We start from the raw sequence: 206,219 nt of genomic DNA on the forward strand, positions 1-206,219 counted from the left end.
TCCTGCGCCGCGCTCGTCCTCTCCCGCTAATTCCCTTCACCTCTCCTCTCCCCCAAACTGTACCGGAGATTTAGATGGATGCATCAGTGCACTGCACCTCTTCAAAGCCCCTTTCGATCATACTTACGGTGCTTTGTCTTCATGAATTATATCTGGTGTGGAAAAACACAAGCTTGAACAAAAAACAAGAGCCGGCCGAGTCTGGCTTCGGGGAAGGAGGGAAAGAATGTGACGATAAACGCGATGCTGTTTATGCAAGTCACTGTCAGTGAAGCCGTTATCATGGGTTTGCTTCTTCTCACCTGTATTTAATATTGTCAGTCGTCTCCTCGATGATGAATGGTGCCGGTTCAAGGCTTCACGGTTTTGTGTTCCAGTGATGTCAGTGTGAAAGATGGCCGCACAGTTACTCTTGCAGATTTGGATGTGGGCTTTGTTGGCGAAGTCATTAACAGTAAAGCATAAACGTGACAGTGCCAAAGGAGCAGATACACAGAGCATCGAGTCGATAAATCTGTTTTACACTCAATTAGAACATTGTGTAGGTCGTGCTGACACGGAGAGAAAACTGGAGGGATATCTACATTTACACTGTGACAACTACACCCTGACCTGCATGAGAAATAAAAATCCAAAGACATTTTCCTCGAAGTTCCCACCTCGTTTTTTATTCAATCCCTGTAGTCACAATCTTAAAATGATTAAAGGGGAAATTTTTCTGCTCATATTCAGGTTCATAATTTTTTGTTATTACTTTAAAAAGTTTACACGCCCTAATGTTGATAAATCACACTTTCCTCTTAGGGTGCAGGACAAAAAACATACAACACACTAGAGGAAGGAAACGCTGAAGCGCACCATGTGTCTCCTTAAACACCCGACAGACAATAAAAAGACAAATAACAAATTGGCAGATTGAAATTGTCTGATTTCCGTTGCCAACTTTTAGGAACGTCCTGGCTCATGGTCAGAATTGTCCAGATGAATTTGTGAAAAAAAGCATTTGACGGGAAAGGAGGCGATTATGAACAGGAAAAGATCTGCTGCTGAGTTGTGAGGTCAAAGTTTTGATTCTCCCTGTGAACTACAAGATTGCATTTGACCGACACCCCAGCGGCGACCTGCCCTTTAATCCGCAGAGGAGCGAAGTCACACCACGATCGTGAAGATTAACTGTCTCACCAGAGTCGGGGCAGCATTTGTCTTCTGTAGCATGTGGAGTTCCCAGGAACGTTCAGGGTTCCTCCAGCAGCTTTTGTTATATTCTTTCCAGCTCCCTCTTTAAAGTAGCAGCCTGAATACCAGAACTCGGCACATGCGGTTGCCATTATTAGGTATATTACGAAACACAAAACACCGTATCCCCTCACATTTCAGAAGAACTACAGGAGGGATCTGATTTTTGACAGGAGGCAAGTTTCGCCTCAGGTTTTTTTTTCTTCAGCCTTAAACCTCCATCTGCCTCCTCCTCTCGTTTCCCATGGCCCCCGCTGAGCGAGTCCACCAGGTTGTAAGGGATACGGTTTGTGGTCGTGCATAGCTCAGATGAACTGAATTCCTGGCAGCGTGGCATGACACTCGGAGGAGCAGTGAGATGTCAGGGCCAGCGAGCCGTGAGCGAGGGAGGGGGGGGGGGAATATTTAACCCTGGAGATTGTGTGTTGGAATAAGACGGATGAGGTGAGAATTCCATTTCATTACAGAAGCCGGTCAGGGTGAACCAGGTTTACATATTTTGTTTTTGCACAAGTGATTTCACTTTTAAGATTTACTGTAAACCTGAAGGTGTCCATTGGCTGTTATATGCAATTATAATCATATTTACTTTTATTCTTCATATATACGTTTGAAATATGTCTCCTTATAAATGCTGATTGTGTTAATAGGCACCCATTCGTTATGTTCCCTATATCACTGATAAAAGTCAAGTGTCAGACTGAGTTTCACAGCTTGTTTCAACTCCACCAAAGGGCAGATAACAGATAAGTTATGGCAGGGTTAAGTTAAGATGTACAGTGGGTCCATTATTCTAAAAATACATTGGATTTCCATAAACTTTGTGTTCATAAACTGTATCAGAAATGTCATACACAAGTCCAAGGATTTAATTAACCTATAAATCTCTACCTCTTTATCTAAATCGCACAAAACAAATCATGTACGGCAGCAAAAATCAAAGCATAGTTAAAATGTAGTATTAGAACTTAGTTTTTATATAGTTTTAGAGTTTTTTATTTAGGTTAGGGCGCAGTGGTGCAGTGGTTAGCACCTCACAGCAAGATGGTTCCTGATTCGAATCCCGGCTTCCTCCCAAAGACGAGGAAAACAAAGGTGAGGTGAGCTGGAGGTGGACGGACAGGTTGTCTGAAATATATCTGGAAGAAAGGTCCAGATTCTTCCCTGTGGTCCACGCACCTTGTGAGAGGTTTAACGTGTGAGAGCAGTTGTTGAATTCAGACACTGAGCCGCTGCATCAGTTCATCTTTGTGCTTTTGTTTTTCCACTGAATAATGAAGGTGCAGCAGAATGCTCAAAGAAGAGCTGCTGCTGCCGCAAGTCCCCGGCTAAAAATAAATCACACACGCAGCTTTAAGTGATGGAGAAGGTGACCAAAACAGAGACTCTCTGGAGAGCGCAGCTAGAGAGGTTGAAAACAGCTCAATGCTGTGTGTGTGTGTATTTGTGTGTCTGCCTGTGTGCATATGGCTTTACAATAAATGTAAATGTGAGCCAAACTGCAGCACTACTATAAGTTATGCGCCGGGTTTCTGTGTTTGGAGAAGCCAAGAGGCGCTGATTGCATCTTAATTTACAGTTGGCTGTAAATACATATAAGGATCTTTTTACAGTCGGGATCTCCCAAAGCCCTCATATCACCATGAAATATATACAAGTGAGAAAAGTGCAAGGATTCCCACTGATGTGCATCATATTGTTAGACTTGGATTTGTCATGTGCAGTTTTACAGAGGCTAGAAATCAGTGGTGGGAAGTGACAAAGTACTTTATTCCATTACTGTACTCAAGTACATTTTTCATGTATCTATACTTTACTCTAGTAGATTGATTTCTGGGTACTTTTTACTTTTTCTCCACTACATATATCAGCAAATATCTTTACTTTCTATTTTTACAATGCATTGCGCTGAAACTGCAAATGTTTGTCGTAGCATCATCTGCAGATTTATTATGACTGTATCTGTATTATTACTGTAGTAAACAGAATATACAGTAGGGACAGTTGTAGATGTAGTAGATCGTTGCATCAGGGAATAGCAGGTACTTACTTATTTTAATGAAGTAGAAAAGTTAATGAGGTCCATTTTTGTCCATTTATTTGTACTTTTACTTCAATAAAATGTTTAAGTACTTCCTCCACCACTGCTAGAAATACATAAAAAAATAAAAAATAAAACAAGTCTTATTTTGTGTTTAACAATTTGCCAGATTTGCCTCCAACAGATTAAAATTTACTCAACACAATGAACTTTATAACCTGTGTTTGAAACAGGTCCGTTCAGTTTCTTTGTGAAATGAGAAGAATCCTCTCTGTGAAATAAAAAAATATTTTATTCTATGCAGTGGCTTGTCTCCAATAAGTGTATATCGAGGCCCACTCTCCACTGTCAGGCCTGACGAATCAATGCAGTGTTGTTTGCCTGTCAGATGGACGACATCGAGCTGAGATCGTGCACGTGATGATCTGCTCGTGCATTTTGTGCAACGCGACCCCAAAACACATTGTGCATCTACACGAAGATAAATTCGATGGCTGGTTATTTGCCTGACTTTTTCTTTTCTCAGGGTCACATTGCAGATGTTTGTGCTGCAAACATCATTCTTGTCATCTACCGGATGGGGGGGGGGGGGGGGGGGGGGGGGGGCATATGCATCACCATTGTGAGCTGTAACTGTAAGTTATTGTGTGCTACATCAGCAACTGTCAACTGACCTCTAATGAACCTCACACAGCATTGTTTCGCCGCAGCGCTCAGCCAGATCTATCTTATTGTGTTTGGTGCTGTTGGCGTTTCTCTCACGCTCGCCCTGTCACAGCGCCCTGTCTTTCTAAGACCGCTCTGCTGACCTCACACAGCCTCCGTGCTTACGAAGCATTGTGCTCCATGTGCAAGTGTGCATGTCCAAATTCATAAGCAGGATTTGAATGTCTGTTCCTATGTGTGGTTAGAAAAACCTCTTGTCGAAGGCCCAGAAACACAGGTTGAAGAAAACTGGACCCAGGCTCAGGAACGGCGAGCGGAGAAAACTCCAGTCCAAGACTTCAAGTGGAAACTATTCCAGACTGGAGTCCCATCTGCTTTCACTTTAGAGTCTGAGTCCTAAACTAAATAAAGATCCCTCCTGAACACTTTTATTGCACTTCTCTCTCTCCATCCATCCTTCATTCCCATCCTGCTCTTTTCACTGTTTCACCGTCCCAAGAAAAGATTTTCTTTATTCTCGCTTTGTTTTTCGGCTTGAGAGAGTCGACTTGAATGTGAGAAATGAAAACGGTCCCGTGGTGTTACGAGTTAAAGTGTCCCCCCCAGTAAAGGCCAGCTCTGATCCTCCTCATATGCAACACTTGGGTTTGTTTTTAACGTGTGTACCAGGAGGATTTTTCCCTCGGTCTCATCTCTAATGTTGTCTCTGCCTTTTTGTTGTTATGGGAACATTTCTTAAGACCAGCGTCTGTTTCTCCTTTTCCTTCTTTTTCCTTTTTTGAATTAAACAGAACTTGATTGTTGAAGATCTCACTGTGAAAACAAGTAATTTATAATTAGTCGCAGGCAACATTCATCAAAACCATTTATCAAAACTACAGAAGTCTGTGTTCAGTTTACATCTGTAGTCTTGGCAACTTGTCTCTTCCCACTGAGCAATTATTGATAAATTGGAATTAAGTTATGTTTTCACCACTGTCCGTTTGTTGGTTGGTTTGTTTGTTTGTTTGTTTGTTTGTTTGTAAGCAAGATTACGCAAAAATTGATTGGGCACATTTAGGAGACTGATATCTGTGAGTCATGCGCAATTTGCTGCAGCTTGATTGAATTTACTGTTGGGCCTCGATATGAGATCTTCTGTGTGCATGTAGTTGATTAATGGGACAAGGAGGAAGAAAGGGAGCAATAAAGAGATCCACTAACAGACAGATGCCAAAAGAACAACTGCGTTCTCTTTTTTGTTTTTGATATCCGAGTCAAAGGGAACAAAGCAAATATATTTTCCATGACGAATACTTTTTTACTCCCTTCTTTAAGTGCCCTCTTTAAGAGCATTGTTTGATTTCATCCTCTTCCCGGTTTCGGAGGTTGTAATAGAGATAATTGTCTATTCAACACGTCTTCGCTCTTCCCAGCAGCGCAAAAAAACCACGGTGTAAAACAGCAGCATTAAATATTCCAATCAATCCATCAGACAGAATTGTTGAGTGTACAGCTCACAGGGTCCGGCCATAATGAATGGCTGCAGCACGAAACCCAGACAATCCAGCTTGAGTCAACACCACAACTTTTGAGTCCCATTAAATTCTCGCTGGGATAAAAAAAAACACACACACACTGCAGCTCTATGGTTGCTGCTGGAGGTCGACCAAGCGCCGCTTGAATCCATGTTTAAGTGTCTGTGTGTTCAACACAGACCGAGGGAGCTCCTGCACGCTCAAGTATATTCATCTGCTAGTGTCATTCCAGCGTGCCGCCCTTCCATCGCCGCTCCCTCCATGGTATAAGGTTTGGATTGTCACACTCTGCAGCCAATGCAATCACTGCGGGGCCGACATGCGCTGCAGCCCGGAGCCGACGGAGGCCATGTTTGTGTTTGTCTAAACAAACACTGCTCATTTTTTTTTTGATGTTAGGTTTGTTTGAGTTTCAAACGTACACCGCAGGGAGGGTTCTGGAATCTTCGGGCACCCAACAAAGACTCCCTCATCCACACAAATAATCCATAAAATGAATGAAGGCGCTCTTTAAGTCCCCACACAGATCGAGAGCGGCATCTGCTGAACAAAGGGATGACGACGAAGCTGTGGCCGACCGCACATCCCAGAAGAGACGCTGACTGTATATTTATGGGGATGTAATTGTGTTTACTGATGTGGAGTCGAACTGGCTGTCTCGGGGTTGGTATCACAGGTCAGTGGAGGGCAGACTGCTTTCAGAGAGCTTCTACCCACTGGCTGGGTCACAGATGACCTCATAGTCCTGGTGGAGGAATTGACAGACTGGATTCACCGCCTCCCATCTCGCCAAATCCTCCCATGGGACTCCAACAAGCGCACACAGGCTGTATGAATAAGTCATGACATCTTTTTGTCTGAGTTGATCCTCGTTACCGTTCCCCTTTTTTCCCATTTTGCCACTTTAGCCCGAGCCTCTTTGCTTCAGGACAAGCTCTCTAGCCAGAGATGCACACTTGCCCTTTCTCCTCTATTCCCTCTATTCGTCCTTGGGGTCCCGTTGTCTCTTGTGGTGAAGAGGGCAATTTATTCATCTATTGATTGGCTTGTTTGTGTGTTTGCCCAGCGTGAGGGAGGAGGATTTCTCTGCGGGGTTCTCTGTTGGCTTCAGTGAGCCCAGATGTGGCCAAGATGAGTCGGATCAAAAAGATAAGCCGAAACACGGAGACACGTATGAATGAAGTGACAAACTAGAATGGCACTCAGTAGAGCCTACATACATCAGTCCTCCAAATAAGTCTTTCATCAAGATTCATGAATTATTCCCTGGGAAATTGGTAGAAAAGTCAAAGATAGTTGAAAGAAATGTTTCACATCCGCCCCTTTCCTGGCCCATTCCCCATCCTTCCACCATGTTTCATAGAAATCTGTAGTTTTAAGTAATCTTGCTAAAACTAACAAATGGACGCGGGTGACAACATAACCTCCTTGGTGTGGGTCATAGTTAATATGAATCAATGATTGACAGCATGAAAGATTTGTTTGGTTACTTTTGGTTCCACTTGTTCCATTGAACTGTTCATTCCTGTGTTTCTGCCATTTCTGTCTGGGTCGTGGCTAAATCCCCGGAGCACAGGATCTGGGTGATTTGGGTTATAGAGGTCGAAGGTCAAAATCCAAAGTGCTTAACAGGGGTGAGAAAGGTTTCCAGAGTGATTGACCACGAGAGAAAAGAAAACAAACTAAAGCAGTAACCCGATGCCCCCTTGGAACTAATTCAAGTAAAAATGTGCAGAGTCAAAAAAGAAAAAAGGGGCATCAATCGCCTTGAAGTTTAGAAAACAGCTTGACTGAGAACAAGAAATACTGCCACGCATATCGTCCTTGTTTTTCAAACCAAACACCAGAGCAGGCGTCGCACACCTGACGTTTCCTATCACATGTTCTGTCTCCTCTGAGCAAAAAGACCATTAGGACATGATGAGTGACTGTGGAGAGTTTGATAGATGTTTGTCTGTCTGTATGTGGAACATCTCATCTTGTTGGCTTCATACTTTGCACGAGTCTTGGAAGTGCAGTGTTGAATTTGGTGCAATTTGGTGACGTAATATGTTAAGAATTGATAAACTGTGAATAAACAATCGGCCAGTGCCTTGCAGCAGCGCCGGCTGGGACTCATCAACACAACAACTGATTCTCCAGTCCAGGGTTCATCGAACTTTGAGAGATGAACAGCAAATAAATTTATAAGCCACATTAATGTCCAAACCTGATCCATAATCAATGAGAAAAGTCAGCATTGTACTTATTCTCCCTTTTTCCCCTCAGTATATTTTGCTATCTGCTTTAATTTGTCTTTAAACAGTTCCTGGCCGCCTGTGAATCATCAGATTAAATTCTGCATATGATGACAAGTTCTTACATTGCACAAATCTTGTGTTTGAACTCAAAGGTTGATTCTGAGTCAGCGACAGATGAGCAACGTAATGAAATCTGAGTTTAAAGAGAGAGGCTTCAGGCTGAGGCTGCGGTTCCTGGAGAGTGGGCGGGCGGCGGATCAGGGACCTCGGCCAGGACTCGGTTGGCGTTTCTGGACGACGCAGCGCAGGTACGGAGGAAACACAAGGTTGGACCGAGGGCCGGCTGGTAACTGGATCTCAGACGAGGAGCTGGCTGAGGCAGGACACAGGTTTTGGCCGTAACGTAGTGCAACATGAGTGAACGGACAATCTGATGAAAGTGGAGTGAACATCTGAGGTTTTAATATTGCACGGTGCTTGTTGATGTGTCGATGAGGAGCCAGTGTGCAGTTGATCTGATCAAAGCAGGGATCTGCCACGCCCAGCACACAAACAGACAGAACAGCAGGGACCCAAGGTAACGAAGGGAGAAGCAGAGTCGTTACCGAACACGAGCATCGAAACACAATTTCAGGAAACTCAGCAGAACGAGCAAGAAAACATGTCCGAGCTTGGCAGGAAGGGATGAGAATGGAATATACAACCACGCAGACAGGAGGTTGTAAATCTGGGTTACTACGAAACATGTGGAGCATGCTTCTGGTGTGTGGTTTGGGTGTGTAGATGCACATGTGTGAATGCAAATATAAGCCAGTCGCAAATCTGCCCATCCCGAAAATACATGTATTGCAAGGATGAAAAAAACCTCTGAGGCAACATGTGCATCTATTTTGGCTCCAAACCTCTTTGCCAAGTGTGACTCACAAGACTCAGAAAACGCAACCTAGTTTTCAAATTTATGACATTTGGTCAGCTGGGAAGAGGAAAACCTAAATTGGCTGTTACTTAAATATTGTCTCAATTACTAACTAATGCGTCCCTTTGTGTCTGTGCCTGTGTCCCCCAAGATGCGTTTGCTAAACTCCAAAGTGGTTCTCAGAATAATGGAAGAGGATCCTAAAGTTTCAAAAATATCAATTGATTGATGAACAGGAAACTAACATCCCCAAGACAAAAGCAGCGACAGACATACGGCTTGTGGAGCAATAACACTTTTCCACAGTTGACAGTCATCAATGTGAAATGATGTCTGTTTAGCTTCTTCTATCTCGGCCATTTGACCTGTTTCTTTTGCCCTTGACTAACTTACTGCAACTTTTGTTAAACTAATATTTTACCCTCTTTGTTTTACAAAATATCTCAGTCCAGACGAGAACACAAAAACAACTACAAACGCCAAACAAGCATGTCAGGCCAGTAGGTGGCGGACGCCTGTGAATGGTGGTAATGTGTTTGCAGTGATGCTAACTTTAGCTGCAAACTTGTAACTAGACTTTATAATGTTTTAAAGCAAAAGTAAAGTAAAGTGTGATGTCATCGTTTCCTAAACGCTCCATTTTAAAATGAACACATGGATACACAGAAACCAGAGTCTTAAAAAATCGGCACTTTGACATATGTGCAAGTCTCAGTTTTTTCCGAGACTTAAAACATTGTTTGCATGTGGAGGAGAGGCCGAAATGCAGCGGAGAAAAAAACCTTGTTTTGCAAACGTAAGTAAGACTGAGAGGAGAGAGAGTTCAGGGAGTGGGTTTGAGAAGAAGACATCAAAGTTTATGTTGTATATCCTGGTTTTAATTCAGGATAAGAAAGTTGCTTTGCAGTGGCTCAACACTGGAAGTCTAAACCCAGTTGAGCTTCAAGCAGCCCAAGGTATTAAACTGATACTTAATCCTCCACAGATGGATATACAATGGTAAGACCCCTTTTTTCCTGCTTCACCCTATATACTGTACATACTCTTAGAGAGGGTGTGTCTGACTGTGGGCACAATAGACGCTGAGCGGAGGACGTTTCTTAGCTGTGAAGTACAGACGTCTCAGCAGCAGTTGCAGAGCTAAGATGAGCAGCTCTCCCAATAAGCCCCAATGAAAGGCTTAGAGACGCCGCCGTGAGCCGCGTCATAAGCTGCACTCGCCCACAGTAAAGTGGAGGCTGTTTTCTTGAACTTTTCTTTTTTCTTTCAGCGGGATCAGAATTTTTCTGAGGGAATGTTGGGGGGGGTCACTCCGCTGCCCCGGTTAGTTTTGATTGGTCTAATCTCCGCAGTTGATCCGGTGAACATACCGTCTCTGTGAGGCCTCGGAGGAAGGAACTGAGATTCCATTTTGCAAATCGGGGGGTTTGTGATCAACGTTCGAGAGAGAAGAACTCACCACGAGAGCAGAGACGGCCCAACGCGGGTTTGATCAACTGTGCATCACGGTAATCCTGTGGCCTGTACACAGTTCAGAGTGGCTGCAGAGAAAAACCTTCCAAATCTTCTGCTTGGTTCACAGGTTTTCATAAACTCTCTAGACACACACAGATTTACTCCAGCCAGCAGCACGGAGAGGGAAATTACACCAAGACCAAATAAGGACATTATTTCTCCTGATCTACAATCTCAAATGAAGCCATGTGTGTGTGTGTGTGTGTGTGTGTGTGTGTGTGTGTGTTTGTACTTTGTCTCCAGCAGTTTAAGTTTCAGACCTTGAGAGTGAAGACATCTTTTGCTTGACAGTTTTATTTCTTCAAAAGGGCAGTTGTGGGTTTAAGACAATTCTTGAGGGTAAAGGTTAGAAATAGAATTATGTTTTTGTTCGGGTCACTTTCAGGGGTCAGGGTCTGGATTTTGCGATTTCCTTCGTCAAGCAGGAACAAAACCATTGTCCATTGGTTTGTTTGTCAGCAAAATGATACGTATTCTGAGTGGAGTTGTTCATGAGATGATGCAGGTTAGAGTGAATCCAGTATATCAGAAATTGTCCATAAAGAGAGAAAGAGAACATATAAATGGAGGGTGTACACACACAAACTCTGTAAATATGCAATGCTTGTCCATATAATACTATGTAATAGTGTATAATAAAAGTGGAACTGGCTGTCATGCATTTCTCATATTTGCTCTATCGAAGCAATACATGTCATCACGTAAAATATCAACCTCATTTTCACTGACTTTCCTGTTGCTCTCCCAAATAGAATATTGGGGTAAATCCTCCGTGTGTCTGCCTCGGTGCCCAAAGTAAAACCACTGAGAACCGACAGAGCGCTCTAACCTCTCCGCTCTACAATGTCACATGTGGCGCTCTCAATCCAAACATCATGTCAGAATCATGCTGCAATGCTCCAAAAATGCAGCGATTTCTCATCCTCTCAAAGCTTTTCTGGAATTTCTCGGTGCGTTTCTCAAGAGGAGTCCGGGGAGGAAACGCGGGGCATGAGTTTGGAGGGAACGCGATAAATGAAGAAAATCGAGAAAGTGTAAGAGAGAAGTGGGAGAGAACGGCAGCCACGCTGTGCCAAGCCTGGCTCACTTTCACTTCATGCTGAGGGAGCACAAGGTCAGAAAATGTGCTCAACCTGGAAATCACCCAGGAGGCGCGGTGACATACTGTAGATTCAGAAGCCGGCAGTTTGGAGCTGGAGGATCTCCAGAGCCCTCGTGACCTTTCAGTCTGTCCTTGTTGAACTCCTGTTTTAATAGATTTGACAGGTATGTTCATTTTGATGAGGAGTCTTACCCACATGAGACAAGCTTAGGAAGTGGCTGTTTGGGTGGCTGCAGCCCCCTGCAAACTCAAAATCCTGTAAGCTCTCCATAAATGAAACCCCTGGAGGAGTTCGCTTACAGAGATGTTTCTTTAAAACGTATGTGAGGTCCTGCTCCCCGCTCACAGGTATCTGAATGAACTCTGTCTCTGCCTCTTACGTCTGGTACATATGTAGTTTTTGGCCTGTAAAACAATTTCCTTCTTTTTAAGTTCATTAATGATTCTCTGGACGGGACGATTTGAAAACACATCCTGTGTCTGCAGACGAATGCCGGCGCTGTCGAGTTTCCCTCTTTGCGATTGCTCCAGCAGCAGCTACGAGGCAGAGGTCAACAACTGGCTTTCACTTTAGACGCTATCATCTCCGAGATGTCGTGGCTGAAAATTAAGAGGAGGGAGAGAGAGCAGAGGACGAAAGATGAGGAAGGAGCACAGGAGATTATTTGCTTTTCTGCAGGAGGGGGAGACGCTCTTGTCGTTTTAAAGGCTTTCGAGGGGATGTTTGCTCACCCTCTTAATGGCTTAAAAGGACTGGAGGCATCTATCTTTCTCTCCACGCGTTTCGGGGGAGAAAGCCCAAGAGGAATGGACCAATTCAGGCCTTTGAATGATTGCACGAGCTCCAACAGATATGTCCCAGCAGCACACATGGAAAAATACCATTATTAAAGTCAATATCACAATGGAATTTCCATTACGCAGACATGAAGCGGGGATACAGTCCATATTAATAAAATCCCATGAAACCAGTTTACATTTTTATGCACTCATCAGAAGTAATAGCATATAGGATTTTGTATTTTTATAGAACTTGGCAAAACATATTTCAGCATACGGTCGTCAAAATATTTGCATTCTTTTAACTGCATTTAAAACAATGTTAGATGTCAGTAAACTTACGAGTTTTTTATTTTACATCCATCTCATGTGAGTTTGTGTAAATGTGAAGATTTAAACTGAGTCATTTCATTGCGCCTGAGAACAACTTGTCTCCAGAGTTACACATGCGCCGGAGGAATGTCAATGTGCACGAGGGTGTGTGACAGAAATACTGAAGCAAAAGAAAAAATGGATGAATAAAATACTGTCTAGATGGAAAAGGATGAGAAAAACTAGGCGTCAGAGGATAGTGCACGCATGCACACAATAAATCACCATCTAAATCATTCACGTTAGCCGCCACTGAGCACGACTAGTGACAGAAGTCTGTCTGCCAGGCCTCGGTCATGTGAAGCGTGGCACTGGGGTTGACAGCCCAGTCTGAAACCTGAGGACCAAATGGACCTGGGAGTCTCTGGAGGGCTGGATAGGATCTTTCTGCACCTCCATGTCCCCGCACATCTGGCCTGCTGCACTGCTGTTGTGGCTGGAGGGGGGGTACGGAGGGGGTGAGAGAGGTGAGGGGAGGGTATAGAAGAAGAAAGGGTGTATTCGTGGGGGCATGAGATGACACATTACAGAGCTGTGCAGCTGTTCTGTGGTTTCTTGTTTTTCTTTTTTTGTCTCTGTGCAGCTTAATAAATTTGGGAAGCACGTCTTGTGTGGTTGGTTCTGTCAGTCGGAGGAAAAAGTTGGATTCCTCGTCATTATTTATGTTTACATGTGTTAAGGAAGTTGTATCCTTGCTTTTTTAATAGCTGCTCCCTCTTCTTCTTCTTCTCTTTGTCCCATCTCCTTCGCCGCCATGCTTGTTTTCCAGGTGGCGGTCATCGGTTTGCAGTTCTGATCCAATTCCCAGCACATCCCCAAGCCACTTTATCTGCCGACGTCTGCTCTCTAGCGCCACACTCTGGCTCTTAGTCTGGCTCTTAATCCCTTTTTATAAAGATTTAATAGCACGTCTTGTGTGGTTCGCTCTGTCAGTCTAAAGAAAAAGAAGAAAATCCTCGTCATTATTTATGTGTGTGTGTATGTACGCAGTTGTAACCTTGCCTGAGGTGCCCGTAATAACACTGTGCCTGTCACCGGTCGGTCTGACAGAAATTTGGATTTTATTCTTTGAGGCGATTACTCCAGCGAGGCTCATATTGAGCTGCTGCCTGATAAACAGACAGATTCTTGGCATCTCGGGGACATTACTTAATGCAGTTTAGGATTTGAAACTTAATGACTGCAGTGTATGATGAAGTTTATTGTTCAGCTGATTCCACAGGGGCGGATGTTGTTTTTAACTTTGGTCACCACTCCTTGTCCTTGAAAAGTCACCGTGCATGCATTTAATTATTCGTCATCGCTGTAGTTGTGTCAGTCTTTATGTTCAGACGCCTCCGAGACTGAAAACAGTGTGAAAACTTCACGATGAACTCTAAGCCCCCGTATCTCAAGTAACTATTGTAGAATCACATCTTTGACATTTTTCATCCGTCCTATTTCTGTCGTGAAATTATTTTTTTTTCTCTCTCTCTCTTATTTTTCCCCCACAAGCGTCTCCCAACAGTTCCAGCTGACCGGCGTAATGGAAAGCTCCAAACCAGACTGGGCTCGGTGCAGCGCCGTCAGCCTAATGGCCCTCACAAGGCTGAATAATAGAAATGTCACCAAGGAGCTGAGACAGAGACCACAGACAAAACCACGTGGGACACTGTCTGTGTGTGTGTGTGTGTGTGTGTGTGTGTGTGTGGTGTGTGTGTGTGTGTGTGTGTGTGTGTGTGTGTGTGTGTGTGTGTGTGTGTGTGTGTGTGTGTGTGTTTGTGTGTTTGAGGGGATCATATCAGGAAAGAGATGGTTGACCATGTCCTCAAAATCCACAGAAATATTTACCACTGCCAAGGAGGTTTTGTTTTCATCTGCATGTGTTTCTTTGTTTACTATGAAATGTGGTGGAATGATTCAGTATGTGGGTCAGAAAAGTCATTAAATGTTGGTATGAATCCCCATCAGGGGAAGGATCCAGGAATTTTCATCATTCATTGGAAATTAGGGCATTTTTCTACATTTTCCATGATTTCTCTTGGAATTTTGTCTGAATCCTGATGGAAACAAAAAACTCTAGGTATTAGTATCACAGGTGCAGTGTGTAAGATTTAGGTGAAAGGGATCCATTGGCAGAAATAGTATATAAAATAATACTATTAATGAATTGTCCATTTTTTTTTACATAGAATAGAGCATTTATATTTAAATACTTTATATTTACATCAGGAGCGGGGCGTCTCTACGGAGGCTGACATTTTTTTTGGACAACTGAAGTTACCACAGGTTCTCTTTCATGTTTGGAAGGGGATGGTGAGGGGTATTCAGCTGCAACATGCAACTTCACCACTAGATGTCACTAAATTCTACACACTGAACCTTTAATGAGAGTTTGCAATTTTGTGCAGATCCAAGTAAAAGTCTGATTTAAATGGGATTGTATTAAGGTACTGTTGGGCCATGCTGGAGGTATCCTACTGATTCCATCTGTGTTTATTTGTTAGTTAGTTTGCAGCACTGCACAAAACCTTCTGAATGTTTTACCACAAAACTTTGTCAGAATGGGGTGTGGGTCAGGAAAGAACCAGGGGGGTTGGCATTGATGAGTGTGTGCAAGTCCGTGCAGATCCAAATAAAAATCTGGATCTGGTGGATTTGAATGTGCTTTCATAAGGGGAGGAGGTATCTTTTCAGGCATTGTATGGTAACAAATAGGACAAAAATGTGTAACTGCTGCCAATGTGCAGCTGAGAAACGTAAAGTGGCTTTTTCTATGAGGCTTGTGGCTTTTTCTATGAGGCTTGTTTTAATTAAAGAGGATTGTTACAAATGTAAGTGCATCATTTACAGTGACCATAGAGAAAAGCAAATGAAGCTCAATCCTGAGGTTTCACCATTAAAACCCACGTTTGAGACAAAGCACAGCGAGGAATGTCTGTGAGAAAAGGTGTTTCCTCTTTCATTGTTAGCAGCCTGGACGTGACGGCCTCATAAACCTCAGCGAGTTGCTTTTCTTTCTGCGGCGGCCTGTTTGATTCCAGCTGGTTTCCCCTCTCCCACAGCCCCACCAGGTGGCTGCCCAGCTCTCCTCTGTTCATCAAACCCACCACCGTGTTCCCGCACAACTCAAATCTCCTGGAGAAAGCTCTCGGGGTCTCGGGGGGCCGTTCGGGCTCACTGCAAAAAATGATTGGCTTCGTCAGAACTGTTTCACACCGAGACATAAAAAACACTAAGATCAAAGTGGAACCTTTAAGCTGCTCATTTGGAAAAGGGATTACGCAGAATACACAGTATATTGGAGGTCCTCTAGTTTCCTAAACACTGCATCGAAATATTGGTTTGAATGAATCCCCCAGATTCAGGTCTTTGTTGTGCACGTGTGTAAATTCAGTGTGTGTGTAGTTTTGCAGAAATGTAGATTATGTGCGTTCCTTTCAGAAACTACATTTTGTGATTGTCCCTCGCTCGTGTAGAAAAAGGAATCACGTGTTTTCACATGTTTATACATTTGGATGATCATTCATCTAATTATCATGAGAGCCGTTCATGCTTTAGATCTCCTACACTATTAATTCCCGGGGACAGTGATAACCACTTCATCTTCTGAGTCTCGTCGGAGATGCTTCCAGCATGAGGTCACTAATCCCACAGGTACGACTGCCGGAGACAAATCACCTCAACGGTCTCTGACGATGTCCCCTCGGGGAAAATAAAGAATCTTTACTCTCATTAACCTCTGATTAACTGCAGATGCTGTAAATGTTTAGGAGATAGCTCTTGTTTATTTTATTTCATATGCATTTCTCTCTGCTTTTTTTACGATCAGGCCTATGGATCCCCCCCCACCACCCCCTGTTTCCTGGCTGGATTTGTGCCTTTGCTTTGATGTGGCGAGTGCCCCGCTTAGCGTGTGTGGGCAGGCCTCTCACGCCTGAGTGTGTGTGGCGGCGCAGAGGTGAGGGGGTCCGCGCAAGCCCCCTTCTTTTAATCTGGCAGTGTTTAGACGTAATGCGTGACCATAAACCTGCAGATTCAGGAACAAATACAGCTGTAAAACGATCTGGGCAACTTAGGCAAACAGTTGTGATCACCGCTTGCTCATTTGGCCACATCTGTGTGTGTGTGTGTGTGTGTGTGCAACCCTGTACTTGAATGTAGGTTGTGTGGTTTTTAACAAGCTTCGGTTTGTTCTGCCAAGTCCAGGTAGCTGATTTCAAAAGAAAAATAAACTCAGGAAGCATTAATAACATCTCTGGCACACACGGGGACATTGAATGCTTCCAAAAGCCTCGATATGATGATGACTAATTCTTCAGTGAGAGAGAGCGACGACCTGCAGCGATATCACGTTCAACATGCATCAATATTCAGACTTTTAATGTAACGACTTCGATAAGAACACATTGTTATGAAACAGCCAGTCGAGGTTTGAACATAAAAGTAACTTTGGGTTTGGGCCTGAACGTTCAGGATCATTTAGACGAGACAGCTCCTCAAAAGTGAAGCCAAAGCGTCCCGATCACCCCCTGGTGGCTGGATGCAGTATTGATCAAAGACAGCACCTCCATGTTATAGTAGATAGGACAATGGGCCAAATTCAAAAGCACATGTCAAATAAAAAAAAAGAGGATTTCCGTCATTTTAGGGAGTGACAGGTCTTATCACATTGATGTTTGTGCAAATGTTCATGTTTACAGTAAGTTTGGTTTTAATTTGATAAAACTGGGGAAACGTGATGATTGATTCCTGAGACTGACCCGCGATTGGCTCCAAACGACGTCATCGGCACAAGATGACAAGGTTCGTATCCAAGATTTTTTGGCTTCATATTCGGACAGAGGAAGGAAGTGGATCCCACTGTCCATCTTACACAGTTCATGGTTCAGGCTCGTGTTGCTGTGGTACTGGTTGCTGCGTGACGCATGAACACATGGCTGCTAACTGTGATCGATCAGTACTACACTGAGTATTAGAACTGGGCAATTAGGTGGTTTTTATATAGTTAGTCAATGAAAGTACACTCATCTCCCTGGAAACAGTGTTTTGACATATAAAAAGATAAACTCAAGGTCCACTTATTATCTGAGCCAGGCCTTTAAACGCATCTTGGCCTTCTCCAGAGGAAGGAAATGATGCTGGTCGTCATGGCGATGGCTCATTTGTCGTCCTTAGGTCATGTGGTGACAGATGAGCTACTGAATCTCCGTGACAACTGAGGAAACTCCGTCCGGACATGGAGTTCTGATTCATTTTGGCAAATACCGTATTCGTCAATCACAATCAAAACCACATTTGTCCAAGAATTAAACATGAAGATTAACAAAACCTGGAGGGTGATTCTGATGGAGATGTTGACCTCTTCACTGTTAGTGTTGGAATCCAAACTGCTGTCGCCTATTGAAGGAAACGGAGGGAAAGAATTTACACCAGTCGACTCTGAAAAGCTCCTGTGCTAATATTATAGCTGCGCAACACGCTTTGCAAAAACAGCAGCACGACACCCTGCGAGGAAAAAGAAAAACCTTGAATGGCAATGACCTGTGATATTTACCCACGGTGGCTCCTCGGTGGCTCGCTCACAGCCGCAGAGGGCCCCGCACACCTCGGGGCAGGGGCCGCTGTTTGTCTTGCTCCTGATGCAGAACAGATGAGAATTATACTTTGTTGGAAATTTCTGGTCACTGTTGAGGGTTGGAACGTCCTGAATTCAGTGGCTTCATGGTCAGTCGCAGATCTTTAAAAGCAGATATGAGTAGAAAAGTGCGTTTGTGTGCACGTGTGGGAGTTTTCACAGGAATTCATCTGCGTTAATCGAGTATCTTGGGTGTTAAACAGCCGATGTGAGGTCAGACGCTCTTTGTTTCAACGGAGGGTGGAGTGCCTCTCCACAACGTAAACACCTCGAACAGACTATCAGTCTATTTGCAGAGTTTCTGATTATAGCAATCAAGGCTGGTGGAGACGTCAGTGTCGGCTGCTCAGCCAGTGTCGTGTGTAGAAGAAGACGAGGAGACCACATGTGAAGTCAGCGGATGAGTTGGTGAAGCCGTTATTCATCCAGTAGATCTTGAAAGATGCTGCAGTCATCACAACGCAGCCACATCTTTTTGGTTTCTCCTCACGCAGATGATATTCAAGCAGATGTGAAAAGCTCCATCAGCTTCAGAGTCTGCAGGAGCTCGACATGATGTCTGTGGACGTGATTGTAGATTTGAAGTTTGGGATTTGATGCCATCATGAGGTGAATGTGGGGTATTGAACCTGAATATGCTTTGTTTTTCAGTGTTTCTTGCAGAGATATAAGAGGGAGGAAGAGGAGGGGGAACTTGTGCATGCTGCAAAAATGTGATTTGTATTCACTTTAGGTTTTATGTTCAGCTAGTGGGGAAAGTGTCTGCGTGAGTGATGGATGCACTCGCATGAGACTGTGTTGTTCTGTGTGAGTCTTTCTGAGTCAACAGGTGAGTCTGCACACTAATGACTGAGAAGAGGAATAACATCCTCTGCTTCCAGTAACTCGGCTCTGCAGGCCAATCGCACGCTTCATGTGGTCACTGACTAATTCAGAGATCAGACACTTTCTCCATCACTTTCTACATCAGCGACGCTCAGCAGAAGAAAGTATGTGCTGACTCTGCTTTTTCCACAGCAGCAACAACGGGTCTCACACAACTGGGCATGTGACTGTGGATCCCTTCCAATCAAAGTCAGCTTTATTTAAAGTTATTTAAAGTTTCTACAGCACATGCAACTGTTTTTACAACATGTCTCCTTTTTCCTCTTTCTTTCCTGGAGGCTTGAGTTTAAACAATTGCAGAAATTACATTTTTCTCTTAAATGCTCATTTTTCTATTTGTAAATATTATTAATTTTATCATATGCACTGAGTAGCATACCTCTGCTATGAGGCCCAACAGTCCCCTTATGAAACCACATTTAAATTCATTAGATCCAGATTTGTATTTGGATCTGTACCAAATTGCAAACATTCATAGATTTCAGTCCCTTTAATATGTGAAAACAGTTCCTGGAGCTGCTCCCTGTTCCAGATCTGCAACAAGATATAATGTTTCTTCCCTGACGTTAGTTTCATGGTCTCTGTCCAGTTGCTTTTGTGTAAAATGCAAACTAATAAACAAACCTTTAATAAGGTAAATTAATACACTTTATTTGACAATTTAGTTTTTAAAAATGAATGTCCAGATATAAATTTAAAGTAGTTTTACGTACTTTTCATATTCCCTTCTCAAGGGTTAGGGTTAGGGTTAGGGTTAGGGAACGGAGCTATATTGTAATTTCCCTTCTCACACATGGATGAAACTGAAGTATAAATAAGAAAATAGTCAATAAATGCACTCGATGTCATAACTCAAAATTAAATACACAATTAAAGTGCCTCGTTATCATAATTAGAAGACATTGGCCAACGGGAGTGTGGTGGCTGCAGGCTATAATTTGGGTGGACAGCCGTGTACACACACATCTGCAGTAGCAGCAGCTGTGGTGAGTTGTGTTATGTGATTATACTGTTCGCATGTCCGCAAGCTGTAAAACATTTCTGTATTTAACTCACATAGGATAGAAAAGAAAGAAGAAACTGCACAAACCACCGCGACATGTTCAACAGGTAGTGACTCAGACTGGCATAAAAAAAAAAAACACACACCAACAGCTGGAAAACTCGTTCCTGAGCTCTTCAAACTTACCATGAGTAAAATGTTCCCATGTGGAATTTTATACCACAGTCGAAAGAGTTTCTTTTGGCTGCTCAGTTTTTTTTTTTTTTAACAGTTTCCCACCTATTCATTAATAAAATGTTCACTCTTTCCCTTGGTTTCACTTCCCACCTCCCTCCGCAGACTGTGACTGCAGAAGCTTCAGTGTTTAGAGGAGAAATCTTCCTGTTGTGGGCCCAATGAAGGATTATTTTATCTAATCCTTATTTTATCTAATCCTTATCTATCTAATCCTCCTGTGGGGATGTCTGCAGGTGCATGACGGACTTCAGTCACTTTGGGTTGAGCTGTATCACCTAAAATGTGTTTTCATGGCCACACAGCTTCAGATATTGATCTGTGATTATTGGTTTTAACTTGTTGAGTGTTAATCCTGTTAAAAAGCAACTATTGCATATATCTATATATTATAGATTGTATTACTTTATTCTCTCATAAAAAAAAAAATTTTGAATTCATACCACGTGTTATAGTTAAAAAAACGTTCTGACAAGCTGAATATGAAAAGCTGCAGGTCATAGTGCCACAGTTTCATGTTACTGTTTTTAATTACATGCTATTTTCCATATTTTAAACTGCGGTGAATCTGTCTTTGGCTGAGGAGAGAACCTTCTTAAAATGTCTTTGAGTATAAAGACAATAAAGTTCTTTCTCCCTCTGATTCTGATCTGATCAGAGGGACATTACTGCTGCGTCCACAGGGGGCAGCAGGTCTTGAAGTCATCAGGTTTGAATCTCTAACACTTGGATTCTCAGTGTTTATAGGGACTGGATTTTCAATTTGAAAGTCTAAGTCACACTTGAGTTACTTGAGCTAATGTTCAACCATCATGAGCAGAAACCTGCACAGGTCACCTGCAGACTCCCACAGCTGGGTGGCACGTACAGGAAACATGAGGAACTCTCACTCTGCCTCTATTTCCAGGGACAATTCTGAAGTGTGTTTGGAAAATCTATCTATCTATCTATCTATCTATCTATCTATCTATCTATCTATCTATCTATCTATCTGTCTGTCTGTCTGTCTGTCTATCTATTCAAATTATTTATACAGCGTTTAAAATATATAGTTTGTATCTAAATTTGATTTCAATAGTACATCAAATAATTTGACACTTTTTAAAGACTTGTTGAATCAAATTTATATTTGCCCATTTTAAAAAAAGAAAACTATATAAATGAGAGGTCCCTTTCAAAATGAGAGCCACATAAGTACCTGCCTGGATTCTTTGTTTTTTTAATGTTAATATGTGTCTTTCATTTCAACACTATTTAACTGATGTGTGAATTACTGATCTCGCCTTTCTGCCTTTAAATAAGGAGTAGAAGTCATGATGGCGCCCCCCTGTGGAGAGATGGCCGCACAGCATCTGGTCCAGTAGCAGCGTTCTTTTACTCGGTGATCATTTATTATACTTTCTTATCATTATAACTCTTTACTTAATGATGCTGCTTGTTGTTGTTGTTGTTGTTGTTGTTGTTGTTGTAAGAAAACTCCAAGCACTCACTCTATTTAACTGCATTTTACTTCAATGAACTCTTGGTCTTATTTGACAGGGAGAGACAACTGTTGTATTTAATCACTATATAAGTCGTACAAGAATAGATTAAAAAATAAAAGATCATTTGACATTTGTCATTGTTACTGTCAAATGATGATACATTTTTTGAACAACAACAACAACAACAAAAACAGTTGTTACTAAACGACAACTCTTACATTCGTACTCTTACATTATTGCTTTTATGTTGATCTAATGTTGTTTGATCTTTAAACTGTTTTTAATTTGTTCCCATTGTTTTCCTTCAATTATCCACTTTTCATCATGTAAAGCATTTTGTAACTGTGTTTTAGAAAAATGCTACACAAAGTAAAATGAAGTAAATAATTAGTAATTAAATAAACAAGTGAGATGTTAACGTTCTTAAATACAAGTAAATAATTAAACACATGTATAAATACAAAAGAAAACAACTTTATAATAATAAAAACACTAAATACTAAAAAATGAATTTGACAGATTAACACTGTTTTCTTGTGAGGAGCGATCCATCGCCTTCTACATAGACGTTCTTCGTAGCGGAGTGCGTCTGTTAAATGAGTCCCACCGTGTCGTCAGTTCCGTCAAACGTTCCTCCCCGCTCCGACAGACAGAAGATAGAGGATTATTTTCGAGGCGTCCGGGACAAACACAGCGGGAATTAAAAAACCCCCCGTCGCCATGTTATTAAAAAAACACTATTAACTATTTATTTAGTTGATTTTGTCTGCCGGCGGACTGAGAAACGAGGGACACGTCGGTCTCCTGTGAGCCGCGCACGGACCGGGATGCACCGTTAGCTCCTCAGTTAGCTTCCTCGCTAGCTTCCCCCCGGACGGCTCCGCTGCAGACACGGGACCCAGCTCACCGTAAGTCACCGTAAGTCACACCGCGTGTCACCGGCAGCGCTGCTTCCTGTCCCCGGTCCGGACTCTGAGTGTTTATCACCGTAAATCAGCTGGTTTTTTAAAACCGTGGAGCCGCAAATTCTCTCCATTTTCTCTCCAATGCTCTGGGAACAGCTGGAAACGGGCCCGGTTTTCCTCTCGGGAACCGACCGATCTGTATTTAACATGTATTTACACGTTCTTAGAAATATGGAGATTGTGTTAAGTTGTGTTTTGCTGCCATGTGGATCCCTCGGTGTGTGTTGGATGCGCTGATCCCCGAGCAGGCGTCTCCTTCTGTGGGGGGGGAATAACAGTTCACCTGTGCTGGTGCACCTGTCAGCTCCCAGTGGAACCAGGAGCGGTGACAGCCACCAGCCTTCAACCCGGTTACTCCACTTTAAGTTCAATACTATTCCTTTATTATGATTCTTTAACATGTGCAATACATTTCAGGTTTATTAGGATTTATTTATTATTAGCATCGTGCAGGGCTGGGCAGTAAAACAACATCAAGGATTCTCACAATGTAGTTTCCATCAGTAGCAATAAAACAACTAGTTTTAATTCTTTGTGCAAACACACTGAAGATATATAACACACGTTATTGATTTACCTCAGATTTATTACATATTTAGCTGTTATTGTCATTCAGCAAAAATCCAAAAAGCCTTTAAACCCCAAATAAATTATATTGTTATATTAATTGTGATGACTATCGATATTAACTGAACCATATCCTCCAACCCTACGATTGTGATATAAAGTTAAACGTCTAACTCTTGCCTGATAAAAGTAAACTATACGATGCATTATTATGTAATATCACGTTGTTCTTTTCCTCTGATGCAGCACATTGTCTGTTATTAATGGAGGCTACACACATAACTTATAGTGGACTGTTAATAATCAGCCTCATCCCTTCACGTCTCACGTTGACTCAGTGACTTCATTAAGAGATGAGACTCCGGGTTGAGCCTCTTACTGAGGACTGGAAACTGAAGCCAGGTGAAAGGCCATGTTTCAGGTGCAGTGTTATGCAAAGCAGCAGAATTTGGTTGTTTGGTCTGTGGAAGTTTCTGGTAAAACAGCTTTACTCAGCGTCAATGACAAACCAATAAGCTGCAATTCAGTTTAACTCAATTAATGTGGACGTTTAGCAAATTTGAATATCAAAAGGCTCCGTAGTGAGCGGAGTCAGACGAGGGTTTTTGTGTTTGAGTGTTGTTGGCTAAGGGAAGGACATCAGTCCTAAGATGTCTAGAGTCAACAGAGACGTGTCATTTATCAGGAAGTGGACAGGGCATGGCAACGTGTGCGTTTCCAATAGGGACACAGCCTTAGCTGAGGTCAGAGGAAATGTAAACAAGCCTTATCCCTCCAAGTAACAATAGGGATGCCAGCAACTGCCCTAACTGTCGTAAACCCGTCTTATATGTTTGCATTTCTGTGAGTCATGTGCTGGCACCAAGCTTTAAAAACTAAAACCAGTTAATTTCTTGTCTTACTTTACTTTCCTCACACTCCTCCTACGTAAATGTATAAATTCTGGTATGGTGCATATTTGTCTCTTGCAAATCCTGTTTCTAATAAATGCTACATATAATTTATATTTCTTGAAGATCTGCAATCAGAATTTATTTTTCAAATAAGAACAGAATAATCATAATGACACGGTGGCACATCTGCTGATTAAATAATGTAATGGATTCATTTATGTAGATGATAATCAGAGGCTGGAGGAGAAAGCACTGCTTTGTCACTGATGCACTTCTTTCTTTTACCCTCCAGACCAGACCACACTGTTTAGTTTCCCACGTGCAGTTGAGTAAACTGCTGCAAACACGAGAAGCGAGTCAGAGTCAGTCCAAATCCTGTCCTAATGAGTGCAGTGATTTTAAAGCTCCCACAGTCCACAGCAGATCAGGGAACAACCCGTTGTAACCAGTCATCAAATGGCAATAAGAAGCATGTCACATTTTCAGAACAGCAGCTGATTGTTCTTCATGATAAAAAACATGCATCATCTCCATCTACAGTTTCCAGGCATTTTCTGTTGTCCACAAAACATCTGCTGTATTATTAGATTTTGTAAATCTCTCTCTTTGCATATTGCTGCTGTATTTGTGAGAGTTTCTCCATGTGTCCTATTTACTTGTTAAACCTCCATCGTGCTCTGCAATGTGAAAACTGTGATAAGAATTCCTCCGGTCTCGCATGCAGCCCATATCGACCCCTCCTAAGTTTTTGTGGGAGTGAATTCATTAAGCGGTGCATCTGTTACTCAAGTCCAAACCACAAGTAGCAGCAATGCTCCAGCTCGCCAGACATGTTGTTATATATATGTAGTTGTAAAACCTATTAGAAATGACCAGATAATATTGATGAAACATTTAGTTGTGTCTGGTGGCTGCTGCTAACGTGCGGCCCTTCATTTGAGCAGAACAGAGTGGCCACTCGAAGACGGCTCATTGTGGCGGGCTTTTCATAGGTGTGTTGTTTCTCTGCCGAGCGGTAGCCTTGCTCTTTGAAAACCACCTCCCCGCTTGTTTACGGCAATTATATCCCCATCCGCCTAATGATTGGTCTGTTTTGACTACGCTCTTTGGTCTCTCCTCTTCAAAGCAGCATTAAAGCCTCACTGCTTTTCCATCGCTACCTTTTTCACTTTATTTACATGCAGCAGTTTGTTGTATCCACTCTCTCTCTCTCTCTCTCTCCCTTTTCCCCCAGGACCAGTGCATTATGACAGAAAGCATTATGAGTAAAGCTGCCACAATGGAGATTCCTATCAACAGTAACGGGGACACAGGGACACTAACAGAAGACGACAGCCTTGAACAGGTGGGTCACTGAGTCAGACGACCCTGCACAGCTGCTGTTTACCTATTTAAAGCTATTACTGAAGGAATCAATGTGCAAACTGTTTGAGTTTATGCACAATCGATCCCAGGCCAACAAAAGACACTCAGAAAAAAGACCTTGAGCAAACAAAAGACTAATCTCAGAATCGTATTTATTTACTTAGTTAAAGAAACACCACATTAGGCCTGTTGCCCCTTTCACAGCTGTTTGATCACTCGTATAAAAGTGTTTTTAAAGCAGCAATGGTGTAATTTTGAAGTTTGTTTAGTTTATATATACATTTTAAGGATTTGTTTATCATCAGTTTTAGTGTAATAATTTTTTATGAAATCTTACGATGTCTGATCTTTCATCAGGATCCTAAATATCTATTCTGTGTGTTTATTTAAATCTTTCTCCTAAGGAGCTTCTCAACTTGATGATTTATTCAAAGACGCAGTATTTTCCCTGAGGGTCACGCTGTGAGAGCACATGAAGAAAATCAATCTGACATATATGAGCCAGCTGTAGTGTCATGAGTTATCATGGTGGGAAGGATAACTGCGTTCCTTCAGTTGTTGGAAGTTGACATAATGGTTCTGGGTTTTGTTCTCGGCTATCACAAGATAAGCCGAGTCAGCTGACTCCTTTCACACCACAGTACCACTCTGTGGTAAATGTACAGAACAAATTAGTCCTCGTTCTGTGTCGTAAATGGAGTCTGTGTGTCACTTACTGTTTTTATCGCACCCTGCCTTATCTTACCTTAAGAATAATCTTAAACTGTATTCCAGTCCCTTTCTGTTAAGTAACATATTTCTCACTGTTATTATATCATGTACTGCCTTTCACACACTACTTGAAGTCCTTGTGTTCCTTAGCTTGGTTAACTACAACTGTGGGGACGGATCCCAGTGGGAAATCAGGTGTCGGAGTTCAGATGTCTCCTTGGGAACCAGTTGTTCCCATTAACAGCTCAAGTGGCCTCATGTTCGGTGTTTGCAGAAATGCAGAAACACCTCCAGTGAGTTTGGTTCACCTCAACACTAGTGTCAAACTAAGAAGCTTAATTCTCAGGTAGATGTTGCTCTCCAGGTTGGAACTATTCATATGAGGAATAATCTTTTGTGGGCTCCGATACTTAATGACACTCCTCAGGGGTGTCATTGTCGGTTAGGATGAAATAACAGTGAGATGCAGAGTAAGCGAGGCGTCACTGGCAGTTCTTTTTCCTACATCCTCAGACGCACCTTGTTATACAAACAGACCCAAGATCCTGGTGGAAGCTCGAGCAGTTAATTGTTATTTGCTCACCAAAGTATGCGTGGCTCCTCATGTTGTAAGAGAAAAGACTATCTCTTCACCAAGTTTGCATTGTGATGCAAACACTCCATTTGTCGCGGCTTGTACAGTTAAAAAGTCTCTGTTTACTGGCAGCGTCTCGTCTGGCTTCACTGTTTAGTGCTGGATATCAACCAGTTGTCATAGCAACTCCGCAATTAATCTGAAACTGGCTGTGCTTTGTCCTTGGGTGAAAGCCCTCGGAAATCAGATAGATATCTGCTCTGCAGCACTTGGTTTACAGCTGCAGGGGTTTCTGTTGCTCGTGCACGTAGAGGTGCAGCTTGACAGGTGAAGGGCGAGCAGAAGCCTTTCAGGTTTACGACGCTTGTATCAGAGCATGGACGCTGACTGGCAGCTTGACAGTGTCACAGAGAATCGACTGCCAACACCGTCCTGGCAAAGGCAGCCGATGCATCAGAGTGGATCACTGGTGCCTTTTAGCAATTTAACAGCATTTTGAGACGTTTATATGGTTTCACACAGTTTCTCAGAGGTGATACTCCCCCTTTGTTTTGTTAGAATTAGATTGTTTTATGAAATATCAAAAACATAGCTGCTGTAGGATTCTGTTTATTGTACAACATCTGCACCAAAACAGGCAAAACTACCTAGCAAACCTCGCTCTAATATGACAGCCGGATTATTTTATGATGACGTAAAGGTGCTGTACTTTCCATGATCTTAGGGACCAGGCGCTGTGTCAACAGTGTCCAGGGAGGGATCAGTGGTTGCGTCAGTTTTCTCCCACACTGAACAGATGCCACAACACGAGGAAGGCCTCTAAAATAAAGGGATAGACACTGAATGAAAGAGACGAGAGTAAAATAACTTTCTTTGCGTGAGGTTCGATTTTAAAAACAGTTATTGTTGGCAGCAGAAATGGGCACTGTTACTTTAATTGGCTGCTACTAGCACAACCAACTGTAATTGGCATTTGCTGTCCTGACAATCAAAGTGTGCCACCAGGAGTTTGGCTCAGATTTGAGGTTTGTGTTGAAATTGGAGTGTGTCACAGTTTCTTCTTTTCTTTTTCCCATTTAATGTCGATGTCACTTTTAATGTCTATACATGAATAGATGATTTATTTACAGTTGAATGTAGAATCAGTGGAGTCTTTTGTCCAGACAGTGATGGAAGAATATCAGGACAAAGCTTTGAGTAACAAATTAGAAATGGAAAGTGGTGAGCTACAACACGCCAGGCCGAACACGCTAACAGATGAACCCTGCTCCGACCCATCACTGCTCTCCGCCTTACATCCCTGCTGTGTGGACATCACAATGATTTATTTCTGGGATTTCTTTTGACATCGTTCTATCTTGTTTCATGACCTCAGACATGGATTTTATTTCTTTTTGTCTTTTTTTTGTCTTTTTTTGTTTTGTTCGTGTTGTGTTTGTCAACCTTCTCCTCCCCTCCCCTCCCTTCCTCCCTCCCTCCATCTCTGTGCAGGCTGCAAATCTGCAGTGGAGCTTAGATGAGAAAGTAGGGAGCTCCAGAGGCACCAGGGTGAGCAGGCCATTTGTGCGTTTGTGTGTGTGTTTGTGCAATGTTATGTCGTTGTGTAGCAACGCTCAGTGGTTTGACTTAATGCGGCATTAAATTGCCTCGCATCGCGACATTGGTTTATTTCACGAAATGTCAGATACTTCCTTTTTTATTACAAACCACTGTGCGGCTTGAGTTGTGCTCCTACTAACTTCAGCTGCAGGGAGTCTCCCAAACATGTTTTGAGAGACTCCCTCAAAGTAACGGGTGTTAACAAAATAGCTGACGGCTAACACTTAGAACACAACATGAAAATCTGTCTGCATTCGTACATTAGATTCAGAACCATCTAGCTTGTGTTGTCTCGAGTGAGCTAACATAGCCTTGTGTGTGTGTGTGTGTGTGTGTGTGTGTGTGTGTGTGTGTGTGTGTGTGTGTGTGTGTGTGTGTGTGTGTGTGTGTGTGTGTGTGTGTGTGTGTGTGTGTGTGTGTGTGTGTGTGTGTGTGTGTGTGTGTGTGTGTGTGTGTGTGTGTGTGTGTGTGTGTGTGTGTGTGTGTTCACCTGGGTGACGTGTGAGGCTGCATCCACACCACTACGTTTTAGTTACAAAATGCATCCCTGTTGTGTTTACATCTACCGTCCAGTGGCAGTCACACCACTCCAGAGTTTCCCAGCACTTAAAAAAAGAGATGTTTGGAAACGCTGCTGGCCCCATTTTAATTTGAGTTGTGTTTTAGTGCAGACAGAGAAAAACAGACCTTCAAGCCTTTTCTACACTACAGATGACACATGACATTCATTCGACACAATATTTCCGTCCAGACAAGAACATAAATATGACTACAAACCAGCATGCCGTGCCAGTAGGTGGCGATAGAGAACACTGTGGTCCAATAATTTAGGACGAGTCAGATGTCTGTGAATGGTGCAGCAATTCCAAATATAGCTTTGAACTTGTAATTAGACCCAGCAGCGCAAACCAAACGTAGAGAAATCAGTACGTAGCTGCCATCGTTGTTTTTTCTGGCTGATGCTCACTACACAAAGCAACAGCGTAGTAAAAGCAACCGACTGCAGTGTAGACAATCTGCTTCCTGTTTAGCACACGCGTGTCCAGGGTACGTGAATGGTCATGAAATATGCATGGTCAGGTGCGTTAGCATGGACGGAGATAATTTCAAATAGGTTTTAAAACTAAAACGTATTAGTTTGGATGTAGCCTGAGTGTGATCCCTTTAATTTAGCGAGTTTTAAAGGTGGCAAACTAATACTCATGTCCTAATGCTGTAATGTTGATGGGCTTCACGTGTTCTGTTCTTTTGTGTGTCAGTTATGTTTCAGTTATAAAAACTGTGTTTGTGTTGTGAAAGTTCACCATACGTGTTAGTTATGTCTCAACAAGCAGAAAAGGCCCCGAAGCAAAGCTTTTATACATCTGTAGAAATTCTTCATGCTCATTTCCCTCTGTTGGTGCCGTTTGACCTCTAACAGCACAAATCACAGCAGCTGTAGATTACACAAAAATATAGTCTTCGTGTTTGTTTACAACAGGGAAATGGCGACTTCCCCTCTAGAGCTTTTCTTCTGTAGTTTTCTTGTCACAATCTTACTGCACAGACCCAGCCCAAGATTTCAGAAATGCTCCCATTTCATTTTCCGATTGGACAACGTGGAGTATTGAGCCCTGTTTGCTCGTGGCACAGGCAGGAGTAGAACATTTGTTATAGGAAACTTAAGGCTGTGCCAGAGTGAGAAATCTGTTTGGGCCAGATATTCCTTTTTTCCATAAATCCCCCCCATGAATGTTCTTCTCTTTACCAGATGATACACAAGCAGGAAGGCAGACAAAAGAAAACAGCGCGTTTAATTAAAGACAACACACAAGTTGCATCATGGGGCTGGTAACACAGTTCCCCTCTTGATCCAGAGCCACGCTGAAGCCTGGGACGGGGATTGCTTTGGAAGGGGAAACTAGTTTGCTCCAGCGTTTCCTGCTGTTTAGATCAGTGAAGTCACTGCTCGGATTCGACTCTGTGCTATAGAAGTCTTCTTGTTTGCTCTCAGCAGCATCACGGCTGCAGATTCTCCGTGTGGTTAATCATTGGTGTTTTTTTATGTCTTTCCTACAAGTGTTTTTTCCTGCTGGCACCTAGATAAGTAGAAGAAGTTAGACAACGCCTGGAGGCTGTGTTCTCACTAACCTTCATTAACTCAGCAGTGTCTGTCCCCCTCTAGTGACTAAACCTCTAACTTACATTGTCTCCACTGACTGAATGTGACACTCGAGCCATAATGTTTATATATCCCCCACCCCAACCCCCCCCCGAACCCTTCCCTTTTGTTCTTCTTTTATTGTTTCTATGTGGCCGTTAAAACTTTGCAGGACCTGCAGCAGGTGATGGTGTCGGGTCCCAACCTGAACGAGACGAGCATCGTGTCAGGGGGGTATGGAGGAACAGCGGAGGGTATCATCCCCACCAGCTCAATCAAAGGTAGAGTCCCGCTGCGTCTCCATCCCCTCATTTCTAAAATCTTCTCTATTGACGTCTACTGTTGACTTTATGCTCCATCTCTGAGAGTTTTTGACTCCTCGGGCCTCCAATCAGCTTCCTCCGAGATCACGCTGTTGTGAATTTGTGGTTATTGGTGGTCAAATTGTGCTGATTTCTCTCCCTCACTGTATCTGAAAATGGTTCGTCTCACTCAAGTCACATTTTTCTACGTGCAGGTATGGGATACAGCAGGAGGAAAGCCAGTAGAGTGCATACCTCTGCCAACTGTCCCCTTATGAAACCATATTTGGATCTGCACCAAATTTCACACACTTATAAATATCAGTCCCCTGTACATGCCTGATTTTTGCCCACTCTCTCTCTCTCTCTCTCTCTCAGGGCCAGCTGTGCACTACAATGCAGAGTTTAACAAAAGGATCCCAGTTACAGGATTAGGTAGCTCCATAGACACTAATAATGCAGAGCTCACATCCAAAATGTGATAAGAACCATTTGTGGTGATGCAGGATCTTTATAGAATCTAGACCAGTGGTTCCCAAACGACACACAATGAGGATCGTGAGATGATTTCCTGAAATCAATCATCATAATTTGGCCATAATTGTTCCAAAAGCTCAAACCTACTGGTTAAACTTAAGATAAAACCATGCAAACAGTCAGCAGCTTTCAGATTTTCTGCCTCCACGTGAGCCCTGAGGTTATTACAGCAGATTAGTGACAGAATCAGTTACAGCAGGTTAATTTACAGCACCACAGGAAACACTGTGAACCTCTGATCTAGACTTCTCAGTAACTGTTGGTTTTGTAAGCAAGAACTTTTTTACTCTTAACTACAAATTTCACATGATGGATATCTCATTTTGGAAAGAAGTTCTTTATACGGAGTGAGTCTCTTTAGATAACTGGGAAACTGCTGCTCTGTCCCTTTTTATCAAGCTGTGTCTTTCGGTGGAGAAAGGTCGGGGTACTTATTTCTGCCTGGTGCTCTTTTTCTTGGTTATTGTCTGTATTTTTCTAACACAACTTTTGTTGTTATTCCTCTTATTTCACTGGCTGGTTGCTTTTGCTCGTCCTTCAGAGGGTCTTAACTTTTGTTTTTCACAGAATATCTCAAACGTCTCTGTAGCAATGAAGAAACCGTCTTCATTAATGTGTTTGTTTTTTATCACCTTGAATATCAACTAGTAAAAGTAAGATGTTATTGCAAAAACTTTAGTAAACTTTTGGATTTTAAAAGCCTCCTCCCATGTATTTATAATTTTTATATATTATTCAATAGAAGACTAATCCAGTTTATTTAGCATCACACTGTTTAACACCGCTGCATTTCAAACTGCCCCCGTCTTCACCATTACTCATTCGTCTGCATTGTTCACTGATTGTCATGCACTAAACGTTGTCTTTTCATCTTGTCTATCTTTGTCCTCCACCTCTCTATCACAATTCCCTCCCACACGTTCCTCCTCGTCCTCCTCACCCTTTTGTTGTCTTACTTCTTTTCTGCATCTTCCCTCCTCTTCCCCGCAAACTTCCTCCTACGTTATCTTTCCATTTCTGGCTCGCTCGTTCAACTTGATTAATTGCTTCATGTTTTGAACCCGAAATCCTGAAAATTCCCATTATTTGAAAAACAAAAATGTAAATCCCACTCCCTCCCCTGATTCACACCCCGATTTATCCGAACCCTCCCCTGCAACAACCACCCATCTACTCTCTCAGACCTGCGTATGAAGGCCAGGCGAGGTAGTGTTCCCCCAAACAGTTCTGTCATCTGCCATTTAGCCGGCCCGCCACATGAATACCAAGGTACTGGAGAAGGAAAGTGTGAAGTTACATGTTGAAACATCTAAAAGCCTCTGTTTTGATAAACCAGGTCATTTAGCAGTGACTGCAGTTTGTTGTAATTTCACCTTTTATTACAGTTCAATAAAAAAAGAAGCTGGTTTCACTATATTAAGGTTGTTTCCCTCAGTAGTTCCTGTCACTTTAATTCTCTGCATATTCTTGCTACTAATTCTGCATGCTTCATGGTGGTTAACGAGATCGTGGTGATGGATGTGGGTTGTAAGAAAGCAGACGTAGACTCTTTGTCTTCACTGAAAGCCGAACGGAACTTAAACACCTTTTATTTCCCTTTTTCTGGGGTTAATCTTTGTCTCATTATGTTCACCATGTTCTTTGTGTTTTTTCATTTTGATCTCTTCTCTTCTCAGGTCCCAACATGCACCACAGCAGCAGCAGCTCGTCGATGACGGCAGACGAAATGACCCGCGGTGTGGCTGTGGAAAAACTAGAAACAGTGAAGAAGTGGGGTTACAACACATACAAGGTCAGAGCTTCATGATGATTTATATTTCTGTGTCTGTGAGGACCGTCTGGATGAATCGCTTCGTGTGACTGATGCTCCTGTGTCTTGTGTTCAGTGCACAAAGCAGATGATCTCGGAGCGTTTCGGTCGGGGATCCCGGACTGTGGACCTGGAGCTCGAGGCCCAGATCGAGGTGCTGAGAGACACTAAAAGGAAATATGAGAATTTGCTGCGATTGGCCCGAGCGCTGACCAACCACTTCTACAACATGGTGCAGACGCAGCACGCGCTGGGCGACACGTTCGCTGACCTCAGCCAGAAATCTCCAGAGCTACGAGTGAGGCTTAAAAATTTAATCACGTTTTTTTTTTTTATATCAGCTGTCCTAATATTTAGAGGCTTAAAAAGAAAACAAGTTTAGGTGAGGAGGGTGTATTGACTTTCATTGAATCCAGTTAACATTTGGTTTATTTAAACAGCTTTTCGCACCATTTGTGTTCTATTGTTTGTGTTAAAGCTGTGTTTTTCTTTGCAGGATGAGTTTGGCTTCAACGCAGAGACTCAGAAGTTGCTGTGTAAGAATGGGGAGACTCTACTCGGTGCCGTTAACTTCTTCGTGTCGAGCATCAACACACTTGTCAACAAGACCATGGACGACACTTTGATGACTATCAAGATGTATGAAAATGCCAGGTAAGGACATGCAGCCGGTTACGAGCCAGGTGGAGAGGATGAGCAAAGAGATTTAGACAAAACACGAAACACAGGTTGATATTATCCTGTAACCTGTGAAAACAATGTGACAGAGTCAAAGGCGTTGCTCAAAGTCATGAGGCTAGTTCTCTGATCCACAGCTTCACTCTACATTACTCTGTCATTTTTAACAGTTTTTAGCATAAAAGCTCTAAAAGCCTACTGCACATGACCTGCTCAGCACCCAACATCAGACAGGTGGAGATTATATCAGCTTAAAGGATGAAAATGACGTGTTTCTGCCTCCCACAAGTAGGCTCAATATGTCAGTAAGGCAAATTGAGAATAAAGCATAACAACTCAAAATATATCAAGAATTCTATTTTTATAAAAGGACCAAACAGAAAGCTGTTTCTTAATCATGAAAATCATCATTCATCCTGGATCTTTGTTTCCTCTTTTTCTTCAAACTGTGTTTTAACGTGTTCTCTGCTTTTCTTAACAGACTGGAGTTTGATGCCTACCGGTCGGACCTGGAGGAGCTGAGTCTGGGTCCGAGAGACGCCGTAGCCATGGCACGTATAGATGCTGCTCAGCAGCAGTACCACGTGCATAAGGAAAAGTATGAACGCCTCCGCTCAGACGTCATCATTAAACTCAAGTTCCTGGAGGAGAATAAGGTGAGTTAGTGGGTTAGGCCTCCATCGGGATCATCAGCCCACAAAGTAAAGAAAATACATCCAAGATAACTTAAACTTTTCTTTGTGGTACAACACACACAAATATAACTTTCAAAACTCTCTTGTCTGTCTCTCAGGTGAAGGTGATGCATAAGCAGCTCCTGCTCTTTCATAACGCCATCTCCGCGTACTTCGCTGGCAACCAGCAGCAGCTGGAGCAAACGCTGAAGCAGTTCAACATAAAGTTGAGGCCCCCAGGGGCCGACAAGCCCTCCTGGTTAGAGGAGCAATGAGAGCGCCTGCTGGACCTCCTTCAGCCTCCGATTGACCACCTCCACCTGTTAACCTGTTGAAACCCCCCAACTTACAGAGGACCACTACAGAGAGAGACATGCAGAAAACTGGGTGGATGAAGAATGAAGAGGAGCGTGTGCCTGGATGACTGGACTGATGAATTACAGGGTATTATTGGTGAATGGTCTTAAAACAGCAGGAAATAGCGCGGCCAGTTCCATAAACAGTCAGGGGGCTTCTAGTGCTTCTCGTCCCGACTTCCTTGTCTCACTTTAACCTTCTCCTTGTGCTTTTGTTCCCAGAGAAACTGTTCATCTCCTCCTCCCCCTCTTACCCACTTACCTTAACCCCCTCCTATCAACACTACTTTGCTGTACGCTTGTGTTAGTCATTTTGATGGCTATTGTTGTACTCCTCAAGTGCTGAGTTCAAATTCAACCCCACATCACGCAGAACCAGAGACAGACGAGTCGAGGAAAAACAGCTCAAATCATCCAACACAACGCGAAGGCATCAAAACTCTTCCAAACCGTCATCCCCCTCCTCGTGTGCCTCCTTGTATATGAGAAACAAATCAACGTACACACGAAGGGGATTTGTGTGTCACACTGGAAAGGAAATGTGCAGATATTCTAACCAAGTCCTGTTTCACTTTTGAAATATTATTATATGATCATTTGTAGCCTAAAAAACTGTTTAGTATTTGTTAAATTTGACTGTCATCTCTTTATTTTCTAATCATTTCAGTTGTTATTGGTCAGAGTGCAGGACAGGATCATGTTAGAGCAGTGTGTGCTGGTGTGTAGACTGCGAGTGCTGCAGTGTTTAGTCTGTAACTATCAGAAATATTACGCATTTTAACCTGAAAATAATTACACTCATACAGTATCTTTGAAAATTGTATTTAATTTGACATGAGGGCCGTGTTGTCATGACGACATGGCCTGATGGAGACGTGCTGGGCAGGTGACATGTAGAGATGGGTATACGTTTCTGTTTAGGTTTGATGGAGTCACTTCATTATTGAATTGTTTAAAAGGAGGACTGTACATTTTCTTTGGTTTTACATAGATGCATAATTATCTTTTTGTGTTTTTTAAGTTTGTCTTTTGAGTTAATGAGATCTTGCATTAATATCAAGGCCAGAGCCTGACGATGTGGATTTTTAGAGGCAAATGTCAATGCCTATGTTAGGAAGTAAAACATTTCCAATACTAATATATTGATTGGGTCTATATAAATATATATATATATATATATATATGTTTACAAAACTTAGCGGTGATTCCTAAGATGTTGATATCAAACTCAATTAAAGCCCATTTTCCACAGTTACACTCACTATGAATATGGATTTAATCGGCCTTTACTCCCGGCTCAAATGACTCTGCAGTCGACTCAGGTTTTAATCGGCTCTGATCGGCAGTGACTGAAATGTGACACCAGGGTGAACTGACATTAGAACATGACGCACTGGGGGAAAAGAAACAAAGACAAACTCCTTTTATTGGCAATTAAAGGGGTTTACCAGCATTTAAAAACCTGTGTATACCTGCTAATTGTGGTGTAAAAATTGTGATATAAATAAATGTAATTGAGGCTTGATATTTTACAGTTTAACCATAAACTATATTACAATTACAACCAAATATGTTGAACCTAAACTTGAAAATTAACCCTTTTTTTTTGCGTAAAATATAATCAGAAATGAACGTCTTTTCATTATGGCTAATTCTGAAAAAATAAGTTTTCATATCAGCAAACAAAGAAATGCTCATATTAGCTGGTTTTTATAGCCCATCCTGTTGAGCTCTCATCTAGAATCATACCTTTCAGAATATATATCTGTTTGTTTACCTTTTCTTCACACTGAAGATTCCTGTAGCTCCACTAATGCTAACATTTCAACAGAAACTCATTCTAGATGGTGATTGTCACACTAATGATTCTTCATTTCGTTTTATCTCCTGTGACTAAAACATTGCTGTAGTAAAATAATAGCAAACAATCATGAATTGTTGACAGTTTAGAGACGGAATCGCTGCGTAATACAGAATGTTTTATGTCACTGTATTTATTATGTTCATCATATGTGTGAATGTGTCAGAACTTCAGATTTTTGCGAATTACTTTTAATGTTTATGAGTAAATGAAGTTCAAGGCAACACACAGAATATCCAAATCTGGAATTGATCTACACCGAAAGAGAAAAGACATTCTGGGCTCATGGAATTGAGTTTCCTTCAAATGACGATTACTCAGTGCAATGAATGTTGTACCATTCTGTGTTTAGCACCAGTCCTCCAGCTCCTTGTCTCCTTGGTATTTGCATGGCAGACGGATCCAAAGTGTCGGTGCAGGAAAGTGATGGAGGGAAATGGATTGAATTTCATCAAAAATGGATCCTAAGATGTGTTTCTCTGCTTGTGTTTTCTGAATTCTTTCGTCAACTGGGTGTATTTTATTGTGGCTTTTAAAAAAAAATCTCTCTTGACACTTTTTGGCTAAAGTTGCAGTTTCCCAGCTCCTGGTCTGTTCGACCGTCACTCAGCAATATTAACAAAATGTGACTCTTGTTATTTTCCAGACCCGCCCCTTTGAAATTCCTCTCCCTCACACCAAAATTAAGATTTATGAAATGAGATATTTTATTTGTGTACAATCAATATTTTCTAGGTTGAGCTGGTGTGTTGTACATGATTGCACATAATGGTATTTAAAGTGATAAATGAAGTTGTGTCATGGATTGATGTAGTACTCTGCCTTCATCCCTCACTCAGACCTGAACAGTCCCAACTCACCCCAAGGGAACAAAAAATAAAAAATACACGTTTTCAAGTGATCTGCCTGTATTTACTGTTTTGTCCTGTTTTATCTAGAGCAGCACCTGGATATAGTCAAAACCAGTCATCCACAGGCATTTAAGACGTTTTCTTGATCACAGTCCTTTATCTGCAGAGGAGTATTAGTGTCGGGCATAAACACATTTTTTATGTTGAAAATAAAGTCTAAATAATGAGGATAAAATATAATCCTCTGGTCCATCCACTCCAGTTAGAGGAGTTGTTAGAGCATCGGACACAGTTTATAGCAAAATCTCCTCAAAGACCTTAAACTGATCACCAATATAATTAATAGAATTTAATTAATAGAATTTTTACTTTTTCTTATAAGTAAAGTGAAAATCCTCTGAATTAGTTTGACCTTATTCTCAACACTTCAAATTAAGTCTTACCATCAACTTTATTCTCAATATGACAAATCAATCTTCCTCTTTTCTTCCCCCCCCCCCCATGTCTGACATATACCTTTAAATTTGTACATATTTGAATGTATGACAACTCTTTTCATCTGATGCAGTAAAAATACACGTTTCATTTGTATTCACATTTATTCATATAACATTATACCCGGTTTTAAACTCACCAATGTTTTTTTCGTGGGTTATCTATCGTATCTCCCCAAAAAGGGGCGTTCCCCCACGCTGAGCCTGACGTGATTTGATTGGTGGAGACGCTCCCTGCACCTGTGACTGACGGCTGTTTGTGAGACAGACTCACTGCTGCACAAACACGAGGTGAAACCGGAGAGAGGATTAAATTGGGGATTTTTTTTAACAACACTTCAAACACACGGTGAGTGAAACGGATCCGGGGACAGTTCAGGGTTCATTTAAAAAAAGCCTCAGCACCGGTTTATTGTGTGAGGGGATTTATTAGAGTCAGGGAGATGTTTTAAAAATGATTCGATCAGAACCTGACAGGGAATCTGTTGTTTAAAAACCTCAAATCAATGATTCCGTGTTTGTCTTAAAGGGCTTTGAAATATTCTAACAATTCTCTTCATCAACTTTAATATTCAATCCTCTTTTTTTCAGTTTTATCACAGTTCAAGTCCACAGCTTCACGTGATGTGTGTGTGTGTGTATGTGATGTTTATCTGTTCTTAGCTGGATGACACGTACGCCGAATTCATCATTAGACTCTACTCAGTGATATGAAGTATATATGCAGCTTATGTGAAGCATTTAACTTTTCCTGAGAGGGAGGAAGTATTTAAAAGTGGGATTTTCTCAAAGAGGTTTCGTGTGATGCATAAAATACCTGAAGGAGGGGATTTTATATGTGTAATATTTTGCCGTTGTGTAGTTCATAGAGGAAAAGTAGAAGGTAAAATAAAACATGCAATATCTTACTGTGTATGTGGTGTCAAACTGTCTGATCTGAGGTCTGGTATTTGACAGGTCACTTAACATAACTCAAATCAAATTATCAACCTGATAAATGTGATTTGTCTTGTTTTAATATTTAAGTTGTTGGACCTTTGACAAAGACGTAAGATATTTTCTTAAATGTAACAGGTTGTATAAGCTCAGTTAAGCAGAAGTTGCAGAAATATGACCGTGATGATATTTTTGTTATGTGTAATGTTGATATTTAGAAGCTGAGGTAAAGTCGGTGGTGTCTGTTTATCCAGAAAACAAAACCAAAACTAACTAATTAGAAATCATTACATTTGATTATGAATTTCCTGTTGACTTTCTTTGCTCTCAGTGTTTCATGTTTCATTTATACTTGTGTGTCTCCTTAGATCTGAGCAGCCGACGGAGGGACACTTCCCTCCACCATCTTTGGATTGGAGATACAAATGGAGGGAGTGCTGATTTTAAAATCTGCCTCTCTTCCCAACTGTTCCTCTCAGGACGCGTCTCCTCCTTCGTCACCGGATGCTCAGGAAGATCCAGATCTCCAAGCATCTTGCCCCCTGCTTCCCACCATGTGTGTCACAGCTGCACCACCACCACCTCCTCCTCCTCCTCCTCCTCCTCCTCCTCCACCTCCACCACCTCTTCCTCCTCCTCCTCCTCCTCCTCTTACTGCCCTTTCTTTTGGCTCCTGTAACGTCCAGAGAAGATCCATGAAGAAGCTGAACTGGGACACCATCCCCAGCCAGCGCGTCCTGGGCAAACTGAACGTCTGGACGTCGCAGCGGCCTAAGAGGGACCTGGTGCTGGACATCCGGAGCATGGAGGAGTTGTTCAGTCACGTGGACAAACGGGCATCGCTGAGAAATTCCAGGCTCGTGGGTCAGAAGACGTGTGATGGGAAGGAGCTCTTTCCACAGGAACCTCAGGTAAAGAGGGTTACACTGGAGTTTCCATCAAGCTGCTGCTGTTTTCATGAACGTCAAACTCAAATAAAATGTTCATGCTAGGGAAGTAATGCGCACTCAAAAAGGAAGTGATTTTTTATAAGTTCCACTCCTGTGATTATACCAGTGAGGAACTTCTGGAGTAAAACAGTGTTGGTAGAGTTTTTACTTCCTCTAACAACATGCGACTTGTATCAATAAATCAATCAGACTTTATTTGTGTTGCACTTTTCATACAAACGATGTCACACAAAGTGCTTTACAGAATAAAGGCAATAAAAACAAATATCCCTCCACCCAGAGATTACAGAGGAGAAATATTTTCTTTTATTTATTACAAGTATTGATAATTGTTCTCCCTTTTCTCCTCAGGTCACAATCCTGGACTCCAAAAAGAGCATGAACATCGGGATCTTTCTGAGACATTTCAAGAGGTAACTAGAGAAAAGAGAGAATGAAACCGAGAATGAATTGTCATTCAGTGAAAGAAGACAAGACTCTGAGGAACATGTGCAGAAAAAAGTCTCTCAGACCAGAGACTGATCAGAGAGTCCAAAACACACATGATGTCATTACCCAGCCGGCCCACGCTTTATCTCAGTGGACCATATTCAAATACATGCAAATGTTAATTAGGTGTCGTTTGAGTAGCAGTGGATGGAAGAACACATTTATCTGAACAATTATGACTCATTTTAATAAAACCTGACTGATAAGAAAACATAGTTCTGTCCTGGTACATGACACTGAGCTGCAAGAAGCCAGAGAATCCACAAAACACCTGGTAAAAACCTTTTAACCTTTTCACCAGGTTAAAAAGTTTTAACATTTTGATGAATCCCTTTTCTTCCCAGCTGGACAGGACTCTAGTTTAGAGACTTTGTAAAGTTCGAGGTCTTTTGTTTGAAATACCTATTTCGGGTTGTTGTAATATACAAATATTGATACTGGAGAACTGCCTCTTTGACGTCACGAGCCAGTTTCTGTGTGTCAAACTTATCAAGATGATGTCACTATCAGTTCACTGGGCTGTCACTTTGAATACCAGCTGCTCAGTTCACTTAAATTCAAATTGCGTCGGCTTCTCTGTGGAACGTGCACTTGATGAATTGTTGGAAATCAATTGCAGGACGCTGTAAAACACCAGAGTTAATAGTTTGATGTAAAGTGTGACATGTTGATTGAATATGTCAACAGACGTTCAGAGTAGATCACCACAGGCTGGTGAACAAGTCAAAACTGAAATTTGAAACTTGGCATATTTCATCATTGGAACATATATATATAATAATAAATACATAAACCTTTTATAAAGCTACTCTTGTTGTGCTTTACAAGGACGAAACAATCACATTAAAAGAGAAAGTAGAACAATAAAACAGATTATAAATATCAATAAATAGGATTATGATTAAGCAGTGGTAATTAGAGCCGCTAAATTAAACATAATTTGAATGTTTGGTGGTTGTTACACTTTGGGTTTGACTTTGTAACTGCTAAACGTTCAGCAGCCCCCCCTCTAGTCTATTGGGGCCTCACTGTTCTCGTTTCCCAGCAGCACTTGAATGCACCACCTTGATGAATTTGTGGTCTGTAGCAGCAGCATCAAATTAAAAACTAAGCCACAGCAGGATTCTCTCTGTGGCGGATCATTTGTCTCCAGCAGCTTTTTGAGTCTTTCAAATGAGATTTTCACAGTTTTTAAATAAATGTAAACCAATTAAAAACCCTGGGAACTATCACGACTTAGCAGGACTGATGTTGTTTGATGAGTTATGGCGTTCATGGCGGGATTTTGGCGGCGCTCGTTTGACACTGCTTTTTATCCCCCGGCTGCAGGCCAGTGACGGAAATGGTGCAGGACATCCGTCAAGGTAACTGGCTCAGGTTTGGATCAGGGAAACTAAAAGAGCTGTGTAAGCTGCTGCCAGAGGAAAGTGAGGTAACGACCGGTCGACTCTTATCATCTTTCCACTGTGGTTATATACAGATAAAGTAAATAACTTCTGCATTCTGTGTTTTATTAAGATATCACATTGATGTCAGTTTGATAGAAATAAAAGCTATTGACCTGAGTTTCATATTTAACAACAATTACAGTATTAAGAAGCTGTTTGTGATTATTTTGGAAGAATGTGTTTTATTTTATTTCACATGGTCTCTTATCTAGTTTGATCACATAGTTATTTATACTGTTTTCTGTGTCTTGTCCTGTTGATGCTCAGGTGAAGCAGCTGCTGTCCTTCAGTGGGAACCTCTCTGTTCTACCTGTGGCCGATCAGTTCATGGTGCAGCTGGTCAAAGTCCCGGGGTTCGTTCATAACTCAGACTTTTATTACGTATTTGATAGTTAAAGACAAATAAAATGTGCAAAGTTATATAATATCTGCTTTTCTTCATCTGTCACCATTATTGGTTCCCTGCAAGAAACAAATAACGTTATTTGCAGAATAGTTTTTATATGCATCTCCTATCTTGCACCTGTGCTATTATTGCTGTTCCAGATCTCTCCACGCTTCATAGTGAGGAATAAAACTGATGAAATGACAGCAGCTAATGTGCAGTTTTGTTGATGTGTCTCTCCTGCAGCTACGAGGAGCTCCTGAAAATGATGGTGCTGAGGGAGGAATTCTTTCCTCTCATGGAGGAGGTGAAGAACTCGGTCGCTGTCATGACCAAAGCAGCGAATGGTAACTTTTAACACGCGTCCACCAAAAGCTGCAACAACATTTTATCTTTATATTCAGGCTCTTTGTCTTCATCTCTCTTTTCCCCTCTCTCCTCCTAGAGCTGCTGGACTGTGACGACCTCCACTCCGTCATCCGGCTGGTGTTAAAAGCTGGGAATTACATGAACGCTGTTGGTATTTTTCTTTCCCTTTTTGGTCTTAATGCATTTAATCTGTCCTTTTGTCTGTTCGGGGGCTCTTACTCAGCATTTCTTCTACTGATAACGGACAATTCCATTAAATGTTTTTGTTCAGGGTGGTTACAGTGCCAATGCAATCGGCTTCAGGATGACGTCACTGCTCAAGCTGGCAGACACCAAGGCCAACAAGCCGGGCATGAACCTCATGCACTATGTTGCCAAGGTGAGGACGAGTCCTGGGACGGACAGATGCTCACTGGAGAAAGTATTAAAAAAGGCTATGTAACGTGTCTTTCACCCGCAGCAAGCAGAGGACATCGATGCCGAGTTGCTGACATTTCTCAGCCAAATTGAACACATCGGGTTGGCGTCGAGGTGAATAAGTCGGGTGTAACGTGCTGATTTTGAGTTGTTCGGACGACGCCATGTGAATGTGTGACTATCTGTTGAACCCACAGAATTTGTAAAGACGAGGTGATCACAGACTTCGAGAGAGAGGTGAAGAAGATCAAGGAGGTGAAACTGTACAGCAGCAGACAGCCCGGCCTCGTGCAGCAGATGGAGACGTTTTTCACGGTAAAAATGTGTCTTTAAAAAGCACAAACTGTGTGAATAGTTCTTCTTCACACCTCTTTATACCCTTTTCTATGTTTTATATTCTCAGAGGGCTAATGTGAAGCTGGACGAGGTGGACTCCTCCATCCAAGAGCTCATTTCTCTGAGCAACGCTGTCGCTGAGTATTTCTGTGAAGACCCAGCGACCTTCAAACTGGAGGAGTGCTGCTCCATCTTTCACTCGTTCTGCAAACGGTTCGATACGGCAGTACAGGTGAGAAGGGGAAGAAGTAGGAGTGATGCTTAAATGGAATAAACCACATCACAGGGAAGAATTGTACTATTGATTATTATTTTAAGTGGGACTTGAAAGCAACAAGAGCGTTTGAATTATTTTAAACAACCTCAGTCATCCTGAGCCCTCGGGTTGGGCAGTGAGGTAAAACAGTATCCCGTTATTACAAAATAGAAACGTTGTCCGTTTCATTACATATTTAAAAAATCTGCTGTACAATGTGTACATATATCTAATAAATGCTTCAGGAGTATTTGTCCTGCACCACCGTCTGAGTAGTTGCTATAAAAATGGTGACATAACATTTTGTAAACAAATGATTTAGTCTTTAAACAAACAAGTTACAAATAACTGATCATAATCTTGCATCCCATGACGGCATCATGCATCTTGTGACTTTGACTCAGGAGTTGTTAATGTTTGTAATTCTGTTTCTGACGTTCAGAGAATAGAACTTCTATCACATCTGTTGTAGCATGAAAATAATAATAATAATTTGATGTATCTTTTACAAAAGAAATGCAGCTAAAAATGCATCACGGCAAAGAAATGACTTCAAATAAAAACATTTTATAGTTAATGTGACATAAGATGGAAAATCACACTTAAAGTATACTGCAGCCACCTACTGGCAGGAAATTGTACAGCAGCAATTGGTGGCGTCCTCTAAGTTCTACAGTGGGATATTTAATCAGCTAGTGAACACCACTGGTTGGTTAGGCCCGACTCTACTGGTGCCGTGTGTCAGTGAACTGCACTGTGTTACATACATGTTCTCTCTGTACCTGCAGGAGAACCGAGAGCGAGAGGAGGCCGAGCAGAAGCGCAAGCGGAGAGAGAGCATGCGAAACTCAGCCAAGCGATGCTCCACAGTGTCGTGTCCAGCACCTGAGCGGAATCAGGAATCCGGCCTGGAGTCGGCCTTGCACAGCTTCCTGTCCACCGTCCCGGAGGGATTAGCCAGATGTAGGAGGAACATGCTGTCACCGATCGTAGGATCCCCCTCCGGCCACAGTCCTCAGCCTGGAAAATCTGATGCTTCACCCTGTACTAGACAAGAGAGGCCTGAGAAGAAACAAGCCAAACTGCAGAAGGAGAACGAGGAAGTAACAGAGCTGGAAGACAAAGAGGAAGCTGAGAAGATGCGTGAGATTACTCGGAAGGTGCTTCGCTACCAAAACAGCAGGAGCAGCCTCGACGGGGACAGAGTTTCAGGCACTCCTCCTCGCTCAGACACTCCAGCTACTCCGAGTACCCCTCGCCCCAGAACCAGAGACTTCTTCTTCGCCAACAATGGGAACTTGGGCTCGCCGTGGACTATCCTCAGCCCTTTGACTTGTTCCCAAAGAAACATCCCAAACCAGAACAGACAAGTACGCCCACAAAGACTGTCCCTGACGCATGGGGAGGACGATGATGGAGTCTGGGAGAGTCACGAGGGCAATCATCCTCCCAGTGGTGTCAGGCGGACATCTCCATGTGGGGGCTCTGCGTCCGTGCCCGAGTGCCCCCATCAGAGAGCCATGTCACAGGGTCCGATCCACAGGTCTGCTTCCATGGATGAAACCAGGCAGTCTCCACTGGCTCGCTTCCGGCTGGGGGACTTGTTCCAGAGGTCATACTCCTCTGGGTCAAGGACAGAAACTATAGGGGACGAAATTTCAGGAGTGTTTCCACTGCATCGCGGCAAGGGGAGGAATAACGTCGTGGGGCCAATGAGCAGCAGCTCTGGGTTCATATCCTTCTTCAGACGCATCGGAGGCCGGAGTAAGCATGGAGACATCGAAGATCAGAACTTCACAGAATCCAGAAATTGAACTTAGTGACAGAAACCAACATTTTTTAAATTTTTTTTACATGTTATTTTTGTCAGTGTCATGGTTTTAACCTTCGGTGGAAGGCAAGCGAGCACTTGCTTCAAACTGTGAAGGGGTTGTGATTTTTGGAAGTCGGGCAACGGTCAAAAATTGTAATCTATTCCTGTCTTCTCTTTTCGTGTGCAATAAAGGTACTTTCAACCTTTGTAATCCACTTGTTTATGGTATATGCATTTACCATAACGTGACATTTCAGTGTTATCTGCTGCTTTTCAGGTGGAAAACCCACTTGTGTCATAAAGTCCTCGGGAGTCGGACCGGTGCTCATGTCAAGATTAGTGACGGCTGCTCAGTTTCCACTACTTGCCTTTCACTTCATCTCTTATTTATTCTGTCTGTCACTCTGACTGGAGGACACTTGTTCAGGTAGCAGAGAAGTTCAACATTAAACATTTGTATTTTGGGACAAAGACAAATGGATCCATAATAGGATTGCAGGTATAACTCAAACTTCTGACTCGTAGCTAATTGTGTGATCAGAATTGACAGGAAAACTTAATTCAAATAAGATGCATTGTTGTTGATGAACCCAGCCTTTAGTCTTCATTATGATCTGCCCCCCCACTGCAGTGCCACCCTGGTGTCTCGCCTCAGCGGTTTCCCTAAAGATTCTGGACAGAAAGAAAGATTCACTTGTGTTACTTGGGCAACAGACTCTTGTTTCCAAGCCGTTTCATTTGAGCCCTCGCAGTGAAACAATACTCTGCTGCAAAGCGCTGAATGCCGGCTCCTGTCCGGCTCTTCTCTTGTGCTCCCACACCCCTCCCTCCCACTGCTGTCTGCTCAATGGGGACATTTGCAGTCGCCTGGCATTTCGCATCAGGGGGCATAATGAAAAGAGAGAATACAGGAAAATATATGGGCAGCTTTTTAAGAACTTGTTTGTCTGTGTGACAAAGATAATTAAACATTTTCTCTTGGCTTTAAACAGTCAGGCTCTGCTCCATGGCTGCTCAAAGCGAGGCCTTGTACACAGCCAGAGATAACAGTGTGGTGCTTTAACTGTGACTGACCTGTGTGATGTAAAACGAGCGCTGCGGAGCACAATCGGGGCCATTGTTGTGTTCTGTTCCGTGCCGCTGAGGATCATCCCATGTGAGTCAGCTCCTGAGGAGTTGGAGGTGACCCGCTGTCCTTGCCAAGCTGCACTCTCACCAGGGCTATCGTGTGTGTGTGTGTGTGTGTGTGTGTGTGTGTGTGTGTGTGTGTGTGTGTGTGTGTGTGTGTGTGTGTGTGTGTGTGTGTGTGTGTGTGTGTGTGTGTGTGTGTGTGTGTGTGTGTGTGTGTGTGTGTGTGTGTGTGTGTGTGTGTGTCCCAGTGAAAGATGAGAAACAGGCATGAATAGAGGAGAGAAAGGAGGTGGGAGAGAAACTTGGACTGAGAGAGAGGGAGACTCACAAGTTGTATTGTGAGGGAGCAGAGAGGAGCATGTGGGAGGAGAGAGGAGGAAACCAGTGACTGCAAAATACAGAGGAAACAAGGGGACATGGTTAAACCCTGCACAGTGACAACCATGGACATGTTTTAATGTGGGGAACTGGGAGCTGGACCAAAAAGGTAGATTTATATTGAGCGTGAGTGAAGATTGCATGCATGGATCCAGATTAGCCACAAGTAAAAGCATTGCTCAGAGGAGTAATCAGCAGTATTTACATGTTTTAATCTGTTTTCACATGTGCTTTTAATTTCGAAGATTAAAAGCATGAACTGCAGCAAACTCAGTGCTGCTGAAATGAGAATTCTCTGCTCTTTAGTATGATCACACTTTCTGGCAGCTGTGCAAGTTTGTCTTTGCTGTAAACTTAATCCACTGTAGCAGCGACGGGCAGGAGACTGTTTACAAGTGTTGTAATCAGATCGGAGCTTGGAGAGGAAAACCGTGAAGAATCCCGTCACAATTCACTGAGCTGTTTCCAGAAATGCATCTTAAATCATATTTGAGGTTTTTCAGCCAACATTTAAACTTGAGTCATGTGTACACTCCTGGCTATGGACGCCCATTTCTGCCATTAAAATAAGAAACCTCAAAATATCAATTCAGTATCTTAAAATAACTCTTGAATGATGTAACTGCCTCAAAATAACAATTTAATATCTCAAGAATAATATATAACTGTTCAAAGTGATGAATTTAAATAATAATAATCATCATAGTGACTTACAGGATATTTTCTTAAGAACTGTTTCCTTACATCTGTGTTGAAGGAAATTGATACTCATGGAAAAAACTATAATAAATATTACATTACATAAATAATTTGATATATCAGTTTAACAACATCTATTTTCGTTGGTTATGCTTTAAATAAACGGTTTTACCGCTGAAATATGAACATATCGTTATTCGTTGTTTACTAGGTATTGATATTTAGTCCTAGTGACGAAAGAAATGACCCCGACGTGATTTGAACACGCAACCTTCTGATCTGGAGTCAGACGCGCTACCGTTGCGCCACGAGGTCCTGTTATTCCGAATAAAACAGAACAGGACATTATTCCATTGTGGGAAAAACTGTATTTTCCGTCACTCTGTGGTTTGTGTCATATGTGACTGTCGTGTCCATCGTCAGCTTTGACGCACGACACTAACCCAGAGTGTTTCTCACGGCTGTTACCTGATTTTGGCTTTTACGCACGGCTGAACCTCGCGTAAAGCGTAAACGTAAGACGCGTCTCTGAATCTCCAGATAAAAGAAGAGTAGAAGCTGAAACCACAGCGCTGCTCTCTGCATTTCATCTGCCCGGGTTTTAAAGTCTATGTTCCCCTCCAGCCAAATGCTGCGGGTGTTTCTGTCCTCTTCACTCACTAGATGGAGCAGTTCCACAGAGACTCGTTGCCGAATTGATGCGTTTTCACAAAGAGTAGATGAACTGAGAGGATCCTGAACAATAAAAGAGCTGTTCCTCTAAAAGTTTTAAGTAATGACTCATTCACTTTGCAATAAAACAATGTAACGTTGCATGGTTCCTCTGCATGATGCAAGAACTGACTGTAAATGAATCTGTGGTAATATGAAAAAAGGTCTGCAGCCTATTTCCTGCACATGCTATGAATGAATGTGTTGAATTAGTTTGTAATTCGGCTGATTTAGCTTTGACGGATGTGTCTTGTTATTTCCAGCTGTTTCTGTTTAGGAAAGAAGTGGAACATCTGGATAATCACCTCTTCCATAATTGACCAACCTGTTCGCAGCACCATGGATGGGTAAGTGCAAACCACACATGCAAAAGTCTGTTGTTTCTTTCCTCTCATTTTGTTGTTTGATCTCATATAAAACGATGATGGCACCAAGATGAAACTGAGTTCTTTCTATAACAGAAACAGTTTCTTCAAATTCCTATTCCCTCTGAATTGACCCTGTGGTAGAAAGGCAGAGTTCCTCCATGTTTCCTGATGTCCAAACGCAGCTTATTATTTAATTCTCTCACAATCACAGTCACTCTGTTGCCATCAATGTAAAACACAAACCTTATAATCATCAGTCACCTTGATATGAAGTTGTTCGCTCAGCACTGATGATGTGGTCCCTCCTGCTCTGGCTGCAGCTGATCTGATTAGGATGCATGCTGTTCTCTGTCTGCACTGATGAGATGGTTGCTGCACATTGATCGGCCGGATAGGTGAACATGATGGGAATGATGTCTGTATACATCCAGTTTTTTTTATATAAATATATCACATAAAATATATTTCTCTTAAAGATAATTTGCAGATTTTCTTCCTGATGTGTCAGTGAGGATCACAGTAGGATTTCTGTCTCTCTTAGATAGAAAGTCACAGATTTCAGGGGTCAGACTAGTTTTCTTCTTTGTGATTGATTTGCTTAAGTCAGTGGTTTGAGATTGTAAAGGCTTGTGTGTCTGTCTGTGTGCATTTGTTTTGTTACTGGACAACTTGAGAAAGACGTCACAATAATAATTCAATGAGTACAACCTCCCCCACACACTCCAGTGTTGCAGCAACCAAAGCTCCGTCACTGTGGGATTCTCAGACGTCTTCCCTCCCACAGCTAACACTCATCTGACCACACTCACAAGGGTTTAGCCCAGCTTTAACATCCATCTACAATCCACCATCAGAAGTTATACGGCTAATGACAGATTTTTAAGTGGGGATTTTGGGACATAAGAGTAAATATATCTGTAGTTCAGCAGTGGTATTTTTTACTGTTCTATTAAAGAACAGAAGTAATGTTATTGTTTATGATCATTAAGATGGGGGGTGGGGGGGGGGGGGGGTCTATAGTTATATAAGGACAATACTCATACTGTCCATATGCATACTTGATATTTTAATACTACTTCCTTTCAGATCAGAAAATCAACCTATTTCTTTGTAACAGACAAACCACAACATTATAACATAAACTCAATATGACAATTTGTATCCATATCAAAGTGCATTAGACCTTTTTTCGTGCAGGAAGCAACTGTTTCCTTAATTAAAAATGTCCTGCCTCATAGTAAATTGAGTGCAAAGACATACGGCAAACTCTCAAATCATAGAATTTTTCAAAGAATTGATTTGACTGTAACCGATTATCTATTCTTGAGCAAATGTCAAATTCAGTTGGCACGGTGGTACAGGGTCACCTCACAGCAGGGATGCTCTGGGTTCGAATCCTGGTTTGGTTGGGGTCTTTCTGTGGAGTTTGCATGTTCTCCCTTGTCTGCAGCGTCCTCCCAAACAGGTCAGGTTATTCCCTGTATTTCAGACCTGTGATACGCTGGTGTAACACGCTTCTTTCCCATTCTGAGCTGTGATTGGCCCAGGAGGAGAAGGGGTATAGATATGTATATTGGTATATGCAATGACACATTTGCGGTGTTACATATAGAATGTTTGAGATGTTAAGATGATATTTGTTGAGAGGTTTTCTTGCAGTATTTTCATGCAGTTTCGTGAAACCACAGGGAATGAATAGGTGAATAAACGCAGAATATAACAGTTTGTCTGCTGAGTCAAACATCCTGTCTACACCTGCAGGCTTCTCTAAACCTGCACGGAGACGAGCTGTTGTGATTTGCAGGTCAGGAGAGAGAAGCCAACTGGACTAAGAGAGAGAGAGAGAGAGGGAGGGGGGGAGAGAGAGAGAGAGAGAGAGAGAGAGAGAGAGAGAGAGCAGCCATCTGCGTGTTCTGCTGCACTGGATGCAGTCTCCATGGCAACATGGTGCTCCCGCAGCAAAATCCTGGGAAGACGGTTTGGTCCCCACCCCCATGCGCATGCACACAAGTGCTACGTAGCTGCTTGAGAGGAGGACTCGCACCTCGGATGTCCATGCGTGTACACACACACACACACACACACACACACACACACACACACACACACACACACACACACACATCCTATAAACTCCACAGCTCCACAACAAGACAACATTTATCCTTGGGAAGAACTTGAACCCGGAGTCCCTGAACACCCATTTACTTTTTCAAACCCATCCTCTGTCCCCACACTTTTCACTTTCTCTCTTCTTTCTTCACCTCTCCATCAACACCCCCCCCGTTTAAAAGCTGAGCTCCAAATCTTGTCACTCTCTCCATCCATCACTTCCCTGCACCTGCACTGTGTTTGTGAGGAGGCAGTTTATCTGTTTACCACCCCTCTCTCTCTCTCTCTCTCTATCTCTCTCTCTCTCTCTCTCTCTCTGATGAAGCATCATCAGTTTTCCGTTTGACAGTTTGAGGTTTTCTCATTCTCCTTACACACACACACACGCACGCTAAAAAAAAGAGAGGGACAAGATAAGTAAGGGCGAGTGAGGGTGTAGAAAAAATTCGGTGTCTCTTTGTTGCCATATCCCCTCCGCTCTGCTCATCTCTCACACTATTGGACCATCCAGCCCCCTCCCATATTCACAGCAGCCAGTCAGCTCGTACAATCTCTGTATCTCTTGCCTCCTAAGAGTCTCTCACTCTCTCTTTCTCTCTGTCTCCCTCACTCACTCTTCCTCCTGCTTGCACGCACATACATGAATTAAAGCCAGATCCACACACACACACACATACGCCGTGTCCCCACCTGCCTCCCGGACTCCCTGCTGCATGAGGGGTTCTTGCTGTTGCGATGTTGGGGTCTGTGGACTCATATCTCTCCCACTGGGGGAGAGCTTTCTGAAAACTTCTCCTCTCATCTGTCAGGAACCTGCTGTAAGTAAATCTTCCTCGCTCTTTAACGCCATCCCCACTACGGCACTCATTCCTTCATCCTTGTCCATCCCACACCTTTCTCCCCTTGGCAGGGAGGATGCAAACCTGTCCTCTCTCTCATGCCTCCTCTCTCCACTCACCTTCCTCTAACTGCTGCATACACCCTATGTTGCCGGTTTCCAAAATAACGCGGCAGGCCATTCGCTGGCCTGTGCAGCATAACCTGTACATATTCACTGCTTGTGTGTTTGACAGCTTCTCTGAGGCTGAGCTCAGTGTGATCATAGGTGAGTGGAGTGATGAGCTGCTGCTCTCTGTGCTGGAGAGGTGGTTTAAATATTGAACTTCACTTGAAATATGAATTTGTGGCTTGCTGCAATATGTCTTTAAAAAGCTTTTTTTTCCCAAAATATGGGAGATTTAATAACTTAGCTAAGACATGAATGAAAAATGTATATTATTTCTAAATAGAAAACAAACGTGTCAGCGTGCATCAATATCTACTAGAGTTTATCAAAATATCGATACGGCAATATATCATGTCCTGTCTCACGAGATACGATTATCAATATGCTGGGGTCCAATATCGATATTGTAGTTTAATATATATATTTTGGACTTTTGCCAGTTTATGTCTATTTTACATTTGAATGCTGGCACATGTGGACATTGAAAAGTCACTGTTTGCTTGTTAAAGACAAAACGGGGACTAAGATAAAACTTTATGCACTTTTTAGTAAATTTTTCTGTCTCATTCTGTGTCAAACTCTGTGAAACTGACATCAAATTGCAGTGAACAAATACAAATCCTGCACTCTATCTCTTTAGGGGCATTTTGTATATTGTGATGTGTCGTTATATGATTGTCTTGCAATATATCTGCAACGTATGATCGGAGAATCGTGATATTATCGTTAAAATGGGCCATGTATCACGTATCGTATCATATCGTGAGTTACCCCGAGTGACAACCTTGTCAACCTTTGTACAATTTCAGATTACCTGCATTACCTGGATTTAGCAAACCCTCATAAAACTCTTATAATGATGCATTGACTTTCTACTGTCTCTCAGTGTCAGTTCTTCACTTTGCTCTCATTCTAAACCGAGACACAGCTGACGATGCTGTGAGCAGAACCTCACGTCGTCCTCAAAGCAAAAACCTTTGACTTAGAACTCCAACAAGACGAGACCCTGAGGGAGAATCAGTGGAGGACAGAGGTGTCCACACTTTGTGAGCGTGTAAAGTCCCGAACAAGGAGATTTTTAAAGGGTCGAAATAGTGGGGGGGGGGCGCGCACCTCTGGCCACGGTGGGGGAGGTGGAGACTGGAATGTCCAGCTGGCATGGGAGGAATGTCACCAGAGCGGCATGTGGGGGGGGGGAGTCAGACGAGGAGGGATGTAAACTTAACGGTGAAAATATTCTGAGCGGCTGCCAACTACTGAAACTACTGGATTTTCTGCCCCACTTGTGTCCCGACTGTCACAGACTGTCTGAGATTATCAGCTCACTTGATGCGGAGCCAATTTTCTATTCTATTTATACATTTTAGTCGTTAAAGTGTTTGCTGGTGCATCTAATTGGAATTTCTTGTTATGAGGTTTAATACAACCACTAGAGCCTGACTTGATATTTTGGAACTGTTCACAGACATATACATATCTTTGTTAAAGTTTGTGTATTTATATGTAAATATTACGTTTTATTATTGTTATTTTATGATAAACTTTATGGTTTAACTGTAAAATATCCTGCGTCAATTACATTTTTTGAATCATAGCAGTATATATGTCAGCCACTGTGTCGGTATTGGACATTTTTTACTCCTTAATATCAGTATGAGCACTGGCCGCAAAAATCCATATCCAGGCTCTAACAAGCAGATACTGTATTTGCACCTCTCTGTAAATGGCTGAGAAGAATCATTTGGTTCCTGGTACCTCACGGTGGCATCTAGCACCGTGACAAGAGACTTCGATAAACACCGCAAGCACTGACAGTTGTGTTTCAGGTGATCGTGTTGCCACGGGTAACAGAAATGTCTCTGCAGGGTCAAGCAAATGTTTGTGTAAATGTTTTTGATGCTGGTTTCATATGAACCCATCAGAGAGAGGGGGGGGGGTCTTCATGGGAAACGTGTACGTCAGAGCACAAGTTATTTAACTCTGACTTTGATGAGAACATTTATTAACTCTGACTTTGATGAGAACATTTATTAACTCTGTCTTTGATGAGAACATTTATTAACTCTGTCTCTGATGAGAACATTTATTAACTCTGTCTTTGATGAGAACATTTATTAACTCTGTCTTTGATGAGAACATTTATTATCTCTGTCTTTGATGAGAACATTTATTAACTCTGACTTTGATGAGAACATTTATTAACTCTGTCTTTGATGAGAACATTTATTAACTCTGACTTTGATGAGAACATTTATTATCTCTGTCTTTGATGAGAACATTTATTAACTCTGTCTTTGATGAGAACATTTATTAACTCTGACTTTGATGAGAACATTTATTAACTCTGTCTTTGATGAGAACATTTATTAACTCTGACTTTGATGAGAACATTTATTAACTCTGACTTTGATGAGAACATTTATTAACTCTGACTTTGATGAGAACATTTATTATCTCTGTCTTTGATGAGAACAGAGTAGTGTTAAAGATGTAGGATCCTCTAAAAGTCTTGTCGGGTGAATTGTTATTAACCTTTTACCTCTGCTGTAAAAGCCAAGATGGCTAATTTATCCTTAATTATTAATATATCTTTTTCTTATTTTAGTTTTGATACATTTTTCCAAACAAAGATGACTTTGGTTCTATATTGTGGTTTCAGTTGCAATGTGCATTATATTTTGCACCAGGTTTTAGCCGAGAGACAATATGAAGAGTTTCATTTTCACTTTTATGTGCATTTTATATTTCGCTTTGAAGTACAAACAACTTTTATTTCTCCTCTGGTCCAAAAGATAAGATGTTGAAGCTGAAAACATCATTGGCTGCATCATATCAGAGCTACAGGCTCTGCTGTCTGACAGAAAGGTCACATGGGATTTGGTTAGAAAACCAGTCTGTGTGCGAATGTTTGCACTAAGATGTGAACACGTGTGTGGAAAAGGAGTGAGTGTGTGTTTCCAAAGCACATTCAGTCGTGTGCACGTTGTATTGTGTGGAGGGAGCCATGTGGTGAAAGCTCAGCAGCTGAGCTGAGAGATGCACTCACGTCATGCTGGGTATTTTTAGACACGTTGCTCAGGGGGGCTCAGTAATAGCACTGACCATATTATACCATGTTCTTCAGCATTTCATATACATCAGATTATACAACCACAACAAAACACTGTAGTTTTATTTCAGTTTGGAAGAGATGGTTTTTTTGCATTTATAAAGCTAAATGCTGACTTCTTCTGCAATTCTGCATAATTTCATGTGTAAACTTGTGCGTTTATGCCAAATCTTCAATATACGTCATATTTCTCTTTCTTATTTTGACAATATTTTTGCTGCTGTGCTCATCACACAACCTTTAATCAGGAAGATATCTGATATATAGAGTTATTTGATATCAGAAGTACTTTATTGATTCCTGGGGGGGGAAATTGGGTTTTTACAGACTAGAGACTACAAATATACAGAGACCATGACAATATCAATGAATAGAAATACAAAATATAGGAAGTGTATGAAATATATGTATTATATTAAGATATATATATATAAAAAAGAAGCCAAATAGGATTATGTAAAAATTCCATATATCCAAAACTGCTTCAGTTCATCAGAAACTACGATCTAAGGGTGAAAAGAACCAGAGATTCACTGTTGTATATAAATCAAACTGAAGAACGGATTAGTTAACATTCAGTCAAGTGTTAAAACTCTGCACTGCTGATGTTCCTGTGGTCACTGTCTTGATATTAATCCTCCAACCAGTCATGTGTAGGTTCATTACTTCTTGAAGCATGAACGCCCTGGACACCACACAGGCCTGTTTAGATGTAACTGTGATGAAAGAATAAGAATAACAATCATAAAACTGTATTATCCTCGCTCACTCTTTCCTGTAAAGATAGAAATCAGTGAAGATTAACACGATGGTGACTCTGTGGTAAAAACAAACAGTCCCTGTCGTCTGAATTCTCTTTTATCCATTTACATGCTTCTTTGGTGATGATGTGCTGCTGTAGTTGGGTGCACCTGTGTTTCTGTGTGTGTTTGTGTGTGCTGAGGTGCGTTAACATGTTGATTCAGACGGTTCCTGTGACACATTCCTGTCCAGCTCCGCTCGGATCGGGCGAGCTGATAATTTAAGGCCCCTCTGCGTGCAGGACAGTGAGGAGCGGGGAAGGTTAACCACCCACCGAGACTCGTCATCCGCTGCATCACACACACTCGCAGGCTTCCCTGTTCTTTTCCACCCGGCCGTCACAGCAGCATCACAAAAAGCGTGGTCAGTTTACTGTGGGATTCCTTCAGATACGATGAGCACTTGTAGAATCCAGTGAAAGAGAATCCTGCATTTGTGATGCTTTTATTCTTCAGTTTTCAGGCCTTGGATTGAATTATCTTTTATTTTATTTTGTCCATCAGGCGTGCTGTTTAGGCTTCACCCCCACTCCTTCATGTGCAGAGGTTGACAGACGTGCAGATCATAAATCCGTCGACCTATTGGCATGACAAACAAATGATGGAATTTCCAATCCCCTTAAGTAAATGAATTTCTGCCGCTGTTGGACCCACTGAGTTTGTTTTTTTCATTATGTTTAAAATGAGCAGCAAGGGCAGATAAAACATAAAAAAACTAAATAACACAGCGAGACGAGGAGAGTTTCACCCTGAGGCGCTGCTTCTCTGCTCCGTACAACCAGAGAGTGAGAAAAAACAACTCCAGGTCCCAGAAAAATGTGTTTTATCTTCTCCTGCAGAAATCCCCCCCCCCTCTTTGAGTCTGTGTGTTTCTGTGATGTGACGGCCCACAGCAAAGAGCTCTTCTCTGTTTTGATTGGTGAGGTTTCTGCATATTCGGCTCTTATATAAACAAAATTTTGACCTTTTTATGAGACAAAAAGCTAAACTTCCCAAATAGATAAACTCTCCTGAAGACACAGGGTCTGTTAAACTTACCTGAAACGTGACTGGGGTCTGGATCTGTTGTGTCAATGAACTGTTCATGTTAATATATGTTTAGCTCGGAGGCTTCTATTCCCTCAGTTATTTAAAGAAACAAATTATCTCAGGATCAGCTCCTCTACCCTGTGGCACATGCCCCGCTCTCACTGAGACTATCACGGCAGAGCGAGAGTGTCGAGGATGAAGAGTCTGTGCCTCGTGTAGAATGAATCTATTTATTTGAATGTTATATTTTGATATTTTCAAACATTTGAACGTTTGAAATGTTGATTACAATCTTTTTATTTCTTATAATCCATCTGATGTCTAAACTAGCGTTACAAGCTGTGTTTATGTATATTAATATGAATCTTTTTTATTTATATATCAAGGTACTTTTATAATAGGTAATCATATTAGTGAATATGTACTGTACTTATATAAGATTTCATAAAAACATGGATCTTGATATTAATAATTCAATTCAAAGGTTTTCTTTTCTTCCAAATCTGATAAGACAAGGTTATGATCTGATATGCACACTGACTCATGCACTTTAAGAGATGTCTCTCTCTCTCTCTCTCTCTCTCTCTCTCTCTCTCTCTCTCTCTCTCTCTCTCTCTCTCTCTCTCTCTCTCTCTCTCTCTCTCTCTCTCTCTCTCTCTCTCTCTCTCTCAAGGCTCAGTGGAGTTGAGCTGCTGTTCTGATGTTTGCTTGATGTTATCCACGTCAGGAATCTCTTGATGAAGTTCAGTCTGCAGCAGAGTGAACATGAGAGGAGAGACGGGGGGGGGGGGTCGACGGGTTTTGTTCGTGGTGTAGAGAATTAAATTATATCTCATTGTTATATCATAATGTATTTGTATGTGTTTTTTATGCTGGGTGGTAAAGTGATGCAGTGGTTCATCGCCTCACATCAATAATGTTTTGGGTTCGACCCTGCAGGCCGATCAGAGCAAAGACCCCCCTCATATACAGTATGTCCCCATAGGAATGATTTGACATACCCTATTTATTTTTACACTTCTACTTTGTTTTGTGAAGAAGAAGAGAACACAAGAGGACATTGTCTTAGAAAGATGTCCTCTTGTGTCCTCTTGCGAACAAAAGATTAGTTACAAACTGTGTGTGCACATTCAGCACCAAACCTGTCTGAGAGATTTTGAAACCTGCCTGAGGGCTTTCTGCCTCCACTGCTCTGTTAAAAAAAGAAAAAGTAAAGCAAATGATATTTATGTGAAGCCAAATTTACGCTCACACACCTGCTTTCCCTGAGGCGGATGGCGGTGTGACGACAGCTGGGTGGCGCCTGCTGCTGCAGCGTTTGAGAGGGAAGCGTCAGTGTTTTCGTTTCAACCCGTCAATCAGTGGGTAATTTGTAGACCTGCGTGTTTACTGTGAGCTGCCAAAAACAAGTCTCCTGTCAATAATAGTTTGTGATGATTCTCTAATGATGTTGTGTGGCAACATCAGACAAATGCTGACAATTTCCTTATTAAACACACAAACCTGCAGGTGAACTTTCTTATCTTTCATTCCTAACTTTGCACACATGATAAAAACCAGTGAGGATGTGTCAGTGCCGTGTTAGCATGTAGATGGATGAGTGCGAGCGTGCACAAGTAAAACCCGGATGTGCGTCACATGAATTGCAGAGTTATGCAGCCAAAGACAGGCTCCGGTAAATGTTTGGCATCTGGGTCCTTCTCCAGTGGCTCTGAGTCATTACTATGCTGGTCATCCAAGGATCCCTCCTCTTCTCCACAATGCATGCATGTGTGTGTGTGTGTGTGTGTGTGTGTGTGTGTGTGTGTGTGTGTGTGTGTGTGTGTGTGTGTGTGTGTGTGTGTGTGTGTGTGTGTGTGTGTGTGTGTGTGTGTGCAACTCGGAGCACGTGCCTGTGGTGTGAAGGGGATGAGAACTGATAGCTCTATATATAGAAGTATATGTATGTGGAGGCTTAGGGCTGGACTGTGCAGGAGAATGGAGGTTTGCAGAGCCTGCTAACGAGAGTACATACAGGCCGGCCCATGCACGCCATCTATTAGGTTTATTCCTATATCTTTATAAGGACCAAATTTAGGTTTAAACTCTGAGAGGGAAGTGTGTGTGTGTGTGTGTGTGTGTGTGGCGTCATTTGAGCAGCTGAGGAGCAGAGGGGGAGGTGGGTTATAGACTGACTCAGATTGAAACAGCTGACTGTAGGTGTGTGTGTATATATTTGTGTAGATGAGTGTGTCTGAGTGTGTCTGAGTGTGTGCTTGACATTACAGAGTGAGGACGGGGGGGGGTTAGGGTACGTGGACAGGACAGGGGCTTAGGATGTAGAATTAAAATAGAGAAAACTATTTAATGGGTTTTATATGCAAAGTGAATGGGATGGGTTTAGGATAAGGTCTGGATATTAGATATAAGTATTCCTTAGGCTGCATAAATGTGATAAAGGAAATCTTAAAACTCAAGTGCTATTATAGTGCAAATGTGTCACAGTTATCTTCATTTCCACATATTAAACCTCTGTTCAGACTTAGGTTCAGGTTATTTTGTTATGAACCTCTCTTGTCACATTATTAAGGCTCTCGAATAATCAGAATACATCACGAGAGCTTTGTGGCTCCGTAAAAGTATTGTTCTTATTCTCTCTGCTTGAAGTGGATGTGGATTTTCTGGTTGTTTTTCACTGTTGTTGTTCCGCCCCTTTCTGAGCCTGAGGCAGAACCGTTTCTTTTGGTTGTTGTTGTCATCGCTCTCGGCTCAGACTTAACTGCTGAGGTCGGTTTGTTTTTCTCTCTTATCTCAGAATAAAGTTACTCTCACAGCCTCAAACAGGACTTTATAACCGGATTTAACTTTTCCGAAAAGGGCAACAACTCAGAAATTATGCAATTTCTTTTTATTTTCTGATCATCTCTGGTCCTACATCAATTAATGATGTGCACTGTTTCTGGAGACTCACTGTGGCTGACACCGGCGCTTCATCTTCCTCCTGTTTAATAACTGCAGGAGCTGTATATTCGCATAAAACTGTTGATTCAGCAGATACCACAGCAATAAACCAGTAATGCTGTCGAGTGCTCGCTGCAGCGATGGCAAGAGGCGGCCTGCCCACGCTGCAATTGGTATATTGGTCATGTCAGATACCCAACTCCCTGATTACACACCGCAGAGCGTGAAAACAAGACACCATAAATTAGTTCTATGCAGCGTGTTTGTGGGAGCTGACTTAATTTGGAAGGAACAAGCGTTTAGATCTTGTAATGAAGTCCGGCGAGCATTTGACTTGTTTGTTTAAATCAGTGCAAGTTCATAACAGGCAGCAGAAGTGGCACAATAATCTGCGTGAGTGACTCGTTAAATTAACTGATGTCATTGGCCGAGTTGTGTTTCCATCCTCTTATCCTCCACTTCCTGGCGTGCGAGCTGAGGCCGATGGGATTTTTGGAAAGGTGTGTGCCGGGGAGTGGAGAAGAGCGAAGGGCCGGAAGCGAGGGTGGAGAGACAACTGGACTCAATCCGCCCAGATTAACGCTAGATTGATGTGAGAAAAATCATCACCTCCCGCTCCAGATTAAACTCTGACCACTTCACAAGGACACGGCGTTTTCGGGAGACCAGGATCAAAGAAATCCTGCAATGAGATATTTTACTTGATATCCCCCCCCCCCCCAAAAAATAAAAAAACATAATCCCCTTTTTAGCAGTGAGGGTTTTTCTTAATCACTGCAGATGTGTAATTTGATGCGATGATGCTCAACAGAGAGAGAGAGAGAGAGAGAGAGAGAGAGAGAGAGAGAGAGAGAGAGAGAGAGCGGCATATGTTCCACATTCTGAGTTTTTTTTAAAGGTGACATCATGAATTATGTAACGCAGTGTTGTGTTTGGCTGACCTGCTTGTGTGTGTGTGTGTGTGTGTGTGTGTGGTGGTGGTGGTGGTGGGGGGGGTACTTGGCTGGTTTAGTAATGACACATTTTTTGGTAACAGTAACTGAAAGCCAGATAATCTGAATGTTTAGATAAGAGTCAGAAATGTTGTTTCTGAGCAAAGCTACGTTCAAGACTCGTTTTGCAGAGTTCAACAACGTTACACAAGTGATATAGTTACATGGCATTTATGTCTTTCCAGCTTTGACAGTTGGACTCTTCCTCTTGCTCCTCTTCCTCTTGTCTGTTTCAGTCGCATGCGTCCATTCCGCTCTGGCCGGCACGAATTGTTCTCCCGTGATGCAACCCCACTCCATAGTTTAAGTTCCCCGGCCAATCAGAGTGCGGCAGTAGGAGGGTATATCCAGTCAGCTCATGCTTGTAAACAGCTCTGACAGTAGGAGGGACTTTCAATTTACAGTCCCACCCTCTGTTGTCGTCCCTGTTCAGCCCTTTTTCAGTGTGTGTGTGTGTGTGTGTGTGATGTGAGGAAAAGGGAAAAGGGAAAAGGAAGAGTGGTCAGTGGAGCTGGAGGGAGCAGGCGAGAGGGGAAGTCAGGGTGTGTGCTGATTCTTCAGTGTTACACTGACCCAACACATAGCTGCCATGGAGCCTTCTACACTGATCTACTGCAGCCGACTGACAGCAGGTAGTCTGTGTGTGTGTGTGTGTGTGTGTGTGTGTGTGTGTGTGTATGTGTGTGTGTGTGTGTGTGTGTGTGTGTGTGTGTGTGTGTGTGTACTTATACATGTAAACTGTGTGTATGTATGTGTGTGTGTGTGTACGTGTACATGTAAACTCTGTGCGTGTGTTCTTATACATGACAACTGTGTGTGTGTGTGTGTGTGTGTGTGTGTGTGTGTGTGTACTCATACATGTAAACTGTGTGTGTGTGTGTTCTTATATATGTCAACTGTGTGTACTTATACAAGTCAACTGTGTGTGTGTGTGTGTGTGTGTTGTTCGTGTTCTTATGTTCATGCAGTACACGTGTAGACTGTATATTTTTATATAGTGAATTTCACATTCGCTCTGCAGTTCAAGCCACATTCACACGTTCATACAACAGCACTATAAACCTGATGCACTACTTGGTTTACAAAAACAAACACCATTCTATCACACACCTGCTCATGTGGAGGAGCCGGGGATCGAACCATCGCCCCTCTCGACCTCCTGAGGCACAGCTGCCCAGCTGTGTGCCATCAGCTGTCTCCAGAGTGAAGTGTGTTTGTGTGAAGCTGTCAGCACAGATTCATTGTTGCTGTTCAGGTACACGAGAGTCAACAGGGAGCAGATGGACCCTGAGGCCAAAACTTAAATCAAGACCAAATGTCAATGTCGATAATTATCATGATTAATGACACATTTTTATTTCTTTAGACTTTTTGGATTTTTGCTCCTGAGAGAACGTTGTGGTTTAAAACTCTTCTTAATGAGCAGAGTATCAAACACTTGATAAACAGCAACGTTTTTACAAATCTGAAGTTGATCCATGTGAACTGAAGCTTTGTTGAATCACTAATGATGAAAATTATATTTTATTTCCCAGCTCTTGTTGACACTTTTCTCTCAAACTGTCTCTGTCCTCCTGTTGAACTGGGAAGAAGTTGATTAATTTCCACTTCCTCTCCTTGTGTGTGTGTGTGTGTTATATATTATATTCACACGTGTATGAGCTGCGAGGATCCAGTTCCTTTAGTTCTGGATGAGACAAAGAGAAAGTGAGAGAAAGAATACGATTACTTTGTATCCTGTTAAGCCGGCGCTGAATAGACGCTTTGTGTTTTGACTCCACGAGTGTTCGCCTGTTGTCACACACCAACCTGCTGCAACCATGCGCTCACACGCAAACACGTACCTAGATTCACATGCAAATACTGTAATCCTGAGAGTTCAGGGGAGGTGGGGGGGGGATTACTGGAGCCGAGGTCTGTTATTACTGCGTGTTTAATTGCCGGGGGAATTATGACACATTTCATTTTGATGGTGTTTAGTTGACAGCTCCCTGCAGGACGTGTCCTCTCGTACATCGTGTTTTAGAGGCTTCCTGCAGTTCCTGTCTGGGCTTGGCTTCATCACACGCTGCTGCTTTAACTGCAGAGACTAAAATCTGAGTCTGCTCGTCGTCACTCACTCCTGGAGCTTGCAGAGCCTGTCAGTGAACTGGTCACGGCTGCTTTAAAGCTTCAAAACCAAGCACGGCGGCCTACTTAGGCACATGAGTGAAGTTGGGAACGCCGTCTGCTTCCTGCATGTACATAAACACATGATACTGCACAGGAGAATCCACTCATGTGCATGCGTTATTCTCACGTGTGTGTGTGTGTGTGTGTGTGTGTGTGTGTGTGTGTGTGTGTGTGTGTGTGCTGCAGCGGCATGTGTGCATTTTCCAATCAGCTGGAACATAGCTTTGTAAAAGTCACATGCCTTTCACGCATGAGTTACACTGTAGGTTCAAAAGAAATGTTAAGTGACATTAAAGGTTTTATTTTTCCATTTTCTCCGACTGACACTGAGCAGATGGCTTTGGCAAATTCCTATTTAGGATTTATTCCTTTTCAGGATCTTATTTTGCTGTGGCCACCAAAAATAAATGACTTTTTAAAGTAAACAAATGCAGCCACAGCCGTCCCAGGACCACGGGTGTTATTTTAGATTCACTGTCATAGATTCCCTGCCTCCCCGCTAATACACGTGTCTAAATTTAGACAGACGTCATGACAGAATGATGCTGTTGAGGTATCAGTGAGTTGTGGTGGAGAAGGAGAAGAAGTGTATGAGAACTTAACATCCTGTGGTCGATCCCTCGTTTGTTCTGCGTTCTATCGAGCTTCTTTTCACCAGAGTCCAACAGAGACAACCGGATATTCTTGAAATGCCAGTTTTAATCGCGGGATTTAAACAGAACAATGCATATTTGGATTCAGACAAAACATAAGCCACTTAACCACTGATCGTTTCCATCAGACACTCTCCTCAGCAGAGAGGGAGTGTGACATGTTGTTCTTGTGGTTCGGCGGCTTAAGACGTGACCTTTACCCACCCGGTCCGCAGACTGTGTGTCATTGGATCCTCTGGAAAGATACTGCCTGGGTCTTACCCACTGTGATTGTGTGTGTGTGTGTGTGTGTGTGCGGGGGGTCAACAACTGACAATAGGGCAAGATGGGCGAGGGGATTGAGTGTCATATTAGATCCAGCAGCGACAGATGCACAGACACGGGGGGGTGAGGTGGGGGATGATGATTATCAGTGTGTTTGTGCTTTTGTGCATGAGTCTGTGTGTGTCCTCGTCACAAGGGAACGTTCATAACTCCATCTTGAAGCCATGCAGACGTGTGTTTGTTGAGACTCACACGCTGCTCTTCACTCATCCCTGCGTCTGTGAGAACATACGAGTGCATGTCTGTAACATGAATAATACACGTGTTGACCTACTGAGAAAATGTGACTGGACGACATCACCGGAGTCAGTCAGCGGCACAGAGGTAAAAGTGACACGTGCAGTAATCATGAAAGGCCACAATTTAAAGCTGAGGGCAGGTGAGGTGAAGTATTTTCCAAAAAAATAGATGTCGTCTCTGCTTTCCTCACAAAAAGATAAAAAATCATTGCAAATTGAAATAGTATATTTTCTTTATTAAACCAGATATTTTAGTGCGGTTAAAACACGGTCTCTCCATTTCATTTTCACTCTACATGCGAGTGGAGCACGCTGCAGCAGCATCTCTAACATGCAGCTGTAATTGTTCCACCATATGTGTTGGGACTTGTGCTGATGAATGTGAAAGTGGGACACGGTGGAGACGGCGCTGGTGTGTGTTGCCAGGCAGAGTGTCCGCACCTTCCAGCTGCCTTCCGGTTTTGAGATTTTAGCGACATGTAGCCCATGCCAGCTATTTGGTGTGTTATTTAAAATGAATTCTAAATGTTTAGAGCTTAAATTTGTGAGAAGTTGAAAATATGTGATGACTTATAACAGACACATTTAACATATTTATCTAATTTAATGGCAACATGATGTGTTAATACAAATTAAAGGGAAAAAGGGGCCATCAAAATTTAAATGCAGAATTGTAACCTGTTATCATTCCCAGACTGATACACAGCTCTTTTAATACACAACTAAAAACAACTAGATCAGTCATTTGTAAAGAGGCTAATATGTGTGAATCACATGAAAATGTATTGTCATCTTTAAATCAAACTCTTCCAAGGAGGTTGCATTTTTGTTTGTTTGTTTGTTTGTTTGTTTGTTTGTTTGTTTGTGAGCAGGGTTAATTAACCTTCCATGAAATTCTTTGGAGGGGTGACCCCGGGAATAACCCATAACAAAATTCAGGTTCACCCCCTGATTCAGGAATCTTCTTTTCACTTAGGACGTTTTTCAAAATGTTCTTTGATTTGTCAGAGAACAAATAACAGATCTTGTTAAAAACTCTGACATCTTTAGGAGACTGATATTTATGAGTGTGTGTAATTTGGTGCAGATCCAAAAGAAAATCTGGATGTAGTGAATTAACATGTGGTTTCATGAGGGGACTGTTTGTACTGTACTCTACAATGATGTTGATGTGATGTGTACATGATCAATTACACTTTGTTTATCATGACAGAACATATTGTTTAATGTGTTAAATTACAGTATAACAGCTGAACTATTAACTCAATGACACAGTGAGAAACCACAAGTGATGAGTAACGACTATCAAACGGCAACAGAAGCAAACATAGACAGGACTCAGCAGTTTCTTTTGTGTGTCTGCGTGACTGTGTGTGTGTGTGTGCGTGTGTGTGTGTGTGTGTGCGTGTGTGTGTGTGTCCAGTTCATGAGTGGATTTAACTGTTACAACAGGTCCAGAGTGCATCGGGGGTGTGTGTTGTGTAGACGTGGGCTTTTTGTTTTACAAGCTTGTCATAATACATTATTGTATTGTCTTTAAGTCCAGATTGTGTTAATTTCCTGCTCTGGTTTTAACTGAAGTGTTGATTAAACGCGGTCCTGCTGGTTTGTCTACATCTGCTCCTGTCTCCGACCTCGGGGCTGTTGCATGTCTCTGTTTCACACTGGTCCCTTTCAGCTGGATTCCGTCTGGTATTAACTCAGAAATAACACAGCAACAATAGACACAAGGAATTAAACGGCTTTATTAGCTTGGGTTCCTGGTACCTCCTGTGGGAAGTTCGCTAAGCATTAGCAGCCCCCGAAAGTGATACTCAACAATAGAAAAGTTTAAATTTAGCCGAATATTAATCCATTTATCTTTGTCTCTCCCCCCCTAGGGTAACTGCTGCCATTGTCTGTGGCTCTAAATGTCCTTTGCCATGGCGAAGCGCGAGGCTGGGAGCACCAGCCCAGTGGTGCGTCAGATAGACAAGCAGTTCCTGGTCTGCAGCATCTGTCTGGATCACTACTGCAACCCCAAGGTCCTGCCCTGTCTGCACACCTTCTGTGAGAGGTAACCAACGTCTGTCCTCTCGCTTTCAACCCACACCGGCAAAAAGGCCTAATTACACCTCCGGGTCCCTCAAGCTGAACCTGACACAAGTCTCTGCTCACACCATCGGCTTTTAATGCCTCTGCATCGACGGGGTATTGTGTTTTTGGGTTGTCCGTCCTTCCGTCCTTCCGTCCTTCCGTCCGTCCGTCCATCCGTCCGTTCGTCAGTTTGCCTTAAAGATGAACTAATTGGGTTTTGGTGAAACAAAACATATCTTTTGCCTTGTGAACGTGATATCTCGGGAATGCCTTGAGAGAATTTCTTCAAATTCAGTTCAAACCTCAACTTAGACTCAAACATCAACTGATTAGAGTTTGGTGCTTGAAAGTCAAGGTCACAGTGACATCATGTTCTTGTGAATCTGATATATCAAGAACACCCACCATTTCATTACATGAGGCACTGACTCAAGGATCACTGGGACCTCACAGTACACCTTTTCTGTCGTGTGAACGGGTTATCTTAGGAATGCCATGAGAGAATCCTTTCAACTTTCACACAAAGGTTTACTTAGATTCACAGAGTAACTGATTCGATTTGAGTGGTCAAAGGTCAAAGGTCAAGGTCACGGTGGCCTCTTTTGAACATGATATCTCAAGTCTGCCTATCTTACATTTTTGTTCAATTAAAAGATTAATTTAAAGGTCAAAGGTTACAGTGTCCTCATATGAGTCTGGGAAAAAAAATGTGTGTAGACTGAAACCGCTGTGGTTGGTGGAGGCGTACAACCACAGGGCAGTAATTATAGTTTATCTGTTTTTACTGTAGCAATTTCCCTGTCAGTATCCTGCCATCCTAGTTCTGAAGAATTCCTTTAATATTTACATGTCCCCTAATAGAAGGAAATCTATCGCAAATCCCCACCAACAATTAAACAGCTCGGAGCGCTTCTCCTCACAGACTCCACGGGAATAATTGCATTCCTCAGCATCGGGGGCCGCCAACTGACTGTAGCCCCATTGTTGGGAGATACACTTAAAATACTTAAACTTGCAGTTCCTTAGAAAGACAACACCCCCCTCGAGCGATACTTACTGGGGCATTTGGTGCCGAGCAGGGGGGGGGGCTTTCGGAAAGCTTGTTGTGGGTCAGGGTGAGAGGACGGAGAATGTAGAGAGGGGAGTGTTGTGAGGTGTAGAGGATAACCGGGATTATGTTTCAGACTGGTTTACGTCTAAACCCTACGATCAAACAAATATTTATGGAATAGTTTTCGATAGCGACACAAAGCGTGAAGGGTAAGTCTTTTCTCTCCATGCAATGAGAGGGGCAGTTACCCACCAGAGGGCAGGTTTAATCCGGGGGTTTAACTGGATGACATGTGATCTGAAGCCCTGCTGAGGTGAACAGATTTTTGTCTGGAGCTGTGCATGATGTAGCCAGACAGATGTTTTAATGCTGGATGGTTTTAGGGCTGAGCTGGTAACCCCCCTGCTGGGCCCCCTCGGTTCGGGGGTGGTTGGTGTCACGTTTAATTCTGCTCCTCTTTTCCTCTTTGTCATTAAGCACATGTGAGCTCACAGCGCAGTTAGTCCCCAAACAAACAAAGACAAACCAATGGTGATTTATCCAGACTGGTATAGTGGTGTTGACAGAGCGGCCAAGACTTTGATGGTTCACTGACTTGGAATATGGAGAATGTTTCCTCTTTCATTCCCACTCCTCCCCCTGTTCTTGTTCTATCTAACTTTGGTGAGTGGGTACGATCTCCTGTGATCCACAGAACTGTGGAACTGACTGACATTTATTCATCAGATATTTTCCGAGTTTGCTTTTCACATGTGAAGAACGCAGCAGGAGATTCATCGGGTCAGGCATGTTCACATCAACAAGAAAATGTCTGAAATATTCAGGCAAGTGATTATAGTTATTGTTATAGTGAAAATAAAGGAGGCAGGACATGACGTATAAATTCTGACGTCTCATATTTTTGTTTACAGCACATCAACACCAGCACAGGCCCTTATCCCCAAAAGCTCTCGAATTTCGTTGTGTTTCTAAGTTGGAATCTGCGTTGGCGTCTTCTACGTGCACTGCAACTTGTTTTCATCCTGAGATATTTGTGTCCATCATCAGACTTCAGTGCATTTCTGAGAGCAACTGTAATCTTGCTTTAAATCTTTGGTTGTTCTCAAAAGCTAATGACTAGTTTAACAAAGCTTGGTTGAGACGTAAATGAAATGTTTTAGTGTGAGTTGAGACTTATCCTCCACACTGACCTCAGGTTTTTTTTACTGTATAACGATCAGTTATCACAGAAGCTAAAGTAAACACAGCTGTGCATCATGTGCTGGATGGCAGCCGGGCCGTCGGCCATGTGGAATGTGCTGTAACTGCAGCTGTACACTGTTGACTGGGGGTTTGGCTCGTGAAGGTGTTTAATGTTAAAACTCCTCAGGACAACTGAACCTGAACATCCTCAGGCTTCAGGGGCCGGTGGGACAGATTTGTGGCTGCGGTACCGGAGGAGGCTCGGCCTGAATCCAGCACCTTGTCACGTGCACACACACAAATATGCAGAGACATAAACGTGCAGTATGTGCCACACACACACACACACACACACACACACACACACACACACACACACACACACACACACACACACACATGTTCTGTCCTTCAGTATTTAGTCAGTGAGGAAAGTTGTTTTGCCAAAAGATTCACTCACTTAAAGACAAAGTCTGGATGTTTTCTCTCAGGCTGTGGTTTTTTGTGTTTTTGTGTATTGACTCTGATTCACTCTCAACTTCAATTTGTTGTGACAGGAGAACCAGACACTGTCTCTCAACACGGTGCTAAGACGACAGATAGTTAGAACCCTTCTGTTTTATTGGTTGACCGATAAAAATCAGCTGATCTACCAATATGAAAACTTTTATTTTACTTTCATCTTTATGCAGAAATCTTGTGAATTTATGTCAAATAAATTTCTTGGGATTAGTAAAGTTGTATTGAATGTGTGTGGTATTTGTGTTTATGGTTATTTATAGTAAAGTTTATGATTAAACTGTAAAATATCAAACATTTCTTTGTTATAAAGGTTTGATAACGGCATCTTAGAAATATCTTTTTAAATATCGACTGATATATCGGTATCTTATTACTTTAGTTACTAATATTGGCATTGGCCCCAAAAATCCACATCAGTCAGGCTCTACTAATTATTCAGAAAACAATGCAAAAGACTTGCTTGTGTATATTTTATGTATATGTATCTCATGCGTTTCTTTATCTGTCTCCTCAGTTGTCTCCAGAACTACATTCCCCCAGAGTCTCTGACGCTCTCGTGTCCAGTGTGCCGGCAGACGTCCATCTTGCCAGAGAAAGGAGTTTGTGCTTTACAGAACAACTTCTTCATCACTAATCTCATGGAGGTTTGAATCCTAATTCCTTTTTTCTCTTTCAACTCAGACACAAATGTGTTCGCCCAACAGGATTTTCTAGTATGTTACAGAGGAAGAAACGTCGATTCAACCAATCATGAGATAGATGTCAAAGAAAGGGAAATGAACTGAAAGAAGTGGGTCAGATTGCTTTGTGTGATCCTGGTGCTGTTTTAGTGAGGACCGCTCCTAGTGTTCAACAGAGTGAGCACATACTTTCAGAGTGAGGTCACTCTGGACAGTCCTGTATGCTTCATGAGGCTCTTTTTAGGATTTGTTTGCCTCTGCGCACTTCAGTTCTGGCTTCACTTTTATTGCATCTCATCTGTCAGCTGTCGACTGCCAAATAAAGGAAAGAAAGGACACCATAGACCACATTGTGCACAAGAACATAGATCATTAATCTTACTTAGTCATTAAAAATGTTCTTGACCAGGTTCTTCAACGAGACCCGGAGTGCTCGCGGCCCGAGGCCTGCAGTGTCCTGGAGTCAGTGAGTGCTGCAGCTGCCGGGAAGCCGCTCTGCTGCCCGAACCACGAGGGGAAGGTGGGAATCTACTAATAATTAATCTAAAAAAAACTTTCCTTTCCCCTCCTGCAATAACCAGCCAGAGTGAGTGAGCTTCATTTTGAAACTCTACTTGTCTCCCTCTGCAGGTGATGGAGTTCTACTGTGAGTCGTGTGAGACAGCCATGTGTCTGGACTGCACGGAGGCCGAGCACAGGGAGCACGTGACTGTTCCTCTGCGGGACGTGGTGGAGCAGCACAAGGCCGCACTGAAGACACAGCTGGACGCAATACACAGCAGGTGAGGACTCGATGTCTCCGTGAAGCTTTTAGACTTTATCCTTCACATCAGGTGTTTGGGAGCTGAGGTGTTTTGGCCCTGATTTAGCATTTGCCATCAAACATCACCTGTGCTGTGCTGTGTCTGGCATTTCAAAACTTCTTCTACATCTACTATGATTAATATATTATAGGGACACGTTTTGTAGCTTGATCTAGCTTCTTCAACAGGTTATCTTATAATTGTGTCATTGAGTTCCCTGAAAAACGTGATACAAATTATCTTTTATTTTGTATTTATTTGAGTTAAAAACAAACTAGAATAGCTCCACCAGGTCCTCTGATGAAACCATATATGAATTCACTAGATCTGGATTTTTATTCTGATCTGCACCAAATTTCACACACTCGTAAATATAAGTTCCCTAAATTGTTATTTATTTAAAAACAAAATTCCAGATCAATAACTAGGAATTGTTCTCCGAGAAATCAGAGAAAATTTTGAAAAATGTCCCATCTCACAATGTTAAAGAAAGTGAAAAGAGATTCCTGGATCCTTTGCACCAAAATGTAATTTGTTCTCTCCTGGCCCACGTCTTTCCACCAAGTTTCATGGTAATTCAATCTGTTGTTGTTGCGTAATCCTGCAAAAAAACCAGCAGATAAACAGACAGGGTTTCTCAGAAGGTTTCTCCTCGTGTTCCCCTCCAGGCTCCCTCAGCTAACAGCAGCCATCGAGCTGGTGAGTGAGATTTCTCGGCAGCTGAACGAGAGGAAGACTGAGGCGGTGGCAGAGATCACCAGTACGTTTGAAGAGCTGGAGCGAGCGCTGCATCAGCGCAAGTCGGCCCTCATCACAGACCTGGAGAACATCTGCACCACCAAGCAGAAGGTGGTGCTCTCACTTACATGCACACGCATTTGTGCTCTTGCATCATCAGGGTCAGACACACATGTTAGATCTCTCACATTCCTGTCAGCCTTAGGACTTAATGAAAGACTCTGTCACATCTTCTTTCCTTCTTTGTATAAACAGTATTTCACCTGCCTCCTCTCTTCTCATATTTTACTCTAACCTGTCCTCATCCTCTTTTCTCTCTCACCTGTGCAGGTCCTGCAGGCGCAGCTCTCATCTCTCCTCCAGGGGAAGGAGCACATCCAGAGCAGCTGCAGCTTCACAGAGCAGGCCCTCAGCCACGGGAGCGCCACTGAGGTGGGCTGGCTCACTGTTACTAGCATGACAGAGCTCACAAACCGTTTACAGCTCATCTGGGAATCGGCTATCCTGTAACAGGATGTGAGCAGAAACAGTGAAATATCTTTGATTGAAAAGTTGACTGAGAAAACAGTTTTTGTTTCCTGCCTGTGAAGGTGCTGCTGGTTCAGAAGCAGATGAGCGAGCGGGTGACAGCGCTGGCCCGACACGACTTTCCAGAGAGGCCCCATCAGAACGCACATCTGGACTGTCAGGTAGCAACAGCTGCTTATTCAGATTCAAACCATTTCTCTGACTGATTTTATCATATGATCGTTTTCTATGATTTTAAGCGCTGCCTCTGTCTAATCGGTCTGGATAGAAAACTTATAGCAGCAGGTTTTTTTAACCTTTCATGCTCCTATTGAGGATGTGAGAATTTTTGCTTGTTGTCACTAATGAGATAGTACATGTCGTCCATCTTTATACACAGTCTATGATCTCAAGTTGTGGATCACTGTGGAATATACTTTAGACATTAAAGCTATTCTAAGGCTGTTTTGACATCCAGCAGACACAGAGCAAAATTAGCATCTCATCAGAGTCGTATCTATGGTGATCGGACGGTTTAAGGTCCAGTTTTCACTCTCTGCTTAGCTCTGATTCGTTGTTTGTAGAGAGCACAAAGGGTTTTTAAGTCCTGTGTCCTGTGTCCTGTGTCCTGTGTGTGCCGTGTGGCTCCAGGTGGAGACGGAAGGTCTGCGACGCTCCATCCAGAACCTGGGGGTTCTCCTCACCACAGCTGCTGTCGCTCACACCTCTGTTGCCACGGGAGAAGGCCTCCGGCATGCAGCAACCGGGCAGCATCACACCGTCACCGTGACAACGAAAGACAAGGTACAGTCTTCAAGTTGTTGAGGCTACATGTGCAGAGGGAACCATGGAAAGATTGATAGACAGCAGCTTTGAATTCACATTTCATGCAATGTGTCTTGTTTGTTTGTGAAAGAAGTCAGTTATTTTATGGAGGCATCATATGAGAATTACTACTGTTGCTGGAACAAGATATCATCTGTGTTCTGAAATTGAATCAGTGACCTCTTCTTGCAGGATGGCGAGCTGGTGCGGAGCGGAAATGCTGTTTTAAAGGCAGAGATAACTTCTGCCGATGGGAACCGAGCCGCAGAGACTGAGATAACGGACAATAAGAACGGAACGTACGAGGTGGGCTACACGATACGCTCCGAGGGAGAGTACTCCTTCGCCCTGCTGCTGTACGGCCAGCCGGTACGCGGCAGCCCGTTCCGCCTACGGGCCGTGAAGCCCTCAGATGTGCCACAGTCTCCGGATGACGTGAAGAGGAGGGTGAAGTCTCCCAGCGGGACGGGGGGCCACATACGGCAGAAAGCAGTGCGGCGGCCCTCCAGCATGTACAGCACCACCAAGAAGAAGGAGAACCCCATCGAGGATGAGCTCATCTACAGAGTGGGTAAGACAGAGGCCTGGAGAGGAAGTTCATTTCAAACATACGACTGTGAAGCAGAAAAACACAATTTACTCGTTTGTTTGTTACTTTGATGGTTTTATCCTATTCACTGCAGAAAGGAAATATATAACAATACTGCAAACTCATTTCTGAACCATAAAACAAGTTTTTAGAAACTACAATTTTCATTTCCTGCCAGTAAACTGAATGAAAATCAACTTACTGAGACGAAAAAGAAGAAGTGACGTCCAAGGATTTTATGAAAAGTACAACAATAATGTCAAGTTGTTTACTTGCATTGCAGATGCTGAGTGGCAGGTTTCTCTGAGTCAGTTTCAGCTGTCAATCATGACGTTTCACACACATTGTTATGGCATCAAATAACAAATTAAAACCAATATTACCTCAAACATGAGCTCTTCAACTGAGATGAAGTACTTATGACAGAAACTTTTTTTGACGTGTAAGTTTTACTTTTTAGTTTTGTCCATGTCCCGTCCACTAACATGGAGGAGGCAGGGGTTATGGCCTATACTGCAGTGGTTTGGCTTTACTTTTAGGAGGTCGACATGTTGTCCATCTTTATATACTTATCTATAAACTGTACTGTTAACACACACACACACACACACACACACACACACACACACACACACACACACACACACACACACACACACACACACACACACACACACACACACACACACACACACACACACACACACACACACACAGATTAAGGTAGAGAGTGTGTAATTATTTGAGTCATTAAATTGCCAGGTTCGCGGGGCAGAGAGAAAGGGGAGTTCACCAACCTGCAGGGAATCTCAGCCTCCAGCAATGGCAGAGTGGTGGTGGCTGACAGCAACAACCAGTGCATCCAGGTGAGACCCACACACACACACAGCTGCGTGTCTGTGGTCACGCTGGAAAAGGAACATCCTGTCACTCATTTGCTCTCTGACGGAACTGATTTTACAGATTTTCACCAACGACGGCCAATTCAAGATGCGCTTCGGGGTCAGAGGTCGGTCTCCAGGGCAACTGCAGAGGCCGACGGGTGTCACCGTGGACTTGAACGGGGACATTGTGGTGGCCGACTATGACAATCGATGGGTCAGCATCTTCTCCTCTGACGGCAAGTTCAAGGTGAGATCACAGAACTTAAGATGAAACATATAATATTAACGAACGTATAGAGATAAAGATGGTTTAGAAATTCTCTCAAAGTGTTTCATGTCTTTCTTTCCCTGCTAAAATGCTCCCTTGCAGAATAAGATCGGTGCCGGCCGGCTCATGGGCCCTAAGGGCGTCGCTGTGGATAAGAACGGACACATCATCACCGTGGACAACAAGGCCTGCTGCGTCTTCATCTTTCAGTCCAATGGGAAACTTGTGACTAAGTTCGGGGGCCGAGGGACGTCGGACAGACAGTTCGCAGGTGAGGAGGCGTTAACATGTAACAGCAGACATCTTTTTAATACGGACAGGGAGCTCAGAGACAAGGTCTTCTTTCTGAAAGTAACACTATACAACTTTTAGTGAGCAACAGCGCCCTCTGCAGCCACATGCGGTGATTCATTCAGTTGGGCTTTGTTTTGGTTTTCATTTAAAGGAAAACTTCCCGAACCAGAAAATTAACAAATCCACCAAACTCTGTGTAGAATTTTTCACATTTAAAAAGTTTTCTTGGCTGAATATTGGAGACAAACTCTGTTTTTTAATTACCTCTGAGTCTTTTTTATCAGCTTTACCCTTGAATTTCAATTCTGTCCGTTTAAGTTGCTCAGTATAACTCTCCATATTCACAGTCGCTGAACATTCAAACTAATATTGAGGCTGATATTTTAAGGTAAAAGTTGCATAGTGTTGCTACAAAGGGAACAAGTCATGATGGATGTGTTTAGCCTGATATATGATAACAGAGAATATTGCTTCGTGGAGATTAAAGTTCTGCAACATGTTTTGATATAAGCCCTGATTGTGATCTCTGACTAACGAGGGGCAGCAGAAAGTATTCAGAACATTTACAGTCTCTTGCTCTTAACTCTATTATATAAAAATAAAAGCTGTGTCAAAGAAAGTAGAAAAACAAGCCTCGCAGCACAATCTGTCCAGTTCAGAAACATCATCTAAATAATAAATTCTCCTCTTGATTCTTTGGTTCCTCTTACACGTTGTCTGTGCTGTTATTTCTAAACCTAGACTGATGTGTCACATTATTGTGTAGGATTTGTTTTTACCTGTAAAAGCCCCAGGTGACGCACCGAGCCCCTGCTCCCCCCAACACAAACTGTGCCTGTGCTGCCCCCCCCACCCCCTTCTCTATTTGACTTCTCTGTTTCCTTTTATTTATTTTTGTTCATCTCTGACGACATATCTTTTTCTTTCTTTCTTTCTTTCTTTCTGTTCTTCCTCCTGTTTTCCGATTCAGAAAAACTTGGCCCAAACTTTAATAAATCTGGCTCAGTTTTCAGTAAGTACTAAGTGTGGCCTTGCTGCGACCTTAACCCCACAGTGCAGTGCCCCGTGTCTAACCCCCCCCCTCCCCTGGTCCTGTGTCTCACCTCCTGAAAACTGTTGGATCCAGCTGTGCCTGAGCAAACCTGATCAAACACAGAGAGCATTGTAATAATCACCTGCTATTACAATAATGGACGTTTTGTCACACGCATTGTGTTTTGTTGTGTAAATGGATGTGAGTTGTGTGATTTTTCACTGCTTTGACTTACCCAGTGTTTGCTATAAGACAATCAGTGTTATGAGCGAGGGCCCGGTCACACGCACGCAAACGTATCAGCGGTGAACCTTCGCTTCATGTTCCCGTCCAATCAGTGCGAGCGAGGAGGCGAGTAAAACATCTGCTTCCCGCTTTTATCTACAATCTTCGCTTTGCACATGTGTGACCGGGCCCTTACACTGTTGTTCTCAGACGATATGTTTTCACTTTACTCGATATGAGCCTTTCACATCGTTTGTGTTCGAAGATATGAAAACTTTTAGCATTATTTACAGAATAAACCATACGGAACATTTATTTTAACCTTTAACTTAAAAAAATCTATTATTTTCAAGTTCTATATATTTGGTTGTATTTGCGTTTTCTTTGTTTTTATAGTGATATATCGATATAATATATAGAAAAAAATTAAATAATCTTAATGGTTAAATGTTTTCAAGCCTCAATTACATTTCTTTGTCAGCGGGAGCATTTATATCTGAGACAACTAATAACAAACTTGTCAGCATGATGAATCTAACTTTGATTTTCACTACTGTTAAAAAAAATAAAAATTTTGTAGCTCAACTTAAATCATCTGATGCGTTAAAAAAAATTCCAACAGATGACTCCAGGAAAATCAGAGCAGCTACAAACGTCTGATGAAACTCGTGATTTCAGCTTTAGGCTCAACTAGTTGAAATTTAACAGCCGACTAACGTTTAAGAGAATGAAGAAAACCACATGAATCAGCTCAGGCCACAGCAGCTTCAGCACTGACCCGTTTCTCTGTCTTCACCCAGGTCCTCACTTTGTCGCTGTGAACAACAAGAATGAAATTATCGTGACCGACTTTCACAATCACTCTGTGAAGGTGAGACTTTCAACAGAAATCAATGTCTTATCATTTAGATTCGTGTGTATTATCTGTATATTTCACAGTGAGCGTTGAGTTGTAGACGTAACAGTTTGTCCCCTGACTTCCTGTCGCAGGTGTACAGTGCCGATGGAGAGTTCTTGTTTAAATTCGGTTCTCACGGTGAAGGAAACGGTCAGTTCAACGCTCCCACTGGTGTGGCTGTCGACGCCAACGGGAACATCATAGTTGCTGACTGGGGCAACAGCAGAATACAGGTGAGGTCGGGTTCAGTTGAAACTTATCACCAAGGAGTTTATGTTTTCACCTGTCCGTTGGATTCTATGTTAGCAGAATTACGCAAAAACTACTAAACCGATTTCCACCAAACTTGGGGATAGATGACGCCTGTGCCTGTGAAGACCTTATAAGACTTTACAGACTTTTTTCATTTTCTTTAACTATGTTTTATGACTAATAATTTAGGTTATCAGACCACCTCCTCTTTTCTGTTATAAAATCGATCTAGTGTAGGATTGTTGGGCCTTGGCGGAGGGTTGTGCTCTACTAGTTTGGAGCTTGATCGTCAGTTCAGCAACAGTAAAGCACCATTTCAGTCACAGCAACTTGAAACCTGCAGATCTGAGTATTTTACAGTTTATTTATTATAGTCTGTTGCAACTTGGACACTGAAAAAGTCTTTTGTGTTTTTATTCAGGTGTTTGACAGCACAGGCTCCTTCTTATCCTACATCAACACATCAGCAGACCCGCTGTACGGGCCCCAGGGCCTCGCCCTCACCTCAGACGGACACGTGGCTGTCGCTGACTCCGGCAACCACTGCTTTAAGGTTTACAGATATCTGCAGTAAGCCGAGGGAGGACACACGCCGTTCAACTGCTCTTCAGACAAGTTCATGTCACACACACTGCTCGTGGACATAGAGCTGCAGCGTGGCTTCACTGTGCCGTGACCCTCGGTTCCACTAATTCAATTCTACAATTCAAAGATCTCATATTTACAGATGAAAACAAAGAAATCTGAGAAAAAACTACATTTACATTGATAACAGAAATCCCAAAAGTTTGTAAAAGACAAAAGAAGCCAGCAATCCTGAAAAATATTGTAACATTTTTAATAAAAGACTTTAATAAAAGAGGAATAAAACAACCTCTTATTTGACCGTGAGAGAAACCCAAAGTTGAAATTCACCTCTGGAACCCGGCGTTTCAGCTCTATGTCTCACGAGTGTGACCTCACCATTAGACAGCCTGACAGTTTTTTAAAGTTGGTGATACGCTGCAATTTTTTGGGGGAAAAGCAGACGCGCAACTCTCCCAGCGACCAGCAGGTGAAGCGAGGCGACGGTTAACACCTAAAGGTGAAGAGACGATGCTCAGGCCTCTTCTCGAACACTGTTGCACGTCAGTTCGCTCTTAAAAATTCCCCGTGGTCCCTGCCTTACAGTTTCCAATCCTCACAACAGAACACACACAGAACGACGGAGCATTAGGGCCACTTAAAGAAAAGAAATATCTGAGATATCGAGCATAAAGATTTATATAACAAGGTTGTAATATTACAAGAGTAAATTTGTCATTTAACGAGAAAATAAATATTACAAGGAATTTTAAGAGAAAATACTGCAACTTTATTCTTGTAAATGTACTTATTTTTTCTCATTAAACTTTATTCTCGAACTCTCTGATATTTCTTTCCCTTTGAGTGGCCCTCACACTCCGGGGTACACACAGACAGGAATGTGCTGATTTAAAGAAAACGTTTCTTGTTCTCATTCTGCACCTTATCAATATTAACTTTTTTTTTTGTTGTTACCAACATGTATATGCAAGTTTTTGTTGTTGTTGTTTGTGTATCCAAAGAGAAGCATCAAGAAGCACAACAGGTAAAACAACGAAAAAAGAAAATCTGGTTCCTTCATAGCTCCTGTTTCTCGTATATCAACCAAAACAGACTTCGTATATCTGACCCCACTACTTCTTGCACTTTTTGCGTATTCATATCTACAACCTGACGTCGTTGTACATATGCATATTTTTTATGTATATCTGGATTTTATGTCCATGTTATTTCACTATATAGAATACTTATTCCAGCACTGAATGCATCAAGGATTTCAACACTGGAGTATTTATTAATACGCTAGAACGTCACGCCGAGTAGTAGCCAACTTAATGACCTGCAAACATCCATGGAACAATGTTGTATACACATTATTTTGCTGTGTTTTATCTTCTTTTTTTTTGTTCCAAAGGACTTAATTTATTTTAATTTTCTTTTCTACATAATTTGTTCTACAAATTATTTTTCTAATCGGTGCATTTTGAGCTGTCTCCTCTTTGCCAAAACGTCGTTGTACATAGGCCTCGTGACCCGAAGCACTGATCCTGTTTCTGCCTCTTTCCCAAAATGAGCTCACAGCCAGGTCAAAGATAGGCTGTCAAAAGAAAGATGGACGACGCGTCTCCACTTCCTTCTAGTATCCAGAAGTGAAGCCAAAATATCGATCAGGGGTTAAGGTCCTGTCGATACTAGCGCTCGACCAAACATCACTGTGATAAGAACTACTTAAAATGACAGAAACCATCTTTGAGAAAAATCTATTTGACATGTAATTTAATTTGGAGTATTCTGAATTTATAACCTCTACTGCAGCCAGCCACCAGGGGGCAGTCAAGACAATTTGGCTTCACTTTCGGGGAGCTGACATGTCGTCCATCTTTATAGTCTAAATAAATTTAACTATAACGTTTCCTTCTGCCGAAAAAACACGTTTGTCGTACGTTGTTGTTGAACATTGCACAAAAATACAAATATAAGAGTTATATATAGTTTGCAAGAGTAATATATGCCTCTGTGTATAGTTATCATTTAACATAATCAGAAAGTTTACTGTATATTACAAGCATATTCTTGTTGTAGCTGACAGGCACCTTCATCATGAACTTTTCCAGTAGTTGCTTTGTAGTTCAAGGTTTTTTCTGTGACTCCCAGAGAAACACAACACCAGCTAACACACAGTGACGTAGAGTTTTTTAAAAACTTGTTTTATGATTAAACTGTTCGTGCCTGATCATTGATCCATTCTGTATTTCAATCTGTTTTACCTACTTACTGGGAAATTGGGTTTTATTTTCCCTGGCACGTGTCTCTCACCTGGAACCGTCGGTGACCAGCTCACATCTCTGTGAAGTGACAAACACATTCTCTTAAATAAAATTGTACAATACCAACTTAAAAAGACACTGATTTACTGATTCCTGCAAATTGATTAAGTTTTTTCAAATCTAATTTATCCACTGTATGAATATAACTTAACTTTAATTTGAACAAACTTTGTTAATTTGTGTATGATCAATATCGTCAAATTCACTTATTTCTTTTTAGTCGGTCCAACACCGTTTATTTTTCCAATGTAATTTCAACACTGCATCAACCATTTTGTGTTGTCCCACTGTAAACTACAAGAGGCCAGTCTTACAAAGAATTAATCACTATGTAATCATGGCAACGGTATGATTGTAAATATTAAAGAATAATACAACCAACTGTTGTGCAAATGGTCCGTTTTATAAAACCACACCTCAGTTAATTCAAGCTTTTTTTTGAGGAAGGGTTAGAATTTCTTTGAAAAATGACATTATCAGAATGTTTTAAAACATTTGTCTCCACTAAACTAAAGAGATGAATAGAAATTTCAGTTTACATCTTAAACAGTAAGGGTTTTCAAGCATTGTTGCAAATTTCTGCATCGTCAAATGGGTACAGCGCTCTGTAAACCGAACAATAAAAGGCAGACATTCAGTTTACAATTCATGGTGAGGATATTGTTCAACTATTTGTTTCCTCTGTTGAGGGTTAGATGCTGAACAGGAATAGCAAGAGATGGGAAAACAGGAAACCACGACCCTCCCACTATACACAGCTGTCTGGCCACTGCACTCACTCAGCATATCTGGCAGATTTATGATGTAGTTTAGGGTGTAAACACAGGAACCTTCCCCAGGAACTTCACATGTAAAGCTCAAGAATGGAATTTAAGAGGCAAATGTTTGATCAGATTAAGAACTTGAACGCTTTTGTCTTTTAAAACCATCGTATAGTGAAAAACAAAAGCATATTAAAAAGCAGGAAACGGCCCAAAACACGAATAACAATATCATTTTTATGTCGCTTGTCAAGACATCTCAAAAACTGCTTCGCTGCACACATGGAGAAAAGCAACCAAAAGTATGTACAGGTATGAAATGAAATACACCATCATAGGCAAAACATAAAAAAAAAAAAAGCATCATGAGATTCATTGTACGTCTTCTCAAATATTATGACTGATCCTGGTAAATGTTTCTACTCTGCCTCGCAATAAAAACATTGGCAAACTGCACAAGCGAGAAAATATGTAAAACGTACATTTAAGAAGGACCAATATTTGTACAACCGTCCATATACATGTATTTTACATTCAATTTGAATAAAATGGCCAAATAGTCAAAACAACTGAAGCAGGATTATTTAACAGAATATAAAATAAACACTGTTGTGGCTCTTGGATGTGATGGAATGTCTTTATACAGTAAAACACATCACGGGTTCAACCACATATATATGTTCGGGCGTATGTAGCTGATTAACTACATTAATGACAGTTAATAGTTGGTCACTACAATATTAGAACATTTTTGCTTTGCATTTGCTCACTTTCGAACAGACCCAGTTTTAAATCTCAAACAAAGCCAATTGTCTCGTTTGTGTAACTGCTCACAAAAATGTGACTCGGAACAATAAACAGAGGAAATCGCAACAGTCCCAAGAAGTAGAGCATGTACAGAACAATTAAAAAAATAAGGACGTAAAGTTTTAAAAGATAAAATCTGCACTGATGTTAAAATCCACAAAACAACCTGAGCCATGAGATTCTGGAGGTCAAACGAGGTCCGAGAGCTGAGAGTGTGACCGAATCCAGTCACTGAGATGTGAAGGCCGTCAGCACCGACTTCAGTCTAGAGGGAGTCTCAACCGTCAACAAGTATCAATGTGATAACGAGGCCATGTTTCCTTACAGGTCTAAACAACACGGCTGGAGCACTGACCCTGTCCAACAAAAACTCAGCCAAAGGGTTTATGTACAGTAGTGGAGCATCGCGGCTGCCAACAGGATCAGAGCCGTCAGTTATCTGTATCCCAGCCGACACAGTGATAGACAACAAAGCACCTCTGCTGACACCCAGCCACAGTAGTCAGGGTTATGAGCCTACAGCGTGTGTGTCTAAACCTTCGCACCTTGCCAACAGCAAATCCGGAAACACAGGCGTACACGAGTTGACTCTTACACAATTCATTTAAAAAGGCCTCACTGCAGCTCATTCAGTAATAGTGGCAAATCTGCAGCCGGCTGCCTGGATCGTTTTTCCCTGGGCTGAAGAACGGACTGACTGCTTCATCAAAGCAGGTGTCAAACATGTAAAGTCTCTTCATTGTGACGGCGTCGTAGAAGCTAAGGCGCCCTTTGTCGTAGTCTAGAAAGACGCCGACCCGGGGGGAGTCCCAGTAGTCGGCCACCGGGATGCGTCCGTCTTCATCGTTGGCGTACAGCCGGTCCTGCAGACACAGACTCCAGTATCCTGCGGAGGGCGTGAGGTTGACGAAGCCCTTCCTGTTGCTGCTCTGAGTGGTGACTCCCAGGTACCACACGCCTTTGTCCCTCACGTCCACCTCCCAGTAGTGCTGGCCACTGGAGTACTGGGCTATGGCCAGCACGCCACAGAAGCGGCTGAAGCGGCCGGGCGTCTCTGGGTCCTGGTTACGCACGTGGCCCTCCTCAACTTTGGTGTCAAAGTCTGAGATGATCAGGTATGGGTGAGCGGTGTCGGGGTCCAAGGTCAGGTTCTGAGGCACTACAGAGACACAGAAGAATTCAGGATTTAACTACACTTAACTTCTGTATAAACATCAGTCTAATGGAGGATCTTCACTGCTCAGTATCTGCTTCAGTGTGTAGAGGAGACTCACTGGTGTGCAGCACGTGCATCATCTTCTTCCACAAGATAAGCTGGATGGGCCCTGAGTATTTTGGATATCCAGTATTCACACCAAGAACCACGGGGGTAGGGGAAGGCTCGCGGTGGACGACTCTGGGGAGGGAGGCGGTGATGTGACAAAACAAATGTTCATTTGTTACTGAAAAACAGGAGGGAGTTCATAGGTTCAAATTAATTTTTAGCCACTTACTCTTTCCATGTCTCAGCAAGACTCTGTTGGAAGAAAGACATTTTGATTAGAACGGAACCACCAGCAAAAGTAACCAAACGCGGGCGGGGCTATTTCATTCGTCATCACTACACCTGGCTTTCTATTGGTTGGGGAATTTTGACCAAAATAAATAAATTGTTAAGTCGCACTGACCTCAAAGCTTGTTTTCCCACCGATGTGGCCGTGGATATCAGCTATGACTTTGTCCAAAGCGGCACCTTCCTTCTCCAGCATATTCAAGTTTTCATCCATCAGTGACACGGCGTCCTCTGCCTGAACATCCAGGCCCTCGAGCAGGGAGTCTCGCTCATCCAGCAAGAACTGGACCATGGCACCGATATCCGCTTCAATCTTCTCCTTGATTCTCCGTTTGTTGACCTTTGGAACAGAGGTTCAACAGATCAGCATAAAGGATTTGATGATGATGATGATGATGATGATGATGATGATGATGATAAGTGGTGTGCATCTACACGTACAACTTTCCAGTTCAATGTTTGTCCTAATATTTGCAAAAGAACACTTCATGGTGACAAAGAATCGGGCCTCGAGGATGGATTGCACTTTGTTGCTTACATTCGAATCAAACACTCCACAGGCTTGCATCATATATACTGTCTGTGAACGTCACCAGCAAAACCTAAAAAAGGTCCATCCCTTACCACTGCTTCATCTTTGTTTAGCGCTTCAGCCGTTATAACATCCAAACACAGAGACTTCTCCCAGTTGAGCTCCATTAGCCTCTGCTTTAACTCCATCTGCAATAAAACATTACATCAAGACACATGCACATTATATCAGAAAAATGATAAATCAGTTTTTTAATAGATGTTAGATGCACTGAAGAAAACAATATCTGATCTGTTTGCCAACTTACCCTCATATCATTTGCAACTTCTGGCACCGGTGCCACCTCATGGTGTCTGAAACGAAACAGAAGGACAACTAGTTAGTTTCCAGAGCAGCGTGTCCCACTCACAATGCTTCAACTTGAATGAGGTCATGTTTACATTCAGCATCTCTGCTTGAGGTGCAAAGAAAACAAAAACAGTACAAACAGCATTTCACTCTTTATAAAAACAGACAGTGTGTTTACAGTCTTCTTTATCACTGCCTCTGTTGCTGGTGTAGGCTGAAGGTCATGGTCCTTGCGGGGGGGTATTTTTGTCCAAATAGGGAAATTGTCTCTGAGCAGGACAACAATACCCAAACATACATGAGTGAAGATTCTGTTGTTAATCAAATACTCAACATGAAAACACACAACCATTTATATAGCACTTCTTAAAACATAGTTACAAAGTGCCTCAAAAGTTATAATACATAAAATCTATAAAAGAATAAAACCACTTCATGTGTGGCAGCAGTTTTTAGCATGACCTAATACAGTAATAAAAAATAGAATTAGGTAAAATCGGAGACTATGATATAATAAAAGTATGTTTATGCTTTGATTTTAAAAAAGGAAGATACTGACTCAGCCTGTCGTATTTCCTCGGGCAGTGTTCCAGAGCTCTTATTTCAAAAGCTCTGAGCCACTCATTCTTAAACCCAGAATCTGGAACAGATAAAAACACCCTTGCCAGGAGCTTTGATTTGAGCAAGAGATCAGCTTGTTTCACTGATAAAAATCCAGATGTCTGATTTCAAAAATCCTAACACATTAAAAACGCATTATTGAGAACAACGGGGTTTAAAAAGGTGCATGTTAAAGTAGATTAAAGATTTGTTTGGGGAGAACTTAGAGGGGATAAAGTTCACAGGAACACAATGCGTGTGCACCATGTTTAGTTCATGCAATAGAAAAGAATACAAAAGACGTCCTCGTCCCTTGTGACCCTGACGGGCACCAGTTTTCTGTTTACACACTCAGAGGCTGTTTATCATATCTTTTACGATTAAGTTCTGTGCTACGGCCTTGATTGCCATGGCAACTGCGAAAAGGGACTGCCAGCTAGACTCAGTGTCTACAAAGCCATTCCTGAAACTCTTGCTTTTGGGACATTCTTAGTGACAAGGTTTACACAGTCTTACAACTACACACTGGAACTTTAAAAGGATAACAAACCGAGGGCACAATGTGAATTACAGTTGCTGTTTAGAGGCCAGCAGACACATTGTGATATTGTGCCACAAGTATTTGGCATCAATGGCAAAAATATGAAACAGCAAACACTGCTATCTTTGGCCAGATTAGACAGACAAGTTTTAGACCAGCTAAGGGTTTAATATTTGACTACTAATTCCAAACGGGGACAGGACAACAAATAGGCACATTTTAAGCACTAAACCTGAGAGGGTGATGGACAGATTTTAAGTGAATAAACACTACAAGAGTAACAATGACAGTTGCTGCAAAAATGTATTAAAAAAAGAGCAAATATTAAGTCAACAAAGTCAGAATAGTACCAATATTGGGACTATATTCTGTCTTGGTCAATTAAAAATGTCCATGTCCCCATAATCCTTTTGTACAACCATGTGGAAACTTTACTGTAATGTTCTATTACAGTTATGGCATTTGTACGATGTGTAGATTAATCATTCAAGTTGATTAAATAACTATTCTGATAATGAATTACTTGTTTCAGTGATATTTCAAGTGAGGATTTGCATCTTCTTTTTGAAGGAACAAATTAGATTATCTCTGGATTTTGGGATTTGGATTCCGAGGTCGTCACTTTCAGCTTTGCAAAGACGTAATGAATGTTTTCACTACTTTTTGCATGTTGTTGGTTTAGGTATCATCTCAGATTAGTCACTGGTACAGATTCATGTCAATGACAAGTTGTACAACGACAACTTGAGCAATCAGTCACTAATAAATGTTCACAAGAATTAATCTTGTCCTGCAAGAATTTGCAAGCAAGAAATACATTTTCAGTAGTATCCCTATATAAAAAGGTGAATACACGAACCAACCTGTGTGCTCTAGACTCCCGGCACACAACACAGATGAGCCTTTTGTCAGTCTGGCAGTAGAGTTTCAGCTCTTCTCCATGTTGCTCACACTTCCCGTCTACTTTGACAGGCTGGGGGGGCAAAGAACTGGACCCCAAACACTCCAGGTCGTCCAGTTTGGCCACCAGGTTCTGCACCAGGTAGTTTTTGGTGAACGTCCTCTTGTTGAACACCTGAGAGGAAAAGGAGAAAGTGGCAGAAATCTGTGATCAAGCAGTTTTTGTAGTTTTGTTCAGCGTGGGTTTAGTGTACAATACAGCATCTCTCTTATATCAGCCAAAACACACAGCTACTGTTGTGTATGCTGCAACATTGTAGCTAGCTAACGGGAGCTAGCAGCAGTAGCTACACACAATCCCATCCAGACAAGTTACACCTGTGTTTGACAAAACATGTGACTTCCCCCTCTTCCCATGAAAGGTTTTGGAACCACTGCTCTCGATCGTCCAACTGCCAAGTTATCGGGTTTTTACCTGCTGCTACATTTAAGCTAGCTTGTGCCAGCTAGCAACAGCAGCTACAAACAATCCCATCCAGGTATGTTACACCCGCGTCACTAGTCCCTACACCAGGAAATATCTTTACTTCCATATATTACTACTCTCGATGTTACACTTCTACCAAATAAACGTTTCTAAACGGCTGTTACATTATAGCTAGCTAACGTCAGCTAGCAGCAGTGGCTACAAACAATCCAGATACGTTACACACGTTTTTTGACAAATCACGTGTCTTGGCCCCTTCCCATGAAAATGTCTCCATTTCATTTATTTTATCTTTATTGTTTTTTAATTGTCGTCAATTGACCTCCTGCCAAGCAGTGGGAGTTTTTTACCTGCTGCTAACATTTTAGCTAGCTAACGTCAGCTAGCAGCAGTAGCTACAAAACAAAACTGGGTGGCTAATCTCATCGCACAAGACTCAGCTACTTCGAATCAGTTGATGTATAATTTATATTAATAATGTCTCTTAACGGCAGCGACACACTGACGCGAAACAGCGGTGGACGTGCATCAACGCACCGTTCGGCACTGGGGGCACTGGTAGCCGTAGTCTCCAGCATTTTCGTCCCAGTGCATGCAGATGCAGAAGCGACAGAAGTTGTGGCCGCACTTCAGGATGACGGGGTCCTTGAAATAATCCAAACAGATCGCACATGTGAGCTCCTTCTTCCAGTCGTCTGCGGGTCCGGACTTCGCCATGATCACGGACCAGCAGCAGCAGCGCAACAACCTGCAGGGAAGTGAGGGCGGAAGAAGGGCAGCGGCCACATTTGTGCTACGTCATCTCCACTGTCAGCCAATCAGAGTCGTCCCTGGCTCAGCGGGCGATACCATCACATTGGGGTTCGATCCGATTACAAATAACTTCGATATCGATATTTATCTATCAGTAAAAACACCGGGCAGTTTTTAAAGGCAAATAACAATTTTTTTTTTTTTTAAATAAAGTGCAACCAATGAATGTTTTCAAACTTTAAAAAACAAAACAATCAAAGTTCAAATAATTACACAAAAGCACTAACTATCATATATCGTTCTTATTTCATTCATTAGAGCTAGAATATGAATATATTGATTCAATGTCATTGTGCTGATGACCAATTACAGTTTTACTATAACATTATTTTCACTAAACATTTTCTGCCTTTCTGAAAAGACTCTGCCAGTGAACTCTGTCTTTGTGTCGGGGGTCTAGTTGCTGCTCAGACATCTCCCCCTCATGGTTTTTGTTATGTGTTTAAACAAGTTTGTGGTGTTGCCACAATAGCTCCCCTTTCCTTATGCGAGAGGCCATGATGTCAAGTGTGGAGACTGAAATCCGTGGCATACAATACACTGTACTTAAACTTATTTTCACACCTAACCTTTTTAATTTTACAGCCTACCTCCCTTAGCTTTATTCAACATCACACATACATGAATGCACTGTGCTCATTAAGAAACTGTGACCTTCGCCTTAGAAAGAATTCAAGCAGCTGCCCCAGGTTCTGAAGGCCAGATAGGAAAGGCGTTGTCTTGTCTGGAAAATGCGCATGCTTACGCACACAGAACATACAGCCGATAAAGCAGGAACACAATGTTCGCGGATTCCAGTGCCAAGAGGCTGGGACCACGCCTGCGCACCAGCTAGGGAGAGCCAAGTCTAAACCACGGCGACTCCCCCTCGTTATTGACCAATGAATTTCTACCTACTATTATAAGTACTGCACCCGCCGTCCGTTCGGCGCGACTCTTGACTACCCCGTGCTACTAGATGGCCGAGGCTGTGCATTGAGTGCCCATAGCTATACTGTACCTTTTCATTGCTTCTAAATAAATACTTGTTGAACCAAACCGAGACCGGCTCTTCTCATACCTCGGGACAAAAGAACACAACACAAGCTACGTTTGCAGTGCGTGTACGTGCGGTGTATGTTGTGTGTTTGGATGTGTTCATGACAAGATGATGTGTTTAGACTGCTCCTCTCCTCAATGAGGAGGTACAACATCGAAGAAACTGAAACTCATCCCTCTGTATCGATCCTATTGGCACCAGAATCAATCCTCTCAAGGGGTGCAGAGTTTTGGTAGTGTCGATGTTTGGAGATCGTTCCACCCTTAGTAGCAAACATTTAAAAATGAATTGGTCTTAAAATCTGATTAAAATATATTTTATGTCACTTTAAAGGTTTTTTCCTAATTGCAGACATTCAATGGCAGTTCTGCATGACTCAGAGTCAACTTGTTCCTTTATCCAACTTGCAGGATGAAAGTTGAACAAGGAAATCCAACGCAAGTAAACTTAGCCTGCCCGTCCTCAACGTCATTCATTCGTGTCCGCTAGGGGATGCATTGAACATAAGGGCAGTGTCACACCTCTATGAACACAAAGAGAATCTCATGGGTCAAAGCTCACCAATGTTTAACTCCATGCAAAGCCATGCTGCGATTTGCTTCATCAGTGGAAGCAGATGTTTTATTTGCCTCCTCGCTCCCACAGATTGGAAGTGAACAGGATGCAAGATTGGCCACTGCAACATTAGTGTGTGTGTAACCAGGCCCTAAAGCCTCAAAGCAGAACAATCCTAAAAACTCATTTTTGAGTCGGAGTCAAGTTCTTCGCTCAGTGAAATCAACAACCTACCAGTAAGCATCACTATTTATTCTTAAATACATGTACATAAAAACCCATTCATAAAAAGACACAAAGTGATTATCAAGTTTGACTGTTTGTGCTAAAGTTGTCATATACATGGGGAATAACTGGCTGTGGGTTATACATTACATTGCATAGCTTGGATTGGCATGTGTGAGGGATGTGGCTCTAAAAGTGCATTTGATGTCAGATATGGTTTCATTTCCAAATTCATCAGGGTGAAAATAATAAAAAATTCACATGAAGGTTTCCACACAGTATAAGCTGTACACACCCGTACACCCCTCACACTGATTCATACCACAGATGACGCTCATCACATCAGATACAACCCTGATGAACATTGGAAACAAGTACACAATCATGACTCACAACACCAAGACAGATATTTAGGAACACTGATCTCAGCTTGTCGTATATCCAAAGCAGAGTAAGACACAGGTTTTCAACAAGACGGAAATTTCACCAGTGACATTGATGAAAATAACGAGAGAGCAGATTATATGAAATGCCCTAAATGTAACATTTCTAATGGCGACACACACTGATCTGTAAAGAAGCTGTTTTTGTTTGCATCCTTTGTTCGAACAAACATGAGTCAGAACAGTGAACACCCACACAGCATGAGTGACAGAAATAAAGCACAGGAACATAGTTTCAGGGTCAAATCATTGCATGTGAATTCAGTATTTGCTCGTTCACAGCATCACACTTACGAGCAGTGTATCAGAAGCGGCTCCACAGAGCTTCAGTCGACGGTGAATTCAGTTAGAACACACAGTCCATTCTCTGAAAAATACAGAACTCCTGAGATGAGTGTCTTACATGTGTGTGTCTTAACCAGTGTTTGATTACATTATCTTACAAAAGACACACAACATGAGGGAAAACAAAGTGTTAAGAACCCAACTCAGCAGCTACAGAGCTGGTTGACACATCTCGGAAGAAATTTCCTCATTTTATGGGAACAAAAAATGAACAGTAAACATGGTGGATGAATCAAATATTCAGCTGGTTAAATTCTGACAGCAGTGGTTTTCGTCTCCAGTCGACTGATATGAGAGTCATGCAGGTTTCCTTCACAGATTGTGATTATTATTTTTTGTTACACATTGTGTAATCCAGCGTGAACGTCTATAACGAATATGAGGCCTAAAGGCACAGCTCAGCCCGGGATGAAGATTAATCTACTTATGCAGAATGGTTTTAATATTTCTGGAGCCAAATATTTAGGTTCAGTATTTCTAATCAGTCCAATCTTTGTTTTTCAACTAATATAATCCTTGCATGGATTAACTCTGAGGACAGTGAAGGGAGATTATTGTGTAAATACTGGACTTTTGCATCCACAATGCAATTCTAAAATGCTACACAAATGTGTGAAGAAATCCAGTTTATTGTTTGCGATCTGTTTAATCGATGTCCTGGTTTTTCAGTGATGTTTTAAAGAGTTGCACAGAAGTTTTCAGGCCGATAGCGTCTGAATGCTCTTTTTACAGTCCTCCTCTCAGTGTGAACGTTGACATCACTTTGTGACATTAACCCAGGATTCACCTGCCACCTCACATCTGTGGCTGTGTGACCCGAGCTGCTCTCTGTGACTCACACTGTCCTGAAGGGACTCGGCCGCTTCACGCACTTTAACACCATAAAGCCGGTGAGAGAGAATTGAAACCCCACGCTACCACTACAAGTACGAGTTGGAATGTGAAGTAAAGTGTATCGGACAGTGTGTGGGACTGGTTTCTGTGCTGGAATCAAGGTGCATAAGGGAAACAATACTGTAGAAACCCCCCCACTAACAGGCACGCGCACACTCACACCCAATAATGCATATGATCACTCTCAGATTTTTGGTGTTATGAAAGAAATTTAATATCAGTTAAAAAAAAGAAAAAGAAAAGAAAATCCAAAAGTTTTTATAAAAGCTCCCTCGTCCCTTTGTCCATCTGTCCATCCTCATATCCGCTGCTCAGACCTCTGAGCTGTTGTGGCAGTCCTGCATCCTCACCACCAACATGGGCTCCGTGCTCACGGACCCCTTCACCACCTCCTGCACCCCCTCCCTCCATCCCTCCTTCACGTCCTTCTGTCTGGATCGCAGCACGAGTACGACGGTGACCACGACGAGCACAGTCAGCAGCACGCCCACCAGCACCCCCACCACAGTCACCAGACCCTCCTCTTCCTCCTCTGCGTTCAGCTCACTTGGTTCCAGCCCGTTGGCAAACATCTCGTTCAGCCCCGCCGCCCGCCGCTTGGTGCGGTCCAAAGCCATGTGCATGATGTTGGTGCCGCGGTTGTCGTTGGCTCCGATATCCTCAGCGACCTCTGGGACCTCATCGCCGGCTGACCTCCTGGAGCGGTGAGCTTTGGCACTCAAGGTCAGGTCGCTGCTTGAGGAAACAAAGGAGTGGTACTCGAGGCTGCGCTTTCCGATTCCTCTGTTAGCGCTCCCTTTGGATCGGACTGTGTAGATGGTGTGAATGTACCACTCGCGGCCTGAAGCAACCTGAGGAACACACAAAATCATCAAGATTCAGTTCACAAAACTAGTGCAGTCCCTGCTATTTGAAGTAATTGTTTGTGAGGAATAATAAGATATAGGATACCTGAAACATGGCTGTAGAGTCCAGTCTGAAGCCATCAGACCCTGGCTGCCTGACGAGGGACATGGCTGACGGATCGTCCACTGCCAGCGCGGCGTTAAAACTCACGTCACCAAACACTCGGGCCTGAGTCTCTGGCTGAGCCTTGTCCTGATGACGTGTGTTAGATTCAGGAGAACAAAGAAAGTAGGGAAATTATTTTTGTGTTGACTGTAAAATACAATTTTTTAAATCTCTCTCAGTGCTCTGATACTCACAAGAATCTTGAATCTATAAAGCAGCGACGGAGAGTCAGCCAGGCAGCCAAATTCAAACTTGGTGGGATTGTACTTTGGAACGTATCCGTCAGCACCGGTGCAGAGGAAAACCTTCTCTATGCTGCAGAAGAAAGAGTCTCCCAGGTTCTGCACGGGGTCGACCATCACACGGCCGTAGACCGTATCACCTGAAACAAAGCATGAGTCACATTTATAGATATAAAGAAATCAAAACAATATACAGAACATTACTGCCAACCAATGTCCACATCATTAAAATGTAGATTTTTTGATTAATTTTCTTCCTGTTCTTTTATTATCTAATATGTAGGGATGAAGCTAAAACGACCAAATTAATTTAATCCTTTCGAAGATGACGATGTTAATGTATATGTGGTCTTCCAGTAAAATGTAATGCTTTCAGACCTGAATTTCAGTTGTGAGTTCCTTCAGATACCACGAGACAATGTAATGTCAGCTGATATAATGGTCACTGTAAACATAAACTTAAATTAACAGCTTCAGAAAGTGATATCAGGTAGATAATGGGACAAAAACATCTACAGATACTAGTGTTGTTCTTTGTAAATCTCCCCTGAAATGATCACAGCATAGATGATCAGGTTTTTAAGCTTGTCAGAGGACACTTACCCTCGGAAAAGGCTACGTCGCTCTCCTGACCGAAACCTGTGGAGCCATCGGAGAGCCACAGACTTCTCTTAGACAACAGGAACAATTGAGTGTTCAAACTGAATTCTACTGCAACCGGGTCGCTCACCTGGGGAGGGACGGACACGGTTAGAGAAGGAGAGCAAAGAGAGACAGAACTGGTGGCGCAGAGAGAGCGAAACAAAGAATAACACTCTAGATCTTAACGTCTAAATTGAGTCTGTCTTACTTGCTGGAACCTGATGTCGAGGTCGAAGGTGACGGGTTCTCTGGGACTGCAAACAGGTGGAACAGTGTACTCCATGTTCTGTGCTGTCGTACAGGGGATCAGCTTCACCGTGTAGGTCCCGGAGTAATCTCTCACCTGTGTGAGGCAGAAAGACACACAAGCATGAGACTGTCTCTGTCCAGGTGTTTACACAGCGCACAAATAAATAGTTAATGCAGCCATACTTACAGCAAAGTCTGATGTGAAGGCCCACTGCTGGACTGGCTGGTTGTAGGTAGGCTCACTCCTCACTAATGAGAGGTTGAAGGTCAGGCCGGGGTGGTCCACACTCATCACCATGGATGACATGGACGTTCCTTTGGTAACAGACATCGAGAGGAGGAGAAGTTCGTAAAGACTGATTCATTGCAAAATGTGAAAATCAATGAAACTGATCATTTGTCTGTGTCTTCAGTCTCACCAGCTCTTTGTATCCTGCCTCCAGAGTGAGACTCCACAAACAGACCCCTGAAACGAGCCTTGGTGCGGAAGTTCACCACCAAACGCCCCTGCTCATTGATCCGCATGCTGGTCGGGTACAACGCACCTGGACACATGCAAACACGCGGGTTTCTACAGAAGCTGTTTGCCACCAATGGTAACTACAGTTTCCCCACAATCCTTGGAGACTTACCCTGCAGATCGGCCTGCGGGGGGCTGCCGATGCCGTCCTTCCACAGAATGGCTGTGTCGTACACAAACGTGAGACGCAGCTCGCTCTGCAGGTCGAAGTGCTGCCAGCCACCGGTTCCCACGGGCGAGTGGAACACGTACGACACGTAGAGAGGCACACGCAGGGTCACGTAGGACTGGACCAGGTTCAGCACCTGCACAGATGTTTCCAACAGCGACGAGTAAAGAACAATTCTCTTGAATGCAGCCATCAAACCACTACAATTTTAAGCCCATAATGTTTTTAGGGGGTAACAAGACACTGTTTCTTTACTAGATATTGTAGTAGAAGCAATAAACCAGAAATATTTAGTAGTAATGCATCACAACAGTTGCATTATCCACCTAATGTAGGTCGATCAGCTATAAACAGCAGTGAGAAGATGTAAGAGGTGATCCCACTGTTCTCCTCCACAAGGTGCTTGAACTCTTTCACTCCTACTCAACGAAGTCTTTCAGCGATGCACACAAAGAACCACAGTCACATGGGCTTGTGTTATTCTTTTCTATATTAGTATAAAGTTTGGTATTTAAAAACTTCTGGTATTTAAAAACTTCTGGTGGCGGTGGGGTTTGCCATCAAGGCCCCAAGGCTCTGGAACGAACTGCCTGAGGAAATAAGTCTGTCTGAGACGGTGTCTTCTTTTAAGTCTCAGCTAAAGACATACTTCCTTCAGAGGGCATGTTCCTGAATTTACATGGAGTCCCAGCTAGTGTTGTTCTTTTATCTCTGTTATTATTATCACCATAATTATTTGTGTACTTCCTCCTGTCTTTAGATTTTTTTTTCTGTTGTGCAGAACTTTGTACTTTAGGTATAATATATAATAAATAGTGCACCTTAAAAAAGGTTTTAAGTTTTTATTAATAAAACGTTTTTAATTCAGGTTAATTAACCATTATTGAATTACAATCTATTAAATATAATTGTAAGTACACACAATTTGAAAATCAATATGATCACATTTACTTCGATTTATAAACATCTAGTTCATCTTGGAGCCATCATGAAATTTTAGATGTATTTACATAAGTCAGCCACAAGGTGTCTCTGTTCACTAACATTATTGTGTCCACAGAAGTTTGACAAAGGCAAAAGTAAGCCAGAAATTAGTTTTTTTTTAAATTATTTAAATACATGATTTATGTTTGTTTGAGTCTTTGAAGACAAGTAAGTGTCAATTTGCAGAGGTTTTCAGTAAAAGAAAGTGTGAACATGATTCCTAACCTCCTTATCGGCCCCTTTCTCCAGCCATTCTCCATCATTTCACTACAAATCCAGAATTATCCAACTAGCAAAAAGTTTCACTGCATCGAGAGTCTGATATAATATCTTAGAGAACAGAGGGAATCTGCACAAAAGACCTGTAATTTATTACCCAATCCACCCAAAGCACCACCGAATCTGTGCAGTCTCAGTGGAGTAAATTGTGAAATCGCTGACTCAGGAGCCAAATTATAAATGAAATGACTGTAAACCATAGGAGACAAACTACCTCAGTCCTCAGGTTTGAAAAAGCCATCACTCCATTTTGAAAACGATTTTAAGAATAACTTTATACTGACTGGAAAAGAAGGGATACATATTGCAGCAGTTCATCTTGCCCTGAAATATCATCATCTTTACTTTACAGTTTTATAAAATGCAACCCGGGACAATGAGAAATAACTCCCCACTTCTAAAGCTCTCATATAAATAAAGCAATAAAGATTATGCAAAAACCACAGGTGGGATTACCACGAAACTTGATGGAAAGGATGTAGTCAGGAAATAACTCTTAAATAAATTTTGGTGCAGATTCGGATCCAGGTGTATATTTTCACATTCTTTAACATTGTGGGATTTTCAAAATGTTCTTTGATTTCTCTAAAAATAATTTATTGATCTTGATGAGGGGGACGGATTAGTGCAATGAGTGTGTGTTATTTGGTGCAGATGCAAATAAAAATCTGGATCTAATGGATTTCAATGTGGTTTGATACGGGGAGGCTTGTGTCAGCCACATATGGGGCCAGAAACCTGTAACTGTCACCAAAGTGTGGCTGAGATAATGTGGATTCAGTGCAGGTTCTCAACAATTTACATGTAATCTTCGATAGTTTCAGATCCGTGTCCAAATGAACATAACGGATGGTTTGCTCTCTGCTGAGCGTCATTCCAGTTTGAACATTAGCTTCGTCTTTGGTTCTTCAGAGTGAAACTAATTATCCAACTCTTCCTGCACTCTTTGATTTGTGCACCCCGGTGGAGCTGCAAGGTTGTGACTGCTTCTTTTTTTTCCCCTTTTGACACTTGTTAAAAAAAAACAACGTAACCCAAGTGACAGTGTGACAGTGATCTCCCTTAACGAAGGGGACTCGGGGTCGCGTGGATGACTGGCATCATGTGTGACTATGTGTGCAAGCTGTTCTCTCGCTGTGACTGGGGACAAGAAAATTAATTTCTTATTTGTTCCCTATTGCTGTCTCTCTCTCACACACACACACACACACACACACACACACACACACACACACACACGTGCACACATGTGCACATGTGCAAACACTCAGCAGTCTGATCAGCACCATGAAGCTCGCAGATCAAAGACTGAGAGAACACAAAAGAGCAGCAGGACATGAGCCAGGGAGCAGGGGTCTGTTTCCTAATGCACAACAACAACAAGAAGCAGGAGAAGAACACTGCAGCTCGGAACAGAGTACAACAACAAAAAACACAACAATTGCACCATCTGCTGCAATGATGCAACAACGGCAGAGTGCAACAACGGCAAAAAGCTACTGGAAGTTTGTTAGCGTCAAACTGACAGCTGACAGCTGACACTAACACCGACACTTAACAGCAATGTCTGACTTCTCCGGGAAAGCTCCACCGTCAAACCAGTGAGCCAGGAAAAGAAAAACGGAGCAAAGCTGCAGGATGGTAACAATCGACGGGAGATTGGTGTGCTTAAGATATAATTCTCCAAATAAGTAGTTCCTTTCATGATTTCATAGATTTCCTGTGAGGGTGAACTTTAATGCCCCATGTTGAGAGCAGTGGTGTGAGGATCATGGGACAGACTGACAGGCTGGCGACGCTTTGTTTGAGCGTGCATATCTCTGTGTACCTGTGTGTGCACGCACGCTAAAAGTTGCCAATCCCATGATGGACTACAGAGCTGGAACGCATTCACCGAGCGAGACACAGGCAAACAGACACGGTGCCGTTCTGTCTGTGCAGCCCTCTCACTCAGGAAGGCTGCAAATAAACTGAGCATACAGACTGTCACGTGCACAGGTGGACGCACACACACAAAGACTAATAGTCAACCAGATGTACATACAAACCCCTGATTGGAATTCATGCATTGTGGACCTATGTGCACAGAACCCCCCCCCCACACACACACACACACACACACACACACACCTGTCCATCAGTCCCTATGGTGCCTCCGCAGTCGGTGAGCAGCTCGGACATGTGGTAGTAGCTGGTGAACTCCCAGAGACAGGCCTCCAGGTTGAGGTTCCTGTAGAAGCGCAGCGTGCTGTTCCCCCGCAGGGCGCCGCTGAACTGATAGGGCGCCATGTCTCCCATGCTCTCGGGGCTGCCCGTCGAAGCGGTGATGAAGCCGTGGCCGGTGGTGACCTCGCTGTGGTCGAGCAGGTTGGAGCAGCGGTGGTTTCCGACGCGAGTTCCGTCGGGGCTGAGGGTCAGGTCAAAGTTCATGAGCGGCCGAGTGGAGATGACCGGCAGCATGCCTGCGAGACAGAGAGAGGGGAGGTGATACCGAGCGCCCCCGACTATCTTTGATGCAAAATGATTATTTCAGAAACTTGGAAGGGAAGACATAGTTGAGCGGGGGGGAGACGTGGAGATTGGAATGAAAAAACAAAAAGCAGGGGAGCAAGGAGGAAGGAAACCTGGTGGAGACAAGGCAGAAGCAAACTGATTAAAAATCAAGAAGGGAATGTTAAGTAGCGAGGTGTGCTGGAGGCTTTCTACGCCGAGGGTTCGACAAAACCAGGAGAGATCTATATTCTGGCTGTCACGCTCCTGAGGATCCCCAGACGTGAATATTACACACACACTACATCACACTTCATCCGTGGTACGAGTCCTGCCTCCAGCTCCCACCTACCATCGATGTGAGGCATGGTAACAGTCACTTTGATGAGGTTGGGGTGTTGCGGGTCGTCTGTGCCCGTGTAGCGCAGCTTGGCGGAGAAGGGCTCGGCGCCAACGGTCCCCATCTTACGTGGTTGACACATACCTTTAGTTTTGACAGGGGAGACGAGGAGACAAGGTCAAACTGAGCGTCTATGATTAGAGCTGATAAATCCATGTGTAGATATTTGACATTACACTGGATCACACAGTAAAAAAAAAACATTTCTCATAACCTGCCTGATCCATTACTGAGTCAGGTAGCAATTTCCATATTTCTAAGAATACCTTGCTACCACCCGGAGAGAGAGAGAGAGAGAGAGAGAGAGAGAGAGAGAGAGAGAGAGAGAGAGAGTTGCTTTCAGGATTTGTGGGTGGAGGGAGTGGAGCATAAGTAATAGCATAGCAACGGCAGCATTTGAGAGAAGTCTGAGAGCTGTGACCCCCCCCCCCCCTCAAAGCTCTTAGCTTGTAGCAGCATTGCATTATGGTTTATTGCAGGCAAAGCAAATGGTGTCTCTGCCTCTTCTACCATGTATTCATCCCCCTATAGTTTCATAAACGGTCACATTTACCCGAGTACAAGACTGAAATATTGTACTTTCTACTCCAATACATTTATTGGATCGTTTTATTCTGCAGATTAAGATTTTACATCCACATGATGATCTTTTACAATATGGAAAATTGCTGAAATAGCGGCTTCAATATTAGTTTGAATGAGCGGGTACGATCTCCTGTGAGAAGTGTGGAACTGACGGAGAGTCGCAGCTTCAGTTGTCAGAATCAGGTGCAGCGAGTTGAAGAGTGAAGCTGAACTGTAGCTCAGTTAAAAAGACTAAGAAGTTATTAAAAACCAGAGTTTATCTCCAATATTCAGCAGGACACTTTTAAAATATGAAGAATTCTGAAGAGAGTTTGGTGGATTTGTTACAGCAGCAGCTCTTCTGGTTCAGGAAGTTGGGGATTGTGGGTAATAGCCACTGTTCAGTTGTGTTTCAGTTCAAAGAGAGGGAACACGAAGTCAGATCTCTGGCTTTGTTTTTTCTCCAGATTTTATCGACATGATGCTTTAAAGATTAAATTAAATTAGCTTTGAATTTGATTGTGATTGATTGACACATTTTGATTGTGGGCATTTTGCTTTTAATGGGGTATTTTTTCATTGAGGATATGAACTTGTCTCCACCTTAATTCAGATGTACTGCTGTTAAAATCTTCATTTAAAAATATATATTTCTTTTATATCTTCTGTATTTTCAGGACTCTTGGTTCACATGTGTTATCCCTGAACAGTCACGACGCTACGGGAACAAAGCTCTGTTGATTGATTCCAAATCCCTTTTTAATTCCTTCTCTCGAAAAAATGGAAACACAACTAGAAACACAGAGCAAATGCTTATTGCACTGTCCTCACCTTCCTCCTGGCTGACAGCGACAATGGGGCTGCTGAGCTCCAAACCTTCGTCCCCATTAGAATTAACAGCCCTGGCAGCACACTGGACCCGGGAGCCTGCCTGGAAGTAGACCGAGTCCAGCGTGATCATCTTGGAGGAAGTGAAGAAAGTGTCAAAGTCCACCTCCCTCATGGGGCTGGTGACGCCGTCCGGGCCGGCTGGAGCGCTGATGAGCCAGCGGTAGCGGGTCAAGGTGTTGTTGATGTGCTCGCTGACGCAGATAGAGCCCGTCTTGTCATAGTCTGGGTACTTGGTGTTGCACGCCTGGACAGCGGATAAGGAACATAGCAGCAGTTGGCGGGCGGGGAGGGACAGCGGAGAGATGGGGAAGATACAGCAGATGCCGGAGGAAAAAGAGGAAAGAGAGGAGGCGAATACAAATGAGTGACTGTTGCCATGGAGATCGAAATGTTTAAGTGAGTTGTGTTTGTGTATTTGACTTCCTGTTGACACGGCACCTAATTGTGCAGCACTCAACACTTACATTTTGATAAGAGTACTTCACTTTGTCTTTGTGGGGGAACCTCCTACACATCTGACCCCAACACACACACACGCACGCACGCACGCACGCGCGCGCACGCACACACACACACACACACACACACACACACACACACACACACACACAGCATTCACCTGAGAGGCAAATTACTTAACACATCAGGAAAATCTCAGTGTCTCACTGAGCCTGTATTCAAGAGTGGAAGTGATCTCCTGTGGATAAAAGCCCTGACGCTGTGGCCTACTAAACTGTGTAATGTGCCTTTTAAGGCCTGACTGGCAAACAGTGGAAGGACACTTTAACTTTGAGTCAAGAAAAGCTGAAGTACTGAGGGTTAATAATGTGCCACCCCACCCCCCCCCCCCCCCCCCACCCCCCCCACCCCCCCACTCCCAGAGGATGAGGGTCCTGATGAGGTCCTGCAGGTTGGAGCCAATTCCAGCTGACATTGAGTGAGTGGGGGGGGGGGGGCCTTGCACAGGTCGCCAGCGTATCACAGGGCTGACATATAGACTCTCACATTCAAATCTTTAGGTAATTTAGAGTCTCCTGGTAACCTAACCCCAATATGCACTCCACACAGACAGACCCTATATCTTTTTATAGACTGTATAAAGATGGACAACACGACAGCTCTCCAAAAGTCACGTTAAATCATCTCGACCGGCCTCTGGTGGAAAGCTGTATGAATATAATGTATAAAAATAGTAATGGTTCCTGTCGTTTTGGGACGATGTTATCACACACGGGTGCAAGAGCAGGAAGAAGACATGTGTCATCCATCTTTACATACGGTCTATGTTTCAAATCAAGAAGCATCTTGCTGTGAGACAGTGCTCCGCCATCCGCCCTAATTCAAGATGTCATCAAAGCCGCTTGTGTTCCTGAACATTGTTCTGTCAGCTTGACTCACTGTCACACAGATGACAGGGTAGCCGGCTGGTGGGCGGAGGTTGTCTGGTGTCCTGGCGACGTTGTCGTAATGGAGGAGAGACACCACATGAGGCAAGGAGGGGAAGGTGACGTCAGCCATGCTGTTGGTCTCCTCGATGTACACGATGACTTTAGTAACCTGAACAAGAGAAAAAGAGATTTAATGAGAACTAACCGATACAGACATCAGGAACAACATTCGTGATTTACAATCCTTCAGTCGTGGTTGATTCATGGTTTCTCTTTTTCCTCTGTGCCTCTTTTCTCCTGCTTTCTGTTCTTCTTTCCTCGTGCGATCTATTATTCATTGTGCAATGTTTTCATGACTCTTTCAGCTACAACTACAGTAAGTGCTGTTGTTGTCTGGGCTGGGATAACCTTGTAAAAAGAGATCCCTGATTTCAGTGGGACCGACCCGGATAAATGTGAGTCAGATCAAAAAAAAGAAAAAAGCGACAGTTTTCTCTCTCTTTTCCTTTTTTTTTTATCTCTTTCATTTTTCATCAAGCTGAAATTCCATCACTGTCTGTTTGGATTTCGTGCGACAGCTGTGTGATGGTTATTCATGAACACATCCTGACCTGAGTTTCAGCCACCATGTTCTCATCCGGCTTCAGGTGGAGAGTGAAGGCTTCTCTCATCTCTCTGATGCCGTCGAACAGCACCTCCACCTCCACCACATGCTCCTTATCCCCCTGTCGGAACTCAATGTCTGGACACACAAAGACACACAGGAATAGTGGGAACGATTATTAGATGTATATACAAGACACTACAAAGCAAAAACAGATACTTTTTGAGGTGATAATAAAGTCAGATTACACTAAAAGTTTTGCTTTCTAGAAAAAGTTTTCAAAGATTAGACTAATTTATATTTTATTGCCTCAGAGTAATATATCTCTTTGCAGGTGTCTATGGGTTCAAAGGTGGTCCGTCTCCTTACGACATAAGTAATAGAGCTTTGCATCAGAAATGTGCTGCACTGGAGAAATGTTGTGCAAAAATGAGATATTCAAAGCTGAATGATTCAAAACTGCAGGGAGATTTGCACAATTTGAGCAGCGGGTAGTCAGGTATGATTTGAATAGACCGAATGTATTCACATAAATATTTCAGGCCTTGATTAAGCCAAGAAAGGTTCAGTGCACTAAAAGCCGAGTGGAGAGAAGAAGATTTCTCTCTGCTGACAAAGCATGAAGAATACGGAATAAATCAATCAAAAAAATTAGATGACCCTCCACTGGACATCTGAGGAAATAGTCCCCCACCCCCCGTAAGGATGAAATTACAAATCTGTGACCCCTGCCCAAATAAATCGCTATGACCAATTTCATTAGTTCAATATTCCTATGGGGAGCCTTGTTTCACACAAGTCAAAATGTCTCATATGAGCTATAGGAGGAAGAAGGAAGAATGAAGAGGGAAGAAGAAGAAGGAGGAGGAGGAGGAGGAGGAGGAGGAGGAGGAGGAGGAAAAGAAGATGATGAAGAATAAACGAAGAATAGAAGAAGAGAAAGAAGAAGAAGAGAAAGAGAAGAGGAGGAAGAAAGTTAAGAAGATGAAGGAGGAGGATGAGAAGAATAAGAAGCTGAACAAGAGAAAGATGGAGAAGAAGAAGATTAGGGAGGAGGAGAAAGAAGAAGACTAAGAATATGACAAAGAGGAGGAAAAAGATCAAGTAGATGAAGGAGGAGGATAAGGAGAAGGAAAAGAAGACATAGAAGAAGGAGAAGTAGAGGAGGAAGAAGATGAGGGAGGGAGGGAGATGAGGAGAAGCAGAAGAAGTAGGAGAAGAATATTAGGAGGGAGGAGGAAGAAGATTGAGAAGAAGACAAAGAGGAGGAAGAAGATGAAGGAGGAGGAAGAAGATGGAGGAGGAGGATGAGGAGAAGACAAAGAAGAAGAAGGATGAGGAGAAATGAAGATGGAGATGGAGAAGGAGGAGGAGAAGAAGAAGAAGAGGAAGAAGAGGGAGGGGAGATCATGACCATTTTTCCTGCCTGGCGGAGGAATACATTCACAAGTCCATAATCATTGTTAACATTACACTGTGTCTGTAAACATACGTGGATGTGTGTCAGTCTTACCTTGAGACACGGGGAAGTAGTCCTCTCCGGAGACCGCCGACCCGTCTTTGGTGTGAACCCGCACCACTGACACCTTGGACGTGTCTCCCACTCGTACCACAGGGATCCTCACGGTCGCCACGGCTCCGGCCTCTTTCGGTTCACTAACACTGAACTTGGTTGCCAAGAAGCGGATGATGGGTTCTACGGCACAAAGAGAAGGATAGAGATTTAACAAAAAGAGAACAACATGTATGATTATGGATGTAAACTTTTCTCCATCTCACTTACTGTCAGCTGTGTCCTTGATTTTCACCAGGGTCTCTTTCAGGACTCCCACTGACGCACCAAACTGAGAGTTGCTCTTCGGGTTTCCTAAGACCAACCGCAGCTCCTCTCCTTCTTCATACATCGTGTCGTCAACCAGTGACAGAACGCAGAGCTTCTCCACTTCGCCTGCAGTGCACAGCAAGAACATGTCAGGAAATTTGAGGTGAAAGAAAAGATAGCATGAATTCTACAATGATTTCTTTTCTTTCTTTAGCATATCATGTTTTATTTAAATAATTATTTCCCGTTTTGCTTCCCTTTGGAAGCTGTTAAATATATTTTGCAGCAAAACACAAAAAACTAAAAGTGACAGCACAGCGTGAAAGGTGTTGAACAACGAACTGGATTTTTGCAAAAGTTGTGTGACAAAAAAAAAACAGTAATTCCTGGATGAGCTGTTTATTTAATTAAAAAGGTGCAAACATTAAGGAGAAGAAACTTTGAAAAGAAAGGGATGAACTGTTTGGTGGAATTGTGAGATCACTGGAGTACCTGGTAAGAAAGTGATGATGGATGTGTCCGTGTTGGGCCGTTCATCAAAGTCGGAGGCGACCTGCGCGGAGCCCTGACGGGTGTAGCAGCGAACAGTGGATTTGTGTGTGATGTCGCCGCTGCGGTACACCGTCACCGCGATCTGGCCGTCGCTCTCCTCTCCAGAGTACACCGGCTCGCGGAACTGGACCTTTGGCACTGTCAGTCAACAGGAGGGTTAGATCATCGCATGTGAGTCAAGTGGTTTCAACAAGCAAATCCAGTAACAAAGCCTCAACAAGTTTTTTTTCTTTATTAAAATCGGTAATTAATGTTGTGAAACTATAAAAAAAGTTATTGTTGAGTTGTTTTCAGTAAATTGTGTAAATAAGTGTGAAACAAATTCCCATGACAAACTTAAAAACAATGTTTCTAAGACATTAATACTCTTTGAGACTTTCATTTCGTTTTTTCCAACATTTGGAGAAGTTCATTATGCAAAAACTAAAATGCATTTTATACATATGGTAAATTTTTCATGGAAAATATGATAAAACTTATAGATTATTGGAAAACAAGAATCTACAGTCATGCCAGGGGCTCTGTGAGGCTTTACTTTAGGCTAAATGTTAGCATCTGTATGTTAAAATGCTCAGCATCTTAATTTATTAATGTTATCATGCTAATATTTGCTAATAAGCACTAAATAAAAAGTAAAGACAGGGGGACCATAAAACCTTGAAATGGAAATTCTTAATTGAACTAGGTAAAAAGTTCACCACAGTTACTACAATACATCCCGAGGGAAAACATATATCTGCACTTGTTGTATGTGAAAAAGATTCTACATATAAACTCACAGTCAGACACAGAGTCGTTGATGAAGACCGTAGCCTTCCCGGGTTCTCCCAGGATGCCGTGCACTGGCATACGTAATCCCAGGTCGAAGGTCTCGGTCCCCTCCAGCTCCGGCTGTCCCAGGTCATCCAGGATGGAGACCCTGAAGGTCTGCATGCTGACGCCCGGGGCAAAGTCCAGGTTACGGCTGATGCCCATGTAGTCGATGCCAGCTAGAGGAAGGCCAGGGGGGCGAGGGGGAAAGGTCAGACAAAATTACAACGATAAGAAGCTGAGTTGATGGAGAAAGATGGTTGTTATTTGTAAATGTATATATGAGCTTACCCTCCGCAGAGACAGGCTCTGCCTTGCGAGAGCGGACAGTGACTGTGCCGGACTTGGACAGATCGGTTCCCGTCCTCCACACTTTGACCTCCACGTACCCGTCACTCTCATCCACATGATACTGTGACTCTCCAAAGTAAAACACTGGAGCTGGGGTGCAAAGAAAAAGCAATAAGGAAATAATAAAACCAGGAGTACGTCAGTGTTATCACCAAACACCAAAAAGGGGTTATGTTTTCAACCTTTTCCATTAGTTGGTTGGTTTTTATGTTTGTTTGATTGTAATTAAGATAATGCAGAAACTACAGGACTGATTCCCACAAAACTTGGTGGAAGGATGTGCTATGGGTCAGGGAAGAGCCTATGATATATTGGTGCAGATCCAGATCCTTTTGTTTTTCAACATTTTCACCAATTCCCCAGGATATAATTAATGGGTCTTGATGAAAAAAATCATTAAGGGAACTATTATCTATAGCTGTGTGTAATTTGGTGTAGCTTAATTAAATTTAAGGGGACTGCTCCTCTGACTGCTGACTTCTAGTTTGCTTATAATATTGTTTGTTAATTTGTTATCATGTCCCTGTTGTTCGTTGATATAATTTCACTGTGGTTAAAATCCTGCCTTGAACTTACAGACTGTTTTATATGCAAAATACTTTAATACATATTTGAGTACAGGAGAAATGTAGTTCTGTTAGTTCTCACGTTGCTTTGAAGCTGAATGTCGATGCCCTTCAACGTTAATACGATCCGACCTTTGTGGCTGAGTTCCCTGCCACTGTGTTATTTGACTCCTTGTTCAGTCGCAGTGTTACTTGTCTTATCTTCTTCTTCATGCACCTGCTGCATCATTAGACCTGTCGGCAGCCACACGCACGCTGACATTGTTCATTTGTAAAACCAGCAGCCGACACCGGGGTCAAACAGTGACAGCACATGAGTCTGAAGTTAAACTGCAGGGTGGGGGTGACCTTTAACCTTCCTTGGCCTCTGCTCTGACCTCAGTCTTTATCGTTCCTCTGACAGAAACCACAAAGTATTTAAATGACGACAGCTCTGAAAAACAAGGCTCAGATGCATGTGTGTGTGTGTGTCTCATTTCCCTGAGTGTGGCATCGTGAGATAGTGAGACGGAGAGAACGCGGCCCTCTAGACTGCTCAAAGGCTCGTTTGAACTGGCATTGTTTCCTGAGGCAGCAAAGGAGAGGCAGTCCAATGAGTATTTGACAGCTTCATCTCTTGCAAACCTCCCCCCCCCCCCCCCCCCCTCCCTCTGTCACGTCCAAAAAAATGACAGAATAAAAGTTCTTCTGTCTCCATTTTAAGATGCCTCTCTCTCTCTCTCTCTCTTGCTCGGCTCCTCTCTTATATTCTGGCATATAATCCAAAAATAGCGAGCGTATTATCATTTTTTTGTGTCATGATCAAACACTCGGAGTCCAGATTGAGTTTTTTTTTCTGAATATTACTTTTACTGATGTATGAACTTTCATATTTTATTTAAACTGGGCCAGATAACAAAAGCTAAGCCTAGTGTACATAATGAGGGGAGTGAGGGGAAATTACTGCAGTTACATTGTGACTCTGACGCCTGACAATATCCAGCGAGGATCACACATCAAGTGCGGTCGTTTCATCTAAAGACTTGTCTCCTCCGTGCACCTGTCTCTCTCTTGTAGCGTTTCCTCCTACACAGCCGGCTTCACCTCACAGATGAAGCGCCGTTTGTCATGCAAATAGATTTTTTTTTTTTTTATGTATTTACACAGCTGCAGAGTAAAATGGGGAATTACAGATTGTGTAGGTGGGTTAAAAAACATCTGACCAAATACAAGGGTAAATACTGTGGGGGCTAGTGAAGGTGCGATTATCACAGCGTGGGCTCAGCGATGATACCGGATACATGTTGTTTTTCAGTAAACGTTATATTTGATCTACTCTGCCGCACAGGAAACTTCTGCTCGGGTGCTAATACATGTCTGTTTTCACACGTGTCCCAACTGGGCGCACGACGAAAACATTCTTGACACCATGAGAGGGAGTTGAGCGATGACTGATGAGCGAGAGCTGCATCCTCTCTGCCGCCTCCGGGGGCCACGCTTTGCTTTATCACTCTGAAGTGTGTGTGAGGGCTGGGGGTGGGGGGTGTAAAGCCAAATTGTGATAATTACCACATGTGCATGTTTGTAGATATTCGTGTGTCACTGCACCTTTAAACACAGTTTATGGCGCATTCTCAGCTGCGCTCCGGAGAAGGGCCCTTGCTTTTTTGAAGGAGCTGACAAATGAGATCTTACAAGTTTGCACGTAAATACCACCGCCGAGGCTGAGGGGCTTTTCTTTCAGTTAAATACTTCTCACTGGTGCATGTCGCTTACATGTGAGGGATCATGCAAGGATTAAGAGGGTTGGAAATTCAGAAAGAAAAGTTTTGCGACATGCATCATGTTTTAATTCATGTTTTCGGACTGTTTTCTAATATTTGCTTTTTAATTGTTAACCTTTTTCAGGCCCAGGCATGATTTTACCTATTGCTTTTGAATTTAAAATTCAGTTTTGTGTTGCAAAACTAAGCGAAAATCAAAGGAATTGTCACAATTAGCTCCTTGTATGGTGAAAGACGGAACATATGCCCATCCATCAATTCATCCATGTGGCGAATTGCAGTTAACATTGGGAAAGAGATGAGGTACCTCGCTGTGCAGGTCGGCAGCCAATCACAGGGCCGACATAGAAAGATAAAACCCTCCACATTCACATCTACAAACATGTTTTGAGTCTCCAGTTAACCTAACCTCAATCTGCATGTCTTTGGACTGTGGGAGGAAGCAGCAGAAAACCCACACAGGCAAGAACCCTCTCGCTGTGAGGTGACGGTGCTAACCACCACTTGTATGTAAAGTAGAAACATTTGTAATTCAAATTACATGTATTTTTTTTAATGAGTGGAATGTGTTGCCTTGCAATGGGGGCGGCTGCGGCTCAGGAGGTATCGCGGGTCATCCGCAAATTGGAAGGTTGGAGGATCGATCCCCAGCTCCTCCAGTCCATGTCAAAGTCTCCCTGGGCAAGAAACTGAACCACGTATTGCCCCCTATGATGGATGTATCATCAACGTGTCTGCGTGTTAGAGAAGTGCTATTTAAAGAAGTGCTGTGAACTGTAGTGTAAAGCACTTAGAGTGATCGTTAAGTCTAGAGAAGCGTGGATAAAATGCAGTCAATTCCTCTTATGATGACAATAAGCGAAACGCAATCTCTCCATTTCTAACTCTGCTGCAATTTACCTCCTAACAGTAGAAAATAATAATTTACAGCGAGGGCACAACGTGAAAAATAGTTTCTTTAAGTGTGTGGACAACAGCAAGGCCGCCCTAGAATTGATATGGAGGACTGGGTCGCCGAAGAAATACTCCGAGCTAATCTACAATTCTACAAGCTGTGGCCGTATGTACCCGGGCGAGTGAGCCCGAGTGTCCTCTCTCCTTGGCAGGGTACAAGGAGATGACAACACTCACTTTGAGTCAGGGAGTGCAGCCATGCGGAGCGCGGCACGCAGGGAGACAGGTACTGTAGAGTTTAATCTGATAAAGTACTAAATCTAGCAGACACCCCTGGGCCCTTTTTTTTTTTTTTTTTTCTCCGCTTAAGTGAGAGAAAGACTGTATATGTGAGAACGGAGAGGGAGAGAGCGGTGGTGGCGGAGGAATAGATGGAAGCAGAGCAGCAGACTGAACTTGACTTTGACCTGGGGGAAGGAAAAATAGGGCTCGAGCAAGTACTGGCAGTCACACTTAGAGTTGCTCAAGTGCTTTTCTCCCCTATTACCTTTGATGCCTGAGTTTGAGGTGCAGCGTTCACACAGGCTGCCCAGACAGAAGCAAATGAGCACACATGCACAGCAGACGCATGCGGACATGTATACAAGTAAACACGGAGCGCCGTGGCTCCTGTCTCGCTCCCCCCCCCCCCCCTCGGGGAGCTGGGGATGAACTGAAGTGAGGGAGGCTGCAGCTTGAGTGGCTGGGTGCAGGTATTAGAGCACTGGCAGACGGTGCTCTATCCTTTGGGAGGCTAAAAATGACACATCATCTCTCACTGGAGTTTGGCTTTCACAAACACATTTCCATGTCTTTGAACTCAGCACCATGAGTCTTCTGACAATTTACTAACAATCAGAGAGTGTGTCATGCTTTCTTGTTAACTAGTCCCAAGATGCCTCCACACACACACACAAATATTCAATTTGGCACAGTTGTTTGTATCCTTAAATAAGTATTCCATTGTAAGTCCATTGTTTCATTTATCAACCTGACAGTAAAATGACAGCTCTGCACTGACATGTTTCTTTATGTTACAAACATATTCTGGCGGAATGAAAAGAGCTACTGAGGAGGAAGTGTGAGAGTCTACAAAAGGAAATGACTGTCATCAACAAAAACATGTTTTAGGCTGAGGAGATATGCAATATTCTGGTGGACTGTATATTTAGAGCGCTATTTCCACCCTGATGAGGAACCTGTGAGGTCAGAACATAGACTGTATATAAAGATGGACGATTCATCTCCACTTCCTCCCACTATAGAAAAACAAAGCCAAAATATCCCAGACAGGAATGCTGCCATCTTCAACAGATGATGACATTTAGAGATTCGTCTCTGCTGTCAATCCTGACGTCTCATCTTGTTTTCATAGCATCGAATGACTAATTAAAACCAAACTCATCAGAAAAATCTCTTGCGTGATAAGAACAACCTGAAATGACTGAAACCATCTTTGAGAAATGTATTTTCACATTTATTTGGACTTTATAGGTTGGCCCATGTCCCATTCACTAACATGGAGAAGACAGGGTTTATGATGAGAGTGGCTGAAATACACTTTCTTTAATTTCCTCTGTAGTTATTCAAAGCTAAATGTAGACACTAATTTGCAGCTGTAAAACATGACAAGTGTCGAGAGAACACTCGAATAGAAAGAATTAAAAATATGATTCAATTTGTATCTGAAACGTTTCTTTGCTGATGCATCATCCTCAGAACTCAAGTTAAAACACTGGTCAGCACTGTGGCGCTTCAAGTGTGGCTTGGTTTTCACTAACACAAAACCAGGGCAATCTTTACAGTCTTCATTTGTTTTGATAGATGATCAATAGAGGCGCTCGCAGACCTTCACAAAGACAGCCCCAGTCTACAAGGACAGGAAAAAACTTTTCTTCACTCTCTCCGTATGGCTCTTTGTTAAATTGCTGGTATTTGACCGAAATTTATTGCACTGCAGCTCCGCTCATCCTTCATCTCCAGGAAGAAAGTATGAATTTTAGTGCAACAATCTATAGCATGGCATTTAACAAAAAACCTTGAGCCGGGACATTCAATCTCTCCAAGTCTATAAAGTAAATCAATGCAGAATAGTGAGATGGTGGAGAGCGCCTGTAGATTGGAACAGGTATTTCCCAGCAGGCTTCTCTGTGCCCAGATAAATCTCCTCCACATATCTCCGCCTTTCAGAAGAAGTGATATACTTTGTCCGTACGATGTAACGTGATGAAACTAGACATGGGGGGGGGACATGTGTGTGATAATACAGTCCCTCCGGAGCCCTGTGTGGGTCTCTGTAATTAAAGACTCTCTGAATGACGGCGAGTGTTATTCCATCCGTCTCCAGCGAGCGCAGCTAGGGTTTCTGTCAGCGTGTTCTCAGCGCTCTTATCCTACATGGCTCAACACCCGGTAGGTTTGTAAACAAGCTTAATTAAGAGATGTTCGGTGATATCAAGGCTCTGGTGACAATTCAAAACACCAGAACTTCGAGCCCTGCGAATTCACACCCACAAACTGTTTTCACATGCGACTCTGAGCCTGCATATATGCATGTGTTTTTTAACCTTACAGCAACACGCACACATGCACCGCATTAGGCAGATATGAATTAAATCTTCTCAACCTCTCTTTGGAGATGAAATGTGTTTTTGCAAAGTTCACTACGCCCTCTCATCCATGTGATTTGGGTACAGCACGTTCAGGGGGAGAAAAAAGAGTTTAAACAGAGTTTGATTTGAAAGTTTTCTCTATAAAGTTATTCTGGCTTTCACAAAAAGATCAGTGGATATAGAAACTGGGGGAAGTAAGAAACTGAGACATCACAGAGGCAAAAGCTGGATCTCACATCATGTTACCTCTGCCAAGGAGGTTATGTTTTTTATCTGCGTTTGTTTGGTTTATTGGTCTGATAGTTAGCAGCATTCCACAAAAACTAAAGGGAATATTACCACCAAACTTAGTGGAAGGACAGGACTTGGGCCAAGAGAGAAACCAGTATATTTTGGTGAGGATTCCATTAAGGGGATGGATCCAGGATTTTTTCTTAACTTTAAATTAATTGATCTTGAAAAAAATCTGGAATATTTAGGAGACAGATATCTATGAGTGTGTGTACTGACGTACTTTCTAATTTGGGAAAATAGTGGCTGAGAAATGGGGGCAACAAAGATGTCAGCAGATGTTTTTCATGTTAATTCACACACAAAGACCTACCGTCATCCATATCCTCCAAGATGTTGACTTTGGAGGTGGGGTAGTGTTTCCCCAGACGTCCCCCGACAGGCAGCGACAACGTGACATTGAAGCTCTCGTCTCCCTCGTACAGAGAGTCGTCGATGATCATCACGCGACACTGCTTCTCCCTCTCCCCCTTGTCGAAGCGGAGGATGCTGCTGTGCTCCTCCGGACGGGAGATGTAGTCGGAGTAGGACAGGACGGTGGTGGGGATCGTTCCCGAGGCAGATCCTTCAGAGAGGTGAGGACAGAGGGGAGTGTGACGACATTTCAAACATTTCAAACATTTCAGTTATTGAAAATGCATCATTAGAACATAATGTATTTTTAAATGGCGTCAGAAAACTGGAGCCCTCAGCACATATAATGGTTTTTTAAACAGCATCTCTTATTTTGGGAATACTGAGTGATCAGCTTCAGGCACATATTTATCTATAATGGATTCATCGCATTTGAAGTCGGAATTTTTAGATACATATTCAGACTCAGCTGACTTTGATGTAAAGAAAAAAGTGATGTGACGAAGTTTAAAAAATTCAAAACACATCAAGGAACAAACAACTTCATCTTTAACAAATGCTGCAGGTAGCCTGTCAGGCAATCAGCAATAACCTGCACGGCTCCCTTTCACTTTATTGAAATTCAGACTGTTAAAGCAGCCATTATGGCAGGTGAAGGTTGGACCTTTTAATTACAGTAAGTGCATCAGGTCAGTTTTAATATGAGAACACAAAGGGAGCAGACCAACCCCCGCATTTAAACCTTTTTTTGTCATTTAACAAAAGCACCTTAATTATTCTAATCAGTGAATTAATTATCTCTGCACTTTTAGCTCCGTTTATTTCATGCATGAGGGCATGCGGGATAAAATCTGTCACTTTTAACACATTGTCACCAGCTGCAAGTAAACAATTAAAAATAATTTGTGTTGTCCCAAAGTGAGTAGGAGCTGTGGTCGAGTTTAAATGGAAGCTGATCTGAATAAACTACGAAGAGGATTTTACAGCCGATTGTGACCGAGCTCATGCTGCTTCGTTTTATTTGTGAAATGTAAATGTGAGGTGAACTGCCTCTCTCCCGCTGCACTGCTGTGTTTCAAAGACACTACATCGTACACACTGGTTTATTAACATTAAACTATATCAATGTGTAGGGCAGCATTAAATTGACTTAGAAAGACTCTTGAGCAGAAAGTTAAAGGGGAATTCTGGCATTTTTCAAGCATGGTAGACGTTGTGTGTGCATTTGTAAGATTTGTACGCACAGCAATAGAAATGGGTGAAAGTATGATCATGTATTATATTATTAAATAATTTATTTATATGATAAGATGCTAATTTTCCATCTATACCTGAGATTCATAAATTATGCACATAAGTACCTGTGGACAAAACGTGTGCATCAAGATTTTTCAATAATAACTTCCAACTCTATTTCATATGTTCAAAGCCAGCAGACAGCGGTGGGGTTGGACTGAGGATAAACGGGTTATGCGAGGTGAGAAAAGGCTTGTCCGTACCCTGCTGTGTGTAGCAGACCACCATGAGCTCCTGGCTGATGTCTCCACTGCGGTGCACCGGGATGAAAAGCTCCCCGACATCCTCCTGCACCGAGTGGGTCTGCTCGGGGAAGAACACAGTCGACTCTGCGGAGGAGAAGAGAGAATAAGTGGGGGGGAGTCACGGGGGGGGGGAAATAAAAGGGTAATGATATGTATAACAATCTGAAAAAAAATCCACAGTGCATTAGGCCATCATGGACTGGTACGGGCTTTTGTTCTGGCTCCGCATTAGTGAGCCTCAGTTGCTATATATTTTTTTATTCAGATCCATTGAAGTGGTGATCCTGCAGCGTACTTATTCGTATTCAAAAATAACTCTCCATCAGTTTCCAGTTTGACGCAACCAGAGGTGCTCTTCAAAGAGACCCCTGCGGAAAGTTTCTCTTACTGCCTCGTGTGTCGCAGGCTATTACACATGCGAGGCCCTCGGTTCATCCCACAGAGCGACCCAGCCGGGAGTTTCACGTATCGACAGCTCTATCCACGGAGGGGTCAGCCGAGCCATCGCTCTTATTCTCTTTCTCACTCTCCCCCACGCCTGTCTGCATCTCTGAGAGGAGTCTGTGATTGAGAGAGAGACTTAGAGCCAGTGAAAGCATCATCTATCAAAGCAGAGAACTTACGGGCATTATAGAAACAATAAATGTTGGAGCTACTTTCCACAGACGCGCAGGGACCAATAAAAAATACAGCTCGGACCGACTCTCAGCTCATCACAGATCTTCTTGTGAGTGCGCTCCCTTCCTGCTCTCTCCCTTTAAGCGAGAGAATGAATGAATGAATGAGGGATGGGAACGGAGAGACACTTGTGGCTTGGTTTGCGAAACCCAAAACTTGCATTACAAAGGCGAGCGTGTGAGCATGAGAAGAAAAGAAAAAACACAATAAAAACAGACGGGGACATTTGACTCAACACCCAGCGTAAAAGAAGATCAACACCTGAGATGATTCTTTGAGATGAAGTCATCAACAAACACAATCTTCCACACCGCAGGGGGTCCAACATTGCTCTTTTCTCTTGGTAACAAATCGTCCTCTCTCCTCTCAGTCTTCTCCCCTCGCTTCCATTTCTTCTTGCTGTCCGTGCCCACAATTTGTCCCTCCCTGGGGGGGCATAGGGGGCTCGTAGCAGGGGATTAGGGTCCTCTGCTTACCTATTCCACACACACACTACATATGTGCGTGCACTCACAAGTTTGTGCAGCTGTATTTGTCGGGGCGCTGCATTGAATATTATACACGGTGGACGGCCTAACCTGAATTCTAACCTTAACCAGGACCTCAGACATGATGTTTTGCCTCATAAGGCTTCAGTCTCCATGAGGACAGCTGGTCCCGACAAGGTGGGTGTTTATGCCACAAGTCCCAAAGTGCAGGAACATCCACACACACACACACACACACCCCTGATTTTTTCCCTCTCGCCAAATCACACCTCCTCTCCTCGCAGCTCTTTTTACAGTTCACCTCACATTTCGTTCTTCTAGTGCCTCTAAGTCCACCCAAGATTTAAAAAAAGCTAATTTCCAGCCAAGTGGGTCAAGTTCCCCTCTTGGATACAGTCACTTTAAAACATTAATGTGGATAAAAAAAGACACATGTTTTTGCAGAGGGTGTTAAAACCGTGGACGGCTGCACCTGATCCTGTGACTCTCTTGGCAAAAAGAAGAAAAAACTATACAACAATCAAACAAATATTTCTACGCCATCTCCATTATTGATCTTTTCATGAATAATCTAAGGATGCAGGGATAGTTTGTTTCTGGCTGTTTGCAATGCTGGTTATTTCCCATCAGCTAAATACCTCAAATGTAACTGTGAAGGTAAACAAATGAACCGATCACACCATGTAACCTAACACAGTTCAATGCAACAGCTCCACAAGATGCACTCGCTGGTTTTATGTGCACTACATTAGTCAACAGATTTCCCGTCCTAACTGAGACAAAGCTCCCGTAATTACAGAAGAACCGACTGCAGCTGGCCTTGTGGCTTCACACTCAAACATGACCACAGAGGGAGCAGTTGTTCATCATTTAGTGCAGTGACCTTGACGCAAAATGTGGTAGAGCAACAGCCCCACTGATATATAGTGTCCTTGCTGTGGAGAAAGCAAGAAAGATACCACCGATTATGGCAAGATGCTGCAGCAAACAGTCTAACAGCAGGCTACCACCTTCATCTTTACTCAGCATTGTGCATGAATTATATATGAAAGAAAGTCATAAAGTTTTGGAGGAGGAAAGCCAGACTATCACACCCTGTAATTACACAAAGTTTGTTATTGCCGCAGCACTTAGAGTGGGTGTACCATAGGCCAGTGCAGATGGGTGGTGGAGAGCACGCATTCTAAGAAAGAGAAAACAATACAGAAGAGCTGCGGGGCGTTCATGCAGATAAACAGAGACCGTCCACGCAGTGAGAACAAATCCAGCTTGTTATGCTCCCTTTAATATTGGTTAAAGCTTAGTGATCCGCTCTAGAGCTGATATTAGCCTAGCTGATATGTCCCCTCGGGAGGGAATCTCCAGGCTAACCAGGAGACCAGACAAAGCCTGTTCTCATCATTAGCGAACGAAGCCGGGGTACAGCTAACGCCACCGGCACTGCCAGAGCTTCGCTGGCCCATTAGAGTACAGAGTGGCACATCTCTGTCACATTAAAAAAATCTCTGGAGATGATAGCCCCCCCCCCCCCCATACCCTCCGCACACAGCATAATTAACCCACAGGGGAGGACAGATTGAAAAGGACGCGTGTGAGGGGAAGAGGAGGCGAGAGAGATCAAGTCACAGCAAAAAGAGAGAGAGAGAGAACGAGAAGACAAATGAGTGTGATGAAAGCAGCTGTTGTGTGTCACAGTAATGGAACCAGTGGTTTTCTATGGTTTTTTTCTGCTTGCACATCTATAATTACTCTAAAGTTGCACAGGGCTCGGTAGTAATGTATACACAAAGAACTCAATGTAAAAACTCTCAGAAGGGAAAATGTTGCCTTGACGGAGAGGAGGAGCGAGTTTGTCGCGCGACTCGATATTCTATTAATTTTACAATTTTCAGGCAAAGACGAAAACACAGAGGATGAAAGAGAGTGGGAAAGAAAAGACTTTTATGCCACTGTTTCTTTGAGATAGTTTATAACCATTAGGGGCCATGCAAGTTACTTTGAAAGGCTAAGCTCGGCCTATTGATAACATTTTAATTTGTCCTGACAATAATATTCAAATTATGCTGCTTTTTATTGGGTTTTTAGAAGCAAATCTTCTACTCAGTAAAAAGCAAAATACAACAAATCTCTGCCGGCTGTCATGTCAAAAGGATATTCCTCCTCATTGCCTGCAGGGCAGATTTGACATGAAAGGATATCTACAGAAGTCAATGTTAATATTGACAATTCTTCATTCTGTTGAAGTTGACTGACAAAAAAGCGATATATGGTAAAGCGCTGTGTATTTTTCATGACTGTGTAGCAGGAATTCTTGAGTGGCAGCTGGGATCCTGTGCTGTGTACATTATAGATGTCAGTCAGTGTTCGCGCAGCCGCTCCTGTTTGTTCAGGTGAGCAAAGCAAAAACCGATTTGTTTATATTGTATTATCTTGTATTTTCAATCCTCCGTATTGTTTCCCCATAGAGCGTTCATTTGATTTTCATTTTGAATAATGGAAGCGGAATAGGGACAAAATCTGAATAAAAACACATTTATGAATAAACAAATATTGGCATGCAGCCGCCAATCAAGTGTCATATACAGAAAAGTTTGGGCATCCCTGTAATAGATTAATATTTCAAACACCTAATATTCTGCATTTGTATCCATTTCACTCAGTTCCAGTCCATTATCTATACCGCTCATCCTTTGATGGTCCCAGGGGGGATGGAGTCAATCCCCCATTGGGCGAGAGGAGGGGCAGCGTATTGCATGACCAGCGTACAAAGACAACAACCATTCACAACCATACACAGGGAGAACATGAGAACTGACTCCCTCCTGTTCCATCTCAGACACCGATGCAGCCGTCTGCCCTTTTGACATCATTTTGGAGAATATGATACACGCACTCGACTTATTACGAGGTGCTCAGCCGTCAATCATGACGTTTCACCCAATTCTTATATCATCAAATATCCAATTAAAACCTTTAATTTCTTTGTTTGGTCCATGTCCCATTAACTAGCATTGAGGAGTGGTTAATGATCTATACTGTAACCAGCCACCAGGAGGCAATCAGGGAGATTTGGCTTCACTTTTTTCGAGATCCGACATGTTGTCCATCTTTATTTACAGTGTGTGATCCAATCCCAAAACTTTCTGCTAAACACAATCGCAGTATCTAGAAATGCTTTATTCCAGGACAGGAAATCATCTGAGACCAAATGTGCACAAATAATTCACAACAAGTAATCGCATCTCTTTTACTTAAATAAAAGAGGCAACACCACAGTGTAGAAATAGTCTCTCACAAGCTAAAGTCTCATATTCATAATTTATCAGCTGATTATATTTTGCATTAATAATTTGAAACCGCATCTAAAGCTGTCAGATAAATGCGGCGGAATAAAAAAGTGCAATAATTGTCTCGGAAATGTGCTGGAGTTGAGGTATTAAGGAGCGTAAAATAACCCTTAAAACTGTAAGCACAGTACTTGAGTAAATGTTTTCAGTTACAATATAGTCAAGTATCTAAATGAAGGTTATGATATTTGCGGGAGATGTACCGACCGTCGCTGGGGTCCAGGATCTCCACTGTTGCTGTGGCGGGAAACTCCATCACTGCCATCACCGGCTCGGAAAGCAAAATCTGGAAGGTCTCCGCCTGCTCGTACTTCCCATCAGTGAGGATCCGGACCCGCCACGTGGCTCTGGTCTGCCCCGGGTTGAACTGGACCTGCCTCTGGGACTTACCCTTGAAATCCTCGTCCTTCTTTGCACTGCCGTCCTGGGTGCCGATGCCTGAGGGACGGACGTGGAGGGGAAAAGAGAGAGACACAAAGAGAGTAGGCCGGGTGAGTAATAAAGTTTGAGAAAAAAAAAAGATGAAGTGGAGACAAAGCAAAGAAAACGACCATGAAAATGTGTCAGGCAGGAGAGAGAGAAACAGATGAAAAGCAGATAACATATTCACACCCTTTAATGTTGCTCAGAAAGAGGTGTGAAATGAGCGCTGCATCTGTTTTTCTTCACTGATCACTTACAGAGCCTCCGAAATGTGTGAAATGAATTTGTGACTGAGGCGTTTAAATAAACATATTCACCTCACCGAGATGGATTAGCTCCCACGGCTGTTTGGTATGTACGTGTGTGTGTGTGTGTGTCTCTTCTCTTCCCTCTTCAAATGTCTCTTATTTCATTTATAATGAGTCTTTTCATGTGAATCCACTTTACAGAGATCTGTCTCACACTCAGGCTCATCGACACACCTTCTTCAAAGCAGGAGAGCGACTGGGTTTCGGATAAAACACACATCAAGGAAGCCCAGGTGGGATAAGCCACACACAATAACGTGTTACATTTGGAAATGTGCTGTTCATCTCCCTCTGTCTGCATTCATAGAACAGCGTGAGCAGATACGGGCCTGTCTGCTTGATGCATGTTCTTGTAAATTAAAAGGATTTGTTTCCCTGTTTTTTCTCAAGCAGTCGAAAGAGAGCGGTGACAAACAGACTCGGAGAGAAGTGACAAACACACGGAGACTCGATGCATTAAGTCTCACACACAGCGAGAGCTGAGAGGTGAGTGTTGTATGCAAATAGTAAGCTGACGATAATCACACGTGCAGAGATACAAACTTTAACTCTGATTTCTGTTACTGTACTTGTGAGGATCTTGTGTGATTTTAATTATTTACAGTATAGTGAGGGAAGTTGTGAGGAAAAACTCAAGGATTGTTATAAAAGGCTTTTCAGGAGTCGAGTGTAAGGTTCACTAGCTGAGCAGTCGCACGAGCTGAGCCTAGTTCGAGCTGCGCCGACAGCAGCGTGAAAGAAACACAAAACTATAGAAAGGATTTCAGGCTTGATTGATCGGGCACTTCTGTGGCCATTTGTGCTAATGGTGTGGTCACTTTACAGAATTGTTTTATTCAATGTGAAATATCATGATGCCTTGATCAGTAGATTGTGGATTCGGAAACTTCAGGTCAGGCTCGGCTAACGTTCTCTCTGGCTTGGTCAAGTTGGGACATAGAATTGGAGTCCGAGCAGAACTCTAATCAGTTAATCTGTAAGAAACGCTACATGTCTGTGACCTCAATATGTAAATTAAAATAAAAGACGAAAGACAATCAGAGTCAACGATGTTATACTTATATTCAGGTTCATAATTTGAGTTTGTTGTCCCTTTAAAGCAAACTTTGGCCTTTATTGGAACTGTGCACAACTTTTACATTAAAAATCCATACAACACACCCTGAAAATGCATCATATGCCTCCTGTAATATCGAAGTCTATTCGCTTCTCTTTTTCATTATTAGGAATGTGTGCATGTTTTTGGATTAGGTCATTATTTATGGAAATGATCCACAGCCCATGCATGCATCATCTCCTGTAGATCCCTTGTGCATGATTTGAATCCTGTATAAGACTCTGCATCTAAAAGCAAAGACTACATATGCAAATTCATCCAATAGCTATTAATAGGGTTGACTCGGTGAAGGATTATAACTTTAAAAAAAAGTGACAATGAGAAAAGGTGTCATCACAACAGCTGGTTTCTATATGATCCGGCTTTCTGTCCTGAAAAATCAATTTCGATCCACATCAAATAAAACACACATGCGCAAAATTCCGGGCGACAGGAGAGATGAAGGGTGCAGCCTCACTGTGCCACCTTCACCGGGCCCCCTGGAGGGCAGAGCCGTGCCTCGCCTGGGGTCGCACCGGGGCTCTTTCTCAGCGGGAGAAAAATATACCCACCCGGGACCTTTTGATCACGACGGTGCTGCTGCTCAGCGCTACAGTCTGTTGTGTCTCTGTCTCCAGAACACACACACACACACACACACACACACACACACACACACACACACACACACACACACACACACACACACACACACACACACACACAAACACACACAAACACAGTACAAACTCACAGAGAGTTCAGAGACACACACGCTCTTTACAGCTGCGAACATTTCTTCCTTTTGTTCTCTGTTGTACATTTTTCACAGCTGAGAGCAAACACTGCAATAAGCATAAAATGTATGATTGCAGGTACCTTCATGCTCATTATACCAGAGAGGTAATTTCACACCGAGACCGCTGAGGTGGAGATCTGTGGAAACAAGGTTCGTGGGGGGGGGGCAACAGTTTCTATTCTCTGCTGGTGAAATAAAATTATCCCTACATCCACCTGGCTTGGCACCAATAATGAGGCTGGAATACATCCCACAGAAAGGCAGGGTGATATACAGAAACTTAACCTGCCAGAGATACACCTCGTTAACAAGCCGCCATTTATCTCTCAGAGCAAGGACAGACGGAGAAGAGGACGGAGCAGGAAGTCTTCGAGGAGTCAGACTTGTGCGAGGACCAAGAAAAGACGAATGAGAGTTCAGTCCCGTCTTGTTGCCCCATGGGGCGTCTCATATTACTCATACAGAAGAAAGAAAGGAAAGAAAAGGAAAAAGACAATGTACCGAAAAAAGACAAGCAGAAGAGGTGCACTACAATCAATAGCTGGTTTCAGACTTGCACCTAAAAATTTTATGTGAAGACCAAAATGTCTCAGTCAGTTGCTCCAGACTTTCCATTAAAAATATCCGGAGAATTCACACAGAGCAAGTGGGCGCGTTGACGATGTGTCTAATACACAACAGACGCAAAACTGAAAAGAACAAAAAGAATAAATATGTCTCAGAATGGAAAAGAAGACGCAAACAAAGCTGCCAACTTGAAAGACAACGCGATTCATGAGCATTCGATGACGCTAAGGGCAGAAGCCACTGTCGATGTGCTACAAAGAAAACACGTGGAATTCATACTTTATCTCTTTAAACAGATTCTGCAAAAAAATAAAAGTATCACTGTTTGTTTGGAGAAACATCCGACTTGGACTCGTCAGACTGTAAACCGCGTTCGGCTAATTTGTCTTCGGATGTAAACCGACGGGCTCCGAGATTGTGTCCTACCTCATGCGTGCTCTACCACGCCTCACCTGAATGTTCCTGACATGTTCCTATTGTTGTGAACACGTCTGACTCGCACAATCTCCTGCTGTGTTCTTCGCGAACCCAATTTGTTCTGCTGTTCATGTTTTGTAAATGGCTAATTTGCTCCAACCAAATACAGGATAAAAGGAGTAGAGTATCTACAGACAGAGGAGAACCGAACTGCGGATGAGCACCTCACTGGAGTAAGACAGACGGGAGGTAGATGTAAGACGAATGACAAATGGATAGTGGGAGGAAGAATATAAGACGGAACTTGTGGCCCAGACGCAGGACTGCGAGGCTGCGAGGGAGCAGGATGAAGAGTGAGGTGGTGTCTTTGATGAGAAAAAGCAGGTCAGGTGCAAAAGGACCAAAATGCTCTCTACGGTGAAATGAGGTGAGAGGAGATTAGGGATGAAAAGACTAGAAAGTGAGAGGGGTTAAGTGGGTTGACAAGTCAGTGGGACAGGAGTCACGGGGGAGAGGAGAAAGTGAAAGAACTCAATTAGAAGAGTGGAGCAGGTGAGGAAGGCCACACGCCCGGGAAGAGTTAAGCTGAAGGTTGATATCTTAGTCATGATCGGACTATTTTTTTTTTCTCCGCAAGAAGAGAGAAAGCAGAGCTAGACTTTGTGAGCTTGAAGACAAGAGGTAGAAGAATCCGGCGTGATCCCCAGGCTCCTGTCCAGCCCCGTTGTGGCTGAGCCCTGCTTGGCGGGGGCATCTTTGAACCTTGATCTCGTCTCTGCATTCCTCCTCCACTGATCCTCTCTACCTATACACGCCCTGTTGTGATGGAGCATGCGGAACAGCTTCCCTCCACCGCCGCCTGGCACCACACCAGCTTTCCTCAGCAAAGCCTCTGTCAACATTGCTGGGTGTCTCTCTCCCCGCGTCGCCATCCCCGACACTCTGCATCTAATCTATCTAATCCATCTGCACACACACTATCTACTTTAATCACTAAATCCTATGTTGCTTTTTATACTTTCCTTCCTTTCCTTTGCTTTTTATATGCGATAGATTTTTTGCACACCACTTCTCTGCATGTTTTCTAATTGTTTTGGGTTCAACAATTTACAGCAATTTTCCCTTGAAATTAAACAATAATCTGGAGGTTTTGAGGGGGTTTGAAAGTGCTCAACAGCGCAGGACTCATTGCCCTTTTTAGAGCTCAAACAATTCATGGATTCATTAATTAATGAACAGGAAATTAATTGGCAACAGCTCTGACAGTCTTTTTCAAGCATAAATGCCAGCAGTTGCTGGTTCCTGCCTTGCGAAGGTGAAGGTTTTCTTCCTTCCTCTGCTTCCTATCATCGTAAATCCGATATATTTTTTTATTTTAAACTGTGGTCAGGAAAAAACAATCAATTATGTCACATCGGGCTCTGCGGAATAGTGCTGGCATTTTACAAATGTCAGTTAACTGCGTTCGGTCCAACTGGTGATGTGTTTCAAAGTGCAGCGCCGGTCCCGCAGGACATCAGCAAGCAAGACGTGTCTTCGGATACTGTCTGATACTCACGAGCAACAGCAGATTTGCAACTGAATTTAAAATGTGATTAAAGGTGACTGTTGATGTTTGTCATTGTTCAATTATTTTCTATCCTGAAAAGTGGGTTATAAGGTTTGTGCAAACACTGCTGTAGTTCCTCCACTGTTTATCTGATGTGTATATAAAGTAGAAATCCTTGAAAGGTGAGCAGACCATGGACACTTTGACCTCATACTTGTTTCATTTCAAATCTAGTATAACTTTCATAATACTTTATGACTGTCATTAACATCAGTTTTAAAATAAAAATGCAAAAGTCCATCTAAAGAGGCAGTGTTTGGTTTGTCCTATCAGAGCCACTGTAGAAATATGGCAGGGCAACATGACTCACTTGAGGACGACCCTCTCCCAATTTAGATATAACAGGTTAATTATCAGGTAACAGATTTGCATATCATCAGCAGTACGTGTCAGCTTCAGTAGCTAACTGACAACCGCCAATATCAAGACACCAGCTGAACAAATTCATCAAACTCACTGGAATGTTCTCCTGTGGCACGAGAACACTCTCAAAAATCATTAAGGCTCGAGCCAAACACCTGAAAACCGAATTAGCAAAGGGGAACATGAGCGGCGCCTCACTAACACCGACTCCTAATGAGATATTTGCTTGACAACAACACAAACTACAGCCTTAAAACTGAGTTCAGTCGACAGCGGGGATCAATCAGAGGTCCCATTACCGTGTCAGTATGGTATTGGATTGAATTACATCGAATGGTGTTCCTGCTATTTTGTCCATTTCGAGCGTTGCCACTCTATTATTGTTTCATTGGCTCCATTCTTCTGTTCACCGGCCCAGCAAATTGAAATCTATGAAAGTTATTAGGCTTTGATCAGTTGCTGTTTTTTACTCTGGGTTGTCATAAACTGGACCATATTTCATCATCTGTGCCGGGACTGGACCATTCTGGGTTAATTACAAATACAAAAATGCATAGAAAATAAAGTATAAGCAGACGTATGAGTGTGCAAATCTGTTGCTCTTAATTGTAAGTAATATATAATATAATAATATAATAAGTAACAAGCCACATTTACTATCAAATACTAGAAATAACACGTTCTTTAGTAGAACATCAAACAAACACATTCACACCCTAATTAGACACCAGAGGAGTAAAATATTGTTTACCTATATAATAGATTTTGGATCTGATATGGACTTGAATGTGGTTTGTTATAATATAATACATACTCTAATTTTCATTAAGTTTACTGTCTGTTAAAACATAGTATTTCTACTTATTTTTCATATTTGATACAAACTACTAAATGTAAAATTAAGTGTGGCCAAAAATTGTTGCTGGCTGCTATGTTACTAGTCAAAATATTCTATATATGACCTTTGGGATTACAAGTAAATATTTATTCTCTGAATCTTCCTCCAAACCAACTTATGAATAAAAAACGACTCTACTCAACATACTGCAGCTACATCGGCCCGGACGGAGGACACTGTCACATTGTCGCTTCCTAGCACCATGTTGTAAAAGCAGGACTTGTGTGTGTGTGTGTGTGTGTGTGTGTGTAGGTGTGTGTGTGTGTATGTGTAGGTGTGTGTGTGTGTCATCATAGATAACCAGATGCTCGCTCACCAACTGTGCAAAGAGACGCAGGTTACACCGCGAGCTCTCATGTGTGCCCAAGAGATCCACTCACAACCTTTTCCAGAGAGGCATCACACACACACACACACACACACACACACACACACACACACACACACACACACACACACACACACACACACACACACACACACACACACACACACACACACACGCACACACACCACATGCATACGCACAGGTACACAAGTCTTAAAGTGTACATAAACTGCAACTGTGATGATGCGACCAGACGAAGCTATGAACAGGGGATCAGGATGACATTGAGAGGTGGGAGACGGTAAAAGCCGCTTACAGCCGGGGACTCTCACAGAGCGAAGTCGCTGAAGCGTGATAAAGTCAGGGCTGAGAGGAGCGTTCAGGGACAACATCATCATCATCCTTTTAACCTTTGAACCTGAACAAACACTCCGACATAAGCACGGAACCACGTTGGACTTTTGTTTCCAACCCCAAATAACCTCCATCTGCTGGTCGGAGAGCTTATGAAAAAACTCTGTCAGTGATGTTTGTGTCGTCAGCTGGATTTAAGAGTTGAGAGTCAGCAGTGTGTTCTCCGCATTTTATTCTTAAGCTTGCTGAAGATTCACTTATCCTAAGACCTTCAGACAGGGGCGACATGTTCCCAGTGTCAGTGTTGTCTGCTGTGACAAGACATTTTAAAGCCTAATATGGATAAAAGACGACCTGAGGCAAAATGCTACCTAAGGCCAGTGAGCAGAACTACTTTAGATTGATGTCAAACTTAATGTTAAGGTCTAATTGGGAACAAAATGTAACAGCAGCTCTTTCCATCTCAGCATCCAAAAACAATTTCCAAGAAGAAAAGCACGTTTCACAAAGAAAAAAAGTACATCAAGTCACTTTACATGCAATTGTCAGCACGTATAGTTTTGTATTTAGTCTGATCTTAATGTCATTTCAATCTCCTACCTCTTTCTTTTATGCTGCCGTTTAGGGCACTGATGCATCAAACCCACGCACATAAAACAACTTGTCAACTTTGGCTCCTGTCTACTGTGGAGAGTCGCATTACACACGGCACAACAATACAAGGATTATATTTCTACTTCTAATTATTTAAAGACCTTTAAATAAACCTTTTTAAACCATTCTGATTCTGATTAAATTGTCATATGGAACAAATACAAACGGAGAGCATGTATCAACATTAATTTATACCGACAAGGAGATTATGACAATTCTATTGTGATGGTAACATGATGTTTTCTTTTATCACTGACTTCTACCAGCAGTGGTGGCTATATATCGGTTGACAGGAGACTAAGCTAACGATGGACGAATCGTCGATGTAGACGTTATCGCCACCTGCTGGCCCAGTGTACTTGTTTGTGCGTTTGTACTCATTTTCATGTTCTTGTCTAGACAGAGATATTTTGTAAATCGAAGGTCGTGTGAATGGAGATTTTTTTTTTAAAAGCAGAGGGGAAAATATCAGAAGTGTAAACAAGGCCTTAACCTTGGTAATGTCACCATTATCTATTCTGTCAGCTCGTTCTCTCAGGATTGTGTCATAGCCACAGCTCAATGTGATGCATTCCTATTGCCTTTTGACATGTATTTATTTAGATGCCTATTTCAGGTCCTCACTGTGACATGCTGAGAAATCACTTGCCCGTCTGGGAGAAATTAAGTAGAACTTTGAATATCAAGAAAAACAGCATGTTGCTTTCACTTGTAGCAGACGTAAAACTCTTTTCTTGACATTGTTCCCCTGCATGTGTTGGGAAATAAAAAGTGGCATTGTGCTCCGGGCACTGCACCATCCTTACGGCTGTATATTTAGTTTCCTAGAATTCATGCCAAAAAATACTTTGGAAACTCTAGGATGACTTAAAGCCAAAGTAAATGACCCAGGCAGAGGGGATGGAACTGGTGAAACCCTGAGGAGGAAAGTGAAATTGGGCTTCAACTTCAGTAAAAGTATTGGGATGAAAATGATGTTCACAGCTCTGCAGCAAGAAAATTACAAACTTGTGATTACTTGTCATGCATTCAAGCAAAAATGTTGAAAAATGAGGCTGAGGATTTGTAATATTTCCTGAATTCCACAGCATTTTGACATGGGCTACAGTTTTGTTCTATGCTTGTTACGCACAGAAACATTAATGACAATAACAAGTAATGAATCTTTAAATTAACTGTTTGTTGTGGATTATATTTTCGGTATGTGGGTGTCCCGAGAATGTGATTGTTGTTATGACGATCATGGCGGCACCAAGCGTCCGACCAACCACCATCAAGCACTAATGCAATGCATACTTGATTCCAGTAGGGCCACGGTCACGCTAACAGCTTTGTGAGGCTGCACTAAGTGCTAAAACCTCAGCATATATAACATGCCGCCAATGTCCTTGGCTAATGTGATGTTTAGCAGGTCTAATGATTACCATGTTCACTATTTTTTTTAACTCGTCAGCACGCTAACATACTCACGAAAACAATTCTAATGCTTTGCTAGCTTTGTGATGTTTAGCAGGTGTAGTTATTACCGTTTTTAGAATTTTAAGCTAACATTTACCAATGTGACAAACCACGTGTTAGTTGTGGTGACATTTCAGTTCAGGATGAAGTGGTGAACTTACAGTGACCCACCAACAGGCCGACATTGTTATACATAGAGCCAACAACTGAAATGTGGCTGAAACACAACGTATGTCCTCAGAAAGGAAGAGAGACAAACACACTCACCGATGAACGACGTCTCTCCCAGGTAGCCTCTCCGTCTGAGCACCACCTCCAGATACTTGTCCTCCTCGTCCACCACGTAGTACTCTCTCTCCAGAGAGACCCAGGACCAGTCCAGACGAAACTTCTGTCCCTTCAGCTTGTTACCACCTGGACCAAATACACAAGAACATTGTGTTAACTCACTTTAACTTTTAGTTCATTTAAAGTGTGAGCATACAGTTTATTATCTAGAATCTCTGTGGAAATACCTCATGAGCCATTGTGGGTCTGTGCCTATTAACTTCTAATGATAACTACCAAATACTTGGCATTGGGTTTTATGCAAAAATTGGAAAGGAAACTAAAAGGCGAGATTCTGTGACCGGAGGGAGAAATGATTGTAAAACCATAATGGTGAAAAAGTACATTCATTACTTTCAAAGTGAAGTCCTGCAAAACATCTGCTGCAGAACATTTTCTGCTTAAAAAACAAACAAACAACACAATCTTCTACTCAATCTTTCCATGATTTAAACGCACATCCACCTTTGATGAACTGCGTTTTTTCCCTTTTTTTTCCCTCCTCGCTTCGGCAAAAATAGCATATCATCCCGAGTGTTTCAGCGTGCCAGCCAATCAGTGCTATAAAGCGAGGGGTTGGCAGAGTAAATGCTCGTGTTAGTGCAAAGGCTTATAGAACTTAATAGCTGCCACTTCAACAGGCGGGCAGAAAGGAGAGATGTTTTGTGCGGCTAATTTGCCAACCTACTGCCGGGGGAGGAGGACGGAGGTTTGCAATAATGAATGGAAATAATGAGAAAACGTAAAACTACAAGGAAATAGGTGGAGGTGGGATCTTTTCTTTCTCTGATAAAGAGTGTTTGACTATGGGAGCAAAGCTGAATGCCTGCATGAGGGTGTGTGTGTGTGTGTGTGTGTGTGTGTGTGTGTGTGTGTGTGTGTGTGTGTGTGTGTGTGTGTGTGTGTGTCTTTTCCTGGCAGGGAAATGCAGAGGTGGCGGACTGTTTGTGCAAATGTTATGTGTAGGCTGTCAGAAAGGAAATCTCATTTAGTTCCATTGAGGACAATTTCAAAGCTATTTGCTTCAAAGCTAACCCTAACGCTTATGCCTCTTAAAGACTGAAGCAGTATGGCTGTCAGAAGAACACACAGCATAGCACTCTACCGCCGCCATCATCGAGGTCGTAAATGGCAGCGGGGCAGTATCAAACCAGTAAAAGTGCTATTCTGTGGCTAATCCTGCGTTGGGATGCTCTGAAAAATGGATAAAATAAGAGTATTTCCCAACCCTGATCAGTAGGAAACTCATAAGTATTACCATAAAGCTCCAGCTCTACATCTAGACACACATAGAGTTCTGTGTATGAATAAAGCTGCGTCGTGATACCGGCGTGGTGCTCAAAGGCAGCAGAGGTGAAAAGTTCAGCACTTTCCAGCTTGGCACACATAACAACAACAGGCTGGGGGGGGAGACAGCTCGTACAACCACAACTCGTGTATCCTCCAAGAAGCCTGTGGGCCAAGTTTAGGCTTCGCTTAGCGCGCAAATATGAAGTTGCACACAAACACACACACACATCCCTTCTTCTTTCCAACTTCACTGCACCCTTGACTTTCATCCTGGCGTTCCTGACGGTAAATACGGCATCAAGCTGGCTGAAATCTTCAGTGTGTGCGCATGTGTGTGTGTGTCGGTCCTTCTGTGTGATCTCCCCCTGAAAGTGAGGAGCATGAGCACGGACAATAGGGATCTGAATCAGTAGGGTTCAGACGGTCTCGTTCCTCCAGCCTTTCAAGAAGATAAAAGACCTCTCACATGTGCTGACCATACAAAAAAGCAGCTTTGAAATCATCCTCAATAGAGATAAATTCACTTTACAGCGTCTTTCAAAGGCTTCCCTAACAAAAACTGACCACAAGAGTTTTTTTTTTACCAATTAGGGATCATAGTTTTCGAACAGCAGATTTCAAGGATCAGGGCACTCCGAGAACTCTGCCGAGAGAAACTTTGATGCTACAGTTTTCATGCTGGCTTGTGATCTAGGATCTACTTCATGGAATGATCACAGACAGCTGTCCAGTCGGATAAGAGTACTTTTTTTTTTGTTTTTTATCCACAAAAGGGTTAAACAAAAAAAAAGGTATCAAACCTTAATCCACAGTAAGAACGTCTTTATTGTAGGTCTACAGTTTGTAATGCTCTTATCAAATGTGTTGCAGCTGCTGCTTTTCACCACTCCCTCCTCGAGCTGAAGATGCGTTCAGTCGGCGAGCGGAGTGAGGAACCTGTGATTAAGGTAGAATCAGTCAAGAGCACATCAAAACAAGAGTTGCTGACCTTCAGCGAGGTCTGAGTATCTGCTCTGTTTCTGAATATGCTGCTGAGAGATTCTCACACTGTGGGGCTCGCTGAGAGGATTGAGTCTTTCATGTCATAAAACATGAGGCGGTGTAAAAAAACCAGACACGTTAGTCTTAAAGTCCAAGGAAGATGGGTTTTTTTACGTTTTTCAGAAACTACTAGAGGTAGTGCAGTGGTTAGCTCTGTCGCTTCCCAGCAAGAAGGGTCCCCCGTTCGAACCCTGTGTCCTTATGGTGGCCCTATACGCTGATGACCTGTCCAGGGATAAGTGGTTTAGATATATCAGTAAAAAGTAGAATCTGCCATTTAAAAATCGTGTGATGTAAACATGTAACTTCAGCTGCTAGGGGTCTATGAATCAAAAAAACAGCAAAGCAGCAAACAGCAATTAATTAATGATTTGTTCAGCTGACTGGCTTGGCAGTGAATTTTGTTTTGTCATATGTCATTTGCCCCAGAAGTTGTAGCAGAGACGGACAAAGTCACGGGTATAAAGCAGATAAGACGCAATTTAAAGGCGATTAAAATGAAATAGTTGGAATAAAGTTGTGGATTTCTCTGGGTTTGAACATTGCTGGAAACATTTTTGCACAATGTAAGTACACAAATCAACAATATAATATAAAACATAACATAGGTCTAGTTGTTTTTACACACTTGAATTAATAATTGTTATATATATCATCTTTAAGACCATGGAGCTTCCATTCATGTTCAGTTTAAATAAGCTAGTGAGAGAAAAATAAAACATTGAACAAGGAGATAAAGTTAACATCAGCTGGGTGCTGAAAGTGCATGTGTATATATATATATATATATATATATACACATAAAGTATATAGTATATATTGATGGAAGTACTGTATAAAAGCCAGGTGAGTGCAAATTCAAGTTTATCTCAACACAAGGCCTTAACCACAGTCATTACACCAACCAACCATTACAACCATTATACTGGCATTTGTAGCTCTGCATTGATTGTGGTCGACTAAGTGTTCACTCTATTTCATGCTGCATGTTACACGTCACCGTTTCACACAATTGCCGTATGTTCCTTCTCGGGACAATAATAAATTCACGCTGATATTGTCAGTGAATACGAAACAGAGCACTTGCCAGAGAGCGTGATCTCCGAATTGTCACATTAAATATTCAGATCAGATTGTGTGAAAACAACTCTCAAGCTCTCTCTCACTCTGCCACAGACTCGTGTTTGCCCAATAAACATAACTCACATTTATGTGGAAATCACACACATAAAAAGTGGAATTATCATTTACTGGTTTTGGGGGATTGTGTGAGGTGTGTGTGGGGGGGTGTGTGTGTAAAATGTAGGTATTCCTCATGTTGTGGGGACCTAAATCCGTTCTCACAGCCACCTTCTGGGGACAAAAAGAAAGTCTACATAATGTGAATCATTACATTTTTAAGGTGAAGATGTGTTTTAATGTTAGTGTGAGGTTAGGCGAGGTTTATGTTAAAGTTACGGTTAATGAATGTAACTCAATGTTATGTCCTCTGAATGTGTGTGTAGAGGGAGAGGGAGCCTATCATGAATTAAACTGTAACTGCCAGCGCTGCATATTAAAGTGGAGGCTTTCACCCCCACCTTGTTTGGTCTGTACCTATGGACTTTTTCAGTTTAGTCAGAACCACATTAACGATCAAAGGGACCTCAGATCACAGTGGTTTGGTTCGTTTTCAGTGTGAAAACTGTTTTTTGGAGAATTCCGACTGTCGGACCGATTCCAAGAAGTTTAAAAACACAAAGAAGCAGCTCACAGGATTATACTTGCTGTCTTCGTCTCTGATGATATAACGTTTGATAGCTGAGTATGTTCATTAAGTGCAAAGTGTATATTCCTCCTAATGAGGTTGGTGATGCTGGTAGAAACACCAACACGATATCACAGTGGCAACGATTAACAAAACGGTGAACAAAATTAACCAGTTTACTCAATTTCTCCGTCCAAATGGAAAGACAACTACCCGTCAAATTGACAACTGACATCTGACGCACGCCCGACTACAAACTAATCAACGTCAAGTATAAGTCGATGCAGCTCACATAGGTAACAGTACGCTCCTTAAATTACAATGTGAAACCAAAATTAACCAGATCAGATGTAACAAAGACATGAAACTTGGTTTTTACACGATTTTCTTTAACTACAATTCTTAAACTTTTAGCTTCACTCCTAAAAACTCCAGACTTCCCTGTATTGAGTTTCAGCTCAGTGTTTTGTAAACATCTCTGAGTCTTCACCACCAGAATCAAATGAAATTCACTCTGCGGCTTCCCCTCACTGCTACATCTGTGTACTCATTTATATACAAGTCCCCGACTCCCAGTGCAATTGGCAACCAAACAGCTGTATGCAGGCAACACACCAAATGATTTTTGCTCATCATTTGAGAAACATTGGACCAGGATGTAATCACTAAATCTGCTATTTACTCAGCTGGCATGTGAAGCACTTTGACACTCTTTCTGTTAGAAATACACTGGCATTGATATTTCTGTAGTGATAGGAGCCCACGCACCATTCATCTGACAGGAGTGGCACTCCACACGGACTTTGATGGTTGACAAAACACAAGCATCTCACTCCCCCTCAGGATGTTTCTTTGAATGTTCCCTGTCAGGTGTGTGTCAGTCACCGCGGCAGCGTCGGTTGGGCCTCGGCGTTCGTGCAACTGGTGGGAGAGAGACGATCGCAGGAGCTGTGACGGGTTCTGCACTCAGCTGTTCCTTTGTTCTTCAACAGTGTGTGTGTGGTCCGGGGTTTATCTTATGATGTGGGGACCTGAATCTGTTTACACCACACTTTATGGAGATTTGTCTTCCTGATGTGGACAAGATGCAAGTCCAAATAACTTAAATGATTAAGTTTTAAGGGGAAGACTTGTTTTAAGGTTAGGTTTAGGTGAAGGTTAGGTTTAAGGTAAGGGTTACGCAAGAAGTTACTGTGGTTAGGTTGGAGTAAGTCATCAGGAAACCAATGTAAGTCAATGTAATGCCACCTGAAGTCATGGAGACGCAACTGTGTGTGTGTTTGTGTTTGTGTGGCCGCACAATCAGGTCATTTTACAGGCCTTCTATTAGCACCATAACCTGGTGTCTGTGTGTGTGTGCAGTGTATTTGTGTCTCCCACTACATTTGCACTCTGCCCAGGGCGAGCAGCACGACGGTGGATATCTCCTGAGGTGTATTGAGATGTAAGTAGACTGACCCTGTCTTCCTGGCCCTGGGCAAACACATGTATTTCAAATGCTGCTCAGCTTGAGGGTAAATGATGCTAATAAGCACAAGGTTTCTTTGTTGTTAATTTACCAGCATCAAATACATCGTGGCTGTCCAGACCTCCTGCTTCTACCTGTGTACTGGTAATTATCTCCACAAGTTTGTGCGTTTGATCAGTCGCTTCGCACAACTTCAAACCAAATGTGAGGACGAACGCTGCTGCTGTTTATATCAGGGATTATTATATGTGATTGTGCATGTAGCTCCTGCCTGGTGGCAACAAGGGGAAGTGAAGTGCACCTACAATTAAATCCCCCATCACCCGTCCAACCCTTAAGAAATGAAAGTTGCCTGTGACGGAATAATGCATTGTTTCCTCCCTACAGTCAATAGCCACCAGCCACGAGTGGGGTGCAGAAACACCTGAAGCAACCTTGCACATGAAGCCATAAAAAAAAACCTGACATCTAGGGCAGAGAAACCTCGCTGCTTTGAAGTTCTTGTGCTGCACTTAATACTGTGAGGTTTTTCACTGATGTCTACAGAGAGAGCCGCATACGACCCCGGGCACGGCTTCAGGGGAAAAGGCTCGGGGACGAAGAAACGGGGGCTCTCTTAAGGTGTGTATGAGTGTGTGTCTGCTTTTGTGCAGTTGTGCATGTGTGTGTGTGTGTGTGTGTGTGTGTGTGTGTGTGTGTGTGTGTGTGTGTGTGTGTATACAGAAATGTCAGCGCCTTGCATGTCTTGAGTGTCAGATGAATCATAGAACCTAAAAGCATTTGTCGTCCTGCTGGATTATTTTGTGCGGCGCCGCCTGTCAACTTCCACATCAGCACAAGTCCCCCCCATGCCACCGATATAATATTTAACAGAGGGATGGGTTTAATGTATCTCAGGACGGTTACTGCTGCTCCTGAGAGCAAACTGTGTCTGAGCGTGGAGATGATAAACTAGGTACTTAAATCTCTGCTTTTTTCCTTTGCCACTCCTCTGCTCTCATTTCCCTCCATTATCTCATCCAACTCCTTAGAACAACATTTTTTTAGTTAGCCACAAATGTTCATTTCTTACTTCAGCGGCTCACTATACTTTCAGATGTATGGTTTTTATTATTTTCACAGCGCAGCAGAGCTCGGAACTGCTCCCCGGTGCCGTGCATCGTTGCAATGTGAAGAGAAAAAGTGTAATTTTTGTGATATATTGTAATGGTTGTATGATTTTAAATATAAATTAAAGTTCCATTAAGATGACACATGCGAAGGCAGTAAAATAGAGTGTGAGCTGGAATTGTCGCTTCCCAAGTTTCATTTTGTACGGAGAAATAAACATTGAACCTTATGATAAGTGAATGTGGCAAAAGGTGCAACAGAAAAAGCAATAATAAGCCAATAATTTGGAGAAATCTAACCATATATTCAAAAACGGCAAATCACCACATTTCAGTGGCGAAATGAATGTTGAAAAGATCCATTTCTTGTTTGTTCTTGAGATTAGAGTGTGTTTGGTCCTGTTTATGTAGTGGATGGCTTGTCAAGCTTAGAGAAGCCGAGAATCAAAGATGATTAACGCGATGAAAAATTCCCCTTCACATCCCTCAACAAGTCTCACGCTATCGTCCCGGCGCTCTAATGAGATGCAGATCAACGCCGTGCGACATTCACGACTGCGGAGTGTGCTGTAATCCTCCAACAAAGACATCCATCAGCACCAACGCTGACAGACAAACACGTCAGGCTGCAGGAAAGAATAAAGACAGCGAGGGTGTGACAGTAAAACCCGATGCCTGAGACTAGAGTTGACATTCGGGACAATAAACGGCGACACTCTTTGAGATTAAGCTCAACAAGGTGGGAGGGCGAAATATCAAGGCTGTACCTGGAAAGGAAAAAGGAGACGTTGATAAGCGGCGTAGGAAGAAGACTGAAGAACAAAAGGTGTAATGAACACAGATTGTTGAGCGGAGGAAAAGGATGGAGGATTAATTTAGAATTTAGAATTTAAAGATCTACGAGTGTCATGATGACGGGATGAAGAGGATAAGAGATGGAAGAGTTGAGATGTGGGAGAAATGGATGACAGTAAACTCCTGAATGGAGGCTGATAAAGAGAATCCTCTTTTAAAGCCGCGTTAGTGTGTGTGTGTGTGTGTGTGTGTGTGTGTGTGTGTGTGTGTGTGTGTGTGTGTGTGTGTGTGTGTGTGTGTGTGTGTGTGCGTGTGTGTGTGTACTCAATGTTTGCAAAAATAAAAAATAAAAGGTCAGCCGATTTGTGGCCATGGTGACAGCCGGTTTAAAGCTGTAATAGTTTGTTTTTCGAGGCACTTTAATGTGAAAACTTAACTTCCAATGAAGGTGAGATAGATTAAAAAAGGATTGAAGCAATGATAATACAAATTCAGCAAACAAATAAAAAAATCGGAATGTAACATTATGACTGAGACTGTGACTTATTTTATTTTCATGGCCCTTGATGAAAAAAATAGAACGAAGCACATTTATCGAAGTGATATGTTTGAGTGTGTGAAATCAGGTGCAGCTTGATTGAATCTAAGTGGACTGTTGGAAGCAGTTTAAACTCTACTGAGCAGCATCATGGTTTTTTACTGTTTCAGGTAATAAAGTTTCCATTCTTCACAATTAGAGTTTTCCCTATTTCTTTGTCCATCACTTCAGCCTCTGTTATGATGATTAGAGCCTGACCAGATATTTGGGGACCAATAGCGATACCAGTATTAGTGAGTAAGACATTTCTGATAGCGATATATTTGTCCATGTATATATTAAAAAACTGTTTGCATGATTCCTACGATGTTATATCAATTAATTTTACAACATTTTCATTGATTTCTTGGAGGATAATTCATGGATCATGATGAATAGAAAGTTTAGGGCACTGATATGTATCTATTATATTTAAGTGTGTGTAATTAGGAGTAGATCCAAATAAAAATCTGGGTGTAGAGAATTTAAATGTGATTTCATACGAGCTCCATTCAGTTCCCTTCTCGTTCTACTGTAGAGTTGAAGCGGAGTTTAAAAGTTAACGACTCACGACTCATGACTCAGAAGCGGTTTCAAAGAAAAAAGGGAACCTCGGCGAGGTAATTTGACCATGTTGTCATTACTGCTGAGAAAAAAGGTCTTTTGAAGAGGACGAGTCACCATGGCACCACGGATTCACACGCGTCACACAAAAACATTAAAGAAAGCGGTTCCCTCGCACTGTAATCTGCGGTGATAGTTAGTCTTCATCGCCACCGATGAGAATCATGTTTTATTCAAGTCAACTTGGTGATGACAGAGAAACACATGTCAAGTGTACTGTGTGCAGTGAAGCCGGGGGTCACAGAGGGGTGAGGACGGGGGGGGGGGGGGGGGGGTGAGGATTCTGAGTATATTGTGATGATCAATCCCATTCGCAGTGGGAGAAGAAAGTAACAGAAAAAAGACGGGATGACAAGAAAGATTTAGACGGGTTTATTTAGTAATTTAGGCAAATTAATCTTTTAAGTAGAACAGAAATAATTTGTTAATTGGTCAATTACAATTATCAACTATTGTGATAATTCATGGACACCAAACATTTTCTAGGTCCAGCTTCTCAAATATGAGGGTTTGCTGCTTTTCTTTAGTTTGTTACCGAGCACGTTATGTTTTCATCACTGCCCACTGTTTGTTTGTTTGTTTGTTTGTTTGTTTATTTATTTGTTTGGGAATGATATATGTGCAATTTGTGCTGATCCTTTTTTTTTTACTTTTGTAAAGACAAAATAAGACGTTTAAAGACACGTTGACTCATCTCAGAGACCGAATGATTTCTCAGTTTAACGAAGCAAATAATTCTCAGACTAATCAATAGTGAGCATCACTGTTTGTTGCAGCTCTACTTCAGTCTTTCGTTTTCAGTGTAATCGGTGTTGTTACGTGCATCTTCATTCAAACTCCCTGAACATCCCGTGGTCGAAGAGAAGCCTGGGAAACGAGTCGTGTTCCAGCCCACTGCGGTGAACCATAGTGATCGCAGCTGGTCTTAACCTGTGACAGAAGGAGCTTCCTGCCGCTCTTTCCCCGTAGATGAGCCTGTAATAGAGCTGTGTAATTACCAGTGGTTGCCTCGCAGCTCTGCCCAGCTCACACGCTGCAGGGCTCTCATTAGCCACAATGATGCCGGTGCTCTTAAATATCAAACACTTCTTTCTTTGTGCTGGAGGCTTGACCGCCCCTTAGCCCTCGGCTACCCCTCCATCCTCTGCTGTGCATGCATATGTGGGAATGTGTGAGTGAATGTGTGCCAGTGCACATGTGAATTATATATATATGCATGTACCAATAAATATATATCTGTACCTGTTCATGTTTTACAAGAACAAACCAGGTGCTTCATGTAAAATCGTGTGGACGTGGAAGAGTTGCTTTGGGGGATTTTTGGGGAGGCTGAGGATGATGCTTCAGACTTTGTTGCACCACACACTGTAATTCACTGTACTGCTGCCATTTAACATTTCCTTCCTTTGCAAAGTCTTTATCTGGAACCGGTTTGCAGTAACACCAAGTCTCCAAAAAAACGAAAAAAGGAAGCTTAAGTATATCCAGTAAGTTATGGATTGACAATAGCCTAAACTTGTGTAGAGCACAATTCCCTGTAAAAGCCTCTGGCCTTTTTATCTAAACCAGACTATTGCCAGGAGCAGGGAAAAGAGGAAAACAATCTAAGAACTTTACAGGAGCATGGACAATCAATTAGTCAATGTTTCTCCTTTCATGTGCATAAAGAAACTGTTAGTCTTCTGCACATTAGCATTTCCCTCTAAGTGCATTAGCACTACAAAATGAAAGGCACTTCTGAAAAGTGGGTCTGGGGCTAATTCACCAAACCATTAGTTCATGTTTTTAGACAGAAAGTGTGGAACAGCCTACACGGTTTTTCTTCCTGTGTAATTTTGGAAAACACTTTTAATTTACTTGGCGTCGCTGGTTAAGACTTGAGAGTAGTTTTGAAACTGAGGGACAGAGTCACTATCTCAACTATTGTGTCCTTTTGTAACTGCAGAAGAAAGGCAGCAGTGGTGATGAAGAAAATAACCTTGAGAAGTGAATCATGACGTCGCCGTTATGTGTTAATCCGACACTCAGTGATGGGAAGTCTTGCAGTCATGTGAGTCACTGAGAAGAATTGTGCTACTGAAAGTGAGTCTGAGAATTAAGTCCATGTAGTAAAGTCACATCCGATCGTACAGAAGACAAATGAACAGAAATAAGAGTGTTAACGGGTTCTGTAACTTCTGCTGTTAAACGGCGGATGGGCTGCGTTTACAAAGCACTTTCTCCACTTTTGTCGACCAGTCAAAGAGCTTCACAGTTCAAGTCACGTTCACCCATTCGTACAACGCATCTATGTGCAGCTCTCTTACAAGAACATACCATTCACACACACTGCCGGAACAGCAGTCATGGGTTCTGTATGTTGCCCAAGGACAGCCACTAACCAGGAGGTCAGGCATCGACAACAATGAAACCTTCTGGTTGGTGGATGAACCTCTCTGCCTCCTGAGCACCTTTTCATTTTCACTGTGCATTTCAAGGAGGATCAAGTGACACAAATGTGTGCGTAGTTGGTGTGACTACATATTTTACAGGATTAAAAAAACGTCTTGCATATCTGTACATGTATAGAAAGGTTGTGGCAGAGAAAATTTAATTAACCTGTATTTTCTACCTTGGCAGAGAGAGAAAATAGGATAGAAAAACAGAGCAGAGGCCAACAAGATGTAAACCTGTAAAGCTGTTATGTGTTGGTGGGCTGGGAGCTGGGAGCTGGGAGCTGGGAGCTGGGAGCTCTGAGGTCATTACATCTAAACTCGAAGTTAAACCACAACCTGAAGGTTTTATGAAAACATTTGTTTGGGTCATTTTTGAAGATGAAATCAGAATTATGTACCGATTTTTATGTCATTTCATGTCACGTTTGTTTATTTCATAACTTACAAACCTTTCTTTAAAGAATGACTGTTATTTCCATTGGCTACGGTGCCCCCTCCCCCCAGGACCAAACATAAAGAGACAGGGCTAAGACATGAAACCATTCTTCTGGTCTTTGCATGATATGTCCAACACCACATGTTGTGCTTTTGTGCTTCTCCTCTTCGTTTCATTCATCTGCCCACTGATTTAAATACTCAAGTCATTTTCACAGTTTGAATTTGATTGCAGCTTTGGTAAACGCCTCGAAATGTAATTATGTCATTAACGATCATTTCCGTTCAGAATCGGAACATTCAGGTTTTTCTTCTTCAGCTTGCCGATCTTGAACAAACCCAACGATGCTCTTGAGCCTTTGATGAGATGGATACAATATGAATTCACTCCCGGGTTAAAAGACTCTGCGGCAGGCTCAGGTTTTAAACGGCTCCACGTGGCGGCCGAGGTGTGTCACACGAAGGCAAAAGTACAAATAATAATTAAATAGACAAGCATCCAATTTACTAACCGGGTTTTCACGAACGATTGGGTCATTTAGCCACAGTTAATTAACTCTGCTCGTGTCAGTGAACATCTGCTGTCACTCACTTCCACTGTGATTGTGTTTTCACTGTGTTTTTTCCGTTCTTGTTGTGGCTTTTGCATTTCTGTGTTTTCCGGTTAATGCTTATGTGAGATGTCATGGCCACCGCAGCTCCGGCCCCGATCAGCAATGATGGAAACGTGAAACCTGGGTGAGTGCACTAATTTGGCAAGACAGGGAGGTGTGAGAGCGCTTTAGTTTTTGTTGCATTCGTGATGTCAAACATAACGCCCTAGGAAAAACAAAAAAGTGGAAGGCCAACTCCTTTACTGGCAATGGGAAAGGGGTCAACCACCATTTTAAAGTGGGGTTACCCGTGTTTAAATAACCTCTGTATACCTATTCATTTTAGTGTGAAAGAGGTAAAACACTGCTGCTTCAGTAAAAAGAAGCAAATTAATCGCAAACACAAATATCAAAAGAATTGACCAAATATAAGGAGCAGATATCATATGGATAATTTCTCTGTTTCTGCAATGTCAGGTACAATGCACGTCAAAATGTGCACGACAAATATGGGGAAACATGAAAGCATGTTGTCATATTGTCTCATATATCTTGTATATTAAATGCATGTTGTTTGCATTCTAATAACTACACTGACTAATAAATCCCGACAGGACCAGATACACAGTAACTCTGCTTGACATATCCCGCAGTCATATATTCACAAATTAGCCAGGCCGTCTCATTAAATCAACGGACTGTGAAAATGACACAAGTCAATCCCAGCGCCTCAGAAAGAGTTTCCTGTCTTTAACAGAAGTGGAAGCCTCAGTTCACCGCTGAGCTAATAAGATGGAGCATCATTTGTAGTTTACAGTTGCAGACGCTGGGCCTCTGTTGGCCTATGCAGATTTATTTTCTTGAATCAAATGAAGGGCAAATATCAGCCACCTCGCGCATCTGAAGCTGACAGAGGGGAGGCCGGCGTTTAGCACGATGAATATGAATGAACGCAGCAGAAATGTAAAAAGAAATCACTGATCTGTTTGTTAAATCTGCAGGGAGCGATTTTCAGAATCAAACGCACGACGAGCTGGAACACGATGCCTGACAGTTGACTCGCGGGTCCATCACAATCACGAGCGTGAGTGTAATGAGTGATTCTGTGAACCCTGACAACAGAAGAGAGCAGACTCACACATTCACCCGGAGAGACGAGAAACCAGCGAGTCTAGAGGTTAGGGACCACAAACAAAAACAAAACTTCACCTCAGCCGCTTCGAATCCACCAACACTTTTGTTGAAGCATCATTTGAAAAACCTCTTTCTGCTCAATCACAATCATTGTAAACATTTTTAAAATCTTACCGTTGTCCTCAACAGAGAAATGGAAGAGATCGGATGTGGCGTTTTCTTCGTTCCGCAACACGTAGCAGATGTTCAGGTCGTCAACATCAGCTGCAACACACAAGCATCTTGAGTTCAGTTTGTTTGCTCGTGTGTCACAAACACACACGGGATGACATTTGTGCAAATGATAAATACTGTGTCACCTGCGAACCGAGAGGAACAGAGCAGACGAGTAAACAACAACAAATATTTTGATGTAATTAGCGAGCGAATGCAAATGAGAGTCGGTGCATTCTGCGTTCTGAACAGAAGCGTTTCACTGTCACGTCAATGTCACATGATGAACAATAAAAACCACCCTGCTCGAGAGGTTAAATCATAATTTATGCATCAAAGACATTTGTCCTTACAAAGGTTTAAAAAAAAAGTGTAAATATGTGAGATATTCTTTTTAGATTAAATAAAATGTGATGTTTGATGCTGGACGCAGACACAGCCTCAAACACACTTTGAAGTCCCTATGACCATTGGATTGTTGAAAACACTCTCTGTCAAATAATTGTTCAAAGATGGAGGCTGTCCTGCTTCGGCGCCGTATCAGCGGCAGGAACAGCAGGTCTCGAGTATCACACCGATTCTCTTCCTTATCTGCACTCAGCATGAGCGGGTTTGTACCAGAGAAAGCGTTCTGAAAGTCATGCATCTGTAATCCAGGACGATAAAGGCCACCACCTCGTATCTGAGACAGCTCGCTCAAAGCTCAAACCTGCAGGAGGGCGTTTGAGTCACCGACCCGGCCGGGTAACGTTTAATGACAGACGAGGGGCAGGAATGTTAAGAACAGGATTGCACGCGGGCACCGACGCTTTCCACAGCTGTTTTCCCAGCGAATTCAGAATTACAGGGTCTGCATATTTTTCAGCCCCATTCTGCAGAGACGTCTATTACGGTGCAGAAAAATCATCAAGAGCGTGAAAGGATTTGGCCCCTGCGAAACACCTCCATCAATAATAGATGTGAGAGGAAGGAGGTTCATAAAAGTGTAAACCCCTGACTCCTGACCGACTGGGAAGCTCTTCGGTGACTTCCTGTCATTAACCGACTCTCCTGCTTCCCCCTCAACACGGAAGCACGGACGGGAAAAAACGCATGTACAAGGAACATTTAAGTTGCATTGTCGAGTGTGAACGGCAGGAGTTGTGTTGCAGCCTTGAACCCAAGGACCTTGCAAAGATAAAGTCGAGGCTGCGAACCAGGGCCACACTGTTCATCAAATATTTAAAGAGAGCGCCTCATGGGATGTGCCCTGGAAATAGGATGAGTAAATAAAAAGCGAGGGATTGTCTCTTTCCCCTGACTGATTCTTCTGACGAGCCTGTTCTCTCTCTCTCTCTCTCTCTCTCTCTCTCTCTCTCTCTCTCTCTCACGACCCTTCCCTCATTGTTTATTTCTCTCATGCCACCTGCACCCCCCCCCCCCCCGCTCTCCACTCGATCTTCTACTTTAGTTGCTCTCTCTGCCCCCTCTCCGTCCCCTTTGCCTCCTGTTCTCTCTGCACTCTTGTCTCATCCGTGTGTGTGCCCCCCCCCGTCCCTTTTCTTTTTCTTTTTTTTTTCAAAGGCTGCAGCGGCACAGCGGTGGACAGAAGTGTCCGTCTCCTGCAGACTCAAGAGCTCGTTTTCTCTCCTCTGTGTTCTCAGCTGCCGTCGTTGCTTGTGCCAAGCTTGTGGCATGAGCAGATGAATTTCCTAACCTGTTTGCATAATTGCCTCAGCGTGATATGAAATACTGCATTGATTGCGTCGCTTTAAACCTCAATCAGTGGCATTGTTGTCTTGATTCCGTCTGCAGTATCAATAAACAGACATGCACAGATGCACAAGGAGGTTTACAGATTCATGGCTCAGGGAGGGCGAGTTTGCTCCGTGTGATGTTTTGTTAGAATTTTTTTATTCAAACTGCAACAAATCGCTTTGAGATGCTCGGACCTGATGAAACCGTCAAAATCTGCAAATCTGCACCTCAACCGCCACTGGAACGACTGCTCTGACCTTTTCACACGATCCTCTACTCCTGTCCTGCTTCATTTAACACACCGCGGTGGAGAACATCCGATGTGAACATTTCCCCCAGAGATGGAGAAATAATAAATTATTCATCTCAAACCATCTACAAGACATTTGCGCGGAAAACATCAGCCCCTAACTTTGGTCTGCTAATTACGATTTGATGAGCGAGGCACGTCTAAATCAGGCCCACAGATTAACTATTGAAATTCCCAAGCCAGCACTTGTCACACATATACATAATTATTACCCCATAAATTAAAATCTTGGTGTGAAGAAAAATAATCAAAACTTACAGATTTTTTTCACTTAAACAGTTCTTCTCTGAAGAGCATGACATCACTTATTAAGGGATCAGAAATATTTGATGTTTAAAAACGCCAAATAAGAACATTAATCACACTTTTCAAAAATATCTGAAAATATGTGTAATCTTGTGTTTTGTATTATTTCGTTTCCCAAATATGGCAGATTAAATATATATATATATATATCTTTTACTTTTTGTCATTTGATTATGACATCAGCATGTATTATTCATGCTGTGGTCAATATGTAGCAATGCGGATGATCTCACCTTGAGTAAACGTGTTGATGGAGTTGTTCCCATGTCCCAGGTTGATGATGTAACCGTGTTTGGGCGCGGTGGTGACGTGGAACACCAGGGACACTGGGCTGCTGTCTCTGTCCTCTGCCCTCAGCACTTTGGAGCTGATGGGGAACCCCAGGTGACCCGTGGTCAAGATCTTCAAAGTGGGGGCACCTTTATTCACCACGATCTGAGGGACGCCGTTGTCTAGCGACACAATGGTGATCTTCATCATTTGAGGGTGCCGAGTCTCGAAGACAGTGTCGGGGAAAACATAAAAGTCAGTGTGCGTGCCGTCGGTGACAGTGAAGGAGAAGGAGTCCTCTGATGATTCCGTGCCGTCGTGTTTGTAGCTGATGAGGTTTTCGTTCAGGTTTTGTTTTGTGAAGCTGGTGACGGGCGTGGACTGGTTGTAGAGGAGTTTACCGTGAACAGGCAGCTGGGTGACGGTGAATCTCAGCATCTTCTCAGATGTGTCCTGGTCCTCAGCCGTGAGCTCAAACGGTGTAATCAGCTTAACCTGCCCCTCTGTGACAAATAGATTATTTACAGTCACGACAGGTTTCTTATTGTCAACATCCACGATGGAGATTCTGAATGTTCTGAAGATAGGATTGTAGCCGTCGGTGACTTCAAACTCAAAGCTGTCCATCTTCACCTCGTCGTCTGAGGTGTGGATGTAGTAGACCTTACTGCCGGCCAGTTGCAGTTGAGTGAAAGACACGATGGGCATCCCGGGAGTGTCTGTGCACTCCAGGTGGCCCCTCACAGGGGCCCTCGTCACCGTGAATACCAGGTGCTCATCGGGGCTGTTGAGGTCGGTGGTGCTGAGAAGATCTGTGGTCAAAGTCACTCTGCCACCTTCCCTCAGGGACACACCTTTACTGACAACATCAGGGAACACCATGTCGATGCTGCCCACAGTGATGTAGAAGTAACGGTCGATTAGCGGGTTCATTCCGTCTGTGACGTCAAACTTGACCAGGTCTCGGATGCCCTCCTGTCCGTTGTGGGTGTAAATTAAGAGCCCGGCATCGAGATCAGCTTGTGTGAAGTTCATCCCCAGTGTGATGTTCTCTAAAGCCCCAGAGGGAGTTTTCCTCTGCAGGAGACCCTGACCAGGCCCGAACCTGATGATGTATGCGAGTGAACTGTCGTCTGAGTCCAAATCTGTCGCTTTCAGCGCTTTGTTGTTGATCTCTTTTGTTTCACCGATCTCCACCTCCAGGCCGTCGTTAATGAGCATTCTGGGCGTCTCGTCATCGACTGCAATAATCATGACCATGGCTGTTTTCTGCACAGAGTACTTGCCGTCCGTCAGAGTCACATCAAAGCTGTCCTCTGTTGTCTCTGAGTCATCGTGCTCATAAATAATGCTTGATGCCTCCCTGATCTGCTCTAAAGTGAAATTAGTCACCAGGACCGGGCCCGTGGGGAGCTGGTTCAAAATGACGCCGTGTTTGGGCTGTTTGGAGATGATGAACATCAGCTCCTCAGGTGGAATATCGGCATCTGCGCCGTTCAGAATCGGAGTATCGATGATGATGTTCATTCCCTCCATGACGACTATTTCTCTCAGATAAATCTCTGGCTTCTCATCATTTGCAGGGATGATAACTATAGGGAAGAAGTGATTCTCTGAGAAATTGATGCCGTCAGAGCACCTGAACGTGAACCTATCCTCCACCGGCTCGACTCCTTTGTGGATACTCTGCACATAGTAGACGTTCCTCTCTCTGATATCTCTGATGGTGAAAGCACTGATAGCAGTCCCTGATCTGGATTTTTCTGAGCCTGGGGCCGGTGATATATTTTCCACATAGCCAGTAGTCGGCTGGACGATGATGGTGCAAAGGATATCATCTGTCGGAGTGTCATTATCGTCAGCATCCAAGTGCTGGGGGCCGATGGCATATTTCTCCCCTTCGAGGACACTAAATTGAATCCCAACTCCGACCTCAGGGGCCTGGCTGTCAACGGGAAGAATAGTAACTCGAACATGGACCCCGTTGACCTTATTCCCACCCACCGTCCAATCATCAGACATGTCTGTGAGTGTCAGATTGAAGCCGTCCTGCTGAGAGGCGAGGCCTATCTCCCCGCTGGTGTGTGCGTACACCACCACACCGTTAATAATGTCAGCCTGTGTAAACCTGGTGGCAGGCACTCCTTTAACTAATACATCGCCCATCAGTGGAGGATCCTCCACGATAAACGTCAGCTCGAGGTCATCTGTGTCGTCATCGTGGCCTTGAATGACGTTAGTCGTGATTTCCGTGGCTCCGTTTTCCAGCACGTCCATGTGAGACCCGATTGTTCCTGCGGGCAGACTGATGGTGGGAGTTTCATCATCGACGGGCCTCACATTAACTTTGACCGTCACGGTTAGAACATGGAACCCGTCGCTTACGTCCAGCTGAAAGTCATCGCTCATCGTCTCCTCCCCGCCGTGAACGTACGAAATCTTCCCCTCTGAGACATCCTCAAGTCTGAACAGCCCTTTTTTCTCTAAGTCGGTGAATGCAACCTGGACCTGGCCGTGTTTGGGCAGCTGGCTGAGAGTGAAGGTAATCTGTTTACTCTCTGTGTCCAGGTCTGTGGCGTCCAGCTCGGCGATGGTGATGATGTGCATGCCACCTTCAAACACAGTGAAGCCCGTGTTTGTGATCTCAGGGGGTTTATTGTTGACGGGTTGCAGGTAGATAGTGAACGCCCCCTCGACGCTGTTCCCGGCTGTGTCTTCAACAGTGTAACGGAACTGCACCACGTGAGCTGTGATCCCGAGCTCCACATCCGGCGGGCCGTAGGACATCTTGTGATGATTAAGTTGAGCTTGCGTGAACTCTGTGACTTCGGTGTCTGGGCTGTCCGTCAGAACCAGAGAACCGAACACAACAGGGTTATTTTCGTCTGTGTCTGTCGGCGGCTGGATAACTGTGTATTTCAGGTCACGGTCCTCAGAGTCTAAATCGGTGTAGCGCAAAACTTCTTTGCTGAAGTGAGTGAGCTTGTACTCCTGAACCGTCATCTGCAGGGTGGTGCCGGGGAACAGCACCGGGGGAACGTCATCGATGGGCAACACTCGGATCATAAAAACATTTTCTCCTGACTCATTAGGGGGGTCGTTGTCATCCTGCACTGTGAACACGAACTGATCCATGATGGTGTCTGTGTTGTGAGGGCCTGTGTGCTTGTAGAACAACTTCCCGTCGGTTATGTCTTTCTGGAGCCACTCTGTCACCTCCTTTTCGTAAACTTCATCTTCAGCGTTGAACTTCCAGGACGAGGGATCCTCGGGGGCGTCAGACTGTCTGAGGAACACTGTGCCGATTGTGGAGAAGGGAGGGACGATGGTGAACTTAATAGTTGAGTCCTCAGAGTCAATATCAGCCGCACTGAGCATGAGGGGAGATATCAGCATCATCTGGTTTTTGAAGAGCACCAGGCCCGTGTTGGCATTTATAATCGGTGGCTCGTCATCAGTGGGAACGACTGTGATGGGGAAAAGAAATTCTACCTCGTTTTTCCCGTCCGTCATCTTGAAGACAATGTTGTCGCTGTACGTGTCACTCCCGTCGTGCTGGTACATGACAACTCCTGTGGTGAGATCAGCGGGGGTGAAGAACTTTCTGTGAGAGCCCAGCACCGTGAGGTCTCCGTGCCGCAGCCCGTCCACCACGGTGATGGTGACCACGTCCAGGTCATCCTCGTCGCTGATCTCCAAGTTGTGGCTGGTGAAGAGGGCCCGAGACTGGCCCTCGTACAGCAGCTGGCCCGTGTTGCGTGTCACGACGGGGGCCAGGGAATTCATGGGCTTCACCACGATCATGAACGCGAAGGGGTCCGACACGGCCCCGTCTGTGTCCACCACCTCGAACTCAAGCTGGAAAATCCTCTCCGTCTCCGAGTCCAGGGACGGGGGCTTGTAGGCAATTTTCAGGTCACGCAGGTCCCTCTGGTAGAAGGAGGTGATGGGGAGGTTTCTGTCATCGGTGCTGACTATGTAGCCCTCCTCATACGATAACGGGGAGGTGATGTTGAAAATAAGCTCATCAGGGTCCGACTCTGCATCGGCGGCAGCGAGCATATCAGGGGTGAGGGCGGTCATGACAAACTGACTCACCTCCATCATCATCATGGACACAAAGCTGGGCTTGGGGGGGGTGTTCTCCTCCCCTTGTTTGATGCGTATCATGAGATGGAAATACTCCTGCTTCTCCAGGTTGCCCTCTTTATCATGCAGCTCCCCCACCATGGGCACATAGTCCCTGTTGGGGGACTGGCGCTCAAACGTGTGCTCGTAGCGGATGTCCGCCTGTGTGAATTCATCACAGTCCATCATTTTGGAAAGTTTCCCCCCGTCGATGAGTCGTCCATATCTGGGCAGATGGCTGCCGCTGGACAGGGACGCCACCTCACATTTATGAGATTCCCTGTCATAGGTGAACTCTAGAGTCTTTTTATCAATGGGATGGCTGATGCCCCTCAGTTTATCAACAGTGAGAGGCATGTTTTTGGTGAGTAACTCTAGCTGCGTAAAAACTACTTCCACCTCCATCATGAAGGGGATGATAACGGTCTCCGTGGGCGCGTCATACCTGAGCTGCAGCCGCACTCTGTCTTTGGCCGGACTCCTGGAGCCGTAGTGGGAGTACGTCACGTCGTTGGGACCGAAATCACACAGAAACTTTTTGGGGGAGAGATGCCCGGGTCTCTGCGAGAGCGGGTCGTTGTCCAGGACCGTGATGCTGCACCGATCCCCCGGCTGAGTCTGGATCACCAAATCGTTGATGGGGTCGATGAACACGGATCTCCCGAAAGGCACGCGTACTCCGTTGTTGGCCACGAGGATCGCGTCCTCGGACAGCTCGGACCTCAGCGCGTAAAACAACCCGGAGCTGTCCGGCTGCGCGGAGGCGAAACCTGTGAGTGAGACGCACAGGAGGAGAAGTGTGTGGAGCGGCATCGCGGCGGCGGATCCCATCCAAAGCATCCGAAAACAGTCCCTGTGCCAAGGCGGTGCGGAGAAAGAAAAAACACGCTCCGGTGTCTGTTACGCGGAAAGGTTAAAAAATCCCCAAGTGCTGCATGGGAGCTGGGCTGGATGTCGACACGGTGCGTGCGTCCGGACCCTGCACACTCTCCGCGAGAAGAGCGCGCAGGAGTTTTAAGTTGTGACACTTGAGAGGCTGCGTAAAAGCGCCACCGCCCATCTCTGCGCATATTGGAGGATTCTCGGGGCTGCGCGCCTCAGCCTCGTCCGCTATAGGCGGCGCGGCTGACATTCACACAGGAGGCAGGGACCGAGCTGAGCCACACAGATGTGATTCATTCATCACCGAGCGGGGACGATTCCTAGAGGATGTGATAATATAATGTGGCCCTGGAGAGAAACATAATCACATTATCATTATCATAAAACTGTAACCCCGTGGCTGAAAGGATTATCAACACTTTCCATAATAGAGAGAGAGAGAAATAGTTAGACAACTCCAATACTAATGACAATAATAATAATATAATTCAGAAAACAAAATATAAGATGTGAAATTATAGAAAAGCCAGATAATGTAACTATAACTTCACTGATTTGATAAATGTATGAATAATTGGATCAATGCAAAACATAAAGTAACTCTTATAACAGCAAATATTAACAAATTTGTGTTTCTCGCACAGGAATTCAGATCATTTCTGCAGTAGCACGTGTTAGTGTTGATTCATAATTAAGTATGTAAAAAATAAAATGCAGTAACTACAGAGTATTTTGCACATCTTGGTATTTCTTGGTTATATTCTTAAAAAACAGCCTTGATCACATTAGAATTAGTTTTACAAACTTTGAGTACTAGATCATACTAAAGGTGAATATAAGTGAAACAAGGCACTGCCACAATATGTGATTGGCTCCTGATGAAATAAACTTTTACAATCCTTTTGGCATCATCCTCTAGAAAGACATGTTCACTCTGCTCATTGTTGGCTTAACTTCCCTGAAACACCCCTGACAAAATAATAACAATCACACATATTGATAAAAGTGAGACAGTATACAGCTATTTTCTAATCTATGTATTGACCTTTACTTTGTGGTGAGTAAGCAGGTGGAGGTCGTCCTCTGAAACACGTTGACCTTCGCAGCAGCGAGACAAAGGAGCCATGTAAGACCTCTAACTACCCAGGAGGCCGTGCAGCCAGAGCGACCCCGGCCTTGTCAGTGCGGCTGAGTAAACTGCACTTGATGCAGAGAGAGACAATCCAAAATATTGCTCTAAGCAGCAGTACAGGGATATGAAATACACATTCAGTTGTCATGGACATGGAAAAAAAAAATATATCGATGCAAATAGTTTCTTAAGACTGGAGAAAATCCATCCTGCCAGATCTCCCAGGTCCTGGGGGGGGATTTGTTCAGCAAGTTGAAACATCTGTCAAAGCGAAGTCATGAGAGAATAATCCCCCCCCCCCCCCCCCCCCGCTCTGCCAACAGGCTGTTTCTGATGTGATCAGCTTGCTGCCATTTTTACATTTTTTTGCTGAATACTTATTATTTGATGTTGAGCGTCGGTGGTGAGGGCTGTGCGGTGGCATTGGCGTTTGGATGATGAATCAAATATGAACCAGTCAGAAATTTGTGCAGAAAAATATATTTATTTTATAATGAAAATGAAAGTTGTGTGATGACTGAGAAACGTGTCGCACTTTTCAGGAATTTACACATGTTGGTATGTTACTGCTACATGTGTTGTGTGTTGAGAAGAAGAAGCTCCATCTTGACTTTGTCTTAACTTGACACTTATAAGTTTACGTGTCGTTCTTAGACTCGACCCAACACGACACAATCTACACAAATTACAGCTTTACAATCCTAACAATAATTTCATAATGTTTTATTTGATCTTGTTTTCCCATCTGTAACATCTTAGATTTCGTTTACTGTGCTCTTCTGCTGTGTGATCTTCCATCAAAACAAATGAATTAGTTTCCCATTGTTTTCCTTCAGTTTCTCATTCTTAACTTGTACAGCACCTTGTACTTGTGTTTTGAAATGTGCTGTATGAATAAAGTTTATCAGTATTATTATAATGAAGTGGGAAAATGTGAATATGTGATAGAAGTGATAACACATCCTGCTGCCTGTCTGAGTCAAATTCATTTAAACGCTTTCTATAAATCACTATGAGTCTGGATACAAGCAGAGAAATTATCAGGACCAGGTTTCAAACATGAATATTTGAAAAACTGTTCTCAGGAGCCCGACAGCCTTGAATTTTAAAAAATGCCGAGCGTTAGAAGTGCTGCTCATGACTACATTTTGTTCTCGACTCTTCACCACCCACGTTTAAAATGCCAGGTGATTAGAGGGTTTCTGGTGCCTTGTTATTTCAAAGTACATGGCACCCCCAGCTTTTCCAGCTGTCGCACTCTTTACACGAGCTGGAGGATTCTGCCTGTGCCTTCACATGAGAGACGCCACTCGGATACGTGAGCCCGCTGGATGTGCTCTGCGAGGAGCGAGCACATCCACACAGATTGGACTGAATACTGAAAGTCTGATGAGACACAGAGGGAGAGATAAGGAAGAAAAGACGGATGTATGAATTATTATTATCCGGCTGAAGATTAGAGACTTTATTCACCTGGAGCGTGAATCTGCAGTGTTTTTTTCCCATGAAAATACTTCCTATAGATAAACACATGAGGGATTCCATATGACGAACAGCTGGTTATAACTCATGTCTATTATTTTGGCTCCCTGGACGTCTGGTTGCTTCACAAACATTTGCTCACATCCCATTTGACTAATTTGCACCCAAACTGCAGCACTTTGAAAAACTTTTTTTTTTGGAAAGTCCGGCCTCAGATTTATGACATATTCATGGAGTACAGTGCAGCGTTGGGTTCCTTCCTCACAGCAGCTGCTGGGCTGTGATAAGGCCGCACGTGGTGATTTCTGGTGTTTGAGCCAACCAGAGAGATTCAAACCTGACAAGTAATGAGACGGTACGAGGGCGAGGAACCCATCAGATTTGGAGCATTTGCATATTTAAAAAAATCTGTCGTTCCCTGCTTACCATAAAGACAAATTTATTTGAATAGACATTGTGTGATGAGCCCACAGTCGCCATTTAAAGTCAAAGGAATGTTCACCAATGCAACACACAGGATTATTGCAAAGCAGGGGCTCATTCATCTAAATACATTTTTCTCTCAGTGTTAATTGCCAAAGATTAGTGTTGCCTTTCAATATAAAGAAAATTACTTTATCTTGTTTGCAGAAGATGGAGCCACCGAAATGTGACTGGAGGAGCAGGAGGTTTCTGTTCTCCGGTGCTGAGACAAAGCCGTAAACAGGATTTTAGCTTTTTTTTAAACTTTTATTCCTTGTTGCATTTTAATAAACATAAAATAAATGACCCAGAAAGAATAATGTTCATTGTGTTAAATTTATTCATAAAGAGAATCTATAGGCACAGGAAATATATGCATACACGAGTGGTGGGAATAAAACAAATACATTTGGATTAACATTTACTTCTTCACTGTATTTCACGTGGAAGTAAGGACATTTTTTATTCTACTTTATTCAAATCGGGTCACGGAGGGGGCAGGACATTGGGTGAGAGGGAGGGTACAACCTGGACAAGTCGCCAGCGTATCACAAAGTGTAGAGAGCAGCAGCCATTCACTCTCACATTCACTCCTACGGTCAATTTAGAGTCTCCAGTTAACTTCACACTAACCCTGCATGTCTTTGACTGTGGCAGGAAGCTGCAGAAAACCCACACAGACCCGAGGAGAACATGCAAACTGCAGAGAGAAAGACCCCAGGCCAAACCAGTGTTCACACTGTGGCTTCCCACTGCACCACCATGCCTCCCCACACTAAAACATAGACAGATATTCAAGGCCAAGGCCCAACAGCCCCCTTGTGAAGCACGCTTAAATTCACTAGAGCTTAATGTCCTAACATAGATATAAAACTATAGAAGATAAAAATAGTTGATTACCCTGAATTCACATTATCTCAGCTACACAATGGTGGTAGTTACAGGTTTCTATAGCTCTATCTGTTACAGTGCAGCAGCTAAACAAGTCCCACCCCCTTTATGAAACCACATTTAAATCCACTAGTTCCTCGAGGAATAATAATCGAGGAAAATGAATGTTTAAAGAAGGGAATCAAAACTTCCTGGATCCACACAAAAGGAAGAGAGTTAAATATTTGATCAGACTGTAAAATTTGATGCGTTATTTTACTTTAAACTGCACAACAGGATATAAAATAACTACAAATCTTTCTCAGCTAGAAAAAAACCCAGTTAGATGTTCTGTACATATACATGCAACGTGATCAATAACCCATTAAAGTCATAGAAGTCCGTTGAAGGCTCCGTGCAGCGTAATAAGCACCTTTGTTTTTGATCACACAGCTGTTACTCTCATGCTTTCAACTGTTACTCTCATGCTTTCAACACTACACAGGAATGAGAGGCGCGGGCCTCCTGTCACTCACTGCCGCCTCCTCACCGCCTCCATGCCTGCGACCTGGGACCTGTTGCGTCTTGAGGAGTCCCACGCATTCAAATCTACGGCTCCACGGGTAAAACCGATGATTTTTTTGCAGATCCAACCTGCAATTACTTGTTGTTTTGTGTCTGGGTCAGCTGAAAGTGTAACGGGAAGTTCTACCCCCCCTGCACACAAACACACACGTTCACACGAGCGCTGACAAAAGCATACACACTCACATCTGGTCCATCTTTGTTCCCATGTTACAGTCGTGAAAACGTCGGCATTCAGAGCTCACACCAGGAACTCTTTGCTGCGAACAGGCCTCTCAGAGCCGCCGCTGCTCTGTAATCACCGACACAATGAGCATGTGAGTTTACACAAAGTGCCATCCTGCCCAACGTTTACCGTCTGGTGAAACCGCCAGTCTGTTCCTGCGTCTCCACACACTCATTTACAGCACAGATGACATTGCTCCAGCAGGCCTCCGACTTTCAGTGAGAGGAGCAAGGTTAATTATCGAGAATTGGGTAAATATCTGGTGTGGCTAAGAGGGAATCTTCTCATGGATTCCATTTCTGACAAAACTGTGAGAAAAAGACACTTTTCCAAACACTCTGCATCCATTTCACTCAGGACAAGCAGTTCCTGCAGTTCTGTGTCCCACGCTGATAATCACTGGTGTTTTGCAGAACAGCCCCTGTACGGATCTGTCAGGTTTTAATGACTTGTTTACTGCTCACATGTGATATATTTGTTTCCAGCTGGTTGGCAACGTGACATTTCCCCCCCTGCAGAGCATATTCTCTCCATTTCACGTGATTCCACTGAGGTGACGAGACTAATAAGGGACCAGGCTGGCACACTCCAGCAGGCGTTAGACAGAGCCCTCAGCCCTCAGCCCGGCAGGCAGAGCCAGTTCACCGGGATTAGGTTGCTGTTCGGCTCTCGAAGCACATCTGAGATGAATGTTTGTTAAAGTACTTTTACAGTAGGAGAGGAAGAGGAGAGGAGGAGAAGAGAGGAAGAAGAGAGGAGAGAAAGAGGAGAGGAAGCGGATAGGAGAGGAGAGGAAGAGGAGAAGAGAGGAGAGGAGAGGAGAGGAAGAGTAGAGGAAGAGCAGAGGAAGAGCAGAGGAATGGAGAGGAAGAGGAGAGGAAGACGGGAGAAAGAGCAGGGGAAGAGGAGAGGAAGAGCAGAGGAAGAGGGGTGGAAGAGGAAGAGGGGAGGAAGAGCAGAGGAAGACGGGCGGAAGAGGAAGACGGAAGGAAGAGCAGAGGACGAGGGGAGGAAGAGGAGAAGAGAGGAGGAAGAGGAGAGGAAGAGCAGAGGAAGAGGAGTTTTTAAACCAATACAACTTCCTGTTGTGCTTCCATTTCTTTCTATTTTTACACAAACCTCTTGGAGCTCAAGTAAAGATGAGAAAACGAGGCCCAGAGAGAAGAACAAATTAAACTGCTCATATTCCTCCTGAGACTAAACATTATTTACTTACTACAATTATTTACACTGTAGATGCAACTAAGGCCGGATAAATGTCTTCTCATAACTTCTATCTTATTAACTAAATAAAAATAATTACTTGAACAAGGCAAATAAATCAATTAAATTGAGTCATGATTTAAATCTGAATAATCCGGGAAATAAATGATGTTATTTCTTTATCAGACTGCTGCTCTCTGGTGGCAAAGAGCAGCAGCAGCAGCAGCTCAGGAGTAAAGTGCTGCAGCTTATCAAACCATCAACGTTTACTAGAAGAGCTCAAACCTCTGCTACGGCCCGACAGGCCACGTCAATTCAATCATGCTGCACCAAAGATATCAGTCCACTAAACGTTCCTGATGTTTATCATCAAGATCCGTGACTTATTCCCTGGGAAGTTGGTGAAAATGAGAAAATAAAATCACACCTATCTCACAATGTTAAGGAAACGGAAAAATAAATCCTCTATCCGTCTCCTGATCTGGATCCATGTAAAAAAAAAAGTCCTAACTTCAGCTGTTGAATTATTCTGCTTACAAACAGACAAACTAGAATGTCTGTCGGTAAAGCCAAGACCCCACAGTCCCCTCATATAACCACATTTAAATTGACTAGATCCAGATGTTTTATTTGGATCTGCACCATATTGTTTACACCCGTAAGGCCCTAAAGATGCCTGATTTTTATTTCATCAAGATCCATGAATTATTCTCTGGAAAATAAAAATAATTCCCCGTCTGGCAATTAAATAAAAATGTCTACATCTGCCCCCCTGATCTAAAACTCAATAGAACAGAAAACCTTCATTGTCATTGTCAAATGAGGCCAATGCAGCAATAGGTTAAGAATCAGAGCTTAAAATCGTCTTTGCTAATTCTCACAGGCATCCCAGAGTTGTTACACCAAATTATTTCCACAGATCTCGACTCAGATATTAAAGTGTTGTCGGCTCAAGGCATCAAAGCCTCTTTAAGTTCATCCTTGTTACATTTTCCACCACATCCCAGCGAGACGTTGGTCTCAGGCGTCGTCTGGGTTTGTCGTCCACCTTGCAGATAAATGCTGCTCAGGAACTGTGTGAGAGCAGCAGCGCTTAAAAGGCGGCTGTAAAAGAAAAGAGAGAGAGAGTCCGAGTGACTAATGACAAAGTTTGAAGTCTTACTTACTCGTCTGACTCGAGAGTCGGAGCAGACGGTGCAGCTGGTTTCAAAGTTAACAGCATTTTCCATGACACCTAGTTCCCTCTACTCCAGATCTGCTTTGTTCCAGTCAGCTGTTCTCACACACACACACACACACACACACACACACACACACACACACACACACACACACACACACACACACACACACACACACACACACACACACACACACACACACAAAGAGGACACACTCATTCACAATTCTCTTTCTCTCTCTTCCTGTTGTTGTGGAACTTAAAGGTTCGATGCGTAAGATTCAGATCTATTGGCAGAAATTAAATATAAAATAATCCTTGTGATGTTTTCACGAGTGTGTTTCATCTAAATTGTACGAATTGTTATTTTCTTCACCATAGAATGGAGCCTTTAGATTTAAATACTTCATATTTACATCAGAATTGGCTCGTCTCTATGGAGGCCACCATGTTTTTACAGTAGCCCAGACTGGACAAACTAAACCTTTTATGACAACTGAAGGTTTCCACAGGTTTGGAAGGGGAGGGGGAAGTGAAGGGTATTCAGCTGCAACATGCAACTTCACCACTAGATGTCACTAAATTCTGCACACTGAACCTTTAAAATCTGTTCTCTCTTCTTCAGCATTCTCTTCATCCCATTACCACTTGTTTCTATAGCACATTAGTAAAATACCATATGCTTATTTTAGCATTAAACACTGGGTTCGACTGAAGCTGATGGGAACGTCATTAGTTCTGCAGATATTTGGTCATAAACAAAGTTGCCCTGGTGATTTAGTTCATCCTGAGGGGAACATGAACGTGCACCGAATCTCATGGTGCAATGCATCCGAGATGTTATAACCAGAAACAACGAGGGAAAGTCAGGGGATCGTCAAACTCATAAAGGAATAATAATCACGATAACTGTGAATATCTGCATCTGAGTTTCAAGACATTCAACTCAAAACAAAAAAAGTAAATCTAAAGTTTACGCTACATGAAATGTCAGGGGCCCGACTCGTAGTTTGGGGACCTCGAATGTGGAATCCAATTACTGTTGAGACATTTCAGACCCGACAGTGACATCCACCGAGCTGCGCTGCTGCCGGCGTGTCTAAAAAGATCAGAACAACACAGAGATACAGAAAAGTAGTTGTGCAGTTATAAGCGGCCTACGTCTCTGCACCCTCAGCAGCATCATGCACTAAGTGCCATCACTCTGACTGAATAAGCTGCTGCTGGAAAAGCAGACGGGCTCAGAATTCCCTCTCTCCGTTCTGACCAAAGCTTCACGGGTAAACCGCAAACAAGCTAAGCACGCCTGTGGCTGTTGTGTCCTTAAAACACACTCTCCGAGCGCTTTATTAACACTCCCACAAGCCTGTCGCACACACGTCGGTGCAGAGAGAGAAGAGACACAAAGAGAGAAGGGGATTATAAAAGATTAGCTGTGGGACTGCCTCCACAGATTTAAGAGACCATTCACTGTAACTTAAAGAAGTGAGACGACTTTTTTGAAAAATGTTTTTAAACACAGAAACAGTAGAGATGGTGTAAAATCACAGCCTGTTGTTGTCGCTGAATAGAAACCACAATACAGCATTGAGCGTTTTGTGTGAATGTTGTCGTCTCAACTGTTTTGTGATTCTTTTACTATGAAGAATGCAGTGAAACAATAATACAGTGATCTCACACAAATTGAGTTATTATCAATTAAACTATTTTGTAGATACGTTTAGTTCCACAAGTTTCGTAGTTCACGTCTGATCCAGGAGGCCACAGGAGTGAGACGGTGCAACAAACAATATAAATGTTCAAAGCATGAAAAGCTTTGTGCTTTTGAAAACACTCTAATAGTGGCACGGTGGTACAGTGGGCAGCACTGTCGCCTCACAGCAAGGTCTTGAATGGTTTGTCTCTGTATGTCGGTCCTGTGGTTCGCTGGTGACCCGTCCAGGGTGAACACCGCCTGGCAGCCGGGTTTGGCTCCAGGCCGACCTGCAACCCTCAAAGAACAAAACGGTGTAGCTTATGAATGGATACTTGAGTTTGATTTAATGTTTTTAGGATGTATTCTATATGTTGCACACATTTATAATTAAATATTTGTATTCTACATAACAATAAGTTGTCAGGGTCATGTGGCTAAAGGAAGGGCCCCGGGAAGCATTGGTCCTAAACACAGAAAAGGCTTTAACAAGTTCTCATCATGTCTGAACTCATTTGGTTGGAATATTTTGCGTTTTTCATTAGATTTAAGTTTGTTCGATACTTTTTGCTTTGATTAATGTGAAGTTTGTTTCAATTCATAGACTAATCAATGGTCCTGCTTTGTTTCTTTTCTACTTGGTTGTTGTGTTAAGTATTTACGTCATCCTCTTTGTATGTAGATGGTCTGATTGTGTGTCCTCTTTTCTTTGTGTTTGTCAGGTCAGTTCACTTTTCTTCACATCAGTGAGGACGTTAAATTACTTTATTTTCAGACCCTGAGTTTACTTGTGTTGATTTGACTTCAGGCCCTGAACTGTATTTATTCTCTGTTTATTTTCTATTCATTTTTCAGAAAATAAATCCCTGATGTTCAAAATATAAACTCCTCCTGCCTCCCAGCTCCGTCCTTCACAGGCCCTTCAGACACAAAGAGGATTAATTCATTTCATATTGAAGAAGTGACATTGTGTTAAATAACTGTGAAAATGAAGGACAAACATTTGTCAGTTTTATCCGATGTATTATTCTAGAGTTTTTAACGGGAAAGCAAATAGAAGAGGAGCAGAGGGAAGAGGCAGACGGTATTTTCCAATAACTCAACAACCTACTATTTGATGAGTCAGTTTTTGGAGATGGAATAAACGGATCATTTTGCATCTGAGGAGCGTGTGTGTGTGTGTGTGTGTGGGGGGGGGGGGCTCTTTCTATACAAGATGTCTTAGAAATGCTGGCAGGTTTATTTTTCTTTACAACACATTGGTTTAATATCAAAACTCACATCAGTGACAACTCAATTTGTCTGCGAGAAGAGAAATACAAAAGCAAAGTTAAATATCAAAGTAGAAAAACATGATTTTAAAATACAAATGGGATAGTTTTCAAAACCAAAACATGCAGCCTTGCTTTGCATCCACACTAATTATCCACTTTTCATTGATCCCAAAGGATTTTCCAATTCTCTGATCTGTGAGAAACACAAATCTTCCTCGTGTCTCGTCTCATTTCTGAATCACAGACAATAGCAGCACGTCTACAAATGTCCATTTTCTTGCCTAAATATCTGAACTCCATCAAGATTAATCAGGCGTCATTCTGCAGAGGAAGAGCCGAACAGCGCCTGTGTGCTCCTCTGTGGGATTTTCCCTCCAGCTGCTGTACTTATTTTAAGACAGAAGGGGGCAGAATTAGGTCATTAATATAAATAAATAATCTTGACGTGGAGCCTCCCATGGCTTTTTATCAATATCCCTGCAGAGCTACACCACCTGGCTGTGTTTGTGTGGTGATGGAAGACACACACCTGCACCGTGCCACATGTGTGTGTGTGTGAGCGACAGATGTGTGAGAATGGGTTGTCAGGTGGGGGGGGGGGGGGGGTTCGCTGGTTCGTTCATTTCTCCACACGGCTCACTGACCTGTGGCCACAGTGCTGCTGGTCTTATCTCCACTGGCGTCTGCGGAGGGCCATCAGATCTCATTTTAGATTGGCTGCCTTTAATGGGAGGCCGGGGGAGCACACTCGACGTTGTCATTTATAAACCAGCGGGGGGGCACAAAGGACCAGGGGAGGAGAAAATGGAGGAGTCAGTGGGAGAGATTTGTGTGATCAGCTCATATAAACGTGTCGTCCCTGTGTCAGCATCGCGTTCCTCCGCCTGTCAACCATCTTCAGACTGAGACACTCAAAAACCCCGTGGGACACTTTGAACCCGTCACCAGCTCAGATCATGAATCACAACACAGACCGATCAATGAATATAACAATCTCGGTCTCTGTGACATTTGAGAATTCTCATTAAAGTCCCGACAAAGGATCATTTATTATTTCACTGTTCTCTGAGACACAACTTGCAAAAACAATATATTTGGCACATGCCTGCACCGAGATGCACTCCAGCATTTGTCTCAACTACAGGCGAATCTCCACTTCCTCTCATGGTCCAGAAATGAAGCCAAAATATCCCAGATACAAACGCCGCCATCTTGTGCCGAGGACCTAATTTGGAGAAAGAGGCTGTGTCCGAAATCACCCACTAATCCACTAGCCCCTACTTAATATAAATGGTTTTCTATTTAGACGACTATATAGTGAGAAAACGCAGCTTTACGATCTGTGGCATGTTTTCACTGAATATTTGTCAAGAACAAACACGACAAAACAAAAACACAGTTCCTCCAAACTCACGTGGGACGTTTTGAAACCGTCACAACTTAACACGCTGTTGTTTCCGTGTCGCGAAAAGATCAAAGAGATGAATCAGAGTTGTCCACATGTAAAACAGGAAGTAAGGACCATAATGCACTTTGCTAAGTGAGGATAACATTACTCAATGTCGCCACCTTGTGACCGAAGTCTGTAATGGCAAGTAAAACTGTGGCGGTCCAGTTAAAAATCAATTACAAATTTTACAGTCGACATGAAACAATAAAGAACACACTCAGGTCATATGGAAGCGAGGGCGGAAAATTTAAACTGAATAGATTCACCCCCCCGGTTATAAAAACAAACAAACAATATTTTTCACATATTTAATGTGAGCTTTTTAATTTGGTCCATGTCCCATTTGCTAACATGGAGGCGGTGGGGTTTGTAACCTTTACAACAGCAAGTCACCAGGGGGCCATTGAGACAATTTGTCTTCACTTCTGGGAGCTTTCATGTGGTTTATCTATATAATCTATAATTTCGACAGATTTGTATTGTGGTTTATTTAGGAAAAAAACGATGAACGTATCAAAATATGTTGTGTAACAATTTTAGTGTCATTCCCGTAGTTCTTCCTTTTTCTATGTTGTCGAGGCCGAGGTGGAAACAGACTCGCCCTAAAAGAGGAGAAACTGGCGTGGGGAGCTACAACCGAGTCAACTGAGCTGCACAGGTCAGAGGTTAGAGGCCTGAGGAAGTGTCAACCACATGATAACAGTCATTACAGAAAGTAAGGAGACCACACCCCCTCCTCCATGATTCCTCTTTGCTTCTCCTCTCAGGCCCGACCAGTGACTCTCAGCCTCATCACCCTCTAACGTGACACCTGCCCCGAGCGTCTCTCCCCCCATAGAGCCGACAGTCTGCGTGTTTGCTGCATCATTTGTCTCATGTGGAGTTTCCCCGCTTGACATGATTCCCCCCCCCCGGAGCCGTGACGGAAAAGTGCCGGTGCTGATACAGAAGTGGATCAGAGGACTTTATTTCTTCCTGGTCCGGGCGGCACAGGGATCCACGGTGCAGCAGCTCATCCAGACTCAGAGCTCAACCTGAAATCTGATTATAAAGCATCTTTCTACATCGTTGCTTATAAAGATTAAACGGAGGCACCATCTTTATTTAAGAGCGACATTTTTAATTTCATGCCTGAAAGGGCACAAAATCAGAGGTTGATGGAATGAGCTGATTCCTTTTTTTAAAATTAAATGAAACCTTGTTATCCTTTGTCTGCATGTGAAAAAAATCTAATATTTGTGCTGCCATGGGAACAAGCATTCAGATTTTAAAGATTTAAACTGAACTTTTTTTCTTTAGATTCATGTTATTTCACAAACAGCCCTTTTCAGAGCAGCGAGGCCAAAACACTTTCAGGGCTCTCTGTGGTCTTTAGTCATTTCAGACTTCAGGTGAATGAGTCTCACGGTGACTTTGATTAAAATAAATGAGAAAATCCATTTGTGAAGGGACGCCTGCTCCCCCCCCCTCCTCCCATCTGAGCCTGCATCGTAATGGAAGCTGGGACACAAAGGTGTGTTTTCTCAGCTCACATGCTCCATTGTTCTCTCTTGCCAAGGTTTGAAATGTATTTTTGTTTTTGCCACCAAGTTCACAAATGACTCAGACCTTCTCAGATGATAGTGATGAATGTGGAGGGGGATAATAATCTGCCTTGCTTCATGAATCAGTCAGAGGAACAATAAAACAACCTGCTGCTCCAACCATTACTCATGCTTTTGTTTGAACGGAGAAACGTAATGTGAAAGTATATTTTTCTGCTCAATTCCATGATTTGAATCGAGCCAAAAAGAACAAACACGCGACTAAAAGACGGAATCAGACACTTTGTTTATTTCCCCGGAAGATTCCGGTGCCAGAACTTCTCAAGACACATTCAGTGGATTTTAATTGAAGCGTTTTTAAATTCACTGCCTTGTTTTCTCGGCCACCTGCTCCTCGGCTCCCTAATGAATCTAGCAGAGCATATTAAAAAGTTTGATGTCACTCAGGGTAATTGACTGTGTGACGACGGGACACGACTCATGGTTTTAGATGCAGAGGCAGCGCATGTGGGCGGAGGACAAGCTGATGTTAGAATGTAACCTGGCAGAGGGCAGCAAAGATCCACGCGTCAGACACAGAGACACAGCTCAACAGACACGTCCTTTACATTAACCGGTGTATTTTCTTCTTGTCTGTATTTACACTCCTCTAGTTATGGATGATGAAATTAAATTATCTTTGTCAACAGGTGCCTGACAACAAAAACAATAATGTGAACAGACATTTTTACCAACATCCAATAAAATGGTTGTTAAAAGCATGTTAAACTTTATCTTTTACATTAACATTAATATATTAACAATGCTATTAAAAAGAAAAATAGACATTGCAAAACAGGGACGTACTGTTAGTCATGTTTATTGTCATTTACAAAGGTAGAAAAACTACTGTTGACTCAGTCGTTTCTTGATCTTTGCTAAAGTGTTTCCCAGGATGCATCTGCTGTGTTTGTCTATAACAGAGGTCACTAACAGGCGGACCGCGGTCCGGGTCCGGACCCAGAAGCCGTCCCGTACGGACTTTTGTAGTCTTTACGGTAGTGGTTTAGCGGATGAGAAACGCACAGACCAATTGCATGCGAGTTAAGCCATCCCACGTGATACTACTCAGCCAATCAAGTCTGTGCATTCCAGGCGGTAAACATTGCGACTCTACAGTGCAGACAGATGAGAGTTAGAGGCAAGTTACACATGAGAAGACGGTAGAAAGAAAAAGACAGATAGAGATACAGGTAGAGAAAACAAAGGGAGAGATACAGAGGAGTGAGACGGAGAAAGGGAGAGATACAGAGGAGTGAGACGGAGAAAGGGAGAGAAACAGGAGTGAGACGGAGAAAGGGAGAGAAACAGAGGAGTGAGACGGAGAAAGGGAGCGAAACAGGAGTGAGACAGAGAAAGGGAGAGAAACAGAGGAGTGAGACGGAGAAAGGGAGAGAAACAGAGGAGTGAGACGGAGAAAGTGGAGAAACAGGAGTGAGACGGAGAAAGGGAGAGAAACAGACGAACAAAGTGGGGGAGTGGGATATAAGAGGGGAAGAAAGTGATTCTAAAACTGTTCAATTGTTAAGATGTGTTGAGATTTATTATCTGTAAAATTGGTTGAGACTTTTGAGTCAAGATGTGAAACAGAAAAAGGGAAATTCAAGCTTTTGCTCCCTTTATTTTATTTTTCTGAAGTTAAGCCCTTTATTTGAACCTTATTTATTTTCTCTTATTTTGAAAGGCAGCCCTACTTTTATTTAGTTAATGAGAGAACATTATATATATATCAGCAATCATACATATATGTTCAGTTCTTTGTTACGTGACAATAAATATTGTCAAAAAGTTTTTGAATCGTACTGAATTCATTTGATTTGACAGTCAGGTATTTAGTACATGCAGATGTTGATACAACTACGAGGCTACTTAAATATATATCACACTAAATAGTTAGACATTATGATCTTCCGGACCTTTGCTTCAAGAAATTTTCTCTAACTGGACCTCTTTAAATTTTAGTTGAATACCCCTGGTCTATAATGATGACATGGTATCGCTGGGAATTCTGGGTAATGATTCCAATCTTCTGATGGAACAACACTTACGGATGGAGATAAAATGACTGAAGAAGCAGGGACCATGCAAGTGTGAGTGTAAGTCATCGTCAAGTTTAAATATATATATATATTCTCATGTGAGTCACTGTCAGTTGTGGGCCAGAGAAATAATTACGACACACGCTGAGGAGTTTCCCAGGTGTCAAGTGTTAGATGATTCTGCCGGATGAGTCATTACGCCGTCAACGAGGAAACGCAGCATCAGTCTACTTGTCCTCCCACTCTGTCTCTGGGAATGATGCGAAGCTCCGAGCCGTGTTTTAGAAACACATTTCCTGCAACACAGGACAGAGCAGCACATAAAGATCACAGTTGGTGGAACGCACTTTTCCTCAAAAGATACAATTTCTCTATCAGAAATGATGATTCATTTAAAACAGGGGAAACATTGGGAAAACTCAAATTTGGTTATCATTACTCAGATTCATTGAATAAAGCTGTATTTCTTCCTCCATTGTTTATTAATTTCACCTATTTCTGTTAAGATTTCATCTTTTAGATGACGAATATTGAATCTTGTTGTGATACGATATGAAAATGCTGATGATTCTTTTTTTTAATCTGTGTTAAATCTACAATAAATAAATTTAAAGCAAAAATATGTAACTTTTACTGAGCAACAGCGCCCTCTGCAGCCACAGGTGGTGATGAACTCTGTTGGGCCAAAAGTTGCATAGTGTTGCTTTAAAAGTTGATACAAGGATTAATAGATTTGTTTACATAGTTGGTTACAAATCCATTTAGTTTAATTTACAATTTCAGAAATGAGGTCAGACAGATTTCTAATCTGACAAATAAAACAATTTTTCTGGTGCCCATTTTTCAGCCTATTTGTCCATCTCCAGCATCAATTTATTAAGAAGTGAATAAATAATGTATAATACTGCAGTTTGGACCCAAAGCAATCCAATTCATTTATTCACTCTCTCAGTCAGGAATCACGCTGACAGGTCATACATAACTCATTCCCGGGACCATCAGTGTAAGTGCACCTCTGTTATTCCACTGGACACGTGTGATGTCGACCTTTAATAAAGACGTGTGAAGAGAAAATGGTTGTAAAATTACACCGCGTCCGTTTCCAGCGTGTCCTCAGTCCCATGAACATGAGGCGGCCGGGTGAAAAAAGGCAACGAGACAGAGGTGTCTGACCTCAGGCTTATTCTTGGCAGCACACAGCATGGATGTTGTACAGATAAAAAAGCCGCTGTGAATGCCAACCACTCATTTCCTTTCTGAGCATTGAAAACCCAATCTTGCCTTTGGTCAAAGCAGACATCACCTTATCCTGCTGCATGCAGAAAACCCAGTCATGTGTTAACTGGCGTTGTTGAGGACTTACATAAGGAGAGGTGGGCTACACTTTGATTATGAACCTCAGGGAAACACACCGGAGGCTGACACGGAGAAAAAGTGATTCACTGAGGCTCAGCAATATTGTGGGAATCTCAAGTCAAAGTTATTTCTGACTAAACAGCCGGGTGCATCTAGTTCGCCTCCAGTCAGAGGTCACTTTTTAATTACGTTTAACATTAAATACAACCTCTCGGGGCTCAGCATGTAAATTCATGACTCAGTTAACACCAGTTTCATATAAACAACTCTGAGGCTCAAACACAGATGCAGTTTAAAGCTCATGTTTAGAGAATTCAGTTGTACAAAGCAGATTTCATTAAACTCCAGTTAGATCAGAACAGAAACTTAATCAAACAAGTCTATACTCTGGCTTATTGTGCTTTGCTTCAGCTTCAGCAAATTTATTTATTTCTTAACTCTTTTGCGTTTCATCCTCCATCTTTATGTTAAGTTTATGTTTCAAACTCGACTTAAATAACCTTGATCCACATCCCACACTGATTTGTGATGTTGCCGTGAGTGAGGATTTCTGTGTTAATCCTTAAATTTCTTAACATTCCTTCGTGGAACCACCCACATGTCCCTGCCTCTCGCAGCCTTATCAAAGTGATCTTATTAATTCTATTATAAATGCATTGCCACCAGCATTACCAAAGTGTACCGTGAAAGAAGCTTTATTTTAGTTCTTTATTGGCTGAGGTTACTTCAAAGAACCTTAAAAAAAAAAAAACTGAACAGAAGAATTAAAACCTCTTACAGCATCTCGAGAGGCTTTTTTTGTGACAGAACAAATAAAATGTTGAGAAACAGCAGCTTTTCAAAGATTATCCGAGGCTCCAAACCAACAACTCACCTGCTGTCTGGGCAGGGTTGATTCCTATTCCGTCTGCGAGGCAACAGAGAAACAGAGAAAACAACAGCAGTGTAAAAGGAAGAGATTGTGATGCAAATGAGCAGCGCAGAAATGAAGACTATTTACAATATCATCAGTTTATCCATAATGATGTTGCGCGAGGCAACAAAAAGGGGCTCGTGCCTCAGCAGCAGGCAATTCCATTTGGAATAATAACAGACCACTTATTAATTCTGTGACTGGAGAACTAAAAAAGCCATTTAAATACAAATCCAATGTCCAATATGGTTCCACACTTTATGACTCACCTCTACACAAGGTGAGGAAACACGTTGGACATGTTGACACAGGACGTAAACAGACATCGTGCTTCACAGTTTAATGAATTAAACATGTTTCCATCTAGCAGCCACAATTTACTGTGATTTGTTCCTGTGATAATTTACTTGTGGCTTCAGGTGTTCGGTACCTGAACATTTTAAAGGCTCAGGTAATTTAAGACATGCGTCTGTTTGGTACTTGATAGAAACTCTTTCTTTGTTTTGAAGGCCAGATTTCAAACAGCTTGAATTTAGTTGTATATTTTAGCTTCCACACTTTATGTTGCAAGTATCGAGTCAAATCATCACATTTCAACTGGATTAAAAATAAACACCAGTAGCAGTAAATCAAGTAAATAAGAGTTTTTTGAACATCAGCATCGTAAATCTTTAATTTAGGACCAATTCCGAGCTGACTCGTCTCTAATGAGCAAACAAAGTGGGATTCGGGGGCTGAGATAAGTGGCGTCAGCACTTTCACAGCTCCAGCTGGTAGCCGATACAGATCAATAGAGGTGGAGCAGAATTAAAAGCAGTAATGAGTAATACTCGTACTCTGAGACGCTGATGGTGAAAACTGCCTCTAGAAGTAAAGAGACAGGGAATCGCAGAGATTCTCCTTTAAAACTTCAGGAAATTAATATATATACACTACATCATTAAATGTTCCATTCATTAACTCCGCCATATGTTTTCACCCCTGTCTGGTTTAATAGTAAGAAAGATTATGTAAAAACTACTGGACAGATTTCCATGAAACTTGCTGGATATGGGTCAGGATAGAACCAAATACATTTAGGTGCAGATCTAGACCAGGGGACGGATCCAGGGAATAATTCATGCATCTTGATGAAAAAAAAAAAAAACTGGCAAATTAAGAGAACAGATGCCTGAATGAAATTTGGTGCAGCTTGATTAACCTTAATGGGATTGTTGGGCCTTGGTGCTATACGCTCTACTGAGAGTCATTCTAAATCCATATGTCTTTCATATATGATCAGTAACTCATATCCCCTCTTTGAGAAAATGGGGTCTGTCAATGTGAAATGGCAGAAAAGACTTCAAAAACAGCAAGGCAACAAATCATGTTCTCTTTTAAATAAACAAATTTGTCTTTAACTTGTATCTGGGAGCTACTGTACAGAGTCTTTCAATAAATCCTTTAAGCTTTAATTTGTAATAAAAACAGATGACTATGTTGAAGTGACAATTTGCAGGAGGATCTTTCACTGATTCATGATCTGACTCCACAGTCTTTACGTCATCACCTTACTTCAGCATCACTCTGCAGTTCAAAGACTTGTCGTAAGCTCCCCATGATTTTGTTAGAGCGCCGTCAAATCCTTCCAGCTCGGTGCTGAGGTTTTAAATCTTATCTGGGTTTCCAAACATCTCTGTCTGGAGAACGAGGGTCTGTCTCTGGTGTAAGACACGTCTAGTAAACGTCTCACTTTTGCAGTTAGTTTGCCAAAGACACTTTAAAAAAAAGCATTGACTCACCATTTGTTATTATTGCACTGGTTGCTGATGGCACTTTGAACTGTGAAAGGGAAAAAACAATCAAAGATCAATGATCAAACTCAACTTAAAGAAACAGAAGCTACTCTTTGACATTTCGCGAATTTTAGCAGCACTCAAAATATTTTGCAACACGTTGCAACCCAACTTCACTTGGGCTGAAACAAGGTGTGAATAAATCATCAAGGCGAGAAGCTTCATCCACTGAGTCAGCGCAAAGAGATACACACACTGTTCGGTGACAGCTTCAGAAAACAGGAGCTGCTGTTATGACGTCTTCAGAAAAAAAATTGAAGTCTGTGAAGATGAAGAAAGGGAAAAGAAACTGCTGTGTAGTGTGTTTTGAATCTTTTGTCTGCCAACTTTGACGCTTATCTCACACACACACACACAGAGAGAGAGAGAGAGAGAGAGAGAGAGAGAGAGAGAGAGAGAGAGAGAGAGAGAGAGAGAGAGAGAGAGAGAGAGAGAGAGAGAGAGAGAGAGAGAGAGAGAGAGAGAGAGAGAGAGAGAGAGAGAGAGAGAGAGAGAGAGAGAGAGAGAGAGAGAGAGAGAGAGAGAGAGAGAGAGAGAGAGAGAGAGAGAGAGAGAGAGAGAGAGAGAGAGAGAGAGAGAGAGAGAGAGAGAGAGAGAGAGAGAGAGAGAGAGAGAGAGAGAGAGAGAGAGAGAGCCTGAGGGAAAGATAGCCACGCTTGAAATTCTGGAAGAAAATCACTCAGCCTGGTCACAATACATCCTACTTCAGTGTTCATGCGAGGGGTATGAGGGCTGCTGGGATTTGTTGAAAAAAAAAATAAAAAGATGGAGGGATCAGTCTGTCGCCAGGGAGATAGGGTTAGCAGAGTGCGGCTCAGCAAACTGCTGCCAGGTACCACAGGCAGCACACAGGAGAAACACGTTGGATCAAACAGGGACACATGTGGACGGAGCTTTGTTTGATATCACATAAAACCGGCGGATAAAAGATAGTTTGGAAATGGTTTAAGTAAAAAAGAATCATCAAAGTGTTCTGAATCCTGAGCTGCTGATTTCTGAATATAATAATTTACATTTTCAGTTACGTCTTTCGGGTGATAACGTTTCTGTTATTTGTAAATCTATAAGTTTTCTCTCTTTCTGTTATAATGACTAGCGCCAGACAGATATTGATGCATTACTAGTATTATTATCTTGTATATACTACCAATAAACTATTAATGTTAATGATTCTTAAGATGTCTAATTGTGGTTTGATTTTCTACAGTTTAATCATAAGCTTTATTATAAAAAAAGAATATAATTAAAAGAAAATACAAATACAACCAAATACATAGAACTTAAATTAAGAAAATAAATATATTTTTTAATAAGATAAATGTACATCTTTTCTGCATTGTTTAATCTATAAAATAAAAGTAAACTCTGATACCGTTTTGTCTGTGAAAGGCTCATATCTGACGTTTTTATTGGTTAACCTATAAATCAATCAGGCTCTTATATCGATCAACATGGGATTAAGATAAACACCTGTTGAATAAAAGGCTAAATCACATTTAACATTACAAACCACTCTGACAAGTGAGGTTCTTACAGAGAAAAAGCTGCAACCCAGTGCTTTGATTAGAATAATACGGATGCTCTGACTCAACGGCCTCTATTGGGTTAATGGAGCCTCCATCAGGAGACCACACAAGGCCAGGTATGAAATGTGAAAAGGATGCTTCATCAGTGTCCTGGTTTTCAACAGCAGCTCGTCAACACCCTGTCTGCACATTATAAAAGCAGCACATCAGCGTCAGAGGCATCAGCCACAGTGATGCTGATGTGTTCATGTTGGTAAAATGGAAGAAAGCAGAGCCTAAAAAGAGTCGGTGGGTTAAAGTATGTGACATGTGGGACATTACACGACCTGCACAGACAACTGCATCGATTAAAATACAAGCCAATTGAGAAAGATGAGTGAAAAACCTGGCTGGAAGACTTCCTGTGTCTGAACCAATCACAGCTCTGGGACTTAATTTCAGTTTAGAAAAGGTCATGTGTAATTGCTGACACCAAATTTGCACAATTATCAAGCTTTGTAGGTCAGACTGAGATTAGAGCCTGATAACTACTGGGTATCATCATTTAACAGTTGACACCAAAACAAAAGAGAAAAGGATTTATTGGTTTATATTTATGTCTCATCATGAAAATATAAAACATCCTTGATGACAATCCCTTAAATTTGCTTTAGAAACAAATTTGGTAACGACTTATTTGTTTGTTTCTGAATCTTGCTGTGAAGATATTCTGATGTTAATTATTAATATTTGTATATGCAGTGAATCATAAATAAATAATAAAATAATTGTGACCAACATATGTATTGAGCAGATGGCATGAACAAAAAAAAAAAAACGCACTCTGAGGAACAAAGCTGTGCGATGGTGACACTACAGATGATCTCAAACATGTTTACACAGCCTCGACCATATGTACATCCATATTCATCTGCAATATGTTGAGCCTTAATTCCCATGAGATCTCAGTACTAAAGAGTTGGAAGAGTTATACTTGGTAATTATATTGTATATTTATAGTATAGTTTAGAAGAACAAAAAAAAAAAAACGTACCTCTTCAGCTGCAAACTTCAAAACTGCAGTGAATGGCGTGCTGTCTGGAACACTCAGTCTGGAATAAAAACAAAATCAGGATTTTTAAAACACCATAAAATCCAGCATGTTTTGATTTGTAACTTTTTTTTAAAAGGAGGACTTCTTAATTTAAATATCATATCTTTGATCGACAAACACCTGCTTTGCTTTCTGCTCGAGGGATTCACAACTACAACTTATCTCCAGTGGAAATCTGTAGCTGACACTTTCAGTCGGTTGCTTCTCCAGTGACTTGTGCAGTTCAGTTTTCAGCTGGGAGCAAAGAACCCCCGAGGGCAACAACAACAACAAAAACAAAAATCCAAGAGATATATTTTGCCGAGATGTGCGATAAAAAAAGAAGCCAAGTGATACGATCCCTAAATAAAGCAACATGGAGGGAGCCGAGGTGGTGGAGGGCAAAAAATCAATGGACACAGTCAGAACAGCAAGTAGCTGAGAGAGGAGCCGAACATGAGCTGCAGCTTGAGCTGAGTGTTAACAGAACCCATCCCACGGTCTCACCTGAGAGAGTGAGGGGGAACTTCTTTATCTGAACAGACGGACAATGAGCTAGAGTTCATCTCTATGCCAGATTTAACACGTCGCCTCATTTACTTTCACCATCATCCCTTTATTTGTGCTGAGACAGTAGCAGCAGCACAGACTCTCAACTCATTACAGATTTGACCTTCACTGATGTTTTTCAGCTACTTTATTTTGCAGTGGCACAGATCAAAATTCGAAGTGAAGCTACTTTGGGAAAACTTAAAATGCATTTAGTAAAAATAAAGGAAATGTTTCAAAAAATACATTCTGAAGTTTAACTAACATTATTGTTCCTGATTTCATCATCTATGTTTGACCGATGGTAGATGAACAGTTTGATTTGCACATGAGGGATTCAGCCCCTGTTCGTTCACAATGTAAATTCATTAAAAGAATTCCACCAGTGTATCCTTGGTACTCAATCGAATGGTCTGCTGCGTATATCACTGGGAAAATCTACCTCTTCAATGGTTTTGTTGGCTTGAGTCAGGTCGTATCTGGACTATTGAGAAACACGCTGCCGTGGCAGCAGCTGATTCTACAATACGACTACTCACTCACACTCTACCATTACTGACAACTCTCATTTCATGTGTCATTGCTGCTCCCTTCGTCGCTATCAGACATTTTCTTATGTACAAATACTTTAAACACACTTTTCCATTATGTTACAAACTGTTTATTTTAATCAAGGGAGAGGGATCCCTCACATGTGTCTTTCTCTGAGGTTTCTATGTGTTTTCCCCTGGTAAAAGGTTGGTTTTTGGTAGTTTTTCCTCACTCTTGTTGAGGATTAACGACAGAGGATGTTGCACCTTGTTAAGCCCTATGAGATAAATTACAATTTGTGAATATGGGCGATACGAACAGAATTGGACTGATTGATTGATTGAAAATCTTCCTAATAACATTTGTGGAAAACAGTAGCAGACGAATCAAATCTGCTTCAAAAACAGTATATATAGTGAATTGTATTACTTAAAGGGACAGTTCACAGAAAAAATAATATTCACTCTTTATTTATTTACCACTATGCTGAGGGGTGGGTTTAAGTGGGTGAATGTTTTTGCAGCCAAATCCAACACAATTGAAGTAACTGGGGATCAATTTCCCAGTGTCCGTAGGCCCCGACAATCAAATTTGACCCTCGAAAAAGTGTCATTTACACCGTGTTTTTAGCCTGAATGTCGCTGTTAGGGAAGCATTTAGTTTATTCTGCAGTCTTTTTACGTTTGAAGAATTGATCCTCATTTACTTTAATGGTATTGGATTTGGCTGCAACGCTGTTTACCCCTGAGAGATGGTAACTGAATGGTTTGATGAGTTTGAATATGAATTTACATTATTATTATTACATTCTGCCACAAGTGGGGAATATTTCTGTTGCTCGGCTCCTTCCTGCTGATTCCAAATCCAATTCAGTAGCTTGTTTTGTGAAGATGGATAAAATAAAAATGCATTGTCACATTTTAGAGATGAAAATGTGAGGTTACCACACAGATGCATGAGTTAAAGATCCATTAAACACACATCTATGACAACCTGTGAACACCACGTGTAGGGTCACACATCCAAGTGACATCATTATGACCACGTGTCATTAATAGAAAACATCTAATCAGAGGGGAAGTAAACAGTGAATGGAAACAGCTGTTCTCTATTGACCACAGTGCACGTAGCTCTAGTTAAAAAGCCGGTTAGCTTCCACATTAGCAACGAGCAGACACGTTGTTTAGCGGTAACGTGGAAACGAAGGATTTAGGAGGTAACAGATAAAAGGTGTTTGCTGAACTGTCAGTGAAACACACTCACACTTTGTACGGCAGCCGCGGATCCGACGTCAGGGTGATTTTAAACGTGACTTTAGACCTGAGGGCGGAAACGAAACCACAGTTAGCATCAGCGCCATGTTGGGTTATTCAATGTGGAACATGTTCGGAGACATTTTCACTCGGAGCGGGAAGAAAACTCACATTTTGTTTAAGAGGCGATTCAGTCAGCAGCCTGTTTACACACACCCGGAAGTCCGAAGGACCCACGACACACACGTCATCCCGTTAGTGGTTTTTAAACACATATTTAATAATCTATATGCTGGTTTTATGTGTATTGAAATATTTTTAGCATTGTTATAAATCTTCAATCTTTTAAATTTACGTGTGAGAATAAAAAAAAGGCTATAGTTTGTGCTAATAATTGACAGGCATCACACTAGACGACTAAGATTTACCGTAAATGTCAGCAGTAAAGCGCACTCACATTGAGCGCCTATTCAAATGAATGGAGATAGATCTCAAAGATCAAATTGCACATTTATAACTTTAAACTTCAAACTTTTCCCCCAATTAAATAGTATTATAAATGTTAAATGTTCCTTCTTACCGGCTTCATGTGTTATTAGACTCTTAGAGTAAATCAATTTGAACCTGTTTGTTTGTTTGTTTGTTTGTTTGTTTTGGACACAACATGTTGCCACTCGGTCATTTAACCCTGAATGTCATGTAGAAAAGTTAAGAACTTTTCCACTAAGACATCACATCAGTCTTTTTAATGAAGTCACTGGTGAACTTTACATTTTCTCCACAGTTTAATATTGTTTGTTTGGTTATCAGGAATCAGTCAGATGTCCGCCATGTTAGATTTGGCATTAAAAACGATTATATATCAGAATGTATGGAGGGTATTTGTGGCCATGATTAAAATTAAAAGTCCAAATAGTCAATTGAAAGAGCTGAAAGTGTAAAATCATAATTTTATTCCATATCTCTGTGTATCCAGGGTGATGTAACTTGTAACAAAGGGGCATGTCTCTGTTTGCATTGACCATTTGCACAACAAGCCACCGAACCAAGTATTTGAGCCTAGTTAATTAATCATTAAACTATGAAAATCCTGAATATCAAAGTTACACACATCAGGCTTCTCATTGTTTTCATGGAACCAAACCAGAAATATGAACCAGATCCAGGCCTCGTTCAGGTTTAATATGAGTTTGGATGATTACACGTGTGAACAGTTGGTGACGGATGAGAAGGAGCGAGTTCTGTAGCTGACAGGAAGTTTAAAAGAGACCGTGTGTGTAGATACTTGATCAGATCTAATCCCAGTCAGGTTTTTTGGTTGTTCTTCGTCATTTTATCAAAAAGTCTCATCGATGAATTAGATTCACAAGAGCAAATATGTTTGTCATGTTTTCTAATGTCCACTTTTTTGTTCTGCCTCAAATAAACTGTTAATTCACATTTAAGTGACACACTGACTCCTCATGTAACAACAGTGGGAAAAGTTACAGCTGTGAAAATACGACAAATCACACATGAATATTAAGATGTGAGTTGAAGCTCATGTTTTTTTCATGCCAGTTCACCTCCTGCTGCTGCTGCACCACATGTAGTGAGACACAGGGAAAGAGGTGGATGTGCAGTGTCGACAGTGGAATGACACACAGCAAACAGAATGGGAGCAGACGTATTATGATGACTCAGAGTTACAATCCAGACGCTCAGGCACACACCTCAGGGGATTTTAGTGATGGGTCCTCTCCAGAACGGAGTACAGACGCAGAGGAGGCTGTGGTAACGCTGGGGAAAGAACAAAAGAAGGAGACCTATATAGAGGCATATGCAACAAAGGCAGCGTGGAGAAAATATACTGTGCAGGATGTCTCTTCCTATTGAAGTATTTTATAGATATTTTAATAAGTCTAGACATAAAAGAAAAGCAGACGAGGCATTTTTCTTTTAAACATTATACAATTGGCACAAAGATGGTGACTTCCTTCGGCGTATTCAGGACACAGCACACTGCTTAATAATTGAAGTTTCTTGCCTGATCTCATTCTCCAAAAGAGAATTAGATAATTGCGAGGAGGTTCGGTAATAAAGGGACCGACTGTTTTTCCACTGACTGTGGCATAGGAGAAATATTAGTTTTGAAGCTGAAATTAGAGTTGAAAATACGACATTGCCTTTATTTTTACTCTCAGACCTCGTGCTGGAGGCCTGAGACTGTGTTCAAAATGCAAAACACAGGCGCTGCGTTCACTCTGCAGCCTCCACTGACAGAGTTTATTAACATACCAACACTAGGTCTCGTGGGTAGAGGGAGAAAAACGACAATTACCTGCAAAGATATAAGAGTAATCAATGCTAATACTGCTGCTTATGCAGGCGGCAGCACACACTCACACACACTCACACACACTCACACACATGCACAAATACAGTAGGTGCACAGTACATGCATAATACATGTGCTTGTGTGCATACAACAGCCATCATGGTAGAAAAGGCCACTGATGAACATTCTGTATTATGTTTTCACTGGATTAGTATTAATATTAACACGACTACAGACGCTCACCTTCAGGAACAGACATAAACATCACTGTGACCCAGTAAAACAAACAAAGCAACATGAGTATTGAAGTGAACAGTGTGTAAATTCAATTCATCGTCTGCAGCCGCTATTGAAAAACACTTAGAAACCCACATCATTCTTTATTGTTTTTTTAAGACATGCTGTTAATCTTTACAAATCCTTTTTACTCCCAACCTGTTTGACTTGACGTGTGTGTGTGTGTGTGTGTGTGTGTGTGTGTGTGTGTTTGTGTGTTTGTGTGTGTGTGTGTGTGTGTGTGTTGTATTTCTACTCAACACATGTTACCCAGCTGATTGCGTTGAGCGCTGTGTACCAGCCCTGACAGATACAGTATATTATTGACTACATTTACATGGACACCAATACTCTGAATTATTCTGATTTAGACATTGTGCCGATAGTGATGTGATCCTGAGCTGCCAATAGAATATTCCATTTATATTCTCTGATTACCTGTTATAGAGCAAAGTCTGATTATGACTCAAAGTTGTGTCCACTATGTCACACGTGCAACATTTAATCCAAAATGTGAAAACACCAACCTGAAATAGTTAAATGCATAATGTGATGTAAACCCTGTAGGGGACTGATTTTTAGTGTGTGCAATTTGGTGCAGATGTAAATAAAAATTCCTATGTCAAAATGAAATGACAGATTTAGTAGATATGTCCTCTAGTCATTAAGACAATTAAGAAAATATTAAACTTGAGACTGTTGGTTTGTAATAAATATATCTGTAAATAAACCTTTTTATAGCAAAGAGTCATAACCCTAAAGTGTCACCCTGATAATTGCTTAGTGGAAAAAGTCCTTAATCTTTTACAAACGATGATGATGAATAACAATCTGTGAAAACTGTTGCAGAGAGACCTCGGGAGTCGACCCCTGTGTGTCACTGTTACCAGGTTTACTTACTTTGCATAATCCCCGGCACACTGAGTTGTAATTAAATTTGAGCTGGGGAGTAAGTTGCCCGCGCTGTGTTAACACGGAGAGAGGGCGCGATAAGCAAAGGAGCTTTTCCAAACAGTTGAAATGTTACTCAGGGGAACGTTGTGCAATGACACAGTCGCATCACGACACGTATGCAAAGCAACAATATGCTGATACTGTAAAGAACTCTGCTCCGTCGCCTCGTAGCGGCATGAATATTATTGATGGATCCATCTTAATGCATTCCCAAGATGCTCCTCAGGAGACGAGTCATTATCCTGGTGGAGCAGTGAGCCCAAACGGAATAAATCACAAGTCAAACAAACACAAACAGTTACCACCATCTAATGATGCATGACAGAATAATTTAGTTGGTTGCCTGCTCTGTGGGTTTAGGAAATAAATAAAGCAACTGGAGCAAAAACACATGTTTGTGTTTTAATATTTGTCTTCAAACATCATTTTACATAAGGAATCCACCTTATTCTCCTTGATGGTTAGTTCTTCAAAGTAAATAATGTATTTCTATAATCATACTCGTCATGATAGCATCAGCAGCAGCAGCAGCGTGTGCTCAGCAGACCGGCGCTCAGGTTCAGGTGAGTAAAGAGGCGTCAAGATCATGTCGAGATAGAAGCACGTTTAAGGGCAACAGCGGAGAGACGAGCAGACAGGCTGGGATTTTAATTACATGCTTCATTCAGGCTGGAGCGGAGGTGACTAACAGGAGCTGCTGAATGTGGAACAAAAGGATGCACGAATACATGGGAGTAAGGAGACGACTGATGGAGAACAATGTGTGAGGAGAGAAGATAGACAAGACGAAATAGACAGCAGTGATCTGTGAAGTGTGTGTGTGTGTGTGTGTGTGTGTGTGTGTGTGTGTGTGTGTGTGTGTGTGTGTGTGTGTCATGTCACCTCTTTAGGACTTTTTCCAGCATAAATACTTATCTTGTCAGGACCTCATTGGGAACAAAGCCTCGTCCTAATGAGGCACAACTTCATTTCTTGATTTACATATATTACAAACATTTCTAGATGAGATGTGAATTGTGGTTATGAAGGTTAGAGTTAGGGTCATTTAAAATTAAAATAAATGCTTAGTGTACAAATGCATCACAAAACCCTCAGTGTCAGATATAGGATGTAACTCAAAGATTCCTGAGTTTCACCAGCTTCCCCTCAAGCTGGAACAAAAAAATGCTGAGTAATAGCCAACGTTAAGATGTCAGTCTCAAAGTAATATAAGTAATGTAGACAATGCAAAGTCCTAGTCTGAGAGTGTGTGTGTGTGTGTGTGTGTGTGTGTGTGTGTGTGTGTGTGTGTGTGTGTGTGTGTGTGTGTGTGTGTGTGTGTGTGCGCGTGTGTGTGTGTGTCGTCCTGGTGACCGACCAACACGTCGGACAGATAATTAGCAGCAGCCTCAATTTCAGCCTGATCACAGTATGTTTTTACACGATATGTAAAAGGTGTTAGAATCACAAAGGTGTAAAATGTTTATTTACACTTTCATGCAGATCTTAGCTGTTTGTTTTGGTCGTAAGTTTAATTTGATCGTATAGTAACACAAACACTATGTTTACAGAAAAGTTGGAACATTTTCAATGTTGAATTTTTAGTCCTTTTCCTTTTCAGCTCTTCCTCTTCTCCCTTCCTTCTGTAATGAGCCTTTTTAAAACATCTCTTCATTCACGGCTTCCTCCATTCAGCACCACAATCCCCCCCCCTCTCTCCGCTCGTCCTCAGAACTCTGCATCCAATTTGTCATGTCCCGTCTACAGTTGAGTAGCCATAATGGGATTAAGGTGGCTCTATGCTGATGTCTCCCTCCTCCTCAAACTCTCCAAAGGTCAAACCTGAAGCAGCAGCACCTGCAGGATCAATACCAGTAAGACCATTATATGCGGCAGGTTGCTCAGAGGTTTCCCACAAGCAGCGTTGTCATTAACAACCATATAAAGTATCACTCCTCCAGCAGGTTTGTGCAGCTGTCTACGCCTCATGGTTATTCCAACAAATAGTATGAACAGATAATACGTGTGTGTGTGTGTGTGTGTGTGTGTGTGTGTGTGTGTGTGTGTGTGTGTGTGTGTGTGTGTGTAAGCATGAGCAGTGCACCTATTTGTGTCTCAGCTGCCTACGCCACTGAAGACGAGGCCTAAAGCACCAATTAGAGCGTCTATGATTACAGCTCCGTCCCCTTCTTCTCATCACACTCACGCTTCCAGGCTCAACCAACTACAGTGTGTTGAATAGAGAAAATAATCTGTTTCTGGAAGAAAACGCTGCAACACAAATAGTGTGGAAGGGGCATGATTGGCATCCCAAACAAGGGTTAGTAGTTATTTAGAAGCCTGAGCTGTAAATTTGGACGTTTTATATGCTATGTTTTTAAAAAGGCATCCACACAGGAGGAGGAGATGCAGACTTTGCACCAGCGATGGTTTTGTCCTCACTTGACTCATCGGAGCAGATTAATTAGAGAGGTTGTGAAGTCAATACTAACCTGCTTAACACTTTCGTTATTAGGCTGCACAGACCTTTTCAGGTTGTGTGCTTAAGACGGCTCAGTCTAATGAGTGAAAACTAAGTTGTGCACGGTTTACTGGCAACAGACATCGATGTAGCTGAACCTGCCAAATACGCTCTGCGGAATAATTAAATGATTAACTTTTAAAAGACCAGTGGAAATAGATTGATTAACACACTCAGCTCCTGTAATAAATCTTCTTCTTCCAACTTGCCAGAACAATTTTATTCATCCAAACAGTAACTTTGTCGAATCATTTGATGAATAGAACATATAAAAAGGATAAACAACTAAAACTCTGCTATTTCCAAAGATACACTTAATGTCGTTGAGGATTATTATTATACTTAGATAAGAATGCAATAGGATTTACACTGTGGTCGTTTAAACTCTTCTGTGTCGTGCATATCGAGTTTGTTCATGTTGTCGATTTAATGAAACTGCAGCCTGTGTATATTTACTGTGTATTATTTTGCAAGCTCAACCATCCATGCAGGGCTGAGAACTGATTCAGACTGGAGGACACATACTGCTGTTTGTGGGGAACACTGTGTATTGTTAAAAATACTCTACCCAAAATAATACGACAAGTAAACATTGCAGTGTTATTTACTATCAAAATCCTTTTGGGTTCAGAGATGCCTTCCAAATTTATATGATAACATGCAACTAGCAGTGAGGAGAGATACACATTCAGAGGAAACGTGGATAATGCAGATAATTCTCTTAGAGGAACCTGCAGAAAGTTGTTCAGGCATGTGAATCTACATTAACTGTAACAATAACAATATTTAGAGTTGATGTACGATGAATATGTGCACAAATTCATAATGATAGATTTATGCATCAGTTTGTAAATTAGACAAATCAGGAAGGTTTAAGAAGTTGAGCCTTGTGAGACACTGTGGCGTGTGATCGTGTGCAAACTACAAGCATGCACAAAGGCATTGTGGTCAACGTGTTGCACATTGCAATATGCCCCGAGACCTCTAGTGGGCGTACAAAGAAAACAAAATTAATGAAAGTAGGCTGCCGAGCAAATATAGCAAACACAGCCAAACATTGCATTTGTGCACAAGAATTTTTAACTGTTGCTTATCATCAACTCAAACATGTTTTCAGTCTCTTGGTGCCATCCCAGCTCCAACAGAACTGGAAAGACCCCTTTGTTTCTCCCTGGGTCACCAGAAGACCCAGAATACCTTTTTTTGGCTTTAACAAAGCGATCTCTCATGTTCTTCCAGACTCGGCAGCTAAAGGCCTCGTCTTTACCATGTGAACTGGCATTTCGTCATGAAACGTCATTTCTGGCGCACGACCTCACGCCGGCGACACTAATACGGCGACTATAAACCAGCCTTTACTTTTTATTCTGGAGACAGATGATGTCTCAAGCACTTTTTCTCAATACCGGATGCATCAGGGGGACCAGGCTGAAGTAAAGTCAACACGTTAACCGTCGTATTGCCAGATTTAAGCTGTTTTTGCAAAAAGGAGTATTATCATCTCTCTAAGCTCCCATTCTGGTTTCCTCTATTTCTGTCTCCAGGAAAGTCAGAGTCTCCTCTCGCAGAGATTATCTGCACCTTCCTCCAGCTGTTTCCTATCTTCCTATCTTCCTCACTGAACCCTTGGGTCCTATGGGGACTCGGTATTATAACACAAATCGTGAAATTGGATAATCTTCCTCTGATTAACCGTCATCCTGGATTAGCGCGGCCCATAAATAAGACAATACGAGTGAAAAAGAATAAAAGAAAATTACCAAAATAGATCTAAGAATGTCCATCACAAATAGGAATGAAATGCTTCGTGAGTCGTGTCGTAAATGGGAGAAATGATGTACAGTTGCTCACCGTCTGTTTGTCAGACAGATTGATGATGGTGGACTGATGACTGACTTATGGCTGAGGAGCTGTGTTTAGCTCTAATGTGTCTGGCAGGAATGTTTCTCCATCTACTGGCATGTAAACACTAGCTGGTCATTGCAGATGGCCAGCGTCTCTCTCACACACACACACACACACACACACACACACACACACACACACACACACACACACACACACACACACACACACACACACACACACACACACATAAATCATTGCTATGTTGCTGTCATGCTCATAATCAATTTCATGGATGTCATTTCCCTTCAGTTAACCCTCCTGTTCCTGTTGGTTGTTTACCTACTGCAGCTGTATTACACCATATAGTGGCCACATGCACATATTGAATATCGAATGAATATGCAACATGCGCCGCCTGTTATATATTTCATTACTGTGTATTCCTTCCTCTCTTTCAGTGCGTGCTGTGATGTGGTTGATTAAAATGTTCCTGCAGCAGTGTGGAGGGATCTCAGAGACACAGGAATTGATAAACGGGGGACGGGACTTGTCATCGGATGTAACACTTGACAGCAGTTAACATGAGGCAGAGCTGCATGTTTCTAGCTGAGCTGAGATTTAAATTGAAGTCCTGTCAGATCCACTGTGATGCTCTGGACAGACGGAGAGAAGAGGAGGGGTGTCGTCCGACCGCCTAGTGGCTTTGCTTTCATTGTGAATCCAGCAATGACACTTCAGGTGTATCCACGATGAATTTTAATTTAACGGGCAGAATTAGAAACTAATAATAGCTTCACTAAAAGCTCCTGTTTTCCAGAGGATTAAACGGAGATGAAAGGGAGGGTCAGGCACGAGGCATAAAGTGCACATCAAAACCTGTTGGTGAACATTGTTACTGAAGTGACACAAAGCATCAAGAGCATCAAACTGTGAAAGCTGTAGGTCACTCACAAAGAAAAAAGATGAAATGGTGCTTTAATTCACCCTAAAATGAAAATATTTCAGAGGAGACAGCTCTTATTCCAGGAGTGTAAGTGTAAATTTGAATTCCAGGTTCAGCCACTTTATGCTCTGAGGTAGAAAGGTTGAGAACAAATCAGAATCAGCTGTCGGCTTGTTCACGACTCAGTCAGGCAGACGGAGGATTGAGTCGTCCTGCAGGTTCGGTTCTGACCCGGCACTTTGCTGCACGTCTTCCTCCAAACTAAAACTATTCATTCATCAGAGATAAGTTCCAGGTTCCCTCGTTACCTCTGCTGATGTTTGTTTGCCAGCAGCATTATGAATAAACTGCTCGACAGATTTTGACATCGTAAGAAAGGTTTTTATAAAATATCTAGGAACAAAGGATGGATCTGGATGGAAAGAAATCTGAAATATTCGGAGGACTGATATCTCTGAGTGCACTTTGGGGAAGTGTCATTGGATTTAAGGTGACGGTTGGTCCCTGGCGGAGATATTTGCTCTGAAGTGCCACTCTACTCTCCCGTGTTTCCTTTTCAGACAGAGCAGGGATAAGAGCTTTGAGAGGTGTAGACGTGATTCAGTGGAGGTTGAGGATGTTGCAGAGGGAAGAGTGTTTCTGTGTCGAACAGGAGATAAAGGTCAGCGTCGGTGTCGTGGCAGCGGTGCAACAGGACGGCAGCAGCACAGCACTGACGTTACAGGTGAGTAACCTTTCAGCTGCTTCTTCCACAACGACATGATACTTGACAGTTGTTTCCTGCTTTTCTTGTTTCGAAGAAATATATGCATGTTTTTAACAGGAGGCAGAAAGTATGCATCGAAAGTGGCTCTATTTGAAATGCATTACCACAGACAACTAAATGTAAATTGTATTTCCTGGTCATTAATTAAATATCTAACAAAGGTTCAAGTTAAAACAAAGTTCCTAATACTGCTTCTCCAAACCTAATGGGTCTCATTCACCTTGTCAACGTATAAGTGCTGAGCGAGCAAACAGCCTTAACATTAGTTACTTTACTTTCAATGCGTTGCACTTGCCTGGCGCGTCCCTCAGGTGCATAACAAGGCCGGAGCTGACGCAGGAGAAGATTGAATACATTCTCGTGCTCAAACTTAACCATGTTAGTAAGAGAGAGCACGAGATGGCAAGAGAGTGAAAAACAGTTAAGGCTGCGAGGCTGGTGAAGATCAGCCTGCTGTGTTTGGCACCAGGGTGTCGGTACAGAGTGTACCCAGGGCCTCCTTCAGCAATCACAGGCTTAATGGTTGGATGGCTGCGAAACTGCAGGCGCTACCGAAGTAATGGAGGTCTAACTCCGCAATGTGCCTTTCGCTCTCACACACACACACACACACACACACACACACACACACACACACACACACACACACACACACACACACACACACACACACACACACACACACACACACACACACACACACACACAGACGTATGCACAGAGAGGTGGTGGGATTTCAAATGGCCTTGGTCGCCAGAGAAAAGTGTGATCTGTCAGGGACAACTGGGAGTCGGGTTGTTCACGGCAGCGGGTGCGTGGCCACATTTTGCTTTGCTAAAAGTTCAATTTTGTGTTGGTTTCACACAACGTTTTGATCAATAGGCTACGATTCGTGTTTGCTACGCCCACCTACTCATCAAGACTCAAGCGGAGTTCAAAGTCTGTGCATGTTCATGGCTTTGGCTTGTAACGCATGTACTCGGATCCTCAAACTGGATATCGACATGGCCTTTAAGCAAGAAATTAAAAGTGATGTACTCGGCAGGGTTGTGTGAATGAAACTCATCAACTATCACCATGCACCATGTTCCCCTCCCACACTCCCCAACGCCCATAATATCAGGATATCAGTGGAGACGGGTGTTTGGACTCTGAGGATTTTGTTTTTCACTTTCAGTCCTCGGTTATTTGCCCTTTGCATTAGAATGTGTGCCTCTTAATTACAATATAATACAACTTTAATAATCCTGAAACAAATTGGACTGAAGGCAATTAAAAGAACTAAAAACAAGATACAGACACGCACTGACAAACATCCACTTCAACAATAACACAATTAAACACCATGAAAGAGCTAAAGAGCTAATTTCTTTAAAAATACTAAATTAAAACACAAAGTTATTATTGCTACTGTGTCTTGCTGCTTTATTTGTCTATTATCTGTTGTTTATGTTCTGTCAGTTCTAAAGTAAAAACAGTTGATCACCAATAAACCATGGACAGTGTTGCATATAGTGCAGAGAGATAGTGAAGGTGGCAGCGTCCTGTGGTTGTTATACACTCTGCTCCTGTTGCTGTCACTGGGCTCCACCACTGTGTCTGTTTGGCTTTGGGATAAACAAACCATTTCTTACTCTGCTCCCCGAGCAGCAGAGAAACTCAGCAAACGAACTTGTTACCCTGTCCCATCCCTAACGCCCTAAATGTAATTTAATTTTAGACGTCGTATTTGAGCCTGTGGTGTTGTTTCCGTTTAGCGAACACGAGGATTTCAGTTTCCGCTGGTGGTGGGATCTTTAATTTTAAACGCACCCCAGTGACGGAGAAAAGGAAACTTTGATGCAAAACGTCTGTGAATGTTTTCATTCTATATAATCCAGCCTCTGCCATGAAAGCACCAAAACCCATGAAGTGCTTTTCTCCAACATGATGCACAAGTAAAGATCCCATAGAGGGAATAGAAAGTGAGTTTTTATGAGGTAATATGAATAATGAATAATGCAACAGGCTACCTGCAGTACCTTGAATTAACAGATAACACGTTTTAAATGGGTCCAATTTGTCAGTTTTTAGAGATAAATAAAAACAAACTGCATTTTCATTTACAACATTTGCACCATAACAGAATTTGTTATCATTAAATTAACCCCCCCTTCCAGCTGGCTTATTAACAAACTCAATCGCTGAAAGCTACAGTCAATTATCACAATAATGTGGTCGTCATTATGACAAATCCCTCCTCTTGTGCGTGAGCGGGGATACGGGGGGAAGGCTGCGCTAAACTGGTTAAGTCAATATTGGATTACGTTATTAACTTCATCAGGCGGCGAAGACGAGAGGTGTTTTGTTCTCAATGGGAAATTGTGGCCGATCTAATTTTAGCTGTCAGTTCCGGTACGATGAGTCACAACGTTGTGCTGCTGCTGGAGATTAAAGAGCCATCTGTGCGCTTCTCTCACAGCGAGTCACTCACATTATTTTGCACTTTTATTTTGTTGCTTGTTATGTATATTAGTTGGCAGGATTACTGCAAAAACTACTGGATTACCACGGAATTTGGTGGATGGATGAAGTACAACTCAGGGAAGAACCCATTAAACTTTGATGTGGATCCAGATCATGGGGTCGATGCAGGAATTTATGTTTCACTTTCTTAAACATTGATCTCACAGAGAATAATTCATGGATCTTGATGGGAAAAATATCAGGCGTTTGTGAAGGAGACTGACGGTTATGAGTGTGTGTAGAATTTGGTGCAGATCCAAATAACAAATCTGGATCTAGCCTTGGCAGATGTTTGGGCTCTAAGTGGCCTTCCAGCTGCTGTCAATGTCCTAAGATGCACGATCAGCACTAAGGCTATCACTCTTCCTAAAAATCAAGTCTGAACAAATTTGTCATGGCACGAAATTCATTTTGATAGATTCAAATACCCCCCCCCCCCCTGCACAATTCAGATGAAGATGAACACTTGACATTTCTCCACCTGTCTGTGCTTTCAAATAAAAAGTGACAGCACTAATCAGCACAGTAGGATGTTTGAGGCCACACTTGTTTCATGGCTTGTTTGGTTAATATTCAGTTCTGCTGATTGTTTTCGACCATTCTCAGTGTCCTTAAGTTCAATCTACTGGGTTTTCTGAGGCAATTCACTGTTTATTTGAATTCTGCATGTTTGTGCATGGCCTCTCCTCCCACCTGTTTACCATAGTGCTGCTGGAAAGTGCTGTGATTCCTTGAGGAGCCACATGCAGCGGCTGTGACAACAACAAAAGCTTGAGAGATTCCTAATGCCCTGAGGCCTTCGGGCTTTTTGTTCACGGTGTGACGGCGGCCGAGTTCAGTGTTTGTCCCTTTTTCAATGCACAAAAAAATGTCTGATGGTGCCTCTATATGTCGTGTGCCCAGTGGGAAGACTAATAACCTCTGGAGAAAAAGTGTGTGTGTGTGTGTGTGTGTGTGTGTGTGTGTGTGTGTGTGTGTGTGTGATAGAGAGAGATACACGGGGCAGTATGGATTATGAACAAAGCTCATTTACCATCTTTAATCACATATAGACAGACTCTCTTCATCATCGTCTCCATGAAGTAATAATTCATCATATAGCCGATACGCACGGCTGCGCTGTAGAGAGGTCAGACCCGGTCGATCTTAAACACTGCAACGCCGAGCGCCTGCACCACTGCGCCCCGTGTGGCAGACACAGACACGCATCTCGCCACAAGCTGCGTTCTCAGCCGATATTTAGATTTTAACGATGACTCTGTTAAAATCAAGAGAACCGCTGATTAATTAAATTATTGACACCAGTGACGTGTCAAAATGTTCGCGGTGAAAAAGGCCCACCTGAAATTAGACGCCAGCCGGCTATTTATCTGTTGCACACCTGGTAACCATGGAGACGAGGTTTTGGCTGGTTGTCTGAGGGCAGGATAATGAGGGGATGAACGAGATCAGGGAGCAGGAAGAGAGAGGAGGGGAAGACAAAATGAGGCAGGATAATCTCTTTTGAAAAGTACAGAAAATACTGGAACCGTGCACTGTAAATAAAGATGGACGACACGTCTGCACTCGCTCCTGTTGACCAAGACAAAATATCCGAGTGCCACCGTCTTGCAATTTTCAGTTTTTTTCTGCTTTTATCCTGAAAGAAAGTAGTTTATTAAAAGTAAATGTCAACTAAAGAAAAAATGCTTGTGAGAGAAAATGTAATTCACTCCAAGAATCCTATAAAAATGTTTTCATTATGTTTCCACATGGTCAACATTTCAGAACAGGGTGTGCTGACATTTAAAAACTCATATAGAGGGATTCATGACTTAGATCTAGTACATGTAGTATTCTAGGCTGCATGTCTGTATACCAGAGGTGTCATGTTATACGGGCATTTACAATAGCCATGAAATATAAGAAATCCAATATTTATATCACACATGATAACATTCTGTAAATAACTATCTGATTCACATTCTATAGTAGGTATTAGTACTTTGAATTAAATGAATTTGCAAAAAGAAGAAGCACACAAACGTACAATTAATAAAGTTATAGATGAATTTGAAACCTTTTGACCACGATAATTGTTATAATTTTGATATTTTGATGGTTCTAATATACACATGTCTCTGTATATAGATGATACATATGGATGAAAATAAAACAGATGTGAAGTATGTGATTTGAGTTTGGATTCACCTCATCTGATTCATTTCACACGTTTCCGGAGAATCCTTAACACCCGTGTTCCACTGAAGCTACTTTCCCAGCAGGAGATTGGAGGTGGGAGGCAGAGCAAAGGTTCTGAGCTGTAAAACCAAATCAATCCACTCCATCTACTCCCCCACTGGAACCAGTGACGTGTCCAGTGAGTCGGAGAACGTGTCCGAAATCACTCACTCACTCACTCACTCACTCACTCACTCACTCACTCACTCACTCACTCACTCACTCACTCACTCACTCACTCACTCACTTTCCCCTACTTCACTATATAGTGCTCTGTATTATAAAGCACTAGACAGTGAGCTCATCCGGAAAAAAAGAAAAAAACACCTTTGACATTTCTCTGCACATTGTCTCTTCGCCGGTGATGACGTCATTGTCGCAGATTATGACCAACAACAACAACAACAACAACAACAACAACCTAAACTGCAATGCGGCATTATAGACATTTGCAGGATGGTTTCATGCTGTTTCGGAGTCATTGCAGCCCCTGAATTTTCACCATTTCTCTTAAACGACCACTTTGATGTATCAAAGAGGATGTAAAAAAGTGTCACTGCCCCTGATGGCTGCAGTGATTTTCATTTTCTGCTCTGATAGAACTGATGCTGCTCTTCGTCTGCTCTCATCCGATGGCACTGAATGACCGAACAGCTTGAGGACACTGACATTTACATTCAGATTGTTGAAATAGAGAGGTTTGTTTTGAATGTACTTCCCATCTACTGTGCAATTATTACACTCATGCATACACAATCACAACCCTAAACCTCGTACTGCTATTTTTGTTAAGACACTCATTTATATAATGCTCTATACAAACCATAAAGATAATTCTAATATTAACCATTAAACCAGATCTTAACCCTCAAACAGCCCTCTGCAGTTGTGAGAAACAAAATGTCCTACATCCATAACACTAGTCTCACAATTATACCTTGGAGGGATCATTGGAAATGCTGCTCATTCACTTTGAATGGGGGGAACTTGTGCGTTGCTGAACTGCATTGTGGTTCCTTTGTGTTGTGTTGCTGCAAACCACATTATCCTTGATGTGGTCAAACGGTGGCAAACAACAGAAGGGAACATGAGGAGGCCTCGTTTCATTCTTAATTTCATTCCTCACGTCAGGGACTTCACAGATGAACGTGATTATCAAAGCTCACACCCGTTCACTGCAGGTCCTTCAGAATAAAACGTCCACTGCTTCAGAATAAAGAAAGTTAAGAGTGTGAAGCAAATCACAACCTCTCCCCCTTATTTTTCTCTTTCATAACAACCAGAGCACATCTCTCCATCCTGGGTCGTTTGCATTAACTCACCGTTATACCGAGCAATGATTGGTTCGGTCGAATTGTTTTGGAGTCGGCCACATAATAGAATGTATTTTCGGGTAACTGGCATCAGCTATGAAATGTCAGCGGCTGAATATTCATGAGCGCATTTATGAGAGTTTCAAAAACTCCCTCTCGAGTAAAATACATCATCAGTCTTCCACCGAGCTCAGTTGACGTTTAATAAAAAGACTTTATGAAAGGCCACCGTCTGCAGGGCTACAGCGTGAACCTGCAACATCGAAAGTTACAGTTGTTTAACAAGTTACAGTTGAAAATTGACCTGCCAGTGGTGCATCAGGGCCGGCAGGGGAAGGCATGCTTGAGGAGTTTAAAGTAGACATTGATTAGAATGATACTAGAATGGAAGCAAAAGTTAAAATAACTTTATGTCTCACAAAGGAAAAGTTTTGATAGCACACCACAGCAGCACTGTGGGGCTATGCATGAGCACACAGGCACTAATCTGGATGCTGGACTGTCATAAAACAAAACCACCGTCTATTTATTAGCAGACAGAGCTTTTTAATACATTTTGTCCCTTGTAGCTGCTAAATACATTCATACAGCTGTACAGTCGTCTGCTAACTCAGAATTTACAAAGAATAAGTGTTGGAGCAAATGTTTAGACTATAATTTGGATCTGTAACAAGGGTTTTCTGCATTTGATCTCTAGAGCTTCTAATGAAAGACAATAGTGGTGGTTATGTTTATAATATTCCAACTACTGACCTTATTCTCCATCTCCGCTTTCTCTGTCGGGTGGCTGGGCTCGACAGAAGAGAGGGTGAGGAGTTCAGACATCTGTAGGGAGCTTGGAGTTGAACCTCTGCTCCTCCACGTAGAAAAAAGAACAGTTGTAGTGGCTCGGGCATCTAATTAGGATCTGGGCGCCTTTATGTTGGAGGATTACAGAGCATACCCAACCGGGAGGAGACCCCAGGGCTAGACCCAGAACTTCCTGGAAGGGTTAACCCCCTGGAAAAAAACACAGGATCCCCCAGGCTGGAGCTGGAAAGTGTGGCTGGGGAGAGGGACGTGGTACTTGGTGTGCTACCTCTGCGACCCGAGACCGAATAAGCAGAAGACGATGGACGGATGGATGGATGGATGGATGGATGGATGGATGGATGGATGGATGGATGGATGGATGGATGGATGGATGGATGGATGGATGGACGGAACTTATTATGATGTAAAGCAGGCAACTTCCGGACATGTCGCTGTTCCACAATGCTGTGAAAATTTCAGTTGAACATTGAAATGCGATATAGATGTAATAATACGACTAAAGTCAGTTCTCCACTTGTCTTAATTTGATTATTGCTCTTTCTGGTTATGACCGTATTCAGGTTAATCAGAAAATTGACCTAACAGGATCTTATTCAGACCTGAACCTGACTATTAATCAGGTTAAATCTGAATATTGTTGTCTATGTAGAAAGTCAAAGATGAAAATGGAACTTAAAGAACTCCCCTGATTCATCAAGAAAAGTTGCACTTTCTTTACGGGGTTTAGAAAGTTTATCCCTCAACTTTTATACAGCAGTGATTCATTTTCACTTGTGCACAGAGAGTAAACCAATTAGTGGCTGCATGACACTTCCCCTGACTCATGCTGCATGCACTGTCAGTATGGCTGAGCTGAATGCATCCTCGGTAATGCAGAGCGTATTTCAAATTATGGGTACTTTCTAAAGCAATTACCGACACCGGGAAAAGCTTTAAAGTATTGTGGCTCTGAGTATTTAGAGTGATTTAGTGGGACTGGAACCTCATGAATATAAAACTTATTATATGTTCTGATTTGACACGTGTTTGAATGGAGTGCGAGAGGTTTCTGCTGCACTATGAAGACGTGATCTGTGTAAATGGAGATATTTGCGTCTCACAACCAAAAACACAGAAAACACAACGATCTCCTGTAAAAGTTAATGGTGATATTGATTTCCTGCCGTTTCGAAACAATAGTGCTTCAGCGGTGTTTAGTTAAAAGATGACGCGGCCGGATGCAGAGCAAATCTAATTCATTCCATTACTTCCTCAAGAGGTTTTTCTCAAATGGCCGGACTCAAGTTACACACATTTGTAATGACATAACGATGTTAGACAACACAACAGGAGAGATCAAGTGTGTCCAGCGAGTGGCTTAAACCCTCGTTTAGCTTTTTCAAAAACCGCAGCCATTAACTTTGAAATCTTACTGCAGCTGTAGCGCTTCATCAGTTACAGCAGATACGCTCCGACACTGACTGGTCTTTGCAGCTTGAGAAGACAGACCTTTGATTTTCTTTCTCTAAAGGCTTCTCTTCACTCCACAGGCAGATCTCTTTCACTTTGTTCCCACACATCTTCAATCGCTCACGTTGATGAGGCCCAGTCGCTGCTGCTGCAGAGTGCTGCTCGCCTGTTTATTTAAAGTTTATAAATATTTAATGTTTTCAATGTTCAAATCAATTCTAAACTGCACTTTCTTGGAGCGCTTAACTTAACAAAGTCAGAAGCTGATAAGATGAATGGTTCATAGGATATGCAAGTTACATAAAGACAGACAGATAAAAACTTCTGGAGTTGTTAGATCATTAGATGTGTTTAGATGTGTTTTTATCTTTACTATTATTTTAAGTCAAACCACTTCCTTTTTTCTTTTATATTTCTACTGGACAATCGTGTAGGATTGTTTGGCCTTGGCGGAGATACGCGCTTGCCCGCCATTGTAGTTGGGTAATTGATTCTTTTGTTCCATTGTAGCGTTTTGATGGTATAATAGAAAACATCGTAACTGGAAACCATGACGGCTTTATCAACTGTGGGCAGTGATGGAGAAGCCCGAGGATGCAGTATTCATCAAGAGGATCCAGTATTGATCAAATGTTGGATAAAAGAAGTTAATAAATAAATGCAGACAGTATGATTGAGTACACTTCGGTTAGACTCTAATGACTGTGTGTGTATGGAGACCTGTTCATGCTGCTCAGGAGGGGAGACGTTACTGCCACAGCAAGGCTGTGAGGTATTAAATCACTCATGTGAGGCTCTGGGTGAAGCCTGGACCAGACAGGTCGAGGTCTGTGTGGAGCCACATCCTTTTCTCCATCAGCTGACCTATTGATCGTCTGTTCTGAGAGAGGGCGGTGCTGTGTAGAGCCATCAATGCTTTGTCTCGTTATTTTCATTTCCACTTGAAAGTAAACATCTCATGGACAAAATGTGAATTTCTCCAAGTAAAGTTTAGTTTCATTTTTGCCATGATTCATGAAAGATGGATATTTTCACACATATTTCTCCATTAGACTTTAATGCCGACAATCACCCGAGGCTTGATATGTGGTGCCACACAGGCTGTGATTCATTGTGCTGTGAGAGTCAGCGGACATGACGCGCCGCAGAGTCGCAGTGCGCTGCCACACAAACCGAATTTGAAGGCACTTCGAAAAACAATGGCCTCGACAATTAGATAGAAGGCCTGTGCAAGAGCGGGCTAATGTCGCTTTGCCATTAGCCAACACGCAGAGAGACCTTAGTGACGAGAGGAGAAAAATGTCTCACTGAGTAAAAATGTCAATAACAAGGTATTATCAACCCCGAGCCTCTGCTTCAGCCACTGCTCGATACCGCCGACCTTTAAGAGCCGAGATATGCAATCATTCATGATCATGGAAATACTGATATTTATGATTTATGTTTATATTTATGTATGACCCCGTGGATCTGGATGATTTCTTTTTCCACCCAATTAAAATACAGAGTAACCATCTCCTTCACTGTAGGGATAGGTGGATATATGAAAAACAGCTACAAGTCATGAGTAAGTCAAGACAATCTTAACATGGAGCAATTGTAAATTTGCAGTACTGGGGTTTAAACGGTTAATATTCAGTGTTTGAATGTGCAGCATCAAATAAACTGAGATTAAAGATTTGAAGCTGTCATGTAAAAAGCTGCAAAGTGTCACCTGATTGTCAAGCATATGAGATATCACAAGATTTTAAAACCCCAAGTACATTGTGCTACTCAACACCTTTATTGCATCCTCTTGAAATAAAATATTCAGTTTTCACAATCCAGCAGCAAAAGAGGATTTGCACATATGGAAACTGGTAGAATATTGAATTTCAATGTCCAGTGTGACATTCATCACGTACAGAAACATCAGGAGGATATGATTTTATGACGGCTGATCTACAGGAGGCTGTTTGTGTTGTATTAAAGTCGGGATTCAGTTGAAGCCCCACAGCCAGTCGTCAGATTAAGTGCTGTAAAACTCAAGAGGTAGAACGAGTCATTCACAAACTGAAAGGTCAGAGCTTCGATCTCCAGCTCCATCTCCAAGTGTCCTTGGGCAACATAATGAACCTTCACCTGCCCCTGATGGCTGTGCCATTATTGTGTGAATCTATAGTGGATAGAAAAGCGCAATATATAATATATAGAAGCTCCGTATGAATGCGTGTGTGAATGGATGGATGGATGAGTGTGACTCATATTCTGAGATGAAGAGTAGAAACAGCTACAAACACAGTAAATTCATCGTTTTCTATCATTGTGATTCCAAACATCTCCACTCAGTGTCTGGAGGCACAACCAGGTAACTGTGATCATCACTTAACATTCACAAAAGGCAGCAACAGTCAAACAGCCCTGCTCTGTTTGTTTGCCCTGTTTGTTTTAAATGAGGAGTAAATTCCTCATGAGGGAATGACAGAATATTCATCTTCATATTTTTGAAGTGGCTGTTGTCTTTGTCACAGATTCCCTGTGGTGATTTATTTAGTCACTTGATTGAAAGGCTTTTGGCTTTAATGATCTAACAAAGCTGTGAACTGTCTTCTCTCTCTCTCTCTCTCTCTCTCTCTCTCTCTCTCTCTCTCTCTCTCTGCGTGTCTATCTCTATATAACATCCCTATCTATATATATATAACCATATGTACATGAGTTTGAAATACAACATGAAAGCACATGATTGAGGTTGTGTGAGCGTCTATGTGTGTTTTACCGAGATATGTTACATCCTACAGAAAAATCCCCTTTTTCGCTTGTGAGGTCATTTTAATTAAAGATAACAAACACTCACTATAGTTATTCTTCTCTCTTATCTTAATTACTTCTCCTTCCATCTAAGCTGTTTATAACTTCTACATTTCATCCTTTGGTACCAGATTCATACTGTATCTTAGTTCATATACATTTTTTTATCAACACCAACCATTTGCCCTAATATGCTGAAACATCACTGAATCCGTGAAAGTCCATTATGTTGCACACTTAATGTCTCGTGTTCCATTTAACTTGACCGGGTCCCGTGTGGTTCAGTGAGCTCCGCGGGCGCAGCACACTGAGGTAACACCTCCCGCTAATGTGGCAGCTGAAGTGAAAGAATGAATATGAAGAAAAATGGAAATAGAAATCAGAACATATTGGAATAGAACAGCGCTCTGAGAGCACACACCTCCACCGAGGCAAATGTCCTCTCTACCCACGTCACAGCCGTGGTTCCCATTAATTATCTAGACTGTGGCTGTCCAACATATTCTCACAAATAATTTTCACACTTCTCATTATAACATGAGAGGTTGCTAACTTGGTGTAGCTGTGTGCGCTGTTTGAAGCACTACTTGCTTGCCCTATCATCCATAAAGTTTTTACTGTCCACGCAGAGCATCAATGCAAGTTCTCTCTCTCTTACAAGAACTTGTCTTTCTCTCTTTAGTTTATTTACCTTTATTTGTGATAATCCTTCCAGTAGTTTTTGCATATTCCTGCTAACCAGCAGACAAACATAACCTTCTTGGCAGAGGTAACTACCGTAACATGACAATTAGCATCAGAGCTTTTATTAGCAACTCAATCACCCCACATTCACCTTTCTGTTTCCTCTTTCCATTTCTACAAACTGACTGAAATTTGACCCTTTCCTTTACAAACCAGACAGTATATAAAAGGATGGGGGGTATTGAACAGTGTGTGTGTGTGTGTGTGTGTGTGTGTGTGTGTGTGTGTGTGTGTGTGTGTGCGTGTGTGTGCGTGTGTGTGTGTGTGTGTGTGTGTGTGTGTGTGTGTGTGTGCGTGTGTGTGCGTGTGTGTGCGTGTGTGTGTGTGCGTGTGTGTGTGTAGCTAAATGCTGTGACATTCACTGGCTAAGCTCCCCGGGGGCTTAAGAGATCTTTTCCCATCTTAAAGCTGAAGAAATAAGAGCTTTGTCGACATTTAGTCTGACTTCACTCAGCTGGTGTCTTTTCACTGTCACTTTCCTTTGTCCCCTCTTGTCCCACTCCCCTTGTGTCCTCCAGGCCGGTCCATTGACGTGATGCTAATTGCAGAGTGGAGTGAAACTGCTGCTGCATGTTCCAGTTCGGCCTCGGAGACCAATAATCACATCAGTGTCGTGTCCTAATCACCAATTTTTTTCCATCAGCATCATTTCCATTACATTTCCGATGACGCGTTTATTATTGTTGTCCAACATCCTCTGTTGATGATTATTATTCTGTCCTGAAACAAAAAAAACAACATATACAGTTTCTTAACAGTCAAAATTAATTCCAAACATGCTGGTTTGTTCTTGTAATTACCTCCATTCAGTTTGTGTATGCAGTTATTAAATTCTAACAACCAACCTTGATTGGTAAAACTATTGGTAAAATTAATTAGGTTTTTTGTGTTAATATAACTTGAACTTAAATAAACCCAATGGCTTTGTGTGTTAGCAATTGAAGCATCTTTTTAAAAGTTGCTAAACATCTTTATATCTTTAGTGTAAGAATGACCTTTTAGTTATTGCCTGAGGAGCAGAGGATCCCCTGTAATACAAGTCAAGCCTCACTGCACAGGGTGATAACAGTCAATACTGCTTATGTTTGTAGAAAAATGTCTATTATTGTGTACTTACTTGCGTACAATAGGAAAACCCTGGACTGATACAGAATTCAGGTTAAATGCTTTACTCCTCTATAAGCAGCCATATTCACGTGGAGCAAAATGCACGTTGAATAAATAATCCGAACACTGGTCGTGACACTTTAAACAATAAACACAGCAATTATCTTCAAAGAGGCAGAACACGCACTCCTTCATCATCTGCAATCATTTCTCATTGTCACGGCGACGACGGCCTCTTTTATCTAACAGCGTGATTTTCATCCGATTGATTCCTTCACAAACATTATCACTGGCATTGTTGACAGCGTGGATCATTTTCTGGTGATACTGGGATTGAGGAATTCGGGACATAGTGCTTGAAGTCGTCCTCCAGAATAGAGACAGTCCCTACAGGTGTGGCTGACATTTTACTTTTGGGAAATATATTTTTAAAAGACAGAGCTGTAACATCAACCTGTAAAAGCAAAGTCACAAAAAAAACGTTACTCAAGATGTAATGTGTTTCTAGAGGAAATACATCTGGTGCATAAAGAAAGTTGCTGTTGATAAATGTCCCCAGTAGCTGCAGAAGAAAGGCAGATCCAGAATTACCGCAGAAATTATGCAAACAACAAGTATACAAGGCTTTGTGCTTGATGAGGTCTTCAATGTATAATTAATGTTACACAATAAGAAGCTATAGAAGATTCACATAATCACATCCGCCTTGTTTTCCTCTTATTCTCTCATGTTTGTGTTATTCTTGCAAAGCTCTTCTGCGGATATTCAAAAATACATATACATATGTTTTATTTCTTTTACACTGAGCCCCTGCAAAGAGATAAACACAGTGACAAATAAATTATAGTCCACATGTTTCTACACCTATAATCACACTGGACGGACTATTTTTGGCATTTCCATGGTGATGGTGTCATTTCAGCGGCTTCTCTCTCTGAATTACACTTTTTGAACATTGTGCCGTTGTTTCATAAGCATCTGCAGTGATAACACAGTGAAAGCAGGAAACAATCAGACGAGATGAAATGTAAGAAACTCAATTGTGTGTTTTATTTAGATGGTAACAAAAAGTCTGGCTGAATCAACAGAGCAGCATGAAGTCAGGAGATTGTCTTTGTAATTAAATAAATGAGAAGAGAATTCCACAGTACTGCACTTCTTACTTGAAATGTTTTCTATAATGTGATGTTGTTGAATATTGCTATGCTGCCTATCAGCTCATCTAAAAGTGTGATGCAAGATATGAGGTCAATACTGCAGCATTATTATCTGTGTGTGGAAATTTGTGTAACTGTTTCTCTCTCGTGTGTGTAATCAAATTTGTAAATGTGTAAAACATCTTGAAGCGTATTAAGATTTGTACTCGACACAAGTCATCAGTTACAACTTGAGCACTTTTGTCATTTTACATTTTTACACTTTGAGATTTGTGCGAATCCACAATTATTTGTTTAACCTTATGACAAGTGAAGCCGATATTTTTCATTTTTTTTTTTTTTTTTTTTAAAGTTTCCTTGAACAATTTATGGGTAAGAAACTTGTGTTATTTGAGATACAGTTACACAATTCTCCCCAGACACACACGTACCCATACCCCCCATATTGCCCCATAGCCACACACCATAAATTTGAATCGCTTGTACTTGTGGAATAAGCCAGGACTTCCTTCTTGTTCCTCTTTGTTTAATCCTCCTCTCCTCTCCCACACCAATTAATGGCTGTCAAGCAAACCGCTCAACGCCCGACACAACCTAACAAGTCTGTGAGATCTAGACTCTGTGTTGAGGACACCAATAATTTAGGTTTAAATTTATAAACCCCAAAAATATTTTACTTCTTCTAAATAAATCAATTACCCCGATGTTCTATTGTATGTCAACTTAATTATATTTTACATTTCAGTTAAGTCTGTTGATTTAATGATGAACAGGTGAAGCCTAAATCTAGACAGTACATTAAATACAGTATCTCACTGACGGACAGATAACAGATTGTCAAACGGTTACAGACGGTTTTCTTCGACGCACAGGGATGATTAGTATTTACTGACTGGTTTGCCGTGTGCTCTCACACTCAGAGTACAGACCTGCAAGATCTGAAATGTGTGTTTATTTTTCAGTTCACTTAGCCCAGGACTCCTCTCTCTGCTGCATAATTCATCATCTTAAGAGGGAAACTCATAACTTTAAACGTTACGTGTGTCACCATGTTCCATATTCCCACAGTGTCGACCCCTGTCTTCTGAACACAGTCGTCTTTTCAGCACTACGGGGGGGGCAATAATACAGCAGTAATACACCTGACATATGTCAACACAATATACAGGCATATACCACATATGGGCCATAGACTGACCATAAACCATGGATTGCTGTATAGGTCGTAAAACCTGCCTCCTTCATGTTAGCGGATGGGACATGGACGTCAAATGACAGGTTCTCATCACACTGACCTTTGGTCGACGTTCATATTTATTTCCATCTTTATAGTTACAGTCTATGGCATTTTGCACGTACGTGGACTCTTGCTCTCTGTCCATAGACGCACAAAGATGAATACATAGCAGGTGGTCGAACTTATTGATATGAAGCTCTTATGCAGCTGAACCTTTTCATATCGAATGCATCTGATCCCGACACGGGTTCTGTGTGTTTGATGTGGGTGGTCGGCGCAAGGCTTTTTTATCTTTGCATAAATGAACCACCAGTAAATGTTTGCATGTCAGAGAACCGCATCTAAGATATATATATATATATATAACATAAAAGCATGTGATGTGTTGTGCACACACTCTTTACATGTGGCAGATATAATTGCACGACAGGTTCAGATGTTGAATGATGATCAAAGCCGTGGATCCAGCGAAACGTTGGTGAATAGAGGACGTCTGACTGGGGGACAAAGCCCTTGTCCACTTTGTGTTGTTACATAGACGTCCTTCCCTCTGCCTCCTCAGAACACAACATTATTTTGTGGTTTAGACGCTGCCGGCCTTTTCCCTCTGTTTTTTCTTAACACGCTACTGGGAGACACAATCAATGCAGTTTGAGCTAATAATTAGATTTCTCTGTTTCCTTTTTTTTTCACCTGAGGCAAGAGGGTGAAGGAGTAAAACGTGAGACATGACTCCCATCCGTCTGCTCAACTTACCTCGATATGCATTGTGATTGGATTCCTTCTCTGATAACCCCTGACTCTCAGAGGTCGATAAGGGTAATTACCATGAGCCTCCCGAGGTATTAGTACAGGAGATGGAGAGGGCTCTAAGTAAGTGTGTGTGTGTGTGTGCGTGCGTGCGTGCGTGCGTGCGTGCGTGCGTGCGTGCGTGCGTGTGTGTGTTTGACAGACAGATCCCAATCACACCCACAATCAAGAGGCTTAATGTAATGATGAATTCTGAAGGAAGATGTGAGGAATGTTTGATTTGCATTTATGTATTCATAATGTTTATATATATTTTATCTTATGTGGCCAATGTACTTGTAGTTAACTGCCTTGTCTAGTTTTTAATTCTTTGGTTTGATTTCTTCTTGCTTTGTGATTTCTAACATTGTTAAGAAGTCACTTAGCATCGACTGCCAGCTTACATTAGCAATTAGAGGAAACCAAGCCTTCAAATTGCAGAAGTAACAGATCTCAAGTGGGATTACTAACTGTGCAAGATGATCCTTTCACTCTGTGCCCCGGCGTGAAACTATCAAACTGATTTCCACCAAACTTCTGTACACTGGCAGAATAATAAAAGTAAGTGAAAGGAGAAGAGGAAGACGAGGAAGAAAGAAAACGACTAAAGCTTCTTCTTCTGATTAGTTTTGACTGTTTGTAGGTTTTTAGTATCACCACATGTGCTGATGATGATGTTAAAAAAACCTGTCACAGTTTCCAAGTAAATGAAACAAGGCAAAGAAGAAAGTGTTTTTAGGACTTTATGGCTTTGGTGCCAGTGATGAAGCAGTTTCAGCTCAAACGTAATCTGACCTTCACCTCAGTATTTCTTTATTATGCCTTGGAGAGAAATCCTGGTGTCACGGTCACAGCTTTAAAACGCGTCTGTATTGAACCTGCACAAGACTGAAAAAAAAAATCAATATTCTAGTCTGGGTTTCACATTTATAAAAATCTGCGACATTCAGGGGGATCTAAGTGAGGTTTAAAGGAATCTCACCCAGAGTGAAATGCAAAGATGAGCTTCAATTGAATGTCAGCGTGTCAAGTATATTACATTTTCCCATGTGCCTGTTTCATGCACGTGGGGCGGGATGCCTCTATCTCTTTATGATGGTTTCTCTGATGAAGGTCTGGCACTGAAACGTTGCAATATTTTCAAATTGTTGCGAGTTTGACAGTAAGCAGGGTTTTGTTGGTGATTGATCCACAAAGCAAAAGAGAGTCACACCAGCCAAGATGTGTCAAAGGGATTTTTAGTGACGATGTGAGAAAGTGCCAAAAGATTAACAGGAACTAAAACCACCTCTGATGCACAGTCCGCTTCTCCACTGCCCGTTGGCCTCACTGAATCTCACACACATTGTTTTATCCAAAATATGTGGCAGCAGCATTTCAGGGAGCTTCATGGACGACAGAGCTGTGACGGACATGGAAGACAAATGCATTTGCACAAAACTCTCAAGCAGCTCAAGTGCAGGAGAGAAAAACTTATGGAAATATTGCTTTCAGGTTTTTTTCCATTTCACGCCATTAAAGCTGAGTCCAGTGTGATATGTGTAGCAGCCGCTGAAACCTCTGTGTGAGTGTGAGACGCATTTACATGCAAGAACACACCTGCTGTTTTATATGTCCTAAAGCCTAATGACTAAAAAGCTTATGGAGGTGATTTTAGTGCTGAAATCAAGGGAAATTATTCAACCAGAATTCTACATTAATGAAAATATCAGACTTAATGTGTCCCTGACGTAAAAACGTTGGGAAAAGTTGAGAAAAAAACACACTAATAACTAAAACTTTAAATCACTGCCTCTCCACAAATGCAACCCGAGCACTGTTGTCACTTTCTTGAAAGCAGCTTTCATAAGCCTCCACTTCACCGCGTGCAGCAGATGCACATATAATTAGAACATTTTGGCAGCGACTGCTCGAAAGCTGTATTTGCTAAAAAACAACAGAAGTAGAGTCACATTACCGAGGAGTTGTTAGTCCATCATCCTGCTCAACAAGGGATAGTTGAAAGTCTTTATGTAGGAAAATCTCAACAGTAAACTAGAGCCTGAAGAGATGTTTGCGTTGTGAGTCACACAGACAGAGCAGCTGCAACATGTTGTGTAAACCACTTATTGCATTTCTGCAATAGGAAATTAAAATGTACTCCTGACAGTCACAAGTAATTAGAACCAACTGATTTATATTCTCATTTCCTCCTTTAGTGTTGCCGTCTGTCTCCAGCGTGGAAATGTCATGTAAACCTTGTGTTTTTAAATTTAAAAAAATGTAAAACTACCGCAAAAGCAATGCATAGGAAAATGACTAAATGTGAGCAGTTTCAGATTCTCCACCTAAATCACAGCAAAGCTGCTTCAGAAGGATTTGAGTAGGAATTTATATTTCAAGATGCTTCCAACACAAAGGGGAGGGGATGTCTTTTTATTCTTCTTTGTTTGCCTGAAATCAAAATTACACAAAAAGTTCTGAACCAATTTACTTGAAACTTGGTAGAAGGGTGCGACGTGTGCGAAGGAAGAAGCTGTTTACATTTGGAGTGGATTTGATTAATCCGATTTTTTTTCAAGGGATCTGCTCCACTGGGTGCTATTCTAGTTGAATTTGTCCTTTATGACCAAATGCTAATGACATTAATACATGTTAGTGATTGTAAACATGTTGCATGTTGACATTAGCCTTTAGCTTCAAGCATCACTTTGCCTCAGTGGAACCTTGCAGCTAAACTCGCCTCTGCTCTATTTCCTGCTGGGTGCAACACACCTAGTGATCGATCTCCTAACAGCCAATCAACAAAGTCAAATCAGAAGCAAATACGCAAAGACAACACCGTTCAAATCACCTGCTTTCTGAGGCGCGTGGAATTGATCATCCTGGTGTGGGATTGGAGTGAGTGAGTGTCCAGTGACAGTGAGATTTAAAGCAGGGATGGAAGAGTGCAGTGGTAGAAATCAATATTTGTAGTTCTGGCTGGAAGGAGGTGACAAGTTGCACAATAGAGAAATAGAAAGACTCCTTCACTTCCACCTCAGTCTTGTCAACGCTCTCGCTCTTTGTCGTGTCTGTGTGCGTGTCGAGTGGCTCCAGGACATCGCTCAGAAGTATTTTTTAATCTCTCCTCTGCAAAAGGTCTTTAGACTCTTCCTCTGGTGTCCCCGTCTTTGATGGAGGAGGTCAGTCACCCGGCAACACCTGGTTCTCCAACAGCTCCCCCCCGGGGGGAACGGGGGGGGCTCACACATTGATTCAGTGGAATTGAGAAGATCTGTCATCAAATCAAATGCACACACACACACACACACACACACACACACACACACACACACACACTTATGCTTAAAGCGCACATATGGACACACTACGCTGCGTCTGGAAGGACGAACAGTAGCCTTAGCAACAGGAGTCACACCAGTTACTCCTCCCCTCGATTTGACATCCTCTCCCTGTCACTAACAGATGACACAACAGTCGAGAGTAGAACAGTTTCCAGTCAATTCAAGATGTTATATTTTTTACACAGATTTCTACATTTATACTCCTCAAGTTGTATCTTCAGTCTTTTTCTGCTTTGCTGATATTGCTTTTAGAAGCTATTTCCCTGCTTTGAAAATTTCAAAGACGTCCCTTTATCCGTTCTGACCTTGAATCTCCGTCACAGTGGCTGGAAAACTGGGAAGGCATACAGACAATTACAGATGAGAGCTTTCCAAGCTTCCAGCCCTGCTGATTTGCATGTGTTTGAGATGAGGTGGGGGAACAGCAGAGGAACAGCCGAGGGAAATAGGAAGCACACCTGCTTGGATTGTGTTTTTAGCCAAAATAACGTAAACAAAAAAAATGTGAAACAGGAGCTGCTCATCTGCTGCAGTTATTTGAGCTGCAATGAAAAGACAGGATTTTGGCCCCAATATGAATTGCATTCTGTCAGCTATTACCATGATATGATATTTCCCTCCTCTTTGAGTTATTTTATCGTACAGCACTTTGGTCAACCGATTTCTACCTGAACATTGATTAAAAACTATAAATACACTGTGGCAAACAACTTTATTGACTCTTGAATTGCAGCAGCGCCAACAGGGGTCTTTAAAAAAAAAAAAGTAGTTAGAAAAGTGGAAAGTTTGACTGATGTTTAACACTGAGTTGGGGTGATTGCGTCGCCCTCGTGGTCACACTGCTGGCCGTGCTGAGGCGCTTCAATACTGGTCCTGCAACACAGATATGAAAGCACAGAAAAACCCAGGGCAGAGGTTTGTGCCACCAGAGAAATAAATCTAATGTCACTTCCTGTTTTGTCCAAACACCGGCAGCATTTGGAAGCTTTCGCAGGAGTGACTGGTGCCAAAGAAATGCTGACAGTTTTCAAATGGGAACGACATCGACCCAGACACAGCTTCTGAAGTTGTAAATAAAGGTGGAGAAAGTGAGTTGGTCACAAACCCCGTAAAAATGGAGGCTTGGACATTAACTGTCAAGATGCATTATGGGAACTGTCATGAATCCTCCCAAGGATTAAACGCCAGGACGTATCAACTGGTCAGGATGTCAAATGGTCATTGGACTAGATAAATAAAGTGTCACAAAATCCTGTGTAACCCTGGCTTTTGGTCTTGGTTTGTGACTTTGTGCATTGTCATGCCTGATGTACCCACTAGTGGCAATGAATGAATGCACATGGTCGGCAACAAGACTCAGGCTGGCTGTGGCATTCAAAACATGATTGATTGGTGCCTGACGTGAGCCAAGAACACATTCCCCACACCACGAGACCAGCAGCAGCAGCCTGCACGGTGGACACAAGGCAGGTCCATGGATTCCTGCTGTTGATGCCAAATTCTGAGTAATTTCTTCAGAACCAGGCTTTGTTTTATTAGCCTTCGATTGATGAGCCTGTTTTCACTGGCCCGTGTCTCATCATTCCACCGAATCCGTCCAGTAGTTTCTGTGTAATCCTGCGGACGGGAGGGAGAAACATAACATCCTTGTCTGAGATAAACGAAAAATGAAAAAGCTGAAATCGGATGTGTTACAATCTACTGTACAACACTGGCTGCATCTTAACAACATCTTGTTTATCTAGAAGACTATGATGCTATCCCTAAATGTTATAAGGAACCCTACAGTACATTTACAATGCTTGCATTGGGTGTTTTTGTCTTAACGCTGTTTAGTTAGATTCTCTTTTATAGTTAGATTCTCTTTTATTCTCTTCTTATTCGTGTAAAACTGTTGTAGAGGAGGAACGTTTTTTCTTTTTTCATTGTCAGTTGTGCATGAGAAAATGAGAATAAAGAAATAACTTGAAACAAGCCTATGCCGTGTTAGTAAAAGAGTCCTGAGGAAGATACAGGTAAATGAATAAACACTCTGGTTATAGTCTTACACTGGTTCATCTTCTATAAACAACCACACTAGTTTCTTGGGGATGTGAATGTGATGCACTCTGCCGCACATCACTGTGTGAAGTGAAATGAGTTTTAAAAAGCAGAAAGCACAGGTTCGATTTAGCAGCAGGCCATTCCACTCTGTCAGAGGTACACCCGAGGGTGACCGAGAAAGGGAAAGTGGGCACATATATATATATATATATATGTGTGTATCATATTATGTTTTGAAAATTAGATTTCAATGTGCAACTACCCTCATTTGTCTTCTGATGATAATGGCATCGCTAATGCAAAACACAAGTGGAATGAGATGTAAAGATGATCGTTCATTTCTTTTAAATGTGTGACATCAATGATCAGACAGTCTAATCACGTCAATAAAACTCAGTGGTGGTCTTCAAGTAGAAATAAACAAAAACATGAAATCTCTGAAAACGCACAAGTAAAGGAGAAATAAATCGAGAGTGTTACATAAGCCAAAGATAACGGCAGATAACTGACACGTCCTTGACAAATCACTGCGGCGGAGTCAAGGCTCCTTTCTTCATAAGGCTCAGTGCTGGGGAAGCTCCTGCAGAGGAGCTCAGAGCTTCAGGATGTGTGTGACACAGTCTGTTTATTCTCATGGAGTCTGGACGGGGGGGAAAACCCAGCAGTTATTTCTGCTGCTGCAACCTGTGGTGTCTCAGGATGAACTGCACAGCCATAAGGTGTGTAAGTAGCTACAGGGGTTTCAGCATTAAACATGAAAAGAATGAACTCACGACTGTATTTATATTCAAGAAGAGTATAAATGGAGACTCTAGACATGATTTCACATTAAAGTAAAGTATGACAAAGGGTCACTGGGGTTTACCCAAATGTTATAACCTAACTTGCACTCCAGTAGCTTATTACTCCCCCTAAACCTTTTTTTTACGTTCCTTAAAAATGACATTTTACAAAGGTCGGTCATTAAAAAAAATCCCTTATGGCCTTAAAACGGCTTAAATGAAACTCTACATGCCCTGAACATGTTCCTTATATCCCAATCTTCGCAGCTCAATCTGTGCCATGGCTGCTTATTTCGTCCAAAATATGACTTTTATCATATAAATGGGACACGAGGGACATGCTAACACGTTTAAAACCTTGATTGTCACTGCAATGCACACTAACCTCTATAGCTTAACTTTATTCTGCCTGAAAATGTCCCCAAAAACATCTTATACTTAAATACGTATTATAATGGAATTTTTGCGTTAAACTCGGGGCATCTGTTTTTGTGGGACATACTTAAACATGAAGTAGTGCATTATGTGTAATTTCCTACATGTAGTTATTAGAATATTACATCCTTTGCCATGACTAGTAGCAGTGACGTGTCCTTAATTTTGAACAAATTAAAAAAACTACCATATGTATTCCACGTGTGCGTCATCACATCATGGAAGAATTGGCCGCTCTCCACACGTATAACTGTCTGTGATCCTGCCCACATTAGAGGTGTCATCCATATAGCAACAAAACGGTCAGATTCAACATGCCTGGAAATGGTCAGTGAGAACATCTGTCATTTTATTCTCAATCATTAATAACAGATCGTCCCTAAAACCGGATCAGTGTATATATGTGTATCTATTTGCATGTATATAAATGAACTACCTATTTTGTGTTTAGTCTATGTGTCTTTGGCAAAAAGGAAGTGACAGGAAATACATCCATGGAATACACTACAGATATCCAGCTGCTCCAGGGAGTCTTAACAGCATTTAGTCAAACTAAATCTGCACTGCTCAGACGATGTTCTCCCTCTTTATGCTGATCTCTGCTTCCGGCACCAGATATGAACCGTGTGTCTGGAAGCCACAGTCTCAGCCTCCGCGCGTCTCCGGGGAGAAACAGACGTAGATCAATTTTAATTACCCTGCAGCCTCACGGAGAGCATGAGAGTAATGGGGATTTAAACAGCTGAGGTGGCCACACTAACCTCAGGAAACCCAAAGAGCCACAGACACGAAAAAGGCAGCGCGACGCCCACGGACGCACCGAGAGCAAGATGAGAAGAGAGGGAGGTTTGAAAAGCTGTGAGTTATTTCAACGTGTCGACTGATGTTCTGCCTTTTAAAACCGACTCTATACATGGCGTTGGTGTAACTTCACGACAGGTCGACTGTTCTCAGAAGCGAGGATGAGAACAGCGCTGCGTTTCCATGGAGATAAAAGATAAACTCATGGGTTACAACACAAGTTTAGATTTCAGGGAACAGACGCACACACACACACATAACTCTGTAACGGAGAGAGAAGTCCAACTCTTTGTCGAGGTTTCAGCAAAACTGGGTTTAACCTGCGTCTGCGTGAGATAGTGGATGAGAAGAAGAGGAGGAAAGGCCAGAGACAGAGAGATGTCACTGCCAACTGGATGTTCATCCTGGAATAGTGGGCACGTTGCATGTCACAGATGGAGAGGGCGCCTGTTTGCTTTGCAGCTGCACTAAACAGCCTGTCGCTTGTATTCTCTGGAGTCTCCTCTTACCGTGATGACAACCGCACCATCTGGTGAAACTCAGGGAACTCTGAAGGACAAGGCTGCTCACCAGTTGTTCATAAATGGGCATCTGCGAAACAAAATGTCCATTTTACTGTGTGAAAAGTTAATGCGCTACAATGCATCGCACCGAGAGAGATTAATCAACATCCCAAGAGCAGCAGCAAATAAATTCTCATCAACATGCACATCTGTAACACTTTATATCTTTATGCTCACTCTGGAATATGCTGTAAACAGGTGAAACAATAGTTTCTGATTCACCATCATGAAGCAGCTGTGAGGTAAAAGGAGCATCGTGCTCCTGCATCCCTCTGCTGCAGAAGTCGCACTGTGCTTCCCCTGCAGGCAAAAACTTTATCCGAGAAACTCTGCCGTCGTTCCAACAAAGGGCCTGTGTGCTGTCGTGAGTAAGCTTTTAAAAAGATGAAGAAATCAGAGTAAGTGAAGAAGTAGACTCGACTTGTTTTGCTTACCCCCCCCCCCCCCCCCCGCATGTTGCATCAGATGCTGTAAAAAATGTCAGTTT

The 206,219-nt window shown here is 42.4% G+C and overlaps 6 protein-coding genes, 1 long non-coding RNA gene and 1 other non-coding gene across 15 annotated transcripts; 3 read left to right on the forward strand and 5 right to left on the reverse strand.

Moving 5' to 3' along the window:
• Positions 1-22,236: 22,236 nt before the first annotated feature.
• arfip2b (ADP-ribosylation factor interacting protein 2b) lies at positions 22,237-37,541 on the forward strand. Of its 4 annotated transcripts, XM_034606619.1 has the most exons (10): positions 22,237-22,526; positions 25,268-25,378; positions 28,175-28,231; positions 30,595-30,703; positions 31,103-31,159; positions 32,938-33,053; positions 33,148-33,369; positions 33,568-33,725; positions 34,231-34,405; positions 34,543-37,541. In XM_034606619.1, the coding sequence occupies exons 2-10, from the start codon at positions 25,280-25,282 to the stop codon at positions 34,696-34,698; spliced, it is 1,149 nt and encodes a 382-aa protein (XP_034462510.1). In that variant the 5' UTR covers positions 22,237-22,526; positions 25,268-25,279; the 3' UTR covers positions 34,699-37,541. The 4 variants fall into 4 exon arrangements, with proteins under 4 accessions (XP_034462510.1, XP_034462511.1, XP_034462512.1 ...); XM_034606620.1 differs by lacking the exon at positions 31,103-31,159; XM_034606621.1 differs by lacking the exon at positions 28,175-28,231.
• LOC117774300 lies at positions 25,231-31,173 on the reverse strand. The gene is made up of 3 exons (XR_004616048.1): positions 31,079-31,173; positions 28,372-28,374; positions 25,231-25,255 (listed from the first exon to the last, which is right to left on the reverse strand). It is a non-coding gene; the product is annotated as an uncharacterized LOC117774300 (long non-coding RNA).
• Positions 37,542-38,227: 686 nt separating the features above from the next.
• fhdc3 (FH2 domain containing 3) lies at positions 38,228-45,818 on the forward strand. The gene is made up of 12 exons (XM_034606618.1): positions 38,228-38,334; positions 39,290-39,832; positions 40,223-40,284; positions 41,690-41,792; positions 42,076-42,161; positions 42,440-42,540; positions 42,639-42,709; positions 42,834-42,941; positions 43,023-43,093; positions 43,177-43,294; positions 43,383-43,547; positions 44,360-45,818. Exons 2-12 carry the CDS (start codon positions 39,347-39,349, stop codon positions 45,383-45,385), a joined length of 2,397 nt encoding a protein of 798 aa, XP_034462509.1. The 5' UTR covers positions 38,228-38,334; positions 39,290-39,346; the 3' UTR covers positions 45,386-45,818.
• Positions 45,819-47,835: 2,017 nt separating this feature from the next.
• On the reverse strand, positions 47,836-47,907 carry trnaw-cca. Its single transcript has one exon. It is a non-coding gene; the product is annotated as a tRNA-Trp (tRNA).
• A 673-nt stretch (positions 47,908-48,580) lies between these two features.
• trim3b (tripartite motif containing 3b) lies at positions 48,581-80,146 on the forward strand. 5 transcript variants are annotated; one of them, XR_004616022.1, is made up of 18 exons: positions 61,124-61,291; positions 65,928-66,103; positions 69,393-69,522; positions 69,968-70,078; positions 70,189-70,340; positions 71,030-71,210; positions 71,430-71,531; positions 71,690-71,788; positions 72,258-72,410; positions 72,624-73,002; positions 73,783-73,886; positions 73,984-74,151; positions 74,275-74,443; positions 75,437-75,478; positions 76,525-76,595; positions 76,715-76,855; positions 77,296-77,525; positions 77,601-80,146. XR_004616022.1 is itself a non-coding variant. In XM_034606258.1 (17 exons), exons 2-17 carry the CDS (start codon positions 65,958-65,960, stop codon positions 77,446-77,448), a joined length of 2,301 nt encoding a protein of 766 aa, XP_034462149.1. In that variant the 5' UTR covers positions 48,581-48,650; positions 65,928-65,957; the 3' UTR covers positions 77,449-80,146. The 5 variants fall into 5 exon arrangements, 4 of the variants coding, with proteins under 4 accessions (XP_034462149.1, XP_034462151.1, XP_034462150.1 ...); XM_034606258.1 differs by lacking the exon at positions 61,124-61,291 and adding an exon at positions 48,581-48,650 and having other exon boundaries at positions 77,296-80,146; XM_034606260.1 differs by lacking the exon at positions 61,124-61,291 and adding an exon at positions 51,401-51,601 and having other exon boundaries at positions 77,296-80,146.
• A 527-nt stretch (positions 80,147-80,673) lies between these two features.
• Positions 80,674-87,068, reverse strand: trim47 (tripartite motif containing 47). Its single transcript, XM_034606262.1, has 8 exons — positions 86,831-87,068; positions 85,770-85,981; positions 83,725-83,770; positions 83,510-83,605; positions 83,001-83,225; positions 82,827-82,849; positions 82,608-82,729; positions 80,674-82,492 (listed from the first exon to the last, which is right to left on the reverse strand). Exons 1-8 carry the CDS (start codon positions 87,008-87,010, stop codon positions 81,963-81,965), a joined length of 1,434 nt encoding a protein of 477 aa, XP_034462153.1. The 5' UTR covers positions 87,011-87,068; the 3' UTR covers positions 80,674-81,962.
• Positions 87,069-89,722: 2,654 nt separating this feature from the next.
• LOC117774503 (FRAS1-related extracellular matrix protein 2-like) lies at positions 89,723-147,946 on the reverse strand. Its single transcript, XM_034606975.1, has 24 exons — positions 142,797-147,946; positions 140,172-140,261; positions 126,690-126,836; positions 117,356-117,586; positions 112,594-112,719; positions 111,054-111,305; positions 104,516-104,665; positions 104,194-104,403; positions 103,355-103,552; positions 102,824-102,988; positions 102,554-102,736; positions 101,048-101,178; positions 100,447-100,605; positions 98,989-99,292; positions 97,546-97,677; positions 96,834-97,165; positions 93,384-93,576; positions 93,171-93,296; positions 92,939-93,066; positions 92,711-92,845; positions 92,464-92,590; positions 91,813-92,000; positions 91,559-91,705; positions 89,723-91,458 (listed from the first exon to the last, which is right to left on the reverse strand). The coding sequence occupies exons 1-24, from the start codon at positions 147,799-147,801 to the stop codon at positions 90,919-90,921; spliced, it is 9,399 nt and encodes a 3,132-aa protein (XP_034462866.1). The 5' UTR covers positions 147,802-147,946; the 3' UTR covers positions 89,723-90,918.
• A 15,018-nt stretch (positions 147,947-162,964) lies between these two features.
• On the reverse strand, positions 162,965-172,314 carry ufm1 (ubiquitin-fold modifier 1). Its single transcript, XM_034607016.1, has 6 exons — positions 172,229-172,314; positions 172,068-172,124; positions 169,686-169,743; positions 167,073-167,112; positions 165,253-165,285; positions 162,965-163,318 (listed from the first exon to the last, which is right to left on the reverse strand). Coding segments are annotated over exons 1-6 (264 nt in total). The 5' UTR covers positions 172,231-172,314; the 3' UTR covers positions 162,965-163,244.
• Between the last annotated feature and the right edge of the window lie 33,905 nt (positions 172,315-206,219).

The sequence above is a fragment of the Hippoglossus hippoglossus genome, chromosome 14 (assembly GCF_009819705.1).
Source record: "Hippoglossus hippoglossus isolate fHipHip1 chromosome 14, fHipHip1.pri, whole genome shotgun sequence".
In the NCBI taxonomy this organism is placed as follows: Eukaryota; Metazoa; Chordata; class Actinopteri; order Pleuronectiformes; family Pleuronectidae; genus Hippoglossus; species Hippoglossus hippoglossus.

What these genes read in the sequence shown, in the direction of transcription:
- arfip2b (XM_034606619.1), top strand. Translation starts at nt 25,280, where the DNA reads ATGACAGAAAGCATTATGAGTAAAGCTGCCACAATGGAGATTCCTATC. An exon ending in AAGACGACAGCCTTGAACAG is followed by an intron (nt 25,379 to 28,174) that starts GTGGGTCACTGA and finishes ATCTCTGTGCAG; the next exon opens with GCTGCAAATCTGCAGTGGAG. An exon ending in GGGGTTACAACACATACAAG is followed by an intron (nt 33,054 to 33,147) that starts GTCAGAGCTTCA and finishes TCTTGTGTTCAG; the next exon opens with TGCACAAAGCAGATGATCTC.
- fhdc3 (XM_034606618.1), top strand. Translation starts at nt 39,347, where the DNA reads ATGGAGGGAGTGCTGATTTTAAAATCTGCCTCTCTTCCCAACTGTTCC. An exon ending in CACATCGGGTTGGCGTCGAG is followed by an intron (nt 43,094 to 43,176) that starts GTGAATAAGTCG and finishes TTGAACCCACAG; the next exon opens with AATTTGTAAAGACGAGGTGA. An exon ending in AGATGGAGACGTTTTTCACG is followed by an intron (nt 43,295 to 43,382) that starts GTAAAAATGTGT and finishes TTATATTCTCAG; the next exon opens with AGGGCTAATGTGAAGCTGGA.
- trim3b (XM_034606258.1), top strand. Translation starts at nt 65,958, where the DNA reads ATGTCCTTTGCCATGGCGAAGCGCGAGGCTGGGAGCACCAGCCCAGTG. An exon ending in GCCACGGGAGCGCCACTGAG is followed by an intron (nt 71,532 to 71,689) that starts GTGGGCTGGCTC and finishes CTGCCTGTGAAG; the next exon opens with GTGCTGCTGGTTCAGAAGCA. An exon ending in TAAATCTGGCTCAGTTTTCA is followed by an intron (nt 75,479 to 76,524) that starts GTAAGTACTAAG and finishes GTCTTCACCCAG; the next exon opens with GTCCTCACTTTGTCGCTGTG.
- trim47 (XM_034606262.1), bottom strand. Translation starts at nt 87,010, where the DNA reads ATGGCGAAGTCCGGACCCGCAGACGACTGGAAGAAGGAGCTCACATGT. An exon ending in CTTGCTGAGACATGGAAAGA is followed by an intron (nt 82,730 to 82,826) that starts GTAAGTGGCTAA and finishes CTCCCTCCCCAG; the next exon opens with AGTCGTCCACCGCGAGCCTT. An exon ending in GATGCACGTGCTGCACACCA is followed by an intron (nt 82,493 to 82,607) that starts GTGAGTCTCCTC and finishes GTGTCTCTGTAG; the next exon opens with TGCCTCAGAACCTGACCTTG.
- LOC117774503 (XM_034606975.1), bottom strand. Translation starts at nt 147,801, where the DNA reads ATGCTTTGGATGGGATCCGCCGCCGCGATGCCGCTCCACACACTTCTC. An exon ending in GGGAGAGACGTCGTTCATCG is followed by an intron (nt 117,587 to 126,689) that starts GTGAGTGTGTTT and finishes TCCGTCCCTCAG; the next exon opens with GCATCGGCACCCAGGACGGC. An exon ending in CATCATCACTTTCTTACCAG is followed by an intron (nt 102,989 to 103,354) that starts GTACTCCAGTGA and finishes TGTGCACTGCAG; the next exon opens with GCGAAGTGGAGAAGCTCTGC.
- ufm1 (XM_034607016.1), bottom strand. An exon ending in CAGTGCAATAATAACAAATG is followed by an intron (nt 165,286 to 167,072) that starts GTGAGTCAATGC and finishes GTTGCCTCGCAG; the next exon opens with ACGGAATAGGAATCAACCCT. An exon ending in CAACCCTGCCCAGACAGCAG is followed by an intron (nt 163,319 to 165,252) that starts GTGAGTTGTTGG and finishes CCTGTGTTGCAG; the next exon opens with GAAATGTGTTTCTAAAACAC.